This window comes from Capra hircus, chromosome 7, assembly GCF_001704415.2.
Source record: "Capra hircus breed San Clemente chromosome 7, ASM170441v1, whole genome shotgun sequence".
In the NCBI taxonomy this organism is placed as follows: Eukaryota; Metazoa; Chordata; class Mammalia; order Artiodactyla; family Bovidae; genus Capra; species Capra hircus.
Genome location: NC_030814.1, coordinates 84,896,957 through 85,185,314, shown reverse-complemented (window position 1 = coordinate 85,185,314; position 288,358 = coordinate 84,896,957). Strand labels below are relative to the sequence as shown.

The window sequence follows — 288,358 nt, the reverse complement described above, 5'->3', positions numbered from 1 at the left end:
ATATGGCATTGCCTTTGTTGGCAATATCTCTGCTTTTTAATATACTGCCTAGGTTTTTCATAGCTTTCCTTCTAAGAAGCAAGTATCTTTTAATTTTATGGCTGGAATCACCATCTGCAATGCTTTTGAAGGAGCCCAAGAAAATGAAATCTGACAGTTTCCACTTTGTCCCTCATCTATTTGCCATGAAGTGATGGAACCAGATACTGTGATCTACGTTTTTGGAATGTTGAGTTTTAAGCTAGTTTTTTCACTGTCGTCTTTCACCTTCATCAAGAGGCTCTTTAGTTCCTCTTCACTTTCTACCATTAGGGTGATGTCATCTGCATATCTGAGGTTGTTGATATATCTCCCTGCAATCTTGATTTCACCCTGTGATTCATCTAGCCTAGCATTTTGCATGATGTACTCTGCATATAAGTTAAATAAACAGTATGACAATATATAGGCTTGACAAACTCCTTGACCAATTTTGAACCAGTCCATTGTTCCATGTTTGTTGGAACATGGTTCTAACTGCTTCTTGACCTGTATACTGGTTTCTCAGGAGACAGGTAAAATGATCTGGTAGTCCCATCTCTTTAAGAATTTTCCACAGTTTGTTGTCATCCACACAGTCAAAGGCTTGAGCGTAGTCAATGAAGCAAAGTAGGTGTTTTTCTGGAATTCCCTTGCTTTCTCTATGATCAAACAGGTGTTGGCAATTTGATCTCTGGTTCCTCTGCCTTTTCTAAATACAGCTTGTACATCTGGAAGTTTTCAGTTCATGTACTGTTGAAGCCTAGCTTGAAGGATTTTGAACACAACCTTGCTAGCATGTAAAATGAGAGCAATGGGACAGTAGTTTGAATATTATTTGACACTGTCCTCCTTGGGGATTGGGATGAAAACTGACCTTTTCCAGTCCTGTGGCCATTGCTGAGTTTCCCAAATTTGCTGGCATATTGAGTGAAACACTTTCACAGCGTCATCTTTTAGGATTTGGAATAGCTCAGCTGGAATTCTATCACCTCCATTAGCTTTGTTTGTAGTGATGCTTCCTAAGGTTCACTTGATTTCGCATTCCAGGATGTCTTGTTCTAGGTGAGTGATCACACTATTGTGTTTATCTGGGTCATTAAGATCTTTTTTGTATAGTTCTTCTGAATATCTGAGGTTACTAATATTTCTCCTAGCAATCTTGATTCCAGGCTGTGATTCATCCAGCCTGGCATTTTGCACACTAGTATGTGTCTCTAAAATAGCATTTCCTCCAAATTTCCAACAACTTGAATGGTAGGAAATTTTATTTCAGTTGAGTTTTTAAGGACTTCTTCCTTTTTTGGCTTATGCAAGAAGCCCAGAGGCACATGTAGGCCAGGACACTGGGGAAAACTCTAGGTGCTCCAGTCCCCTTGGTCTGTAGTCCAGATAGGTCACAGCAGTTATGTTCATCATCCCATTCTGCCTGGAATCTTGAACTTAAAGGCTTTGCAGGTGAGAGGGCAAGCTTGAGCCCAGGACCGGTACCAAGATGGAGTACCACAGTACTTGGTACTTAGCCTCAGAGGAAGCCACCCATCTAGTCCCCTGGAAGCCCCAACAGTCCCTGGAGTCCTGGGAAACTGCAGGGTGCAGAAGGCCTCAGACAGCTTTTCCCACATCCAGTCCTAGGAGAAGCTCCTCCTCAGCTCCACCGGTTCCTGGAGGTTCTTCTCCACTTAGACAATCTGACTTCACTGCTCCATGAATCCACCCTTAACAAAAACTCTCAACGGGTATTGTTTTTTTGTCTGGCAACTTTTACTTCTGGCTCTGCCATACAAAAGTCATTATTAACTTCCTAAGGTAAAGGAACAAAGACTTGGCCACTATCTTGGACAATGAAAGAAGAAACTGCCTATAGCAAAAGGACAAAAGAAACATTGTTATATATAACTCATGTAAATTATCTTACATCTTATATATATTTAAACAGTCATAATAGATATAGTCTAAAATGTTAATAATGTGTTTCATGGGTTCCTGAGGTTTTAAATTGCTTTTTATTTCTTTCAGTCATATTTTTCAGGTTTTTTATAATGAATGAATATTTATGATTTTTTCAAATGTTGATTTTTCATTTAAAAGTGTGCACCTGGGTTTGTTGTTAACTAATTCAAAAGTTAAATGCTTCCTTCATTTAAGAATGCCAAGAAGATTTTGCAATTTGAAATCAGGCAAATATATCTCTGTAGTATATAAGGCATATGATTTTTAGTCAATAGTGACTGCACACATAGGTTCTATCTTAACTTAAAAAAAAAAAAAACTTTAGAAAAAAATTAAAATACTGTTCAGTTTCTGGGGGTAAAGAGGAGGAAATGACCACCCACTAACATAGAAGTGGGAAAATGAAAGTTGCATCCATTGGGTCCCCATTCATATTAAAAAAATGGACTCAAAACCACTTCAATTTGTCCTATCTCACCTCAGTCACTTTCTTAGAGAAAAACTTTTCTTCATAATTCAAAAAATTGGTAGAATTCAGAAACAATGAACATTTTATTGTGGCAGACCTAGTATATTTTATATCACTCCCAATGACATCAAGCACAAGCCACGGTTTGACTAGTAAGATTAAAATTTATCTCACAGCTACTCAATCCCAGTACAATTGGGGTTTTATAACCAATTTTCCAAAGTAGACTGTCCCTCCTGATGCTGAAGGTTAGATAGTTTTGAGTGTGTGTATTTTTACAGAAGAGGAAAACAGACCACCCCTGAAGTTAGGGTATTTCTAATATATTTGAAAGTACAAATAGTTTTTCCAGAAGAGGAGTAAAATTTCTAAAATGCTAGAATTTTCCATAGTCTAGTGGTTTTTCTAGAAGAATAGAAAAATAAGTTTCTTAAGTAATTATGTTGAGTTTCTAAGAAAAGTGTTGAATCTACTGGCTTTCATACATAGATTAGCAGTGAGACAATAATTAGAATTCTCACAAATTTTTCAGGATGACATCCTTAATAGTGAGCTGGTCAGCATAATCAATTGCTTCTACCCTTGGTTTTTAGCTATAATTTACTGTTAATTTAAATTCAATACCACAGATTTAGTTTTTTAAGGGGTGTGGTGACATATATTTGAATCCACAGTGTTAGCTTTGGTGGGGGAAAGGGGAGGTTAGGATTATCTAGAAAGTTATATGTGAAATTATATATGGTATACGTACTCAGTCACTTCAGTCGTGCCCAATTCTGTGCAACCCTGTGCCTGTCAGGCTTCTCTGTCCATGGGATACATTTCAATATAAATCATTCACACCATATTGGTAAAGAAGATGTACTCAGCATTCACTATCTCTACCACTAACCATCACCACTCTACAACATAATGTGCTTAAACAGTGATATCCACAATTACCAAGGTCCTTTATCATTATATACTAAAAATAAGTATGGCTTTTTAAAAAGTAAAAGGCTTTAAGAAAGAACTTTGATTCATACCACTCTATAATGTCGAGCTTAAAAGTTAATTTAAACAGTGGAGTCAAGTCAACTACTGTCAAGTAAACTCCTTCCAAACATCCTTAATGTTTTCAAGGTAAAAAGTAAAAACACCAAAGTGAAAAACCAAGATGTTATATTTTCTTAAATATATATATAATTGAATGCTGATATAATTTAAGATATCAGTATAAGGAAAAAGGGAAAAATTAGGACCTCTTCCTTATCTCTTATATTAACATCGTGGGTTTTTTTTTTTGCTTTTAAATTATATTTATTTTAAAACATGTTTGTTTTTTTTTTAATTTTCATTCAAACATTGCCTCAGTTCAATTCAGTCACTCAGTCGTGTCCGACTCTTGATGACCCATGGGCTGCAGCACATCAGACTTCCCTGTCCATCACCAACTCCTGGAGTTTGCTCAAACTCATGTACATCAAGTTGGTGATGCCACCCAACCATCTCACCCTCTATCATCCCCTTCTCCTCCTGCCTCAATCTTTTCCAGCATCAGGGTTTTTTCAAATGAGTCAGTTCTTCCCATCAGGTGGCCAAGTACTGGAATTTCAGCTTCAGCATCAGTCTTTCCAATGAATATTCAGGACTGATTTCCTTTAGGATAGACTGGTTGGATTTCCTTGCAGTCCAAGGGAGTCTCAAGAGTCTCTCCAATACCACAGTTCAAAAGCATCAATTCTTCGGTGCTCAGCTTTCTTTACAGTCCAACTCTCACATCCACACATGACTACTGGAAAAACCATAGCTTTGATTAGATGGACCTTTGTTGGAAAATTAATGTCTCTGCTTTTTAATATGCTGTTTAGGTTGGTCATAATTTTTCTTCCAAGAAGCAAGCATCTTTTAATTTCATGGCTGCAGTCACCGTCAGCAGTGATTTTGCAGCCCCCAAATATAAAGTCTCTCACTATATCCATTGTTTTCCCACTTATTTGCCATGAAGTGATTGGTCCAGATGCCACGATCATAGCTTTTTGAATGCTGAGTTTTAAGCCAGCTTTTTCACTCTCCTCTTTCACTTTCATCAAGAGGCTCTTTAGTTCTTCTTCACTTTCTGCCATAAGGGTGGTGTCATCTGCGTATCTGAGGTTATTGATATTTCTCCTAGCAATCTTGATTCCAGCTTGTGCATCATCCAGCCCGGCATTTCACAGGATGTACTCTGCATAGAAGTTAAATAAGCAGGGTGACAATATACAGCCTTGATGTACTCCTTTCCCGATTAGGAACCAGTCTGTTGTTCCATATCCAGTTCTGTTGCTTCTTGACCTGCATGCAGGGCTTCCCCGATAGCTCAAACATTGCATAGAGACAAAAAAAAAAAAAAAAAAAAAAAACCTTTAGAAGATTATAAAATTAGCATTTTAGAAGGAATCACAAATGAGCCATCAAGGAAAAAAGAAATAGCTACATAAACAGAGAATGAGAGCAAGGAACACTTAAGGGAGGTTGTCGTAAACTTCAAATGCCCTCAATGAAGCACACATCCCAAGAGTCTCTCCTCTGTCTGAATCTGGTCTTGCATGTGACTAGCCTTGGTAAATGGGTCACTAGCACCCATAATGTAAGCAAAAGCTTGTGTGCTTGTACTTTAGGACTTACTCTCTTTAAATGCTCCATCTTGGAATCCAATTCTGGGTACGTCTAAGAAGCCATGCAGGGAGGCCCAAGTATAGAAGAACTGGGGCCCCAGCTAGGCTTCCAGCAAGGGGCCAGTACCAGTTGCTATTCATGTGAATGAGACTATTTTGGACTTTCTAACCTATCCAGTGCCCCAAACAATCCTATATTAAGCAGAAAACATTTCCCAGTCACACCACTTATTTATGAGAAATAATAAGTTCTTATGGTATTAAGTCACTATGTTTTAGGACAGTTTGTTTCATAAGCAATAGACAGCTTTTTAAAAAGAATGAAGCTTCAGTTCAGTTCAGTTGTTCAGTTGTGTCCGACTCTTTGCAACCCCATGAATTGCAGCACGCCAGGCCTCCCTGTCCATCACCAACTCCCGGAGCTCACTCAAACTCATGTCCATCAAGTCGGTGATGCCATCCAGCCATCTAGTCCTCTGTCATCCGTTCTCCTCCTGCCCCCAATTCCTCCCAGCATCAGGGTCTTTTCCAATGAGTCAACTCTTCACATGAGGTGGCCAAAGTATTGGGGTTTCAGCTTCAGCATCAGTCCTTCCAATGAACACTCAGGACTGATCTCCTTTAGGATGGACTGGTTGGACCTCCTTGTAGTCCAAGGGACTCTCAAGAGTCTTCTCCAACACCACAGTTCAAAAGCATCAATTCTTTGGTGCTCAGCTTTCTTCACAGTCCAACTCTCACATCCATACATGACCACTGGAAAAACCATAGCCTTAACTAGACGGACCTTTGTTGGCAAAGTAATGTCTCTGTTTTTTAATATACTATCTAGGTTAGTCACAACTTTCCTTCCAAGGAGCAAGCGTCTTTTAATTTCATGGCTGCAGTCACCATCTGCAGTGATTTTGGAGCCCCAAAAAATAGTCTGACACTGTTTCTACTGTTTCCCCATCTATTTGCCATGAAGTGATGGGACCAGATGCCATGAACTTAGTTTTCTGAATGTTGAGCTTTAGGCCAACTTTTTCGCTCTCCTCTTTCACTTTCATCAAGAAGCTTTTTAGTTCCTCTTCACTTTCTGCCTTACCGTTAAAATTTTCATAAGAAATCCCAGATACTGCTGATTTTTAAAAAATCCTATTGACTTCAAGAGGTTATACACACAAAAAATGTATGCAAAACAAAATAATGGCATCAGACTAGAATCTAGAAGATAATGTAAGGGTATAATAAAGGTTTTTGGGGGTTAACAATCTCAGAAAATTTGCCTGTAAACATCTTTTCTCAGTAGGATATACTCTACCAATACAAAAGAGTAAATAGAGAAAAAGGAAGACATGGCATCCAGCAAATGAAATTCAATATAAGGGCAATGTAAGAAGTCTTACCTTAATTGTAACAAGAAGCCTCAGGACACCAAATGTGCACTTGGTCTAGATAATAAACACTGCAGAACAGACAGTTCAAAAAGGGATGTAACTCATGGGAAGAAAAAAAAGTGAGATTGATGGCTTATCTGTTGTACTTGATTTATGATTTTATTGTGAGGAGTTCCACATATCTGAAGATTGCTAGCAATGGGTGAATATAAAATAAACAAAAATATTAAAAGAATTCATTACCAACTCCAAGAAAAACAAAGAGTTTTACCAAACAGTAAAATATCTCTACACTATAAGCTTAGTTGATAATAACATTAATATAGTCAAAGGAATGCAGACCTTCAATATTGATATAACCAAAAATTATGCTATAACTACATTGGAAGTGATGGATAATATCTATAACTGAAAATCAGGAAAATTCCAAATAAAAAAGCAGACTATTTAGAAATATAGCAGAAGAAAGAACTAATAGTTGATAACCTTGTCCCTGAAAGCAGAAACGGGGGAAACAGATATGTAAGAAGGGCTGCTGTCTATTGTTATAGGCCTTATTTTCTTCCTTCATGTTTAAAAGTGTGTACCTTCACTTGCTTTTATAAAATTTATAATTTAATTAAAAAGTGTTGCTATCTACTGCAGTTACAGGTATAGCGAGGGTTTATTTTTCCATATCCTATCCATTGAAATACCAGACATTCCTTGGTATGTCAAAAAGGAAAGAATGCAAATACTTCAGAAAATAGGAAGACCATAGTGGATTTACCATGTGTGAGCCGTCTAATTCACTCTCTACATTCCCCAAGAGGGCCCAGAACTCACTTTTTTCACCAAGGAGCTATACATTAGTGAAAATAGCACCAACATTTTAGAAAGGTATTTTCATAATAGTTCTCTTGGGGATGTTACTGGGAGAAATGTCCAATGAATCAGATTCCTTGGTTTTAGTAAGATGTCCATTATGTGCCACTTAATCCGCCAAAGGAAAGAAAGCATAGTTACTATAGCAATCAGAACGTTCCAGCCAAGATAGTCTGGCAATGATAAATCAACTCTGGAGTTTCTGGAGTTGAAACAGAAGGACAACCCACTAAAGTCTTACTTGACTTAAATAATTGAAAAACTTTGGGGTCTGGTTAAAAAAAAAAAAAGACTACCAAAATAGATATTAAATCCTTGACATCTCTCTCAGTTCCTAGAACAAAGTTATTTCACAGACCCGAGCCTCTATCAATAAAGAAGAGCTTAGTGATCTTGAAAGATAATAAAACTGCAAATAACAAATTTCAGGGAAGAGATGAATTGCATAGAGTCTGTATTTGTGAGTCAATCTACCTGAATTCAAATTCTGGCTCCATCTCTTACCAACTGTGTGATTTTGGATATTTACCACATTAACTGTCTTACAGCAAAAGACAAAATTCAAGTATTTAGAGAAATATAAGACAGTGCCTGAGAGCCAAAATGTTTCCCAGGTGACGCTAGTGGTAAAGAACCCACCTGCCAATGTAGGAGACAAACGACGTGGGTCAGGAAAATCCCCTGGAGGAGAGCATGACAACCCACTCCAGTATTCTTGCCTGGAGAATCCCATGGACAAAGGAGCCTGGCGGGCTACAGTCCATAGCATCACAAAGAGTTGGACACAACTGAAGTGACTTAGCATGCATGCACACTGAGAGCCAACACTGATTCCTAAGAACCTAGGATTCTAGTGCTATCCACCTCTATCCACAAAATGAAAACTAATGGGCATTTGTCCACATCAAGGTAAACTGGGTCTTAGCCTCCTATACAACATTGCTTCTGACCAAGGTTTTTACATTAAACAAGACCAGTGGGTACATTGGTTTTATCATGTACACAACATCTAGAGTCAAAATAAGTAGAATAGGCTAGTGAAGATTGATTTAAGTCATTGTGTAGGAGAAATACCTTGAAAATTAATGGTGTGGTTCCTCAGATGCAGTACCTATTTTGAACCAGCAAGAAGTAAGTGGATTCTGTTTTTCTCAAAGCCAAGTTGTATTAATTCAGGAACCAAGGACTGGAAAGATGGTGCTATTCACAATTAGTGTGGAAGTGAAAGTGTTAGTCACTCAGTTGTGTACGACTCTTTGCGACCCCATGGACTGTAGCCCACCAGGCTCCTGTATCCATAGAATTCTTCATGCAAGAATACTGCAGTAGGTTGCCATTACTAATGACACTTTGCAAAATTTTTCTTTCCATTCCATCATCTCCAGGCTCTACTGCTGCTGCTACTCTACTACTGGAGTGGAAATAATAGAAAATAGAGGAATGCTTTCAACATTTAATGGAAGTGAGACTTCCACTGGGCCATTTTACACTCCTCATGTCATTATGAAGAAAGACAGAAAAAAGACAGAGCGAGTATTTTAGCCTTCCTTGTTTGATTCTAGTTCTCAAGGAAAAATAGGATTGCTGTTATACAATGGAAACACGGAGGAGAATAAACAGAACACCTTCTCATATTACCAAGTCCAGTGCTAAAAGTTAATCAAAGACTCTGGCAATCTATTCAGGCAGAACCACCGAAAGCTTAGATCCCTCAGGAGTGAAGGTTTGAGTGACCCCACTGGGTAATGAATTCCGGCCAGCTGAGGTGCTAGCAGAGAGCAAAGCAAACAGAAACACTTGGTGGAGGAAGAAAGTTATAAATACCAGCTACTGCCTTGCGGCCAGTTGCAGAAACAAAGACTAATGCCGCTATCTATTTTTCCTTCCTTGTTGAGTCAGGGCTTTATCTACACATTTTAATAAAGTTTCCTTTCCTGGAGGAGGTTTGCTGGTGGTAAGTATTGATGTAATGCATGCCAAAAATGGCAGAATTCTGAAGTGGGATTGCACCAAAATTAGAGAAAATAGACATCACCCAGAGATTCTGGACTTGGACACTGACTCACTTTGGGCTCTCTGCCTTTGGAGAAGGAAGAAACACATTTTAAGTTGTATGTGGAATAGTTACATTATCTTGGGTGAAGGTATTTTTAACATAAATGTGTGCAGAACAAATAGAGGTAGACAGAAGAATAAATTAGGATGGATATTTGTCATTTGTTGGCTACATAAACCCCTTCTAACTGGGAGGAATCCTGATTGTGTGAGTCTGGGAGAGAGACACGGCTCACCTTCTGATACACAGGAAGCCAAGTGTGCCCTCCTTCTCGTGCCTCAGCAGCAACAACAAGTACACGTGCCTAGTCTCATACATGGAGCTCTCCTCCCCAGTTTCTGTACCTTCAGTGAGTGACGCAGAGATGAAACTTCACGATGCACTGTCAGTAGCAGGGATGAGTAGTGATAATAGCTTTACTGTCAGTACTCTGTCAATAGCAGAGGCAGCACTCTAACCAGAGCATTTCAGAGGCAAGACCCTGCCTGGGCTCTCATTTTGGCCTCTTCTCATCTCCTACCTTTTATCCTTCTAATAAATTCCTTCTCCTTAAATCAGACAGAGTTGTTTTCCATTACTTGGAAGAGCCAAGTGAGACAAAACTGCTTCAGTACTTTAGGAGAGGCGGCCACTTCATCAGGGCTAATCCATCTGAAAGCAGGAAGGGGAGAATATATGGCTTTGTTAAGAGACCCTTTCTGCCTACAGCCAGGAACCAAATACGTCAGAAAGTCAGATAATGCTGAGCCAAAATCTCTGCCTCAAGCTAATATAAGTGAGAGAAAAATAAAGGAGGAAACATCACAGGATTTACACCTGAGACCTGGAAAAGCCTGACCTTATGCCTGTCCAAGCACCAACTTTAATACACTCTCTACTTGACAAAGGTGTCAATTACCTATGCATATACTTTGTATACAATTTCAGAAATTCAGGTCCCAAAAGATATTCCCTGTCCTAGATGTCCAAAAACAGAGTAATTCAGCAGATAAGAAGTAATTAAGTGCAAAGATGCTGCCATAATGGAACCCCCAAATTAGGTATGACTAATTAAACTACTGATTAATTTTTGGAAACAGCACAGAATTGAGAATTATATTCAGCAAGCCAATGGAGGAGGAAAAAAGTCTACAAAGTGAACTTCTGTAAGTCAAGGCAGAAACTCAAAAACTGTATAAACTTTCCACATAAATAACTTTTCTTTACAATTTAATGACTATACATAAAACAGAGTTTTGCTACAGAGTATAATACTGGTATTAACTCCTCTTTACTTAGTCAATTTTGAAATATCTTCTTTCATTTTACAATATCCAAATGAAGTTTTTGTCTTTTCCTCTTCCAGGTTTTTTGTTCCAAATGGACTACAGCCCAACGCTGCTGAAGGGAGAATTTCTCCTCTGCAGTCAGGGGCTTTCATAGAGGCCAATAATTCAAGTTTCCTCTGTTAATCTAAATCTAGCACCGGAAATAAAGATTTGGTCCTGGCCAGCTATCCCTTTTCAGCCAGATACAGCTGAATTTATTTGAAGGTATAGCAAGGTGGCGCAATGCCCAAATGCAATCTCTCTTTCAGACGTTCCTGGTGAGCCCCAGGCTTGCCGTGCACGCCCTCTCTCAACACGATCATCCAGATTCCCCAAAGCAAATAAATGGAATTGACTTAGAGGCCTACCTATCCCCTCCTCACCAGTCCTCTCAAAGCTGTCCACTTCTCTACCATTTCCTTGGGCAGACCCTTCTGATATCACACATGAATTACAAGCGGTAGCCCCTCAAGGCCTCTAGAACTTTAACCTCCTCGGCTCAATCCACAATAGTATACATGTTGACTACACAGCACACCAAAATGACTTTCTTAAATCCTTTCTCTGCTTAAAATTATCCAATGGCTACTCACTGCCTTAGGAAGAAGTCCAAGCACCTTAGCATATCTTCAGTATGCTAAGTACCCTCTATTGCCAATTGAGTGCAATTTTTAACACTTCTTGCCTAGTAGTTCTACTTGCATTTCCCTAAATATATCATGTTTTCTTGTCCTTAAGCTTTGCCTGGAGAGCTCTGAATGTCTTTTTCTCCATACACTTATTCCCCTAGCTAAATTTGCTCCTCCCTCTAACTGCAGTTCAGATATTGCCTCGGCCAGAAGTCTCGCTGATTGCTCAAGCCTTAACACTGTGTCTGAAGCTCTGGAAAGGCTATCGCCAAGTTGTCATTGCCTATTTGTCAGTATCCCCAAGGCAGCCAACTGTGTGCTCTTCAATAGCAGTCTATCTACTACCCAGTAAGCAATAAAAAGTCTCTGAATAAATGAATGATTCATAAACTTGGGTGCTTTTCTGTTATTAATTTCCACTCCATAGGTAATTTTCACACTTTGTAGGCAATAAGATATTCTTCAGTTTTGTTTTCTAGAGTCTCATCCCTGTCCCCATGACCTTCAAGTTCTATGTCTATACTAAAGCAATCCTTTATTTATTTATTATGTAAGCCAGAAGTAGCCAAGCAGACTGATGAAGATAAAACATTGCTGAATACAGAAGACAGGATTATTACATTTTGAAACTGCACTTTGTCCTTTGATATTAAAGAAATAAGAGCCTATTACTTTGAAAAGAATGGCACTTGCTTGACCTAGTGAGAGTTAAGACACACTGTCACACCCAGGGGTTACAACTCGTGAATTTTATAAAAAAAACATTCAGCCTATTTTTTTGTAGGAAAATTCCTTGTTTTCTGAAAACCTGAAATTCATGTCGGCCCCTGGCTGACCATACATTTCATCCTTTTATTCTTTTTTTTGTTGTTGTTTAAATTTGAGGTCTGAAATCATACACTATTGTAAAAGAGAAATGTACAATTATACTGAAAATGCAAAGACCTCCAAACTTGTCTTCTCTAAAAATTCATCTGAAATTCAAGTAAAAATAAAAGTTTTAGTGGCTGTTGTATGTTTTCTCTGAAGCCCGAGTAGGAAAATTACTGTACAATTGACAAATATGAAATATTTGCAAATATATGATCAAATTCCATTTTACAATACAGCCACTTTCACTGACAACCCTAATCACATTTCTTACAGTCAAGTACATCAGCAATATATCTAATTTGGGAAACTATGTTTAGAATTGTCAATTCTTCCATATGCTTTACCTTAAAAGGTATGGAAGAGAAAGGATATTAATGATGCTGGGTTAATTCATTCTTAAAACAGATATTGCAGAAGTTAGAGATGCAATAAGACTTGTAATTTTGGATCATATCATTTATTAAAAAGATGAGCTATGAAGGGCCCGAAGTTCTCTTTTAGGATTGTTATAAAACACTACAGCAATAGAATTCTACTACTATGTATATATTTTAAACAATTTTCTCTGTTCTGCATTTTGTGAACTATACAGAAATAAGTGAAAACTTTGAGTGCCTGTAAGACTAGGTATCCATATGACCCTTCTGACATTTTAATTTTGTAAAATTTTTAGCAACTAAGGTATGTTCCTAAGATATGTTAAGCACAGGGTATTAATTTTTCCATTTTAATATAAAATACTGATGGACATGACTGAACAACTGAGCACATGAACTGACGAAAGCTGGGAAATCATGAATGAGAACATTTGAACCACAATAATGTGATTATGGTCAAATCTCATAGTTGGAACTTTGCATTAAAAAAGAAAAAGGTGTTTAAAGGTTCCATTTGTTTTCAAAATCCAGTAGTTGCATAACTTTCCATAAGTGTTAATATGAGTTAAGAGCAGATCCTGAAAAAAAGTTTCCTAAAGTATTTTTATTATTTATATTTCATTTGAGACTAGAGGGAAAGTAATACTCCCCATGAGCCAATGAGCAATGGTTAAAGTGTTCAATGGAATATGGGAAATCCATTACTCGTTAACAAAAAGGAGTCCTAAATTTGAATTTCTGCCTTATCTCTCTCTTTGTTATGATCCTATTATTCAAACCTGGGAAGGGCATTTGATTGAAAGAAGCCTTTATGAAATTGTCAAGCCATAGTAAGCTGAATGTGAGAATATGCTATAATTTCCCTCATGCCCTGCATTATAATTCATTATTAAAATACCAGATTGGTATCAAATGTGAGAATGCAGTTGCATCTGATGCTTATGAATCTTGATACCATTAGTGCATTAAAAGACACCGTGGTTTGCCCCATCTGAGGGAAGTTAACAATTCATACAGAAGTTTCATATTACACATCTTCAGTTGAGCACTCTTAGGGGACTCAGTGAGTGCTGGAGTTTTTATAAAAGATCTTAGCTTCCTGGAGTTGAATCTAAAGAGACTTTTCAAAGACTACTGCCATATTTGGTCCCTTGACAAACCCTTTTTAAAAGAGAAGACAAAGATAATCATTCAGATTTCATTGTCCTGTTCAGCCTAACTGGAAAAAAATATAGTTGATACTCTTATTTCAGGTATTGTCTCAACAATGAAGTGAGGGTTGTTAATCTTGTGTGAAGTAATATTGTATAAGTTTTACATTCTCACACAGAGAGACAAAACATTCATGCCAATGATAAGACACAGAATTTTCACAGTGTTTATTCTACAACACTATAAAACTAGTGCTTTAACCATAGAAAAATTTCAATACCAGAAAAACAAATCCTTTTACCTTCCAAGTATCTTATCAGTTTAGCTCAGTTCATTTCAGTTGCTCAATCGTGTCCAACTCTTTGAGACCCCATGGACTGCAGCCCGCCAGGCTTCCCTGTCCATCACCAACTCCTGGAGCTTACTCAAACTCATGTCTGATAAGTTAGGCCATTTCTTTCACTCTTGTGTAGCATTAAAGAGGAACACACAGGATCTATGAATTTTCATGTTGCAATGGTACATGCTGCTCACTCTGAGATCTAAGGAAAGCTTCCACTACATTTTACTTTCAGTACTACAGCCCCTGGGCATTAGCTTCCATCTCACCATTTCCCTGATTACTCAGCCCTGGAATATCAATGAAAAAGAATATTTATTCCAAGTCCACCATCATAAATCCATCTTAATACCTGAAGCAAACATCATTTTATTAACTACATAGATATAGACTGATGTAATGAGATGGATCAAGTACCCATGGCAGGCAATACGGTAAAGCAGAAGGAGCAAAGACCTCGTGGTACTTTGGCTTCAATTCCAGTCAAGATTATCATTTTTCAGCTGTGTGAAAAGGGAGGGTTATTACTGACTGATTGGTAGTCATTTTACCAGTCCATTGTGTTTCCAATTTCCCAAAGCTAAGTATAAAGTTTCAGCCATTTATCACTGTCCTCAAGCTTATCATTCTTCTACCACTCTTTGACTCTCAATGCATTACAAAATCCTTAATTACTGAGAAAAAAAATAGATGCACTGGAATGACCTTAAAACATTTTTAGTAGACTTCCAATTGTGCCTGTAACTTTTCACTATGCATCTCATAGTACATTATACGTGTATATGGAGGTAAGTGGTGGAGTAATGGGTTCACAACTTCCTGAAATATTAGTTTATACTAAAATGTTTGGTGATGAAAAGATGTGGATTATTAAATTTATAAAAGCTGCACAAACACATGTAAATAATATTAGCAAACTGTGGCTTTTCCATGGTGGCCAATTTTATATTTCTTTCTGTGAACCTAAAGAGTAGAAAGTTTTCATTAGTAGCATGTAATTGAATAATCTGGTTTATAATATTTCAATTGTTATAATTGATGAAGATTTTTTACACTGTAAAATCATGTGAGAAATGTAACAACTTTTCTAAAATATATATCCTGAGATAAACATATCATCTCAACTAGCCCCCAACCACCATAATTGGGCTTTAATAAAAATAGGAATGAAAATATCTCTGGGTCGCCAAGTCCAGGTGGTGGCTGAAGTACAGTATACATTTTTATCACTAGGGCTAAATTCAACATAGTTAATGAACAAATAGCAGAGTACGGGTAGCAGGAATCAAAATGGACACTGGCCACTACAAGATTCCAGTGTGTACTAGTGGAATGTCACCCCGGTTTCACATCAAAAAGAGTCAATACGACCATGCTAGTTCCAAGAATGCCAGACCCACAGAGACCTCTGGCTGAAGTGTGTTAATTGTGGAACCACAGAAGTAGCAATGATAGGTAGTAAGATTTTACTAGCTTTGAATAACCAAAAATATTCTAGAGACCAACTTGAGCTATCCACTACAGTCACGGCCTCTGGGCCAGTTTTCCAAACTTAGAGGTCCTTGAGTAAAGACAAAAATCACACTCTAAAGAAGGATTTACTGTAACACCATACTTAGGTTCCCCAAAGAAACTTAAGATGCTTTGCACTGTGAAAATTAAAGAAAGGTAATATTTTAGGTGTTTACTACCAAAACATTTTAGGTGGTATTGGGTTATGAGCTAACCTGAGTTCCAGAAACCCATTAAATCATTGTGGTCTGACAGAGTAAGGTTAATAGGATAAGTTCCAAAATGGAGTACTTGCCCAAGGCCAGTAGAACAACAAACCCATTCAATGATTATTTTCTTAGCTTAATGACATATATTTGAATGGCTATCTTTAGCCACTGGTTGAATCCCTATACTAGCTCATTGACCTAGTGTAAAAATTTATGGTAGGAAGGGCCAAATGCAAGATATTAGTGTTCCTCAATCCAGAGCCTAATATACTAACTTTCATAATACATACAAATTTCAGGCATTTAACCCAATAGCAGTAAATTTCTTTGTCATGTGAAACTCCAGTATGAGTGTTCTTGGACGGTGGCATTCATTCACAGAGATTCAGCATCTTTGCCTCTTAAATATCTGCCATAACCAAATGTTCCAACCAGTGTTCTAAGAAGAACATTGTTATCCTCTGCATCTGCTTGATCACATGGGGTCTGTAAGACCACAAAAGAAGCACAAGACTTCTTAAATGCCTTCCCCTGAAAATGGTAGCTTACATTTCATTGGCCAGAACATAGTCACATAATCAAACCTAACTAACTACAAAGGAAGCTCCTAGACATAACCTAGAAATAATTCTGGGAAGAATAAAAGCACAATGATTTTGGTGAATAGCCAGTAGCCTGCCACATGGGAGAATTTCAAAGATTTGTATTATGTCAAACATTTCAAAGATGTACTTCTTCCTAAACCTATATCTATAGATTTATTAGCAGTTTCTGTTGATTGAATGAATGAGGATGAAAACTGGTTTTCAGATGGTTCTCCAACAGTTGTCACCAACAGCTAGTATAATCGTCTATTGATTTACAGTCCTACTTATTTGTGGCCCTGAAAGACAGTGGAGAAAGACAATCTTTCCAATGGGCAGTCTTTGGAATCGCATCTCTTCTTATCTGCTATTTTTTAAAGAAAGATAACATAAGAAGAGTCTATATACTGATGTATGGACACTGACCAATAGTTTTCCCCAGTGGAACTCTCAGAATAGACCAGGGCTAAAAATATTTATGCACTATGTGACTGTTCACTAGAAGGTCATCACTGTCTAAAAGGTGTTTAGAAAAACAATACAATGACAACAACAACACACACAAAGCATTGTGAAGGAAAAACATAAAAGGCTGGGGTAAGGCTTTACGACTAGCTGCAGAAACAAGGATGGTGTATTATCCAGAGATTCCAGACAAAGCTGAATACACTAAATGGTTATCATTTGGTTAGTCTGTTCTACAGTTCTGAGAGTACTTTCTATTTGATATAGACTCATTATGTCAGCTAAAGGGATTTTTAAAAGTTTACATGGCAAATAGAAGGGGAAAAGTGGAAGCAGTGACAGATTTTATTTTCTTGGGCTCCAAAAGTGCTACAGATGGTGACTGCAGCCATGAAATTAAAAGATGCTTGCTCCTTGGAAGAAAAGCTATGACAAACCTAGATAGCGTTATTAAAAAACAGAGACATCACTTTCCCAACAAAAGTCCACATCACCAAGCTATGGCTTTTCCAGTAGTCATGTATGGATGTGAGAGTTGGACCAGAAAGAAGACTGAGTGCCAAAGAATTGATGTTTTCAAACTGTGGTACTGGAGAAGATTCTTGACAGTCCCTTGGACAGCAAGATCAAACCAGTCCATCCTAAAGGAAACCAACCCTGAATACCCATTGAAAGGACTGATGCTGAAGCTGAAATTTCAATACTTTGGCCACCTGATGCGAAGAGCCAACTCATTGGAAAAGACCCTGATGTTAGGAAAGATTGAAGGCAAAAGGAGAAGAGGGTAACATAGGATGAGACAGTTAGACAGCATTATTGACTCAGTGGACATGAATCTGAGGAGATAGTGAAGGACAGGGGAGCCTGATATGCTGCAGTACATGGGGTCACAAAGAGTCCAACACAATTTAGCAACTGAACAACAACAACGTGGAGGAAAATATATTCCTGTGTGTGTGTGTATGAACTGGCATGTATGTATGTGTGTATTAGTCACTCAGTTGTGTCTGACTCTTTATGATCCAGTGGACTGTAGCCCACCAGGCTTCTCTGTCCGTGAAATTCTCCAGGCAAGAATACTGGAGCAGTTTGCCATTTCCTTCTCCAGGGGATCTTCCCAACCCAGGAATCGAACCCAAGACTGCTGCATTGCAGACAGATTCTTTACCATCTGGGCCACAGGGGAAGGTATTGATAAAATTTGGTGGGCATCTGTTGTTTTTCCTATAGCAAGCACCTTTCTCATTTTTATAGTCAATAAAAAACCTACTTTGGGAAACTACCCTGTTTAAAGTCATCACTGAAGTGTAGGAGTAAACCAGTTCATGCCAATTAGATATCTCTCCTTGGAATCTAAAACTGATGCAGAAGGTAGACAAGAATTAAGCCAGCGTGAACCACAGCACAGATAAAAAAGATAGTCCTGGATTGCTAACTACCAGGAACCTTAGCAGCCCTCACTGTTACCCTCTCAGACTGGTTGTTTAGAACATTCTGTGATGAAATAACCGATACACAGTTGTTTGTTTCTTTTTTCCCAATAAATTATCTGTTTTGGCTTAAGTGATTAGAACTTACTTATTTTCTTGAAATCAAACATAACAGGCATAATCTTGTCAATCTACAGAAGTAGATTACAATTTTTTTTTTATTAGTTGTGCTCTCACAAATGAGATCTTATGTAAAATCCAAATGCACCTAGTCCTCCTGTAATGGCCTTAACTTATTCTCCAAAATAATGGCATCAAGTGAAAAGTTGGTAACTATAAAAATATGGGATGTGTCCATACCAGTCTAATATATCCAACCTTTTCTCAGACAGATAGTAAGTCAACTGAATAATAAAAACATGTTTACGGGGTTTCCCTGGTGGTCCATTAATTAAGAATACACCTGCCAATTCAGGGGACACAGGTTCGATCCCTGACCAGGGAAGATTCCATACGCTGTGAAGCAATTTATCCCATCAAAACTACTGAGCCAGTGCTCTAGAGCCCATGAACCACAACTACGGAAGCCCATGTGCCTAAAGCCTGTGCTCCACAACAAGAGAAAATGCCACAGTGAGAAGCCCGCACACCACAACAAAGGGTAGCTCCCACTTATTGCACATAGAGAAAGCTGGTGCACAGCAGCAAAGACCTGGAGCAGCCAAAAAAAGAGAAAAGAAACAAACAAATAAATCTTTTAAAAATGCTTATAAAAATAATCAATGTAACAGTGAATAAATGCTATTTGTACCTATAAATTAATGTAATGAAGTTTTCTAATATTCCCCAAGAAGGATGATTTATTATGGCTGGAAGAAGAGTGGTAAAACATCATTCTTTAAAAGGTAGAGGAAAGTCACTTGTTTGAATATTGGGCAAGCATTTAATACAAGTATTGTATGAACTTGAGAATTCTGTTCCTCTTAAAACTTTAACCCTAAAATAACTACCTGAAATGGAAGGCTTTGACATAAATAGAAATGACTGGAATCTTTGAGTAGAAAAGTATGCACTTTCAAACATGAGGAAATCATATACATGCACAAGAATGAAGAGTAGCAAAGAGGATACATACTAATTTCACTTGCTTGGCATCCATAGGCAAAACGCAACATTACGGTTCATCCAAATGTACCATGTATTTTAAATTTGCTCCAAGTAATATTCTTTGATTAAAAACTGTTGCATAAAATAAATGTGTGAGTGTGACTTTGTTTGAAACAGTAATGTTGAAATATAACTTTTCATCCAACTTTTCTTTAGTGGATTTTAGGGGGAAACCCCATTATACTGGAAAACAAGAAGTCATTGTCTAAAAGTGGTATAAGTTTTCAAGAGCTATTAAGGTAAAAAATTCTTTAAGGAAAAAAAGTGATATGTGAAGTTAAAATGCATAGAGAACCAATAAAAACCGAACTGGGAAGGTAAAGTGAACTACAATCCTTTTTCTCCTCTCAGTTGCCACCCAGGCAATCACTTGCAAAGCTTTGACCGATTTACCTTCTCAGTCATATAAACTATAAGTTCTTTTCCCAAATCCCATCATCCACCATTTGACAGACACTACTTGCTGATTCATGAATATGCTATGAAGTTTCAGGCCTTCAAGAAATTGTTTATGTTCCTCCCTTTCAGTAAATAACTTCATTTTCTTTTCAAACTTAAAAAAAAAAATCTACTTATTTTTGAGTTCCCAGCATATACATCACCATACTTAAGCCCCACCTAAAGCAAAAAGAAATACTTTATTATGAATATTCTCATAGGATATGACTATATTTCCATTCCAGTGAAAGTGAAGTTGCTCAGTTGTGTCTGACTCTTTGCGACCCCGTGGACTGTAACCTACTAGGCTTCTCCGTCCATGGGATTCTCCAGGCAAGAATACTGGAGTGGATTGCCATTTCCTTCTCCAGGGGATCTTCCCGACCCAGGGATCAAACCCGGGTCTCCCGCATTGGAGGCAGACGCTTTAACCTCTGAGCCACCAGGGAAGCATATTTATCAAATTTCATTATAATTAGTTGATTATGCAGCTAATTCCTTAATAAATTCTTCAGAGCAAAGAATTCTGCCTAATTTGTTTTTGTTTCCCTTGAATTTAGCACAGTGTCTTATTCATCAGAAAGATGACCAACAAAGACATGTTGAGCCTTAGTAACTACAATAAAGGAATGAGTTTTAAGAAATACTTGGTGGTTATACCTGATCAAAAAATGGGCAGAAGAACTAAATAGACATTTCTCCAAAGAAGACATACAGACCATCCAAAAGACACATGAAAAGGCTTAATATTACTAATAATTCAGTTCAGTCGCTCGGTCGTGTCCGACTCTTTGCAACCCCATGAATCGCAGCATGCCAAGCCTCCCTGTCCATCACCAACTCCCGGAGCTCACTCAGACTCACGTCCATCGAGTCAGTGAGGCCATCCAGCCATCTCATCCTCTGTCGTCCCCTTCTCCTCCTGCCCCCAATCCCTCCCAGCATCAGAGTCTTTTCCAATGAGTCAACTCTTCGCATGAAGTGGCCAAGGTACTGGAGTTTCAGCTTTAGCATCATTCCTTCCAAAGAAATCCCAGGGCTGATCTCCTTCAGAATGGACTGGTTGGATCTCCTTGCAGTCCAAGGACTCTCAAGAGTCTTCTCCAACACCACAGGGAAATGCAAATCAAAATTACCATAAGGTATAACGTCACACCAGTCAGAATGGCCATCATAAAAAAGTCTGAAAATAACAAATGCTGGAGAGGATGTGGAGAAAAGGGAAACCTCTTACACTGTTGGTGGGAATATAAAATTGGTTCAGCCACTCTGGAAAACAATATGGAAGTTCCTCAAAAAACTAAAAATAGAGTTGCTATATGATCCAGAAATCCCACTCCTCAGCATATATCCACAGAAATCTCAGTTGAAAAGATACATGTACGCCTATGTTCTATAATACAGCAGCACTATTTATTGTAACCAAGACATGGGAGCAACCTAATAAATGTCCGTTGACAGATGAATGGATAAAGATGTGGAACATATATACAATAAATAATATTCAGTCATAAAAAGGAAGAAAGAATGTCATTTGTAGCAACAAGGATACAACTAGAGATTAGCATACTGAATGAAGTGAGAAAGACAAATACCACATGATATTACTTACATGTAGAATCGAAAATATGACACAAATAAACTCACCTGTGAAACAGAAACAAACTCACAGACTTAGAGAACAGAATTACGGTTACCATATAAGAAAGAATATGAAAAAGAATATATATATACGTATAATTGAATCACATTACTATACAGCAAATTAACACTGTAAATCAACTATACTTCAATCCAATATTTTTTAAAAGAAATATTTGGCGGTTATAGTGAAAAATGAATTGATGATACAAGTAGTGCTAAAGTTCATGTTTTGAGGATGGTGTCTAATCAAACTTCTAACAAGATTAAAATAAAAGAGAAAAAATTTTAAAGACAACCATGTTCCAAAAATGTAACAGAACCAAAACAAAACAAAATTTGATGTTGTAAGTGTAGCTGAAGGCACAGAACTTCCAGGCTTCAAGTTATCAGCAAATACATATGATCAGTTTAGGTCACACAGAATATCTGCTCTCCGCATGAGGAGAGAGACTGGGACATTAAAAAACTCATTTAGCAATGGTGTGACTATAAACTGGTACTGTAACTCTAAAAGTAGTAAAACGCTCACATGTGTTCTGGGTGATAAGTTATTTCAGTCATGTCCGACTCTGTGTGACACTACGGACTGACTCCAGGCAAGAATACTGGGGTGTGTTGCCATGACCTCCTCCAGGTGATCTTCCCCACCCAGGGATCCTCCTGCATGTCTCTCACATCTCCCAGGGATCCACCTGCGTGTCTCTTACATCTCCTACATTGGCAAGTAGGTTCCTTAAGATAGTGCCACCTGGGAAGGCCATGCTCACACGTGTAATCCAACAATTTCATTTCTGCGTTTGTAATCAAGAACACCTTGCACATGTGCAGAGATTTTTCCAAGACAGTTAAAGGTACATGTTGGGGAATCAAGACTTTGGGGTTCAAATCTCTCCTCTGTTGCCTTCAGTTACACACCATGGATAATTACATAACCTTTCTGTGCCTAGGTTTCCTTATTTCAAAAATAGAAATAATAAAAATACCCACCTCTTGGAGATTGTTGTGAGGATAAAAACGTATTAGACATTTGTATAACTCTTAGAATAATAAAGACTCAAATTTTTGCCGTAATCATAAGACAAGCCCCAAATGAGGTCACTTAATCTAAACCCCACACAACCAAACCAAGACTTTAATTAGTTGCAGCTCTCTCAGAAACAAAATCTTAAACCAATCCATCAGCATTAGGAAGGTAATCTCCCCGAAACACCCCTGCCATCCCCTAAGGAAAATAACTACGCAATTAACCAACCTGCTTTTTTGTTTTTTTGCCTCAATATAATAAGGGCCACCTTCCTGCTCCCCTCTACCTATAAAAGTCTCAGTGTGTACATCTCTTCAGAGCGCCTTTTATATCTGTTAGATTGGATGCTGCCAGATTCAAATTGATTTTTATTGAAATAAACTCTTAAAAATCTTCAGGTATCTCAATTTCTTTTTTAGGAGTTTTGGCGTCCGAAGAGGAAACTGAAGGCGGCCCGGCCCTCAGGAGCACCGCAAAAACGGAGGTACCTGTTGAGCCCCTCGAGCTTCTTGTTCTCTCGGTGCCCCAGGAGGTCTAGCGGAAGTTCTTCGCGGATTCTAGCTTCACAGCTTGTGTTATTTATGAGCTTTCAGACTTTGAGTATTTCTTTTTCCAGAGGAGTTCGAGCAACTAGCGTAAGTCTACTGGGTCTGACTTAGGAACCGGACTGGTCTGGGGACGGACTGGGTCCTGCCTGGAAATCGCACCGGGTGGGGAGATGAGCTGGGTCCGGCTTAAGCTGAACTGTGACCCAACTGTTGTTTTTAAGCTGAATAAGCAGGTTAATCTTACCAAAAATAACTTTGAATTATAGTGATCACAGTAGAGAATTTTTAACCATTTATGCAGCATCTTAGAGAAAAAGCAGTCTCAGTCAAGCACTCACCATAAAGTGTAAATGTAGTGAAAGTCACTCAGTTGTGTCTGATTCTTTGTGACCCCAAGGACTATACAGTCCATGGAATTCTCCAGGCCAAAATACTGGAGTGGTTAGCCTTTCCCTTCTCCAAGGGATCTTCCCGACCCAGGAATCGAACCGGGATCTCCTGCATTGCAGGCGGATTCTTTACTGACAAAGCTATGAGGGAAGCCCCCACCATAAGGTGTGAAGGGATTATTATTTTTTTCTCCTCTTCAGTTTCTGGATGAGACCCACTGGGACACTCTGTTCACTCCACAGCCTGCAGACGTGCTCCTGGGGAAATTAATGGAGGTTGTAAGGTGAGAATTTTCCAAGACAGGTCTCCCAGATCTCTCTCTGTGGTGCCTGGTCAAAAGAGGAAAGCAAAACTTCATATTATTCCTTCCTTTCAGATTGCAGACAAAAAATTAAAAAAAAAAAAAAAGTAAGAAACGTAACCTTTTGGCCAACCCAATGGATCTTTGAATTGTGACTTGCAAACTTGCTATTGGGTACCCATTAATTGTCTATCTCCATGCTGTCTAGTCTCCAAACATTTGGGATTTTCCAACTAATTTTTTGTTACTGAATTCTAATAAATTTCTATTGCAATCTGAGAAAAAACTTGGAATAATTTATATCCTTTTAAAGAATATGGTCTACCTTGATGAATTGTCTATGTAAGACTGAGGGAAAAAGCATTCAGTATTTTGTTATTGGGTGTTGTGTTCTATAAATGTCAGTCAGATCTAGTCAATAAGTGATACTTTTCAGTTTGACTGCATCCTTCCTGATTTTCTAGTTGCTGGAAAGGAAGAGGGTGTTGAAATCTCCAACTAGAATGTGGGTTTATCTGTATCTCCTTGCAGTTCTATCAGCTTTTGCCTATTTTGATACTCTGTGGCCCTGGAAACATGATGGTAAGATGTGGAAAATTGAAAGGTTCAATAATTTAAAATAATATCTCATTCTTTGAATGGGCCTAAGTCCTTGGACTGTGACCTTCAAAAATGTTTTGTAGCCTCCCTCTCCCCTACCCCCCATCCCCCCTCCCCCCAAAAAAGCTAAAATAGAAGAACTAGAAGGAACTGATTTGGCTAAATGCCCTTCCCCGGGTCAGAAAAGATCTACTTAAGTCCTTTCCTGTGGTTAGTAGGCCTTTGCTACAGAGAGCATTGTGGGCATAATTCCAAATGGCTGCTTTTCTCCTCTTTCTGCCAGAAACATGAGAGGATTTTTCTTAGATCTTCACCTTGAGAACAGGGTAATAACCACCAAAGTATTGGATCCCCACCAAGTCTGGGTCCACATGAGTTTCTCTCTCTCTCTCTCAAGCTAGTTCATAGTTGGCCCCCACCAATTCATCAAAATGTTCCTTGCTAGTTTAAGAAAAATGGAAATTGTTGTTGGGTGATATATCTAGGAAGATGCATTACCCCCAAAGTTTTCCTACCAGTTTATGGCTCTAGTGGCTTCTGCTCCGAATAATAAGTTACTGTGACTGTGAATTTCTGTGTTCACCTTGATTCTCCATATTTCACAGTATTAGTCTTCCCTGCACCCCCAGTTTTCTGATGTATCTAAGTCATTGGTTTTCTATTTGTTCAGTATTTTTCTTCTTTGAGAACAGAAATACCCCCTTCCACGCTCTTTGTATGTCAGAGCTGAAATGTATTGCCTCTATGTATTTTTAAAAGCCAAATCAATTACTTGGAGGTGAAGTAATCTGACTGTAACTTGGTCAGATTATGAGGATTGTCTTCTATTTTCTGTGGGTACAATGGACTTGTGTAAATGATGGGGTAAACCTGAGGCCTTGAGTGCCTCAGTCAGGAGGACCTGATGGAGTTACTGGTTTTTTACGCTGGATGCTTAGGAAAAACTGATAAAGATGAAAATATGGGATGATGTCTTAGGGATGAGAGCCCTCACAGGTGGATCCAAGGAGATACTTCACCAAAGGTCTGATGAGAGCTGAGTAAAATTAGCACGTTTATGAAGTCATGATTTTTATCCTCCAGAGACTATGATCTCTCAAGAAATATACTTTGTTGCTCTTGAAGAAAGGAACAAGTGACCAAAACTCTTCATGTTCTATGGAATTTCCTAAAGGAAACCAACACCTTGTAAAACAGATTAAATGGGCCTCCTCATCTCCTGAGTAGCCCTCCTTAATGTCCCGTCTTCTCCTGTTTCTCCTTGACCCTCACAATAAGAAAAAGGGACGTAGAGAAACCCTAGGCACCCTTAGAGAATTTCCCTGTGAACTTTCTGGTTTGGAAACTTACCACCTGGAAAGACACATAACAAGGAGCTAGACTCGGTTGGGAACATGTTCTGTATCTTGCTCCGTGCCTTCGACCAGCACCCAAACCATGTTATCTGTGCCTCCGTGCAAGTTCTTAGCTTATAGACACAGAGAGGGTGGGTTTTTTAAACTCATGCCTTCTCACAGAAGGAAAGACTAAGGGGAAGTATAAGAAAAAAACACTCTCCCAGGACTCATGTGAGGCACCTGCAAAACCAGAGCCAGATGGGTTATCAGTTATTCTCACTGCAAAAACAGCAAAGAATACCATACCAGACCTACTAAACCTCAGCTATTGTTGATAATACTGATGGGAGGAATGAGAAGGGAGGAAAAGTACTGCAAAGATTTAGATCCTCACTCAAAAATTAGGACACCCAGGTACACAGTGCAACATGTTTTATGCAATTAAAACACAGAATAACACATTTTCTTGTGTCTAAAATGTAACAACCAATTTAAAAACAGCCTTTATTGGGGGAGAGAAACCCTAGGACCCTTACCACATTAATCATACATATCTATTGGAAAAGAATAAAAATTCTACATTTTTAATGGCATTACAAATGTTTAAATGTTTAGATTTGACCATCTTATGTTTGTGGAAACACAATGTTTTATAGTCTCTACAAAGTTACATCATTCTGAAATAAAATAAAACATAACAGTGAGGGTCTCAGCTTTCTTTGATGTAAATGGATCAGATTAATGAAATTGAAAATTATATACAGATGAAATTCTGACTTATCCACTGCCTCAACATTATGAATTCATTAAAAAGTTCTCTGAAAACAAGTTACAACATTGCACATAAAAGAGTATAGCTGCTTCTAGAGGTGAGTTTATGAACACTAACAGGTATTATTAAGGCAGTAAGTATAAGCGATACCGCAAAAACACAATTAATAACATCATCTGGTAAGTTGGTCTCAGGAACAATGCACTCTGAACATGCTTGAAAAATTAGTCCTTAGACAAAGACGTATGAAAATTTTATGGTTCATGAAGAAAAGAGGAAGGACATTTGTAGATTGTCCATGTTCACCTAAGTTGATTTATTGCTTCATAAACCATTTGACACATATACAACAGGAGAATGAATTCTTCAGCGTTTAGATCAGTTTTTAGAACACATCAAATAAACTGGCAAAGATATAGAGACATCTGTATTGATGATGAAAAGGCAATGGCAGGAAGGAACGCAGGAGTAGTGGAAAAGCTGTTGCCGTTGGATGTTCACAGACACTGTGTTTCATCAGCAAGCACTGAGTTGTTGAGAATGTGTAACATCATTGAAAATAGTTGTAAATAAAGATAAACTATCAATCTCCTCAGATATAATACCTATGTAACAGAATTTTCAGAATGTAGTGTAATGATGACATGGGCAGTAAAATTAGACTCCACAACAAAGTCCTTACAAAGCTTCCTCCTTTGCAGTCCTCTCCGGTACACAGTGAAATGGCCCCTTCCTTTAAAGTACATAGTGAGTTGGCAAGGGTGCTGTTTGTCCACAGTAGGGCGGTAGGTGGCTAGATTCTTAGTGCAGCTCAGAAGGAAAGCCACACAGGAATGAGACACGTTTTCTTGGACTTACACAGTTCCAGCAGGGCTACCCCTCTCCTGTCTGTCTGTTTCTGGCTGGAGTTATGGTGGCTGAGTACCACAGGCCTCCATGCCTGCCCAACTCTCCTGTCTCCACATGACGAAACAGGAAACTTAAGAAGGAAAAATCAAAAGAAAGGAGGTGATTTGCTTCTGGAAAGGGCAAATCACCATTTACTTCCCCCTGGCTTCCTAATGTCAGAAGCATCCACTAGCTTGAATCAAGCTCTCAATCTATTTATTCATTCATGCATTTGTTTATTTCAGTAAAAAAAAAAAAAGGGGGTCCTTGTACTGTGCCATGCCATGCACTATTTTAGATGCAGATGGTTTTCCCTATAGCAAAGTACTTTAACAAAGAACGCCTGCTCTTAGCTGTCTTTAGATATCAGTTGGTTAATTAATGATTATTTTGCCGACTAAAGTCCATCTAGTCAAGGCTGTGGTTTTTCCAGTAGTCATGTATGGATGTGAGAGTTGGACTGTGAAGAAGGCTGAGTGCCGAAGAATTGATGCTTTTGAACTGTGGTGTTGGAGAAGACTCTTGAGAGTCCCTTGGACTGCAAGGAGATCCAACCAGTCCATTCTGAAGGAGATCAGCCCTGGGATTTCTTTGGAAGGAATGATGCTAAAGCTGAAACTCCAGTACTTTGGCCACCTCATGCAAAGAGTTGACTCATTGGAAAAGACTCTGATGCTGGGAGGGATTGGCGGCAGGAGAAGAAGGGGACGACAGAGGATGAGATGGCTGGATGGCATCACTGACTCAATGGACGTGAGTCTGAGTGAACTCCAGGAGTTGGTGACGGACAGGGAGGCCTGGCCTGCTGTGATTCATGGGGTCGCAAAGAGTCAGATACGACTGAGCGACTGAACTGAACTGATACATATATATATCATGGAATATTACTCAGCCATAAATAGAATGGAATAATTCCATTTGCCATGATATAGTTGGACCTAGAGATCATCAAATTCAGTGAAGGAAGTCAAAGACAAATATCACATGATGTAACTTATATATGGAATCTTAAAAAAAGATACAAATGAACTTATTTAGACAACAGAAATAGACTCACAGATCTAAAAAAGATACAGGGGGAAGGAAGGGGGAGGGGGGAAATTAGGAGTTTGGAGATTAACAGATACACATTACTATATATAAAATAAATAAAGGACAAAGACCTACTGTATAGCACAGGCAGCTATATTTAATATCTTATAATAACCATTACTGGAAAAGAATCTGAAAAAGAACAGATATATATGTATAACTGAATCACTAAAAAAAAAATACAAACCACACTTTTATACATTGAAATATAGGGACTGATATCTGAAAAAGAATTGTATATAGGTTTTAAACACACTTGTTCTTTTATATTTACTGTAAAATACTAAGCCCAAAGTAACTACTTCTTAATTTTGGCCTTTTTATCTTTTCTGTTAGTAAAACATATGTACAATATGTGAAGTATTTTACCCAAGGCTGTAAAGGGGAAGGGTGTAACTAACATTTCCTTTTCAGTCTGAAAATTTACAGGAATGTACTAGCACATCTGTATGGAATTAGCAGAGCTGATTCTATACATTCGTGTGACCCACCAGTTCCAGTTTATGTGCTTCTGAGATCAGCCTTTTTTCACTATAATAAAAGTATGACTTGTCTACATTATGGGTAACATAATTAAACTAGGATAATACAAACTTGTTTGAATATAAACTCCAAACCATCAAGTTGCTTCATATGTTTGCACTCACTTGTAACATATGATCTCCTGAGATATCTTCCATTGGGCTAAACACCAAAACAAGCAAATGGATATCAAAAAACAAAAGGACATCATTATGGGGTTTCAAAGTTGACAAATTGAGCGTTCCTATGTAATAATGTGATTTCATCTTGGAATCTTCTTTTGTGATTTAATTTATGGACTCTATGTGATCCAAGATTACATTTCACAAAAGTGTAAATATATTTAAGACAGATTATGCTTGCTTCATTAATCATGATATCAGACATTCAGTCCTAAACTGAAGGTCTTTTTTAGGTGACTCTGTTGGGAAATCACTCATGGTGTTGATCTATTTGACTTGTAAGAGCTTGTTTGCTTCAATTTTTTCTTTTTTTTAAACATACAGTTCCAGCTTATTAGAGCAACGTATTTGTCTGCATAAGCCATTGAAAAGACATACAACTTAGAAAACAGTAACAGAATATAGTACATAATATCAGATATTTTAATAAAGAATGCTTGTTTTTTTTTTAATACCAAGCACTTGGTCCAAAATGACAGGTGAGCTCTCTTTCATCAGTTAAAAAATGATTATATAAACACACACATTAGAAGCATGCTACAAGCAAGTACAAACTAATTACAGTTCTATGGAAGAATTTTATGTCTGAGTCTTTAGCATAGTGAGAAAATATGCACTAGAAGAATTAATAAAGATAGTGTGGAGTGGATACATTTTAAAAATACAGTTTGCTAAAAAATAAATAAATAAAAGCTACATTCTATGTAAGGTAACACATGCGGAAGTTTGGAGACAATAACATGACTGTAAAGATCCACCTCAGTGATCAATATGATCATATTGATCATATCAATGTAATGATAACAATAACTATGATCGGGCAGTCACATGTGGGACAAGAGGCAAATCTCACTCATTTCACAGAAGTAGAAAATCCAGGACTGTCCTCGTGGCTTGGTGGTAAAGAATCCATCTGCTAGTGCAGGAGACACGGGTTCAATCCCTGGTCCAGGAAGATCCCACATGCCCCAGAGCAACTAAGCCACAGGTACGGAGCCTTTGTTCTAGAGCCCGGGAATCTCAGCTGCTGAGGCCACGTGCTCCGGCTACTGAAGCCTACACGCCCTAGCACTGGTGCCCCACAAGAGAAGCCGAGGCACCACAACTAGAACGTCATCCCCGCTCTCCACAGCTAGAGAAGAAGTCTGCACCACAACGAAGACTCAGAACCGACAAAAATAAATAAAGTTACGTATGTATAAAAGAAAATCCAGGCCAAGGGTATTCCCAAGCATGAGATATGGTAGTTGATGTCTTGGAATATATTCTAAATCAGGATTTTATTTTAGAAGCTGTAAATAGGGAGGATAGTGTATCTGAGGTGGGAGTGAGGAAGATGACTTCTTCAGTCTAGTGCTATATAAAAATGTGTCAAATAAAGAGGCATTTACTGTGACATGAGAGTTGCTAAGAAGGCTAAGTAGCATCTGCTAAGTCACTTCAGTCGTGTCCGACTCTGTGCGACCCCCCAGACCGCCTCCCCCAAGGCTCCCCCATCCCTGGGATTCTCCAGGCAAGAACACTGGAGTGGGTTGCCATTTCCTTCTCCAATGCATGAAACTGAAAAGTGAAAGTGAAGTCGCCCGGTCGAGTCCGACTCTTAGCGACCGCATGGACTACAGCCTACCAGGCTCCTCTATCCATGGGATTTTCGGAGGCAAGAGTACTGGAGTGGGGCGCCATCATCTAGTTTGGGGGGAAAGTGAGTGTGAAACAAGGTCATAAAAATGGAGTGTTAAAAAACTGGAAACTCTGCAAAGCGAAATTCAGGCTGGAGAGAGAAAAAATAGAGAAGCACTAAGATGGTGACCCTAGGAGAACCAAGAATGGTCTGTTCTTATGTCAATTCCAAGATCATCTTAAAAAACCATTACATTAAAGAAGGCAAAAATGGTTTTGAATGAAAAAAAAACATCTATTGTAACATTAAATGTAGCCAAGTCTATGTTATTCTTTTGAAACACCAAGAGAATTAAACTTTAAAAATTCTTCAGTAAAACTTTTCAAATATCAACTTAATGATAAAGTCACTAAAAAAGTATTGATACAAATGTAAGAAAAATTATAGAAAAGTAATTTTACTTGATTTATATATTGAGAAAGAGATTTAAAGCAGACTTTAGAGAAAGAAGTATCTTAAGAATGAACATCCTTTAACACACTAGCTTAAATTTCTCTTCATATGAGCAGGGAGCCATTCTATATTTGAACAGGAAAATCTTATTTATAAAGGCTTTCCTCATCCAAGAATCTTAAATGTGCTATTTCAATTGGCTTGAAAAATCCACTCCATGAATTGCCTAATATAGTTTAAAGATGGGAAATTTGAAATTGTAAGACTCCACTTTCATAAGAAACTTTCATTATTCCAGAGAGATGAAGGGAAGGGGGACAGAAATAAAAGAAATAGGAGTGTGTAAAAGAAATTCAGACAAATCCATAAAAAATTTGAAAAATTTTAAAATTAAACATAAAAGTCTATTAGCAAGTCTATCAGTTGCATCTATTTTAAGTTTTCCTGAGGAAATACTCTTAATTAAATTAACTGAGAAATTCCTTTGGTTGATGGGGGAGGAAAAAGCAAAAACTTGATTATTCTTTCTTGTAAAATAGATAGTAGAGTTTTTATTGACTATATTTTAAAAGTTTCAGAAAGAATTAAATCCATTTCCTGCAAATTGTGCCAACAAAATAGCCAAAAACTATTTTGGAAAAGGCAGACAAAAGTAAAAAGAACATGAAAGTAAGTGTAATATTTTAAAGTTCTTTTTAAAATAAAAGGTTTGATTTCTTCAATAAATTAAATGACTTGGAAAATATGCATTTTCAAGATGAATATCTTAGTAATACAAAAATTAAAACTGTAACATATGCCAGTATTATAGAATATTAATGTATCCCTAAGCAATGGCAACCCACTCCAGTGTTCTTGCCTGGAGAATCCCAGGGACCGGGGAGCCTGGTGGGCTGCCGTCTATGGGGTTGCACAGAGTCGAACACAACTGAAGTAACTTAGCAGCAGCAAGAATTTTATCCTTGTTTCTACACCAGGAAGAGTCTCAAATAGATATTTCTTATGTTCTCTTTTAAAGTTTTAAAAATAAGAATTCAATGGGTAAATATTTAAAGAGTAATAACAATGACTAGATGTGATGTAATGACTTAAATTCTGGTTGGAAGGTTATTCCATATTAGAATAGAAAGTGATACTTCCTATAAGATTTATCAAATAGATAACATTTAAAATATTATCTTTTTTAATTCACTGCAGCTTATTTAAAAGTACTCAATAACAACATAAGAACACATCTTTAATATAATAAAGAGTATCAGCCAATTTTAATATTTTTGTAATGGTGAAAAAGTAGAAGTGATCTTATTAAATTTAATTTTGCATCAGTATAATTAAATACATGGCAAAACTGTGATAGCTGATATATATCATTTTCATAATTAGTACCATTTTAACTATATGAAAGAAAAAAATTTTATTTATTAGAAATAAAAGCACAGTATGATTGTTTTGGCAATATCAATAGAAATTAAGAGAGAGAAGAGAAGCTGCTCAGTCGTGTCTGACTCTTTGCAACCCCATGGACTGTAGCCCACCAGGCTCTTTGGTCCATGGGATTTTCCAGGCATGAATACTGGAGTGGGTTGCCTTTCCCTTCTCCAGGAGAACTTCCTGACCCAGGGATTGAACTCAGGTCTCCAGAATTGCAGGCAGATGCTTTACTGTCTGAGCCACCAGGGAAGCCCATAGAAATTAAATGTAAATTTTATTCCACAATGCCAGAATTTCTAATAAATAAGATTTATAAAATTACTTATATATAATTTAGAATTACTTCATTTAATAAATGTAAATTGATAATATTCATACATATCAAAAAGAAAGTATTTTTAGAAGTTGGCTTTACAATAACAGCAAAATAAAAACTACTGCAGTTTCCACTTATTCACAGGGGATACATTCCAAGACACCCTATGGATTCCTGAAACCACAGATAGTATCAAATCCTATATATACTACTGCTTTTTCCTATACATGCTTACCAATGATAAAAGTTTAGGCACAGTTAGTGATTAAAAACAATAAAATCAAACAATTATAACAATACACTGTAAAGCTTATTCGGTCTCTGCCAAAATATTTTATCATACTGTAACTCACCCTTCTCCTGTTGATATGAGATGATAAAATGCCTACATGATGGGATGAAGTGAGGTGAGTTACATATGCACTGTGACAGCATCAGGCTCTTATCTTCCGCTGTTGAAGAAGAAGGATTATCTGCTTCTGGCAATTTCTTTTTCCTTCTTCAGAATTGTACGAATAGAAAACTCCTTGTCAGACATATGGCAACCTCAGCCAATGATTTTTCTTTTCTTATTAAGTCGAGAACTTTCACCTTTTCACTTCAAGGAAGCACTTTACAATTTCCCATTGGCATAGTTGAATTGCTGGCATGACTACTGTTGCACTTTGGAGCTATTATTAGGTGAAATAAGCATTACTTGAACACAAGTGTAGCACTACTGCAACAGTAGGTCTGATGACCAAATGGACAGTAAGTGACCAATGAGTGGGATATGCTGGAGGAAGGGATGGCCCACATCAGGGGTGGAGCAGAACAAGATGGCACGAGGTTTCATCATGCCACTCTTAACAGCATGCAATTTAAAACTTACAAGTTGTTTATTTCTGGAATTTTTCATTTACTATTTTGGGCTGACATTGACTGCAGGTAACTGAAACTGAAACCACAGATAAGGAGGGCTACTGTACCTGGCAAAAATCTTGCGAGGAAGTACATGTGAAGGATAGCATAAACTTTTATGAGCAATAAACAATAACAACTTGAGTAAAGATATATCCCTCATTCTTGAATGAGAAGAATAAATTTTATAAAGATGATCATTCTTCTTAAATTATTAACTGGATTCATACAACTTCTATAGAAGTCAATACAGTTCTCAAGTTCATCTAGAATTATAATTAGATAGAGGGAGGGCAAATGGATGTTTACCCTGTGGAGTCACCCAGCATTCTTTTCCTCTTCATTGTTTTCTTGTGTTCACTCCTTCTACAAATGGCCTATGTGCCTCAAGGTAGACTTACCTCACACAAGCCAGTGATGGCCTAAGACTGGCTTAAACCAATCAGCTACTCCCAATTGCTTATCAGTGTATCAAGAAAAGCACTACAATTTAGGTTAGAAGGATGCATATTTTACTGAAAGCTTCAGAGAAACCAAAACAAACAAACAATCCAAAAAAACCCTTCCTCCTAATTAGAAGTTACTTGAGACTTTCGCATCTAACTTCCTGTTAGGCAGAGGCCATACCCTAGAATACTGCCTGACACCAACCTTATTTTTGAAAGGTTAACTTGCTAATTAGTACCCTTCTAGTGAAGCTACTAGAAGAAAAGCAATGACAAACCTAGACAGTGTATTAAAAAGCAGAGACATTACTTTGCCAACAAAGGTCCGTATAGTCAAAGCTATGGTTTTTCCAGTAGTCATGTATGGATGTGAGAGTTGAACCATAAAGAAGGCTGAGTGCCAAAGAATTGATGCTTTTGAACCGTAGTGTTGGAGAAGACTCTTGAGAGTCCCTTGGACTGCAAAGAGATCCAACCAGTCAATCCTAAAGGAAATCAGTTCTGAATATTCATTGGAAGGACTGATGCTGAAGCAGAAGCTCCAATACTTTGGCCACCTGATGCAAAGAAGTAATTCATTGGAAAGGACTCTGATGCTGGGAAAGACTGAAAGCAGGAGGAGAAGGGGTGACAGAGGATAGATGGTTGAATGGCATCACCAACTCAATAGATATGAGTTTGAGCTCAAAGGGCAGGATTGAATAAAGTGAAATTATTAAATGGGTGCGAGTCAAATAAACATGGAATCATATCCAATGGATTTAGTAACAGTATTCACTTGGCAACATTTCAAAAAAGGAATTGTTTCTATATGCATGATCAAGATAAACCATTAAGTAGCCTTTGTTTAAGAATTATTAGGGTGCCCCAATGTAGTTGTGGCACTAAGCACAGGTGGCTGCGACCCAATCTAATCACACTAGGACCACAGCTTTGTCTAACTCAATGAAACCAAGCTATGCCCACGGGGCAACCCAAGACGGGTGGGTCATGGTGGAGAGGTCTGACAGAATGTGGTCCTCTGGAGAAGGGAATGGCAAACAACTTCAGTATTCTTGCCTTGAGAACCCCATGAACAGTATGAAAAGGCAAAATGATAGGATACGGAAAGAGGAACTCCCCAGGTCAGTAGGTGCCCAATATGCTACTGGAGATCACTGGAGAAATAACTCCAGAAAGAATGAAGGGATGGAGCCAAAGCAAAAACAAGACCCAGCTGTGGATGTGACTGGTGACAGAAGCAAGGTCTGATGCTGTAAAGAGCAATATTGCATAGGAACCTGGAATGTCAGGTCCATGAATCAAGGCAAATTGGAAGTGGTCAAACAAGAGATGGCAAGAATGAACATTGACATTCTAGGAATTAGCGAACTAAAATGGACTGGAATGGGTGAATTTAACTCAGATGACCATTATATCTACTACTGTGGGCAGGAATCCCTCAGAAGAAATGGAGTAGCCATCATGGTCAACAAAAGAGTCCAAAATGCAGTACTTGGATGAAATCTCAAAAATGACAGAATGATCTCTGTTCATTTCCAAGGCAAACCATTCAATATCACAGTTATCCAAGTCTGTGCCCCAACCAGTAACAATGAAGAAGCTGAAGTTGAACAGTTCTATGAAGACCTACAAGACCTTTTAGAACTAACACCCAAAAAAGATATCCTTTTCATTATAGGGGACTGGAATGCAAAAGTAGGAAGTCAAGAAACACCTGGAGTAACAGGCAAATTTGGCCTTGGAATGCGGAATGAAGCAGGGCAAAGACTAATAGAGTTTTGCCAAGAAAATGCACTGGTCATAGCAAACACCCTCTTCCAACAACACAAGAGAAGACTCTACACATGGACATCACCAGATGGTCAACACTGAAATCAGATTGATTATATTATTTGTAGCCAAAGATGGAGAAGCTCTATACAGTCAACAAAAACAAGACCAGGAGCTGACTGTGGCTCAGATCATGAACTCCTTATTGCCAAATTCACAGTTAAATTGAAGAAAGTAGGGAAAACAGCTAGACCATTCAGGTATGACCTAAATCAAATCCTTTATGATTATACAGCAGAAGTGAGATATAGATTTAAGGGCCTAGATCTGATAGAGTGCGTGATGAACTATGGAATGAGGTTCGTAACATTGTACAGGAGACAGGGATCAAGACCATCCCCATGGAAAAGAAATGCAAAAAAGCAAAATGGCTGTCTGAGGAGGGCTTACAAATAGTTGTGAAAAGAAGAGAGGCGAAAAACAAAGGAGAAAAGGAAAGATATACGCATCTGAATGCAGAGTTCCAAAGAATAGCAAGGAGAGATAAGAAAAGCGATCAATGCAAAGAAATAGAGGAAAACAACAGAATGGGAAAGACTAGAGATCTCTTCAAGAAAATTAGAGATACCAAGGGAACATTTCATGCAAAGATGGGCTTGATAAAGGACAGAAATGGTCAGGACCTAACAGAAGCAGAAGATATTAAGAAGAGGTGGCAAGAATACGCAGAAGAACTGTACAAAAAAGATCTTCACGACCCAGATAATCATGATGGTGTGATCACTAATCTAGAGCCAGACATCCTGGAATGTGAAGTCAAGTGGGCCTTGGAAAACATCGCTACGAACAAAGCTAGTGGAGGTGATGGAATTCCAGTTGAGCTGTTTCAAATCCTGAAAGATGATGCTGTGAAAGTGCTGCACTCAATATGCCAGCAAATTTGGAAAACTCAGCAGTGGCCACAGGACTGGAAAAGGTCAGTTTTCATTCCTATTCCGAAGAAAGGCAATGATGAAGAATGCTCTAACTACCGCACAATTGCAGTCATCTCACATGATAGTAAAGTAACGCTCAAAATTTTCCAAGCCAGGCTTCAGCAATACATGAACCATGAACTTCTAGATGTTCAAGCTGGTTTTAGAAAAGGCAGAGGAATCTGAGATTAAATTGCCAACATCCACTGGATCATGGGAAAAGCAAGAGAGTTCCAGAAAAACATGTATTTCTGCTTTATTGACTATGCCAAAGCCTTTGACTGTGTGGATCACAACAAACTGGAAAATTTATAAAGAGATGGGAATATCAGACCACCTTACCTGCCTCCTGAGAAATCTGTATGCAGGCCAGGAAACAACAGTTAGAACAGGACATGGAACAATAGACTGGTTCCAAATAGGAAAAGGAGTACATCTAGGTTGTATATTGTCACCCTGCTTATTTAACTTCTATGCAGAGTACATCATGAGAAACGCTGGACTGGAAGACACACAAGCTGGTATCAAGATTGCCGGGAGAAATATCAATAACCTCAGATATGCAGATGACACCACCCTTATGGCAGAAAGCGAAGAGGAACTAAAAAGCCTCTTGATGAAAGTGAAAGAGGAGAGTGAAAAAGTTGGCTTAAAGCTCAACATTCAGAAAATGAAGATCATGGCATCTGGTCCCATCACTTCATGGGAAATAGATGGGGAAACAGTGGAAACAGTGTCAGACTTTATTTTGGGGGGCTCCAAAATCACTGCAGATGGTGATTGCAGCCATGAAATTAAAAGACGCTTACTCCTTGGAAGAAAAGTTATGACCAACCTAGATAGCATATTCAAAAGCGGAGACATTACTTGCCGACGAAGGTCCATCTAGTCAAGGCTATGGTTTTTCCTGTGGTCATGTATGGATGTGAGAGCTGGACTGTGAAGAAGGCTGAGCGCTGAAGAATTGATGCTTTTGAACTGTGGTGTTGGAGAAGACTCTTGAGAGTCCCTTGGACTGCAAGGAGATCCAACCAGTCCGTTCTGAGGGAAATCAGCCCTGGGATTTCTTTGGAAGGAATGATGCTGAAGCTGAAACTCCAGTGCTTTGGCCACCTCATGCGAAGAGTTGACTCATTGGAAAAGACTGTGATGCTGGGACGGATTGGGGGCAGGAGGAGAAGGAGACGACAGAGGATGAGATGGCTGGATGGCATCACTGACTCAATGGACGTGAGTCTGAGTGAACTCCGGGAGTTGATGATGGACAGGGAGGCCTGGCATGCTGTGATTCATGGGGTTGCAAAGAGTCAGACACGACTCAACGACTGAACTGAACTGAATGCAGTTGCAGTTTCATCAAATCTCCAGTTCCACCCCTCCTTCCCACTCACCACTCCCTCTGTCGAGGAACAAGTGGATTAGGAAGCTGCACTGAACTGTGATCTCTGAGGAACGACACTTGGGGAAATAAATTGAAATTACCCTAACCAACAGCAACGTAAAATCCCTGGAGGACTCTGTGCTGGCTTTATTTAGACGTGCAAATGAAAACAGCCTCAAAATTAAGAACCTTGAACTCCTAAGCCTACAACACTCAGGATCACCACAAGAAAAATTCCTTGTGTTGAAACATTCTAAGAGTTGGAACTCTTTCCAGATCATAATTCTCAAATGACTCATTGACTTGAGCAGTTCTTCAGAGATTAAGCAGATTACTGACAGTATTGAGTCAAGAGTAGAGATTGCGGTCACCACTGCAGGTGCTTGAATCAACTGTTTCAATAAACTGGTTGTGTTTACATGCATGCTCAGTCGTGTCCAACTTGTTATGACCCCATGGACCCCAGTCGTGTCTGCAGTCGGCCAGGGTCTTCTGTCCATGGAATTTTCCAGGCAAGAATGCTGTAGCGGGTTGCCATTCCTCCTCCAGGGGATCTTGCTGATCCGCGAACGGAGCCCGAATCTCCTGCATCTCCTGAACTGGCAGGCAGGTTCTTTACCACTGAGCCACTTGGGAAGCCAAAAAAACTGGTTATCAGTCGCTAAATAAACAAAGAGAGATGAGGAAGCAGGGACAGCAGTGAAGAACAGAAAAATACATCTAGCATGAGGTGCAGAGACAAAGGAGATATTTTTAAGAGTGATAACAAGAATGCTGAAATGCTGATGCTGAACAGAGGGAGGAGCTGGAAGAGTGAAGTATTTCTTGAGCCTGGAGAAGAGTTCCAACGCTTTAAGTGGAGGAATTACCTCTGGGTAGAAAATGGACACTTTTTTCCAGTACAGAGAGAAGGGAGGCAAACAAGTTTAGATCAAGATAGCTGAGTAGTTTTGGTAGTGAGAAAATGAAGGGGTTCCTATCTTATTTGTTTTAGCATCTCAATGAAGCATAAATGAAATCATCAACTGATGGATGGAGAAATATGGAGAGCTGCAGATGGTTTAAGAGAATGCAGAAAGCATTAAATATTTATGTTGAAAGTAGGAAAATAAACTTACATAGAGAACATTTTCATCATTGCACTATTTACACTTTCATAGAAATATTCCATTTTTTGAAGCAGATGCAAGATATAGAGTTTAATCAAGAATAAGTTTTTTTTAGATGAGAGGCAAAGGAGTTGGTATTTGCCTGGAAGATCTGTGGAATATAAACTGCTTAAGAAAAGAAGTGAAATAAAAGAGTACAGAGAAAAATATAAAGGGTGGATAATGAATCAGTAATTTCAATAATGTTGAATTGCTGCAGTGGGGTATTAAGAGTAAGCTGGCATCGCAAGTGAAGATCAAAGAATAATAGGAAGTCTGAAACAATTATTTCAAAGATGATAGAGTTACTGGTAATAAGCTTTAATGTGTGACCAAGGAAGTGAGTATCTGGGGTCAGATCTAATGTTGATTGGAAATAAGGAAGTCCAGAGCCTGGGAAACTAGAGTGCTGAATATATTATTGACATGCATGTTGTTCCATGAGAATTATGACAGTAGTGGAACAGGACAGGAAAAGATTAATGTAGGAGTCAAGACTTCAATAAATGACGAGGAATGATAAGAAACTGGAAGAGGACACTGAGGAAGAGCAGAGAAAGATAAAGTCAAATGGTACCAGCATCAAAGGAGCTGAGGATTCTGAAGATGGAAGAAGATATTCTGATAGCAGCAATAAGGAACAAGAAGTACAAAATTGAAAACCTCCTTGAGGAACAAGGAGTACATTTACTTGCACATTGCCTTTTTTTCTCATGAGGTTGGGAAAGAAAATCTTCTTCTAAAGAAGGTTCCAAGGGAACTGGTGTTCATGAAAGCCCCCAGATTTCTGATAAAACGAAAGGAATTAAAACAGTGTAGTACTGTTATAGGCTTCCCTGATAGCTCAGTTGGTAAAGGAGCTGCCGGAAATGCAAGAGACCCCGGTTCGATTCCTGGGTCGGGAAGATCCCCTGGAGAAAGGAATGTCTATCCACTCCAGTATTCTGGCCTAGAGAATTCCATGGACACTGTAGTCCATGGGGTCACAAAGAGTCAGACATGACTGAATGACTTTTCACTTACTCAGTATTGTTATAAAAGTAGACAGAGGAATGAAACAGATCCATAAAAGGAAGTAGGCTCAAACACACATAACATATATTTGCAAAAACACAAATCATTAAGAAGAGGTGTTGTATTTAATAATCAGAGCTGGGCACTCAGCTCACCAAGTATTAGAAAATACAAGAAAAGCAAAACAATAATCAAATTTCTTTTTTCTGTTATTCAAATTTCTGTTTAGGGACGTGCTTTCTAAGTTTTGAAGAAGTGCATGGCAGAAAAAAGTTTAATTGACACATTTAAAAACTGTTGTAAATAAAAAGAAAACAATGATAAGGTAAAAGATAATCAAACAGGGAAAATGTTTTCAATAAATACTGAACAAGGGAAGGGATTATTAATGCATAGAGACCTTTACAGAAAGATTAAAAAAAAAAAAAAAGAATTTACTCTCATCCCTCTGCTGGGTTGACCAAAAAAAGAAAAGGTACAAAAAGGAATAAACACAACAGTGAAAAGGACAGGAAGAGAGGCTTACCCATAGAGGGGAAGCTCCAATAAATTTAAACAAAAATTTCTGAACCTCAAATAAAAATAAAGATTACCACATTTTCTAGAAAGAAAGGAACAACAAAAATTCAATTCACTTGCAAAGGCAGGAGAATTCAACTGGCATTAATCCTTATCAGCACCCTGACTGATAGAAATCAACAGAGCAGTAAAAAGAGAGGGAGAGATGGAGGGGCAACAAACAGATGCGCTATCTTGCCCAAGGTAAAAAAAAACCAACAAATTACATATCAGAATAAGTATATTTTTAGGACTTCAGGGCAACTCGTTGTCCTTTAAATTTGTGTGTGGTTGTTTTCTTTTGGCCGAATATTATTCAATCTGTGACACTTGGGGAGTACCCCTATTGTGTGCAATATTGGTGGGGTGTAGTTACATACCTTCAACTACGAAAGACAAACAGGTATAAGTTCCCCCAGAAGCCATGTGGGCCAGTGCTTAACTCAGCCACTGAACACTTATTCCAGGACTCTGAAGCAGAAGTGAAAGATAGTAAGATGAAGGGGCAGATATAAATCCTTAAGCATAGCTGCAATAATACCTAGTGGTGACCAAAGGCCTATTCCTGCTAAAATATTAGTGGTTATACTTCCTTCTTGAGTCTGCTTATATCTTGAGCCTCCTTGAATAACTCTTATCCAATTTGTGAGCTGTTCAAGTTCCAATAGACTTATTTCCTCTTTAGGATAGTAAGTTTCTTCAGGTTGCAACTAAGAAGTTTAGCTTATTTCATAATTTTATATCAGTTTCCAGGTAACAGATCATTTAGAATCAGCAGGGAACTTTTGCCCAGTAAAGTTGAAGAGAAATAGCTATTCATCATATTGCTCATTTTTTATCTATTACCAATTGAAGTCAAGGCTTTGGTGAAACTCATTACCACTGAAAACGGATAGTATAAAGAGCATAAGGAATTCAAAGATTACTAAACGGCATGGCTACTTCTTGAAGACCTCAAACGTATTAAAGGAAGGAATATGTCATCAAATCCCTCAGTTCTCAATCAAAACCAAAAGTGAAACCTAAGAAGTGTCTGTAATTTGGCTAAAATAATCTCTTATTACTTAAAGCCAAAGAACTATCAAAACCAATGACCAGATTTGAGATCTGACCGTGAAAATTGCTGGTATGGAATGTCGGTTAAGATTGCTGATACACAATGCCAATTAAATTCATCACCTCGCTATGTTTTGGTAAAGATAATGGTCTTGAAAAAGATGTTTTACAGACACTGAATTCAGTCTTCAATTTTGAGGGGATGGATATGGTCCTAATTGTTTGTTGTGCTTGTAAACAAATTTATAGACTCTCAACAGTGGTCCTTGGTAAATAGAATTGAGATGCCAGAAATTCCTTGGTATAATAGAGAGGAAAGAATTCAGACTTCAAGATGTAGGAGAGCTAATGTGTCCTGCCTACCCCACACTATGTCCCCTGAAAGATTCCAGGAAGCATGCCCTTTACCAAAGGTTTGTGTTCTGTTTAGGGTGAGAAGAACACCACCACCTAAGGAATAAAGAAATGGTAAATATTTGAGTCAGTATCCAAAAATCATCTTTATTGCTATATGTTAAGTGACTCAGAGTCAGGGTTTCACCAGAGAAATAGCATCAGTAGGATAGACATTTATTGTAAGGAATTGACTTATGTGATTGTAGGGGCTGGTGAGTGAAGTCTGAAGCTCTCAGGGCAAACTGTTAGGAAGGATAAGCTGGAAATTCTTGGGCAGAAGCTTAAGATGCAGCCCCATAGGTGGAATTTCTTCCTCCTCACGGAAACTTCAATTCTGCTCCTCAGCCTTTCAATTGATTGGATCAGGCAGATCCAGATTATCAAGGATAATCTCTGCTTAAAGTAAACTGATGGTAGATGTTAATTAAGTCTAAAGAATACCTTCACAGCCATATCTGGATTAATGTTTGAATAACTGAGTACCTAGCCAAACTGACACATAAAACTAGAAAATTATATTGCTATGATAAATTAATAAAGACTGAAATAAAAAGCTGTTCCATGTCAAACTCAGTATTGATGAAATCCCATTCTCCTAAACTTGATCCACAAATTCATTACAATCTCAATCAAAATCCAAGTAGACCTTTCCATAGAATTTGACAAACCGATTTAGCTTAAGTTAGGTAATATTTCTTGGCTAGTAATTACTCTCCAGGAGGTAAAAAGAAAAGATAGATGTATTTCATGAAAATCTAAGTATTCTCATTGAATGCTCATTGACACCATTAATAAAACGTATCTGAGTTTTAGTCTGGCAGAACATATTTTTAACTATATCTGATAAAGTATTTGTATTCAGAATATATAAACAATTTTTATACTCAATAATAAAAAGAACCAATAAAAAAATCTGCAAAAAAACTTGAATGGGGGTTTCATGGAGGAACAAATAAAAATGGTTAATAAATGCACAGAAAAGTGCTTAACATCAATTCTTAGTTACCTGGGAAATGCAAAGTATAATAAAATCACAGAGGTATATACCATAAATTCATTAAAATGGCAAAGGTGAAAAGGTCAACAGGACCAAATGTTGTTGAGCATATGGAGCAGTCAAAACTTTCACAAATTGCTAGAAGCAGTGTAGGATGGTAAAACCAGTTTAGAAACTGTTCTGGTAGTTTTTCGAAAAGTTGAAAGTACACCTGCTCCAAGACCCATCAACTCCACTTTAGTCTTTTACTCAAGAGAAATGAAAACATGTGTTCATAGAAAGATGTGCACAATAATGTCACAGCAGTTTCCTTCACAGTAGCTCCAAACTGGAGACAGCTTTAATGTCCATCTTCAGCAGAATGGATAAACAAGCTGAAATATAAACAGACAACAGAATACTCTTCAGTAATAAAAAGGAACAAACCACTGAAACGTTACAACCTGGGAAAACTTCAAAAGTTTTATGCTGAGTGAAAGAAGCCAGATGTAAATGAATCCCTACTGTATGATTCACTATATATGAAGTTCTACAGTAGGCAGACTAACCTGCGGTGAAACAAAACCCATACAAGATTGCCTCTGGGATGGAGGAGCGAGAGGGGATCAATTGCAAAGTTGCATAAAGGATCTTTCTTGGGTGATAAAAATGTTTTCCATTTAATAGAGGGGGTCACAGGGTATGTGCAATTGTCACAGCTCATCAGACTTTACACTTAAAATGGGTGCATTTCACAGTATGTAAATTTTTCCTCCATTTACGAAGAAAAAAAAAAAAAAAAGCCTCCAGAGATTAAGGTTTGTGTTACGCTGCAGTGAAGCTGAGCTCAGTTGTTTCTATCACAAGAGTTTTCCATGATTTGATTTGTGACTGTTTGTATTACTTTGATTAAAATTTAAAGTACCTGTACAGACTTCCAAGTTAAGATGGCAGGATGAAAACATCCAAAACTCTCCTTTTGCCCAAACCTAATGATAGAATAACAAATAGAAGCAAACCAGCCCAAATACCTCAAAATCAATCAATGGAAAGGACTGAGTTTCATGCCATACAATTCAAACTGAGCAACCCAAAATGTTGGGGCAGGAGGGAAAGAGAGAGACAGAGAAAAGAAAGCCATTTGTTTGAATCCATTTGGTTCATTGCAGTAAAACAAATTAACCCGTCTTAACTGCCTAATGCTGGAGAAGGCAATGGCACCCTACTCCAGTACTCTTGCCTCCGAAAATCCCATGGATGGAGGAGCCTGGTAGGCTGTGGTCCATGGAGTTGCTAAGTAAGAGTCGGACACGACTGAGCAACTTCACTTTCACTTTCCACTTTCATGCATTGGAGAAGGAAATGGCAACCCACTCCAGTGTTCTTGACTGGAGAATCCCAGGGACAGGGGAGCCTGGTGGGCTGCCGTCTATGGGGTTGCACAGAGTCGGACACGACTGAAGCGACTTGGCAGCAGTAGCAGCAGCAACTGCCCAATGCACTCATTAACACACTCAGGAGGTAAGAAGTGTTAATGAAAAGGTGATTTTAAAAAATTATACCAAGATCCTCACACACGGAGAAAGATGACTCAAAATACAAAAGCTATACTTGTACAAACTAAAGTATGGGAAAATTTAATTTGTGGCCTTGTTGTGGTAGGAAGCTAAGGATAAATGCATCAGCATCAACCACCACTAGCTATGAGTCTTGGAAATGTTGCCTTTTAGCTGAGTACATTACTGCCTTTAATAAAATGAGTGGTCTGTAAATAAGAAAATAGGGAAGGATGGATATTGAATAGGACACTACTAATACAGGCCATTGATGACAAGCAAAATTATATAGAAGAAGTTTCCCTAGAAAGGTTTTGTGTTGAGGAAGAAAATAATGAAAATATGAACCTGATTGAAGCAGAGAACCATATATATATGACAAATAAGAGCTGAATGAAAAGGAAAACTGAAGACCTAAGAAATAAATCCCCTGGAGAAGGAAATGGCAACCCACTCCAGTATTCTTGCCCACAGAATACCATGGACAGAGGATCCTGGTGGGCTTCCCGGTCCATGGGATTGCAAAGAGTCGGACACAACAGAGTGACTAACACACACAAGAAATAAATACAGAAGCAAAAAATCCAAACCAAACAAAAAAATGACTGTATTTAGCAAATATAGACTTGGCTTATAACCAAAGTACCAACAAAGAAAAAATGTTGAGATAATCACGAAGAATATGGACTTCCCTGATAGCTCAGTTGGTAAAGAATCCACCTGCAATGCAGGAGAGCGCAGTTCAATTCCTCAGTCGGGAAGATCAGCTGGAGAAGGGATAGGCTACCCACTACAGTATTCTTGAGCTTCTCTTGTGGCTCAGCTGGTAAAGAATCCACCAGCAATGCAGGAGACCTGGGTTCAATCCCTGGGTTGGGAAGATCCCCTGGAGAAGGGAAAGGCTGCTGCTGCTGCTAAGTCATTTCAGTCGTGTCCGACTCCATGTGACCCCATAGACGGCAGCCCACCAGGCTCCTCTGTCCACAGGATTCTCTAGGCCAGAATACTGGAGTGGGTTGCTATTTCCTTCTCCAGGAAAAGGCTACCCACTCCAGTATTCTGGCCTGGAGAATTCCATGGACTGTATAGTCCACGGGGTCGCAAAGAATCAGACATGACTAAGCAACTTAAAAAAAAAAAAAAAGACTCATGAAGAATATAGAGAAAAAGAAAGAGATTAAAGTAGGTGGATAGTAGGGCAGAGGACTGGGATAGACACTTTTCCAAAGACATACAGATGACCAACAGACACATTAAAAGATGCTCAATGTCACTACTCATCCGGGAAATGCAGGTCAAAACCACAGTGAGATGCCACCTCACACCTTTCAAAAAGATATTAAACAAGCGTCATTGAGGATGTGGAGAAAAGGGAACAATTGTGCATTGTTGGTGGGATTATAAACTAGTACAGCCTCTATAGGAAATAGTATGGAGGTTCCTCAGAAAATGAAAACTAGAACTGTCATATAATCCAGCAATTTCACTGCTAGGTATTTACTCAGAGAAAACAAAGATATTAATTCAAAAACATAGATGCACTCCAGTGTTCAATGAAGCATTTATTTTTCTTTTACAATAGCCAAGATACGGAAGCAACCTAAGTGTACATCAGCGGAAGAATGGATAAAGAGGATGTGGGATACATACACACAGGCACACACACATACGTACACACATATACACATACATAATGGATTCTTACTCAGCCGTTAAAAAATAAATTCTTGCCACTTGTGAAAATATGGATGGACCCAAAGGGTATTATACTAAGTAAAATAGTGAGACACAGAAAGACAAGCTCCATATGATTTCACTTATAGCGGAAGCTGAAAACAAGCAAAATAAAACAGGAACAGACTCATAGATACTTAGAACAAATGGGTAGTCGCCAGAGAGGTTGGAGTAGGGGAGTGGGGTGTATAGGTGGAGGGGATTAAAAGCTGCAAACCTCCACCCATGGGGATGTAATATACAGCATAAGGAATATGGTCAGTAATAACTTAGTATTGGGATGGATGGTTACTAGACTTTTAATGAACATTTCACTATGCATGCAAATGTCAACTCACTATGTAGTACAACTGAAACTAACATAATACTGTCTACCAACTGTGTTTTAATAATAATAAAAAATTATGTGGACAATAGACAAAAACAAAAATAACATCTGTCACTGAATTCAGGGACCCAACATGCAGAATGGAAAAGATGGTCAAAGATAAAACAATAGAAAATTTACAGAAAATAGTATGATAGTCTCTAATAGTCTGTAGAGAAATATTACAATGTGTTCCAAGAAAAAAAATCATAAATGATGATATATTCTGAAGCATGTCTTAAGTAAGTTCATAAAACTTCAAAAGTAATGGAAGCATTTTCCAGGGAGAAAAATCAGGCTGAATGTGAAGTGGAAGTGGGAGGGGAGAATCAGGTTGACCACAAACTGATCCACAACCACATTCAATGTCATTAAAAAATGCATCAATAATCTACAAGGAGCTAATGAAAGGGATACATGACTCCAAAATGTTATGCCTTGTGCCAAGCTGAGTAATTATCCAAACATAAAATAAAAAGACATTCTCAGACAGTAGGCAGATAGATTTAAAAATAAACAAATCATAGAATATATATTTTTAAATCTTTAAAAAATGACAACATTGAAATATTTTACCCAAGTTAGAAATAATAGGAGAAATCATAGCAAATACTGGTTATTTTAAATATATAACAATGACTTGGGAGTTCCCTGGTGGTCTGGTGGTTAGAACTTGGCACATTCACTTTTGTGGCCCAAGTTAGATCCCTGGTCAGGGAACTAAGCTCCCATAAGCTGTGTTGTGCAGGCCAAAAAAAAAAAAAAAAAAGGACTATTATAGGATGCATAATTAGGGGAGAGAAATGTTAAATTGGCATAAGTTGTAAAAATAATAAAACTGGGGGAAAGAATATGTATTCATTTCTCATATTTCTTGGTGATAAATCAATAAACTTAACAAAGTGAGCAAACTGACAAGTAGTAGTGTAAGTATATTATTTATATAACAGGAATCACCAGAATTAAAATAACAGTATAACTGACAAAGCAGAAAGTCAGAAAGAGAAGGGGTAGGAGAAAGAGAAGGAGAAGAGAGTGTTAGAGGATGAGATGGCTGGATGGCATCACTGATGCAATGAACATGAACTTGGGCAAACTCAGGGAGATGGTGAGGGACAGGGAGGCCTGGCGTGCTGCAGTCCATGTGGTCGTGAAGAGGCAGTCATGACTGGGAGACCGAACAACAAGGAGAAAGTGCAGTGTGCTAATTATCTAAAATTTCAGAGAACATCAGCAAATACTGTTTAAATTTGCTATATCAAGAAGTAGTGGTTAGATGGGTTTCCCTGGTGGCTCAGATGTTAAAGAATCTTCCTGCAGTGTGGGAGACCTGGGTTTGATGCCTGGGTTGGGTAGATCCTCTGGAGGAGGGCATTGCAACCCACTCCAGTATTGTATCCCCATGGCTATAGTCCATGGGTCACAGAACTGGACATGACTGAGAGACTAAGAACAGCACACAGTGGTTAGATATTACAAAATATATAAATTTATAAATGTTTTAGGGGCAATATCTAAAGAGAGGATATAAGCCTTTCAAATGATAACAAGGAAGTATATACATTTAACCCAAGTAACAGTATATACATTTAACCCAAGTATATACATTTAACCCAAGAAAATCCATGTAAAAGAAGGCAAAAGACAAAGGAAGCATTTGACACAAAAATAAAACATAAAACTAGATAAAGATTAAAACAAAATATATTGCTTTGACATCAAATATAAAAGGGATATATTCATACAAAGATGATCAGATTTGATTTTTAATCATACCAAACAATATGTTAAATACACAAGAAGCATCCAGAGCTCTAAGATACAAATTATATGGAAAAAGAAGACATAATAAACAAATATGTTCTAGTAATAAAAAGAAATCTCAAGTGAAAATACATTACAAAGACTAAACCCAAACAAATGTCAGATAGAGTTCCATTTTATAAATACAAGGTATATAATTACAGGGAAAATAGAACTGCCATAATTGAATACTTATAACTGAATATTTATAATAAGAGACGAAAACACAAGCTGCAGAATAAGAAATGGATAGAAACGCAGTATTAGCAGTAGATTTTCACTTGCTTCTGTAGGCTTGTGACTGACTGACTACACATCAAAATAAGCACACAGAGAATTTTAATAATATAATTATGCTCCAACTAACTGATAGGCCCCAACTCTACAACATGAGAGATTATATATCTTCTTTTCATGGAAAATTTAACATTTCTTTTCAAGAAAAATTTTCAAAATCAGAGCTGTATAAAGAACACAGATGATTTCCAAATATACACACAAATACATAAAAAAGAGACCATGATCCATGAATATACATGTACTAAAATAAAGCTAGAAATTAGTCATCATAAATAGAAAAAAACTCTAGCCACAGAAAACTGAATGCCTTTATTTTAAACACTTCAAATTCATAATGAAAAATGAGGAAAATTTATAAAATACAGATAAAGAATACAAAACATTTAGGGATTACCTGAAATTGAGAACGCATGGTTTCACACATGTATGCTATTAAAAAAGGAGTCTAAATACGCAAATTAAGCATTGGACTAAAAAAATCTGGGTAAGGATTACAGAATTAAATCATGCATTTTTTTGAAGGAAAACATAAGGAATAAGATAATAATGATTAAAGCAGAAATTTCTGTATTTAAGAAACAGAAAATGAGGAAAAGTGATATAAACCAGAGTGTGGATAAAGTTTTTTATCACAGGAAGGGTGGAAATATGAAGATAAGGACAGATGGAAAAGGTTCTAAGGAGCAAGTCTGTAGTATTTTAAAATATCTTTTCATTATGAAAACCTTCAAATATATACAAAATTAGAGAAATAAACACTCCTGTATCCAATAATCACACTGTCTTGATTACAGTAGTTAATTCTTAATGTCAGAAGGTGTGAATCCTCTATTCTTCAATATTATTTAGGATATTCTGGGTCCTTTCCTTCTTCGTATAATCTTTCAAATCATTTTGTCAATATCTATGAAATAACTTGCTGGTATTTTAATTGGCACTGTGTTGAATCTGTGAATCAAGTTGAGGAGAAATGACATCTTAACAATATTGATGTCAAAGATGGAGAAGCTCTATACAGTCAGCAAAAACAAGACTGGGAGCGGGCTGTGGCTCAGAACATGAACTCCTTATTGCCAAAGTGAGACTTAAATTGAAGAAATTAGGGAAACCCACTAGACCATTCAGGTATGACCTAAATCAATTCCCTTATGATTATACAGTGGAAGTGAGAAATAGATTTAAGGGACTAGATCTGACAGATAGAGTGCCTGATGAACCATGGATGGAGGTTTGTGACACTGTACAAGAGATAGGGATCAAGACCATACCCATGGAAAAAAAAATGCCAAAAAGCAAAACAGCTGTCTGAGGAGGCCTTACAAATAGCTGTGAAAAGAAGAGAAGTGAAAAGCAACGGAGAAAAGGAAAGATATAAGCATCTGAATGCAGAGTACCAAAGAATAGCAAGGAGAGATAAGAAAGCCTTCCTCAGCGATCAGTGTAAAGAAATAGAGGAAAACAACAGAATGGGAAAGACTAGAGATGGCTTCAAGAAAATTAGAGATACCAAGGAACATTTCATGCAAAGATGGGCTCGATAAAGGACAGAAATGGTTTGGACCTAACAGAAGCAGAAGATATTAAGAAGAGGTGGCAAGAATACATAGAAGAACTGTACAAAAAAGATCTTCACGACCCAGATAACCACGATGGTGTGATCACTCATCTAGAGCCAGACATCCTGGAATGTGAAGTCAAGTGGGCCTTAGAAAGCATCACTACGAACAAAGCTAGTGGAGGTGATGAAATTTGAGCTATTTCAAATCCTGAAAGATGATGCTGTGAAAGTGCTGCACTCAATATGCCAGCAAATTTGGAAAACTCAGCAGCAGACATAGGACTGGAAAAGGCCAGTTTTCATTCCAATCCCAAAGAAGGCAATGCCACAGAATGCTCAAACTACTGCACGGTTGCACTCATCTCACACACTAGTAAAGTAACGCTCAAAATTCTCCACCCAGGCTTCAGTGATAATGTGAACCATGAACTTCCAGATGTTCAAGCTGGTTTTAGAAAAGGAAGAGGAAACAGAAATCAAATTGCCAACATCCACTGGATCATCGAAAAAGCAAGAAATTTCCAGAAAAACATGTATTTCTGCTTTATTGACTATGCCAAAACCTTTGACTGTGTGGATCACAAGAAACTGTGGAAAATTCTGAAAGAGATGGGAATGCCAGACCACCTGACCTGCCTCTTGAGAAACCTATATGCAGGTCAGGAAGCAACAGTTACAACTGGACATGGAACAACAGACTGGTTCCAAATAGGAAAAGGAGTATGTCAAGGCTGTATATTGTCACCCTGCTTATTTAACTTCTATACAGAGTACATCATGAGAAACACTGGACTGGAAGAAACACAAGCTGAAATAAAGATTGCTGGTAGAAATATCCATAACCTCAGATATGCAGATGACACCACCCTTATGGCAGAAATTGGAGAGGAACTAAAAAGTCTCTTGATGAAAGTGAAAGAGGAGAGTGAAAAAGTTGGCTTAAAGGTCAACATTCAGAAAATGAAGATCATGGCATCCGGTCCCATCACTTCATGGCAAATAGATGGGGAAACAGTGGAAACAGTGTCAGACTTTATTTTTGGGGGCTCCAAAATCACTGCAGATGGTGATTGCAGCCATGAAATTAAAAGACGCTTACTCCTTGGAAGGAAAGTTATGACCAACCTAGAAAGCACATTCAAAAGCAGAGACATTACTTTGCCAACAAATGTCCATCTAGTCAAGGCTATGGTTTTTCCCGTGGTCATGTATGGATGTGAGAGTTGGACTGTGAAGAAAGCTGAGCACCAAAGAATTGATGCTTTTGAACTGTGGTGTTGGAGAAGACTCCTGAGAGTCCCTTGGACTGCAAGGAGATCCAACCAGTCCATTCTGAAGGAGATCAGCCCTGGGATTTCTTTGGAAGGAATGATGCTAAAGCTGAAACTCCAGTACTTTGGCCACCTCATGCGAAGAGTTGACTCATTGGAAAAGACTCTGATGCTGGATGGATTGGGGGCAGGAGGAGAATGGACGACAGAGGATGAGATGGCTGGATGGCATCACCGACTCGATGGACATGAGTTTGAGTGAACTCTGGGAGTTGGTGATGGACAGGGAGGCCTGGCGTGCTGCAATTCATGGGGTTGCAGAGAGTCGGACATGACTGAGTGACTGAACTGAACTGAACTGAACAATATTGAGTCTTTTTATCCATAAACAAACAATATCTCTCCATTTATACAGACCTTCTTTCTTCAGAATTGCATAGTTTCCCTCACATGTATAGATCTTATACATATTTTGTTATATGTATACCTAATTTTTTGCCAGTAGTTTATTGATATATAGGAAAGCAAGTCAGTTTGTCTATATTGACCTTGTATCCTGCAAACTATAATTATGTGTTAGTTCCAGGGATTTTTTGTTGATTCTTTGGAATCTTCTAGATAGACAATTATATCATCTGCAACTAAGGACAGTTTTATTTCTCCCTTCCCTATTTGTATAGCTTTCATTGCCTTCTCTTATCTTATTCTAGTACAATCCTGAGCAGGAATGGTAAGAGGGGACATCCTCTCCCTGCTGGAGAGAACTCCTTTTTGTTTCCTTCATCTGACATCTTGATTCCCCTTTCCTTTCTGAAAAATACTGCCACTGGGTATAGAATTCAGCACTGGCAACTTTTTTTCAGCACTTGAGAAAAATGTGCCACTTCCTTCTTGCCTCCATGGTTTCCAATGAGTAATCTGCCGTCGTTTCAATTGTTTTCTTCTCTGAGTATGATGTAATTTCTCTTGCTGCTTGGTCTTTAATTTTCATAGGTTTGTCTATGAGGAATTTCAATGTGAATTCCTTTGGGTTTATAGTGTTTGAGATTCACTCAGTCTCTTGAATCTGTACGTTTATGTCTTCTGCTGCTGCTGCTGCTACTGCTGCTGCTAAGTCACTTCAGTCATGTCCCCATAGACAGCAGCTCACCAGGCTCCCCCATCCCTGGGATTCTCCAGGCAAGAACACTGGAGTGGGTTGCCATCTCCTTCTCCAATGCGTGAAAGTGAAAAGTGAAAGGGAAGTTGCTCAGTCGCGTCCGATTCTTCGCGACCCCATGGACTGCAGCCTACCAGGCTCCTCTGTCCATGGGATTTTCCGGGCAAGAGTACTGGAGTGGGGAGCCATCGCCTTCTGTGATGTCTTCTGCTAAATTTGGCAAATATTCAGTCATTGTTTCTTCAAGTAGTTTTTTTTTTAGCAGCACTCCTTCTCATTGAGATTCTGATTAAGTAAATGTTAAATATTTTTGTTATAGTCTCACATGTCCCTGCAACTCTGGTTTCTTCAGTCTGGTTTCTCTTTTTGTTCAGTTTGGGTAATTTCTTTTATTCCATCTTCAAGTTCCTTGATTCTTTCTTCTGTCCTCTCCATTTTTCTGTCAAATGTATCAAGCTTGAAAATTTCAATTGCTGTATTTTTTACTTCTAAAATTTCCAGTTAGTTCTTGATTATATCTTCTATTACTTTGCTGAGGCTTTCTTTCTTTTCTTTTTCTTTTGTTCAAGTATATTCACAGATACTCTTTGAAATACTTTTATCATGTCTGCTTTAAAGGCCTGGTTCAATAATTCTAACACCTGCATCATCTCAGTGTTGGTGAGTATTACTTTTCTTTTCTCTTTGAGATTTTCCTGGTTCTTGGTATGAATAATTTTCTCACAAATCCTGGGTGTATTGGGTGTTATGAGACTTTGGATCCTATGTAAGTCATGTCTTAGCAGCCTCTTCTGATACTGCATGGGTTTGGGGGTGAAGAGAGAAGGGTGTTGCCTCGTTGCTACTAGATGACAGTTCACATTCTGCCTCTGTTTACACAATTGAAGTGTGAGGAGCATTTTGTCACTGTTGAGCAGAGGTGGGAGTACTAGCTTCCCACTAAATTTCAGCTATACCACCCTGGCTGGGAGGGAGAGACATGCTTCATTATTGCGCCCCATGTAGCTTCCCTTAGCTTCCCATGGGGATGGGATATGATAGGAGTCCTAACTGTCTGCTAGGACTCCTCTCATACCATCCCAGCAGAAGGGGCACTTCACTACTGGTAGGTGGCAATGCAAGTCCAGGTTCTCCCCTGGCACTCTGGGCATGCCTCCACGGGGATGCAGTGGTCCATTACCTGGCCCTCTCTGACCCTCTTTCCTCTTCTCTGACACTTCTCCGATACCTTCTCTCTTACTCTGAGGAGGGACACCTTGTTACAGCCTGGCAAGCATGAAGTGTAACGTCTTCACTTGGCCTTTGCTGGTTGGGGGTGACTGCATTTTTTTTCTGTGATGTTGGCTTCTTATAGAAAGCAGTTATCATCTACAAGTTTTCTGTTGGCTAGTATGCCCCTTTCCTGTCCTTTGGTTAAAGACTGCAGGGTTTTTTGGAGGCTTTTGTGGAGTCTGTGCCAGTTGGTATTTCCAGGTTGCTACCTACTCTGGCACTCAGTCCACAAATGTATGAAGCAAAACAAAACAAAACAAAAAACAAACCTCAAGGGACACTCATTTCTATGTTGTGACTCAGGTCCCTGGCAGGTCTGCCATTTTCTCTACACCATTCAGAGTCCTCTTACTCTTTTTTCTATACATAATATCTAGTATGTTCAGCTAAGTATACTTAGCAAAAGAAATAGAAAAAAGTTGAACGACTTCATTTTTTCCTGTAGTATTTAAGTCAAACCCCAGGCATCATATCATTTCACTCATAAAGAATTTAGTCAGTATTAGAAAACATTAGTTAAAAATATAGCCAAGATATCATTTTCACACTTCCTGTAGTTAAAAATAATTGAAAATATACTAGCTAATAATCAACTTTCACCCAGACCTCTGCAGATTGCCTCAAAATCTCATCTACACCTGTGTTCAAATAACTAACCCAGATAAGGTGCAATTGTTAGATCAAAAGAGTTCCCCTCCCTTTTCTCTACTCATGTCATTTATTTGAAAAAAAAAAAAAAAATTGGTTCTGTGGTATTCCCTACATTCTAGACCTGGTTGACTACATTCTTGAGGTATCATTTAATGTGTTTTACTATATCCTCCATAGTTCTTAGAAACTGGTGAAAGTGAAAGTAAAAGTCGCTTAGTCATGTTCAACTCTTTGCCTAGATCCCATGGCCTCTACAGTCCATGGAATTCTCTAGGCCAGAACACTGGAGTGGCTAGCCTTGCCTTTCTCCAGAGCATCTTTCAAACACAGATATTGACCTCAGGTCTCCCACATTGCAGGCAGATTCTTTACCAGCTGAGCCACAGGGAAGCCTAGAAACTGGTAGTTAAACATAAAGTTATGATTACATTTAGGTTCAATTGTTTTTTACAAAGATATCCCATAGGCAGTTCTGTGTGCCTCCAGTTGTACCACTTAAGCAGACACATAATATCTGATTATCATAATTTTCAAAAGTTGGCAATAATCAGTAGGTTCTGGGGGGTAATAGCTTGAATTACTCATTAAAAAGTTCCCCACTGACTTCACCTAATGCAAGGGTTCTCAAATAAATTGCTATTTTGGACCAGAGAATACTTTGTTATCAGGGACTATCCTATAAACTATAGGATATTTAGTGGGCTCCCTGAGGCTATGGTTTTTCCGGGGGTAATGTATGGATGTGAGAGTTGGACTGTGAAGAAAGCTGAGCGCCGAAGAATTGATGCTTTTGAACTGTGGTGTTGGAGAAGACTCTTGAGAGTCCCTTGGACTGCAAGGAGATCCAACCAGTCCATTCTAAAGGCGATCAGCCCTGGGATTTCTTTGGAAGGAATGATGCTAAAGCTGAAACTCCAGGACTTTGGCCACCTCATGCAAAGCGTTGAATCACTGGAAAAGACTCATGCTGGGAGGGATTGGGGGCAGGAGGAGAAGGGGACGACCGAGGATGAGATGGCTGGATGGCATCACTGACTCGATGGACGTGAGTCTGAGTGAACTCCGGGAGATGGTAATGGACAGGGAGGCCTGGCGTGCTGCAATTCATGGGGTCGCAAAGAGTAGGACACGACTGAGCAACTGAACTGAAATGAACTGGTACTCTCAACACTCTTGCCCCGTACACACCATCTTATTGGTATATGAGACAATAAAAAATGTCTCCAGATATTGCCAAATGTATCCCAGAGAGAATGGCCCACAGTTGAGAACCCTGACTTAACAGTTTTAGCAAACATTAATAACTGTTGCCTGGATTATTATTTCATTAAAGTTTGCAAAGTTGTGATTTTTAAAAAATTCTATCATGCCTATGTTTACAAGTATAATTTTTTTTTAAGAAATTCTCTCTTAGACTATACAGCAAAGGCAGAATCAGTGCTTATTTTATCAATCAATGTTTCAAGAATAAGCTGTTCTCTAACAATCTCCAAAGTGACCAGTTAACCTTTGTTTGAAGTATCATTTGTAATTCTTGAGCATTTATACATCTTACATGTTTCAGTTCTTTGCAGTAATTTTTCTTTTTGATGTTCAGGTTTTCCCACCTTTGGCTAGTGGAATCTTTTTCAAGTTAGGTCCAGTTTCCTTTCAACATCACCCTAAATTTTTTGTAATTTCCTTGCTTTCAAATATCACACAATAGATAGTCCAGATTCATTTTACATGGTTCTTGCCCCAGACCTGAAATCAGCCACCTACTCAAGAAACCCTCATTCCTTTTATTGGGAAATGGTACTTAGGGACCATGATCTGGGCACAATAGGTGTTTATTGTTATTAGGTTGTCACTACAGGTCTTTCAATGCATGGGACTAGGAAATGCATATTTTTGAATAATAAAGGTAAGTTCTGATTATATACAGTGGCATTTTAACTAAATTTAACCTAGTGTTTTTACTTTTATATTTAATCTCTTTTCTCTTTTGCTGAAAACATGCTTTCTAACATCTTTCTCCCTCTTTCTCGCTTCCCCCTTTCAATCTCTCTCTCTCATATTACCATTATGAAATAGAATTTCAAACTTCTTTGTGCTAATTTCATCCTTAGGTTATATCTTACTGAAGATGTACAGTTCAAACACTGTGTTTAAATGTAACTTTAAATAAGTATTCTCCCCATTTTTGTGGAGAATCACATTATGCCACTAATAAAATATATACATGGCTCCAAAGTTAGAACTATAAAACAAGGCATATGGGAAAGATCTAGGTTCCACCATTATTTAATCTTTCATATCCTCTTCCTTCTCTGAGATAACTAATTTTATTAGATTTGGTGTTTACTTCTAGTTTATAAAAAAAATGCACACATACATACATGCACATGTGTACCTCAAAACGGTAGCAAACAGTATGCAATACCCTGCACATGACATAAAAATTTTTATTGTAGTAAAATATACATATGAAACTTATTTTAGCCATATTTAAGTATACAGTTCAGTGGCATTAAGTACATTCACAATGTTGTGCAATCATTATCACATTATTAACTTTCAGAACATTGTCATCATCTTATATGGAAATTCTGTACCTATTAAATAATGATTCTTCATTCCCTTCTCCCTGCTCAGTCTTTGGTAACCTTTATTATTATTTCTGTCTCAATTGATTTGCCTAGTCAATCTGCACTTTTGTTTTTTGTTGGATTGTATATTCTAGGGGTCACTCATAGGCGTTTAGAGTGATCCTCATTCATTTTTTACAGCTGTATAGTATTCTACTGAATAGATTAAACTATATTCAACCAGTTGTTTATGGATGGGAACTTTGTATTTCTAATCTTTTGCCATTTAAATAGTGTTTCAATGAGCAGACCACAGCATTCACCATTTCATTTTTTGCACGTTTATCTTTTAAATACATTTCTAAATGTGGAATTGGCAAGTCTAAGGATAAATGCATATGCAATTTTAGAACATTTGTATTTGCTTTGATAGACACAAATAAACCACAGAACTATGTAAATATTAAGTAGAAACCCATTTAACAGGGTTAAATGTTTAGGAAGTATGATTAAAACTGCTATAACCCAAGAGATACTTTATTTAGTTCTTTTGGTTACAATGAATTTGTTTGAAGGACAGCGCATGATGAATCCTCTATTGCTGTCTTTAAGTTCTTTTGATTTGAATAGATTGGTGTTGCGTCTACTTTTTCTTATGCCTTATGAGAACACTGTAAGAAGGGATACTACGTTAAAACTCTTTGCCTGACTATATTGGGGGGGAAAAGGAAGGGGTTATGCCAATTCTCAGAAATTTGGCTGCCAAATAGTACATCTGGGCAATTTGGGCCAGAAAAAAATTTTTTTAGGTACAAAAATCTTTAAAGTAAGTTTCTCTAGGCCTGACTAATCCAGACTTTGCTCTCTCGTACTGTTTCCTAAACCATACTTGGAGGGCCAGTCCCAGTTTTCAGGGATGTTTGATTTTTAATTATGAAATGCTGACAGATGACTGGAGCGTCACATAATTATCATGAAAGCAGAGACACAAAGGAAGACCCCAAAATCGGGTGAGCATAGAGGCAGGTCTACAGGTCCAGAGGGCAAGTGACCAGCCAGTCTGGATGCATCAATTGTTAGAGTTTAATCATTAATCAAGAGTCCAAACCGGGAACCAGGGATATGCCCCAAGACTCATTCACCCACCATGCCTGTTCCCCCTAAACACATTTCAGGGGCTCTAACTTGTCTTTGGCTGCAAACTCACGCAGAGTCCTGGCAGGGCTCAACCCGGAGCACACCCCCGGCACGGACTCCCCAGGACCGCGGCGCCTGCAAGCTGCCGAGGTCCCCCGCGGCAGCTGGAGCTCCCTCTTGGAGGCGGAGGGCGCCTTTCAATCCGGAAACGCCCAGCCCCTCTGCGGGTTCCGCAGACTGACGCCGCTCCCGGTGGGGAGGTGGGGGTAGGAGGGCGATGGGGAGAGCTCGGCCTCCTCCTCGGATTGAGGTTGCAGCCAACTCCCGCGCGAGTCTATTCCTGCTTGACTGAGACTCCTTCAACTCCGGGCCTGGGTCCGGGTCCCTAAAGGAGAAGCCGTTCTCATCCTCAACCTAGTGGCCTCTGCCCGGCGGGGAAGTTCAGCTGCGGGTCTAGCCAAGCCAGGCGCATTTAGAGACCCTCGTCCCTGGTCCGTGGCCCGGCGAGGGCGGAGGAGGAGGGAAGGGGCTGCTGCCTTCTTTCCCAAATCCGGTCCCTAACCGCCCCCTCCCCCGTCGTCTGCTCGCTTTGTACAGGCAGTCAAAACAGAGCTAGCGGCCAATTGAGGGGGACGGGAAGCAAAGCCGACTAGCGCCTCGCCCCCTCCTCCCGGGCCCCCCAGCCCTCCCTCCCCTTTCCCACTTCTCTCCTCGCCCTAACCTCGCCCCCATCCCCCGCTCATTTCCTCTCGCACCCAAGCTCGCCAATCTCTCTTTCCAAGCCCCCTTTCCAAACCCTGACCTGCCTCTCCGGCTCGCCCCCCACTCCCTCTCCCCAATCTCAGTCCTCTCCCCTCCCTTCCCCCTTCCTTCCTCTTCCCCTCCCCCAGCCCCTGGCTCCCCTTGTTCCTCCCCACCCGGTCGCCCCCTTACTCTGTCTCCGCCCACTCTGCGCCAGCCCCTCGGTCAGGGCTGCGCCCCACGTGTGGACGGCGGCGCTCCAGCCCCCACTGACAGCCGCCGCCCGCCGGCCCGCCCAGCGCCCTGCCGGGCCTCAAAACCCCCGCGCCGCGCCCTCGCCCGCTGCATCTTCCCCGGCGTCCAGTCTCCTGCCCTCCCTCACACCGGCGGCTCGCCCCGGCCCCGCGCACCTCCGCCCGGCTCTTTAGCCGCCGCCGGCGCGTCGCTGTCCCGGGGGACTCCGGGAGAGCCCCGAGAGGACCTTCCTCTTGTTTGGGGGGGCGACTTTTGTTTGCTTTCCGGCTTCTTTCTGGTGACTTTTGCAGCTTCCAAGATCTGTGCCCTGCGCGCACGGGAATCCGCAGAGTCGCTGCGTTCAGGCCTTTTTTTTCCTTTTGAGGTCCTCTTTCTTTGTAACTTTACGCCGCGGCTGCTCGGGTTACTTTTGTAATTTCCCGCCCCCACCCGCTGGCGGTCCTGGAGTCGCTCGGGGCAGCGGCCCGGGGGATGCAACGTGGACCGCGCGGGGCTGCCGGCCGCTCTGCCGCCGCGCCTCGCCGCCCGCTGCGCTAGAACTCGCACCCCGCTGGCAGCCAGGGGGCCGGCGCTGGGTCCCGGGCTCCCGCTAGAGCAGGGAGCCCGAACACAACGCGAGTCTCCGGGGCCGACGAAGGGCTTGTTAGACCTGACTTTTTTCGGGCCGCGCAGATTTTGTCTTTGAGCGCTCCCTCTCAGCGGACCAAGGTCCGCGCGCCCGTAGCGCGCGCGATGGGGAGACGGCGGCGGCTGTGTCCCCAGCCCTACTTCGTGTGGCTGGGCTGCGTGGCGCTTTGGGCGCAGTGCACGGCCGGCCAGCCCCAGCCCCCGCCGCCCAAGGCGCCCCGGCCCCAGCCGCCACCGCAACAGGTCCGGCCCGCAGCGGCGGGCTCTGAAGGCGCGTTCGCGGTGCCCGAGTACCGGGAGGAGGGCGTCGCGGCGGCTAGCCGTGTCCGCAGGCGAGGACAACAGGACGTGCTCCGAGGGTAGGTGGACAGGCGAAGCGGGGGCGGGTGGAGGGGAACCTCGGCTTGGCAGCTTTCCATCCCACTCCCTCCCAGAACCTAGTTCTGTGGCTAGAGCCGGGGCCCCCTTCCACCAGTAGACCCCGAAGAGCCCAAGAAGCGCCTCCCCCTCTTCCTCCTGCCGGCAAAAAAAAAAAAAAAAAAAGCCCTCCCTCGGGGGTTTGTCTGCGGGTGAGTTGGAGGCCTCTGGGTGAGGCTCGCCTGCGGAGCCAGCTGTGCGGGAACAAGTCCCGAATGTCTGGCGGAAGGCGCGCCTAAGTCCGCCCCGCGCCGCGCGGGGGCCGGTAGAGCCTGCCTGCTCCCCACCGTCGGGGGCGCAGCTCCGAGCCTTTTGTTTGAGGACGTGTGCGGGGCTTACTTACAGCTCCATCTAATCATCAGGCCCAGCGCTCCACCTTCTGACACGCCATCCTTGACACGTCGGGGCCAAAGTAACAGTCGGATCAAGGAGGGATGGATTTGGGGACGGGGGCAAGGATTTTTGAAACGGAGTGTTCCCTTTGTTCTCTACATCCGGAGGCTAGAATGGTAGCAAATTATATGTTTCCCTGTTTCTTTTCGCTCTTTTTAAAGAGCAGCAACAGAGGGTAGATGAAAGGCAGTGTTTAGACGTTTCTGATCCTTCCCTATTTCAGTGTCTAGCCCATTTACTTCCACGTCTGAGCCCCAAGCCCCAGGAGTTTGACGTGTAGTCTTGGTCGTCCTGAAAGCTTAGGAAAACCTCTAATGTATTACCACATGCCTCTCTAAGTGTGTGACTCACTTGTCTCTCGCAGGCCCAACGTGTGCGGATCCAGGTTTCACTCCTACTGCTGCCCCGGATGGAAGACGCTCCCTGGAGGAAACCAGTGCATTGTCCGTGAGTGCTAGGCTGGGATCGCAGCTCGGGGCTGCCCGCTCGGCCCTATCCCAGGGCGGACCTTTTGCATTCTGTGGTTTGGACACACAGTTGCGTTTCTAATCCGGTGGCCACTAGTAATGATTAGGGGTGACTCCATTTGAATGGTGGGGAAGAAGCAGCCGGTTTGCATCAGTTTAGACTTCACTTCTAGATGTTGAAGGGCAATAATGATAAAGGTTTCAGAGATAACTTGAAAGTTTTATCTTTCTATGTCTATTAATACAAACTCAAGGGAGAGCACAGCAACTCCCCAGATAACCCCAAACCACTTTTTCCTGAAAGTTCTCAGATAAGACCACAAGGTGATTTTGTAAACGATCTGCCTTTTGACTCTGCAGGAGGTTTAGACCTTCTAAAGATAAGGCTTTCTTAGGCCTTGGTACAAAACCACTTTATTATCTCTGGTTTCATCTCAGCAGCCACAGAACATAGATAGGAAAGGAGCCCTCTCAGAGATTTGGCGTTGACCCAGGTTAACAGAAGAGAGAACTCTTCCACCTAGCTTGACTTTTAAGACAGTTACATTTAGGATTTCCAGACCCCAGATCTCATAAAGTACAGTAGCTTTCCAGAGTGTGAGCCTTAGAACTTCAGATGTTTTGCATATCTCACCTTTGACGTTTTGATTATTTTATTCCGTTTCCAAAGTGTGTGACCAGTTCTCCGTGTTTTAATTGGAGAAGTGATTAGTTAGCAGCTTCGCTGTGGTGGACTATGGGATGTCTTATTTCACATGCCTGTGAAATTGTGAGTTAAAGTATGACTGGCCATTTCTTGTGTATTTATGTTGCACAGCCACATTTGTCTTGTTGGGAGGAGAGCCAGGTATGGTAGACAGCACCTTTATTTAGAGCCAATCTTGACTTTAGATTGACCTCAGTGTTTTCCAGGGAGAAGATAATGATGCCATATGAACAGAGAAAAAGGGCAAGCCACACTAACCAAGGGATAATAAGGATGTAGTGGCATCTCTGACTCTATAGTTATTGGTTTTGTGGGTTCAGATAGACCCTTAATGTTATTTCTGTGCAGTTTTTTTAGAAGGCATGACATCTTAAGTGTTGTGAATATTAGCTTCTTATTTTTTCTACCCTAAAAGTCTCACAATATCCAGTAATGAGGCAAAAATAGGAAGTCACAACCGTGTTCTTTAGAGTGATTCATAAATATATTAAATAAACCCTCTGATTATAAGCCTTTCCTTTTATTAAAAGGAATGGGAGGGTATTGGATTCTTTTCCCTCCAGCACAGAAGTCGTATATGGGAAGCATTTGTGGAGGGGGCTTTTACTTTTTCAGATCAGTAGGGCGTTACTGTGCCTGCTTTAAACTTATGTGGCTCCTAGAATCCTGAAACAGCTAACGTCACTCACCACACACCTGCCATGCTAGCTGGGAGTGACTTAGGCACTGCGGAAAGTCTGACTCACTGAATGTAATGAATGTGGCTGCCATTATTGAGTTGGAGAGCAGCCGAGGAGAAAGGATTGGTTTATGGTACGTGTTGAAAATCTGTAAAGTCAGATTTTATTGGATCAGTGTGGAATGGGAATTCCAGAGAACAGAGCCTTCTAGAATATTTGCAGTAGGAAAAAAATATGTATGTGTGTATATATATATATTCCTCTGAGTGTCAGCTTTAAATACTTTTGGTCTTTGAGTAACATTGTGCCCTCTAACTGTTTAGAAGATCAGCTTTGGAAATCTCAAAGTAACAGTGAATATTGTAGCCCTACAACTTATGGTATTTGGATGCTTATGAAATACATTGGAATGTACCAGTACCATAACTCTATAAAAACATAACTTTGAAATGATCTTTATATCTCCAAGAAACATTTATAGTACTTATGTCAAGAGATATCTACAAAAATATTTATTAACACATTTAAATGGTAATTCAAATACCCAAGACTAAAACAGTGTGCAAAAGAGAGGGAGAATGTAATGCGCTTATAATCTCTTGGGTGGGTCTCATCTAAATTTTAGCATAATATTTTGCATTGAATTCAGTAGTTCAATTATTTTCATATTGAAAACTGAAGTATATAGAGATAATAACTGAATTGAAAACAGTCAAAATTAGGAATTTTCATTCCACGAATTTCTGCCATTTGCAGCAACGTGAATGGGCCTACAGAATATTACGCTTTGTGAAATGTCAGATGTAAAAAGACAAATACTGTATTATATCACTTCTGTGTGGAATAGAAAAAATAATGCAAATAAATGTATGTGCAAAATAAAAACAGACTTACAGATACAGAAAACATGGTTGGCTTCCCTGGTAACTCAGTGGTGAAAAAATCTGCCTGCAGTGCAGGAGATGCAGGTTCGATCCCTGGATAGGGAAGATCCCCTGGAGTAGGAAATGGCAACCCACTCCAATATTCTTGCCTGTAAAATCCCTTGAACAGCAGAGCCTGGCAGGCCATAGTCCATAGGGTTGCAGAGCTGGGCAATGAGCATGCACGCACATATAGCACAGTGGTTACAAAGGGGAGATGAGGGGAAGGGGCAAATTAAGTGCATGGGATTAGCACATACAAACTATTACATGTGAAATAAAAAACAAGGATATATTATACAGCAAAGAGAACCTTAGCCATTATCCAATAACATAATGGATAATGGAGTATAATAATACTGCAAAAATACTGAACCACTGTGCTATACGCCTGAAACTAGTATAATATTGGTAATCAATTAGACTTCGGTTAAAAAAAGAATTTTCATTCCATGACTTTATTTATTATATTTATTGACTTTCCACCATTTAGCAGTAAAAAAGCTCTGACGGGACTTACAAAAAGAGAATAAGTAAAACACAAATAGAAAAGGAGGACCAAAGATTAATTTCCTCATATATTTGTACATCAACATTTTTTTCTTCATAGAAAAATATTAAAATGATCAACTCCTAGAATTTTATTCTGGTTGGTCTTGACCAGGCTTCATGAGAAGATATTAAGATAAAAGTACATTTCTCAAACTACTGGAAACCTAATGCGTTTTGAGTTGAGTCGGTGTTTTGTTGTTATTGTTCTTAATTATGGCCTGTGGAAATCACTGAAGTACTTCCAAACTTCCAAATATTTGATTCCAAAACAATGACATTGACTTAATTTCCATTTTTTTTTTTAAAAAACTCTTGTTAGGACATGAAGCAATGGAAAAGTTTGCTTATTCATTTTTCGTTGTTGTTGTTGTGAAACTATGCTAGGAAGAGCATGTTGATCAGTGGAAAAACAGTGGGAAGGGGTTGGCCCAGAAACATGCCATTTGAGACCTGAAGAGACATCAGAACATTCCAATATAATCCCTTTGTTTTATTTTACCAGTGAGCGCACTAAACCCAGAGAAGCTGTGGGTTTTCTCCAGGTTTGCAGTGGGTCAGTGGCAGAGCAGGCGCTCAACCTTAGACCTGTTGCATAGTACCATTCATTTACTATCCACTTTCGACTTGAGTCTTCTTCCCAGCATCACTGAAATCCCAACACCCAGGTCCTCTCTACATCCCTCTCTGGTATTTCTGGGGCTCATTTTTTCCCCCCACTTGTGGTAGGGACAAATACTTAGATGAGATATACTATAGTTTGATATGAGTGTGAAGAGAAAGAGCCTAAGCATTCAGCTTTTCACGGGTTCACAGATGTAGAGGGTAGACCTGCGGCCATGATGGGGATCTGTCTGAAGATGACCAATCTCCAGTCCATCAGACCTTCTTTGGGTTTAGGACCCGGGAAGGGGCACTTGGTATATAACCTAAGCCTAAACTAAATGTCTTTTGAGCAAACTCTGAGAGATGGTGAAGGATAGGGAAGACTGGCATGCTGTAGTCCATGGCATCGCAAAGAGTCGGACACGACTTAGCAACTGAACAACAACAAAACTAAATCTCTCCTTGCTGAGAATGAGGGGGCTTTGAGATAAAACAGTATTTTAATAAGCTTTTGTCTTTGGAAAGTTAATGGTGATCAAAAAGTCCAGTACATTTTAAGAATAGTCAACTCCATGGCAGGAGCCATGTTCATGCCTAAAATCGTTTTTTACTTTTACACTGTGATCTGTGACATCCTCATTGTACTAACGGAGATGCAGGCTGTATTATGTGGGTGTCAAAGGCAATTTGGAGAAGCAAAACAATTATTGAGTTAGTTTACTTCTATATAACACACCCTTTATGTACTGAGGGGGTCTCATATCTCTTGGAAAATTGTGAGACTCCTCACTAGCAGAAGATAGGTACACACATTTACATACATATGTACAGCTAGTTTCAGGACATTCCCATACTCTCCTCTTCCTGTCTTCATCCATCCACTTATGGAGCATTAATGGAGCATTAAAACACTTGCCTAATGCTTTGCAGAGAGAGAGTTCAGTTGTGGGCATAGTGATAAATCAGCTCCTAAATGAAACTGACTCTGTATGGGAGAGACTTCCCATTTGAAGGCTACTGATTTTGAGGATCTGTGGTATGTGCTGTGTCAGTGAGCCTAACATTCTTTGCTCTGATGACCCTCATACCTTCGAGGTCACAGCTGCAGGAGGCTTTGAGTCTCCCTTCATCAAAATGTCTCAGCAGCTTTTCTGAGCAGCAGGAATAGGCTAGGTTGTAGAGGTAATACAGGAGAAGAAGGGCTGGAGGAAGGAGAAAGAGAATTATTAAGGGGAACAAAGATTGATGATGGGGCAGGTCAGATACCAGCCGGGAAGGAATGTGTATGGAACCCCTGGGGCTTGGCCAAGTCGTTAGAGTGCAGAGTCTCCAGCTCAGCCAATTTCACTTTTTCTGTCTCCTGTGAAGGTCCTTTACATAGTGGGCTGTGCTTTCTGAGGGTACACAGGACCTCTGGGTTTCCTCAACTCTCCTCACTTCCTAGGATCAAGACTGTCTTCTCATGGTGAATTCTGAATATAAGCCTCTGCCTTGAATGGAAAAGATGACCCATACTGATAAAGAGTTGAACAATTAAGATTATGGAAATTAAAATAGTTTCATTTATGTGCACTTTATCATAAGGATACTTAAGAGACTCATTCACTTGTCTACAATAGGTACTTTTGTTGCATATCTGCAATTAGGCATTATATATAGCACGCATTTTTATATCTTAGTTTTTCAGCTTTATTGTTTTTGACTATCGCTTCCTTGGTTTGTAGTCAGTGGTTTATTACCTTATTGTTCACACACTTCCCTGTTGTGCTTTCCACAGCAATTTGTAGAAATAGTTGCGGAGATGGATTTTGTTCACGTCCTAACATGTGTACTTGTTCCAGCGGCCAAATATCACCAACCTGTGGATCAAAATCAAGTACGTTTTTCATATGTGACTCTATTTACTGCATTATCTGTAAATTATCTTTTGAATAAATGGTAAATGTCCTTTTCAATGAGGCTGTGGACCCATGATTATTTTCTGTGCTAACTAGGTCAGTACTAATCTTTGGAGTAAAAATCTTTGGTGGCTTAGCTGTTCCCACCAACAACTAGGGGCTACTGGGGTGGTGATGAAGAAAAATGATTTCGTACTGGTCCAGAAGATATGCGTCTACTGAGTAAAAGAGCCTGGATTTAGTGAGAAGTAATTCTTTGTAATAGCTGGAATTTACTGTGTTTTTACCGGTACTTGTTATAGGTACTAAGTGTTTGACTATATCATTGTATTTAATTAAGCCTCACATGAATACAATGAGATACTATTATTACCCTATTGTCAGAGAAGGAGATTGAGGCACACATAAGTGTTAACTCACCCAAAGTGAAATAGATTTGAATCCAGGGATTCTGATGCCCAAGTCTGTAGACTCAAATTCTCAGCTTTATTTATTGCCTTTGCTTAACTCCTGTGTCTCATATGCTATTTTGTGGGTTAACTAAAGGGGAAAGAGAAGAGCACTGAGATGATAGCAAATACTCATTGTGTACTGACCAGGTGTTTGACATACATTAACTTATTTTGCTTTACACAGACAATAGCTCTGTGAGATCTCTGTAACAGTGGACTAAAATTGTGCTTTACAAGACCTAAGGAGGAATTGTTGGGTCTTTAAGGCCCAAAATTAATCTTTTAGGACGGTATTTAAGGTAATGTTTTATAGCCAAGTAGAAGCAGTTATTATTTATGTAATTGCTCAGTAATTAATAAATCTTTATCTGCCTCAAACAATATGAAGTTGTTATATTTTTAACAATTCTTTCTATAAATTTTTCTTAAGTAAAAGTAATAGATAGTCTGTCTGATTGAGGAATGTAAGATTCAAGATTCATACAACAGATGTCATTGTCTCATGATGCAACTTCTGATTAACGCTCTAGTTTCATTTTCTTTCAAAATATCATGTAATTGTCTAACCCTTTCCAAACCCATTATGTAGAATTCCTCAAGACTTTCTTGACCACCCTGAATACTGTTTCCTCCACTACTTTCCTGTCCTTCCCTCTGACTGCCTAGAAGATACCATTCCCCATATCTTCGCTGTTCTCTTCTCTTAGTTTTCTCAAATGCACCCTCAGCAAAACACCAGTCCTGGAGAAACGTTTTTACAATTCAGGTTTTTAATTCCTCTAGTAGGACAGCTGAAGAATCCTTGGTTGACCTTCAATTTGTGGTATACAATTCAATAGGAGAATCCATGAATCATTTGGCCTTGAGTAATAAATGGCTGCTTTTCCACCAGAAACTTCTTTCTCCTCTCCAGTCCTCATGGTGCTCCAGCTTCGCAAAGCATTTAGCACCGTTAATCACTATCTTTTTGAAATACTCTCTTTTCCCTTCTCTTATATGAAAGTAATGGCTCCCAACACTCCTTTGCTTGATCATTTTTTCTTAGTGTCCTTTCTGTATCCCCTTTATTAGCCTTACATTCACAGTTAAATATTCCCCAAAGTTCTGTCCTCCCTAGGTGAACTCATTTACATATATGCCTTCAACTACTACCAGTATGGGCCTTCCCAGGTGGCGCAGTGGTAATCCACCTGCCAGTGCAGGAGATGCAAGAGACTTGGGTTCGACCCTTGGGTGAGGAAGATACCTGCAGAAGGAAATGCCAGCCCACTCCAGTATTCTTGCCTGGAGAATCCTCATGGACAGAGGAGCCTGGCAGGTCCTCTGTCCACAGGGTCACAAAGAGTCGTACATGACTGAGGGACTGGGCAAGCAGTAACCAATATGTTGCTAACTCATAATGATTATCTCTAAAGTAGATGCGTCCACTGGGCTTCATATTCACGTGCCCCATTTCCTACTGGACATCTCCACTTGAGCGAGTAGTAAGCATCCAAATCTGTGGCATGAGACTCTTGATCCGTGGCTGACAACAAACAGTCCGTTTCTTCCACAGTTGCCATGGTCCCAGCAAGTAGCACTGAACTCAACGCCTTGCTATCCCGATGGGCTTGGTATTCACTGTCACGGAGCTTACATTCCTGTAGAGAGACAGACAAAACACAAGTTAACCAACACCACAGTGTCGTTATAGATTGTGGTTAGTTCTTGGAAGGAAACTTGGCTGTGAAGAACAGCCTGGAACCAAGGAAGAACATAGACACAAGAGATAGACAAGATCGTGCTGATGCGGCGGGACATTGAAGCTGAGTTTGGAAGGACTAGGATGAACCAGGGAGGGATCCTCACAGGGAGAGGAAGTAGCAAATCAAAACATCTTTCCTCCACTTGAGAAACTAAAAGGTTCATGCGATGACAAAGAGGCAGGTTGGGAAGAGAAGATCTTAGAGAAGCAGGCAAATCCAGATAGACAATACATGGCCGCCTAGGTCATGGAAGGATTTGCGTTATATCCCAAATGCAACATTGAAAGGGTTAAATAAGACAGGGAAGGAGTGCTATTTGTATTATTACAAGATGACTGTAGTTGCTTTGCAGAGAAGGAATTTGAAAAGGGCAAGAGTAGAAGCTAGGGAACTCATCAGGAGGTGACTGCAACAATCCAGGTAAGAGATGAGGGTAGCTGAACCACACGATATCAGTGGCAACAGAAAGGAGAAGGATTTGACATATATTTTCCAGTGGAACCTACAGACCTTGTTAAAAGACTTGCGAGAAAGAGAAGTAGTTGCTTAAGCACTGGATGGATGGCAGTGCCCGGCACTCAGCCACGGCATTCTGAATGGGTACTTGAGTGCCTCCTGCATCCTAGAACTTACACTTCTAGTCACCTTAGATTTTCTTCCTTTAACATTAAAAGTGTAATAGATTTTAAATACATACTAAATAACATGTTGTCACAGATATGCTCATCTGTGTACTTACAAATAAATAAATGTATGCTTGGGTCATAACATTTACTTCTGTAGAGTACACTTGTCATTAATTGGGCATTTATTATAGTTTTATAACTCACAGATACTGTAGTTTTGGTGATTGATAATTTTATGTTTTTTTGTTCTTTGCAGTTCAGCAGTGCAGTGTTAGGTGCATGAATGGTGGGACCTGTGCAGATGACCATTGCCAGTGCCAGAAGGGATATATTGGAACTTACTGTGGACAACGTAAGCAACATTAGAATAAACTCGATTTATTCAAATAATTTGATTGAGTGGCTATTTCATACCGAGTCATAATTAAGGTCTTGTAAATGATTAATGACACCCCACTCCAGTACTCTTGCCTGGAAAATCCATGGACGGAGGAGCCTGGTAGGTCGCAAAGAGTCAGACATGACCGAGCGACTTCACTTTCACTTTTTACTTTCATGCATTGGAGAAGGAAATGGCAACCCACTCCAGTGTTCTTGCCTGGAGAATCCTAGGGACGGGTAAGCCTGGCGGGCTGCCGTCTATGGGGTTGCATAGAGTCAGACATGACTGACGTGACTTAGCAGCAAAGTGTGTGATCCTTTAAAAAATAGTTTTATGTAGAAAAGACATACCTTACAGCTGAATAGATAATTTTTTCCAGCCCTTAAAAAATTTTTGTTTTATTGATGTTGTTGAGTACCACTAGGACTTTATCAAATTTGACATATATTACAATTAAATATTTAGCTGATTTTCATTTATCTAGTTCCATAAAACATGGATGCCTTTCTGAAAAAATGGTAATGTTTGCTGTGATCTCTCTCTCTCTTTAAGATATCCCAAATCTAAAGCTGGAGAGCCAAGCTTATAAATTGTCCTTTGCTGAATTATATTTTATTACTCAAATCTCTTGTAATACCACAGTAAAGGGCTATGAAATGATTTTTCAATAAATACATGAGTTCAGAGACAGAGGTGTCAGTCAGGCCTTATAAACCAAGGAAATAAATTTAGACAGTACTCTAAATATTATGTGATGCTATTGGTACAGTTTAAGCAGTAGAGTGAGACGGCCTGATTAACATTTTAAAAAGTCACTTTGGCTGCTGTATTGAAACTGGATTGTAGAAAGGGCAAGAAAAAAAATAAAAGGGCCAGTTAGGAGCCTAGACTATTAATTCTGGTAGATGCTGCTGCTGCTGCTGCTGCTGCTGCTGTCGCTTCAGTCATGTCTGACTCTGTGCAGCCCCATAGACGGCAGCCCACCAGGCTCAGCCATCCCTGGGATTCTCCAGGCAAGAACCCTGGAGTGGGTTGCCATTTCCTTCTCCAGTGCATGAAAGTAAAAAGTGAAAGTGAAGTCGCTCATTTGTGTCCGACTCTTAGCAACACCATGGACTGCAGCCTACCAGGCTTCTCCGTCCATGGGATTCTCCAGGCAAGAACACTGGAGTGGGGTGCCATTTCCTTCTCCATCTGGTATATAATGCTGTAGATGTGATTTTTGCTTAGACTGAGCTTTCATTGAAGGTGGAATATATGGAAGGAGGTGTGTACTGACGGAATGGGTGTGACGCATGAGACTAAAAGGAAAGGCAGAGAACCATAATGACGACTAGAAGACTTGAGTTGAGCTCTGGGCTGGATGGTGATGCCATTTTCTGATACACAAAAGACTGAGTAGGTAGTAGGTGGGATGGGGGTCGGGTGGGGCTCAGAGCATGGGGTGTCAAGAGTTTTTGTTTTGGCTTTGATGAAGAAGTCTGTTAGACTTCTAAGTGAAAAGATCTCTGAGCTCAGCCCTTAGGAGAGAGGTCAAAGATAGACATACGAGTTTGGGAGTGTATAGATTTAATTTTGATACGGCTAACATTTTCATCGTGGGCCTTCAGTAGGAAGTTGGTGCAAGTAGAGAAGAGAAGTGGGCTGAAGCTGGAACCCTGGTTGTTGCCCAGCATTTTGAGGTGAAGACGAGGAAGGAGAAACCAGCAAAGAGTGAGAAAGAGTAGGTAGGGAGACAGGAGGGAAATTGGGAGAGCGTGATAGCCTGGAAGACAAAGGAGGAAGGGAGCACCAGGAGTAGAGATTTATATTGTCTCATGTGCAAACAACAGACTTTTCTTTCTTTTTTTAACATTTTGACCCAGATTCTGGGAAAGATTGAGAGCAGGAGGAGAAGGGGGCGACAGGAATAGATGGCTGGATGGCATCACTGACTCAGTGGACATGAATTTGAGCAAACTCCAGGAGATAGTGAAGGACAGGGAAGCCTGGTGTGCCACAGTTCACGGGGTCACGAACAGTTGAACATGACTGAGACTGAACAACAAGTCTGGTTTAGCATCTTTTTTATATCCGATGTGTTTGTGTAGTAGTAAGTAATGATAATTTCAGATTTGACTTAGGTCACACTGTTTGTACCTATGTTGAGTGGTACAGGAGTCTGTCTGATAAAAACAGACACTTGTCATATTTCTGAGCACAGAGTAGGTGCTCAGTAAAATATTTACTGAATAAAAATATTCAAACTAGCAGTCATGATCAGGGTTCTATCCCCAAGCACAGAGTGGGTACTCATTAAATATTCATTGAATAATAATATTCAAGCTTCAGTAGTCATGATCAGGGTTCTGTTTCATAGTGTGACCATCTTGAAATAGGGCTTGCTTCTCCCTTTTCCTCAGATCACGGTAGGCAGTTCATACTTCTTCCCCTAGTCTTCTTTTTCTCCCCTGCCTTTTGCTTTGTCCCATACTAGGTGTAAGTACTTTTTTTCTCTTCCTGTGTGGTCAGCATTCTTTCCATGGTGGAAATTTAGGCTTATACAAGTTTATTTTCAACTCCAGTTGAGCGGTACATTTGTTTCTGTCTTGTTTTGTTACCAAAACATTACTTTATAAAGTAACTTTCATCATAATTCATTCAAAAGAAGGAAATTGCTTCTTTTATCCCCCTTTGGTCCCCTTTTATCTGTATTGTCTGCTTCTCTTCTTTGGCTGTTGCTCTGTAGTGTAAACCTTGGTTGCTATAGAGCAAGTTATGTTTTCCATACAGATCCCTTTCAGTATAAAAAGGAAGGGGAATTAAGATTGTAGAACACCTTAATGCATAGCCACTGTGCGTTTTGTTTTTTACACCATTTTATTTTATCTTCAAACTATTAGCTCTACTTTGCAGGCAGGGAAGCTGAACATTGAAAGATGATGTGATTGAGATGTGCTGAACACAGCAGAACTCCTTAATCTGTTCACCGTGTTGTTCCACCTGCCAAAAAAAGTGGGAAGAAGGCTGCAAGATTCTGACATATTGCAGGAGATTTTGAGAATCTGCAGTATATCAAATCTTATAGCAGATGAAGGAATACACAGACACCCTCCCTGTAGTCACTCTGCTGGAAGCATGCTCTCTCATGTGAGGCAGGAGTAGAAGCAATCGCTGTATTGGCTTGTCTCCTTATTCAGAGAAGCTCTTGATACTGTCTTCAATTACTGAAGATGCCAGGGACCTTTTGTTTCAATGAGTTATACCTGCTGATAGTTGCTGTGTTAAAATTGAGAAATTTAAACATTAAAAAAAATTATTTCCTTTCAAGTAACAGAAAGCCGTGTTACCTGTTAACATAATTTTTGTGAATAATAACTGTGTTTTCCACACCAATAGAAAAAATTCGTGAGAAGAGAGGCATTGGTGGTCTGACCTGCGTAGGTGAGCCTGGTATTTACCTGTACTGAGCGAACTCTCTCAGGACATGCTGCAGGCTTATCCAGCCCTCTTCTCCACCCTGGAGAAGCATTTGAAAGCTCTGTTTTGGAAAACCCTGAGAGAACCCCTCCTTCCGCCTCCCCAGGGATAGATCCTGAGGGTCAGTCATGGATGTGTATTCCCATTCATGTCTTAAGGGCTAGCATATGTTTAATGAGGGAGCATGTCTGGGACAGTGACTTTCATTTACATCTCTTACACCTTGATAGTATTTAAAGAAAATACTTTCCTTTTGATTAATTACATTAGGTAAGTGTTACTCATTTGCAATATATCTTTAGAAATCAAAATATTCAAATACTTACAGTTGTTTCTGTGAAATTATACCCTGTGGAGAGTTTTCTCCCTCTCTCTGTTCCCTAGAGTCTTCAATCTTCTTTCATATTTTAATCACCTTTTACCTATGGAAACAGATTGTAGGGTTCATAGAACTGAAATAGAGGATTAAATCATTGTATTTTGACTGTATGATCAGAGTCAGCCAATTCTTGTGATTCTGATTTATAGGAAAAAAACAAACAAAACTTACCAAATGATTGCATAACAATGTGATTTACGTGAATTGTGGAGGTTTTAGTCTCAGTATACAATGAAATATATGTATTTAAATGCATGATGCAACATGTTTCAGAGGTAAGATCCATTAATGACTACATATCTACACTCCTACATTATACTTGGACTTTTACTGTATAATGAGCTTCTTGCTGTGTTTGTGTGCAGCTGTCTGTGAAAATGGATGTCAGAATGGTGGACGTTGTATCGGACCTAACCGCTGTGCCTGTGTTTATGGATTCACTGGTCCACAGTGTGAAAGAGGTAAGAAGAGAAAAGAGAACCTCCCTTTGGAGCAGTCTGCTGCTGCTGCTGCTAAGTCGCATCAGTCATGTCTATCTTATTGTCAATATGTGTAATATTTTTATTACTCAATGAAAACTCTTCTAATGAGACAATATTTTCATTCTTTGATTATGTCTGTAACCCGCATGGTCAGATTTTGCGGTGTAGCTAATAGCAGCTGAAGCAGCTCAGTTTTTTCCACCAGAGCAACCTCAGTTTAGAAGGCCGACTCTGGTGCTGTGGCTGTGGGGTAATTTTGAGTGAGTGACTGGATGGCAAATTCTAATAATTTGGAGTTAATTCAAATTAGGAGTTACTGTTGGGAGCACTGCCTCTGTTAAAAAAAAGATGTAAAGATGTAATATGTTCTTGGTTGCAAGACCAGTGAAAACCTGAAATAAAAGAGCCTAACCAACAAGGAAATGTATTACATTGCATAACAAAATGTCCAGAGTCGGTGGGCTTCGGGTAGGACGTGATCAGGGCTTTCATTCGGTTGTTTTACTTCTCTTGGCCCTGCTTTCCTTTGTGCGTCGGTTTTGCCCTGCCCACCAGTTCTGTATGGTTGTGAAATGACTGTCAGCTGTAACTAATGCAACGTGCTTTCTTGTTCACATCTAGGGAGAGAAAACTTCTCCTCTAACTATGGGCCAGTAATAGCCTTCAGAGTTATTTCATATGCTGATCGGCTTAATCTTGAGTTTTTGAACCAATCCCTGATAAGAGGAATGGTATTAATATGTTCCATGTAAACTTATCAGGACATATGTTTGGAGCAGGAGATGATGAAAGCCACCTGAAAGGGGGAGTTTGGTCTCAACCCAGTGGAAGTTGTGGTGGGCAGGAGAAAAGGGGTAGAGGAATGGGTGCTGGGTAGGTTTCCATCTTTGTCCACCTTATCTGTGTAAACTGTTGCTCAAGCCCATTTGAAACCAGTTTATCATAATTTAAATAGCAGCAAAGCTTGTGACCGGTAGGGTACTGAAAATCCCCAGTGTTGATGCAATAAGTAAACTATTAATAATGTTCCTGTATTGCAAAAGGGCATTACAAAGAAGATCAATTTTATAAAATGTGATAAATAGCTATTTACCACTGAACCATAAAAGTAAAATAAGCTTAAACTAAAATCAGTATTACATAATCTTTCATAATTACATATATGCTCAATTTACTTTTCCAGGATTTGTCATAGCATCTAAAGTTGTATAGTGCTTTCTCTGTTGTGAAACTTTGAGTATATGAAGTTATGTCATTGAAATGTTACAGATAAATAGTGGTGATGGTTTATGTATGTACAGAGGCTTTGAGTTGCAAAGAAACCTTATGTTTTTCAAATTATATCCATTACACTGACAAAACTTAATCCTGGCATTCAGGTTAAAGCTCAAGAAGAAACTGAGAAATTAGAATTATATGGTAAAGTTTGAAAAGTAAGATGTATGCAGCCTTTTAACATACACTTGTATGTATATGTACATTAAGATATTTATATTATTTCTGGGGTAATTGCGATTTCTTGGGACCGAAGTACATTCCACAGATGACAGAGTTTATAGTTATACTTAGGAGAAATTTAAATGTCTTCACCAGATGCTTTTATTTGGGGAAGAAAAATTAATTATGAAATGTTAGCATAAAGTGATAAGTTGTTGAGAATGGAATAAAACAAATTTCTGAGATGATGTTTATTTAAACACCATAGAATGGAAAAATAGTAAAATTAAAAATTTCAAACATAGTTATAATTGGTGGAGATCATGTTCATTTTTCTGGAGATCATGTAAACTTTTCAGTACTTTCATCCTAAAGCAGATTTCAAATTCAATTCCTAATTGGCACAGGAATTGGGTAGTTTTTTTGACAAAGAGCCTTCCAGGCATTACATCATTATTCTGTCTGCAACAGTTATTCATTCATTGGGTTTGTTAGTCCTTACTAAATTTATGGAAACTTAATAAAGACATTAAAATATATTTTACATGTACAGTAGCATGTTTTCAGAAGAACTACAAAATTAAGTAACGAATTGGCCTGAAGTATTTCCTTTTTAGCGTAGGTTTGCTTCTTAAAACTCTTTTTAAGTATTCACCTTCAGATGAAAATTCTAAAACTTCATTTTTCCAAAGAAGGAATTAGCAATTTCCAATCTTAGATTGCAACTGTGAACTTTAATGTTCTTAAAATATATTTTTAATTGAATTTTTAATGTGTGATAGCTAATCCCACTGAGAGTGGAGTTCATAGTTTTTCTCAAGAAACATTGTCTGAAAAGCTACAAAAAGAAGAACTTACTTATGTTGAGGTTAGTGAATAGTCCTGTGTGCCCAGTTCACATTTAAGATTCATATTGTCTTTTTCAATTTGTGTGTATGTGAAGTTGCTTCAGTCGTGTCTGATTCTTTGTGACCCTATGGGCTGCAGCCTGCCAGGCTCCTCTGTCCATGAGATTCTCCAGGCAAGAATACTGGCGTGGGTCACCATGCCCTTCTTCAGGGGATCTGCCTGGCCAAGGGATCAAACCAACATCTCTAATGTCTCCTGCATTGGTAGGTGGGTTCTTTACCACTAGCGCCACCTGGGAAGCCCTGTTTTTCAAATACTAAATTTAAAAACATATGTTCTTTGTTCTCCTAAAAAAAGGCTTTTGTAAAATTAAAGATACTTTTCTTCTTAGTGCAGAACACATAATTTCCCTTTAAATTGGTCTCTTGGGATCCAGTAGTATGATAAACCTGGCAATTTTTCCAGTTATCTGGGCTTCTGGCAGACTGGTTTCCTGCCTGGAGATAGAGACTGGGTGGTGTTAATGACTGGCATGATTGTAGTGTTTAACCTGAATCTTGATGCTGTGTAAGCTGAACCTCTTTGGAGTTTTCTCCTCACTCTTGCTGATACGTACAATGACCTTTTATACTTAGCATTAAAAAAAGAGTTCTTGTGGTCTCGAGCTGATTATAAAATGCAGACGGCTTAGCTGTGTCCAAGGCACATGAAGATACTTAATTCTTTTTCCTTCCCTCTTCAAACAGATGGCATTTGAAAAAAGATAAATATTGTACTTAATGTACACCTGAGAACATGTAGAAATTGAATCATTATTATATATCAAGACTCAGCGTTTTTTCCTCTTAATGCTTAAAATGTATTTTATTATTTGTCGGTAGAAACTTGGAGGGGGCAGGCAGGCAAGAAACGAATATACCTGAATGATTTCTAGACAAAAAAACAGTGATTACTTGATAATAAATATGGCCTGCTCAAGGTCCCTGTTTCAGCTTCTTTACCTTGAATGATTGTTGAAATCATGTTTTGTAATTGAATTTTCCTTGAAGCTTATATAAGGACCATCTGTTAGAAATATATCAGAGACCCTTTCAAATTATGGGTCTCTGATATAGTATAAAGTACTGCTACAAATTGTTTTTTTTAGCATGTAAACATGAACTCCTTTTGAAAAGTGTGTAAATTTGGTAACATTTCAAATATCCTTATGCTTAGTGACATTTCCTTTAAAATGTACATCTTTCAGTAAGTGATGCCTTAAAGAGAAGGATTGGAAATTTACTTTTTAAGCTTTTGACGTTTTAAAGAAAAATTCCTTTTGTTAATCTGCATTGGAAGAAAAAGTGAGATCAAGTTGCACATGTTTAAGTTTACAAAATCTAAACTTTCACGTCTTTATGGAAAATGTAAAATAGATGGATTTTACTTTCAGGGGAACTGTCATAAAATCATCCAGTTAACATATGAATTCAGTGTCTAAAAGCACGTCCAGGAGGAGTCAACTCCACTTTTTCTCTAATGCTTCTGGTCACAGGGTGCTCCCTCCCTCCCTCCATCATGAAACAGTGTTTCATTGTCAGAGTCCTGATTGTTCATTGTTACGCTCCTGTTTAAGTGGACATTCGACGGGCCTACGGTGCATCTCTTACTGCCTCATTCAGGAGGAATGTGATGATGGTGACTTCCCTAAAGGCGTCAGTTATAACTTAACTGCCCAGTATTGTGTGATGACACCTTGAGGGCTAATTATAACCTCTTGAATTATTCTGTATATTTTTGGTCATCCACCCATATTGAAATAAGGCTTTTGTAAAATTGGTAAAGTAATTGTGACTGTTATTAAACCCACTCAGACCTTATCTAGATTCTCCAAGAACAGCAGTGGAGATTGACAAATTAGGGTTTTCCAGAATTCTGGGGATTCTGTAGAGCAGACTCAAATTTGTTCAGAAATATTTTATCAATGTTTTTTCCATGGTCTTGGAATTTAAGTATAGTGAAAAAGGTGGAATTCTCTTTGGAATTAAATATGCAGTAGACTTGATGCTTTAAAGAAATGTATAGGCGGTATTTTTAGAAAAAATTCCTCCCATGGTCTCATTCTTATCTAAAGGTGACATGTGGTCATTATAAGATAACTTAGAGAATAAAACAAGGAGAAATAAGAAATAAGTTATGATTTCTCTCAGAATTAGTTACTTTTAAGATTCGGGTTGTACTTGGAGTCCTTTATTCTACTTCACATACATCGCTTACAAAGAGTGGGATCTTTCCACTCTTATTGGAATCGACTGTAAGAATATCCCATGTTCTATAACATGAAATGTGCTTATATCCTGCTTCTCCTTTCAGGTTATGAACTGCATTATATTAGATATGAATTGTAATAGTTACACTGCAAATTGTAATAATGAGAGCTTGGTTTCTGCATTCTAAACAATCATATGATATTTGTAAAGTTATTTTCTCTAGCTCAGATGAGGATATTTTGCCTGCCTCAAACTTCTGGTAGCATTGGGGATATTAGAATGGAAGGAGGATCTCAATTTGATTTCAGACCTTAAACTCAGTTATGGTGATATAGCTGCTTACTGTAGTTATATTTCTTATTAATTAATGTTTAACATTTAAGGTCATTTTCAAGTTTTCTTTTCATTTTGTTGGTTGGTTGGTTTGTATGTTACCAAAGCTGTGATAAAAATCTATGTGGGTAAGTATTTATCTTTGATTTTAGTCTTAGAATATATCCTAGAAATGTAATTGCTGGGTCATTGAATATGTGAAAACTTAAAACTTTTCGTATGTTCTGTTCATTTCCTTCTAAAAAGACTTTTTATGATTTATTCCTTATGTTTAAAAAGTCTTCCCCATTTCCAAATCTTACAGATATCTATAGTTTTTTCCTAGTGCTTTTGGAATTTTTCCCTTTTTAAACTACAAGTTAGGATGTACAGGAGGGTAACTAAATTTATTTGTAAATATTTATCACATATTGAGTATTTATTAAGTATTAGGCAAAGTACTTGAAGCTTAAGTTACAAATAATACATATTCCCTGTTATGAGGAGCAAATTATCTGTTTAAAGAATAAGCCTAATCATTTATTTAAATATTAAAGTAAAATGTGACATAGAAAATACTACAATAGGAGTAGGAACAAATTTATGTGAGAGAGCTCAGAAATGGTTTCTGATTAAAGGAGAATTACGGAAGTCTTCTTGCAGTTAATCTGAATGAGAAAAAACTCCAATCTACTATAATGGGAAAAAAACAGTATCAGACTAAAGCTCATGTTGATACTATGCTATATAGCATGATGGAATTGCATGCTGAATAAGGTTATTTAAATTCCATAATTAATACCAGTTATCACAGTTACTGAGCTGATGTTGTTTTATAGAAATAAGAGGTCTCCCTCTTTCTTAGGCTCAGAGGATTTAGTGAGAATGAGATTGCAAGGAACAGGGAGAACATTACCAACTGCAAAGGTCAAACTCAAATGCTCCTGCACTCACACACACTCACACACACACGCACAGTTCTGCACTCCTGAACGTTTTATAACCTTGTACTCACTAAGCTAAACGTAGCCTTACATGGGCATCAGAGAAATACCAGAAGATCTGTGGGAACTTAACTTCTTGGCAGTAGCTCAGATGACATCCTTATCTTGAATGCCACTAAGAACACAAGAGAAGGAAAATGAGGAAGGGAAAAAAAAAGCAGGCAGTGGAAAGTGGAAGGAAAAGAAGACTAGAACGGAGAATGGTAGCACAGGGGAATGGAGAGCTAAAACTCAGAGTGGAGGTGCCAGGCTGTACAAAGAGTGGCTCTGAGTTTGGGAGAAGATCAGCTCCTTGACTGATCTGATCTGGGAGAGGCCAGGCCTTCCACTTCCCCCTGTCCACTTGAAGCCTGTGCTCTTTCCATCTATGCAGTTAGATTGACTGTGCTGGCAGCCTGTTAGTCCTTGATGCTTTATTTATAAAATTCCTTTGAGTTAAATCAGTGAGTATTTTCATTTATTCCATCTCTAAGTGCCCTTGTATATTTATCACTGTATTTACCTAGAGGCAGAGGAACCTGCAATACAAAATAAAAATAGTCAAATATTTCATATTTGTGTAACTTCATAAATATTTTCCTATTTCACCATCAAGACCAGAGTCATTATAGTTCTAGTATGAAAACTAGGTGAAGCCACCACACACACACAGACAGACACACATATGAGTGACATATAGTGAAAGGTTGAATGCATAGGAGTTAGCCAAAAGCAAGAAATGTGCGTGTGTGGGGAGAGGGCGTTATGTTGTATCATCATATATTTTTTAAAAATTTCAAATACTAGAAGTTCTTAAATAACACCTGTTTCCAAGGGGTTCAAATAAAGGATTGTGGACCTGCAGTTACCTCATAGAGTTGTTGGGAAAATTAAAAGCAATACTGTGTTAAGCTCCTACTACCTAATAGGCAGAGTGTGTAACACATGGTAGACATCTATTGAGTGACTGTATTTTAGGAACACAGTGTATAGCCAAAATAGAACCTTAATATTAAGGCCTGTGTGACCTTGTGGATGTGATCGCCCTCTCTGATCTGTGTTTCTGCATATGTAATAAGTGTCTCCTCTTTCAACCTTGAATTATTTTTAAGACTTAATAATATAATTCCTGGTATCCAATAAATGATAATTATTGATGCTAGTCTCTTTTAAATGAACCCCCTAGTTATCAAAAAGATAACCATTCAGTATTAAAAATGGAATTGCAAATATGGAATAAAGGAATTTAAGTCATACAAATAAAGTTTAATGCTGTTTTTATTGAAAGAGTAAGGACTCAGAATAAACAGCATATTTTAAGAGTGGCTCACATTCCTGGGATGAGAATTAAGTGAAAGATAAAGTGCCTAGCCAGTGTCTGGCATAGAGTAAGGACTTAATAAATAATAAGCTATAATTATGAGAAATAAAGCCAAGATATGATATGCTGTCCTAGACAAAATAGTCTTTATGGATGGGGGAGATTGTTCCAGCATTACTAGGAATGTCTCAGATCAGAGTACATCAGTTGTGGACAGTGTTAAGTTTCACTGGCTGAATTTTTGAGTGCATTTTTTTCTAATAATACATATCAAATGAAAAATATCATATATTGTCATCACTGCCTTGCTAGCTGTGCTGTGCTGGGCTGTGCTTAGTCACTCAGTCATGTCCGACTCTCTGCGACCCCGTGGACTGTAGCCCGCCAGGCTCCTCTGTCCATGGGGATTCTCCAGGCAAGAATACTGGAGTAGGTTGCCATGCTCTCCTCCAGGCCTTGCATGCTAGGCAGTTGAATTTTCAGACCCTGCTCATCTTGTTTTGAAGTACCGCTACTGTAAATACCCATGTTACTGTTAGTAGTTACTGTTGTGCTGGTCTCTGTAGTCTTAGTTTCGGCCTTCCCTATGCAGGAGGTCTTGTTCCAAGCCTTTCACAGTGTAACTAATATATAGTAGAGTTGATTTCACTCGAGGTACTTGCAATCAGTGGGCTTGTACATTGCTAAATCTAATAGGAATAGGTCAGAGGGTCTTCAGACAGTCCGGGAAACAGTGTTTCTGTGAAGCTTTCTTTGACCTGCCTCCCTGCCTTGCCTTACTTTTCTTGGAATAATTAGGCCTGCTCTTCCTTTGAGTAGACCTGCTGTATGTCCCATTCCTTTAGACTAGCTCCCTTCATCTTTGGGTTGTGCCCACTTGCTTGCTTAGCTGTGAGCTTTTTGAGAGCAAAGCTTTTTATCTTAAGTAGCCTTTGTGTTCCCTCTGCTCCATATAGTGCAGTATATAAAAGGCAGACTGTATGTGTGATTACATAAACACAGCGGTTCCACATAGAAGAAAGAGGATGAAGAAAAGCACAGACGTAGCAGAGGTCTTTGAATGTTCATGGATGCTTACTTTTCTAAGACCCTGGCGAAAGGGATGAAGAGAAGATGAGGCTGGAAAAATAGGCTTGAACCTTAATGTATGAAGTCTGGAATACCAAAGTCAAGAGGCTGCCCTCTATTCAGGGGAGAGGATTGTGAAGGACTTCTAAATTTAAAAGAAGTGCTCTGTAAAGGTCAACCTGAAGTGGCAAACAAAAAGAAATGGAAGTTTGAGAGGCTGAAGGCAGAGACATCGTTCAGTAGAGCTCATTGCTTGCATGTCAGTTGGATAATAGCTATGAATCTGTCAGCTTTGCATAGTCTGTTCAATCAGCTTATGGTTTATATCTGAATAAGCTAAATCAGCATTAGTTTGAAATGGAAAATTACGTAATATTGGGGATTGTGATAAGTTCTTTAGAGGAATTAATACTTACACCAGCGCAAAGATATTTTTAAATATATTAAAAGAGAAAACTGAGGCACAAGGAGGTAAAACAATTTGCTGAAATTCATTCAGAAAACCAATTGAAGAAAGTCGGATTTGAACACAGTGGTATACTATCACAACTCACATACTTAATCACAACTTTATTTCAAGTGAAACACAAAATTACGGAAGAAATGTATCAATTCATGAGAATGATAGGTACACGATTCCAACTGAATGAAAGAGATGGCTTGTTATTTTATATTCTTTTGGCCTAGGTAAATCTTTTTGATATGTACCTTTTTGATTATACCTCTGAATGTTTGTACCCAGAATTTCTTTATGTGTGTGATTTGCTAAAATGTTCATTCAAAACTCATAATACTTAAAACAAGTTTGAGACTTCTATTTCCAGCAAAGATGGACTGACAGGATTCAGATTCACCCTCCTGCCTGAGAAGAATTGGAAAATAGAGTAAAATATATGAAACAATGGGTTTCAAGATACTGGATCTCAGGTAACAACAGAAAGTGATCCTTGAAAGAAGGACTCTGCTAGATTTTCCAAGCTTGCTGCTCAAGAGAGTTTTTTTCCAGGCTGTGCTGTGGGCAGAAAGAACCCAGGCATAGCCTGACAGATTCTTAAAGTATATTCAAAGTGTCTTCTCAATTCACTGCAGAAATTAAATCAGAAAGCAATAACAGAAAGATCTCTGGAAAATACCCAAACATTCAGAAGCTGTGTAACCCCATTTCTAGTATCCATGGATTGAAGAAGAAATCAAAGGGGAAATTAGAAAGCATTTTGAATTGAATAAAAATGAAAATAATGTCAAATTTTATGAGATGCCACTGGAGAAATATTTAGAGGGAATTGTATAGTTTTAAAGGTCAACATTAGAAGAAGGAGAGGTCTTAAATCAGTGCTCTCAACTTCTTCATTAAAAAATTATAAAAAATAACAAATTAAACCAAAGGTAAGCAGAGGAAAAAAAATAATAAAGGTCAGAGTAAAAGCAAATGAGGTAGGGAAAAAGAAAAAAGTGAGAAAATCACTGAAACCAAAAGCTGGTTCAATGAAAAAAATCAATAAAGTTGAGAGGCCACTGTCTACACTAACAAGGAAAAAACAAAGACACAAATTATCAATATAAAGAATATGAGAGGTAACATCAATACAGATTTTAGTAATGAGTGAACAATGAGGCAATACCATGAACAACTTCAGGCTAATAAAAATGAAGTGGACAATTTTTTGAAAGATGTAAATCAACAAAGTTCCCATGAGAAAAAATAGCACAGCTATCCCTATACCAATTAAAGAAATTGAATATGTAGTTAAAAACCTTCTTCTAAAGAAAAATCCTGACTCAACTTCATTGGTCAATTCTACTGAACATTTAAGAAAGAAATAATGTCAATCCTAAAGGCAGGTTTTTCTAGAAAAGATACAGGAGTTAAAACTTAGCAGTTCATTCTAGGAAGCCAAATTACCTTGAGACCAAAGCCGGAAAATGGTATGGCATTGCAAGAAAAAGAAAACGGCATACAAATATTTTTCTTGAGGCAAAATGTCCCAATTTTAGCAAAACACACCAACAGTATCTTGAAAGAGTGTATGGTATCCCAGCATATTTGTGCTCAGTTGCTCAGTTGTGTCCGACTCTTTGCAACTCCATGCCCTGTAGCCCGCCAGGCTCCTCTGTCCATGGAATTCTCCAGGCAAGAATCCTGGCGTGGTTGCCACTTCTTACTCCAGGGAATCTTCCAGACCCAGGGACTGAACTTGTATCTCCTGTGTGTCCTGCATTGCAGTTGGATTCTTTACCTGCTAAGCCATCAGGGAAGCCCCCATATTAATCCCAGAATAAAAAGTCAGTGTAACTCACCGTATTAGCAAATTTTAAAGATCACATGATTATCCAGATCGATGCAGGAAAAACATTTGACAAAATCCGTTCCTGAAACTGTCAACAAACTGGAGAATAAAAGATCTTCCTCAGTGTGATAAAGGGGCATTTCCTAAAAGGCCCTGAAAACATTATACTAATGATGCATAATTATTTTCCATTTCCTTGATTATTCTTTCTTCCTATAGTGGAGCATTCTTGTATTCTTAATCTGCTCTGTGCCTTAAAAAAAAAAATGATAATATATTAGGTAGGTTCTGTCCAATTTCTTTTTGTCTTATGTTTGCTTAAAATGGGCAGCTCTGTCCAGAACTTCTATTTGCACCAATTTGGTAAAAGTGAATTTTCCTTTTCTCCCTTCCTAAATTACCTAAGAGTTGTCTTCCTGTTTGCTCCTGTTTGAGAGCCAGGGACTTAAGTACTTGGTGTTCTGAGCCCAGAAGAGGAGCAGAAGATCTCAGCTGGGGTTTGGGCAGCTTCAGGGAAAGGATCTATGCTCTGTACTTTCTCAGGCTATTCTTCGTATGGTGTGTGCCTGGATCACTCTGTATGGTCTGAGGATTATTCTCGGTTCAAAGAGGATATCCCTGAAACTTGGGTGATTCTACCCACTTCAGCTACAGTCCCTGGCACACCTTTGATTTCAGAGTCGTGCTTGGTACTGATTTCTCCCCTGTGCCCCAATTATTCTCCAGCAGTAGTTTCTCTTCCCCATTGTCATCATAAGGGGCTTCAGGTCGGCCTCCTGGTCCCTGAGAATCTTTTTTCCTTATAGTCCCTGCGTCTCCCCTTCTCCTGTTGAGTACTGGGGATAATTACCCTGTGTGGCAAGGAGCATCCTGTCTTCACTGTCTGGTTTCCTCCCATCTGGTAGAGATCATGGTGGCTATTCCTCTCTGTTTTTCTGCTTTCTGATGAGATATTATGTTGGTAAGTTGGGACTTTCATTCTTTCAAATTTTCCCTGATTTCCCCCTAAGCTGAACTCATATTAGCTCCCCAGGGAGAATTAGTGAGACTTCCCAGGATACTGATGAATCATTCTTATTTTCTGTATTATTTGCGGAGCAGATACCTTGCTGCCATTTTCAAATACTATGGCAGGAGTTTGTAACTGTTTCCTACTTTAGATGCTAAGAGTGAGTTGTTGTTGTTGTTAGCATTTACCTTTTTTTGTTGCTGTTCAGGTTTGTTTTGGGAAAGGGAATTTCTGTGATATGGTTTCAATCTCCTGTGTTTTCCAGGAAGTTGATACCACATTTTGACCTGAAATCAATCTAGTCGCACAGAAAGCCAGGTATAGGCGTTCGTAATGGAAGATGCTATGATTTGTGATATTTACAAGTTGACATTTACAAGTAAGATTGTGGTGGTTTATTAAGTGCACATTATGGTACCAAGAAACACTGGTTCTATGGGTGCCTCATCTTCTGTGGATGAAAAACTATGTTTCCCATGACCATACTTAATGTCATGGTTTAATGCATGCAAAATTCTTCCATATGGGCAAAGCTGAATGTTTGTGAGTATCTTCCTCTGACTTAGAAATAGCATACAAGGCACATTCCAAATTTTGAACATTGTTTTTGTCTTAAGAAAAATTAAGTTCTCAATGTCACAGGGAAATTTTAATTAGAATTTGACATATTAAGTACGCTCTAGGAAGGCAATGTTAACCCACTCCAGTACTCTTGCCTGGAAAATCCCATGGATGGAGGAGCCTGGTAGGCTGTGGTCCATGGAGTCGCTAAGAGTCGGACACAAATGAGTGACTTCACTTTCACTTTCCACTTTCATGCACTGGAGAAGGAAATGGCAACCCACTCCAGTGTTCTTGCCTGGAGAATCCCAGGGACGGAAGAGCCTGGTAGGCTGCCGTCTGTGGGGTTGCACAGAGTCAGACACGACTGAAGCAACTTAGCAGCAGCAGCAGCAGGTGGTGGTGGTAGATCAGTCGCTAAGTCGTGTCCAACTGTTGCGACCCCATGGATTGTAGCCCACCAGGTTCCTCTGTCCATGGGATTTCCCAGGCAAGAATACTGGAGTGGGCTACCATTTCCTTCTCCAGGGGATCTTCCTGACTCAGGGATCCAACCTTTGTCTCCTGCATTACATTCAGATTCTTTACCAACTGAGCCACTAGAGCAGGTCAGTTCATAAGTAGTCTCTTGTTTGAAAAATAAGGTCACTGGGCTAGATCACTGTTTACCTGTCTTTGGTCTTAAGAATCACCTGGGTTTTTTGGTTCAAAATACTGATTTTTATTCCTATAACCTAGATGCCCAAATTGAGTGTTCCAGACACAGTGAATTTCAGCCATGCTTGTATATTATCATTTCCAGGAAGCTTCATCCAGATTGATTAAACAAGAATCTTGAGCGGTGGTACCCACACCTGAGCATTGGCATTTAATTCTTAAAGCCCCCAAAGTAATTCCACTGTAAAATGAAGTTTGTGAAATGCTAGTCTTACATGAGACTGTTACAAAATATCCCAGAATATTCTTATAATTGGACAAGTCTGAGAAATCATTTATTGGAGTATCTTCAGGATTTTATCAGTGATTTAATTTTGGCATTTAGAACCCCCGATGAAGCCATTCTAAATAAAATTTACTGTTGGGTCATTTTGAACAGATTTATGATGTTTTAACATTATTAGAATAGACTTTGCCTCTCTCTGAGGTGGCAAAATTGGATTTGAAAAGAGTCAATTTTATCTTTGAGTTTTCTCCATATCGCAAATTTTTAAATCCCCATGACTTCAATAAAAAGTTAACATTCCCTGTAGGGGGCCAGATTGAGTCAACAATGTTTATAATGGTTTCAAATCATGGTTTGGTTACTATGTGGTAAACTAAGAAATAAATCCAATATACCTTAGAAATCATAAGTAGAAAATGGAAAGCATTATCTAGGCCTTTTTAAAAGGAAAATCTCAGTTGCTTGAAGCAATCTTTTGACAGCATATCTTGCTTAAACTCTGTAGCTTATTCAACAATAACATTTTATCGTTTTGGAGATCATAGTGAGATTTTAGTAGTTTAGATTATAGTGAGATATACAGAGACACAACATCATAAAATTTTTGTATTACTTTATGATACTTTTTAAAAATAATTGCTGACATTTATAAGTAATTCTGACTGCAGAATTATGTCCCTTCTTTTGCATATGACTCTGCAAAACTAAAAAGTATAGTTTATGCCTTTGTATTTGTATGGGAGCAAAGGAACTTGATCTCTTGTAATTGTTTCAGGAATGATTTGTGAAGGAGGTGGTATCTGAAAAGCTGTTTGATGATCAGACAGTTTTGAGGGCTTGATGGAGGCCAGAGAATATCAAGCAGCATTTTTCAGGCCCGGGGCGTTTGAGGAAAAAACCTAGCGCCGGAACCAGACAAGATCAAAGAGCCACTGAGCAGGTGATGGCTAAGGGGCTGAGGGGGTGAGGAAAGGACTTTGGGGAATCCCAGTTACACTCACAACTCTGTGGCGTGATGTTTTTAAAGGGTTTTTGCTTCTCTGTTAGGTATGAATAGGAGCGTAGTATTTTGCAAACATCCTGGCCAAACCCTCTGGCAGTCTCAGAGTCCTTATGGGGACATGCAGGAACCATTTGGTTCTCTTCCAATTGGGGTGGGTTTCTGAGGTGACTTCCTCCTCAGGTGTGCTGTGCCCTTGGCCTTCCTGTCGCTGTACCTGACACCCCGTGCCCGCTCCGGGCTTCTCAGGCTTTGCTTCTCCAGCTTCCCTCTGAGAGAACTCCCTTCCTTTGGCTTTCCCTTCCTCACAGGACTTTCTCAAGCCTTATCCCTTCCTTGAATGTGAGCTGCGTGGCCAATTTGGTGCCGATGAATACTGGAAAGAGAGAGATTGATCTAGGAGTAAGGGGCTCTGAATTTGGATTAATTCACAAAAGATAGCCTGATAAATAAAGAACTTGGTACATTGCTTGGTTTGTTTTAGTCAGTAAGTCATGTTGAACTCTTTTGAGACCCCATGGACTGTAGCCCATCAGGCACCTCTGTCCATGGGATTTCCCAGGCGAGAATACTGGAGTGGGGTGCCATTCCCTTCTCCAGGGGATCGTCCCGGCCCAGGGATCGAACCTGTATCTCCAGCATTGACAGGCAGATTCTTTACCTCTGAGCCACCAGGGAAGCACATCGCTTGGTAAAAATGTCTAAAAATATTTTCTATTATTTAATTACTAGAGTTATGAAAGAAATCCATCTAATCATTCAATTGAAAGCTATTAGGAGATTCTGTGTTACTTATTTTATTAAATATCACATTACAAAGGATCTTGAAATATAGCTGTAACCCTGTTTGCTAGCCCAAAGACACAATAATGAACTAGAAAACGTACCTCTTTCTGGAAAAAACTTGTGATGATAAATGTAGAGTTCTAGATTACTGTACTGTGAATTACCCTGCCTAGGTACTACAGTCTCCTTGTCCGGTGTAGAGTAGCTCTGTATGTAACAGCTCTCTTACTCCCTGCTAGGATGACGCAAGCAAAACCTTGAATACGGTAGTTACTTCACTCGTAAGCACAGTAGTTCCTGACTCAGGGCATTTCTGAGAAGTTGGGAGTGAACTCTCTGACCCTGTACTTTATTCCTCGTTCATTTTGGATTAGATTTACGGTGACTGCCAAAGCAAATCTAGGAAATTCCACTCACAATTCATAGCAGTCCAAGGAAATCTGGCTCACAAATCTCTGAGTATCTGGAATTTCTCGAGTGTGCTCGTCTGTAACACACGTACGCGTGTCATATGTTAAGTTTTCATGCCTGGCGTTCGGCATTGTAGGTGCTGACATCAGACTGCCCAGGAAGTCCTGCCCATCAAGCTGTTAATCAGCATAAATCAAAGCAAGGATTCTCCTTTCCTACCATACGCTCATTGGGGAATACATGTAGGAAAGGGTAGCCCAAAATGTGAAGATAATTGTTTAATTTGTTCTTTTTTCTTCTTCCTTTTATAGAATATCTTTTTATTTTATATCTTCTTTAACAATGCTTTGTATTTTGAGAATATGGTTTTTGTATTTCCTGAGTCAAATTTTGTTAAAATTGTTCCTAAGTATTTTTTTCTCTGACACTATGTAATTGAATTTAATTTCACTTTTTCATTGTTCACTGCTGGCATGTAGAGATATAACTAACTTTTGTGTTATTGATCTTGTGTTTAGCGACCTTAAAGGACTTGTTAATTAGTTCCTCCTTTCTTAGTGGTTAGGCCTTCCCTTATGGCTCAACTGGTAAAGAATCTGCCTGAAATGCAGGAGACCTGGGTTCACTCCCTGGGTTGAGAAGATCTCCTGGAGAAGGGAAAGGCTACCCACTCCAGTATTCTGGCCTAGAGAATTCCATGGACTGTTAGTACCTGGGATCACAAAGTCAGACACAACTGAGTGATTTTGTATGTATTCTTTTTTAAAATTCATTTTATTTTTGGTTGTACTGGGTCTTCGTTGCTGCATGTGGGCTTTTCGGTAGTTGCAGAGAGCGAGGGCGACTCTGGTTGCGGTGTGGGCTTCTCCTTGCGGAGAGCGAGGGCGGCTCTGGTTGCGGTGTGGGCTTCTCGTTGCAGAAAGCGAGGGCGACTCTGGATGCAGAGAGCGAGGGCGGCTCTGGATGCAGAGAGCGAGGGCGACTCTGGTTGCAGAGAGCGAGGGCGGCTCTGGTTGCAGAGAGCGAGGGCGACTCTCTAGTTGCAGAGAGCGAGGGCGGCTCTGGTTGCAGAGAGCGAGGGCGACTCTCTAGTTGCAGAGAGCGAGGGCGGCTCTGGTTGCGGTGTGGGCTTCTCGTTGCAGAAAGCGAGGGCGACTCTGGTTGCAGAGAGCGAGGGCGGCTCTGGATGCAGAGAGCGAGGGCGGCTCTGGATGCAGAGAGCGAGGGCGACTCTGGTTGCAGAGAGCGAGGGCGGCTCTGGATGCAGAGAGCGAGGGCGGCTCTGGTTGCGGTGTGGGCTTCTCGTTGCAGAGCACAGACTCTGGAACGCCCGGGCTTCAGTAGCTGCAGCACACGGGCTTCGTTGCTCCACGGCGTTTGCAGTCTTCTTGGACCAGGGTTTGAACCCATGTCTCCAGCACTGGCAGGCTGATTCCCTTCCACTGTACCTCCAGGGAAGTCCTCCTTTTTTTCTTTCTAATACACATGCCTTTTATTTTCTTCTCTTGCCTGATTGCTCTCCCTAGAACCTCCGCTACGATCCTGAACAGAAATGACAAGAACAGACACTTTCATCTCACTCCTCACATTAAGGAGGAAGAAAGGAACCAGTTTTCCCCGTTAAGTAGGATGTAGCAGGTTTTGTCGATGGCTTGCAGCAGGTTCCCTTTTATCACAAAAGCTTTGTTCCTGATTTTGAAGTGTCTTATAAACACAGGGCAAAGACACACTTATCCAAGAAGACCTATTAAATATAGATAAATTAAATAAAAACAACAAGGATCTATGTCACGTCCTCCATCCTCACCCCTCAGCACAGTGTATGGTCTGTGAAGTGGGGCTCACTCTTCATCCCAGTTCACGGTCAGTAATTGTGCTATCTCCCAGAAGGGTTCAGTTCAGTTCAGTCGCTCAGTCGTGTCCGACTCTTTGCGACCCCATGAATCGCAGCACGCCAGGCTTCCCTGTCCATCACCATCTCCCGGAGTTCACCCAGACTCACGGCCATCGAGGCAGTGATGCCATCCAGCCATCTCATCCTCTGTCATAGGGTAGCTAACAGTATTTCCAATTGTAGTAAATGCAATGGGAGAATAAGAAAGGGGGAACTGGGTGTCAACCCTAAATTCTAGTCATGTTCTCCAGTGGGAAATTCAGGCGGAGAGAGTATCAAGTACCAAGACTTACGGTGAAATTGAAGAGCATCTTTAGGAAGAGAAGAGAAAACTGGTCTACCATCGCTAGAGTAGGTATAATTTGGTAATAGGAGGTTGAAGAGTTTATCCTTATGAAGGGAAAAGGGTAATAATAATGATGAAAATAACAGCTAACAATTTTTGAGCACTCAGTAGTTCTCAGACACTGGGTAAACACTTGACATTCATCATGTCATTGAAACTTCGCGGATCCTCTAATGAGTAGTATCCTCATAATCTCAGGTTCAGAAACATTAATGGTGTGCATGTATATATAAAGGACCTTCTCTGTCAAGTTAAGAAATGTGGACTTTATCATATACTAGGTGCGTGGTGGGATTCCCTGATGGCTCAGTGGGTAAAGAATCTGCCTGCAGTGCGGGAGACACAGCAGACGTGAGTTCGATCCCTGGGTTGGGAAGATCCCCTGGAGAAGGAAATGGCAACCACTCCAGTGTTCTTGCCTGGGAAATCCCATGGACAGAGAAGTCTGGTGAGCAGTCCAAAGGATTGCAAAGAGTTGGACACAACTTAGCAACTAAACACTTTGAAAATATTAACTTAGAGAGAGGTGGAAGAAAGTAAACCCTGAAGACTGTAACACTGAAATAAGGGTGCTACTGAAATAGTCTAGTAAAGAAAGAGGAACTGAGCTAAGGCATTGGAATTATACTTAGGGGAGTCTATGCATTCTAGTGGCATTTCAAAGGCAGAATGGATAAGACTTAGTGACATTATGTGGGAGACTGGAGTGAAAAGTGTCAAGAATTACTGTAAGGGTTTTAGCTTGGATGACTGTGTGAATGCCAATGACGGTAATCTGATGTGATGATCACAAGAGAGAAGGCCAGAGTTCTTGGAAAATAATGGATTCAGGGTAAGACATGTCATAGCAAAGGCACCCATGGGACAGTCAGGTAACTGTGTCCAGTAAACACTAGCAAATGTGGTCTAATTTCAGAAGAATACTTGAAAAGTAGAGCCTAGGAATGGAGTAACATTGCTGAGTGGAAGAAATTAGCCCAAGAAAAGAATCAGAGAGGGAATAATAATATCTAACGGAGAAATACACTTTCTTCAAAAAGTGGCCAGAAAGGAAGAAAGCTGATAAATTAGAAAATAAAGTGTTAATAAGACACATTTCTCTAATGACAGGCCAAAGAGCTCTTTAATCTGGTCCTCAGCATTATTTTATAACAACCAGAACTGTTCAAAAATATTTTCAAAAGCAACCATTTTAAGTCTCTGAGCATTTCTGAGTTTGACAAAATGAGATGGAGGGAAAACATTGACTGTTACTTATGAATAAGTCTTAGTACCTTTAACGGATGTTAGGAGAGGAGAAACTTCATTCAAATTATTAAATAATTGCAGAGAATTTGTAGGTCATGGATCAAAATTGAAAATGATGATGGTGTTATTAGAAGTGGTTGTAACAGACTGGATCAAAGAGTTTCTAAAAACTTGGCATTGATTCCAACAATATAATTTAATTATTTATCATTTAATTAGAATTGGGTTGAAAAAAATGCTCTTCATTCAGAGATTAGATTTTTCTACCTTTAAAATTGGTGGCAAAATTTCTTTATTCATCAAGATGGACTTTTTTCTTGATTTGTTATTATTGTTGGATTTTCCCCTCTGTGTTTCACATTAGAAAATTACCCCCTTCAGATGTTGGAATGATTTTGGAAGAAATAACTTCAGCGTTATCAAAGAGTAAGAAGACTGTCTATGAAATAAATGCCAGTATGTGCCAAAGTCATTAGACTTGTGGCTTGTACTAGGCTCTGGGCGCATTGTGACACGGCAGCCCTAGCAGCCTTCAGGTGCTCCAGTTCTTGTGTGGACAGAATGGGATTATTTCCTAAGCTCCATTACTACCCGGTCATGCAGGGAAGCGTGCCAGCAGTGCTTTTGCCAGTAAACTGAATTTGTTCTCAGTAAATCCCAGAATCTCAAGGTCTGTCCCTGCCTGGAGCATAGTTTTCAGTGTCCTAAGAACCATTTGCATTGCAGAAAAATCAAGTGTCTTATTAAGAAAATTCTGATTATGTCTTAGAAAGTGTCCTTTTGAAAGTTTTAAAACTTGTGCATTCTGTATGTATCCTTTTAAATTATAACAGGAGAAGGAGGCCTCTTTGGTTTTTGAAAGTAATTTTTTCTCCTTTACTTAACTCAAAATTTATAACATGAGTTTATCTTTGTTTGTCTCATGTTACCATTTTCTTTGAATGTAGGGTGTTACCTACCTCAGCAGTTAAACATTAGAAGAAATTACGTACGATGAACGTTTTTCTGAGTATTGGAGCAAATCACAATTATGGAAATAGATCAGCAAAAACTCAGGAGCACTCTGTACTTGGAAGGAAAAAATGCATTCCAAAATTTCTGCATCATTAGTGGTTAAGGAATTGATGAGTAACCTGTTTGCTTTTCATAGAAGCCAGTAATCGGTGAAGTAGAAACATTGCAATTTATTGTTTATATACTTGTTACTAGTAATATAAACTTGCATATCTGGATGTAAATGGTTGAACTTAGAAGGGACCCATGTTCCCTGGGTACATAAACCGTGGGGCTGCATGTAAGTTACTGTCTGTCCTTCACGTGTCCCTGTGGACACTAGCATTGATATCACCACTTCACAGTACATACAACAGCTGCAAGCCTGAGCAGTAAAGTCTAGTTTCTCAGTTTCTGTTTAAGAGAATAAGTTGTGGAACCTCAAGGAATGGGTTGGAAATTTTTGTTATTCTCTTATTTTGTTTCTTTTTGTATTTGCTGTGGTTTCCATGATTCATCTCACCCTTTTTGGGGTTTTGTCTTCAGTTGGAATGCCAGTGATAGTTCTTATAACTGATACTTGATGCTTTTTCACAAACTTTTCTCACCATCAATACAGCTAACATATGTTGAGATAAAGTTGATACAAAATTGATCAGCTTTATTTTTAATACCTGATTTGATACCACTCTAATCTCAAATTGTCGACATTAAAAATTATTTTTTATATGATTTATTTTTTCTGTTTATAAAAATAATCCATGCTTATCATACAAAGCTTGGGCAGTGCTGACTATTAAAAGAAAATTACTGAAGTCATGTCTAAATAATAATATGGTAAATAGCTATTTTTTAATGAGCACCTACTGTGTGGTAAGACTCTTTCCATTATTTTTTTCTTCACTAAATTGTTGTCAGTTCAGTTCAGTCACTCAGTCATGTCCGACTCTTTCTGACCCCATTAATTGCGGCACGCCAGGCCTCCCCGTCCATCACCAACTCCCGGAGTTCACTCAGACTCACGTCCATCGAGTCAGTGATGCCATCCAGCCATCTCATCCTCTGTCGTCCCCTTCTCCTCCTGCCCCCAATCCCTCCCAGCATCAGAGTCTTTTCCAGTGAGTCAGCTCTTCGCATGAGGTGGCCAAAGGACTGGAGTTTCAGCTTCAGCATCATTCCTTCCAAAGAAATCCCAGGGCTGATCTCCTTCAGAGTGGACTGGTTGGATCTCCTTGCAGTCCAAGGGACTGTCTCTCAAGAGTCTTCTCCAACACCACAGTTCAAAAGCATCAATTCTTCAGTGCTCAGCCTTCTTCACAGTCCAACTCTCACATCCATACATGACCACTGGAAAAACCATAGCCTTGACTAGATGGACCTTAGTCGGCAAAGTAATGTCTCTGCTTTTGAATATGCTATCTAGGGTGGTCATAACTTTTCTTCCAAGGAGTAAGCATCTTTTAATTTCATGGCTGCAGTCACCATCTGCAGTAATTTTGGAGCCCCCAAAATAAAGTCTGACACTGTTTCCACTGTTTCCCCATCTATTTCCCATGAAGTGATGGGACCAGATGCCGTGATCTTCGTTTTCTGAATATTGAGCTTTAAGCCAACTTTTTCACTCTCCTCTTTCACTTTCATCAAGAGGCTTTTTAGTTCCTCTTCACTTTCTGCCATAAGGGTGGTGTCATCTGCATAGCTGAGGTGATTGATATTTCTCCCGGCAATCTTGATTCCAGCTTGTGTGTCTTCCAGTCCAGCGTTTCTCATGATGTACTCTGCATATAAGTTAAGTAAGCAGGGTGACAATATACAGCCTTGACGTATTCCTTTTCCTCTTTGGAACCAGTCTGTTGTTCCATGTCCAGTTCTAAGTGTTGCTTCCTGACCTGCATACAGATTTCTCAAGAGGCAGGTCAGGTGGTCTGGTATTCCCATCTCTTGAAGAATTTTCCACAGTTGATTGTGATCCACACTGTCAAAGGCTTTGGCATAGTCAATAAAGCAGAAATAGATGTTTTTCTGGAATTCTCTTGCTGTTTAGATGAGCCAGCAGATGTTGGCAATTTGATCTCTGGTTCCTCTGCCTTTTCTAAAACCAGCTTGAACATCAGGAAGTTCACAGTTCACGTATTGCTGAAGCCTGGCTTGGAGAGTTTTGAGCATGACTTTACTAGCATGTGAGATGAGTGCAATTGTGGGGTAGTTTGAGCATTCTTTGGCATTGCCTTTCTTTGGGATTGGAATGAAAACTGACCTTTTCCAGTCCTGTGGCCACTGCTGAGTTTTCCCAGTTTGGTGGCATATTGAGTGCAGCACTTTCACAGCATCAATTGTTGTCAGAAAGCCAGTAATTAATGGCATTGAGATTGAAATCGACATCTGTCTGACTCGAATGCATATTCTGCCATTCTGCTATTCTATTGTGTTGGCCTTAAAGTTCTGTCAAGTTTTTCCATTACATCTTATGGAAAACCCTGAACGAACTTATTGGCCAACTCAATATATTCTATACTGTTCTCCAGTTCATGCATTATAACTAATAACATACACACACTTACTGTTTTTTATGTGGCTGTATTGCTTTGGATATAGTACCTCGCCTCTTAGAACCTCTGTTTCCTCAAGTGTCTGTTGAGTATAGAAATCATATCTACCTACTGTAATGAGTACATTTGCTACTATCTTTAATATTACAAAGAATCATAATTATTTTCCTGTTAAAAATGAATTCATCTGTTATTTATGAATCATGATTACAAGGCATAGATACAAACACATTTACTAGAAAGCCAGCGTTTTTAACTTCATTACGGTATTAGATACATTGCCTGAGTACATTTCTTGTGGAGAATAGAAAAATATTTTAAATGCAAAAATATGAAAGCAACAGTATAAAAGCATATAAAAGAGAAAAACAAATCCAAACAGAGGAACGTATTACTAATTCATTTCTATAAGAACAAATATTCAAAATAAAATTTGGATGAGTGTTTTGTCCACTATCTTGGTAAGATAAATATTAATGAATAGAAATCCAGTTAAATTGGCACAGGTATAATTGCCATTGTTTTCTCTGATCTAGCATGCCTATATAGAAGTACTACTTTTTACCATATTTAGTCTCAGTTTACTTCCTAGCAGTGGCATCTTGCCTTGTCTGAAGCTAGATCTTGAAATGTTATTGAGCTAAGATCTCCAGGCATGCTCACGTCTCCCACAAAATACGTGATAGATTGTAGCTCACCAACAATCCATGCTTGATATATAGTCATTGGCAAAAGTATGGCAGCTGACAACGACTGTTAGTACAGCAACTGTTTTTACCTTACATCCTGGCAGTTGAAGGAGAAGATTTAGGACTTCAGTGGATGCCAGCCTGAAATTCATTTTCTGTAATAGATTCTTGAGTCTGAGTTTATTGAAGCATGAACTCCTAAGGTTTTATCCTGGCAACAAAAAATATGTGGAAAATGAAATGGTCATAAATATGACTGAAACGTTTATTAAATTGCTAGCAGGAGAATAAGGACTCCAGCTCAGTATATGTGTTCTTTACAGCTTCAATAAAATATCGTTTTTGTAACTTTTATGACTTTTTATATGTTGGGAAAGTTTAAGTCTGTACTCTGTTTACACGCACTGCATCTGAGTTTAACTGGAATTATTTTTTTATGATAAATCAAGAAATCTTCTCTAATTGATGTTGTCTAAATTGGAGCAGTGGTGTCCCAAATGTAAAATAGTTCCTAAGTCGTAGGATATTCAAATTCAGAACTTTGACATGTGTCGTGAAAATTTATGGTGCATTTTATCTCTTTGTTGTCATTGGAATTTCTTGCCCAAGCATGTTAACAGTATATCAAATTTTCTAAAATACTTAACATATCATTTTTAATAAAATAAAGTGGAACAGTCATTCATTTAACAAATATTTACTAAGAAGATAGCATCTACTGGTCATTGTGCTATGTATTAGGGAAACTTCTATAACAAAGATATTTGAAATCCCCTTTGTATGTTGCTTATAATTTTTCTGGGGGAAATGTAAAACACAAACTAATACACTAAAAAAGTACAGTGATAAATGCTTTGAAAGAAACAGTGTTTTCTGGATTACAGAAATTTCAATAATTGTGTAAGAAATTCCACACTGAAGAGATACCATTTAATCGGAGAGCTTGGATTAGTCAGGGTGGTCTAAGTCACGCTACCGGAACAACTATGAAGTCTCTGGTTTGTTTACTTAATGTCAAGTGAGTGAAAGTCGCTCAGTTGTGTCTGACTCTTTGCGACCCTGTGGATTATACAGTCCATGGAATTCTCTAGGCCAGAATACTGGAGTGGGTAGCCTTTCCCCTCTCCAGGGGATCTTCTCAACCCAGGGATGGAACCCAGGTCTCCTCATTGCAGATGGATTCTTTAACAACTGAGCCACAAGGAAAGCCCTGTTTACTTAATAAACAAAGGTTAATTTCCCTTCACACTATATAACCAGGTGTCCAGCATAAGGTGTCAGGGAACTTTGTTCATCGTGTTTTCTCAGGGAGTCAGAATCAAAGAGACTCTGTTGCAACATATTTCTCCATGGTTGCCAAAGCAATGAAGGAGATGACTTGCACACTGACTCTTAAAGGCTTTTGCCCGGAAATGACGTATGTCTTCATATGATTGGCCAGAACAGGTCACATGGCATGGCTGGGCCTAATTTTTAAAAATACAGGTTTATGTAGTTTTCTATGTGCCAGAAAAGAGAAAAAATGGATTTTGATGATCAGTACTAATGACTTGCACAGACCTCAAGGATGAACAGGAACTAGCCATTTTAAGAACTGAAGGAATAAAGTTCTCGGAAAAGGAGATCGCATTGGAAAAAGCCCCGAGATGAGAAAGAGGTGAGTGTTTTGAAGACAAAAGAACAGTGTAACCTGCAGTTTTGTGAACAATAATTTTTATATGATTAAATGTTGATTAGGAGAGCCATTGTTTTGAATAATCATCTGTCATCTATTAAAAAATACTAATGTAGTAATAGTGACCAATTATTTTGACAGGAAATATTTTTCCTAATTATGTATCATTAACTTTTTCATTCATTTTCTGTAGGGTTATCTTGGGATTGTGAAAGGTTTTCCTACTGTATTCCATTTACTTACTTTAGGTGTACAGTTGTATGGAATAGAAAGTCATGATATGCTGATTTTCCTTTAGAAGACTTGCATTTAATGTTAAGTGTTCTGGGTTTATAAGAACAACTGTATTTTTCTTTTCTGTTATTTGACTTGTCTCAAATACTCCTCAGAAGAGAAGTCTTAAGGATTAAAATTGTAGGGTAAAAGAATATAGAGCAGATAACATAACATTCTCACCCTAAAGTTATTTTCATATGTATTTTCATATAGTGAGATATGTCTGATCTCTTGCAGTTAAATAAATCCTGAGCTATACCTCTAAGTAAATTCTCTGCTTAAAGGATGTTTGATTTAGTCCTGGAAAATGGGACAAAATTCTGTCTGATCACTCAGCTAGTTAGGAATGCTCTGTTCTTAATTAAGTGGTCTTTTTAAGTGTAATACTAAGGATAATTTTTAAAGTCTGGAATGTAACAAAAGACATTTCAGGAAGTCTTTCATGTGCATACCGCCAAATGAAAAGAAAACTTTTAAAAAATTGTGTCAGATCACTTCTTGCTCTTTCTTTTGTTAAAAAAAGAATATGACTTTACAGGTAAATTGAAATCCCCTTTGTTCTTTTTATTTCTGCTTCTCCTGCTTTTCCAGAGATAATCACTATCATGAAGTTATAGTACATTCACCTCATTCATTTTATACATTTACTACATTTAGTGTTTCCATAAACTATATATAGATATATAATTGTTTTATACTTTTCATGAACATAAGTGCTATCAGTCTCTATGTATTTTCTAACTTATTTTTATTCAACATTGTTTTTGAGGTCTTTCCATTAATACATACAGAACTAGCTTATTCATTTAAACTACTCTGCAATATTCCATTGCATAACTATAAAGCAATTTACTTATTCTTTCACTGATAAGCATTTTCTTTCTCATTTTTCCTAATAATAAATGCTATGATGAACTTCTAATAAAGTGTTTCCTTGTGCATATATACAAGAGTTTCTCTTGACTAAGATTTTAGTTTTAACTAATTCTCTTTTACTGATTTGTTCTCTTATAATTTTTGCTTCAAAGTATCTAGAATGTTAGTCACCCTGTCCTGTCTGAAACTTTACAGCACCATGGACTGTAGCCCACTAGACTCTGTTTATGGAACTATCCAGGCAAAAATACTGGAGTGGGTTGTCATTCCCTTCTCCAGAGGATCCTCAATCTAGAGATTGAAACTGGGTCTCCTGCACTGCAGGCAGATTCTTTACCATCTGAGCTACCATCTAATATGTAGCCATATTAAAATATTAATATTCTGTATCTGTTTCATGCTTGAGTATAGTAACTTTAAAGGACCTAGAATACATGCATAGAGAGACTATGAACAAGAATGAACGTGCTCAAGTTTAGATAATATAACGGCATGAAAAAAAACTGTAATTATATGAAAATATTTTTAAAATTGAGTGAAATTTTACATTAACAATTATTTTTTCTCACATGCCTCTACCTTACCCATTCCATATGCAGTTCAATTTCTGGGAGTATATTAGACAGCCCAATCACTCACAGGCTTCTATCACATATGTGGTGGAAAATGTTACCTCATAGCAGCCAAACCATACCCAGCAGAAAATGCTGTTAAGTTGCCTCTATTGGCAGCCAGATTCATCTGATTTATGAAAAGAATTATATTATTGAAGAGAAGTACTATATACTTGAAAAATTTTCCAGCTATTATCAGTTAAGACAGAATGGTTTAAAAACCATTGATTTGTTCAAAGTATTATAAAGATTCCTGATGTTTTTCCCCCAGGCAACTAATTTTTCAATGCTTGGGATACATTTATGGGTTCAGAGTCATTATATTTCCTGTATGCCACAGGCTTGCCTGTTGAGAGTTGTTCATTAAAATGTTAACAGAGTTAGTGAAAATCCAGAACTTGGGAACAGGTGGACTTTAAGCTTTCCTAAGGCTGTAGCCCCAAAGTAACAGTTTGCTTGGAGACTATTGTGAGTCTCTTCCAAGATAAGGTAAAGTGTCAGCTGGTTTCAGGTAGTTTTTTCCAAAAGGCTGGATCTCATTTTCAGCTGATACTCTTTCTCTCCGTGACTTGTTAGATGTTATTTTCATGACGTGCTTTTTGTTCATGTCAACCCTACAGTGCAGACCATCTAATTTCTTGTTCATATCTTTTACAAACCTCTTAGGTGGTCCCACATCTTGGGCACGTTAGTGTAAATTAGGTGAGAGCAGGTTTTCACATTCTAATGATTATGAAGACTCTTTACTAAAACAAGTATGTATACCTCTTAAGAGTTAAGCATCATTTAAATATCTTAATTATTAGCATTTGCAGATGGCATGGGAAAGATTCAAAATTGAAACTCCAGGGCATATAATTAATATATCAATGTTCTAAAATTCTAATCAGAACACAGATATTCTTGCAAAGAATGATAGCTACCTATGAACTTCACATCCTACCTACAAGAGTCCAAATGGAAAAAATTATGTGGAGTCTTAAACTTTAATTAACATTTTTAACTTTAATATTTTCACAATATATAGGGTGCTACCTAAAATAGAGGTCTTAACTGTAAAACATGAAAACCAAATTTGACTCATTGATTTAAAAATAATAAATTGAATGTCATGGAAAGGGTAGATCTAGAATCTATAAGCAGTCTGGAGGGGCAAACTTGGAGAAGAGGTAAGAGCCAGGGGAAGCTAATAGCAGAAAAATCAGCTGAGGTCTTCATTGGCTAAGTATCCTCTTCTGTCCTCTTGCTATTGAGACAGATTTCTGAATATATGCCTTTGTATCATTTCTTCCACCAAAACTCACACAGTGGAGCTTTCTCTTAAATGGAAAATAGGTTTGGATGGAGAACAAGGCAAATATGTTCACATTTTCTCTGCATAGCTCATCATATCTTTTGGCCATGATTTTCATGAACTGTATAAATCTGTTTTTGTTGAGAGTCCAGCTTCAGAATAAAACAATATTGAACACGGTATTATAGCAGTCCTGTGGTATTCAAACATGAGGAATTAAAATAGAGGCGTTTCTGTTAAGCAGTTTAGTTGCCCTTAAAATGTATCATTGATTAAGGAAACCCTGTGGGGTTTATTACTTTGTCTCTGTATTATGACCAGCATTCTGTAATGACCAAGGAATTAGGAAAACTTGCTTACTGAGTAGATATCTGATGAGCACAATGCTTATATTATATACCAAAAAAAGATAACATGAAAAATATGAGTATATTTAAAGGTACTGGAGGAAGATGTTTCTCTAGTAGGAAATTTCAAGTTTGATTTATTTTACTAATTAGTGACAGAAGATATAAATAGACAATATAAAATAAGACGAATAATCCTCTAATTTTTGAAGTCAGTCAGAGACAACATACTTAACCTAGGGAAACATCTGCTTGAAAATTTAAAAATTTAACTTAAGTGTCAGGATGTTTTTCTATATCTGGAATGTTAGTGAAGTTTTTACACATGTGGACATTGAACTGGGGTTTGCTTTGATGTTCATTGTGAGGCAGTTAGAGCCTCTCCCATAAGCTCAGATGCTGACATTCCCATTGTCTTCTGTGCCATGAGTCTTCTGTGCCATGAGGCCCTCTACTGAGGGCCTGCCCTTGGTGGCACGAGGCATAGTCTCCTGTCCAGGAGTCTGAAGATAGAAATAGATAATCTGAAAACCAGATAATGTCATGGCTAATCACAAATTGATGATGGTGCTTTTGTTGCCAGGCTGGAGAGGTAGTGCTGGAATAAAGGCTAGAAGTCATGAATCAGAAGGGGTGCTTCCTTTCACAGACCACATTAATGGATAAACATTGTGCTTTTATATCTGTCCATTGTACTTTCTGGCGAGGTAAAAAGGGAGGTTTTTTTTTTTTTCCACCAAGTAAAAATTATGTGGGTCTGGTATTTCTCTTTGCAAAATAATTTATTTCTGGCTGCACAGTATTAATTTTCAGGCTGTGAAACCTGGCTTTGATTCGAAACAGATCTTTGGGAAAGAAGGAGCTTGAATAATAGAGAAAATAACTCCGTAAGGAAGTATATTATTTCTTGGAAGGATCTTGCTATCCATTCAAGTGGTTTCTTCCAGCTTTCACATCCAGGAAAATTGTCTCCATATATAATTATGAGGAACAAAGCTATGGTGAACTAGATGGAGGCTTTTCTCACTCCCTCATCCTTCACCTTGCAACCTCACTGTAATGGCTGTGATGAAATAAAAGCATAGGAAAGTATGCTATAAAATAGAGAATGCCCTAAAATTGTTTATTAATAGCCACAATAGCCTCAGTCGTGCCACCAGCAGCTGAGCGTTCATTAACAGCCAGACACTGTGTTAACCCTGGTCTGCACTGCAGGCAGATTCTTTACCAACTGAGCTACAAGGAAAGCCCAAGCTCTAAGTAAAGTTCTTGTTTTATACTCATTTTACAGATAAGGAAACTGAGTTACAAAGCCTCACTCAAGGCCATGGTTGAGTAGTTTGTGAAGCATAGATGATGGGTGTGAATCCAGAATTGTCTGACTACAATGCTGTGCTCTTAATAATCGTGCAAAGTGCTTCTATCTGCATATAATACTGGAGCCCCAAACAATGACAGTCTACCTGTGAAGATTTCAAGGTGGAAGATAAACTGCTTGAAAAATCTCATTACTGTGTGGAATAATTGTATATACCTTTTTGTATGTATACCTAATTGTATATAGCTCGTTATCATGAGTCGCTTTAAGAAGAAATCTTAAGAAAGTGAATCCTGTGACTGTCACCTGTTTTTTTCCCCTAGTTCAGCCACTTACTGTCTTTGTGATCTTGGGCAAGTTACCTAACTTCACTGTGCCTCAGTTTTCTCATCCCTCAAATGGGCATAATAATAGTGCTTAAGTCATGGTTTTGTTTTAATGGTCAGAAAAGTAAAAAAGAAATATGTAGTGTATTTACAGTAGTGGTATATTACTCTGTCTCTACACATACCACAATTTACATGTCTATTTCCTTGCATTGCCGACAAAATCTTACACAAGACTACGGGTGTGTGTGTATTAGTTGTTCAGTCATGACCGACTCTTTGCGACCCCATGGAGTGCACCCCTCCAGGCTCCTCTGTCCATGGAACTCTCCAGGCAAGAACACTGGAGTGGGTTGCCATTTCCTTCTCCAGGAATATGGTACTATATGCTTTCTCTCACTAATTATGGAATGTCAGATTTTAGGCTTTAAAAGAATAGATGTGATGTTCGATATATAGAAGAACAATGCAAGGAAACAGAAGAATCTCTGAATTATGATCACTTACAAATATTTTCAATATTATTAGCAATTTAGGCAATAGTTTGGCAGCTGCTAAGAAAACTTGAATGCTGCAAGCATGTCATAAGTTTCTGAAGTTCTTCGTGATATTTATGATAGTAGTGATGTCATCTGGAGGAAAGCCAGTTACACAAAAGATACCATTTTATTTAATCTATTCCAGGCAGCCATGTTTGAGGATACGAGGGACTCATCTGCTGATAAAGTTAGATAAGTGTTTGCCAAAGTTCATTTCATCCCACACTAATCTTGAGGAATGCTATTGAATGAAAATATTTTATGAGTAAGTAAATTTTGAACACTGCCTATGATAGCCTCCTCTTGGCAGTTAATAACGCACATAAGTACATTGAGGGCTCCTGAAAGTCATGGATTTTTCACCCTCACATGCACACACGCACACTCTTCCTTTTTTTTTTAAACTCAAATATGTTTGATCACAGGATCCTTTTTTTGACATAATACTCAATACTCTGTGGAACTGGTGTTCCATTGACCACATCTTGGGAATTACTGAGTTAGAACATATTTCTGGATCTCAACTCAGTGTATTTTGTCATGTAAAGCCCTTGACACCCCAGACTCCATCAGCTGGTAGCCTCTAATTTGATCTTGATTACTACAGGAGAATGACTCAGGAGGCTCAAGCTGTTCCATCAAATCCTTTTGATTTAGGGCCAGTTGCTGAAACTCTCTGGACTTTATTTTCTGATCTCTTCATCACATGGTCAGATAATCTCTAAGGGTGTTCCATCTTTAAAAGTTGTTACTGAAAATAATTGAAATTTAAATAATGCTATATAGTTCTCAACATGCTTTTCTATGCCTCCTCTAGAATGGCCTGGAAACCTAGTGGGAACCTGGCAGCAAAGCACACCACCTACCTGGCAGTGCAGATTAGTTTGGAAGTAGACAGAGCAGTGAGTTTTGCCTTCTGTAGATAGTGTTTCTGGCTTCTCGGGCACTTGGCCGGCATTGTCTACAGTTCCAGTACTGCAGCCCCCCTCAGTATTGAAGCAATGGCTCTTCATAATTCACCTACTCAGGGAGTAGAAGCTAAGCTGCTGGTATGACTTGCAGTCAGCTGGATCAGCATGCCATAGAGTGCCTGCTGAAAGAGAATTTCCGTAGCTGAGGAGTACTTGCTTACTGGGAGTAGTGGAAATTCTGAATCCAGTTGGACACGCAGCCATCTGAGACGTGGTGGATCCTTTGGGAGGCGTATCGAAGTGGCCATTGAATTTGATAAACTGGACTTCATTTGTTAGCTGAATAAAGGGGTTACCGTCTTGAAACCAGGGAAAGAATAAATGTATTCAGTAAAGAGTATTTAATGCAGAGTAAGAAATGTTAAACAGACACAAGACACTGCCCCCAGTGATGATGCCACTGTGAGATAGCAGATTGTGGTGGTTTAACAACATGGGTGTGGGAGTTGTATACATTTGTCATTTAAATTCTGGCTTTGTTATGTGCCATTTTGGGACTCTGGGCAATTTTATTTTTATTTAACTTACCTAAGCCTACTCTTGGGGCTTCCCAGGTTGCTCAGTGGGTAAAGAATCCACTTGCAATGCAGGAGATGCAGGTTTGATCCTGGGGTTGAGATCCCCTGGAGGAGGGCATGGGAACCCATTCAGATACTCGTGCCTGGGAAATCCCATGGAGTCTGGAAGGCTATAGTCCAAGGGGTCGCAAAGAGTCGGACACAGAAGTGACTGAGAGCACGCAGGCCTACCATCATCTGTATAGAAAAGCTATTCATGCCATCCAAATAGAGTTATTGTATCAGTTCAGTTCAGTCGCTGAGTCGTCTCCGACTCTTTGCGACCACATGAATCGCAGCACGCCAGGCCTCCCTGTCCATCACCAACTCCTGGAGTTCACTCAGACTCACATCCATCGAGTCGGTGATGCCATCCAGCCATCTCATCCTCTGTTCTCCCCTTCTCCTTCTGCCCCCAATCCCTCCCAGCATCAGAGTATTTTCCAATGAGTCAACTCTTCGCATGAGGTGGCCAAAGTACTGGAGCTTCAGCTTTAGCATCATTCCCTCCAAAGAACACCCAGGGCTGATCTACTTCAGAATGGACTGGTTGGATCTCCTTGCAGTCCAAGGGACTCTCAGGAGTCTTCTCCAACACCACAGTTCAAAAGCATCAATTCTTCGGCGCTCAGCTTTCTTCACAGTCCAACTCTCACATCCATACTTGACCACTGGAAAAACCATAGCCTTGACTAGACAGACCTTTGTTGGCAAAGTAATGTCTCTGCTTTTGAATATGCTATCTAGGTTGGTCATAACTTTTCTTCCAAGGAGTAAGCGTCTTTTAATTTCATGGATGCGGTCACCATCTGCAGTGATCTTGGAGCCCCCAAAATAAAGTCTGACACTGTTTCCACTGTTTTCCCATCTATTCCCCATGAAGTGATGGGACCGGATGCCATGATCTTCATTTTCTGAATGTTGACCTTTAAGCCAACTTTTTCACTCTCCTCTTTCACTTTCATCAAGAGGCTTTTTAGTTCCTCTTTACTTTCTGCCATAAGGGTGGTGTCATCTGCATATCTGAGGTGATTGATACTTCTCCCGGCAATCTTGATTCCAGCTTGTGCTTCTTCCAGCCCAGTGTTTCTCATGATGTACTCTGCATATACGTTAAATAAGCAGGGTGACAATATACAGCCTTGATGTACTCCTTTTCTGTTTGGAACCATGTCCAGTTCTAACTGTTGCTTCCTGACCTGCATATAGGTCATAACAATAAAATTACTGTATAGATACTTTTTTTGTATCTATTGTAAAGATAACTTTAAACGTTGCACTGCACAAACTTCGTTTTAGACACTGAAAAAGGATAGGGATGCTTTATAGCTTCAAACATAACCTCTTAAAGAACTCTTGCCCTAACATGAAAGGTTGGCTCCTTTTTTGTTTCCTCGTGGTGCTGGAAGACAGCTACTCCAGTGTACATCAGTGGAACTTTCTGGGATGATGGAAATGTTCTTTGTGCTGCCAGTGTGGTAGCCACTAACCGCATGTGGGTCTTAAGCACTTGACCTGTGGCTAGTGTGACTGAGGAACTCAATGTTTGTTATATTTAATTTAAATTTAAAGTTTAAATTTAGAAAGCCACATGTGGCTAGTGGCTACTGTTTTGGACAGCATGGTTACAGATTATAACAAACCACACTGGTGTAAAATTTATAACTGCTGAAGTTTCTTTCTCTTAAAATACTGTTTCATGTCACAGACAAATTCTACAGTTTAAAAAGTTGATTGTGATCCCTTAAAAAAAATAGCAAGGTATTCTTTCCTGGTGAATATCATCAGTCACATTACTTAGAATTTTTCTGTGCAAAGAAGCCTCCACACTGTGGAAGAAAAAATATTCTTTAGAAATACCATGGGATCTTTCGAATCTCAGTGAAATAATGATGTGCTTATGATCAGGTATTTGATTATCTTAATCAGGGTCCTGTAATACAACAATACCACAGTCTTTGTTTATATGGTACAAAATTGTTAATCCATCTATGGAGGCAAGCTTTTTGATTGTATCCCTACTTATTTATTTATTTATTTATATTTGGTTTTGTTTTGGAGCATAGATATATTTTTCATTAAAATGTACTATTTATGTTAATATGTAGTGGGATTTATAACTTATTTTTAAATGACTACAAATTTTAAAAGTCTCTCAATTTTAACTTATAATGCAATAGTGTTGATAGATATAACCCCCAGAGTAAAGGCTTTTGGGGAAACTCAATAATTTAAGGATCCTGAAAACCAAAGAAGTTTGAGAGCTGCGGACCAAAGGCATTCTTAGGTGGATTTTTCTGTTAATTGCTGCAGAAATTGTTAATTTCTTGAATGACTTGGAGTAGATTTTTTTGTTTACTTGCTCTGTCAAATATGAAAAGATCCCTCTTATAACTTTAAGCTTTTCTTGTTTTTCTGAAACTTTGCTCTTAATATTTCATTGTAGTTTTACTGTATAAATCTCATATCTTAATGAATTGTAATTTTTAACCTTATATAATACTTTTTTGGACTCAGTGATTGCTTTCTGTACTTGAATTCCATTCTATTTGATATTATTACTACTTCTGTTTTATATCATTTATATTTTCCCTGATTTTTCTCTGTCTTGTTTTCTACTCTTCTTGTCATTTCGTTTTGATGGTTTTCTTATAGACAGAATAGAGCTAAGTTTTGTTACTCTAATCAGATCTACAAATGTCTTTTTCTTTGATTAAAAACTACTTATGTTTGTGTTTATTGTTATTTCAGTATATTTGGTTTATTCTCATTATTTTACTTTATGTATAAAAATCATTATATTCTGTAGTTTTTCTTTTCCCCTTCGCCTACCATTTTTGGCTAATCACTTACATTTCACGCCTCTCCTTCCGCTACTCTTCTTTCTTAATTAAGAAATTCTTTGAAGTGAAATGTTAGTTGCTCAATCATGTCTGACTCTTTGCAACTCCATGGACTGTAGCCTGACAGGCTCCTCGGTCCATGGGATTCTTCCAGGCAAGAATACTGGAGTGAGGAGCCGTTCTCTTCTCCAGGGAATCTTCCCAACCCAGGCACCAAACCCGGGTCTCCTACATTGTAGGCGGGTTCATTACAATTTGAGTCACCAGGGTAGCCCTAAGAAGTTCTGTATTCTTCATTAAATTAATGATTACCATTGTATGGAAACCTCTTCTCTTCTCTTACACCTGTTCAGCAGGATAGAAATTAAATAATGCCTATTCCTCTCATTCCTAGACATTTTACTTTTTCGCATCTCCCAGTCTGAAGTTGAGATCTTAGAAGTAAATTTTTTCCAAGTCCTCATTATGGCAAGTATCTCCGCTATTCTTCAGTCCCTGACATTACCGTTTTAGGCTACTGTCTTAGCACGTAGGCTCTTTTGTTTCAAGAATCCTTTATCAAAAATTATAAATTAATAACCTGTAAATAGTTTTTCACTGTATTTTAAATCTCGACACTACAAATGAGAAAACTAATTCTAGGCTATTCTGTTTTCATTGTAGATAGCCTGTTCTTTCTTTCTGGAAATGGAAAGATTCTTTTCTTTCTGGTCTTAAGGTTCTACTCTCTAGAGATCTCATGGGGCTCTTTTTTCAAAAATATATCTTTTCCCCATTATTCTTGTCTAGGACATTCTGGTCTTCAGTCTCTAACAAGTCTCACCTTTTACGTATTAACTTCTCACGAATTTTGCTCTGTGTTGCAAGCTGTTTCTTCCATCTGATCTTCTAGACAACTAATTTAGCTTGAAGCAGTGACCATTTGTTTTTCTGTTGAGTTTGAATATTGAAAGGCTTTACTTTCTTAAGCCAAAAAAAAAATATGACTTTAGTCTTTTAATATGTGTTTGTCTATTCATGAAACAAATCCCCTTAGTACCTAGGCTAGTCAGGCTCCCTGGGTTTCTCTAGCAGTTACAAACTTGCCATCTTTGTAAGATATGGTCTTTTTAAATTTTACTGAGCTGGTATAGTAGTACTGTGACTTTCCTGCTGAGTGGTCACAGGGGCATCTTTTGCCCTTGAGCCTCTCCTGGTGCTTATGTGTGAGGAACAGGTATACGGCTCCAACCAGAGAGCCAGAAATGAGTCATTTCACTAGTCTAGGCCACCACTCGTGCTAGGCCACCCCTGCCAGGAGGACCTGGTGACTGCCTGCTGTCCTTCATGTGGCAAGTCACAAAGGCAGGGCCTCCCCCTTTGCAAGTCAAGTAGAGCCAATGATAGATGCTACCTGTGTCTTTTTAGAAGTCCTAATGACCTATGGTAGTTTTTGCTGTTCAATATTTCCTTAAAACTCCGCAAAAGCTAAAACCCCAGTTAAAGGATCACATGGTATTTACTGTCTTCTCAGGAGAAATCCCAGCCCCACCCTGCTAGTTAGAGGTTATATCGGAAGTTCTATGTCAGGACCGGATCACAGAGAAGGGCCTTTGTTTTCCAGCCATATAGTGTGTCATGTTTCCAGGTAAAAGCTGTGGTTTACGAGGTTTGGTTGACTCAATATATATATGTAGCTGCCTGTGTGACTCAGGAGGAGATGATTTAGGCAGAAATATCAGGAAGAAAGCAATAGCATGCATATTATTGCATATTTCATTTTATACACCGCTGCTTTAATCCAGTCTTGTGATCTCATTGTGTTTGATTCAAGGAATGTATAAGGTCCATTCAGACATTGGTTTCCGCTGACTGTTTCTGACTTCATTGATAATGGGTAAATATTTTGTGAGCCTGTATTACTTTTCCCTGAAATTATTCAGGCTTACTTAATTATATAATAGGTTTTTCTTAGATACCATAAAGTTGGTTCTTTATTGATTTGACTTGCACATTATCCATCTTGTGTGTGAAACATTTATGTCTGTGGGTCCCTGGTATTTTCATCTTTTTAAGTTTTTTCCTTCAGAAGTGACAGTATCTGTCTGGTTAAATAATCTTACTAGTTTATAATCTTAGGCAATTTCTGTCATCCTTAAAGTAAGTTCATTGGTTTTGCTCTTGGGAGAGTGCACTTTAAGTTCATAGGCAGTGAGTTTTAGGACTACATCTCTGATGGCCTTCCTCCTTATGAAATGTGACATCAAAGATAGCAGTTTTGTTTGCGTTGCTGGCCAGCACCTAATTGTCTTTCCTGTCTCTTCATTCTTCAAGCGCCCTTTGATGCCAGCAGTAGCCTTGTGAAAGACCAGAGGAGGGTGAAAGGGGCTCTTATTTGCTGAGTCCACGTTCTGTTGAAATATTAAGCAACAGTATTATGTTAGAAACAAAATGCAATACAACTGTGGTAATCAAAGTAATTACTCATCTCTTTGCAGAAGCAGGGTCTTTAATGTTTTCGAGCATTTCTCCCTAACGTAATCTGGCTAGATGGAGACTCATCTTTGGGAAAAATCAGAAACAAAGCAAGACTGGACCTTGTTCGTTGGGAATTAGGAGATTGTACTTGGGCTGGGAGGAGGCATTTGTGGAACTGTGACAGTATTCACTTAAATGGTAAAGGAGCTTGTTCTGTTAGGAGATAGCAAAGTTACCAAAAGTTGAGACTGAATATTCTGTGTCTTGGGGCTTAGCACATGCAGCAGGTGTGAGATAGGTGGCCAAGTCTAGGGTCACTTCACCCTCTATCAGCTCTTTGATTCTCCGCATATTACTTAGTGTATGATTTTTAGTTTTTTCATGGGTAAAAATGACACACACTTTTTTTAGCACTTCAAAATAAGTTGAGATAGTTTATAGAAAGAGTCATAATAAAGTGCCTAACTTAAAGACTTTATTAGCTTCTCTTGCTTGTTAATACATAGGGACAATGAGTTGCCCTGTCAGAGATACCATTTTTCACTCATTGAATGAACACACACCATTTGCTTCTATTCAGTGTTGGAAGGAGTGGACTACTGTTGAGAGTATATATTGGTTACCACTTATTCAGAGAACAATTCTGTAATATTTTTCAAACTGGCTAGTTGAGCCAACAATTCCAGTGCTAGGAATCTGCCTTATAGAAAACCTGTCAAGCTATGTAGTAAAGACCCATGCAGCATTCTGTGCCTTTGTGGGCAGTTGTGAACAACATAAATATCCATCCCAAAGAAGGTGGGCCGTGTGGAAAGGGGATGTTCCAGTGCCCTCCGTGGTGACTCTGTTTATTAAAAAAGACTCAAGGTTTTTTTTTTATTATTTTGGTGTTAAAAACTCAAGTTTGTTTTATTTAAAAATGATTTCAAAGTCATGGTTATTTTAGGAATTTTTTGAAAATGTTTAATTGTGTAGAACCATAACGTGAAATTTATTATTATGACCATTTTTAAATGTACAGTTGCATGGCATTAAAGTGATTCACAGTGTTATGCAGCTATCATCACCATTCATCCACAAAACTGAAACTCTGAACCCATTAAACACTAATTCCCCACCTACCCCCCAACCCCTGACAAGCCCTGTTCTACTTTCTGTATCTATGAATGTGGTTATATTCATAGACACAGATGTTTTATACAAGTGGAATCATTCAGTGTTTTTTTCCTTTAGTAACTGGCCTCTTTTACTCAGAATAACGTCCTTAAGGTTCATCCATGTTGTAGCATATGTCAGAATGTCTTTCTGTTTAAAGGCTGAATAGTGTTCCATTGTATGCATTTTGTTTATTCATTCAGCATTCAGCAGTCAGTGGACACGTAGGTTGTGTCCGCCTCTTAGCTATTGTGAATGATGCTGTTGGATACATGAATGTCCAAATATCGCTTCAGATTCTTGCTTTCAGTTCTTTAGGGTATATTCCTTGAACTTGTAAATTTAGCTTATAAATACCACTCATCTAGTAATGAGTCTAGCAGATTTTAGTAGTCACTCTAAGAGGCCTTTAAATAGTATTTGGTTCCATTTTCATATGTTGTTAATGGAACACCTCCCTACCTTTTAAACTACTGTAATATATTGAATACACCTACTATCTCCCTTAAGTACTTAAATTATACCCCTTTCAAATAGCTCTCATAAACTTAATTAAAATTTGAATGTCTAAATACTCAAACAAATTTACAAAAATCTAAGGTTCACTTAAATGATCCAGTTCTGTATGTAAGCATAGTCACATTTTAACATGAAAAATCACAACTCTAAATAAGTTACCTAATTATTAATTTTAAATTGTGCTTACAGGGCAATCTAATAGAGTGAACCAGACGCCATTAAACGTTGATTAGTTGCTAAGTCGTGTCTAACTCTTCTGCAACCCCATGGACTGTAACCTGCCAGGTTCTTCTGTCCATGGAATTTTCCAGACAAGAACATTTTGGTATTGGTTTCCATTTCGTGAGCCAGGGATTGAACCCGTGTCTCCTTCTTGGCAGGCGGATTCTTTAACACTGAGCCACCAGGAACTATTGAAAGTGAAAGCGTTAGTCTCTCAGTCGTATGTGACTCTTTGCGACCCCATGGGCTATAACCTGCCAGGTTTCTCTGTCCATGGAATTCTCCAGGCCTGAATACTGGAGTGGATTGCCATGTCCTTCTCCAGGGGATCTTCCCAAGCCAGGGATCGAACCCAAGTCTCCTGCATTGCAGACAGATTCTTTACCACCCAGCCACCAGGGAAGCCCCAGGAAACATTACAGGTGCATACATTTTGCACAGGTTCTTAATTTAATGGCTTTGATTCTCTTCAGCATCTCTCTACTTAAGTCTAAAATTTCCTGAGATTAGCAGTTGTTTGTCCATCGTGGAAGATAATTGCTGTCTCATTTATCTGAGTTAAATATTTAGACCCACCATGAAGTCTGGACTTGGAGACATTCAGGCAAATTTTATTGAGACTAAGGAAACTATTTAATTCGAGGTGTTGCCTTCCCTGCATACTTCAGTTATTTCTGTGATCAGAGATTTCAGCTGGCAGACTGACTAGATAGATTCTCAGTTAGAACCCTAATGGGATGCAGTCAACCTTATTGTCATTGCTGTGTCAACAACTCCATTACTCAAAGGAGGCGGTCATGTCACCAGGATCATTTGGCTTAGGTTTCACACATTCCAGAGATCTGCATTGTACTCACTCCTGTCTGCAGGTCCCACACAGGGTAATTGCTGGATTGCATGTTGCCTTTCTTTGGTTCCTGAGAATGGAAATGCTGCCTTCTTGTTTAAGTTCAAAGACTGTGGAACTTGATGGGAAATCTTACATATTTTCATACACTGTCTGGGATCAGGGAATTCTGTTTACTAAAGTGAGGATGAATGGAGTTTTGAATATCTTTAGGGCATTATTTGACTGCACAACTCCAGGGGACGTCATTTATGTTAGAGTAGTTGTGGGTAGCTTTCCTGAATTATGCAGTGTCCATCTGTGCAGCTGTGGACCATAACTGCATTCTACTGACAGTTAAATAAATAATACAGTTAACTAAATAATACCACTTGGACAGCTGATGTATGGCTATCACTATGACTCATTTCCCTTCTCTTCTGGGGCTTCTTGGGGACACCTCGTCTGTTGACCTTGCTGCTTTCTCTCGCTTGTTATCTACCCATATGTTCCTTTTCTCACTTCGCATCTCATCCAGTGTAGATTCCACAGTCTATAAATGTGTCCTAACACATTTGCTGTTCTGAATCTTTTTCTTCTCTGACAGACAAAACTCTAGTCCTGGATGTACCCTTATCTCTCAGAGAGTTCCTCTGCTGCCCAGAGCTATTGGAAAAAAGTCAAAACACAGACAGATGGAGCCCACTCTAAATTCCACCTTGTTCGTCCACCACAGAGATGTGCCGGGTGTCCCCTGGGCATCCTCTGTGGATTCTTAGGACAGCTCCCTCTCCTGAGAGGTATCTTCGATGTCTGTCTCAGTTAGCCTCCATCATCTGACACTCCAGCCAACCTCTGCCAGAGACCTAGTGTCCACCTCCTCACAAGGAAAGGAAAAGGTATCCAAGAGGTCATGACCCCTTCTCCTCTGCTGTGTAAACAGGCCGGCCTCTCTGTGCAGTCTGCCCTCCCTCCCTTGGGTTACAAGAACAGGATTTTTGTTCTTCTATCTAAGGATAGCTCTTCTGCAAAAATTCTGGTTTTGCTCTCAGCCTGATTCCTTAGGGGTCTCTTACTAGAAATTATTGTCTTTTAGAAATCCTTGTCTCTTCCACAAAACAAACAAAAGAATAAATAAGCAAAAAATGAAAGCAAATTTTTTCCTCTCAATCCCAGATCCCCTGCAGGTCTATGTTTGTCTTTACTCCCCGGAAACCTCTCCAGAGGTTGTCTGGTTGTCCACGTGATGATAATGCTCACCTTTTGTGAGCACTGTTTAGCAGCTCTAATTATACTAAGAGGACTTGAGAAATGGAGCAGAATTCTCAAGTATATTGAATTTAAATAAAATGGTAACATAGGCTATAATAATGATAGAAAACAGAAACTATTAGCAAGGATGTGGAGGAGTTAGAATCTCTTTCATTACTGGTAGGAATGTAAAATCTTGAAGTTATTTTGATAAACAGTTTGACACTTTATTTAAACAATGAAACATATATTCGCCATACAGCCCAGAAAAAGTCCAGTACTTGGTTATCAGATGTAATATATCCATACAGCTGGAGAAGAAAATGGCTACATACTCCAGTTTTATTGCCCCTTGAATTCCATGGACAGAGGCGCCTGGCAGGCTACAGTCCATGGGGTCGCAAAGAGTTGCACATGACTGAGCAACTGATATAATATCCATATAGTGGAATATTATTAAGCAGTAAAAAGAAGTGCTGACTCATGCCACATAGCAAGCATGGATAGTCCTCAAGAACATTATGCTAACTAAAAGAAGTTGGACAGAAAAAAAAAATCACATACTATTTGACTTCATTTCTATGAAATTTTCTAGAAAAGGCAGCTTTATAGTGACAGAAAATCAGTAGTTGACAGGGCTGAGGATGAGCACAAGGAATCATCTTGGGATAATGCAAGTGTTCTAAAATTGGGTTGTGGTGATGGTTGCACAATTCAATAAAATTTATGGAAAATTATTGAATCTTAAATGTAAGGTGGGTGAATATATGCTATGTAAGTTAAACTTAAAGGAATATAATATTTGATGAGTTTGCTAATTGTATCAATTGCTTAATATGAATAAAAGTGGAATTATATTAGAAAATCAAAATAGCAATATTTATGTTTCACAGGATAATTTTTAATAAAATTCTCTTTGTCACATGGTAATGAGGAAAATAACTATTTACAGCTCACTGAGTCCAGCATACCAGTTGTTACGCAGCTTGCTCCATTTTGTCCTTTGTTAATGCACTGCACCTATGACCTTCACTTTGAATGGTTAACATAGTATACAGTAACATTTTACCCACAGTGAAACTATGATGAAATGTATAGCCAGTCATAACATTTAATTAAGTCCTCTCAATATTCTTTGACCATAGTTAAAATGCTAGCAAAGTCTGGGACAGAATGTTTTTAATCTGATCAGGAAATTTAAATCTTTTTTCAATATCTAATATTTGTTCACATTTTGCTTGTTAGTATTTCTGGAATAAGTAGGTTACATTGTAAGTTTGAAAGCAAAATGTAACCAGGTAAGAAGGTAGATTCAGTGCAGTCTTACAGAAGGGAAACACAGGCAAAAGAAATAAGGAATGTTTAACTCTGTTCCTGGAAAGGGGTGTCTGGGGTTGAATAATTAGGACCTTCACCTGGAAAGGTTCTTTGCAGAGGATGTTCTTGTCTAATAGTCCTCTTCTCCAAAAAGAGCTAAGAGGACATAATTTTAAGAAGGTGTTGTAGTTAGAAGAAAAGAATTTTTGACAAGTTGGTTTACTTAAGAATGAAATTATGACTCTATTCAGGCTTCTTTGTGGGAATCCTAAAAGTGTACAGAATGTGAACATAGGTGTATATGAGTGAATCTATCAAAAAGTAAGCGTGTTAGATTTTTGGTGAAGAATGGACTTTTCCCTACTTGTTCAGGACTGGATATAGTTTATCATAAGTCTGATATTTATTTAAAAGGGAAAAATAATGTGTTGTCTGAAAGACAATAGAGTAGGTTTAAAAAATTTACAACCTGGCAACGTGTGATGTGGGGAGGGAGCATGTACAAGGTTGACATATCTACAAGTATAATACAAAGATTGTCTTCTTCAAAAACATGATTTGTAGCCAGCACATCTGTTGTTCTTATGTAAGGGATTAAAATGAGCTATTTTTGTTGAAGTTCAGCTGCAGAGTAACAGAATGTTAAACCAACTCGCTACAAAGGTTACCTATTTTGGATTTTGTTTCCTTTATATTGAACTTTTAAAGTGTTTTTTTCTCTGACAAAGCCTTATTCTTCTTTAAAAAACAGATTTTTATGCGACTTTAAGTTGTATTTTTGTCATGTTACAGGATTCAGATGATATCTAAGTTGTTCTAGTTTAGCATTTTGAATGTTCAATTAGACCCAAGTTTGATCTCCCGCCCCAGGAGCAGTTTTTCATAAAAATGTTACCAACATTATTGACTATTTTTCCATTGAATGTAACTTTGTTTTGTTTTTACAAAAATCTGAAATAAACTTGTTCTGGCTTTCCCCTTCACATAGAATTAGGTTATTTGCATAAAGGCTTATCCAGAAATCCTGAATATCACCTTATATTTCCAAGAGTTAATAAACTGTATGCGTACAACCTTTGTTTAAAGGAGAGGAAAACTTTTTGGCGTATTTTGTTGTAATTCTGTAAATGTTAGTCATTTGACTGGTCAGTCTTTAGAATACTGATGTTTCTGTGATTTCTTGTGTCTTTCAAAGTACAAGCAATAAATTAAAAGCTTATTAATGAACTGTGGTGTTGGAGAAGACTCTTGAGAGTCCCTTCAACTGCAAGGAGGTCCAACCAGTCCATCCTAAAGGAGATCAGTCCTGGGTGTTCATTGGTGGGACTGATGCTAAAGCTGAAACTCCAATACTTTGACCACTTGATACGAAGAGTTGACTCATTGGAAAAGACCCTGATGCTGGGAGGGATTGGGGGCAGGAGGAGAAGGGAACAACAGAGGATGAGATGGCTGCATGGCATCACCGACTTGATGGACCTGAGTTTGAGTGAATTCTAGGAGTTGGTGATGGACAGGGAGGCCTGGCATGCTGCGATTCATGGGGTCACAAAGAGTCGAACACGACTGAGCAACTGAACTGAACTGAATGGTTCAGCTCTGCTTAAAATAATACATATTTATGTATATGTATGCAAAGAGTCAGACACGACTGAGTGACTTTCCTTTCCTTTTCCTTTCCTTTCCTATGTATATATGTACTGATCATCTTATAAGGTCATTATAGCATGGAAAGATAGAAATGCCGAGCTTTCAAGTTGCTTATAGTCTAGATCAGTACTTCTTAAACTGTAAGGTGCCTGTGAATCTCCTAGGTGACTCAGTGGTAAAGAATTTACCTACCAATGTGGGAGACATGGGTTCAATCCCTGGGCCATGAAGATTCTCTGAAAGAGGAAGTGGCAACTCGCTCCGGTATTCTTGCCTGGAGAATCTCCACGGACAGAGGAGCCTGGCAGGCTATCAGTTCATGGGGTGGCAAAGAGTCAGACAAAGCTGAGCGATTAAAACAATAGCAACAGTGGATCTCCTAAATATCTTGGGAAATGCACATTCTAGTTCAGTGAGTCTGGGATAACAGCTGAGTTTATCGCTAACCAGTTCTCGAGTGATGCATGTGTTGCTAGCCCATGAACCGCTTGAGACACAAGGGTCATAATAGACTATCCTTAATATTCACAGAGAAGCGAAAAGCAAAGGAGAAAAGGAAAGATATAAGCATCTGAATGCAGAGTTCCAAAGAATAGCAAGAAGAGATAAGAAAGCCTTCTTCAGCGATCAATACAAAGAAATAGAGGAAAACAATAGAATGGCAAAGACTAGAGATCTCTTCAAGAAAATTAGAGATACGAAGGGAACATTTCATGCACAGATGGGCTCAATAAAGGACAGAAATGGTATGGACCTAACAGAAGCAGAAGATATTAAGAAGAGGTGGCAAGAATACACAGAAGAACTGTACAAGAAAGATCTTCACAACCCAGATAATCACGATGGTGTGATCACTCATCTAGAGCCAGACATCCTGGAATGTGAAGTCAAGTGGGCCTTAGAAAGCATCACTACAAACAAAGCTAGTGGAGGTGATGGAATTCCAGTGGAGCTATTTCAAATCCTGAAAGATGATGCTGTAAAAGTGCTGCACTCAGTAAGCCAGCAAATTTGGAAAACTCAGCAGTGGCCACAGGACTGGAAAAGGTCAGTGTTCATTCCTATTCCAAAGAAAGGCAATGCCAAAGAGTGCTCAAACTACCGCACAATTGCACTCATCTCACACACTAGTAAAGTAATGCTCAAAATTCTCCAAGCCAGGCTTCAGCAATATGTGAACCATGAACTTCCAGATGTTCAAGCTGGTTTTAGAAAAGGCAGAGGAACCAGAATTGCCAACATCCGCTGGATCATCAAAAAAGCAAGAGAGTTCCAGGAAAACATCTACTTCTGCCTTATTGACTATGCCAAAGCCTTTGACTGTGTGGATCACAATAAACTGTGGAAAATTCTGAAAGAGATGGGAATACCAGACCATCTGACCTGCCTCTTGAGAGACCTATATGCAGGTCAGGAAGCAACAGTTAGAACTGGACATGAATCAACAGACTGGTTCCAAATAGGAAAAGGAGTCCGTCAAGGCTGTATATTGTCACCCTGCTTATTTAACTTATTTGCAGAGTACATCATGAGAAATGTTGGGCTGGAAGAAGCACAAGCTGAAATCAAGATTTCTGGGAGAAATATCAATAACCTCAGATATGCAAATGACACCACCCTTATGGCAGAAAGTGAAGAGGAACTAAAAAGCCTCTTGATGAAAGTGAAAGAGGAGAGTGAAAATGTTGGCTTAAAACTCAACATTCAGAAAATGAAGATCATGGCATCTGGTCCCATCACTTCATGGCAAATAGATGGGAAAACAGTGGAAACAGTGTCAGACTTTATGTTTTGGGCTCCAAAATCACTGCAGATGGTGATTGTAGCCATGAAATTAAAAGATGCTGGAAGAAAAGTTATGACCAACCTAGATAGCATATTGAAAAGCAGAGACATTACTTTGCCAACAAAGGTCCTTCTAGTCAAGGCTATGGTTTTCCCAGTGGTCATGTGTGGATGTGAGAGTTGGACTGTGAAGAAAGCTGAGCACCGAAGAATTGATGCTTTTGCACTGTGGTGTTGGCAAAGACTCTTGAGAGTCCTTTGGACTGCAAGGAGATCCAACCAGCCCATTCTGAAGGAGATCAGCCCTGGGATTTCTTTGGAAGGAATGATGCTAAAGCTGAAACTCCAGTCCTTTGGCCACCTCATGCAAAGAGTTGACTCATTGGAAAAGATTCTGATGCTGGGAGGGATTGGGGGCATGAGGAGAAGGGGATGACAGAGGATGAGATGGCTGGATGGCATCACGTACTCGATGGACGTGAGTCTGAGTGAACTCCGGGAGTTGGTGATGGACAGGGAGGCCTGGTGTGCTGAGATTCACGGGGTCGCAAAGAGTAGGACACGACTGAGCGACTGAACTGAATATTCATAGAAGAGCTTGCCTATAGATCATATGTGACATACATTTACTAAAGTTTTTATTATCATGTAAGAGAGCTGGACAATGGTACAAGCATCTTCTAGAAATCAGAGATCATATAATATTAACTTGGGAAGAATCCATGATCATGGGCCTCATTAGTACCATCTTTCTAGGTGAGCTACACAGAGAACTAAACAGACTGATAAGGAAACAGAAACCAAATTGTTAGTACTAAATGCTTATAATCAATCTAGACCGCCTAAATATATATATATATATATATATATATATATATATGCAGTATGGAAAGGTGTGTCTTCTTTGGTTCTGCTTTGATTTTCTGAACTTTTTTCGGGACTTCAGAATATTGACAGGTACAAAGGAGTCCTTAAAGCAGGTGCCATCAGGCCACAGGTGGCGAAACTCAGTGAGTGGAGCGGGCTGGCTGGCTGGGCTGTGGTGTCCTAGAAGGGACTCTTCACCACTGCCATGCAACGTGACAGGCCTAGCATGGCCAGGACATCCAACTTTTTAAGAGAAGCCAGAAATATAAATTTCATGTGAAATTTCCCAATTTACAATGTTGGCTACTCATTTTAAAACATTAGACGGGCCAAGAAAACACATCTGTGTCCCAGACACAGCCCTTGAGCCACCTATTTACAATGTCTAGGACAGAATACATTGAAGTCTTGTAAGGCACTTCTCATTATCGACAAATTCTGAGTTTTCACGATGGAATTTTCTGGCCTTTTGTCATTCAGCATTTTGATCAGAAGAAAGTCTCTTGTTTTATGTATTTGGAGGTGCTGGTTTTGAGATTGGTGTGTGGCTATAAAACCTGTCTCTCTGCCTTCTTTCACATTCCAGATTACAGGACCGGTCCGTGTTTCACTCAGGTCAACAACCAGATGTGCCAGGGGCAGCTTACAGGCATTGTGTGTACGAAGACCCTGTGCTGTGCCACCATTGGACGGGCCTGGGGCCACCCCTGTGAGATGTGTCCAGCCCAGCCTCAGCCCTGCCGACGGGGCTTCATCCCCAACATACGCACTGGAGCTTGCCAAGGTGAGTGAGCCTTCAGCCCGTGTGCACCGAATCACCCACCCAGTTGTCTGGGGTCCTTTCACTGCACTGGGGGGATCTGCCTCGGTGGATGGGAGCCTTTAACCCAAAGCTGTTTCTAAGACGGGCCTTATCATCTCTGACGATGGGGCGCCTGACTACAGATCGCTTATCTTCTGGCCACTTAGCAAATTATTGTTAACTGACAGAGAGGGAGAAGAAAGATATGAAAAATTGGGGGAAATTTAAAAAATATTTAAGATAATCAGAAGATAAGCCATTCCATGTCTTCATCCAGATGGCATTACATGTTCCCTACTACAGCCCCTCAAACTATGCATGTGTAAATACCTGGGGGACACATTTTTTCTATCTTTCCCATATCATTAAAGATATGAGAACCTGAACTCAGGTGACAGGGAAAAAGTGAGCCATCTAAGATTATCAACAGTGTCTTCAGAGACAAAGCAGTAACCCCAACCGTGACTGCAGTTACTTCTGAGCTTATTAATCAGTCGGTTACAAGCTTGTCTCCAGGCAATCTTCCCAACCACATCCTGACGTATATGTATCAGGGCTAGATCTGGGCCCTGAGGATGCTACAACTATCAGCTTTAACCCAAATAGTGGAAATTGTCATATACATATTGAATAATTAATTTTCAGCCACCATGATTCTTAGTCTTCTTAACAACTTCTCTGCTATATGGATTAAGTGCATTTTTAAAGCTTGGAACAAGGTGCTGTAATGAGCTTTTAAGTGGTAGTAGGGTGAAAGGAAAGTGGAAAGTATTTTTGTATTATTCAGAGAAATGATGTTATTCATTATAAGACATGGGCATTAGTTAGACTTTGTTACAATGAAATCATATACAAAGTTAGATGTGAAATCTTTCAAATTGATGTTAGTAACCAGTGTCAACAGCCAAAGATGGAGAAGCTCTATACAGTCAGCAAAAACAAGACTGGGAGCTGACTGTGGCTCAGATCATGAACTCCTTATTGCCAAATTCAGATTGAAATTGAAGAAAGTGGAGAAAACCACTAGACCATTCAGGTATGACTTAAATCAAATCCCTTATGACTATACAGTGGAAGTGAGAAATAGATTTAAGGGACTAGATCTGATAAACAGAGTGCCTGATGAACTATGGACGGAGGTTCATGACATAGTACAGGAGATAGGAATCAAGACCATCCCCAAGAAAAAGAAATGCAAAAAAGCAAAAAGGCTGTCTGAGGAGGCCTTACGAATAGGTGTGAAAAGAAGGGAAGCAAAAAGCAAAGGAGAAAAGGAAAGATATACTCATTTGAATGCAGAGTTCCAAAGAATAGCAAGGAAAGATAAAAAAAACCTTCCTCAGTGATCAATGCAAAGAAATAGAGGAAAACAATAGAATGGCAAAGACTAGAGATCTCTTCAAGAAAATTAGAGATACCAAGGGAACATTTCATGCAAAGATGGGCTCGATAAAGGACAGAAATGGTATGGACCTAACAGAAGCAGAAGATATTAAGAAGAGGTGGCAAGAATACACAGAAGTACTATACAAAAAAGATCTTCACGACCCAGATAACCACGATGTTGTGATCACTCACCTAGAGCCAGACATCCTGGAATGTGAAGTCAAGTAGGCCTTAGGAAGCATCACTATGAACAAAGCTAGTGGAGGTGATGGCATTCCAGTTGAGCTATTTCAAATCCTGGAAGATGATGCTGTGAAAGTGCTGCACTCAATATGCCAGCAAATTTGGAAAACTCAGCAGTGGCCACGTGCATTTTCAATCCAATCCCAAAGAAAGGTGATGCCAAAGAGTGTTCAAACTACTGCACAATTGCACTCATCTCACACGCTAGTAAAGTAATGCTCAAAACTCTCCAGCAATACGTGAACTGTGAAATTCCAGATGTTCAAGCTGGTTTTAGAAAAGGCAGAGGAACCAGAGATCAAATTGCCAACATCTGCTTGATCATCGAAAAAGCAAAAGAGTTCCAGAAAAACATGTATTTCTGCTTTATTGACTATTCTAAAGCCTTTGACTGTGTGGATCACAATAAACTGTGGAAAATTCTGAAAGAGATGGCAATACCAGACCACCTGACCTGCCTCTTGAGAAACCTGTATGCAGGTCAGGAAGCAACAGTTAGAACTGGACATTGAACAACAGACTGGTTCCAAATAGGAAAAGGAGTCCGTCAAGACTGTATATTGTCACCCTGCTTATTTAACTTATATGCAGAGTACATCATGAGAAACGCTGGGCTGGAGGAAGAACAAGCTGGGATCAAGATTGCCAGGAGAAATATCAGTAACCTCAGATATGCAGATGACACCACCCTTATGGCAGAAAGTGAAGAAGAACTAAAGAGCCTCTTGATGAAAGTGAAAGAGGAGAGTGAAAAAGTTGGCTTAAAGCTCAACATTCAGAAAACGAAGATCATGGCATCCGGTCCCATCACTTCATGGTAAATAGATGGGGAAACAGTGGAAATAGTGGCTGACTTTATTTTTCTGGGCTCCAAAATCACTGCAGATGGTGACTGCAGCCATTAAATTAAGACACTTACTCCTTGGAAGGAAAGTTATGATCAACCTAGATAGCATATTAAAAAGCAGAAACATTACTTTGCCAACAAAGGTCCGTCTAGTCAAGGCTATGGTTTTTCCAGTGGTCATGTATGCATGTGAGAGTTGGACTATAAAGAAAGCTGACTCTGAAGAATCGATGCTTTTGAACTGTGGTGTTGAAGAAGACTCTTGAGGGTCCCTTGGACTACAAGGAGATCCAACCAGTCCATCCTAAAGGAGATCAGTCCTTGGTGTTCATTGGAAGGACTGATGTTGAAGCTGAAACTCCAATACTTTGGCCACCTGATGCGAAGAGCTGACTCATTTGAAAAGACCCTGATGCTGGGAGGGATTGGGGGCAGGAGGAGAAGGGGACGACAGAGGATGAGATGGTTGGATGGCATCACTGACTCAGTGTACATGGGTTTGGGTGGACTCCGGGAGTTGGTGATGGACAGGGAAGCCTGATGTGCTGTGGTTCATGGGGTCGCAAAGAGTTGGATACGACTGAGTGACTGAACTGAACTGAACTGAACCAGTGTCAGAGGTGGAGAGGTTGTTTATCCAGCCTATGTAAATGGTATATTGTGGAAAGCCAGGCCAAATGAGAATTGGTAGATTCAGGAGCCTGGACGTAACCTCAGTCCATCGAATTATAAAATCTGAGTGCTCTGCATAATTTGGTAAGTATATTTCTGACAGTGGCCTCCACAGATTGTTCTTAGTTCTGTAGTCTTATAAAACGTAGTTTTAAAAATGGTCTGCATCTGAACTCTTTTCAAATCAGAACTACAGGGACACCCAAGGGATGACCCTGTTGTTGTTTAGTCTTTAAGTCTTCTCTGACTTTTTTGCGACCCCATGGACTGTAGCCTGCCAAGCTTCTCTGTCCATGAGATTTCGCAAGTGGTTGCCATTTCCTCCTCCAGGGAGTCTTCCGGACCCAGGAATTAAACCCGCATCTCTTGGGTCTCCTGTATTGACAGGCAGATTCTTTACCACTCTGCCACCTAGGAAGCCCCAAGAGTGACCATATAACCCAGCAAATTATCAGCTTTATATTTAAGTGCATGTAAAAGCCTTGTCAGCTGTGGCCTTAGAATGGTTTTGTGACTGTTTTGTCTCTTGGATTAGTACCAACCACAACAAATATGAAAATCAGGTTAAATATAATTTTTGATCTGTTGTTTACTGTGGATAATAAAATTCTAAATCATTGATATGACTAATGGTATGACTATACAGAGTTCCTGATAAAGCAACATTCTTTTCTACAGAATATATACTATGCTATTAATACATAGTATATAGTATTTATTTACTGTACTACATAGAATTCCTAGATTAGATATAGATTACTGCATAATTTATATAATTTAACAGATTACTATTAAAGATAAAATACTGTATAGATCTACTAGGTTAACACTGACTGGATTTGCTAGAGTAGAAACTCTTGTTTATTCTCTGGCACTTTTCACCTTCTAAGGCACTTGCCTGTTTATTGTCTTTATTGCTTTTGAAATGAATGTGAAGGTGTTAGTTGCCCAGCCATGTCCGACTCTTTGCGACCCCATGGCCTGTAGCCCACCAGGCTCCTCTGTCCAGGGAATTCTGCAGGCAAGAATACTGGAGTGGTTGTTTCTCCCTTCTCCAGGGCATGTTCCTGACCCAGGGATCAAACCTGTGTCTTCTACATTGCAGGCAGATTCTTTACCTTCTGAGCTATCAGCTTAAGCCCCTTCTTGCTTTTACTTTCTCCCATCTTGAATGTAAGCTCCATTTCGGCAAACATCTGTTATATTCATTAATGTTTCTGAGGCATTTAGAATGGTGTCTAACACTCAGTAGATACTCAGTAAATATCTTTTGAATTAATAAATGGAATTGATATTAAAATATTCTCAAAAACCACTGTTTCATAGAAATAGTCCTGGTTGACTTAATTTCTACCAAAAAAAATAACAAATTACTGACTCTCCTCATCTTTTGTATTTGTAGTTAGACTTTTTTACATTGATATTTTGTCAAAGAGGCCTAGTTTTTCTGAACACAATTATGGAAAACGTGTCATCTGATCTCAAACTTCCTGAATGTCCTTCAGGATTGAGTAATGTCTGAAAGCTTATTTGTTTGATTTTGTTTATGCAGCAAAGATAAGTTTTGGGCTCCATTTGCTTAAAAATATAATGGATTAATACAGCTACAGGAGCAAAATGAAATTTGCCACATGGTTAAAATGTCTGGAAAAACAAGTTCTGCTTTATTTCAAAATCATGGCATCGTCAGAAGGCTCTCAATTAAACACTAATCTTCAGTTCAGGCTATTTTAAGACTACATCTTACTGTGATTTCATTTTCCCCTTTAAATTCCTAGACTGTTTCCCGAATACGCTGCCAAATTAATTTGGAAGGTAATAGAATGGGAAACAATAAGACAATAAAACATGATACATGTCATACTTTTTTGCAATAGTGATCTTTTTAAAGGGGAAGTTGAAAATTTTTGTGGAGTTGAAAACATTTAGCTGTGTAGATAACAGTAAATAGCTTAATGTTGGTTTTAAAATATGGTTTATATTAACCAAGAGAGGACATTGCTGAAGTTCTAAATATAATACTATCCTGTAACTGATGCAATTAGTGAATTACTTTATCTGTAGCCTAGGAGGGAATGAAAGGGATCTTATAATCAAAAACATAACTGTGAAAAGTGAGATCCAATATGAAATTAAAATGATACTTAAAAAAACATTAAGCTGTGAGGAAACTAGTAATTTTTTTTTTTTTTACTTTTCACTCTTGCTGTCATGACTTTCTGGACTTAAATAAGCAGTGTCAGAAGAAACCCCTTCTTAGGGTGTTATGAGGTCAGTCATAATGATTCTTGACTCCTTCCGTGTTGAGAGCATTTCAGCTCTAGTCCATAAGCCTGAGCCTAATCTACATTTAGGCTTGTGTATTCTTCATTTTATTAAACACAAAGGAACCAAAGTTTCCTCACATAGGCCTTGAAATTTAAGCTAGCTAGCATGGGGGACTCTGGTGGGCTTCCGTCTATGGGGTCACACAGAGTCGGACACGACTGAAGTGACTTAGCAGCAGCAGCAGCAGCATAAAAGGAGTGAATTAAAGGCATAAAAAAGTGACATTAAACTGTTTTTCAAGAATATTTGTAAACTTCAAATAAGTATGTCATGAACTGTCACTTGCATATGTTGTATTATTATTATTTTACAATTAAGTTATTTTTAAATCTTTACTGACTTACACGTTCACTCTAATTAGGAGATTTTATTTAAGATTAACACTTGACTTTGGGTCTTTGAGATTTTCAGATAGTGTAAACTTAAAATTTTAAAGAAAGTCCAGAGAGTTTGATAAGAAGCTCCTGCAGGCAATATTCCTTGTAGAAGTTTTCAAATCAACCTGATTCTTCTTAGCACTCTCTACTCTTTTTTTTCAGCAGAAAATGACTCCATTTAAAGATGAGTACTAAAGAGTAAAGGCTTCCATGTAAAAACTGAAAAAAATAGAGAAAGAACATTTGGAAAAGATAGAAGAACATGCTTCATGGAAGAATTATCTAAATGAACACAAATTTCATGTACTCTTTTATCTCATGGAAATGAAAAATAATGTGTTTCTACTCTTAACAGATGCCCAAAGAAGCATTCTAACAGTTCAGTAATGACAATCAGAGATGCGTAGTGCATACTGATCATACTCAAGAAAGAAACTGAAGGAATAAAAACTTTACCTAATGAAAGGCAGATATTACATATACACATACAGACTTAACATAAACCTGAAAAAAATCATGACAAAGGTTGATAAGCTTGAGGAAATCACAAAGTGAAATGTCAGAGGACGATAAATAATGATTGTAAAGAAGCAGAAAGGTGGTAAAGAAAGCTGAAGCAATGAACTGGAAACAAAAGAAAAATTTTCTAAAATAGAAGTTTCAGTTTGCAGTTTGGAAGGTAGGTATAGCAGTTCACTAAGAAAGAGAAGATAAAGGAGAATCTTGTGGGCATAATAAGACAGAAATAAGCAAGTATCTTTTTTAAAGGGAATACCCTAACGGGTCTCAAACTTCTCTCGAGCAACTCATAGACCAGAAAACAGTGTGGCAGGGTCTACAGACTTCTGGCTTTGATACATATTTTTGTAAATAGAAGTATTTTAGGGGCTCTGCAAAGAATCAACTCTAGGGGGGACCAGAGTGGAAGAAAAAAAAAATCTCAGAAGTTGCCTGTGACAGTACAGGTGATATATGATGAAGCTTGAGACCAGAGAAGAGGCAGAGAGCCAAGATTTGAGATCTATTTGGGAAGCAAGCACTTGGTACTGATGGGAAGAAGTGTGACAAGTGAGAGGATGCCCAGTTTCTCTCTTGGGTTTCTGATTTTGACATTGGGATAAACAATGATGACATGTGTTGAGAGAAAGAAGATTGAGACAGAACCATGCTCTGTTTTTTTTTTTCTCCAATGCCAATAATTTTTATTTAAAAAATTTTTAAAATTTTCATTCAAGTATAGTTGATCTATAATGTTGTATAGTTTCTGGTACACAGCAAAGTAATTCAGTTATACAGATATATAATACATATAATATGAAAAAGAATATGTAATTATTTTTAATTTTTAATTTTTAAAATTTATTTATTTATTTACTTTACAATACTGTATTGGTTTTGCCATACATTGACATGAATCCACCACAGGTGTACATGAGTTCCCAACCCTGAACCCCCCTCCCACCACCCTCCCCATATAATCTCTCTGGGTCATCCCAGTGCACCAGCCCCAAGCATCCTGTATCCTGTATCAAACCTAGACTGGCGATTCATTTCTTACATGATAGTATACATGTTTCAATGCCATTCTCCCAAATCATCCCACCCTCTCCCTCTCCCATAGAGTCCAAAAATCTGTTCTTTACATCTGTGTCTCTTTTACTGTCTCGCATACAGGGTTATCATTACCATCTTTCTAAATTCCATATATATGCTTTAGTATACTGTATTGGTGTTTTTCTTTCTGACTTACTTCACTCTGTATAATCGGCTCCAGTTTCATCCACCTCATTAGAACTGATTCAAATGTATTCTTTTTAACGGCTGAGTAATACTCCATTGTGTATATGTACCACAGCTTTCTTATCCATTCGTCTGCTGATGGACATCTAGGTTGCTTCCATGTCCTGGCTATTATAAACAGTGCTGTGATGAACATTGGGGTACTTATTTCAAGTTTGAAGTCCTACAGGTAGTAAGTTACCAATATGTACTTATTGGGATGATCATTTATACAGCATTGGAATTTTGTGAATGCATGAATAGATATTCTGGCCGAATCAAACCACACTGAACAGTTGCCAAGACAGCCTATATGTCTTAGGCCCCAAATAGAGACAGGATTGTTTTTCAATTGCTGTACTTAAAGACTGGCATTTGTTTTTGTAGAAATATAAGTACTGTGTATGAATATCTACGGGGTGTAGAAATAACTTACATTTTAAAAGTGAATCTTATTTGGGGACAGACCAAGTTAAAAAATCACACACTATTAGTACAGTAATAGGAGTTGGTCCTTAGTTCCCACAGATATAAATTAAATGAACCATTTTTATATGCCTGTAGTGCTGGCACATACTTGTCATATTTTAATGTCAGCTAAAAGGAATATGCCATCTAATACTAATTTATATAATAAAATCAGTTTATTATCTCTTAAGGCAAGTTTATTTGGAGAAGTTGGAGAATAATCGAGTTCATAAACTAGAATTACTATTGCTTTGTCACATTATTTATAACCTTAGTAGACACAGACTGAAGTGCTTGTATAAGGCTTAAGTTTCAAAAGATTTAATTTTATTCAGTAAAATTCTTATATGTGATTTGAAGTTTTCCAACATTTAAAGAAATAATAAGCCTCTGCCTGAATTGAAGGGAAGAACAGAAACACATCTGTATAATTTGTACAGTGGAAAACCCATCAGACATTAGTGGTTCCTTATGCTAGCTTGGAAGATACAGAAGCTCTTGCATAACTTGAAGGTCTGAGGCTTGCTTCTTTTGTTTTTATAGGGAACACTTGTGTGTGCTTCTAGGTTCCTGTTGATTATTTCAATAAGATTTCTTTAAAACTTTCTTTTTTATTTTAGTGATTAATGATCTCCCTAAAAGAAATTAATTCTGCATAGCTGCGTAGGATATTTCAAAAAATAAAAGTTCTGTGTATTTTTTCTAGGAAAAGTACTTTTCAGGCAATTACAAAATAAACCTTGTAAAGTCAGAATGCTTTTTCCTTTGAAAAATTACTGAATCTACTAAATATGTAGTCAAAGTTTTTATGAACAGTACTAAGGGATTTATAGGTTTGGCCTCATTTTTCATTTTATACCAAAATATTCTTTCTCTGATTTATCTACCAGGAAAAAAGCGGTTTCTATGGATTTTTTTTTTTTACCACATTGTAATGAGAGTAGAAATGTAGTACATGTTTAAAATAATGCAGTTTGAAATGTTGTAAATTAAACTCTTCAGTATATAAGCTTCTTGTCATATAATTCATTTTAGTTGCTGTTTGTTTGGATCAGATACCCTTTAATAAGGCAGTGATACCTATTTTCATCTCAGGATAACAATATTTTGTGTGCTGTGCCCAGCTGTGTCCGACTCTTCTGCAGCCCTGTGGACTGTAGCCTGCCAGGTTCCTCTGTCCGTGGGATTTTGCAGGCACGAATACTGGAATGGGTTGTCATTTCCTTTTCTAAGGGATCTTCCCAACCCAGGGATCAGACGCTTGTCTCCAGAGTCTCCTGCATTGCAGATGGATTCCTTACTGCTAAGCCACTGGGGAAGCCCCAGTTTACACAGTAACGTATACCAAACTTGTGGGTTTACCAAAAAATAACAGGATAAATCAGTATACACTGACATAGAAATGTATCAATAAAATATTTTAATGGAAAGATATAAGAGGCAAAACAACACATATAGGGTGATCTTATTTTGATTAAATTAACGGACCACCACTCTGAATTTGTCTATGAATAATTCTAAAAGAACAGACTACTGATGTATCAATGGTTATCTCTTTTAATTCTGCTTTTCTACATCTTTAATGTTTCTTACAATGAGTATATCAATTGTTATATAGATATATACCATGTTCATCATAACAGTATACTGAATTACCTTTTACACAAAGAGAAATTAAGGTGAATTTAGATATGAAGTGAAAAACTCAGAAACTCTAAATAAAGAAAATTTTCCCAATCTCCTATAATGTGTTAGCTGTAGTTTTTTTATACAGAGTCTTTATCAGGTGGAGGACATTCCCTTGTATTTCTGGCTAACTGAGATTTTAAAAAAATCTATTAGTGATCATGAATGAGTGTTGAACTTTGCCGCTGCTTTTTTCACATCCAAGAGATATTCATGTGTTGTCTCTTCCGTAATCTGTTTGATGAACTGATTTATGTTTGAATGTGGAAACCTTAAATTCCTGGAATAAACATTTTACTTAGTCATGATATATTAACCTTTTATATATTGCTAAAGGTTTCTATATTTTATATATTGCTAAAGTTGACTGGCTAATAATTTTTGTATGCTCTTCCCCAAAAGATGTTATTCTTCTTGTTTTCCTCCTTATATCAATTCCTCATCTGGCTCTGGCTTCAGGGTGATGCCAACTCAGTGAAATGGGTTGGGCGGTGTCCTCTCTTCTCTTTTCTGTGTGACTTTGTGTATGTTTCTTTCTTAAACGTTTGAAAGAATTTAACAGCAAAGCCATCTAGACCTGAAATTTTCTTCGGGCAAAGATTTTAAACTAAGACTTACATTACTTTAATAGATATGAGTCTTTTCAGATTATATGTTTGTTCTCCTGAGGTGATGAAAAGTTAGAGGATGCTGAATATTCATCACCAGGAGAGTGGACAGATTGAGAAAGCAGCCTTGACATATATGCATGATCATGTGTGAAAGAGCTGGTGGGGAACTGCTGTGTAACACAGGGAGCTCAGCTTGGTGCTCGGAAGCAACCTAGGGGGATGGGGTGAAGTGGGGGAGGCAAGTAGGGAGGGAGGCTCAAGCAGATACTAAATCAACATTGTAAAGCAATTATGTTCCAATTAAAAATAAAAGGAAGTCTTCTGCAGCAAATCAAAGCAAGGGATTGGTTGTCTACAAAACAACACGGATGGATTTTAGAAACAAAATTCTAAAAGTCAAAACCAAGAGACAAAATGAGACCTTTAACATATACTATTTACCTAAATTAAAATACATGCATACAAAGGGATCCTGACTACCCTCACACTATTCCTTTGAGGACGAATGGATTTCTGCTATACGTTAAAAAAACACGCATGTGTAGATAAATATTCTGAAAATTAGTGATATCTATATCGAAAATGCTTTCTTCTTGCAGATGTTGATGAATGCCAGGCTATTCCTGGGATATGCCAGGGAGGAAACTGTATCAATACAGTGGGCTCTTTTGAATGCAAGTGTCCTGCTGGTCATAAGCAGAGTGAAACTACTCAGAAATGTGAAGGTGAGTATCTCCCTTTCAAGGGACATGCCTGACTCTGAATCTGAGAAAAGTATGACTTCTTTTTGAGTTTTGGAGAATTTACTCACAATTACAATGATTTATTTTAATATAAAAGTGAAGGAATAACCTTAGAGTAGTTTTGTGTTGGTTTGTATATTTAATTGGGTTTCATTTGGAAAAAAAGAACCAGTATCGTTTTCCATTTGGTTTATCTCAGTTTCTATATTGCAGTGAGTATGGTAGCAATCAAATAATTTTTATTTTTTCCTTGTTAGTTTTCTATTTCACTTATGAAATTATATCAGACATTAACATTAGGTAAAGGTAAGTTCGAGTGGAATATATTAAAGCAATGCATTAGAGGTACTCTGTCATATGTTATTGGAAGAGGAAATGGCAATCCACTCCAGTACTATTGCCTGGAAAATCCCATGGACAGAGGAGCCTGGTAGGCTACAATCCATGGGGTCGCAAAGAGTCAGACACGACTGAGTGAAAATAAAGACTTCAAGTTTTGTATTGGATATTGTGCGTAACTGACCATCTAATAAAAGACAAGCATGACTGACTCAAGGAGGGTTTGGAAATTATCGCAGCAGGTAATCTCCTAGAAAATAGCTCAGTCAAGTAAAGATCTTAAAAAAAAAACTATAAAAAAACTAATACTTTTCTGGAATATGAGTTTGGGACTATAATATTGAAATGTAAATTTTATCAGCATTCCTCAAATAGAATAAATTCACTTGTTATATGTATCTTTGAAAACTTTATCAAAATTATGAAATTCAGTAAGCTTCTAAGTGTGTGTAGTTTTAATTAATATAGAGGTTTAGGAAATTATAATGCTTCTGGTAGTATTAAAGTATGTTTGTCTTTTCTGTTATTACTTAAATCAGTTTATTGTTAACTGAGCTCAAAGCTTTTTCTGAAAAAGCTTTAAGAGTATATCTTTTCTCATTTTGTTACATAAGTGTTTTTATCTATTCAGAGTTAAAAAAAAATTATTTTGGAGTTTTTGCCAGTCTAACTTTTCTGAGGTGGAAAAATATATATGGAAAATTCAATAATCTGAACTTATTCCTTATGCCTACTAGGGTATTAACTGACAGCATTTTTTTTATTCAGTAGTGCCAACATATTAATAATTATTTCTGGTGAAAATATCACAAGTTCATTTAGACCTTTTACCTTCAATACCTGGTATATATAAGTAAGTCTTTCATTTTTTTCCCCTTTCCAAAAGGCAGTATTGGGATTGTTTTTGTTCAGTTCAGTTCAGTTCAGTCACTCAGTCGTGTCCAACTCTTTGTGACCCCATGAACCGCAGCACGTCAGGCCTCCCCGTCCATCCCCAACTCCCGGAGTTTACCCAAACTCATGTCCATTGAGTCGGTGATGCCATCCAACCATCTCATCCTCTGTCGTCCCCTTCTCCTCCTGCCCTCAATCTTTCCCAGCATCAGGGTCTTTTCAAATGAGTCAGCACTTCGCATCAGGTGGCTAAAGTATTGGAGTTTCAGCTTCAGCATCAGTCCTTCCAGTGAATATTCAGGGTTGATCTCCTTTAGAATGGACTGGTTGGATCTCCTTGCAGCCCAAGGGACTCTCAAGAGTCTTCCTCAACATCACAGTTCAAAAGCGTCAATTCTTCGGCGCTCAGCTTTCATTATAGTCCAACTCTCACATCCATACATGACCACTGGGAAAACCATAGCCTTGACTAGACGGACCTTTGTTGGCAAAGTAATGTCTCTGTTTCGGTTACTTGGTTATAAAAATTGTGTCCCTCTCTGTCAACAAAAAAGTGGGAAAAGTAAAATCTAGAGTATAATGATGGAGAACAGATAGGAAAAGGAACTGTTTCCTGGATAAGAAGTAAAGTATGAATAAACAAGGAATTGGACTAGAGAGTTAGGGATCTGCAGGAAGTCTGGGTTGGACCGCTACTTCCTTGCTATGTTCTGTATTTTCCTTCCCCCCTCTTTTGGGGTTGCTTCTGTTGCTCAACCTTTTATCACCACCCCTCCCCCTTTACTTTTTTACTAGTGGCGTCATATACAAGCTAGATCCAAGGGTGGTGGACTTAGGAACAAAAAGAGAGTTTGATTGTAGGTGAGAAGGTACAGCCACCAGCTGACGAGAGTGGCTGTGACGGTTCCATTAATCATCCAACAATGTATTACTTCTTAGTTGAAAACGGAATGAGCATTTTCTACATCACATTTCATCAGAACAACATGCAGAGCCAAGACAGAGCTTGGCTAGAGACAGTGCAACTCTTTATTCACACTTGTCTATGTTCCTTAGGAAAGGGGGCTATTGATGTAACGGAGGCACCACCCAGAGCCCTGAACCCAGTCGTCTCTTTCCTTATTTCCTGCCAGGCAGCCAAATCTATTTAACCAATGCCCAGAAAAAAATTATATGATTTAATGTTTGGGACTGGTGGGGAATAGTAGAATTAGAAGAAGTGGTGATTAGAATTTGAAAACTAAAGGTTTTATGAAGCCTTGACTTTGTGTCTAAGTCATATTTATTTGGATAGGTCTTAAAAGTGACTATTATCCATTTTCTTTGGGTTATACTGTTTCTTTATGTAAAAGAACAAGTGGTATTTCCTTACATAAATTTATTTAGTGTAATTGGTGGCGTAATGTATCTGGAAAGACTGCAAACTGTTGTTACCCTCAGTTACAGGTTTTAAATTATAGTCAGTTAATATAGTATCAATGTAAAAAGTGTTGCCATGAATTTAAAGTTAGTGTTTATTCTAAATAAAAATACAGTGATAGCAATTACTTTTAACCAAATGTTGAAGGTAAGATATTTTAATTTTTGTACGGATTACGATGAATGTTAAAATATAGAACTAAAAGATTTAGTTTTAAAGGATGCCCTTCCTATTTCTGTTGTAGCACATTTTACATTTCTGTTCATTTGGCAGTGAAATTCTCCAAAGAAATCTTTTTTAATCTGTAAGTTACTAGATCTATTCAGAAATAAGAAAGGTGACTCCTTCACATTTTCCTGTGATTAGGAAAATGATGGTAGCATTAACAAGAAATTGCAAAGTCAGCTTAACAACTTTGAGAAAATGTCTTATTGATTTTGTATGTTACTTGTTTACTGACCATCTCACTTCAACACTTGAGTAAGGTCATTGAGGACAAAAACTCTGTCTTATTTCATGCTGATAAATTTCATTTAATACAGAGCCTGAAACAGTTCTTGATATAAGATTCATGGGGAGCAGGGTATATAGTAAGTTAAGTTCTTTTACTTGGGTTGAATGTCCAAATGAAAAGAAAATACGGGGCCAGAGTTGAGATTGTATTTGGAAAGAGGCCAGTGATCTTCATCATGGAAATTTTTGCTTTACATGACTTTTTTCACTTCCTTAATAATCTTATTTCACTTTGGTTATAATTCAAAGGCTAAGAGCATAAACATTGTGCAGTTCAGCATTTTTAGATTTTTGTGTCATTGTCCCTCTTTCAGTTCAGTTCAGTCGCTCAGCTGTGTCCACTTCTTTGAGAACCCACGGACTGCAGCATGCCAGGCCACCCTGTCCATCACCAACTCCCGGAGCTCACTCACTCAAACTCATGTCCATTGAGTCGGTATTGCCATCCAACCATCTTATCCTCTGTCATCCCTTTCCTCTCCCACCTTCAATCTGTCCCAGCATCAGGGTCTTTTCAAATGAGTCAGTTCTTCACATCAGGTGGCCAAAGTATTGGAGCTTCAGCTTCAGCATCAGTCCTTCCAGTGAATATTCAGGACTGATTTCCTTTATGATGGACTGGTTGGATCTCCTTGCAGTCCAAGGGATTCTCAAGAGTCTTCTCCAACACCACAGTTCAAAAGCATCAATTCTTCTGTGCTCAGCTTTTATAGTCCAACTCTCACATCCATACATGACCACTGGAAAATCCATAGTTTTGACTAGATGGACTTTTGTTGGCAAAGTAATGTCTCTGCTTTTTAATATGCTATCTAGGTTGGTCATAACTTTTCTTCCAAAGAGCAAGCATCTTTTAATTTCATGACTGCAGTCACCATCTGCAGTGATTTGATTTTGAAGCCTCCCAAAATAAAGTCTGTCACTGTTTCCACTGTTTCCCCATCTATTTGCCATGAAGTGACGGGCCATGATCTTAGTTTTCTGAATGTTGAATTTTAAGCCAACTTTTTCACTCTCTTCTTTCACTTTCATCAAGAGGCTCTTTAGTTCTTCTTTGCTTTCTGCCATAAGGGTGATGTCATCTGCATATCGGAGAAGACAATGGCAACCCACTCCAGTACTCTTGTTTGGGAAATCTCATGGACAGAGGAGCCTGGTAGGCTACAGTCCATGGGGTCTTGAAGAGTCGGACACGACTGAGCGACTTCACTTTCATGCATTGGAGAAGGAAATGGCAACCCACTCCAGTATTCTTGCCTGGAGAATCCCAGGGACGGGGGAGCCTGGTGGGCAGCCATCTATGGGGTCGCACAGAGTTGGACACTACTGAAGCGACTTAGCAGCAGTAACAGCATCTGCATATCTGAGGTTATTGATCTTTCTTCTGACAATCTTGATTCCAGCTTGTGCTTTATCCAGCCCAGCGTTTCTCTTGATGTACTCTGCATATCCAGCTTGTGCTTTACCCAGCCCAGCATTTTTCATGATGTACTCTGCATATCAGTTAAATAGGCAGGGTGACAATAAACAGAGGTCAGGGAGCTTCACTGTCTATTTAAAAGAAAGAACTGTCTTCTGCTTTGAGATATCTTCTTAACTAAAATCTTCTCCAAAAGGCTTGTTCTACTGAATCTCTAAGTTTGAACATACATAGTTTATACTAACATGAAAAAAATGATGAGGGAGCGTTCGTCTCCTAATTTAACGTTTGAAACCTGTCAGTCAATATCTATCATTAAGGTTTGTTTTGTTTCATATCATTAGGAAAATTCTCTTGTGGGATTATTTTTTCACATTTAGATGTAGGCTAGTGTCCAAGCAGAGAGGAAGGAATATAAATATATATTTCTCTCTGTGTGTGAGTGTTTGTCTAAAAGAATCCCTTATCTTTCTCCATCACTGACTTAGTACCCCAGATTCAGTAAAACCTCTTAACGTTTACTAAAGTCATGTCTCATTTCTCCTGGGCCAGTTTGGCTACAATATCTTCTTAAGTCTGTCATAAAATGGCCAAAGTGATTCTTTGGTGTAGTAAACTATTCGCATCCAAAAAGAAGGTTGTTTCAGTTATTTACTCTTTTGAAAGATTTATTCATCTAAATTTATCTGATTTAAATTCAGAAAAGTAGAATACATCAATATAATACGAAAGTGTATATCAGAAGACTGTCCACATTTTTTTTATATAACAAGAAATGTTAATTTGAACTTCAGTCCACTTGGATAAGCACAACTAGGTACCAGGTGTCCTTACATGATCCCCTCTTCCAGACTATACCTTCTCTGACATTTCTTGAGTTATTCTTTCCTGGCTTACATGGAAGGCAGAAAAACAGCATCATTATATTGGAAAGTTTCCCTTCAATGGCCCTTCACATGTCAAATAGTTGTTTGCAATTTATTCTGAAGACTCTTCAGCTTTGTTCCATTACCACAGCATTTAGTTGTTTGGGATTTCTGACAACAAACTTATTTATTTATATTCATGAAACTCATGAAAGTTGCTGGCACAGTGTCGTTAGTGGCTGTTCCAACTCTGCTTTGATAAACCGTGGAAAATAAACGTCTGTGCTGAACTGAAAAGCACTTGCTTTTACTCATATTTCCAAAAGTGTATTAACTTTAAAATAAATAATAAATAAGCTCATTGACTATTTCCCAAAAAGAACGCTACATATTAAAAATTGAGATTCAAGTAAGAGAACTGTAAATTTTGAGAAATGTTTTAGGTCATTAATCTAAAAACACAAAACTATCATCTTTCAAATCTTCTTAAAAAGAAATTTGCAGCACTGTAGTTAAAATATAAATGAAATCCCTCTTAAAGAATCCACCTGCAATGCAGGAGACCCTGGTTCTGTTCCTGGGTCAGGAAGATCTGCTGAAGAAGGGTTAGGCTGCCCACTCCAGTATTCTGGCCTGGAGAATTCCATGGACTGTACAGTCCATGGGGTCACAAAGAATCAGACACAACTGTGCGACTTTCATTTTCACTTCACTCCCTTAAATAAGAAAGACCGGGCTCCTAAACCCAAACCTACTTTCTGCTCTTGTAACATATAAGCACTTTTTATTTTGCTTTATAAGTAATTTTTTTGTTTGCATCTGCCTGTAAGTAATGCACCAGAATAGCATTAATAAAAACTAATATTTATGGAGCACTTAATGTGCTCTCAGCTACATTTAAACCACTTTGCATAGGTTTTCTTATTAAGTCATAATACAGTGCTGTGAGTTTGGTCACTGTTTTTTTTAAGTTTTTTATCTATTTATTTTTGGCTGTACTGGGTCTTCCTTGCTGCCAGGGCTTTTCTCTAGCTGGCAGCGGGCAGGGGCTGCTCTCTAGCTGTGGCTTGTGGGTGGGCTTCTTATCGCAGGGGCTTCTCCTGTTGTGAAGCGCGGGCTCTGGGGCTTGTGAGCTTCAGTTCTTGCAGCTCTCGGGCTCTAGAGCCCGGGCCTAGGTGCTCTGTGGCATGTGAGATCTTTGCAAATCAGGGACGGAACCTGTGTCTCCTGCATTAGCAGGCATATTCCTTATCACTGAACCATCAAGGAAGCCCTGGTTACTATTGTTAACTCGCTTTACAGAAGAGACTGAGACACAGAGAGTCTTAGGTAAAGTAACCTTTGCAGGTTTTAATGGCTATGAAACCATGGGGCCAGGATTCCAACCTGCTAGCTTCATTCCAGAGCTTTCGCTCTCAGCAAGCACTGTTGAGCAGGCAAGGGTGGGTGACCAGGTAGCACACATTCCCAACCCACGGACTGCATTTATAGGAAAACGTATTTATAGCGGCAGCAACAGGAATACTGTTCTGTGCCCTGCGATCCAGAAAGGCCTGAGTTAGATCCATTTCAGTGATCCTGGCACCACCTGTAGAGTTTTTGCTGTATTTTCTACTTATTAAAATGAAAGTTTATTCTGTACCACTGTGCTAAAAATAATCCATCCTCTATGACTTGAGAATTGAAATTTCAGGTGAAGGAGAATGGGAGTAGTAAGAGATGCAAATGAACTAATTTTGTCTTCATTCATAGAAGGGAGTCAGTAGCAGAGGTCTAAAGAAATTAATTGTAAAAGAGGAAGAGGTCAGGGTGATAATTATGGTGAAGTGGATTGTAATTTGCTTTTGGCAAAAACATAAGTAATATTTAAAAGAGTGTATGTGGTACTGTATTGTGAAGAAAGTGAAAGTGTTAGTCCCTCGATCATGTCTGACTCAGTACAACCTCATGGACCGTAGCCCACCAGGCTCCTCTGTCCATGGAATTCTCCAGGCAAAGATACTGGAGTGGGTAGTCATTTGCTTCTCCAAAGGATCTTCCTAACCTAAGGATCAAAGCAAGGTCTTCTGCCTTGCAGGCAGAGTCTTTACTGTCTGAGCCACCAGTAATTAATGTGAAGATGTTCTTAAATCATCTTTAAGCAAAAAGCTGGTAGAATCCTGGTCATCAACTGCAAATGAGCTGCATGGCCCAGTGAAATAAAAACTGATATAGATGTCAAAACACAGGCTGGACCTTTGCAAATATATAGCTTTTAAAGTAGGAAACAGGTCAGTCTATCTATGTTTCATGGTGACTGCATTTAGTTAGGATTTCTTCTCTCTATATACACATATATACACACATCTATCTATCTGTATGTCAGTGCTGCCTCTCTCGGGTGCATAGAATTGTATTCATCACAGTATTTGTTTCATGGCATAATCTCATTATTATTCCACCCATACCCTGCTTTCTTTTTTGTTTGTTTGTTTCCTTAGCTTAAAGCTTGGAGCAGTTTCAGAGGCTTCCACTTGTTCTTCCCAACTATGGCAGTTCTTGCCCTACAGGTCAAGTGCTAACTGTGTCAGTTGTGGCAACTTATAGGGATGTTCGGGCTAATTATACATTTGGCATCTTGGGAAATAAACACTGGGTGAGTCCATGCCCTCAGTGGACCCACTGTGACCTGACCCGGGTCCTAAGCTTCATTTATTGCCTGGCTCTTCTGTATCCTCATACTAATGTGGGACTGTGATGCTACCAAAGGTGCCAGCACCCAGTGTTTGGGTGCCATAGCCTGCTGTTATTTAGTTGCTTTAAACAATGTAATAAGCACTCATGAAACTACCAGAAACAAACACCAAGGCCAGGATAATAATCCGTACGTGTCATGGTGCCCCCTCAACCATACTTTGTAGTCAGCATGCTGCATTTTCTTGCTTTTTTTAGATAGTTTTATTGCACCTATAGATATTTCATTTTTATTATTATTAATGATTATTGCAATCTTTTAGATTGTACAAAAACAATTTGATACTTGTGAACCTTTCATTTTAATGAAATGATTCATCTATAACTATTAATATTTCCATGTTGTTCTAGTTCATTCTCTAGAATGGGATATACTATTCCATTATGGGGATTTACCTTCATGTGTTTATCAACTTTCTCTCTGATGGACATCATTTCCTGGTTCTTCCTGTTATGAGCAGTGGTTACATACTTAAAGACACACAAACTCTGATTTCCTGGAGGGGTGTGTATCCTCTTTTTGAGCCCTTTATTTCCCAAAGCGTGATGCATTCACATTTCCATTAGGATTGATGTCTGTGTAGGCAGCTTAGGTCACGCTGATGTTAGCATGCTGAACCTTGTTTCTACCTGCTGTGGCTTGATGCCTGATTGGGGAACAAAGAGGCTGACTCTGTGTAGTCAGGGTGCCTCTTCCTCATTCCAGGCCTGTGTGCTGCCCTGCCCTCCTCCAGACTGGTGGAGAAGCATCTGCTGAGTGATCAGTGAGCCGTCCCTGGCTCACAGGACTAGACTCTCATCTTCTAGATCACCCTTTATGTCTTTTCCATGGAGCTTTGGGCTCACGATACAGATTAAGAAGTCATACAGGAGAAACACAGATATCACAAACATTTCCATATATTTTTGCTTGTTTTTGTTTTCAAATATTGCAGTTTATTTACATTTCCCGAAAGCATTAACAAGTACCTATTCTTTAATTGAGCTATATATAGTTGGCTTCAGTTCAGTTCAGTTCAGTTCAGTCGCTCAGTCGTGTCCGACTCTTTGGCTATGGTTTTTCCTGTGGTCATGTATAGATGTGAGAGTTGGACTGTGAAGAAGGCTGAGCGCCGAAGAATTGATGCTTTTGAACTGTGGTGGTGGAGAAGACTCTTGAGAGTCCCTTGGACTGCAAGGAGATCCAACCAGTCCATTCTGAAGGAGATCAGCCCTGGGATTTCTTTGGAAAGAATGATGCTAAAGCTGAAGCTCCAGTACTTTGGCCACCTCATGCGAAGAGTTGACTCATTGGAAAAGACTCTGATGCTGGGAGGGATTGGGGGCAGGAGGAGAAGGGGACGACAGAGGATGAGATGGCTGGATGGCATCACTGACTCGATGGACGTGAGTCTGAGTGAACTCTGGGAGTTGGTGATGGACAGGGAGGCCTGGTGTGCTGCGATTCATGAGTATTAAATTAGTTTTAGGTGTACAGCATAGTGATTCTGTATTTTTATAATTTATATTCCACTTAAAGTTAAATAATGACTTTACAAAATAATGACTATTTCGCTGTGATGTACAATATATCCATGTTTCTTATGTATTTTATACATAGTAGTTTGTATTTCTTAGTTCCATACCTCTATATTGCCTCTCCCACCTTCCCTCTCCCCATTGCTATCCACTCATTTGTTTTCTATATCTGTGAGTCTGTTTTGCATATACCTGTATTTAATTTTGGGATTCCCTGGTGGCTCAGACTGTATAGAATCTGCTTGCAATGCAGGAGATTTTTTAGATTCCACATTTAAGTGATAATATACAATGTTTGTCTTTGACTAATTTCATTAAACATAATGCTCTCTAGGTCCATTCATGTTGTTGCAAATCGCAAAAGTTTATTTTTTTATGTCTGGGTAATATTCATACACACACACACACACACACACACACACACACGCACACATATACATATACCACATCTTTGTCCACAGTATGTTGATAGAAACTTGGGTTGCTTCCATATCCTGGCATTACCTCATCTTTAAGCACAGTATTTTCCTGGTAACAGCCTTCAATATTCAGTCTCATTTTAAGGCATATTAATAAAAGGGATGAGCCTGTAACAATTGAAACTCCTCCGTGAGAACAGGATTAATTCTGAGCAAGGCCATCACTCTTGCAAAGATTGCTAAAGCTCATCTTCCTCAATTAATGTGCTCTTAGTTCCAAGCTTCCTTCTTCCCAGTTCCCCAAACCCTCTCCCCTGGAAGAAAAATTTGAATTTTAAAACACAGAGACAATAATGGAAACTTAAATAGTACTACTAGCTTTGAGCATCAAAGCCTGACTCCACTTGCCATGGTTTCCTATGTGTGCTAAGCAAAAATGACATCCAGTCGGGTCAATATGTCTTCATCTCTTTCTCTCTCCTCTCTCTCTCCCCCCGTATAAGATAGAGAGTGTCTTGTAATCAAACAAATTGATTGTAAAATATCTTTTGCTCTAAGGAATATGATTTTCATGATGCATTTTTCTTGGAAAGCAGAGCACTGAGTAGCTTAGAAATTTGTTGCGTATGTATTAAAGAGTTAAAATCTAAAATTAGCCATTTGGGAAGGGCACGTGGACCCAGGTTAGCAGTGGGGTTTTCAGGTTTGACTTTTAGACGCCCCCCAGGTGTCACACCCAAGAAAGTGAGGCCAGCTGGGAAGCACATCTAGAGGGTCAACCAAACAGCAACCTGGAGCTGACATCTGAGGCAAAATTAGCACGTATCACTTGCTAGTGTATTTATCAGAAGTTGCCAGTCTAAACTTTTAGTTGCTTCCCGCAAATGACTTCCACTGTTAAAATGCACGCATTCAGCAACTTGGGCACTACCTTGGCAGTCTTAGTCAACTCCCAGCAATATTTCATATGGAGTTACTGAAGTGACATCTCTCCCTTAATTTCAACCTAAACAAAATGGTTTTCATGGAAAGTTGTGCATGGAGTTTTCTATGAGAGCTGGGAAGAAAAAGAGTTCTTTATTTGAGGCATGATGGGTAACATCATCATCATAAACGTGGAGTCTGTGAAAAATACATATTCCAAAAGAAAATTATTTTACAAAAAGAGATTCTGTAGCTTGTGATCTGGATTTTGGATCAGAATTAGGAATATTCAGATCTTGTCTTAACTTTCATTTAAAAGAAATTTAGTTTTTAGTTTTCATTCTGAGAACAAGAAGAAAATTGTAGAGAGAAATGACAATTTTAGTTTCAAGTAGAATTCAGAGAATAAGTGTGGAACAAGAAGAGCACGTGGTGGCCAGTATCCCAGATTTGGGGCCCACATTGTCAGGGTTTGTGCTGTAGGTGTGTGTGGGGATTGCATGATCTCAAGCAAATAAATGAATGCCTGTATCTTTTAACAGTAGAGATAAGAATGGTCTTTTCTACATAAAGGTTTTATGAGTATTATGTAAGATAAAGAAAGCATTTGGCCCTTCTAGGTCTTCAGTAAAGAAGACAGGGGTATATACCACAGACAATTTAATTATGAAATATTCAATAAACCTTGTGATTTGAGATCTTAAAAAAATAATTGTAAAAGAGTTCTAATATAACATTTCAATTATGACTTGTAGTATAGTTTCCTATAAATAAACTTTTTAAATCTTAAACAAACAAAATTGACCTACTGGAGCATATATTTGCCTATCCAACCAAAGTATTAGCAAGCAAAGAAAGGGACCCAAATTCATCATCTTGATGAAGAAACATGGAACTGGGGATTTAAGATTATCTGTTAATTGCTGACGAGTCTCAGCCTGTTTTTACCTCTCTAGCCCCAGCTTCACCCAAATTATAGAAATGGACATTTCAGACCAAGAGGACTTGATTTATTTAGCATAACACAGTGGTCAGGAAATTGCATTTTAGAGGATTCAGGGACATTTTCCCAAATGCTGAGAACCAGTGTTGTTTCCCCAGTGCCATTGAATATTTAAATCCCTTTTAAAAATACTAAAAAAAAAAAAAGAAAGAAAAAGAAAAACATGGTGAAGTAATTCATGTAATTCTTGTAGTTCAGTTTCTGCTGAAGATCACTGGAAAAATTGAGAGCCTCCAAAACACCTTTCTCAGAGACTCAAAATTAGGTGTGTGTTAGTGATAGAAAAATCTATTCTACCCTGGAATGAAAGAACCAGATGAATGTTTTGAACTTTGATATAAGAAGAAAAAGATATAAACTCAAATATATTCCCTTATTTCTTCATTTTACTTATAAAATCATTGCTGTTTCATACTGAAATGTAAAAGCAATATTACAGGCCAAAATAAACAAAAATGCTGGTTTTACAATATTGTTGATATATCTATAGCTTCAACTAAGTGAGAGAGAAAGAAAGAAAAGCTGTCTCACAAATTACCATGGCTCATTGCCTGAAGAAAATTAGTCTACTCTAAGGAAAATCCTGCTGTAGTTAGGTAAAAATGCCACAAAATTTGAAATATAATACCTTGATCCCTGACTGCATTTCTTACAAGTGTTATCAGTTACTGACTGTGTATATACTTCAGTCACCATCTAGGTATGGGAAAGTGTATGGAGGGCTCCTCATTTAATTTAGATGCTTCCATTTTTATCAAGATATAAATAAAGAAAGCTGTGATAATGCTTGAGCTGTCTTTTTTCTTAGTCCCAAGTTAGGAATCACTCTTTCTCTTTCAATGTAATTTTATCCGATTTCAGTGTATATGTTTCTCATCTATACAAAGTTCATATTAAATTTTTATGAAGACTTAACTTTCTTGGAGCAGTTTAAAGTTCATAGCGAAATTGAGAGGAAGGTACAGAGGTTTCGCTGTGCTATCCGGCCCTGCGCATGCAGAGCCTCCCTCTCCACAATGGTATGTTTGTTGCGCTGATGAACCTGTATTGGTGCATCATAGACACCCGAAGTCTGTAGTTTACCTTGGGATTCACTCTTGTTGTTTCACATTCCATCGATTTGGACAAGTGAAAATTAACCATATATCCATCATTTAGCATAAAGACTATTTTCAGTTCCCTAAAAATCTTCTCATTTAAATTTGTTAAGTGAGTATGTATATTAGAAATATATTAAGTAAAAAGTAATATAAGTGATTCAAGGATATAGCAAAGAGTATGGAGATGTGATTTTTAATGACTAGAACTTTAGAAATGACGGGCTTCCCTGATAGCTCAGTTGGGAAAGAATCTGCCTGCAATGCAGGAGATCCCGGTTCGATTCCTGGGTCAGAAAGCTCCCCTGGAGAAGGGATAGGCTACCCACTCCAGCACTCTTGGATTTCCCTTGTGGCTCAGCTGCTAAAGAATCAGCCTGCAATGTAGGAGACCTAGGTTCAATCCCTGGGTTGGGGAGATCCCCTTGAGAAGGGAATGGCTACCCTCTCCAGTATTCTGGCCTGGAAATTCCAGGGTCGTAAAGAGTCAGACACAACTGAGTGACTTTGACTTCTTAGACATGATACTGTAAGATTTATTATTATTATCATCATCATATTTTTTTATTATTACTATAGTTACAGAGCTATTTTACTTCCAAAGATAGGTGTTTGCCAAACTGGAACTCAGAGCCACTATGATGTTTGCCAAAGAGTTCCAAAGGAAAAGGAATGGGCTGGTCATAATAAATTTAGCTCTATTTTTAATTCTAGGTCTATCTTATCCCCATTTATCATCTCCTGTTCTTCCACCCTTTCTTATTTTCTATTCCCCTCTGTTATCACCTAGACTATAACTTGTTGACATCATTAACATCATCCCACTTCATTCTATTCTTAAACATCTGTGTGTAGATTGTCTATGAATCAGTGCAGCACTTTAAAAAGAAGGGACGTGTGTACTGTTGCAGTCAGTATTTTATTTTTAAAATAAAATTATTTAAATGAAAATGTAATCAAACTTTTTCTAAAACTGTTGCTATATGCTTATGCATAAATTGGTTCTGTTTTAACATGAAGACATATAAGAAAATGCTTTCAATGATGCTGGAAAAAAAATATCAAAGGTTGCTTTCTTGTTTTGTCAGATTCTAAGCAGAACAGGCTTGAAACCGTTGAAGATCTTTTTAAATAGAAAACATTTGAAGTTTGCTAAAAATTTCTCATCTAATACTTTAGTAAAACCATGTTGTGAATATTTAGTAGTAGACTTAGAAAATTAATTCTACTTAACAAACTCAGAATACAGCTATTCATAAATTAGATTATCATAATTTTTTTTTCTCCCACATGGAATATTTTTCCTTAATTTACCATGATAGAAAAAAATAATATTTTTATAATCAACTAACAAAGAAAATCAGGAAGTATAGCATTCCGGCCTTTGTTTGCAACTTGATTTTACATTTTAAAATATTCCCTGTAGCTTCAGGATGGAAGATGGGATTTTTTTGATGTTTTTTTTTTTTTTCCAAAAGAATATAATGTTGCATTTTACATATAAATCCTGTATACTACTATGGACACTCTATTTGTAATGGCTAGTTAATTGTTAATATTTCTCTCTGGAATCAAGAAAGTATGTGGCTCTCATGAGTAAAATGTGTTCTAGAATATGCTTCTCTTTAAGAAGTTAGTTAAAATTCATTGTGTTTGCCTCACAGTTGTCTTTATCATTTGCATAACTTGTGAACAGTAGGGATGAGATGAGGAAGAAAGGAAAGAGGAAAGTTGTTCTGCCCTCAGTCTGCATCCCTCACCACCAGGCTGTGTATAAGAGAGATGGGATGGTGAACTTGATTTGTCTGAAAAATTGCATGTCCAGAGTTTGAAGGGCAAAGGATACATGAGTTTCCTATCTCCTAGGTGAGGCCCCCACAAAAAGGAGAGGAGTTGAGTGGTTTTGAAAAGGGCTCCTGCCACACAGAATCCTGGAGGGTGGGTGATCCCAGCCTGGGGATGAACTGTCGGGAAGCTGGGGCTGATGAGAGAGTTACAGCTGGTCAGGTAGAGGAGGTATCTCTGGGGTCAAGGGTGAAAAATGAGAGAGCCTCAGCAGTGAGAGGTCTCCCAAAATATCAGCAGAAGTATTAGGCTTTGGAGCCGCCGTGCCCAGAGGGCCCTGATGCCAGAATCATTCATTCAGAAAAGTATTTATTGAGTTCCCAGCACAATGCTAGACCCTGGGGATAGTGTAGTGAACAAACAGATAAAAATCCTTTCTCTCACGCAGGTTGCATTATAAAAACAAGGGACAAACAAGAAACAAATAAAAATCTATTAGACTGTCAGACGTGAAAAAAACCATCACACAATCAAAGCAGGGTGAGAATGAAGGTATGAAGGAGCTGAGGGGGAAACCATGCTGTCTGCGGAGGCAAATTTCTAATAGGGACTGCCAGTGAGCGGCTCTGAGGCAGGGATGTGCCTGAGGGATGGAGAGAAGGTTAAAGAGGCCAGTGTGGCTGGTGCACAGTGGTAAGGGGGACACTAACCGGGAAATGACACATTTAGAGATGCAGTCTGGTGCCATACTTCGTGGGGCTTTGCACGGTAAGTACTTTGGACTTTCTCATTCACTCACAGTTCAGTTGCTCAGTCGTTTTCGACTGTTTGCAACCCCATGGACTGCAGCATGCCAGGCTTCCCTGTCCACCAACTCCCAGAGTTTACTTAAACTCATGTCCATCAAGTAGGTGAATGCCATCCAATCATCTCATCTTCTGTCGTCCCCTTCTCCTCCTACCTTCAATCATTCCCAGCATCAGGTCCTCTCAGATGAGTCAGTTCTTTGCATCAGGTGGCCAAAGTATTGGCGTTTCAGCTTCAGCATCAGTCCTTCCAACAAATATTCAGGACTGATTTCCTTTAGGATGGACTGGTTGAATCTTCTTGCAGTCCAAGGGACTCTCAAGAGTCTTCTCCAACACCACAGTTCAAAAGCATCAGTTCTTCGGCACTCAGCTTTCTTTTATAGTCCAACTCTCACATGCGTACATGACTACTGGAAAAACCATAGCTTTGACTAGATGGACCTTTGTTGGCAAAGTAATGTCTCTGCTTTTTAATATGGTATCTAGGTTGGTCATAGATTTTCTTCCAAGGATCAAGTATCTTTTAATTCCATGGCTGCAGTCACAATATACAGTGATTTTGGAGCCCCAGAAAATAAAGTCTCTCACTGTTTCCATTGTTTCCCCATCTATTTGCCATGAAGTGATGGGACTGGATGTTTTTTGAATGTTGAGTTTTAAGCCCACTTTTTCTCTCTCTTCTTTCACTTTCATCAAGAGGCTCTTTATCATGTTGAGGTTTGACAGAAAATAACAAAATTCTGTAAAACAATTATCCTTCAATAAAAAATAGATAATTTTTTTTTAAAAGAGGCTCTTTAGTTCTTCTTCACTTTCTGCCATAAGGGTGGTGTCTGCGTATCCGAGGTTATTTATATTTCTCCCAACAATCTTGATTCCAGCTTGTGCTTCTTCCAGTCCAGCATTTTGCATGATGTACTCTCCATAGAAGTTAAATAAACAGGGTGACAATATATAGCATAGATGTACTCCTTTCCCAGTTTGAAACCAGTCTGTTGTTCCATGTCCAGTTCTAACTGTTGCTTCTTGGCCTGCATACAGATTTCTCAGGAGGCGGGTAAGGTGGTCTGATATTCCCATCTCTTTATGAATTTTCCAGTTTGTTGTGATTCACACAGTCAAAGGCTTTGGCATAGTCAATAAAGCAGAAGTAGGTGTTTTTCTGGAACTCTCTTGCTTTTTCAATGATCCAATGAATGTAGGCAATTTGATCCCTGGTTCCTCTGCCTTTTTAAAATCCAGACTGAACATCTGGAAGTTTATGGTTCACCTACTGTTAAAGTCTGGCTTGGAGAATTTTGAGCATTACTTTGCTAGTGTGTGAAATGAGTGCAATTGTGTGGTAGTTTGAACTTTCTTTGGCTTTGCCTTCCTTTGGGATTGGAATGAAAACTGACCTTTTCTAGTCCTGTGGCTATTGCTAAGTTTTCCAAATTTGCTGGCATACTGAGTGCAGCACTTTCACAGCATCATCTTTTAGGATTTGAAACAGCTCAGCTGGAATTCCATCACCTCCACTAGCTTTGTTCGTAGTGATGCTTCCTCAGGCCCAGTAGACTTTGCATTCCAGGATGTCTGGCCCTAGATGATTGATCACACCATCGTGATTATCTTTGAACTTTAGAGTTCTCAAAAAGGGAGCCAATGGAAATTTTGAGTAGAGGAGTGACGTATTCTGGACTCCATTTAAAAAAGATTTGCTCTGGCTGCTGGGTGGTAAAAAGATGAGAAGGGAACAAATATGAAAGCAGAGAGACCAAGTAAAATGCTCCTGCAGTAGTCTCAATGAGGTTTGATGATAGCTCAGAGCAGTTTATTGGTAAATGTGATTGAAGAAGTGGCTGAATTCCATATATTTTGAAGGCTGAACCAGCAGAATTTGTTGACAGTCACTCGTGAGGCAGGATAAGAAAAGAATCAAGTAGTTGCAAGGTTTTTGGAATGGAGATTTAAAAAGTTGCCATTAACTGAGATGGAGAACATCTGTGGGTGGAACGTAGTGGAGTTGACGGTAGATCCAGGAGTTCAGCTTCAGATGGTTAATTTGAGACCCCTGTTAGACACTCAGGTAGCCATTTGGAGTTGCGTATATGGGTTTAGTTCCAGGGCAAGGTCAAAGCTGACAATGTCAGTCTGAGAGTCTTTGGCGTATAGCTGATATTTGATGCCCTGAGAATAGAGGAGATCATGAAGGGATCATTCTGATAGAGGATAACCCAACAGCTGAACCCTGGAACACTTCAGCGTTTAGAGGTCCAGGAGATGAGAGAAAACCAGCAAAGGAGACTGACAAGGAAATATGTGTATGGTGACATCTCCATCAACCAGGTAGAATCTTTGTTACCAAGACCCATCCTCTCTCCTCCCCATCACAGCATTGAAAGAGCTCGTGGTAGGTGCTGTCTAGGGAGGAAGGAATTGAAAAGAAAGGAAAAAAGACAACCACATCTCCTCCACTGCTGAAAGGTCTCAGCTTCAGCAGACTCGAACTTCGGGGGAGGAGAAGCTTTGACTGGATGAAGGATTAGAACTATGGGGTTGTTGGATTTAAGTGGACTCGTTATTCATCTGAAAATGGTAGGAAGGCCTGAGGGCACGGCCTGAAATTTTCTAGGATCAAGAAAGAACTGTTCAAAAGAAAGTGTGCAAAATGGCAGTAGGAGAGATAATGAAGTTGCTTTCTGCTTGCACCCTTGTGGTTTCAAATCTCATTACCACATATTCTCAGTTTATTTGAAAACATTTCCAACCTCATGACTAAGTCTACATGCAAAAGTTCAACTTTTGCATAAATCATCAGACAGAGGCTGTAATTTAAAGAAAAGGGAATTTCAAACGAGAACGTCTTTGCAAGTCTCAGTGAAGACCCCGGACGTGCGTTAGTGTCCTTGAGAATTGTCCAGGTTGCTTGCTGTGGATGAGCAGCAGTTCTGCCCTGTAGCATTCAAATACGTTGTGTGCGTGTGTCTGTGCTCTGTCAGCCCAGTTAGGCTGTGAGCCCAGTGAGGTCCATTCAGTCTTTGTGAGTTTTCCCAGTTAGCCGTCTTGAATTTCGCACTTTGCACAGAGAATGCTAGCGGATGAGTTGTTGCATTTATGCAACTCCATCACCTCCTTAAGCAAATCAAACTGTGTGCTTCACAGGCTAAGTGACTTAGGAATGAACCCTGTGTACTCATCTATACAACCCCATCTGTGCACATACACAGATATGTCTGTGCAATTCAATGTACGTACAGTTACATACTGAATTTAAACTGGATATATTAATATATGAATGTTATCTGTCAGGTCAATAAGGAAATCAACCAAACTCAGGAAGATACAACTGTAACAATTCAAAGATTAACTTGAAGAAGAATTGCATATAGCATGTTTCTTAGTAACTGAGAGTACCATTTTTGTGGAATTTATTTCCTTTTATGGTAATAAGTATGAAAAGCACAGAGGCTAATGAATATTTATATAATAATTCTGTAATGTAAAGTAGGACATATTTTCACTTAATGCCATTTATTTAGAAAATATGCAATAAGTACCTTGATACATCATTAAATTATTGGTGAAATCAAGATTTCGTAAAGTTCCTACTGCATTATGCCAAAGTACATTTAAAAATCCTGAGGGTTTTATGATTACATCTTAACGTACTGATGTTTAAAAAGAAAAATGGTAACAGAAAATATTAAATGCTTGTGTCTTTGCCAAGTCCAAATGGTTATAGTAAATTTAACTTTGGAATTTCCTGACTTTTATGTTATTAAAATTATAGGTTTTACTCAACATTAAAAGAGTCTTTCAATTTAATTTTCCGATATTAAAAAATTTTTAAGGTGGTTGTGGAGGGCAGACGGAATTGGAAGAAAGATTCTAGAAGACATGGTTTTAACAATTCATCCCTCAATTGTTAGATATATGTATATATTTTTTTATAGAAGCTCAGTGTCATCCTTTAATCCTTCAGTATTTTGCAACCTGTAAATAATTTGGTCTTATTTGTCTTGGACTAACAAAAGGTAACAAAATATTTCCACCCTGAGTAAATAAAAAAAAGAAGAGGAAGAGAAGGAAAAAGCACCACTGGTAAATAGTTAAACTTCCCAAGAAACTTGGGGATGCAGACCAAAAGTTTAGACTCATGTTGTTCTACTCTGTTATCAGAAGTTTTTATGTATTTTGAAATAGAAATAGCCTTCCAATTGTTATGTCAGTTTTAAAAACACTGTGATGGAATTGCCTCTTGCCGCTATTGCTTCATGCCTGAGTTACTCCAAATTAGTATTAATATTTAGAAAGACGCAGTATTGGTTTCAGGCCAAAAAGGCACCATGGATTACATTGCTGCAGTAGTACAAGACAATGCTATTATTTTACCTTTAGTGGACAAAAAAGCTCTTTTAACATACAAAAGGTTCCTTTGCTGCCTATTAATGTTATCACACAGAGTATTTTAGATATACTTCTCTAGATCAGTCACTAGAGGAAAAGAGACAAAGAAAGTATATATAATCATACGATAGTAAAACGCTGAATTAAAATAAAGATACTGATATTACATAGTAGATAACAGACTTCCATCCTCTGTACATTGGATTTACAGTGGATTGTGGTGTTTTCCATGATCCTAAAAAATACCCTTTCCTTTCCATCTTTCCCTTAACCCGCTGCCCTCTTCTCCTTCCTGTCACCTCACACTTTGGAATTATCTACAGATGTTCTCTGCTCTCTTTCTTCTGACTTACTCTGGAACCCATTGTAACCTAGTCAACTGAAACTGTATTTCAACCAGCTCAGTAGGTGGGCTTTTCTCATTCCTTACATAACCTGCCCTCCCTGCCAAAAAAAAAAAGAGAAAACCAGCACCTCTATGCCCTTGGCTTCCAGAAATGGAACCTAGACCACCTTTGTATGCAGCTGCATGGCTGTGTACTAAGCCCCTTCTTGAATGTCTGACTCTGCGAGCCTGTGGACTGTAGCCTTCCAGGCTCCTCTGTCTATGGGGTTCTCCAGGCAAGAATCCTGGAGTGGGTTGTCGTGCCCTCCTCCAGGGGATCTTCCCCACCCAGGGATCGAACCTGGGTCTCTCACGTCTCCTGTCTTGGCAGGCGGGTTCTTTACCACTAGCTCCACCTGGGAAGCTTCTGTGTAGCTGTGTACCAGGCATGTATGCTTTGGATGCCCCACAGTTGGCTCAAGCTCAGCATGCACAGACTGAGTCTCTAATTCCACTGCACCTACTCGATATGTCCTTTACTGGCATTTCTCAAATAGCTTATCTCAGTGATTGGCCCAAAGCGTAAATCTGGATAGCATTCTTAATACCGCCCTTTCCTGACACAACCATTTTATCACCAATAATTTGGATGGCTAGTACATCTTAAATGTATTTTGAATCTCTCCACTTTTCTCTGTCTTTATCTTCGTTTTCTGGATTACTGAGACATCTTTTTTTGATGTCTTGTTCTACACAAGACGCTTGTTCGACTCCATCATTTTTCCATGTTACAAGCACAGTGATCTTTCTAGAACACAGATTTGGTCAACAAGCACAGTGATCTTTCTAGAACACAGATTTGGTCATGATCCTCCTGAGGGTCCTGTTCTTGGGACATAGTTTCTCACCTCACCCGCTGCTTGTATCTCTACACTGATTCAGGCACATTCACATCTACTCGTTTCCCAAATAAAGCGTGCTCTTTGTTGCCTTGTCTGCGTGTCGTCTTCCCTCTGCTTGGATAGCAGTCCTCCACTTCATTTTCATAGCCTGGTTTAGACCTATTTGTCTCTTATGTTCCAGTCTGTCACTTTTCTGGGTAATTCTCCTGACCCATTTTTTTTCCTGTGCATTCCCGTGTTATCTAGTGCCTGCCCTAGTATTTATCACACCATATCTTCATCAGGGGTAATTCTGATCTCCTGGCCATCACAGCCAGCCTCTGGGGAAGGAGTCCAGCAAACACTTGGTTTCAGCTGTACTCACAGCTTAGTGGTTCTATTTCTGGTCCAAGGAAATGTTCATCTTGTATTTTGAAACCAGCTGGCTCTTTCTGGTTTTCTTTTCTTTTCTTTTTTTTTTTTTCTTTTTAAATGTGATCTGTCACTGTTCTGTGTTTGGAACAGAAGGGGAGTACCAAAACATCCTGAACAGAGGTCAAAATCTGCATGTTTAATAAGCTGTCCAGGTGACCTTCCTGCACATTTAAGTTTTGTAACATCTGCACTCGCTATTTTATCCTGTCAAGAAGACCGAAGCTGTTTGACATGAACTTACTCAACCTCAGATTCCCTCTATTACTGCATTCTCATTTTCCATTTTCCCTGCATCTGATGAAGTATCTTCCCTTCTTTTCCAGAGTGAAATGTTCTTGCTCCACACCTAATTCCATCACCTTTCTAACTCTTACTATTGATATGTAAGTTCACTTTTCTAGCTTTTATCTCTTCTTTTTCCCAACTCTTCCTCTTTACCTATGATCAGTTCAGTTCAGTTCAGTCACTCAGTCATGTCCGACTCTCTGCGACCCCATGAATCGCAGCATGCCAGGCCTCCCTGTCCATCACCATCTCCCAGAGTTCACTCAGACTCACGTCCATCGAGTCAGTGATGCCATCCAGCCATCTCATCCTCTGTCGTCCCCTTCTCCTCCTGCCCCCAATCCCTCCCAGCATCAGAGTCTTCCAGTGAGTCAGCTCTTCGCATGAGGTGGCCAAAGTATTGGAGTTTCAGCTTTAGCATCATTCCCTCCAATGAACACCCAGGACTGATCTCCTTTAGAATGGACTGGTTGGATCTCCTTGCAGTCCAAGGGACTCTCAAGAGTCTTCTCCAACACCACAGTTCAAAAGCATCAATTCTTCGGCGCTCCAGCCTTCTTCACAGTCCAACTCTCACATCCATACATGACCACAGGAAAAACGACATAGCCTTGAGTAGACGGACCTTAGTTGGCAAAGTAATGTCTCTGCTTTTGAATATGCTATCTAGGTTGGTCATAACTTTCCTTCCAAGGGGTAAGCGTCTTTTAATTTTATGGCTGCAGTCACCATCTGCAGTGATTTTGGAGCCCCCCAAAATAAAGTCTGACAGTGTTTCCACTGCTTCCCCATCTATTTCCTAAACATCATTAACACAAACCTCTCTCTTCCACCTCTTTGGTCACCTCTCACTATGCCATTTTTATTCTGAGTTTTTTCACTGTTCATTTGTGCTCAGTTGTGTCCAGCTCTTTGTGACCCCGTGGACTGTAGCCTGGTATGTAGTTGAACCTTCTAATTGCATCTTCTGCTCCTTATAAATACCCTCTGCTCTTGGGAAACTCATCCATAGTTTTTGGCTCAGTTTTTCCCATCTCCTCTGCATGTTTCAATTCTGTACTGTTCTTTAGGACCCTTTATCAGCTACTATGTCCTCCAGTAACTTGTTTCATACTTTAATTGAAAGAGTATATTGTTAATCTTCTCTGGTGGGATTGTGCCTTATTTTAAATTTATCTGCTTAATAAATCATTAATTCATGATGGTTAGAGATTACATATAACATACATGTGACAAATCAAAGACCTTTAATCAGCAATTACTTGATAAGTTCACGAATGAATGGTAGATGCTCAGAATCTATTTATTTGATTTAAAGAGAGAAAATTGAGGCTTTCAAAGAATGAATACCATTTTCATTAGAATCTGTTATGAATATAGATGCAGATATCTTCCAGACACTGTAAAGCACACTAAATCCAGTCACATATAAAAGTGATTATAGATGATTATCAGTTAGGATTTATTCCAGGTATGCAAGTTGGTTCAGCATCTGAAAATCAAGTAATATAATGTAAGTAGAATAAAGGACAAAAGCCATATGATCATCTCAATACATGCAGAGAAAGTATTTGAAAACTGACACCCTTTCATGATAAAAATGACCAACAAATTTGAAATAGAAGGGAACATTCTTAACCTGATAAAAGGCATATATAAAAAAACTACAGCTAACATCATACTAACTGGCAAAAGAGTCAGTATTTCCCTGAAGACCAGAAATAAAACAGATGTTTATTCTCACAACTTCTGTTAAGCTTTGTGGTGGAGGTTCTAACTAGGGCAGTTAGGAAAGAAAAGGAAATAAAAAGTATCCAGGTTGGAAAGGAAGAAGTAGAACCATAGATTTGCAGATGATATGTGTTAGTGGAGAAAGGATCAGCTAAAATGAGTAACGTGTACACTGAAATGGAGAAGATAGCCTCTAAAAACTCTTTAAATTTAATAAATGGTCAGCAAGGTTGTTGTTACAGAATGTCAACATATACAAATGAATTATACTTCCATACATTAGCAGTGAACATTGTGAAAATGAAACTTTATATATGAAATGAAAATTATAGGATCAAAAGAATAAATGCTCATGAACAAATATAATGACGTGAAAGACTTTACACTTAAAACTACCAAACCTTGTTGAAAGATGTTAAAATCCAAATAAAAGGAAAGATATCCCATGTTTGTAGATTGGAAGACTAAATATTAAGATGGCAATATTCCTCAAATTGATATATACATATAACACAATTCCTGTCAAAATTCCAACCTTTTTAAAATACACAGTCTAATCCTAAGGTTCATATGGAAATTTATGTGTAAATCATGTATCAGATATGGGATATATATATATAAAGAACTCATACAACTCAACTATTAAAAAACAAATAACTTCATTTAAAACTGGGCAAAGTAATAGAATAGATATTTCTCCAAAGTCGATATATAAAAGCAATAAGCACGTTAAAGTGTGCTCAACATGATTAGTCATTACAGTAATGCAAACCAAAAGTATGATGTGATACCATCTCACATCCTTAAAATAGTAAAGGTAATAATGAGTGTTGGCAAGGATTGTGGAGAAATGAGAATCCTTACACATTGCAAGTGAGAGTGTAAAATATTCCAGCTGCTTTGGAAAGCAATCTGACAGTTCCTTAATAAGTTAAACATAGGGTTACCATATAACTCAGCAATACCACATGAGATTAAATCATATGTCCACAGAGAAGTAATACTGAAATGTTATAGTACCTTTGCTTGTAATAGCCAACAAATGAAATTAAAATATCCATCAACTGATGGATGAATACATAGAATGTGGTATATCCATACAGTAGAATATTATTTGCAATTAAAAAGAATGAAGTTCTGGTATACCCCACAACATAGTTGAAATTTGAAAACGTGATGCTAAGTGAAAGAAGCCAGTCATGAAAGATCCTTTATTTTATGGTTATTTTAGATGGAAAATGCCCAGAATAGGCAAGTATATAGAAAGAGCTTATTAATTAATTGTTATAGATCTGGTAGTTATAGGTTAGCTATTGCCTAGGTCTTGGAGTGAGGTAGGGAGAGTGACTGCTAAAGGGGTAGAAATACTTTGGCAGGAACGAAATTACTCTAAAATTAAATTATAGTGATGGTTGTACAATCATGTAAATACCAAAAACTGTTGAATTTTGTACTTTAACTGAATGAATTACCATGCAATTATTATATTTCACTAAAGCTGTTTATAAATATACAATGAAATTTTGAGTAGAATTGGTATGTATCATCCTTTCAGTACCCAATTAATTTTTATTTTATCATTTTGAAAATGCCTTTTGTCCCTGTAAAAGCTTGAAATAGCTTTATTCTGTGTAATATTTAGTGGTAAGTTTTCCTAGTTTGGGGCTTCCCTTGTAGCTCAGCTGGTAAAGAATGCCTGCGATCAAACCTCAGTTTGATTCCTGGGTCAGGAAGATCCTCTGGAGAAGGGATACGCTGCCCACTCCAGTATTCTTGGGCTTCCCTGGTGGCTCAGATGGTAAAGAATCCACTTGCAGTGTGGGAGACCTGGGTTTGATCCCTGAATTGGGAAGATCCCCTGAAGAAGGGAAAGGCTACCCAGTCAGTCCAGTATTCTGGTCTGGAGAATTCCATGGACTGTATAGTCCATAGGGTCACATAGAGCCGTGCATGACTGAGACTCTTTTCACTTCACTTTCCTAGTTTCTAATAGTATGTTAAATAAAAATTCAATGTATGCATAAGAGAAATAATATTTACCTTTTTTATATGCTAAAACAAAAATTGTATGGAATTCGGCCAAATACATGTGGTTCCTTGGCATGGATGGAAAGAAAATATTGTATAAGCACTTTTTAAAAAACAATTTATTGTTTTATTTGTTCTGAGTTCTCTGTAACATAATTGTTACATGGATTCTGCTTTTATGTATGACATGTACATATTGGAACTGACAGAATCTCTAGGGCAATGTTCTTAGAATTCAGTGATATCTGAGATCACACTTAGCACTACTTACCAAATTATTCATTATATCTGCTTAGAGTAAGATTTACAGAAAATGTTGTAAATGTTGGTTGACAAATACGAGGTTATGTGGCTTGGCAGTCAGAAATCTGTCAGATGGTTTTGCTTAGATCTAATTTTCTTAAAAAAAAAAAAAAGAAGAAGAAGTCTGTGTTCCATTTAAATTACCAAACACTTTCCAATCCTTCTTTTTCTTTATCCTCCCATGGCACACTTCAGGTCCCTTCCTTTTTGACAGAGTTCTTCCTTAGCCTCCTCCCATCATCATCCTCTTATTCTGACCTTTCTGATCCTTGCTCCCAGTCTTCTGTGCGGCTTCTCTTCTTTTGACTTTCCCTTGGATGGTGGTGGTTCTCAGAGTTCCCTCCTCAAATTCAATTCTTTTCATATATGTGTCTTCTTTGGAAATCTCATTTATTGCTACAACTTCAAAAGCAATCTTCAGACTTGGTGATAAACCACAAGTATACATATTGACGCCTTCCTTTTTTACCAAGTTTCAAATGTTTAGCTGCGTAGTTGGAATTTCTGCTGTTTCTCTCAAACTTTTCATATTCAGAGTGTCCCAAACTCAACTGAACCTCAGAATGTATTTTTCCCTCTGTGTCCTGTTTTCTGTTACTAGCACTACCATTGGCTCCGTGCTTCCAGGGGCAAAGTCCTGCTGGAATCTCTTGAATATGTGTTCTCTCACTCATCATAAAGCTTACTTAAGGTTCTCATCATTTATCACTGGGTTATTTATCATTATCTGTGTACGTTAAACATGAGGATTGTCTTTCTGATATATCGATTTGCTTATGTAATGTTCTTATTTAATTTAAAACTCTTCATAAATACCATATATTATTTCAGAAAAAAAGCCTAAGTTTTTGGGAAGGCTCTCCAGGGTTCAGCATATGGCTAATTAGCAAAGCTTATATTTGTCATTTTCCCAGTCATGCTGGTACACTTTCCATTCTTTGTGCTGCATTTTCAGATTTTTGTTACTTTCTAAGGCTATCTGTATTCCGGGCTTCCCAGGTGGCACAGTGGTAGAGAATCCACCTGGAGTGCAGGAGACTCAGGTTCAATCCCTGGGTTGGGAAGATCCCCTGGAGTAGGAAATGGCAACCCACTCCAGTATTCTTGCCTGGAGAATGCCATGGACAGAGGAGCCTGGCAGGCTACAGTCCTGGGATTGCAAAGAGTCGTACATGACTGAGGAGCTGAGCAGTCACACACACCCAAAACTGTATCCCACTTGCTACAGTAATTAGTTCAGGACTCTGGGCCTTAGGAGCCCATTTTCCTGGCTATAGGAATAATTCAAAAAGGTTAGTATGTGACTCAATTCAGGACATTAGGAGAAGAGGAAAGATTTGCTGAGGGCTCCTGGGGGAAAATTCGCTTCCTCTTAGGAGTGAGCCACTGTTCCAGTAAGAGACACCTTCTCCTGCTCTAGATGTCCTAGTGAAAGATCTAGCCTAGAACTCCTGTAGCCATTTGCTCCCGTCAGGGAGGACAGCATTAAGGACATGGTCAAAGCCAGAGGAGGGCATAGGTGAGCAGCTCTAGTTTTCATGTAGAAATCTTAAATACTTTACTGAGAGCTTTTTACATGTAATTATTTTGAAGCTGACCTTTTAAGGTTCTTACTTAATTCTAAGAAAGAAACGTGGAGTTTTTGCAAAATATTTAACACAAAACTCACAGATTTAATCTTATTCCATGTGTTCCTCTGTGTTCCAGGGTTTTTTCCTTTCCGCTTGAAAGAAAATTCAAACATCTTTCAATTTCTACTCTTTCTGTTGTCAGAAAGGCTATTTGGAAGTAGAGCACAAAGAAGTACTTTATTATGAAAGGAAATGCCTGAAAACAAGAGTAAATGCTTAAATGAAAGACTTTAAGGATCCCGAGTTTTAAGAATTTGGCTTGGTCTTAGGCTCCATAAGTGCCTTGGTTGTTGGCATACCTTTAGACGTAGGAGGATCAGAAAGTAAATTTGGTTCTTCACTTTTGTAGTGCTCGCTGCTTTACTGTGTGTGGTTTGCTTTTTCTGTCTTCCTTATCTAGAAGTGATTATCTGTTTATCTGGTGATCACAGTATAGCTGTTCTGGTTTCCTTTCTCTTCTGAATCTACGTTCAGTGTTATTAAGATGCCCTGCACTAAGATAGCAACACAAGATTCAACAGACCCTAATTTTGCACACATGGTTTTATTTCTTTGGATTAAATCTGATGGTAACTCTTTTACCACATTATATGTTTGGTCTTCATGTAACCAATTTATGTTAGAATTCTGGACTCTCTAGGGGAATTGATAGATTATGATTTGTACCACTGTGCCTTCAGTGGCTAACTGTTAAGCCTCTAATGAAGATATTATTTTAGAGACTGTCTGAATCTGGTAATATTTTTGAATTATAACATTCCAAGAAGACATAGGCATATAGTTATTTCATGATACTGCTTATAGGCACGAATGACTTGTCAGAATAAATGGTGGGGGAAAAAAGAATGAATAGAGCAATTCAGTTCAGTTCAGTTCAGTGGCTTAGTCATGTCTGACTCTTTGCAATGCCACAGACAATCATGCCAGGCCTCCCTGTCCATCACCAACTCCCAGAGTTTACTCAAACTCATGTCCATTGAGTCAGTGATGCCATCCAACTGTCTCATTCTCTGGTGTCCCCTTCTCCTCCCACCTTCAATCTTTCCCAGCATCAGGGCCTTTTCAAAGGAGTCAGCTCTTTAAATCAGGCCAAAGTATTGGAGTTTCAGCTTCAACATCAGTCCTTCCAATGAATATTCAGAACTGATGTCCTTTAGGATGGACTGGTTGGATCACATAGAGAAATAGAGGAAAGAAATTTAGGGCATTGTCAACCATTTTTAAATTATGGGGTTTGAAATTTATTTCCTTGTATTTATAATTAGAATATAATTTTTCTGTGCTTTTTATCAATGCACTTAAGCATATATATGTGTCTTTATATATGTATGTATATATGTGTGTGTATATACATATACATGTATAGGACTTCCCCGTAGGCTCAGCAGTGGAAGAATGTGCTTGCAATGCAGGAGACGCAGGAGATACGCGGGTTTGATCCATGGGTGGGGAAGATCTCCTGGAGGAGGGCGTGGCAACCCACTCCAGTATTCTTGCCTGGAGAATCCCATGTATGGAAGAGCCTCGTAGGCTACAGTCCATGGTGTCACAAAGAATCAGACTCGACTGAAGCGACTGAGTATACATACATATATATATTTATATATATGCTTGTGTGTATATATATATATATATATATATATATATATACATATACATCTTTTAAAAAACTGAAAGCTCAAGTTTACTTTTTGGTAATCATCTAGGCTTTTATGGCTTTTATAATTGTTCCCTGTATTCACTTGGTCTTTGCTAGCTCTGTTGCTTAGAGAGGACAGCTAATTCCCAGGCATCTCGGACTGGATTCTCTTCACACTGGCTCATTTCCTTTTCAGTATATTAGCAAGTCGCTCCCAGTGTACCTAATTGTAGCTTTGTTTGACTTTCCACCTCTCTCTGCTTATTGAACTAGAAGAAAAGTACATTAAAGCTTATATAAATGGCCAGGTTTCCTGGTTTTGGGAAAATTTAAAAGAAAGCAGACCTTTCATTAACGTGAAAGGGAGTGGACTAGTCCCAGCACTGAGTAAGCTGAATGGATAGATTTAGGGAGGCACAATAGGAAAACTGGATAACTCCCAAAGCCACCCACATTTGCCCTTTGCCATTTTACTGTATTATTTTACGTTTGAAGTTAATTCCCAGAATGCCAGATATACCCATATTCAGATGTAAGTACAAAAACATATCCTGAAGCCAAATAGAAAAAAAAAAGGTGTTTGCCACCCTCCATTGGTTCAGATAATTAATGTGAAAATTAGCTATAAAATTTTAAATGTACTTGTTTCATATTTAAAAATGTAATCCTTGCATATGTGTGTGTGTTTTTTAAGTCTCTAGTAGGATAAGTCCCTAGATGATGTAGAATGGAAACTAAAACATTTACATCTTTACTTATTTCCAATTTAAATTGCATTTGAGGAGGAAAAAGAGGATATGGAGTTTTGCTTTCATTGGCCTTGTTTTCCTGCCGTGGGAGTTTACTTTCATCTCAGTTCCCATAGATAGTGTGAGAAATTCTTTAGGGCCTGAAACAAGAGTATCTTCAAGGTTATACGATCCGACCTAATCAACCATCAGTGCTCTCATACACTTTTTTTTAAAGATCCCTTTTAAAAGCTATTTAATGGAGGCCTTTCTCAGTCATCTTCTCCTTCTTCCCCTGATTAGACATTGACGAGTGCAGCATCATTCCTGGGATATGTGAAACTGGCGAATGTTCCAACACCGTGGGAAGCTACTTTTGTGTTTGTCCACGTGGATATGTAACCTCAACAGATGGCTCTCGGTGCATTGGTAAGCTTCCTGGTTTTGAGGGCACAATACACTGCTTCTTTCTAATGACAGAACAGCCCAAGCAGGTATGGAGACGGCAACAATTATAAAACCTTTGGGAAAGTGGCTGAAAGAGTTGTTTATGGTACCGCTATCGAGGGATTGATCAGCCAGGTGCTCATGTCACAAACTTCAGTATCAGAAGCCATTTGGGTTTGCTTTATGTTGTCAGAGTCATTTTTTAAATGAAGAAAGATTTCCTCAAGACATTGCTGAATGTTACAGACACAAAGGCATGAGAAAGATTTTTAAAAATCTGCTTTGGGAGACAAAGTGTAATTAACAGTTCTTTCATTGTTATGAATCATGAATGTAATCAATGTCTTATTTACTTAGCACGTGTTTACTCTAGTAAAGATAGTTAATACAAAAAAGAAATCAGTACCTTTAATTTTGTGTTTTAAGCATATTTTAACTAAAGCCAGATATATTTGCATGTTCTCTTTTATTTAGAAAGATGAAACAGTGCTTGCAGTCATGTGTAGGTCATCTATTTTTTAATAAGCTTTAGACTTTAAGATCACTAAAGATTCCTGTAGTATAGGAATTGAATTAGGGATATCAAACCAGCACCCCGAAACTGAAGTTGCTTGGTTCCCTAGAGGATGACTGTCTGGACAGTGACCATCTCCTATCCCCACTGGGAGGGTGTGTGAGTCCCTAAGCACCAGGGACTTTGTGTACCCACATGATGTACACATGAACTGGACTGACGAGATGGAGGTTACAGAGAGTTTAAGATGTAAGCTAGAGCTCATAGGCTACCAATAAAAAGGCTTGAGTTCACTTGAGATGCCAAACACCATGCTGTCAACAGCAAAGAGACGAGCGAGAAGATCCTGCCTTCAGAATGCTATGTTGTCATCATAAACAGTAGTCGAGAAGTAGCAGTCAAAGAAGAAACGCTGGTGGCAGTATTAACGCTGACAGCTGCCAGTTATCAAGCTCATACCATGTGTGAGGCCCTGGACATCTACACCTTACTATCACATAGTGGGAGGGCCTTGGGTAAGCTACTGACCTCTCTGTCCTTCAGTTCCTTCTAGTAAATATGTGATAAAATATTCCTTATTCTTTCTACTTATTATCATTAGGGGAAGGAAGAAGTATAGGAGAATGAGGTTGTAATCCTTGTAGTAGCCCTGTGTAATAAGCATAATTATTCTGATTTGTAGATGAAGAAATTGAGATTTAGAGAGGTTAAACAACTTATATGATGTTTCAGGGCTGATCCATGGAGCCAGGATTTAAATCCAGGTCTCCAGGCATCTGAGTTACTCTGGTTCTATACCGTCTCCTTAGATACTCTAAGTTAACAGAGATCCTCTGCCTAGATCTCAAGGCCTCCAGCATGAGTGGTTTCTCTCCCACCATATGGACAGTTGGTTTTGAAAAGATTTGAATGATGATTATTTGTTCTTTACGAATGAATCAGAGTTCTGTCTTACACTTGGTAATACATTATGGATGTTAAGTCTATAAAACTGAGCAAATTAACTGTTTTTAGGGTCAGTGTTATCAGTTGGCTCACTGCGTACTAAGTCTGATTCATTTAACATAATTTAACAGAATTGCAAATTAGCAGAACAACCTACACTTGTCTTAGTTTTTTTAAACTGTATAGGAAAGGAATGTGCACATGCACACACACACACACACACACACACGCACGCACGCACACACACACGCAGTCTTCCTCTTGAAACAGGCATGCGCTCAACCCTATAGGGAAATTGTCAGTTTAGGGGTCATCAATGAACATCCTTGGCTGGTTGCCATAGACCCTGACTTTAGGAAACCTATATTCTTGAAATGGCCAGAAGAAATGTGCCTGGAGACATAAGGGAGGTTATTACTGTGAAGTTCTGAAAATGCCAAATAAGATGCGTGTGTTTTATTTGGTAGACGATGTGGAGTAACTGAAGGCCTTTGAGGATGAAGTGTACAACTAGACCAACTGGTGCGAAGGCAGAATTTGCCATAACAAGTGTTGGTGTTTTAGATCACATTTCTAAGTTACTTCTTTCTCCCTTATTTCTTAAGTTTCTAAGTCCTTTTTTTAAGTCATGAACTTCATCATATTGGAATAATCATGATGAAAATCCCTAACAATTTACTGAGGTTGTTTTCTTCAATGTCAGATATTTGGTTTACCATTAAATCATGATAAACTCTTTATCTCTTGCTTCTTATATAAAGTTCTAGCCTTTACCTGAACTTTCAAAGCCCTTTAGAGCCTGACCCAGCCTGTATTCAGGACTCATCTCTAACCACCTAGCACCTCACACATTTCTCTTATTGTGGTGCATAAGTACACTGCCCACAGTATTTCCTCTGCCTGAAGCATCTTGACTTCCCCCTACTATGCTCATTAAAACCCAACTCATCCTTTAAATCCCCACTTAGACATCACTGTTATTACTGCCATCCCTGCTTAACCCACATTTACATCTTGGGCAAAGTCAGTCAGCCCTTCTCATAATATTTTTTACTTTCTTTCATTTCTGGGTTTATCACAGTGTCACAAGTATTTTTGCTTTACTCATTGGCCAGACTGTAAGTACCATTAGGGTCTGCCTTATGTAGCTTTCCGTCCTCGGTACCTGATACAGTCCTTTCCATAGAAGTATGGGCTCAGTAAATCTTTTTCTGAATGAAGAGGCAAACCAGCGAATGAATGTATGAGATGGGATTGAACATAAGAATTTCATTAATATTAATTAATAGCTGCTTTGCATCCTTTGACTGCTGGAGGTGATGTGGTGGCACTGAGCTATGGTCTCCAATGCTCAGAATGTGAGAGGGCTTGCTTGAGCTCCAGGAGCTGTGGCACGTGAGTCCCATGCTAGCCAGGAGTCTCCACTCATTTCAGTATCAATATCCTGACCCAGAAACAGAGGAAAGCCCCTAAGGAGGGGAGAATGACATTCCAAAATTGCAAAACCAATGCTAAAATTAAGTAAGCAGCTGAAAAATTTAAATTTGAATTTAACTATGTTTCATTTGGAATAAGTATATGTTTTCCACATAAGAAAAAAATAAGCCTAGAATTTTAATAGGTAAGAGATCTTTGATTTTGATTTTTTTTGAATCTGAGTCTGTATTTTGTTAGATGGAATTTATTTATGATTGAATTATATATGTCATAAGTATTTCCATGCTATTGGTTTTCTAACCATATATATGCTAACAATAATGAGCTGGATGCTCTCAAAATTTTTTTCTTGAGCAGAAAACTACATGTTATCTGCAGCGTTATTCTAAGTGTGCCACATACTGAATGCTGCCCCGATTCCTTAGTCAAAACACCCTGAATATTTACAACATTATAAGGCAACAGTAAGCTTCCCTTTTCTCTTATGTATAAGAAATACCTTCGTATGGCAGGACAGTTTAATGGTCATTTAAATTATAAAATGGGATAGTTTTCTCATTTCCTTTTATGCTAAGTATAAAAATGAAATCTTAATTTGTTTTTATTTTATGTTTTCCACCAAGTTTTTTAAAATGTCCAGGAAACAGCCCTCTTTTTTAACAAAGATTACTAAGAGATGTCATTTCTAAAAAAAAAGTAGACCCATACCTAATTTTTTTCTTTTTTTGAAAATTTCATGTTATTTCTTTATTATTCAATGAAATTAAGAAATTAATTATAATGTTAAAATGTGATGGAAGAAGACAATGAAGCATTTTTCATAGCACAACTTAATTACCCTTATATCATTTTGTATCATTTTAATGTTCATGACATTATTAATACTTCATTTCCATGTTGCAGTGGAGGCAAGAAGAGTGACTGGCAGTCAGCAATGAGTCAGTGATGATTGACTGGCTCTTTGCAACTCTTTTCAACCCCATGGTGCCTACCAGGCTCCCCTGTCTGTGGAATTCTCCAGGCAAGAATACTGGAGTGCCATTCCCTTCTCCAGGCGATCTTCCCGACCCAGCAATCTAACCCACATCTCCTGTGTCTCCTGCATTGCAGGCAGATTCTTTAGCATCGGAGCCACCAGGGAAGCCCGATTGACAGGCAGCAGTGAACAGATTCTGTATCCAAGTCAACGTGCCAGCTGTCTCTGTGCACACAGAACTAGCAGGGACCCTACATGGGTAACTCAGAAGTGCCAGTCAGCAACAAGCAAAGTTCAGGAAATGGAGAGTAAGCATTTAAAAGTCCTTAAGGCAATGGCACCCCACTCCAGCACTCTTGCCTGGAAAATCCCACGGATGGAGGAGCCTGGTGGGCTGCAGTCCATGGGGTCGCTAAGAGTCAGGCACGACTGAGCGACTTCACTTTCGCTTTTCACTTTCATGCACTGGAGAAGGAAATGGCAACCCACTCCAGTGTTCTTGCCTGGAGAATCCCAGAGACAGTGGGCCCCCGTCTATGGGGTCGCACAGAGTCAGACACGACTGAAGCGACTTAGCAGCAGTAGCAGCAAGGTAATGTGATGTTGCCACAGTATCCTAGTGTGTTTGCTTGAGCTTTACAGAAGTTTCAGTGTGCAGTATTGCCATGGAGTATTCTCAAGAAAACATAATGTGAAAAATAAAAACATAAGAGAAAGTTGGAGGCAGTGGATAATTAATTGCTAAGTAATTCCTTAGCCAGTAAATGCTGTAAATCCAAAAGAAAGCCCTGATTGTCATAGTTAAAATTCTCTTGAAAGTGAGCACTGGTAAGATACAGACCTTGAAAGATGGGCGGGAGCTGAGTAGTTGGACTGTGCTGAGCAAAGAGAAAGGCCTGAGCAGCACTGCAGATGCTGAAAGTGAGTAGACGTGGGAGGCAGTGGGAAGGGTCGCTTGGGAAGGAGAGCTAAGTAAGAAAGTGGTTGAAGATGGGTTAAGATGAAGATTCTATTGCTGAGGCTCTTAACTGCCTTTCTAAGAAGTTTCAGGTTGATCCTGGACAGTGAGAGCCCGTGAAGAACTGTGAGCAGCACAGGATCACATATCCTGTGGTCAGGATATGCTGTCCCTGTGCAGCACTCTGTGTGATGATGGACGTTGATTACATGCATTTGCAAATGCTTGAAGGATAACCCCAAAGTCCTAAATAGGTTTAACTAATATCACAGTAATCCAAGTCTATGCCCGACCAATAATGCTGAAGAAGCTGAAGTTGAACGGTTCTGTGAAGACCTACAAGACCTTCTAGAACTAACACCCAAAAAAGATGTCCTTTCCATTATAGAGGACTGGAATGCAAAAGAAGGAAGTCAAGAATTAATTACTTGGAGTAACGGGCAAATTTGGCCTTGGAATACAGAAGGGCAAATGCAGAGAGAGTTTTGCCAAGAGGATGCACGAGTCATAGCAAACACCCTCTTCCAACAATACAAGAGAAGACTCTACACATGGACATCACCAGATCGTCAACACCGAAATCTGATTGATTATATTCTTTGCAGCCAAAGATGGAGAAGCTCTATACAGTCAGCAAAAACAAGACTGGGAGCTGACTGTGGCTCAGATCATGAACTCCTTATTGTCAAATTCAGACTGAAATTGAAGAAAGCAGGGAAAACCACTAGACCATTCAAATATGTCCTAAATCAAATCCCTTATGATTATACAGTGGAAGTGACAAATAGATTCAAGGGATTAGATCTAATAGACAGAGTGCCTGAAGAACTATGGACGCAGGTTCGCGACATTGTACAGGAGGCAGTGATCAAGACCATCCCCAAGAAAAAGAAATGTAAAAAGGCAAAATGGTCTGAGGAGGCCTTACAAATAGCTCTGAAAAGAAGAGAAGTGAAAGACAAAGGAGAAAAGGAAAGATACACCCATTTGAATGCAGAGTTCCAAATAGCAAGGAGAGATAAGAAAGCCTTCCTCAGTGATCAATGCAAAGAAATATATGAAAACAGTAGAATGGGAAGGACTAGAGATACCAAGGGAACTTTTCATGCAAAGATGGGACAATAAGGGACAGAAATGGTATGCACCTAACAGAAGCAGAAGATACTACGAAGAGGTGACAAGAATACACAGAAGAACTGTGCAAAAAAGATATTCACAATGCGGATAATCATGATGTTGTGATCACTCACCTAGAGCCAGACATTCTGGAATGTGAAGTCAAGTGGGCCTTAGGAAGCATCACTATGAACAAAGCTAGTGGAGGTGATGGAATTCCAGTTGAGCTATTTCAGATCCTAAAAGATGATGCTGTGAAAGTGCTGTGAAAGCAGAGACAAATTTGGAAACTCAGCAGTGGCCACAGGACTGGAAAAGGTCAGTTTTCATTCCAATCCCAAAGAAAGGCAATGCCAAAGAATGCTCAAACTACCACACAATTGCACTCATCTCACACATTAGTAAAGTAATGCTCAAAATTCTCCAAGCCAGGCTTCAACGGTACATGAACTGTGAACTTCCAGATGTTGAAGCTGGATTTAGAAAAGGCAGAGGAACCAGAGATCAAATTGCCAACATCTGCTGGGTCATGGAAAACGCGAGAGAGTTCCAGAAAAATATCTACTTCTGCTTTATTGACTATGCCCTAGCCTTTGACTGTGTGAATCACCACAAACTGTGGAAAATTCTTCAAGAGATGGAAATACCAGACAACTTGACCTGCCTCCTGAGAAATCTGTATGCAGGTCAGAAAGCAACAGTTAGAACTGGACATGGAACAACAGGTTCCAAATCAGGAAAGGAGTACATCAAGGCTGTATATTGTCACCCTACTTATTTAACTTCTTTGCACAATACATCATGAGAAACACTGGACTGGATGAAGCACAAGCTGGAATCAAGATTAAGTAAGTTAATAAGTTAAGTCGCTCAGTCATGTCTGACTCTTTGTGACCCCATGGACTGTAGCCTACCAGGCTCCTCTGTCCATGGGATTTTCCAGGCAATAGTACTTGAAATATCAGTACTCTCAGATATGCAGATGACGCCTCCCTTATGGCAGAAAGCGAAGAAGAACTAAAGAGCCTCTTGATGAAAGTGAACGAGGAGAGTGCAAAAGTTGGCTTAAAGCTCAACATTCAGAAAACTAAGATCATGGCCTCTGGTCCCATCACTTCATGGGAAATAGATGGAGAAACAGTGCAAACACTGAGAACTTTATTTTTTTCTGGCTCCAAAATCACTGCAGATGGTGACTACAGTCATGAAATTAAAAGACGCTTGCTCTTTGGAAGAAGAGCTATGACCAACTTAGACAGCTTATTAAAAAGCAGAGACATTACTTTGCCAACAAAGGTCCATCTAGTCAAGGCTTTGGTTTTTCCAGTAGTCATGTATGGATGTGAGAGTTGGACTCTATAAAGAAAGCTGAGTGCCGAAGAATAAATGCTTTTGAACTGTGGTGTTGGAGAAGACTCTTGAGATTCCTCTGGACATCAAGGAGATCCAACCAGTCCATCCTAAAGGAAATCAGTCCTGAATATTCACTGGAAGGACTGATGTTAAAGCTGAAACTCCAATACTTTGGCTACTTTATGCAAAGAACTGACTCATTTGAAAAGACCCTCATGCTGGGAAAGATTGAAGGTGGGAGGAGAAGGGGTTGACAGAGAACGAGATGGTTGGAAGGCATCACTGACTTAATGGACATGTGTTTGAGTAAACTCTGGGAGTTGGTGATGGACAGGGAGGCCTGGTGTGCTGCAGTCCATGGGGTCGCAAAGAGTCTGACACGACTGAGCGACGGAAATGAACTGAAAAGGCATAGAGGAGACAGGGATGAAACCATACACTATATAGCGTCTTAGTTTTAATCAGAAAAATCATACAAAAATGACTGGTGAGTCAGGGGGCGTAGTTTTAATTAAGAAAGAATGTCCTTGAAAGAGAAAGTTAGGTAATGAGGAAGAAAAATTCCACTGCTTTCACGGAAGAAGTAGACCAAGGAGCCACAGTGGTTCTTTCTCATTCATTCTTCCTAGTTCTGGCTAGTCATGTATGATGGAGACACGAGTGCAACCTGCAGGTACTTTAGAAATAGCAAGAATCTGCAGAATTAGTCAAATGGAACTCAGGTTGATGCCAGACCCTCAGAGAAGCAAGTGCAGGCCTGCAGAATCAGGGGATGAAGTCTGAGGCCATGATTTTTATCTGTTGAACACATGCTATCACTAGTCTTCTGACTTGAGCTCACCTCATCGTGGCTTTCTGGTTGACCCCTTCATTTTTAATGAGCAAAGCCCATTCAACAGGAGATGTATTTTTTCAAGGTACAACCTTCCCCATCTTTTACCAAGTTTTCATCACACTGTATAATTAACTGTTAGTTCTTTTAAATCAAGTTTAGACTAAATGTCAAGCCGTGAAACAAACTCTGATAAGAGTACCATTATTTTGTTTCAAGGTAGATTTATATTTTAATCAGAAAAGACGGATTACTTCCTCTTTCTCAGTGTGGCTTTAAATAAGGCTTGATGTAAACCTTCTGGGAGTATAGCGAGTGTGATAGGAGATTATTAGAGGAATAGACATGTTTTCATTACTTACGACATATCAGTTCTGCAGTTAAACACACACATTACTTATGACATATCAGTTCTGCAGTTAAACACATACCAAGCACGAGAATAATTTGTTCTAATGGTATTATAAACAGACTTCATCTTTCTTTGCCCCTAATAATTCCATATTTCAAGGGATGGCATGTCTTGACAACTCTTAGTTGTATGGGATGTTCCTTTTTATTCTTCCATATGGCACATTTTCAACACAGTACTTTCTAAGGACCATGCAGTTCAGAGATACTTACGAAATAACCCAGCTCTCAGGCACTGTTTTCCTTTTGTAATGTATTTTTGGAGAGATCTTAACTATGAGATATCACACTACACTGTGTCTGTATCTCATTTTCATGTTTTTGATGCAAAGGATTGAAAGGAGATTGTTTACGTCTCCGATGTTCTTGCTGTTGTTCAGTTGTTAAGTCATGTCCAGCTTTGTGACCCCATGAACTGCAGCATGCAAGGCTTCCCTGTCCTTCACCATCTCAAACTCTCGCCCATTGAGTCAGTGATGCCGTCCAACCATCTCATCCTCTATCGCCCTGCTTCTCCTCTTGCCCTCAGTCTTTCCCAGCATCAGGGTCTTTTCCAGCGAGTCAGTTCTTCGCATCACGTGGCCAAAGTGTTGAGCTTCAAATTCAGCATCATCCTCCCAATGACTGTTAGGGTTGATTTCCTTTAGGGTTGACTGGTTTGATCTCCTTAAAGAGACTAATTGTAGAATTTATGAAAATTAGTTATGATTTACTTGCCAGTCCTCTCTTTCTGTCTCTCAGTCCTTTCAACAGTGACATGGTTTCTTCCAGCATATCTTATAGGACTGGTGAAAGGTTTTCAAACTATAGGAGTTAATTATAGTTAACTAATTATGGTTAATTATAGTAGTTAATTATGTTTACTGAATTTGAAGACCTCCTGTTTAACATCAAAAATGTTTTCAGATCCACACATTATGATAACCCAATATCTTTTGAGAAAAATACATAATGAAACAAAATGCTGGTTATCTAGTAATAATTTTAAATGAATTTGTATTTTACTAGTCAAAATGCAATATCCATTAGTGGGAATATCAGTAGTGCCTGTATATTACGAGGCATTTTTATTTGCATTGCAGTGTTCAGTGTAAATACACATTTGTGGAGCTCTCACAATATCATTGAAGACTTCCAAATTCTGAGACTAGAACAGATTCCTGTTCAGCTTCTACTCATTTTTTTTTCAAACATATTACATTATTTCCAGTGTGTTGGTGTATTTGACACACGAGTGGTTTAGAAGTGTCAGGGGTTCCCCTGATTTGAAAATCTTCTATGTGGGCTTGAGTTTTGTGTTTTCTCATTGGATAACTATATCCGTTAGATCAAACTTGTTAACTGTTCTGTTCAGATTTTTCCTAGAACTACTAGGTTTTATCTACTGTGTCTATCAGTTACTTACAGAGTTGTATAAGTGTTCCACCTTGGTAGTAGATTTCTCAGTTTCTCCATGTGGCCTTTTAAGTTTTTGCTTTAATGTTTTGATGCTATGTTATAGCATAATGACTGTCTAAAAGTGTTAATTCATAGTGAATTGAACCTTTTTTGATATGTATTGACTCTCTAAAGTTTTCTTTCTTTTCCTCCTGATACGTTTCTAAATATTTTCTCTTGATATGTTTTATCTAATGTCTTTTTGCATCGCATTTTGTGAATTGGAGAGGAAGATTTAAATATATGCTATTTGGATATTTTTTCTCTCAACCTTTCTGCTTCCTTTTGTTTTAAATATGTTTCTTTAAACAGCCTAACTCTAAATTTGGGGGGACATGGTCTCAAAATCTTTATCTTTTAAATTGATATGTAAATTCATTTGTGTTTATTACAGTAACTGATGCATTTGTTTTATTTCTATTATTATTTTTTTTTTGCTTCTCGTTTATTGTGCTTTTCCTGTACCTTCTCTTTTTTGATATTTTCTGTTTCTCACTTTCTTTTTTTAGATTTATTTTGGCTTTTGTCCTTTCATTCCTTCTTTCCATTCTTCCACAGCCCATTCTTTTTCATCTATTGTTTAGAAATACATACTTTATTTCTCTGGTTTTAGTGATTATCCTGACTGTTTGAGGATATATATATAATAAAGCCTAAAATTGCCTGTATTTTTACCCACATATAAACAGTAAAAGAATATTAGAATGGTTACACTTTGATCTCCCCCTTCCAAGGTAAAAAAGTCCAACCAACCAATTTCCACTCCCCATTTGCAACAGATTAATCATTATTATTATTATTGTTTGATATTTTATTACTTGTCTATGTATCTTAACAGTGTTTTCCCTCTTTATTTATTCATATATTTCAAACCTTCCACTGGAATTGTTTTCCCTTTTACCTAAAACACCTCTTCTAAAATTTACTTTGGCAAGAAACTTTTCGTAGAAAATTCAGTTTATGTTTCCTGAAAATGGCCTTAATTTATTTCCCTCTGGAAGATGGTTTCTTGGGGTACAGAATTTTAGGTTGACAGTTATTTTATCACAGCATACAGAAGATAATATTCTGTTGTGTTCTAGCATCCACTGTAATCTATATATTTTTTCTAGCTATTTTTAAGACCTTCACATTTTCTTTGTTGTTCTGCAGTTTCAGAGTGATGTGGTGTGAACTCTGGATTTCTTTTTAGTTTTCCCACTTTGGATTTCGGAAAAGGCAATGGCACCCCACTCCAGTACTCTTGCCTGGAAAATCCCATGGCGGAGGAGCCTAGTAGGCTGCAGTCCATGGGGTCACAAAGAGTTGGACACGACTGAGTGACTTCACTTTCACGCACTGGAGAAGGAAATGGCAACCCACTCCAGTGTTCTTGCCTGGAGAATCTCAGGGACGGGGGAGCCTGGTGGGCTGCCATCTATGGGGTCGCACAGAGTCAGACATGACTGAAATGACTTAGCAGCAGCATTTTGGATTTATTGGACTACCTAGATCTGAACTTATCTTGCAACATCATTAGAAAATTATAAACCAGTGTCTGTTCACTATGGCGTCTCCCCCTACTGTCTGCTTTTGACACCTTCTAATACTCTTATTAGTCTTATTAGATGTAAATTACCTTTTCACACTCACCCCCATAGTTCTTAACCTCTTTCCAAGATTTTCCATCTCTTTGACTCTGAACTACACTACCATGATATATTCAGCTATTTTTTCCAGGTCAGGAATTCTCTCTTCATCTGTGTGTAGTGAGTTAGTTAGTTACTTCAGTTGCTCAGTCGTGTCCAACTCTTTGTGACCCCATGGACCACAGCACACCAGGCTGCCCTGTCCATCACTAACTCCTGGAGCTTACTCAAACTCATGTCCATTAACTGTACTATGTGCAGTACACCGCTTAATATAGTCGCTAAGTGTTTTATTTCAGTAATGGTTGTTTTATTTATAGACATTTCATTGAATGTTTTTAAGTCTGTTCTTTTATTGTTTGTGGACTTGTTTTCTCTGTTCACATTTTTAGTTTTTTAATTGCTTAAATGGATTAAAGGTTATTTAGTTATTAATATATAATGAATTATCATTCAGTTCAGTTCAGTCACTCAGTCATGTCAGACTCTGTGACCCCGTGAACTGCAGCACGCCAGGACTCCCTGTCCATCACCAACTCCCAGAGTTCACTCAGACTCATGTCCATCGAGTCAGTGATGCCATCCAGCCATCTCATCCTCGGTCGTCCCCTTCTCCTCCTGCCCCCAAGCCCTCCCAGCACCAGAGTCTTTTCCAATGAGTTAACTTTTCATGAGGTGGCTAAAGTACTGGAGTTTCAGCTTTAGCATCATTCGTTCCAAAGAAATCCCAGGGCTGATCTCCTTCAGAATGGACCGGTTGGATCTCCTTGCAGTCCAAGGGACTCTCAAAAGTCCTCTCCAACACCATAGTTCAAAAGCATCAATTCTTCGGCACTCAGCCTTCTTCACAGTCCAACTCTCACATCCATATATGACCACAGGAAAAACCATAGCCTTGACTAGAAGGACCTTAGTCGGCAAAGTAATGTCTCTGCTTTTGAATATGCTATCTAGGTTGCTCATAACTTTTCTTCCAAGGTGTAAGTGTCTTTTAATCTCATGGCTGCAATCACCATCTGCAGTGATTTTGGAGGCCAAAAAAATGAAGTCTGACACTGTTTCCACTGTTTCCCCATCTATTTGCCATGAAGTGATGGGACCAGATGCCATGATCTTAGTTTTCTGAATGTTGACCTTTAAGCCAACTTTTTCACTCACCTCTTTCACTTTCATCAAGAGGCTTTTTAGTACCTCTTCATTATCTGCCATAAGGGTGGTGTCATCTGCATATCTGAGGTGATTGATATTTCTCCCGGCAATCTGATTCCAGCTTGTGTTTCTTCCAGTCCAGCTTTTCTCATGATGTATACTCTGCATAGAAGTTAAATAAGCAGGGTGACAGTATACAGCCTTGATGTACTCCTTTTCCTATTTGGAACCAGTCTGTTGTTCCATGTCCAGTTCTAACTGTTGCTTCCTGACCTGCATACAGATTTCTCAAGAGGCAGGTCAGGTGTTCATCTCTCTCAGAATTTTCCACAGTTGATTGTGATCCACACAGTCAAAGGCTTTGACATAGTCAATAAAGCAGAAATAGATGTTTTTCTGGAACTCTCTTGCTTTTTCCATGACCCAGAAGATGTTGGCAATTTGATCTCTGGTTCCTCGGCCTTTTCTAAAACCAGCTTGAACATCAGGAAGTTCACGGTTCACGTATTGCTGAAGCCTGGCTTGGAGAATTTTGAGCATTACTTTACTAGCGTGTGAGATGAGTGCACTTGTGCAGTAGTTTGAGCATTCTTTGGCATTGCCTTTCTTTGGGATTGGAATAAAAACTGATCTTTTCCAGTCCTGTGGCCACTGCTGAGTTTTCCAAATTTGCTGGCATATTGAGTGGAGCACTTTCACAGCATCATCTTTCAGGATTTGAAACAGCTCAACTGAAATTCCATCACCTCCACTAGCTTTGTTCATAGTGATGCTTTCTAGGGCCCACTTGACTTCACATTCCAGAATGTCTGGCTCTAGATTAGAGATTACAGCATCATGATTATCTGGGTCATGAAGATCTTTTTGTACAGTTCTTCTGTGTATTCTTGCCACCTCTTCTTATCTTCTGTTTCTGTTAGGTCCATACCATTTCTGTCCTTTATTGTGCCCCCCTTTGCATGAAATGTTCCCTTGGTATCTCTAATTTTCTTGAAGAGATCTCTAGTCTTTCCCATTGTGTTCTTTTCGTCTATTTCTTTGCATTGACTGATCACTGAAGAAGGCTTTCTTATCTCTTCTTGCTATTCTCTGGAACTCTGCATTCAGATGCTTACATCTTTCCTCCAGTTGATCTGACCATTCCAGTATCTGTTATTTATTCAGCTAACCTTTGTTCATTGAGCCTTGTTTCCCTATGTGTTATTTATTTACCTACTTGTTTAGTTGCTTTACTATTAGCTACTCCTTTTTTCCTGAAACTTTATATGTGGAAATTCTTTGAGACCTATGTCAGTATTAAGTCCTCAGTTGTGTTGGTTTTTGTGAGGTACTTTGAATATCCCTACCTGGAGACCTCTTTATGTAATATTCCTCCTTTGAAATTTTCAGAACACAAACCTAATATGTTGACAGCGAAGTCGTCTATGTGAGAAAGAGCTTGTGGTTTCACGTTCTTAGGAAGAGTCTTTTTTTTTTTTTTTACCTCCATCCAGCATGAAGGTAGAAACAGGCAAGTCTCTTAGCTGCTTTTCTCTGCATTAGCCATATAACAAGGATATAGCTGCTTGGGACCCCTTCTTTATGAGGGAGTGACCTGGTTCATTTTGTATTAGAGAGATGAGTCTGGGCTTTTATCTCTTAGGTTCTAGCCCCTGTAAAACTATCAAGAGTTGAAAACCAGAGTCTCCAGAGTTTATAGAAGCCAAAAAGCTGAAACCTAGGTGTGCACTTAACCTCCAAAGATTCTTCATTTCACTTCGAGACACAGTTTTTCCCCTTTTTCATGTCAGTGAGATGATTTTTTAAAGTAGTTTTTCATATTTTATCAAGAATGTTTCCATTGGGAGGGATACTCAGGGTATCTAATACATTGTTCTACTGGAAACAGAGCATATATTGTTTTGTTTAATCCTTCCATTAACCCTATTTCATGAATAAGAAGTAGGTAGATAGATATGGTTATAGAATAAAACAGTTAAGAATTTTTTACTGTAAACCTAGGTGTTCTGACTCAAGGCCATGACTCTCTTCTTTTTCTTTCCAAATCTTATGGTTCAGCCTCCTCCTCAGAGATCCTTGAAGAGACAAGTACGTTCAGCGTACTGTGTAGCGCTGACTGTATTTTGTGATGGTGGTTACTGTGAAGAGTTTAGAAGTTCCCTATCTTAATTCTCATCCTATTCGTGAGGAGTAAATCAAGTAAATTTAAGAATATAATACTTTAGGTTTCTGAGATGAATATTCTAAAAACGATTTTCCTGGATCATTCTTGGGAGTCGAAATCTACCTGTGAAATTATTCCCAATGACAGACAGCCTGTCCACACCCAACTGGTGCCCAGCAATCCCACTTCTGGGCATACACACCAAGGAAACCAGAATTGAAAGAGACACATGTACCCCAATGTTCATCACAGCACTATTTATCATAGCCAGGACATGGAAGCAACGTAGATGTCCATTGGCAGACGAATGGATAAGAAAGCTGTGGTATGTATACACAATGGAATATTACTCAGCCATTAAAAAGAATACATTTGAATCAGTTCTAATGAGGTGGATGAGATTGGAGCCTATTATATACAGTGAAGTAAGTCAGAAAGAAAAATACCAATACAGGATACTAACGCATACATATGAAATTTAGAAAGATGGTAATGATGACCCTATATGGGAGACAGCAAAAGAGACACAGATGTATAGAACAGTCTTTTGAACTCTGGGGGAGAAGGCGAGGGTGGGATGACTTGAGAGAATAGCACTGAAACATGTATATTATCATATGTGAAATAGATCACCAGTCCAGGTTCGATGCATGAGACAGGGTGCTCAGGGCTGGTGCAATGGGATGACCCTGAGAGATGGGATAGGGAGGGAGGTGGGAGGGGGGTTCAGGATGGGGAACAGATGTACACCCATGGCTGATTCATGTCAATGTATGGCAAAAACCACTACAATATTGTAAAGTAATTAGCCTCCAATTAAAATAAATAGGACTGCAAGGAGATCCAACCAGTCCATTCTGAAGGAGATCAGCCTTGGGATTTCTTTGAAAGGAATGATGCTAAAGCTGAAACGCCAATACTTTGGCTGCCTCATGCAAAGAGTTGACTCATTGGAAAAGACTCTGATGCTGGGAGGGATTGGGGGCAGGAGGAGAAGGGGACAACAGAGGATGAGATGGCTGGATGGCATCACGGACTCTATGGACGTGAGTCTGAGTGAACTCTGGGAGTTGGTGATGGACAGGGAGGCCTGGCGTGCTGCAATTCATGGGGTCGCAAAGAGTCGGACACGACTGAGTGACTGAACTGAACTAAACTGAAAATAAATAAATTTTTTAAAAAATCGTGATGTTTTTCAAGTGTCTACAGTGCCTTTAAGTAAGCCTGCATGAGTCGAATTATGTACTTTCTCTTGGACATACTGGGTTTCTTTTGGGGACTGATAGGGATTCTGATTCTTACATGGAATAATAGCGAACTAAAGCCAATTTTTTTTTTTTATTTAACAATAGCATGGAAGCAACCTGAGGTAAGCTTTGGACCATTCAAGGAAATAATTTATTTATTTTAAATCTCAGTATCTGGTGTAAAAAAATTAGGCCTTCCCTATTAATGGCATTATTTATAGTTAATAGTTTCGTCTGCATCAGTGACATGTAGCTCCTGATGGTTGTGGTATGTGTTTCTTCTTGTGGTCACGGACAGAACTTCTTGGAAGTATCTTGTTAAAAGTTAAATAATATGTAGTGAAACTGGACTGGCTCTTTTTGGCGCGCCAGATAAAATCAGAAAGTACTTCCCTCGTGGTTTTTGGGGCTGTACGTGCCCTTGCCCTCTGTATGCCTCTGAGCTCAGAATCTTCCACCTCCCTCCTGCCTTCTCTTGTCCAGTCACACTGACTCCTCGTTTTTCACGCACATGAAACACATCTTCTTCTTTCTCTTTGAACTTCTCTTCTTTCAGGTTACTTGTGTGGCTCATGCTCTCCCCTTATTAAAGTCTGCTCAGATGTCACTGCCTTAAAGGAGCTGTTCTGATCAGTCTTTCTAAAATAGTACCTGCGACAGTTTTGTATTGCTGTGTAATAAATAACCATAAAATTTCTGTAGTGAACAACAGTATACATCTGCAGGTCTGCTGGGTGACTGATTGACTGGTCCAGGCTGAGATGGGTTTGTCGCTTTCCCTCATTTGAGCTCTGCGTCTGTCTGGGTGTGGCTTCTTCCTGCGTGTGGGCTCATAGCTGCTTCATGCCTCTCTTTTTTGTATACCTGGGGTATGGCGTGGCACGGGTGCTCAGTGAGTATTTGCTTGTAAATAGACAAAAGCATGAATAAATGTGATAGAAATGGAAAGAATGAGCTGTAATAGAAATTAAGTAAAATAATCCCCTTAACTTAGCATCTCCTAACGTGTACAATAAATGATGTGAGGACTCAGGGTAATTCTGTCGTGTCTTCTATTTTCTTTTCCTGTGTTTAGATCAGAGAACAGGCACATGTTTCTCGGGCCTGGTGAACGGCCGCTGTGCACAGGAGCTTCCGGGCAGGATGACCAGAATGCAGTGCTGCTGTGAGCCTGGCCGCTGCTGGGGCATCGGAACCATTCCTGAAGCCTGTCCCGTCAGAGGCTCTGGTGAGCTGTTGGCTGCTCATGTGCTCAGGACACTCCATGGCAGGAAAATTAGTGACCAGAATGTGCTTTCGTGTTTTCCTGAAAGACAGATCATCTTTGCCTTCCTTTTAGTGTCTTCAGGACTTGGGTGACTTTTGTGGGGGTTAGGGTGACGTTGTTTATTGGGATCAGTCTTCATTCTATTCTTTTTGTTAATATTAGAAAAAACCCTAACCACCGATCATGTATTAACTTTAAGCAAGAATTTTAATAATTATTTTGAATGTCGGTATGTAAGTTCAGTTTTAGAACCTAATCTTCCATTTGAAGCTGGAGTAACAAAGTTTGGCCTTCATTTATTTTATTTTAGGCATACCCTCAGCTTATTGTTTGGAGAAGAAAATGGCAACCCACTCCAGTGTTCTTGCCTGGAGAATCCCGGGGACGGGGGAGCCTGGTGGGCTGCCATCTATGGGGTCACACAGAGTCAGACACGACTAAAGCGACTTAGCAGCAGCAGCAGCTTATTGTGCTCCAGTCCTTAAGAGATATTTCCTACCTTTTCTAATGACCTTGAAAATTCAGAATACACTGACTTTTGTCTTCAGAATTCACTGTCATTCACTTTGCTATATTAACTGCCGTGTAGCTGAGGCTATACCAGAAAATTACTCTAAGATGAACGAGAAGTAGTTCCTCTTGTTAATATAGCATGCATAGTAAAGTGTAGTGTTCATCACATAAAAGTATATTGATAATATGTTATTACATTGCCTCCATGTTATAAATATGAAAAATAATTCAGCTTTTTGAAATATGCTTATAAATATACACATCTGTATGTTCTGTTATGGAGGAAAAAAAATAAGGGCCTTTCTTTCTAAATTTCTAATCCTTGTAATTCCAAAATTGAGTAGTAAAATTTTTTAAAACCAGAGATAATGCATAGTGTATAATTTTGAAAACTCTCACCCTAGTCATATTAATACTCAAACAATTACTTGAGTTAAACAGTTTTCATTTCTTCTTATATGGTGCCCTAATTCTGAGAACAGTTAAGAAAATAAGGCAATTATACGTTTTTCCCTCGACTTTGATACTTGGACAAACAATTAGCAGATTTAAAAGCTTATTAAATGCTGTATTCTATTAAGAGTCCACATTAGAAAAAAAAATTATTCTAAATTATATTAATCCCTTAAAAAAAGAAAATAGGGAAAATGTGTAGGTGTGATACTGATGGAGATTTAAGTAAAACCAAATATAGAATGAATTGCTTAAAGGTTTAATATCCATCCATTCAAGTGAATTTCTTGCAAATGCAAGTCATATCTGGAATTTTATGAGTTGCACTTAGAGACATAAAATCAAAGTGTACGTATAGACAATTCTTTGGGTATGCAACTCAGTTAAAATATGGCTTACAGATTTCCATTTTTTCCTGAAGCACCCGTATTTTTCCTGCTACTGCTAGCATTGAAAACATTTATCAAGCTAATAACTAACTTATTCATATCATGAAGCATAGATAACCTAAAATGATTATTATAACACACAAATTACCTTTATTATGCAGAAATATATCCATTTGTGTTTAACTGAACTTTCTTCTCTTTTAGAGGAGTATCGCAGACTTTGCTTGGATGGACTTCCAATAGGAGGGATTCCAGGGAGTGCTGGTTCCAGACCTGGAGGCGCTGGGGGGAATGGCTTTGCCCCAAGTGGCAATGGCAATGGCTATGGCCCCGGAGGAGCAGGCTTCATTCCCATTCCTGGAGGCAACGGCTTTTCTCCTGGCGTCGGGGGAGCTGGTGTAGGGGCCGGGGGGCAGGGGCCCATCATCACTGGACTAAGTGAGTGTTCACTTTGTGTGTAGACTCTTTAGTTTTCCCCTTTAAAAGATATTATAATGTCTAATCCTTTTCCCCAAAAGGGGTGTGTGTGTGTGTGTGTGTGTGTGTGTGTGTGTGTGTGCGTGCAGAAACCTACTTCGAGGTCTAAAGCATAATATAGTAAAGCAGTTTTAGTAAAGTGTTATTTTTATGTTCCATAAACTTTCTAAGTTGGAGAAAAGACTGAGTGACCCAGGTTCTCTTTGAAAATAGAGGTGAGAGTGGGGTAATAGTCCAAGACCAGATGATGCCGTTAAAGAGCATTCTTTTTGGTTCCAGTATATTTCATTTGGCTGCTTGTAGCTGTCTCAATCATACACTCCTTGAATTATTTTCCAGAACCATTTCTCAACTGAGATAAATTGAATATGTCTTGCTTGTGCCTAAACAAATATTATAATGAAATATCTTTTCTTTTCCTCGCCCTCTTTTGTTGAATAACTTAAGAAATTGAGAACTGTGGGCTTCTAGCCAGAATTGGCATTGGCGTGCTTGACATTTAAGTTCATTCTTTTTTAAAATAACTGCTCTTGCTAATAATATTTAATGATGTCTTACAGTGTTATGTTTGTTCTTTTTGGCATATTGCCTGTTTACTATATATCTGGATATTCAGCATGGTTACCAAAAAAAAAGTGGGAAGCATTCAAATGTACAGTAGAACATTCCTGACATTTTAAAAAGACGACATTATGGGCAAAATTTCCAGATATATAACTTAACAAACGCAAGTTATAACCGTGTGTCTCAAGAATAGTTTTTAAATTCCAACATTAAAGTTTTAATAAAATACAGAATAATGTGGGATTTTGATAGGTACCCCTAAATAATGTACTTAGATATCCTTTTAAAAATCGACTTGAAAGAAAGTAATGCATGTTGGAGTGATGGAATGTCATTTGTGCTCTGATTTTTCATAGCTATTCTGAACCAGACAATAGATATCTGTAAGCACCATGCTAACCTCTGTTTAAATGGACGCTGCATACCTACTGTCTCTAGTTACCGATGTGAATGCAACATGGGTTATAAGCAGGATGCAAATGGGGATTGCATAGGTAAGCTCATGAGTCTTTCATTCTTCTCAGTTTTTTAGATAGCTTTCAGACTACAGGAACAAGTAGGGCTGAATAGGATTTTGAAGTAAAGCTGATTACCAAGCTGTCTTTCTTGTGCGCTTATGCTTCCATGTGCTTCCTTACCCTACTGCTGAGCTGGACTATTTCAGGAATCCCCTGCCTGGGACTTCCCAGGCTGTCCAGTGGTTAAGACTACACGCTTCCACTGCACGGGGTGCAGGTTCTATCCCTTGGTCCAAGATCCTACATACTGTGTGACATGGCCAGAAAGAAAAAGAAAGAAGAGTCCCCTGTCCTTTCTGGTTCTAAATGCTGTGATTTCTGTCTCTGCCTCTCCCTTTTCTTCCTTCGTCACTGAGTAACACTGGATATATGGTGGCATCATTAACATGAGCTGTAAGGCAGAGGTTGGGAGGAAGTGGTTGATGAATCTCTTAGGGGGCATGTTGAATTTTAGGTGTCTTGGGTATTGACCTGTAAAGCTAAGAGGAGTGTTGACTTGAGTTAAAAATTTAGGAGTCAGCAACATATAGGTGATGATTGCAGCCAGGCTGAAAAACAGGAAGAGTTAAAAGATAGCAGGTAGTACAGCTAGAACCCTGTGGACTTAGCAACATTAGTAATAATGTTGGTGAGATGGCAAAATAATCTAGAAAATATGTATCACTGAAGCCTTGAAAAGGTGTGCTTTCAAGAGAAAAGGAGTTAAGTGCAGCCAAAAAATGAAATACAAAGAGGACAAAAACACTGCTGTGTTTGGCAATGAAGAGAGTTTTGATGATCCTTTAAGGACAGTTTTAGGACCATGGGGCTTCCCTTGTGACTCAGCTGGTAAAAAAATCGGCCTGCAATGCCGGAGACCTGGCTTGGATCCCTGGGTTGGGAAGATCCCCTGGAGAAGGGAAAGGCTAACCACTCCAGTATTTTGGCCTGGAGAATTCCACGGACTGTATAGTCCTTGGGGTCACAAAGAATTGGACACGACCTGCCACACTGTCTACTGAAGGTGATATGGCCTGTTGCACAGACCATTAGTCATGCTTAATACGCTTACTAACACTCTAAACTCTGTCTTTTCTCATTTTGCTTCATTCCTTTGGCTCAGTGAATTGAAACTGTCAACCAAAAGCTTAAATGTGAGTCTCAATGGAGGCATCTTTGGATGCCAGGAATCTTTGGATGAATTGAAAAAGTATTTACTCCTGTTTTTCTGTGTTGTTTTTAATTTTATTTGCTATGAGTGTTTTTCCCCCACTCTGTTACCAGAGAAAGTTTAATTGCTTGCAGTCTAGGTGTTTATATTAATGAAGTTGGTGAGTTTGGTAGAGTACAGTTCCTCGTTTAAGAATATCTGTGAAAGAAGCAATCTGTTTACAAAAATGGTAAAACTGTGAATTGATTTTATTGTTGTGCTCACCAATTTAGCTGAAATTATATATGCTAATGACTTCTCTATGTCTATGAAAGGGCAAATCAATATGCCCTAACCAGTCAGCCAGGCTTTTAATTCACCGGCATTCAAAATGATACTTAGTGGGCATTGCTTTTTCTAACACAAACATGATTTCTCTAGGATTTAACTAATCCTTGATGTCCACTTTGTCATTCAGTTGCACAGTCCTTGAATTCTGTGATAAATTTGCATTTGATAAGACTTGGAGAATTTAAAGAGAGAGCAGTGACGTTTCTCACCCTTAGGATCAGAATCAGTATTTCCATAAAACTTGGTTTTATGCAAAAAAATCCCTGTGCCAATTTTAAGATCCTAGAGAAACCAGCAACTACTGAATATAATAGACTTTTTTTAAAAACTTAATTTCCATTTTTACCCCATCCTGTGTTTTTTGCTTCAAAATATTACCCAAGCCTTGATACATAGTTACATATATAAATGAGTTAACAAAAATTCCATAATTTGTCTGTCTTTTTAAAAACTAATAGAAGTGACAATATGTAATATAAATATATATCTTTTAAAAATCTTTTAATTAATCTTCCAACTCTGTAGTAAGCCTTAAAGAGGCTATTAACTTGCCCAGATTACTTAGATAATAAACATTTTCTAGCCTCTGGGAACTCATGGCTGTGTCTTCCCCAAACTCATGCTTTTGATCATTGTACATTATTCAAATTGAAAGACCATTATTTCTTGGTTAAAGCAAATTCTCTTGTATTCTCCAATAGGTGATATTTTTGTAACTCTCCAGATGGGCCTCTGTAGTTGAAGAAAGGAATTTTTATTCCTTTATAAATACTCTGCTGTTTAGACTATTAGCACTGACTGGCCTTCTCTCAAATTTGGGAGGCCTAAATGCATTTTAAACAAACGTTTCTAGAAATGGAGTGCGGTCTGTAATGGTTTCTTTTGCTGCTCACAGATGTTGATGAATGCACATCAAATCCCTGCACTAATGGAGACTGTGTTAACACACCTGGATCCTATTATTGTAAATGTCACGCCGGATTCCAGCGGACTCCTACCAAGCAAGCATGCATTGGTAAGGCAGCTTGCTTTCACATATGAAAATGTTCCATGAAATAGAGTGACCCAGGCTGTGGAGGTTAAAAGTGAATTTATTCAAGAAAGACATGGAATGAAATAAGTGCTGTTACATTATTACAGATTTACTGTATGTCACCCTCAAAGTACTCTCTTCAAACATAAATACTTTTTTGCATATGTAACACAGGCAGTGTGGTATCTGGTGTCAGAGAAAAACCTGGTTTATCTTCCTTCCCTAGATCACAGCTTCCTTTCTCCAAGTAAGATCAGTAGCATTACTGCTCTCTGATTAACAGAGTTCAAGATTTATTGTTGTTAAAATAAATTTCCTTTGAACCTCACACGTAGTCCAATACCGTATCACGACTGCTCTAAATGCAGTTTCACTGCTACACCCACCATCCTCATCCAAATGCTCTACCTCACTGCTGATTCATCCCAGAATTCTTCTAGAAGATAATCCTTCTTTTCCTTTTTTCATTTCCTATTTATCCACTGGCAGTTGCTTGAATCACTTTATTCCAGCAATTTTTGTCATGTTGCTCTTAATCCAGATATTCTTTAGTTATTCCATTCTTATTCAGCTGCTTGCTTTGTCTTTTTTTAAATTAATTTTTGATGGCCTCTAGTTGATTTTCAATGTTGTGTTAGTTTCAGCGTACAGCAAAGTGATTTAATTATACTTTTACATATATTTGGATTTCCCTGGTGGCTCAGTGGTAAAGAATTAGACACAGGTTTGGTTCCTGGGTCAGAAAGATCCCCTGGGGAAGGAAATGGGAACCCATGGACAGAGGAGCCTGGTGGACTACAGGCTATGGGGTCACAACAGTCGTACACCACTTAGTGACTGAACCAGCACCACCATACATGTATCCGCTCTTTTTAGATTCTGTTCTCATATAGGTCATTACAGAGTATGGAGTAGAGTTCCCTGTGCCATACTCTATGTGCTTGAAGTGACGTGACGTGATGCGAAAGTCACTCAGTTGTGTCCAGCTCTTTGCGATCCCATGGACTGTAACCTGCCAGGCTCCTCTGTCCATGGAATTCTCTGGGCAAGAATACTGGAGTGGGTAACTGTTCCCTTCTCCAGGAGATCTCCTCGACCCAGGGTCTCCTGCATCGCAGGCGGATTCTTTACCCGCTGAGCTACCAGAGAAGTGCACAGTAGGTCCTTGAGTTTTCTGTTTTACATATAGTAGTGTGTATATGTCGATTCCAATCTCCCAATTTGTACCTCCCCACCTCACCCCATTGGTCACCGTAAGTTTGTTTTCTGTATCTGTTTTGTAAATAAGTTCTTTTGTGCCATTTTTTTTTTAGATTCCACATATAAGCAGTTTCACTTGCTCTGACTTTTCAGGTCTTCAGCCACTGTATCAGAAGCAGCTGCATTCCAGCTGCACTGTCCACCCTCTTCTACATTCACTGTACACCCCATTTCATTTTTCTTTTTCTTCCCTCCTTCAGCTGTTATAAGTCAGGGCTGTATAACTGCTTACACCTACCTATCCAATAAAAAAAAAAAAAACCTGGTGAGAGATGAACATTTTTCTAAAGAAGCACCATGACCTGGATATTATATGGATTGTCTTATTGATTTTGTGATTATTTTAAAAGACTAATATTGTTAATTTCCCCAGATATTGATGAATGCATCCAGAATGGGGTTCTTTGTAAGAATGGTCGATGTGTGAACACAGATGGAAGTTTCCAGTGCATTTGCAATGCTGGCTTTGAATTAACTACAGATGGAAAAAACTGCGTTGGTATGGAAAGTGCCTGCTCCCTTGCAAAAGATTTTTTAAGGGATATATACACTTTTATTTAGAACCATATAGACTATTTCCATGAAAGCTTGTATAGCACATATATGAGAGTCGTTCAGATGACTTAGGTAAAATATAAATACATTTAACAAAAGACTGTTAAAGTGAAGGGACAGAATTTTTGGAAATATAATAAATGAAGAGTTCATTGCTTCTGGAAATTTCTTGTGTGGCATACGTTTAAAGTAACAATTATTCTTTGTAATTTTTAGCACCTACTGTATTTTGACTGTTGGGGTTACAGCACTGATAACACAGAAAAGACCCACCTCCAGTCTAGGGAAGCACAAAAACATTTGATGTATGCGATAATCAAATCTCCAAATTTGTGGTCCTGGTCTAGCCTTGTAGTAAACACCAATACGCCACAGAAATATTCTATTTGCACAGAAGCACATATTTCACCCACTAATCAAAGTCCAGATCATTTCATGCACAGTGAGCTTTCTCGTTGCTTTATTCTCTCATACAATGTAAACATCCAATGAAAGAAATAGTAACTTTTTGTTAATCAAAATAAAACTCTATTCATGTGATTCTAATAGAAACTACACACAAAATTTCCTTAATGCTTTTCCTCTATGTCCCTTACACTAAAGGTCCTTCACATTTTCCACACTATTTGCTCTCACTCGGTTGGCATTCATAAGAAAAAAAAAAGTCTGTGACCACTTGGCTCATTTATGGAGTAGAATATGCCTGGCAGTTGTTTGTAGGAAGAGGGGGAACTGGTTTCCTCGAGGCCAGTTGTGTAAGTCACTCTCTCCTTCTGTAGACCATGATGAGTGTACAACCACCAACATGTGTTTGAATGGGATGTGCATTAATGAAGATGGCAGCTTCAAGTGCATCTGCAAACCAGGATTTATCTTGGCTCCAAATGGGCGTTACTGCACTGGTATGTATGGCTCTGAGATAGGAAAGTAACCATGATTGAAACCATCTTTTTTATCTGAATGAATCATGCAAGAATTACTTCAGTTTCTTCATGTGGATTTTGTATTATTCACATCTCTTGGTAATTCAGTACGGCAGGTGTCTAAAGCTTCCTAGAAAAACATACTTTGTGGTCTGTGGAACACCAGTGTCTTTACAAAAATAATAATGGCATAGGAAGAATTAAGGGAATGACAGATTGGTTCTAGCAAATCTGGAAAAGACAATGAAGAAATAAGTTCTCTCAACTTTTTACATAAAAAAAGAGGAAGAAAAATATTGTACTCAGAACTAGATTTTCCACCGTCGTGCATTACTGGTTTTGCATTATAACTTTTCCATAAGCTAATTCACATATCATCTGTTACCATATCCATATCTAAAAGCCTTATATTGATTTCATGAAGGAGTAATTCGAATATTTCTAGCAACTGTTTTGTTTATAAAACCATTTTGAAGCCCAAGCTCTAGTGGTAACTTTACTAAGCAAAAGATAACTCTTGGAAATAAGTAAGACTACATTATGTTTATATTCACAGTTGGAATTTAATAAGATGGAACAAATTTTGTAGTTCTACTAAAAAAATAAGTTTTATTCCAGTTTCCTCCTTTTGGACAGAATAAGCTCCATGAATACTTCCTGCCTTCAGTCGCACAAATTGATCTGAATAGCAAATAATACTCATACCCAAACCCTATAATGTCAGTGAAATTCCAGGGACAGTGGACAGAGAAAAATCAAGACTGATTCTTGTATTTCTGAATGAAAGTAGTTTCTTGACTATTCATGAAAAGGAAGTTCACTATTAAATAGAAATATTGTAGCTTTGCTGATTGAACTCAGGACTGGAATGTCATCTCAAGGTTAGCTAACTTAGATTAATCATAGGATATGAGATTAGCATTCTGTTCCAGTGTGTAGCATTACATTACAGCTTGTAACTTTTTCAGCATTTCTAACTTAAATATACATAAAAAGATGACCTCAATCTCACCAGTTCCTGCTTTATTGAAACTTTTATTAATTTTTTATTACAAATGCTGTAATCCATAAATTTTGAAATGCTCATGATTTGGCAGCTCTGTGTTTTGAAGGCTGTTCCCCTTTACAGGGAAGCCATTTAATGGTGGGTTACATTTCATAAATTTAAGCACTTTGAAAATTACAAGAGACTTCAAATTATTTTGTTACTGTGAACTGACTGAATTAATATTAAAACAGCATCTTGGAATTTTATGTATGTGTAAATGAAAGCTAGTTTAAAACATTTACCTTGGTTTTAAGAATTTGTTTCACTTAACTAATTTGAGTTGAACATCATTTAATATTAAACAGAATTGCCAAATAAATAATGAAAAATGAATTTGTCATACTCTTCTAATGGGTAAAACGATCTACTTTCACTCAATCTTTCTGAAAATGTGTTTGAAAGAGTTGCATTTGTATAAAAGATTTTTTGTCACATCTGTGTATTCTTGCACAAGTTATAAAATTGAAAACCAAATGTTGATGGTGTACAGTGGTGGCAACAGGTCAACTCTGTAATAAAGTTACAGTAATGGCCTGGCTTGTGTTCCCCTCTCTGGGCAGATGTTGATGAGTGCCAGACCCCAGGAATCTGCATGAATGGGCATTGCATCAACAATGAAGGGTCCTTCCGCTGTGACTGTCCCCCAGGTCTGGCTGTGGGTGTGGACGGACGCGTGTGTGTTGGTAAGTGAAACATTCTGTAATGGCCCCAATGACCGAATGATTTTTGAAAACGGGATAAAGGTGTATCTATACAATAGAATAATATTCAGCCATAAAAAGGAACAAACGAAATACTAACACACATGAAAGCATGGGTAAGCTTGAAACATCGTGCTAAGTGAAAGAAGCCACACACGTTTCATTTCCACATGAAATGTCTGTGAAGGTCTAATTTGTAGAGACTGAGCAGATGAGTGGTTGCTCAGAGCAGAGAGTTTGAGGGTGGTGGGAGAAGAAGGTGATTGTTAAAGGTGTTTATGAGATGATGAAATGTTCTGATATCAGCTAGAATAACGATTGTCCAACTCTATGAATGTGCTAAAAGCTATTGAATTTATTTACTTTAAGTGGGTGCATTCTTTGTATGTGAATTATATCTCAATAAGGCACCTTTTAAAAAGGGACAAAGAGCCCAACTAGCTCCCTTCAGTAGCCTCTGATGAGATAGAAATGCTAGAGAAGGAAAAAAAATTGTTCTTTACCAGTGTCCTTTGTATTGTTAGATAACCATGTCTCTCTGGCGGCTCTGACAGTATAGAATCTGCCTGTAATGCAGGAGTCCCAGGTTCAATCCCTGGGTCAGGAAGATCCCCTGGAGAAGGAAATGGCTACCCACTCCAGTATTCTTGCCTGGAGAATCCCATGGATAGAGGAGCCTGGCAGGCTATAATCCCTGGGGTCGCAAAGAGTTGGACACAAGTGAGAGACTAACACACTACATACAATGGACACATGCTTTATAATTAGTGAGACATGAAACAGGGATAGCAGTCGCATTTAAATAAACTCTTACTTTTATCCAAACAATATTTATTTTTGTCACCTGAGCTTTAACATTTTTAAAACATGTTCTGTGTGTTTTGCTCAGCAGGCAGGTTCTTCACTGTCTGAGCCACCAGGGAAGCCTTTTAAATTTTATTTTTATACAATCTTAACGGTTAATTTCATTTGCAGTTATTGCAGAATATTGGCTATATTCCTCATGCTGTGCAGTACATCCTTAAGCCTGTCTTACTCCCATAGTTTGTATCTCCCACTCTCCCATCCCTATGTTGCCCCTCCTCCCATCCCCACTGGTAACCACCAGATTGTTCTCTATATCTGTGAGTCTGCTGCTTTTCCCAAACAAAATTTTAAATGTAAATAATTTATATGTTAGAACTTCAACTTATATCAAAAGTTGGAAATGTTTCTAAATAGTTATTCAGTGCTGTGTAATGATAGAAACGAGGAAAGAGTATGCGAGAGAATGTATATTTTATTTGAAACCATTCATCATCCCTCTTGGGAATAATTCCTACTTTTGAGTGAGCAGGCATCAGCTTTCAAGAGGCAGGCAAAACGAAAATATCTTTGGCATTCAAAAACCCAACCATTATGTCCTAATGATATCAAGAGCAGAGGGAGTAGTTGTGAAAATACATTGAATGCCATATTCTCTCCAAAGCACTTCCATGAAAGTGAATTAGCCGTTGTGCACCATCTGTTTCTCAGGTCATAGAGTAAAAGACATACTCAGTGGTTTAAAAGTATTATTTGAGAGGAATGAAATTCTTTCTCAGACATAGCTGGTTATACTTTATTCTTAACCTATGGGAATCAAAACATTTGGATTCTGAAGGTTATGTAAAAAAAATGAAGAAGCAACAGCAGATGGAAATAACCTGTCCACTTAAAGTTTCATCCACTCCATCCAGGCTAGGATTTCTTTCAGCTTACACGATTGTCAGCACTTCATTCAGGACTATTTCAAATACAGCAACTAGAAGAATGTAGCTCCTTTCTGCTTAAAGGGCTAAAATATTTTCAGTTGCTTTTTTCCTTTATCTAAATGCTTTTGCTGAAATCTATGATTAGTTCAAAACCAGTTTTGGAGGGAGAAATGATTTTTCTTTTAAGCAACCGACCTATGAATAGTTGTTAGGAATTCAGTGTTCAAACACAAATATTCATTCTCTTGTCCACCTACAGAAAAAGCATTAGAATTTTTTGGGAATCCCTCTCCAGTTTTTCACAGTTGTAATTACTTAAACTTTTTAAAATTTAAACACCATTTGTTCTGTGTGTAAAATTATATAGCTATTCCTTTAACCTGCCAGATCTTCTGCCTTTTGAGATGCTTTTAGAGGCATTGATTGTTAAGGTTAGAGATGAATCATTACTGAGAATTATTATTAGAGTTAGCACTTTAATTTTAGATTTCATTTGTTTGTTCATTTTTGTTTACATATATACTGAGATGGAGTTTTTCATTTTCAGAAAATTAAACTTCTGTTGTAACCAGGATATTGAAGAAGCATGATTCACAGGATATGAACAAAAGGCAACTGTATTTTGTTTTTCTCAATCCTTTCAAAACATTTTTAATTATTCAGTGGGAGCAGTTTATCTAATAAGGAGGAAAACTTAGGTACCCCCAACTTTACAGTTTTTAGATGGCAGAAATTGATAAGACAGCTTGAGGCAATGAAAACAATCTGGATTTAGCAGTTAGAATGTCCAGTGATGTATAATAGTCAGTATTCTGAACGTGAAGGTATGACTTCCCTTCCCAAGCTCGCACCTTCATGAGCTTGGGATGTTTCTGACTCTGCCAGGGCAGTCAGAGCACAAGAGGGGAGGAAGGAAGGCAGAAGCGCTGGCACCCTGCTAGGGTTACTTCAGGATTCCTGGGCTTGACACACGTTCAAGCCAACTTCGTCCTTGTGAGTGATTTCATGAGGGTGTCCACGGCCTTGGCCCACCTGTGACAAGAGGCAGACCCTGCATTTTTCTCCTGGTGGCTGCTCCTGGCCCAACCCCAGGTCTTCGTGCCGTCCACTTTAGACAGACTGTCCCTGATGGTGTCTCGTCTCCTCTCTATGCATTCATTTTAGAGCCTCCAGTTAGTGTGGCCCTCATCTAATCCACAGGACATGCCACCCTTTGCCCTGTGAACTGAGTGAATAGAGGTTGCTCTTGCCTTTGTCCTTTGATTCTGCGGTAGGAATAGCAGCCACTCTCCTCTGTGTGCTACGGGTCCCTGACAGAGTTTGGTACAAATTCTTCAAGCTGTTCCCTGTGAAGCTCTTTTCTCTTGCCCAGGGGTGAAGATGGAAGCATGCCCAATTTGTAGTCTGGCTCTTGCTCCAAAAAAATCCTCCTCAAAAACTCTTGATTGCCTCTCTCTAAATTGTATCCTGGATATTGGGAGGGGTTTAAGAACCTGGCAACGAATTTTCCATTTCTAATTCCTTCAGGATGAAGTCTCAAAATTCACCTCGTTATATGTTATTTAGCACCATGAGATTTCAGCTCAAATTTCCTTTTTAACATCCTGTTATGTTAGCTTAAGAGTATTTCAGCATCTTCATGAACACTCTTTGACAGTTCTGTCAGCTAAAAGGTTAATTTTTGTTCTTTACTCTCGTTCTGCCTTAATACTAGTTGTGTGGCCTTAGGCAAGATACATTACCTCTCTGTGCATCCTTTCCTCACTGGTTGTTTTCGAGGATTAAATAGGTTAATATTAGATTTATTGGTATAAATCTTGAATGATGTCTGGCACATAACACATACCCAGTAAGTAAACTATTACAATTACTACTGGTTTGTTAAATCAGAATAGTAGTGTTACATTAAATGTTGTCTTAAGAGTTGCTGCTTTGAGCTATAAAGAAAAGTTGACCCTGAAAAATGAAGAATAAAGTAAAATTAGCATTTGTGTCCATACATACTTTACCTTTGGTAAATACAAAGGTAAAGTATGTTAATTATCTGAGAAAATCCTTCAGCAATTCCAGTCTTTAAGAAAGAAAAGACTTGGAGAAATTTGATAACACATGGAAAAGGCATAGCGTAGGATTTAAGTCTGATCACCAACCAAAGCATTCATGTGAGCTCGTTGTGATGGTACTGCTGGTATCGGTCCTGTCTACTGTGAATGTTGGCTTGGCTACACTGAAGAGAATAAAATGAACTAGAGTTCCAATCTGGGGTCTTTGAAAAGGGAAAACTCAACTGTTTTTATCAAAGGTAGAATGAGTATCATAGGCTTTTTATTGACTTGCTTCTAAAAATTGCCCCTGGCTTATGTTCTCAGCATGAAAACAGAAATAACTTTGACCATTCTGTGATGCCTTTTGAGATAAGGGGTACCATCCCAAGAACTCACAAAAATCTTATTGCAAGTCATGAATTATGTTGTATTTGCAAGTATCCATCATTGTGTTGAGTCCTATACTTGTGTGTAACTCAGAGCTGACCCTCCCAAACGAGGTCATAGCAGAGGCAGAAAGGAACAGCACTTCTACTCCCCAGGGTCAGTGTGGGAAAACCTCTTCCATTTGAGCATACACACATCTCTGCTTCATGCAGCCACACATCCATCTCATTGTTTTAACCAGAAAAAACACCAGATCATAGGACATAAGTACTTCGCATAGCAAGCAGATAAATTATTTCTAACAAGTTATTAATAATTATAAATATTTATAAACAATGGTTATCTCTTTGATGGAATTACCATATAATAGACTGCTTAAAACTCTGCTCTGGCCTGTATGATGATCTGAGTTTGTTTTTTTTTTAATAGTTACCATTTACCATCTCATAAAGTTGTCCTGTATTTTATGAGAATTTACATGAGCACAGTAACCAGGTTATGTGTCTTCAGGATATAATCTGACATAGTAGAAAGAAGAATTGCTTTGGAGGTCATACAAGCCTGTGTCTGAATTTCAGCTCAGGCAGTGGATAGTCTAGGCCTTGGAGGTACTTACGTCATGCCTCTGAACCTCACCTTCCTCATCTACGAAAAGTGGATAATGATCACTACCCTATGGAGTTGAATGTTCAATGACATAATGTCTATAAAGCAACAGGCACAGCACCAAAGACACATAGTAGCAGTAATTATTTATAGAACTGGATTTGTTGAGAGTCAGAGATTAAAACATAGTCATAACGGAGTTTCCCTGGTGGCTCAGTGGTAAAGAAGCTGCCTGCCAATGCAGGAGACACGGGTTCGATCCCTGGTCCGTGAAGATCCCACATGCCCTGGAACAGCTAAGCACACACCGCGGCTCCTGAGCCTGTGCTCTGAAGCCCAGGAGCCTCAGCTGTTGAGCCTCGGTGCTGCAACTGCTGAAGCCCGAGCGCCCTAGAATCCGAGCTCCGCGTCTGCAAATGCGAAGCCCATGCATCACGACTAGAGTAGCCCCCACCCCCGATAACTAGAGAAAAGCCGACACAGCAGTGGAGACCCAGCATAGCCCAAAATAAAGAAAGAAATCATAGCTGCAGCAGTGAACTGGGGCTTGAAAAGACAGGCTTTCTATCTCAGAAATCTGAAGAGAGAAATTTCATCACCAACAGTGTCATCGCAAGATAGTCTAACTGCACAGCATTTCATTGTTCATAAGAACTTCTAAAATAGAAATAATATTAAGTATAGTCAGTGATTAGAGGTCTAAGTCTTGTTTATAGCTGTGGAAATATACCTGGGTCAATGAGGGGCCTGTGAGGATAAGCGGGATAATTGATGCTTGTGTAACGCGTAAAAATTATTGGAGAAAAAAATGGTTCGTATGCATTTATTCTTTCCTTCTCATAATAAACATCTGTTGATCTCCTAATGCTACGAGATGCTGAAGATACAAAGAAAGAGAGAAGTGGCAGATGCTATCCAGAGCTTCCCATATACTGGCCACTTAAGTTACAAGAAGCCTTCTGTTTTGAAATCTCTTTGTCTCTGTATCACTATCTCAAGTCATTGTTTTCTCCTCAGACACGCACATGCGTAGTACATGCTATGGTGGGATCAAGAAGGGTGTGTGTGTGCGGCCCTTCCCCGGCGCCGTGACCAAGTCTGAATGCTGCTGTGCCAATCCAGACTATGGTTTTGGAGAGCCCTGCCAGCCATGCCCTGCTAAAAACTCAGGTAGACACCTTTGCCAGTTCCATACCTGAAAAGCAATCTGTCTAAGCTAACATTAGATAGTGGGTCAAAGAGTACCTCGACTCTGAAGTGTTTTGTCTATCTTTAACAAAAGGAAAGAAATTCAAATCTGTGTTGATATGTGAGGCATATAGTAAGATCTGGCTTATATTTACTTAACGATCTCTAGGGAAAGAGAGCACATAGTGAATAGGAGAATTTATCTTATGATCCAATGATGACCGTTAAACCAGATTCTTTATGTGAATATGCTAGCCTCAAAGTCTTTCATCTCTCATCATTCTGAAGATAAATAGCATAAAATTTACTTACCATTTTCAAGGTTATGATAAGTTCATGAGAACCTGATTTTATTTATTTTTAATGTTCATGCAAAATGGTATTAGGATGCAGTCTATAGAAGTTTGGTCTATGAGGAATCTATCAGTAGTTCCAGAAAGTCATAAATTTCTTTCTGAATGTTACCATATGTTACAGGCACATTAAATGGTTTAATTTGACTATTCTGTGACTGGTTATTCATATTTTTATGAAAACTGTATTGAATTGTAAGTACAGCAGGGACTCAAACACAGTCTTTCTAATTTTTTTTCCCTTTAAAGTCGAGAAGAGTTGAAAATATAGGTAGGCAAATATATAAATTACAATTTAGTATGATTGCTGCCTTGAAAAGAAACCTAAGCAGCCAGGAGAGCACAAAGGAAGGAGCAGTTCCTGGGGAGACTGGGAAAGACTGCAAAGCAGGATGCATACTTACTTTGGTCTCAAAAAAAAAAAAATTAGAATTTCCTAGGTAGAAAATGGAAGAAATGCATTCTAGCAAAGGAAGTGGCTAGTAATTCTGTTAAAAAATACTAAATGGACTGCTCAAACCTTAGAAAGTCAGTTAGCATCCCTCTGGAAGAATTACTGAGTATGACATTTTTTTAAAAAAGGAGTTAATGAAGTATCTTAATATATCTAAGTGAATTATGCTTATTATGAAAGAATATGCATATTATTTAAGAAAGGAGTTAATGAAGTATCTTAATATATCTAAGTGAATTATGCTTATTATGAAAGAAGTATAAAAATTGATAGCTAGACCAGATAAAAGGATCAGTGAAATAAAATGAGTCTAGGAACAATTGTAAATATAAATGGGATTATAGAATACAATAAAGGTGACATTTTAGATCAGTAAGAACAAATTGAACTAAAAGTAATGAATATTGTTGATAAATATTGGAAAAAATATGAAGGTAGCTCCCTATATTAAATGTTGCAAAATAACTTTTTTGTAGAAGATGCAAACTCTTTGTTATCTTGTAATGATAAAGGACTCTCAAAACAGGCCCCAAAGACTAAAATACATGTATGAATTAGAAAAATATTTTCCTTAATTTATAAGGAATTTACATTAATCAATAGGCAAAGTTGAAATCCTCTGTAGAAAAAAGTATAGTGTGCACAAAACTTCACAAAGCAGAAGTGCAAGTGATAAGAGTGCCACGTGAAAGATGCCTAATCTGTTTAAAATTAAAAGAAAATTTTTAAAGTGTCATTTTTGTTTTATAGATTGGTAAAAATGATTGATTCTCCCCAGTATTGGGAAGGTTGTACCAATACACCGCGCTGAAAATGTAACCTGGGATCTTTTGGGAGAGGAACACTATCAAAAAGAAACATAAACTTTGAGCAGTTTAAGAGATTAACCTAGTGATATTTTGAAATTTGTATTATTTATTATATCAGTAATTGCCAAAAGTTGAACAAACCTAATTTCATCAATAAGAGATTGAATGAGTGTAATACATCCACATAACTGAGAAAAAATATTAATCTATTAAATGGGCTATTACATGAAATGTCTGTTTTAGAATACAGAGGGCCTAAGCCTACTCCCCGACTTATAACTCTGTGATCTGAGCATATTACTTCCCATCTCTATTCCAACTCTCTTGGCTATAAAAGAGGGAAAAAACAGGATCTAGTTAGTGGTATTGAGAGGATTAAATAAATTATTAGATTCAAAATGCTAGAACAGTATCAGGCATATCACATAGTAAATGCTATTTATTATATATGTTTCCTGTTATTATTGAGAGAAGAAAAAAAAGCTTAAAACCAATCTCTATAATACAATTTAGATTTTTTTTAAGTTTCCATAAGTAGAAAATGTTTGTAATATTTATCAATATATTAATGATATTTAAGGTGATAATCACATTTTTGGTTTGTTTGTTTTTTCTACTTTTTTATGCTTATCTCTGATTTTGGAACTCTTAAGATAATTATGTGCTAGAAAATTGTGATTTGTTTTCAATTTTAAGTTATTTCAGATAATTCTTTTTAATGATAGTTTTGGAGTCATGAAAGTGACTTGTGTATGAAACGGATATAATTTAGAGCTTTTGATTTCTCTGTGTGTTTTTATCTTACAGCTGAATTCCATGGCCTTTGTAGTAGTGGAGTAGGTATCACTGTGGATGGAAGAGGTAACTATTCAATTCTCAATCTTATAATAATTGTTGCATATCTTTATTATTATTATATTATAGATAGGATATAGTTATATTATAAAATATATCCATGTAATGTAGTAAGATGAATTTTCTTCTAGAAGAGTGGTTAAAAGCTAGATGATATTAAGCAGTATGTAGATATTCATTTTTATGCTTAGTAGATAAATAAATATGTGGTATTAAAAATGTCACTAACAAATTACAGCCATGATTTTATGGATACCTTGCTTAAGAAGAAGCTGCAGTTGGTTAAAAAAAAGGGAGTCAGTTTGAAGAAAAAATGTAAAATAATCACACTAACATAGTTTAAACAAAAATAATCTGTAAGAGGTATTTGATATGGATCTTTAAGAGATATTTGAGACATACTGCCCTAAAAATAAATCGACTATTTATGGCTAGGAATATACTAAAATGTTTCTATCCACCTATAAAAGTACAAAGTTTCAATGAAGTTTTCTTCTTTTAAATTTAGCACTATGATAAAATTCCAATATGGAATTTGAATATTAAGTACATATGTGTTTATACTTTTAAAAGTTCTCTTATATGTTAATATAGTATCTTTTGTTTTTTTAAATAAAACTGTAGGGTGCTATTCACCTTTAGTTTGCATAAATATTCCTCTACTTTCATATTTGATGAGACTTTAGACAAATTATAGATTAATTGACAGTAAACATCACATCTTTGCAAAGAACATCAGAAACAAGAGTGAAAAAGCAAACTTTTACAAAGTTGCTTCTCTCAAAAACCCAAATACTGGCATTTCTGGAGTATTTAAGGCTTCCTAAATTCTAGAAAACAATAGTTACTGTTGAAATTTGAGCATAGTGACCAAAATTTTGTTTTACACCATTTTTTATTCCCTTTCATCATTGCCTCCCCAGCAGAGCCAGCTGCCCCGTTGGAACTTAGTGGCTTCTCTTATAAGCACATCATTCCTCAAGTCCCACTTCCTATCGTGACAGAGAGTAGTCCTGCTCATGGCTTGTAAAACATTGTGTTCTCAAACATCCACATGTGAACTGACCTCTCCATCAATTTCAGCTTATCAACAAGGAGAAACATTTACTAAGTATCATATTGCTTAGTTGACTATAAAAAATGATAATAAAATAGAAATATTCCATGCCTTTGGAACCATAAAATTATATAGAAATCCTAATAAATCTTTGCCTTTTAATTAGATGGTTATAGTACCTATCAAATTGAGTTTTCCTTTGGGTTTTGAGCCAACAGCCTATAAATTTCTTTATTAATTTTATCATAAATGCCAGCACATTACATGGCTTAATTCTTTGAATTTCTGCCAGTTCCCTTCACTTTTCATTTTTACCAGGGAAGTGTCCCATATCTCTTGATTTTATTCTCACTCCTTATATTCATTTCCTTTCTCTTTCTGAACAACAGCAAATTGAAGGGTTGCAGGGTTAAACACTATGTGTTTTGAGTGATCTTTACTGGACATACATGTATCAACAGACAGTGAGTGACTGTGAGCATTAAACTTTGAACATTTAATGCAGATATCAATGAGTGTGCTCTGGATCCTGATATATGTGCCAATGGAATTTGTGAAAATCTACGTGGTAGTTACCGGTGTAATTGCAACAGTGGCTATGAACCAGATGCCTCGGGAAGAAATTGTGTTGGTAAGTTATTGGTTTTATTATGCAGGAGCCTTTTGTGTAGTTTAATCCCATGGATCATAGGAATCAAACTATAAATAAGTACGTGAACCTAGAGGTCTTACAGTTTCTCTTGTTTCCTTTTTAGTATAGGGATATAAAAATATTGGAATCAAATACTGTTAAATAGTAACAGACTTTTTAGTGCACAATTTAGTATTAATATTTAAATTAGGTTTTTTCCTCAGATGAATGGACATATAGTCAATTACTGGCCTGTTTTATCTGCATCTATCTTAATCCTATAATACTTTATTAGGAAATGGGATTCAAAAATTTACAAGGTGGTATGTATGGATAATATACTGCATTAAGAAAATTAAATATTACAGGTTGACTTGGAAAGAAATAGTCAATTGCTATAACATAAATATGATGAGATGGATATTTCCTTTTGTAAATTTATAAGGAAATGTTTGAAAAACCTCAAGTGCATAGTTCTTATATTCAAGAATTTGTGAAAAATCTAGATTTTTTCCGGCAGAGCACTTGAGTCCACTTTTATAAAATGAATGTTAATCGATCCTTCATTATATATAATAATTTTTACATCTACCACTAATGATTCAAATACAAGTCTTGATGATTATGATTAGAAAGAAATATATTTTTCCATGTTTATGGTTTTGAGTTTTATTACTGATATATGTTACTATATATCCATCTCACCTTGGGTTGAAGATACACATATAATGATGTATAAATTTATATTAAATATCATGCACTTACAATAGATTTTGATACCTACTGGCAAGGGCCCCAGCCAGAGATTGCTGGACACTTAAAAACTATGCAAACCATCTAGTTTTTATTCCCTAAAAGCAAAGTCACTTCCAGGATAGCATCTAAGTACAGCTGAGCTCATGGGTACCCTACTGAAAACAAGGAAATTCAGTGAACATTCATACACTGAACACAGTTCATGGCAATGCTCAACTCTTTAAAGTAGGTACATACATAATTTTAATAAAATTAAAACTAGATTTTGAAAATAAAAAAACAAGTTTCTATTTTAGTTTTCTTAGGTGTGCCCTAACAAAGTACCCAAAATGGGGTTACTTAAAACAATGGGAATCAATGTTATAGTTTGGGAGTCAAAAGTGCAAAATCGAGGTGTCAGTGGGACCATGCTCTCTCTAGGGGAAAATCCTTTCTTTCCTCTTCTAGGGGAGAGGGGCTCGGTGGGAGAACCTTCTTTTCCTTTTCCAGGCTCGGGTGTTTGCAGGCAGTCTTCAGCATGGCTCTGTTTTTAGATGCGTTACTCTAGCCACATGTCTGTCTTTCCCCTGTGCATCTTCACATCAGCTTCCCTCTGTATGTGTCTGTCCCTGGGTCATAATTGCCCCTTTATTGCAGTCGTTGGTGTCCATATCTATACGGGAATACAACCTACCCAAAGGATCTTATTTTAGTTTGATTACTCTACTTAATAATCCTATTTCTAAATTAGGTCACATTCTGAAGTACTGGGGGTTAGGGATTCAAAATATTTTTGAGAGACACATTTCAACCCACAGCATGTATCAATGGATAAATAAACTGTGATTTGGCCTCTTGATAAAGTGTATAATCTTGGGGGAGACTATAATGATGCTTATAATGTAATACTGCTGCAGGTCAACAAGTAAATGGAGAACAAAGTAGTAATGTGCCTTTTCCAAAGCATTAACACACATCCCAAGGACTTTAGAACATTTTAAAAGGAGGCACAAGATTGTTCCATTTGAGTGAAATGTATTTTGCTTAGGGCCAAGGAATGTGCTTTGGGTACAAAGAGACAGAGTAAGGTATGGGATGAGGAAGAAAAACAAATAACGAAATTAAAACATTTTGAACACTGTACTGTTCGTTTCTCTGTGTGTGCCTCCTGTCTTCCAATGGTGGCTTCCAGACATTGATGAGTGCCTAGTAAACAGACTGCTGTGTGACAATGGTCTGTGCCGAAACACACCTGGGAGCTACAGCTGCACCTGCCCGCCTGGCTATGTGTTCAGGACTGAGACAGAGACGTGTGAAGGTGAGAGCCACTTTTCTTCATTGTGAGTAGTAAGCATCTTAATATGCATGAACCTCAAGTACATTATGAAGCAATAGAGCAAAAAGAATGTTGTTTGACCATGTTTTAAATTTTACAATCTCAGCTAATCTGCCAGTTTTAGAAATAGCATGTATCTAGCCCAGTTTATAAATACCATCAGTTTTGTCCCATTCAGAAGAAATATCAACACACATTTTGAAGTTAATGAAAATAAGTAAAAGAAGTCAGTTTGTTTCACTTGCTGATAAAATATCAGATTTTTGTTTGGTTTTCCCTTTTTAAAACCAATGTAACACATTACCCTAGGAGAACCTGAACTCACAACAAAGTCACCTCTTAGGCATTTTATTTATGAAATGATTGATAGACCTCAGAGGTTGGCCCAGAAAATAGGCCAACCTATACTTGAGGCCTGAGTAAAAATGGTCACCTAAATGAAATTTATAGTCCAAGAAAATTGTCCTTTCCCTGTGAAAATTTAAGTTATGACTTGGATTTAAGGATCATGAATTGCTGTTTAAAAAACCTTCCTTTTCTTTTAAGCTTATTTTTCTGCAGTGGAAGTTATATGAATAAGTTAAATGCTTCAGAAAGGCCCCATCTTCAGTGAGATACTAGCTAAGCTATGAGTATCTTCAATTCTATTCCTGTTCCTTGATCAAAGTACTGTGTATTTCAGGATAATTTGCTGTATGACTACTGGTCTGTTCCTTTTCAGTTGCGCTGTGTGGGCCTACAGAAGTATCCCATGACATTCTCAAATCCAATAACTACTTCTGAATAGTAACTTAAAAAAAAGAAGATTTCATCTTTAGTTATTTGGAATAGCCCTTTTTTATCTATTAAAGTATTTGTTTCCTGGTAACTTCATAGCCAAGGAAACTGCAATAGTAATATTATGCAAAAAGTTGTTAACATTCTCTTTTTCTATTGTTTAACTTCAAAGCATTCTTATGGACAGAAACAAATTAGGACTCAAACAAGATCCCAAAGTACAGACTCAGCTGAAGTCAATGAAATGCAATTACAAAGTGCAATTCTGAGTTTGGATTGAATTTGAGGGACCAGTGAAAAACAGTAATTAGCCTGAAGAGAGACAAAAGGAAAGAAAAATGAAAACCTCAGTATAAAATGCAGTTTTTCTAAACTTAGTTCGGATAACTGTTGAGTTCCCCTCCTGTCCACACCTTTTTCAGGAGCTCCTCAAAGGGAAGCATACTTTCCATTCCTGACTAAAGTACTTGAAGATTCATTCATCTTGTCCATAGATGAACAGAGACATCTGTTAGTATTTTTTTTCTCTTAGTATCTTTCTTCATTAGTCCAAGCTTCCCAAGTGTATGCATCCAGAGTTTTTGTCTTTTAGCATCCTTAGCCACTCCTTGGGCTTCTCCAATGGCTTAGGGGTAAAGAATCTGCCTGCAATACAAGAGATGCAGGAAATACAGGTTATTCCTGGGTCAGGAAGATCCCCTGGAGTAGGAAGTGGCAAACCACTCCAGTACGTTAGCCTAAAAAATCCTATGGACATAGGGGCCTGGCAGGATGCAATCCGAAGGTTTGCAAAGAGTAGGACGTGACTGAACGTGAGCCCCCTCCCCTCAACACCTTTTATCCTTCAGAATTGCCATGAGAAATGCTTTTTGTGAAAGAAAAAGAATTCCACACCATGAGTTTACTCCGTGAGTTTTTTGGGAGGGTAGGAGAAGGGATTTCAGCAATTGTGTTGCCTTTTGTTTTTATTCTTGACTTTCTGCACCTCCTTCCCACTGCCCTTTTTCAGTTTTATCTATTGCCTATCGGGGTTATCTATTGTTAAATATCAGGAAGCTCTGAAAGCAATAATAACTTAGGATATCATCTTCATTTAACTGAGAAGCTGATGACTATGAGAACTGGTTTCCCTGTCCAGTGATAGTACCCTTTTGTGCCATTGTAGGGGAGACACAACAGGGAGCTATATGGGTGGTGTCTGATTCCGTTTGGTCAGTTTGGTTTGAATACCAGATTGTCAATATTTATAGCATATTACTTCCATTTTGACAAGTAAGATGAACTTGAAGCATACTAAGAGGTGAAATATCAAAGCATAAATAAAAGGGATTCACCTACTTAGGTGATAAAGTGAAGAGTGGTGTTTAATAGTATGGCATTGCTATGTTTAATCACTCAGTTGCGTCCGATTCTTTGTGACCCCATGGACTGTAGCCCTGCAGGCTCCTCTGTCCATGGGGATTTTCCAAGTAAGAATACTGGAGTGGGTTGCCATGCCCTCCTTCAGAGGAATCTTCCCAAACCAGGGATCAAACCCAAGTCTCCCACTCTGCAGGCAGATTCTTTACCATCTGAGCTACCAGGGAAGCCCAAGAATACTGGAGTGGGTAGCCTATCCCTTCTTCAGGGGATTTTCCCAACCCAGGAATCAAACTGGGGTCTCCTGTGTTGCAGGTGGATTCTGTACCAGCTGAGCCACCAGGGAAGCACCAGTATGACATTAGATGATTACATAAGTATTAATGCATAGTAATACCAATTCAAGAAGCAGTGATGGTTTAAAAGCATGGTCTTTTATTTATTTTGCCAAAGAATAATTGTTCCTGATAAACTAGCCTTTTCTTTAATATGAAATATGTTTTATATCTGACATTTGTAAGAAAGAAGTTCATGTTATGTAAATAAAAGAGAAACGATAGAGAAATATTCGGGTTCTAATCTTATGACATTGGTGGAAATAAAAATGATTTACTGTGAAAAACTTAACCAGATAAGTGTTATTTCTATGCTTTCATCCTACTATTAAGTTATTTGCATTTTATTAAGTGTTTTGCAAAAAAGAAATAGACCTGAAGGCCATGGAAATCTTTTTCCCTTGGGTGTCCTCCTTATTTCCAGCCTTGCATTCACACGATAAATTTGTGTGCCTGAAGCAGTTCTCTGCATGCTATTCTTTCTAAACTAATTTCCAAAGACTAGGCAGGGAGTTATTAGCCAATTCATTGTCAATTCTAGCTTTCTTTATATAATTTGCTATATGCACTAATTTTACTTGTCATTCATGTTTTCAAGTCTATTTTAAGTATGTATTAAAAAGCAGTAATCAAGTTTCTCTGATAATTCAAACCAAAGTTACAAAAATTTATTTTACTTTTTTTGTTTGAGAGTCTGTGAAAGTTAAAATTTTTACAGCAAGCGCTGTGGTTTAGATTGTGTTTCCAGTGACATAACTAGTTAAATGTAAACCAGATGTGCTTTGAAGTTTATTTCCAGGAATGTACAGTGAACTGTTTCAGTTCCTGGTTCCATGACATTTATAACATAAAAACAGTGTATTTAAAGAAAAATTAAACAGTTGATATCTGTAGCTGTCATTGCATGTGTTTATAGCTTTTGAGTTCATAATTGCTTAATATAAAGTCAGGATTTTGCACATTGATGAAATTGACATTTTTCCTTTGGGGAAGGTTCTTAACAGATTAAATTAATAGGTGATATATAGTCTGTCTTCAGATTAAGTATCTGCTGCTTTTTTGGCTATCTGATTTGTTTTTACATTGTGGTTTTTTTTTTTTTTTAATTTAGTACTCTGGAGTAGATGTTTTCATTCCAAATCTGTGCTGTATTTACAAAACCTGCTCTTATATTTTTAGGAGGCTTTCTTGCAACAAAGGACCTGAAATAAAGATGCATTTGTATTTCTTAAAAACAATTTCTACATCAAGAATCCATTAAATACCTGGGTATTTATTTGGTAGTTTTGAAACAGCAAAGAGGAAACATAACTGTTTTCCACATGGATTTTTAAGTTTGCATTTCAAGTCTACAGACTTGAAAATTAGCAATGAGCCCTTCCTTTTCAGAACCAATTTAGTTTATATTTAACTTGAGATGTTCAAGAGTAAACGTTATGGTCTTCTAGTTATTTGCATGTTTTCCTCAGTATAATATTCCTATTTAATTCAAAGAGGTGTTTAGAAAAAAATAATAAATACTATGGTGAATTCAGAAACGGTAGTGTTCAACAAAAGGGTGTCTTAAAGTACGTTGACCTGTTTCAGATAATTAACCAGTTATAGAAAAAAATCTGAATATCTTTTCCTTAAATTGAGTGGTTTAATTTATACTTAAAGTCAGTCTTTGATATTGTTTTTAGTAGTTTAGTTAAATCTTGTATTTATTTTTGATTAACTTGTGTTAAACTATTTAACTTTATTGGTTTAACGTCTTGTTTAGTCACTACTTGAGAATATAGGCTTACTCTAATTCCATCATACTTCTGACCATCGACAGGAATTGTTTAGATTATGATATGCAATTTGACTTCAGACTCAAATCAATGATAGTAAAAATCTATTTGATACAATTAAAAGTTTATTTTTCCTCTTTTTTTTTTTATTTTAACACAATCAGTTGTGCCCTAAAATGTCTCACACTAGAACTTACCTGGTGGTCCAGTGGTTAAGAACTCATTGCCTTGCAATGCAGGGGATGTGAGTTCCATCCCAAGTTGGGGAACTAAGTTCTCACATGCAACATGAACTTAAGACCCAATGCAGCCAAATAAATAAATAAATATTTTTTGAAATGTCTCAAACCAAACATGGAAATGTGAACAGAAATGTGGATAAGGGCTGGAAGAGAAGGCTATACCTGGTGTTAAAGTTTCATCCCTTATTTTCTGATTTGTAGCCAGGAGTTTGGAATTAAAACCAGGATTGTGATGTGTTGTCTCTACTATAGGCTTTTTAAATTCTTCCAAAACCTCATGGAATCACCAATGACAGAAACAGTCATCTTTGTGCACAGCACTCATTGCACCTAGGAATATGTTGCTTTCATGGAATCAGGATTCGAATTTCCCACAGGAAAATTATATCTCATTACCAGAGAAAATTAATCCAATTTATGAAAAGTTGTAGTGAAACAGTAAAGATACTGAACCCTTTCAAAACAGGCTGATTCCTGTAGTCCTGCTGAGTCGCCCAGCTGTGCACATGTGTATCCACACTGTAAAATGCACGTCTCCATTCCCCATTCACTTTATGCCTCATAGATCCATATTAAAATTACAAGAGCCAAGTTTACCAGACGTTCTGGCATAGCGTGGCTTGTTGGAATAATATTTTCCAGAAACACATGGCAGCTCTAACAGAATCTTTTCCTTCTGGATTGTAGATATAAATGAATGTGAAAGCAACCCATGTGTCAATGGGGCCTGCAGGAACAACCTTGGATCTTTCAATTGTGAATGTTCTCCTGGCAGCAAACTCAGCTCGACAGGATTGATCTGTATTGGTAAGATCTGTGCGTGGTGCCGATGTTTCAGTTTCACTCCAAAGATAAGCAGAGACGCCAGGACTTACTGTGGGTAAACAGTACATGATCACAGGAAGCTAATAATTTAGGAGTTGCTTCAGTTGTTTTCTCTTGTTATCCAGGTAGGAGCAAAACATGATAGTATAAACTAGACAGACTCTTAAATTTTGTTAGATTCGAGGAAGCATTCTTTTTGTGTAAGTATATATATATATGTTATACCATAAGTTATAAGCGTTTCCATACCACACACATATTTTTATTCATTCCCCAGGAATGCCTTAGGCAGCAATACAATCAAATCCTTACTGCATACTTTTTATAAACAACCTTCAATGGTAAACAAAAATGTGATCACATTTGGACTCACTTAACAGGACAAGAACTTGAAGAGTTGAAACTTTAAGCAAATAGAAAGAATTTGTTGGTTTTTAAAAAATTTCTTCTATCAATCATAACTTTATGAATGCCAAAGAATTCTTGCTTTGGAAAATCTCTAAGAGAGAAAGATTTGAAAACTTCCAGGACTAATGTTTCAATGTATCTCAAAACATAGAAGGTCATTTCTTGATGAAGGCGTGTGTGCGTGCTCAGTCACTCCAGTCGTGTCCGACTCTCTGCGACCCCATGGACCACGACCCGCCAAACTTCTCTGTCCATGGGATTCTCCAGGCAAGAATACTGGAGTGGGTTGCCATTTCCTTCTCCAGTGATAAAGTATGAAGTGAGTGAAGTGAAGTCACTCAGTCGTGTCCGACTCTCCGCAACCCCATGGACTGTAGCCTACCAGGCTCCTCCCTCCATGGGATTCTCCAGGCAAGAGTACTAGAGTGGGGTGCCATTTCCTTCTCCATTGATAAAAGGCAGTAGGCCATAAATAAAATGAAATAGTCAGATCTATTATAACATTACTATCAGCAACTCTTCAGTTTATGTAAGAGAAAAAACCGATCTCAGTTCTTTCCAGCTTCTAGTGTCTAAGGCTACACTGACTAGATAAACGTACTTCACGTTTTCACCTAGTATCCACTTTTGGTGGTGGTTGAGTTGCTAGGTCGTGTCCGACTCTTGAGACCCTATGGACTATAGCCTTCCAGGATCCTCTGTCCGTGGGATCTCAAAGTGAACTAAATATATATTTCCAAATAGTTAGGGAGGTGTTACAGTTTTACATAGTGCCAAATAAATTGGCAGTTTTTGTTTGTTATCTATTCAATATGAATTTTCAGTTTAGTGTTTGCCAAAGACAATAGTATTTTCCATATTATATCTGATACTAACAGTATTTAGCTGGATACTTAGAGTACTTGTTTGTCACAGGAAGGAGAAATGATGAAGTCCAAAGTTTCAATGAAAACCTTCCCTTTGGAAATGCCAGCACTCAATTTCCCAATGAGGTACAGCTGGTGAAATTTGAGCCTTGCTCTGCTCTCCATACTAGAAAATAGGCTGCCATCTGCCTAGGGCATTGCTTTTTTTCTCACAGAATTCCTGGTTGGGGGTGGAGGGCGGTACATATGGATTGGATCTGGTAAGGCAGAAATATTTTTGCTAAGCCACAGTTTCCAACTGAGATAAAATCATTTTATTATGCAAAGGAAATAAACTCAGCATTAGTCAATTAATGTCTCAGAAAACTAAATCTGTATGCCACTTGGGCGTCAAAGATACCTTAAGAGTTTTTGCTTCATCATAAACACTTCTGGGATTTTTGGCCTCTTACTCTTGTAGTTAATTATTAATGAATAAAAAAACAAAGACATTTTATTTCCAAGTTATTATGTTGGACACCTAAACCCCACAATATTTTTCTAAGCCAGTGTATTATGTGTGTTCATTCATTGTGATAAGATTTGAGTATCTCAGCCAAAAGCTGCTCAGAAAGAAATGTACTTAATATATTTACATTTTAGACATTATTTTATCGCTTTTTTCATTAAAAACAATTCAAGTTTTCAAAATAAATAGTAAAATATACATAAGAAATAGTATGAATGTACTTTTAAAATAAGACTGTCAAATGGCTTTAATCAGTGTTTAGCCTGCAAATTGACCCTTGGTAGGAACCAAATCTCTAAATTTAGAACTGAATAAAAATCCCCTGATGTAATTATGAATTTAAAATTAAATGGGAACATAAATGAATTCGTTAGATACAAAGAATATTTCAGGATGTAGGACATATTCTACAAGCTTCGTAAACATAAACCAATCTTCAGCTGTCCTAGACTGCTTGAAGAGACTATTATTTTCTGACTGAAGTGATGAAATATAATAGAACAATATATTTGATTAACCTTTCCTGCATTACACTGCTTCCATCTGATGGCTCTGCATAATCCATACCAGTGGCCCTCATCTTTGGTTTGGATCTGAGTTCTGTCCTCACATTTCATGGACACAACAGGGGCAGTGACCTCTCTGTTGTAAAATCTAATGGTCAATTCTTGTTCCTCATCTTAGTCTATTAACAGTATTTAACACAGTTCATCACACATCCCCTCTCAGAAGCTTTTCCTTTTGGCCTTCTCTTTTTCTGCTTTCACTTTCCTGGCCTCTTTCTTCAGTTTCCTTTGTTAAATCTTTCATTTTCTCCTGCTATCCAGTTGGAAATGTCTCACAGGTCAGTCTTGGGGTCCTGGATGTTTTTGCATCTCTGTTTTACATGCATGCTTAGATGTCCTCTGCATTAACTCTCACAATTCTCTCTCTAGCCTTAATCTCTCCAGTAGTTTCAGACTTGTCTTTCTAATTATCTGCATAGTATCTCCACTGGGGTGTCTAATTGGCATATCAAACAGCATGTCTAAAACCAAATTTCTGTCTTTCAGCTTAAATCTGGGTCTCCTAGAAGCAGTTCTGTCTTGACAAATTGTAACTCTGTTTTTATGATTGGAGTCATTTTTGATGCCTTTTTTTCAAGCTGCAGGTTGAATCCATCTAAATCCTGTTGATTGTACTCAAAGTTTTTCCATATTTCAACCCCTTCTGACCATCAATTTCAACAACCCCCAATCCAAGCCACCATTATTTTTCTTTTTGACTATTCTTATAGCCTCTAGCTTATCTGCTTACCCTGCTTTATTTTTTTGGAGAGCTTAACCAACCTCTGACTATATAACTACATCTATATTGTGACTGCATATGTGTGTAGTTACATATATACCTATACACACATAAGAAAAAACAATAAGGAGAGATGGATTGTGTATGAATGTATGTCTATTGATTTTGTGAGTTTTCAGTGTTGATACAATACCAGTCTAAAGAAGCACTAAGTTGCAGAAAGAGGCCTCTAAAATCATACAATGCAAGTTTGAATCTTGATGCTGACCCTCTCCTGGCTGGGTGACCTTCTTCTGGTAAATTAGTTGACCCCTGTGCCTCAGTTTTCTCATCTACAAGTTGTCTGTATCTTATAGGGTTGTTTTAACGGGTAAATAAACTAATGTATGGAAAGCCTTTAATAGTGCTTGTTGCTGCCTCAATAAACATTAGTAAATATTTATCACAGTATATCTTAAAATGGCTACAGTCAAGGTGATTAATCAGTAATTAACCCGGTTCTTAAAAGACCATTTAAATACATGGTCGTGAAGAGTCAGACACGACTGAGCGACTTCACTTTGACTTTTCACTTTCATGCATTGGAGAAGGAAATGGCAACCCATTCCAGTATTCTTGCCTAGAGAATCCCAGGCATGGGGGAACCTGGTGGGCTGCTGTTTATGGGGTCGCACAGAGTCGGACACGACTGAAGCGACTTAGCAGCAGCAGCAGCAGCAGCCTTACGTTATCGTTACTGTTTCCTCTATGCTATGGAATTTGCAGGTTTAAGCCTATAAAAAAATTTATAATGTGATAGCTGATACAAATGCATATGAGCAAATCTCTTTCATTTGTGCACAGTTTTTATCCAAATTAAATCTCAAAATAGAAAAAAGCAGACTACCCATCTCTTCTCCAAATTCTTGCCCCATAGCTCTTTGTATTCAGTCAAGGACAGAGGTGTTTCCTTTGTTTTACCCTTGAGGTTTGATTCCTGGGTTGAGAGGATCCCCTAGAGAGGGGATCAACTACCCACTCCAGTATTCTTGGGCTTCTCTGGCTCAGTTGGTAAAGAATCCTCCTATGTTTCTGGTTATACTGTTTTTATTGTAAAACCTTATTGGTCCTTTTTATTAAGTGAGTTTTAAATAAAATAAATGCTGTAGGAATATGTTTTTACTTTATTGTCTTCCAAGTCTATGACTGCAATATGCTATTAAGCTTTTTGTTCAATCATTTTACACATCACCTGCAGAGAGACCATCTCAGGAGCTTTTCTCATGCGGACTCCTAGGCCACACACCTGGAGACTTATGAATCTGCATTTTAGTAAGAAGCTTGGTAATGTTACACACTAGAAACTGAGATCCACAGTACTGCAAGGGAATCATCACAGGACTTATTTTACCCAGTTAATATTTGCTTTGTCAACTTGGGATTCCTTTTCTCTGCTTCAAAATCTTTTTTTTTTAACTATCGTTTAAGGAGGAAATTAAATTGGGTGTGGAAACATAGTCTAAAAAGTTAGGAGTAGTTGCGTCTGGATGGTAGCGTTACAGGTAGTTCTTTTATTTTCTCTGCTATTTCTTCAAATAGTTTATCATAAATAAATGTATTACATTTTGAACTAGAGATAAAGCTGTACATACATACCATAGAAAAAATCCTGAAAGAAAATACATCAAATATATCCATGGTGTGTCTTAATGGTGGTTTTAAAGGTTTTATTTCCTTTTTTATCTTTAAGATTTCTTTTTTCAAATTATTCAGCAAATGATTATCTTCAGTTGGAGAAAAATTGGTTTCTCTCTAATAGAAGAAACATTGTGTGTGGTTTATTTGGTAGGGAATTGGGAGAGAAGGAGATTATTTGCAGAGTGCCATTGGATAAGTCTTAAATATCAAAGTATTTGCCATAAAGAATAAATCTTACAAGTATTTTTCACACAAGTAATGATCTTATAACAGTCATGGGCTGTTATTTGCAAATCCCAGTATTGAAGTCTTAGGCAGTAGCAGCTGCTCCTAGAATACTCAGATATATAATTGTATTAATTCAAATATCATGTGAAATTTACATGTATGTAATATGCATTTAAATGCATGTACATGTAAATGTGTCTAGGATATATAAAAGTTTTTACGATAACAGTTTTGTTTTTTAATACTATCAAATAATGTTTTTGGTGTATAGAACTGAGTTATATTTTCTTCAGAGATGAGAACTCCCCATTGTTTCTTATTCCTTTTCAGACAGCCTGAAAGGGACCTGTTGGCTCAACATCCAGGACAACCGCTGTGAGGTGAACATCAATGGAGCTACTCTGAAATCCGAATGCTGTGCCACGCTTGGGGCCGCCTGGGGGAGCCCCTGTGAGCGGTGTGAGCTAGGTAGGAGCCTGCCCACTAGGATTCTGGGCTTCACATCGGAAAGCTTCCTCCTCAACTAAGCACCTCTTTATATATTTACCTAGTCAGGAACACCATAACGTCATTGCCCTCCCTAATATGATATCTTTTCTGGTAAAATGTATTCACTTCTTGAAATATGTATTGGGTTTATCCTCTTACTATAAGCAGACCTTCTGAATATTTTAGACAAGGAAGGAAGTCAACTAGAATTTAGCTGCTGGATGACTATCAGTATCCTCCAGTATTCTTGTTTGCATGTATCCCAGTAGAAAATGATATCTCGTTCCTTTAAGTCTTTGGTTTACTTATGATTCAGTTGACAATGTGAAAAATAAAGGGGAATTGTAGGGAAAATTATGAGAATCTCAATATGGGTCAAAACTGATAGAGTTACCACAGCTTATAGGCCGCCGGAGTCCTTTGCCTCTAAAATCCGGATTTTGGTTTTTATTTAGTTCAATTTTGATTCCATTATTCTGTTTGTTGCGCTTAGGACAGTTGTATTTTCTTTTGTAATGTGGGAAAAAATGTGTCCTTCGTTCTCGCAGATACAGCTTGCCCAAGAGGGTTTGCCAGGATAAAAGGTGTTACTTGTGAAGGTGAGTATGTTCTTGAAAACATTGTGAATCTTTAGGAAAGTATTTAAAATTGACATTCTCTCCCATACTTTGGAGATACTCATTCTCAAAGACCTTGGAATTTCAGTAAAAATACTCTTATGTTGTCAACAAATGTTTTAGAATAATGCTTTTAGGAAACAGCTTTGTGTTTCCCGTTTCTCCTCTTTATGCTGTGGGGTAAGTTTTCATCCCTCGCCTTTAAGGCATAGAGCAGCTGGCAAAGAGCTTGTCTCGGCTGTGTTTTATGGATGAGCAAGGCTGTGGCAGTTTTCACAGCTGGTACCCAGGAGACCCGGGAGCTTCATTGTGAAATATATCTGCTTAACTGAAGTAATAATCCACATTATTGCAGACTGAATCTGCTATACAGGAAGTAAGATCACACCTGCTTTTTCTATCAGTGACATCTTTATTCCTCTGCTTGCTTCGTTTCCCTGTAGACGTTAATGAGTGTGAGGTGTTTCCTGGCGTCTGCCCAAATGGACGCTGTGTCAACAGCAGAGGATCTTTTCATTGTGAGTGCCCTGAAGGCCTTACATTGGATGGAACTGGCCGTGTGTGTTTGGGTAAGATTCATGAACCAAGCATACATTTTCTTATTTTGGAGTGTCCTGACCAAATGTATTAGGTTGGTAGCTGGAAAACTTGCTTTAAATAAAGTATTTTGGAGGAAATCAATACAGAATATTTTTTAAATGGATGAATTTAAATGAAATGGGCTTCCCCGATAGCTCAGTTGGTAAAGAATCTGCCTGCAATGCAGGAGACCCTGATTCGATTCCTGGGTCAGGAAGATTCCCTGGAGAAGGGAAAAGCTACCCACTCCAGTATTCTGGCCCAGAGAATTCTATATGGGGTCGCAAAGAGTTGGGCATGACTGAGCAACTTTCACTTTCACTTTTAAGTGAAATGGTTTCTGTGTAATACAGAAAATTGGTACTGCTCAAAAATTAATCTCAAAATTCCTCTTCTCCACCTGAAAACTGTGAACCTACTAAATACTTCTATATCTATACTCCTGCTTTCTGTCTCTGTGGACTTGACAACTCTTAAGTGCCTCATATGAAAGGAATCATGTGATGTTTGTCCGTGACTAACTTGTTTCACTTAGTGTGTCTCCAGAGTTCATCACTGTTGTAGCATGTATCAGTATTTCTCTGCTTTCTCAGACTGAGTGGTGTTCCATTGTACATATGTACCACATTTTTTTTGTCTGCTTACCTATTGATGGATACTTGGGTGGCATCCACCTTTTGGCTGTTGTGAATAACTCATCTATGAGCATGCGTGTACCAATACCAACATATTTACAAGTTTCTACTTTGACACACCTAGCCTTCCTAGGTGGCTCAAGTGGCAAAGAATCCACCTGCCAGTGCAGGGGATGAAGGAGACGTGGGTTCAATTCTTGGGTCAGGAAAATCCCCTGAGAAGGAAATGGTGACCCACTCCAGTGTTCTTGCCTAGAAGATGGCATGGACAGAGGAGCCTGGTGGGATATAATCCATGGGGTCACAAAGAGTCAGACCTGACTGAGTGAGTGAGCACACATTCAGCACACATCCAGTGAGCTACTCACTGCTGAGTGGCTTCTGTGAGCCTGGTGTATTTAAAAAAAAAACTCACACGCACACAAAAACATTTTAAGTTTTTTAATCAGGTGTTTTAGTCCTGTTTAATCTTTTACACTGAGTCAATGTAATAAGAGACCTTATATGTTAAACATAGAAGAAAAATTGGAAACTCATGTTTGAAGTTAACATTCAGCAGTCCACTGCAGCTATGCTTCTAGACAAGACCGGGGGGAGAGTCATGGCAAAGTTATGTGGCTTCTGTGTGCACACATTGACTGATCTTGTCCCTTCCTTTACCATCTTCAGAGTTTAAACTTTTCTTAATGCTCTATTTTCTAAAAGATTGTAAATAAAGAAGCTCTTTCTATCAACACTGTATTGTAGAAATTCCTGCTGCTGCTGCTGCTGCTGCTAAGTCTCTTCAGTCATATCCGACTCTATGCGATCCCATAGGTGGCAGCCCACCAGGCTTCCTCGTCCCTGGGATTCTCCAGGCAAGAACCCTGGAGTGGGTTGCCATTTCCTTCTCCAATGCATGAAAGTGAAAAGTGAAAGTGAAGTCACTAAGTTGTGTCCGACTCTTAGCGACCCCATTGACTGTAGCCTTCCAGGCAGTTGACTTTATCTATCAGTGTCATCCATGACTAAAGTTAAGCTTCATGATTGAAAAAGAAACTTCTAATAATTCTATGTTGTCTCTGAACAATTTTTTATTTACCTAAGGAATTTTTTCCCAATGGGTTATGAAACAATAACTTTTTAGTTTGTAATATAGCTTTACATATGCTTGAATTTGAAATTGAGTTTGCACGAGAGAAGACTCTACACATGGACATCACCAGATGGTCAACACCGAAATCAGATTGATTATACTCTATGCAGCCAAAGATGGAGAAGCTCTATACAGTCAACAAAAACTAGACCAGGAGCTGACTGTGGCTCATATCATGAACTCCTTATTACCAAATTCAGACTTAAATTGAAGAAAGTAGGGAAAACTGCTAGACCATTCACGTATGACCTAAATCAAATCCCTTATGATTATACAGTGGAAGTGGGACATAGATTTAAGGGCCTAGAAAGAGTGCCTGATGAACTATGGAATGAAGTTTGTGACATGGTGCAGGAGACAGGGATCAAGACCATCCCCATGGAAAAGAAATGCAAAAAAGCAAAATGGTTGTCTGAGGAGGCCTTACAAATAGCTGTGAAGAGAAGAGAGGTGAAAAGCAAAGGAGAAAAGGAAAGATATAGGCATCTAAATGCAGAGTTCTAAAGAATAGCGAGAAGAGATAAGAAAGCCTTCTTCAGCAATCAATGCAAAGAAATAGAGGGAAACAACAGATTGGGAAAGACTAGAGATATCTTCAAGAAAAACAGAGATACCAGGGAACATTTCATGCAAAGATGGGCTCAATAAAGGACAGAAATGGTATGGACCTAACAGAAGCAGAAGATATTAAGAAGAGGTGGCAAGAATATACAGAAGAACTGTACAAAAAAGATCTTCACGACCCAGATAGTCATGATGATGTGATCACTAATCTAGAACCAGACATCTTGGAATGTGAAGTCAAGTGGGCCTTAGAAAGCATCACTATGAACAAAGCTAGTGGAGGTGATGGAATTCCAGTTGAGCTGTTTCAAATCCTGAAAGATGATGCTGTGAAAGTGCTCCACTCAATATGCCAGCAAATTTGGAAAACTCAGCAGTGGCCACAGGACTGGAAAAGGTCAGTTTTCATTCCAATTCCCAGGAAAGGCAATGCCAAAGAATGCTCAAACTACCACCCAATTGCACTCATCTCGCGTGCTCGTAAAGTAATGCTCAAAATTCTCCAAGCCAGGCTTCAGCAATACATGAACCGTGAACTCCCTGATGTTCAAGCTGGTTTTAGAAAAGGCAGAGGAACCAGAGATCAAATTGCCAACATCCGCTAGATCATCAAAAAAGCAAGAGAGTTCCAGAAAAACATGTATTTCTGCTTTATCGACTATGCCAAAGCCTTTGACTGTGTGGATCACAATAAACAGTGGAAAATTCTTCAAGAGATGGGAATACCAGACCACCTGACCTGCCTCTTGAGAAATCTGTATGCAGGTTAGGAAGCAAGTTAGAACTGGACATGGAACAACAGACTGGTTCCAAATAGGAAAAGGAGTACGTCAAGGCTGTATATTGTCACCCTGCTTATTTAACTTCTATGCAGAGTACATCATGAGAAACGCTGGACTGGAAGAAACACAAGCTGGAATCAAGATTGCCGGGAGAAATATCCATAACCTCAGATGTGCAGATGACACCACCCTTATGGCAGAAAGGAAAGAGGAACTAAAAAGCCTCTTGATGAAAGTGAAAGAGGAGAGTGAAAAAGTTGGCTTAAAGCTCAACATTCAGAAAATGAAGATCATGGCATCTGGTCCCATCACTTCATGGCAAATAGATGGGGAAACAGTGGAAACAGTGTCGGACTTTATTTTTGGGGACTCCAAAATCACTGCAGATGGTGATTGCAGCCCTGAAATTAAAAGACGCTTACTCCTTGGAAGAAAAGTTATGACCAACCTAGATAGCATATTCAAAAGCAGAGACATTACTTTGTCAGCAAAGGTCCATCTAGTCAAGGCTATGGTTTTTCCAGTGGTCATGTATGGATGTGAGAGTTGGACTGTGAAGAAGGCTGAGCGCCAAAGAATTGATCCTTTGAACTGTGGTGTTAGAGAAGACTCTTGAGAGTCCCTTGGACTGCAAGGAGATCCAATCAGTCCGTTCTGAAGGAGATCAACCCTGAGATTTCTTTGGAAGGAATGATGCTAAAGCTGAAGCTCCAGTTCTTTGGCCACCTCATGTGAAGAGTTGACTCTTTGGGACAAAGACTTTGATGCTGGGAGGGATTGGGGGCAGGAGGAGAAGGGGACGACAGAGGATGAGATGGCTGGATGGCATAACTGACTTGATGGACATGAATCTGTGTGAACTCTCGGAGTTGGTGATGGACAGGGAGGCTTGGCCTGCTGTGATTCATGGGGTGGCAAAGAGTCGGACACGACTGAGCAACTGAACTGAACTGAACTGATGACTATAAAATCATATGGAATTGTTTAGAAATATCCAAAGTCCAATAATAAAGAAAAATTGTTTTTGGAATTTTAAATTATCTCCAAAGTTTAGGAAAAAGTGAAGTACCTTTTGAAGATGACAAAATAATAGTACTAGTATGGCTTAAAACTCAGCATTCAAAAACTGAGATCATGGCGTCCGGTCCTATCACTTCATGACATATAAAATGGGGAAACAAATGGAAACAGTGACAGACTATTTTCTTGGGTTCCAAAATCACTGCAGTTGGTAACTGCAACCATGAAATTAAAAGATGCTTACTCCTTGGAAGAAAAGCTGTGACAAACTTAGACATCATATTAAAAAGCAGAGACATTGCTTTGCCAGCAAGGGTCCGTTTAGTCAAAGCTTTGGTGTTTCCAGTAGTTATGTATGGATGTGAGAGTTGGACCGTAAAGAGAGCTGAGCACCAAAGAATCAATACTTTTGAACTGTGGTGTTGGAAAAGACTGTTGAGAGTCCCTTGGACTACACGGAGATCTAATGGGTCAATCCTAGAGAGAATCAGTCCTGAATATTAATTGGAAGGACTGATGCTGATGCTGAAGCTCCAATACTTTTGCTACCTGATGCGAGGAGCTGACTCACTAGAAAAGGCCCTGGTGATGGGAACTATTGAGGGCAGGAGGTGAAGGGGATGACAGAGGATGAGATGGTTGGATGGCATCACCAGCTCAATGGACATGAGTTTGAGCAAGCTCTGGGAGATTGTGAGAGATAGGGAGGCCTGGCGTGCTGCAGTCCATGGAGTTGCATAGTCGGATACAACTGAGCTACTGAACAACAGCAACAGTATGATCAAATAACTAATGAAATCAAATTGCCTTCAGTAACTAAATGATGCTATATATGAATTTATATCATTGACTTTCAGTTATCACTCAGCAAAATAAATTCTTAGTAGTAATATCACTCCAAATGACACCTTTGTAACATTCTATGAGGATGTATTGGATGTTCTTCATCCTTATACCTTGGTTAAATACATTTTGTCACTACTTCAATTTTGCTACAGTAATTCACTGTGGCTGTGGATGTGCGATAGTTTCAAGAAGAGACTTGCGTAGGCAAAAGGGAATTGTTCTGCAAACAAAAGAGACAAACTGCTCTGATAGAATTGATACCAGTCCTGCCAGGGAGGGACTAAGCAGGTGATCGGTATGTGAATGTTCAGTGACTCTGACAGCTTGACCTCAGTCTGTGGTTCCCCCTCCCTGTAGATATCCGCATGGAGCAGTGTTACTTGAAGTGGGATGAGGACGAATGCATCCATCCTGTACCTGGGAAGTTCCGCATGGATGCCTGCTGCTGTGCGGTCGGAGCAGCTTGGGGCACCGAGTGTGAGGAGTGCCCCAAACTTGGCAGCAAAGAGTATGAGACCCTGTGCCCCCGGGGGCCTGGCTTTGCTAACAGAGGGGATGTCCTTACCGGGAGGCCGTTTTACAAAGGTAACTGTCAGCAGCGCATGGGTCCCTCCACACTAAAGCTCACCTTCCACGTTCTCTGAGGCTTGATTTTGCTCTAAACGTTTGGTTCCCCACTTTATTTTCTTTGTTAAAACGTACAACCAGCCTATGGCCCAGGAGCATAAATCCCCTATACAAGAGGGTACTGCAGAGAAGACACTGGGACAGCTGATAACACGTTTCTTACGTCCTTCTACTGTACCACTGCTTTTCTCAGCGTAGCCTGATGAGATGCAGCCCTGATGTTGCAAAAAGTTCTCTGTGCCCCCTAAATTTACAAAACAAACAGTCAGAAGTAAAGGGATCAGAACACTTCATTACAAATACAGACTCTTCCGCAACTGAAACTTTCTGTGTGGCATCAGTGTAATCACTTACAACTTTAACACCACCCCCCATTCTCACTTGAGTACATGAATTTCCATCAAGGTAGGTTCTTCACGTAAAACGATGGACCTCCTCTTTTGTTTCGACCAGCTCTACATTGCGACTCTGTTCTGCTTGTAGATATCAATGAGTGTAAAGCGTTTCCCGGGATGTGCACCTATGGAAAGTGCAGGAATACGATTGGGAGCTTCAAGTGCCGTTGCAATAGTGGCTTTGCCCTGGACATGGAGGAAAGGAACTGCACAGGTAAGACTGTTCTTCTGTTGTATTAGGCAAACCTGGCTCTCTCTTCTGCTGTTTTGAAAGTACTGCTCTATGTATACATACGTCCCCTCCCTCTGAAGCCTCCCTCCCACCCACCGCCCCATCCCACCTCTCTAGTTCATCACAGAGCATGGAGCTGAGCTCCCTGTGCCATGCAGCAGCTTCCCACTAGCTTTATTCTACGCATGATGGGGTGTATATGTTAATGCTACTCTCTGAATTCATCCCACCCTCTCCTTTCCCATTGTAGCTTTGTGCACTTTTGAATGCTGTTCTCCCTTCTTCTGCCGCATAGATAGATAGATAGATAGATAGATAGATAGATAGATAGATAGATATGTATACACACACACACACACACAATGTCACACAGTCCCAGTGTGGTCCTCAGTACCCCTCACCACTCTGAATCTGGAAGGCACATCAGAATTTCTTGAGTGTGTGTGTGTGTGTGTGTGTGTGTGTGTGTAACCTCTTGCAAAACACCTTTGCTAAGTTCAAAAGTTATTTCTCTTGGTGCCTATTCTCCTTGATCTCTGGTCAAACCTTCTCTGTGATTTTCGTCTCTCTTTCTTTTCATGCTGTTTCCCTCTTTCCATTGTCCTGTCATGACTCTGATGTTCCTTTTCTAATCTTCACAGATTCTTCTCGCCTTTGGCATTTTCCAGAGTCCTCTGGTCTCTCCGCATCCTGCCTCTCAGAATTGCATTTGCCACCATGACTTTTTAGATGGCCTCTGTCGAGCTGACTCCAAGGGGCTATTTCTAGCCCTCTCTTCCTCCTGAGTTCCACTCTCAAATTTCTGACTTTCATCTAGACAGTTTCTTTTTTCATCTCCTTTTGTCCCACCCTGCTTTCTCTGTCTAGGGTCTTCTTTACATGGATTAATATTATCATTTCACTTGGGTTTGAAACCTAAGACTTAATTTTGACCCCTTCCTCTCCCAACAGACAAGTGACAAGGTTTTGTATATTCTCCCATCAAAATGACTGTTTCGTTTCAAGTATTTCTTCTATACTATTCCTGATGCAGGTTCAGCTCTTCAGGACACAGACTCTGAGCAGAAATGAGCATACTGGAATCTTATTAGGAATTGATTTTGGGGTCAACGACTTGGGGAGGAAGGGAAAGGAAGCAGAAGGGGCCTAAAGGAAAAGTTAGGTTGTGATGCAGTCCCATTGTGGTCCTCAGCACCCTCAATGGCGAAGCTCTGCATCTTTCTGGAAGGCACATCAGAATTGTCTTGAATTAGGGCATAGGGCCTTAGTGTTGACGTAGCTGCATGATGAATATTTGGGTACATCCACCCAGAGGAGGCTGTGATTGTGGGGAGCTGAGGTTTCTCCTGAAGGTAGCCCCCACCTCGGGACTTTCTGGCAGCCACAGTCCCACAAGTGGAGGGCAAGGACGTGTGAATACTTCCTTCCTGAAGCAAGATCTGGGCAGCATATCACAGTCTCTTCTACATTGCAGATTCCTCCAGCATCTTTCACCCCTGACCCCAAAACCTCCCCCAGTCAGATCCTTCCAGGCTTTTCATGCTAAAAAGCAGGGCTTAGTTTGTGTAACTTCCCACGGAGCAACTTCCATTGACTCAGACCACCCTAGACCTGGATAAAGAAGCTTCTCCAGTTCTGACTGCTCTGTTTTTGGCGAGAAGTCAGCCACATCATTTAATGACTCTGAAACCTGCCTTGTTTAAATTGTTCAAGAGAGAAAGTTATTAACAGCACTGTGGTGCTGTGAGCTATAGTGTGAAAGGACAGCGGGACATGGGTGGCTGCCCTTCTTCATAGCACAAAAGGCCCGTCTACTGCTCCCCACGTTGTCACCATAGTCACCATACCTGTCTTGCCTATGCTTGGATTCATCATCAGCCTCTCTGTAACTCACTGTTCTCTGAAGTGCATTAATTTTCTTTACCTAGGCATTTTATCTCTTGACTTTCTATTTGTTCTACACTTTTAAAGTTAGAATTTCTGTGCAAACCTTCCAGGATCAATTCAAAAGTCACCTCCTTCAGAATGCTAATTATTAACAAAGAATAGCTTATTATATGTATAGCACTCTCTATGAGACAAAGAAATGTCGATTCACTTACTCCTATGAGATGGGTTCTAATACATGCCCCATTTTACAGATAAACAAACAAAGGCACAGAGAAATTAAATTATTTTCCCAAGACCCTACACTCAGAAAATGATGATAGTGGGATTTGTGTCCAGCTCTCTGGTTCCAGAGTTCAAAATCTGCACCGTGCAGCTCCCACCACATCACAGTAGCCAGAATTTGTCCCTCCTCTGCCATTGAACTTGTTCTGTGTTTTCATATGGTTCTCATAGATAAAAAATAAGGTAATTAGCCTGCACATTGTTTACCTGCTTAATTGAATCAGCTGATTTTGTTAAGACTTTTGTTCAAAAGAAAGTACCTGGATTTTCAGTATATATGTCCTGCAATTGGGAAAATCAGTAGAGGAAAAACCAAAAGCCGGGAGAAAGCTGGGACTGAGACCACCCTCTGCCCAAGGAAACATGTGCAAATAAGCTATTTATAAATCCTGTGAGAGAAAAACTTAAAACTTAAAATTCACCAAAATAAACATATGCTGACAATAACATTTTCCCCCCCACTGTGACAAAAGTGGTTAAACAAGTCATATTTTCTTAATCATATTTTGTAGATATGACTGCTCTGTTGAAAATCTTGATTTTAGGAATGGGAGATTTCTCACAGAATCCTGTTTTGAGAACACATGTGCTGCTATTAAAGATTCTTATTCACCATACTGTATAAAAAATGACAAACACAAAAGCCCATCATTGTCCTTTGTTTCCAGTGTTAAAAATCAGATCAGTAGGCTCTTCCATCCGAATATTACACAAAAGCACAGTTGGAGCATGTTCCGTGACCCTGCCATAAATGTGTGTTCTCTGGCTCAGGGTTCAGTAGTTGCATCCACCTCTGAAGCTGTCCCTGGGGCCAGCCCAGCCACCCCTGCTCCGAGGCAGCAGCCCCCACAGGCCCCCACCAGGGGTGGACACGGCTAGTGCCTCAGAACTAGCGTGGCCTTTGGGTTGTGCATGGGACTCCATCTACGTGGAGACTGCTTCCTCGTTTGCCACCTGCCTTGGTCCTCTCATATCACAGTTGCTTGTTTCATCCTTCTGTTACCATTTCTAAACCATAAAGAGAAATCCACAATTTCAGAGTTCTTAAAGGCAAAAAGACAGCACCTGCCCGTTGGCTGCGACAGTTTTGGCAGTTGGGGAAAGGAATGTGCCTGCAGCCCTGTCCCCATCTAGGGGATCTCCTGAAAACACATCCTCCTCCTGCTCACCCGATTCCTCCAGCACCTTCACTTAGAAGGCCAAGTCTCTCTGTTGCTTAACACCTCTTTATCTCACTCTGGTTTTTTTGAATTTCTTTTAAACCCTGTGGATTAGACATTGACGAGTGCAGGATTTCTCCTGACCTCTGTGGGAGCGGCATCTGTGTCAACACGCCGGGCAGCTTTGATTGCGAGTGCTTCGAAGGCTACGAGAGTGGGTTCATGATGATGAAGAACTGCATGGGTAAGCCGCTCCGGTTTGGAAACAGGTCTAGCACAGACTCGTTAGCATGACTTTGGCTTGTCTCAGAGCTGTTAACAGTGTGCTTGGCAAGGAGCTAAATGTCAGACAGGAAATCTGCTCCTCTCTAACTCTTAGGGAGCCCCAGCCTCTTGGTGCCTTAATGGCAGTGAGGTCTTGAGACTGAGTTCTGTTTATTTATAGAATCTGAAATCACCACAGAGTAACTACTGAGCAGGGGTTCACTTAAAATGTATGGCATTGGTGTTGACCCCCAAATTTATTTATTGTTATGAGAATCCCATGTTCTTTTCCTGACATTACACAAGCTCTTGGCATTGCCCACCTTTTAGCCCACTGTTTCATGTTTAGAAACTTTTAGGACTCACCTCATGGGATATACAAAGTGATCGGTCTAAGATTTTTCTATCACCTTGATGAGAGATAGAGACATATGATGTCTGGAGTTGAGACTGATGGAAAGCAAGCACTGTTTATTTTTACCTCTTGTGAGGCTGGTCATTTCATGCAAGTAAGTGCCTTGAGAGCTCACTGTCTTTCAGAGGAGAGCGTGGTACTTAAATCTACTAATCATAGGGAAAGTGAGGAGAACCTGATCCCATCTTGTGTTAACCCAGCTCCTCCATTTGAATCACCGTGACTCAGATAATGAACCTTTCTCCCAGTCTGTGTCCTGAACAGCTTTTCCTCAGAGTTCTTTAATGGCTCTCACGTTTTTACCTTTCAGACATTGACGAATGTGAACGTAACCCTCTCCTTTGTAGGGGTGGCACCTGTGTGAACACTGAGGGCAGCTTTCAGTGTGACTGCCCACTGGGACACGAGCTGTCGCCATCACGCGAGGACTGTGTGGGTACGTTTGTCTCCTCAGCACATGAACCCTCCCAGTTCAACCTGGAAAGATCATAAAGATCAGAGGTTTTTCTAGTGAAAATCTAGCTGATTACAATTTGGGAGTTCAGAGTCCACACATCTGGGATCAGGCTGTGTGTCTTTAGAGAATGCTTTGGTGATACACTCAGATGAGTGGCATTACCCCTGCTCCCCTCTTTTTTGTTGCAAGCATTCTGGAAGGGACCCTGCCCTGTGTCAGGCCTTGGAGTTCCCTCCTCCAGGTCGCCTGGGGTGGGACGGCAGCTTCTGTTAGAAGGGCTGCTCCCTGACAGTTCGCCTATGAGCACACCTGTGCCCAGAATCCACCCTATGCCTTGTGTCTGCGATCACAGGATCTGCTCACCTGGGTGTGAGCACATGCGCTCCCTCCGGCCTGCTCCTCACAGAAGCCCTGAGGCTTTCCTGGCCCTGAGCTCAGCAGGGAACCAGGTGCGATAAGAGAAGACCCACCCGCTGGTCCTGAAGCATTCCACAGGCTTTAAAACTTTAGCCAGGAAACGTTTTCTTTACAGGAAATCTTTCTCAAAGGTGTAAGCAAATAAAACAGTTTAAAATAAAACAGATCCCACACTCCCAAATAAAAGCATTTGAACACATCCTGGTCTACACGTGTCTATTTATAACCCATATTTATATCACTGAGCTAATGATTAGGTGAATCTTAAATCATAGACCAGACATTTTATTTACTTTTAAACTTTTAATGTTTTTTACTGAAGGGAAAGAGTCTTTAAATTTTATAGAGCTTTACAATTTTTAAAAGTTTTGCATATGTGCTTTCATATAATCCCGTAACTCTTTTTTTTTTACCCCATCCCTATTTTGCCCCTCCCCTCTTTCTTCTCCCTACTGCTAACCACTAGTGTGTTCTCTGTATCTATGAGTCTGCTTCATTTTGCAAAGTTATTATAAAACGGTGAATTTAAAGGTTTAAAATACTTTAAATTCCACATTAATAATAGCACAAAAAGGTATTTCACACAGATAATTACAGAATATTTATTCATATTTGTGATACTAGTGACTCAGATCTGTTTCTTTTGCTGATTAATTTTCATATTTTTTATGACTGGATTTTATAGCTGAAAAAGTTTCCTTCAGTGTTATAATGTACATTATAAGATATGCATTTTTGCATGTTCAATAAAATATTTCATGACTATGAACATAAGTCTATCACATCATCCTCGTGATCTTGAGAATTCAAAGTGAATTTCTTGTTATGTCTGATTTTTTTCCTGGATCGTGTTTGACAAGTAACTTGTTTAAGGAGTGTCTCTCTACCATTCTCTTGTTCTATTTTTGCGTTAGTAGTGCTAGCTTCTTCCACAGATCTTTTCAGTTTTTTTTAAAGATATCTGCCCACCTTATAATAGTTAGCTTATTTAAAAGCAGTCAATATAATCTGTAAGCCACCTGTCCAGGCTCACTAAACAACAATGCCATGAAAACTTGAAAAATGAGGGCCCTGTTTCCAGCCCGTCTGTTTTGTGGAACCAGCCGTCTTCCCTCCGGAACCATCATGTTATTTAGACAAGTGACCATCCTGTTAGTACCAGCTGAGCATGCGAATTCATGTATTAAGTATCATCCAGCTTTATTTCTGGCATGTGCTAAGTGGATGGAGTCTAGCCTCATGTGGCTATTTAAATTTGGTTAAAATTAAATAACATTGAAAATTCAGTTCCTTAGTCCTACTCTCCACGTTTCAAGCACTCAGTAACAGCTACACATGGGGTAGCATGGATGTGAAACAGTTCCATTAACATAGAAACTTTCACCGGACAGCACTGTTGTAGATAGAACTAAGAGAAATATAGATTGCAGCATTTTCTTTGAATTTCCCCAGGAAATCATCTCTCCTCCCCCTGAAGTATTAGTAAATAAAACCCTTTGGATAATGATAAAGCCCATTGCTCCAATGCAGCATATTCTTGATAGTTTAAAATGACGTTGTGATTTCATAAACGTTAATTCTGTGTATCTTTTTATAGATATTAATGAATGCTCTCTGAGTGACAATTTGTGTAGAAATGGGAAATGTGTAAACATGATTGGAACTTATCAGTGCTCCTGCAATCCTGGGTACCAGGCCACACCAGATCGGCAGGGCTGTACAGGTAAGGACGCCGAGTGGGTCTGGAACTTGTATTTCTCAAGTCAGCCTAGGAATGCTTCTGGTACTGAATATATAATGACGCCAATGGGGGTCCTCCATCCTAAAAGTGAATCTTAAGTATGGGGGCAGATCTCTAAGATGCCATGGTTTGGTGGTTTTGCAGAGGAACCTCTGCTTTTAGCCTAGAAAACGTGCTATATCTCTGTCTATATGTATTTCATTTTATATTGTGTTTCTGAGTTATTTAATCATAGGTTACTAGAGCTAAATAAATGTCAAATGAAACACTGTCTAAAAGGAAATGAACTAAGAAAAACTAATAGTACAGTGATAAATCAGCATGAATGGTGGGGAGAAAAATCCAAAACTATTTAAGCTTTATCTGTTTAAAAAGAAAAACTCTCTTTGAAGAAAAGGGGGAGGAGTAGCTCTGACAGGTAACTCGGTGGTAATGTTTTCACAGATATTGATGAGTGCATGATAATGAATGGAGGCTGTGACACGCAGTGCACTAATGCGGAAGGAAGCTACGAATGTAGCTGCAGTGAAGGGTATGCCCTGATGCCAGATGGGAGGTCTTGCGCAGGTACGGAAGGAAAATACACAGACTTTGTGTGCATGTGTGTGTCTGGTTAATTTACAAATCTGGCTCCAGATATTTTGAGTGGAACTGGATGGAAAAAAGGATACGTGAGCTTAATAAAAGCCGTTCTTGTTTTCATTTAATGTTGATTTTGTGTCATCAGATATTGATGAATGTGAAAATAATCCTGATATCTGTGATGGTGGGCAGTGTACCAACATTCCTGGAGAGTACCGTTGTCTGTGTTATGATGGCTTCATGGCTTCTATGGACATGAAAACGTGCATTGGTGGGTATCATGCGAGCAGGGTAAATATTTATGTACAGTATGCACACACACATATATACACATAAGAAGAAGAGGCTTTTTTGGTTATTTTTAAAATTCAAACCATTGTATTAGAAGGTATAAAAGTGGAAAAGAAGAATTGTTTGAAAGAAAAACCTTAAAGACAGAATATTTATCTGCAGTAATGGGTCCTGCAGATATTAGACATTCTATTTGAAATTTTCTTTGTATATCTCAATATTATTCTATTCATTTTTAAAAATAGCTATTTAATCTATAGAATGAATAAATATTAACCACGGTATTGAAAATTCTCTAGACGTGAATGAGTGTGACTTAAATTCCAACATCTGCATGTTCGGGGAATGTGAGAACACCAAGGGATCCTTCATCTGCCACTGTCAGCTGGGGTATTCAGTGAAGAAAGGGACCACAGGATGCACAGGTAGGGGTCAAGCTCGTGTGCCCTGTGTTCCAGCTTCTTGCATTTCGGAGGCTAACCTGCAAAATCATTTGTTCCCTGGAATGTCTTGCACTTTCGCCACACCAGGTTGTAGCAGTAATGTGATGAGAAACTGGCCCAGAGCACGTGTGATGTGTTTAGTTCTTCTCTGTGGTAGATGCGCACGATCTGAGCCACCGAGCTGCGGACCTCACTGTAAACGGGCTTGGACACAGAGTGGGAGGATGGGTGTAGACTGTGGCCCCCGTGGTTCTCATGTGCTCTTCGGGCAGCGTTCACTTTCTTAATAAACCTGCTGCCCCATCAGGAGACATACATAAAGAAGGAGCCCAAAAGACCTGGGGGAATCTCAGCTGTTGCTAGGTTTCGCAGTGCTTTTAAAACTAACTCCGATCATAGATCGGAGATCTTAGAAAATTAATCTAAACTTTACGTTTAGACTCTTTTTCTTCCTTTTTTTCCCCCTCATCTTTTTCTTTCTTCTTTTCTCCTCTCTTTCCATTAGCTTTTGCCTTCTTTTCTCCCTACCCAAATTTACTCTTTTTGCCTTTGTTCTTGGTTCATTCCACCCACTTTCTCTCTTATTCTCTCTCTCTACTAAATAGTTTCAGCCTTTTAAAAGAGGGGAGGGGGGTTGAAGTCCCAAGGTTGGTTCTTTGGGCCAGATGTCCATCACTGCTCAAGGTTCTTGTAGGGGTGTTTTGCTCAAGCCAAGTGGTAGGTGACTTAGACTGTAGCTCAGACCTTCCTTAAGCCCTGCACCTCCAGGAAACAGCAAGTAAGGAGAGAACTCTGCGTGTTCATATATGTATATGTGTACACACACAACATACACAAGGCACTATACATATACTGATAAGCATCTGGTCGTTTTCCAGATAACATTTCCAGGGAATATTTTTGTATACTGTGGCTGGCGATTTCCTTCAGGGAAGGCCTTGTTTGACTTGGATCACGCACTTCCAGGTTCTGTTGGAGTGTATAAACATATTAAAAATTAATGAGGTTAACATTTTCTCTGTGTTCGCTTTAAAATTTTGCCTGCACAGACATATCTTGAAAGTAGAATTACTTAGGTTGTCTCTTATCTTCTTCATATTCACTACGGTTTCTCAGATGTGGATGAGTGTGAAATTGGTGCCCACAACTGTGACATGCATGCCTCATGTCTGAACGTCCCAGGAAGCTTCAAATGTAGCTGCAGAGAAGGCTGGGTTGGAAATGGCATCAAATGTATTGGTGAGTAGTGTGCAAATGTAAATAAGCTTTGCTAAGACACAAAATTCCTAGAGGCTGTTCTTTGCACAGTTGTTAACCCACATACTTGAATAGGAACATGCCTCTTATTTTCATTTATTCTCTTGGAAAATCAAAGGCTGTATTTCATTGCAAGATAATTCCTGTCCAAGAGTTCCCTTTAGCCTTGGTATAAGTGATCAAATTATAACAATATGCCTTGGCATCTGCATTTTAATGTGTTGTTGTTCAGTAAGTTATTTGATGTGCAGCCAGAAATCCAAACAGCTGTAGGGTGAAAAATGACTCATACATTTTTTCAGTTTTTTCCTAGGGTAATCATAAGATATAAAACCCAGTGAAATAAATGAAGGGGATGTAAAGGTTTTTTTTGTTTGTTTGTTTGCTTTCCTTTTCCAGATAACCCAAGTCTGTAATAACTGATTGATAGCAAGCTTCTTAATAGAAAATAGAATTCTTCTTCCAGGGAAACCTAAATGTTTTGGATTCCAAGAGGCCAGATTAGAAGGAGAATGGGAAGACAGTTGCCATTCTCCAAGTTTTACGGTTCTTGACCAGAGGCTAGGAAGTCCTTTATAGCTGTGAGGCAGGGAACTGGATTTTACTCCTGGTATCATTCATAGTGCTGCTTGGTATGGTTAGTGTTTTACGTGCCTTAACAATAAAGTGTGTTCCAACATATAAAAATTATCCAGCTCAATTCAAAATACCAATCAAAGCAGGTGAAACTGGCCTCCCCACAATTCCTCATCAAAACCTGATAAGCCTGCGGCGAGGATTCGGTGATGGTTTTAAGATCTCTTATTAAAAACAAACCAGTTTATCTGAATGTACTTTCCTATCCACTCAGTTGTTTTATACTTGTCAAATGTTTGTAGCTGACTAGAATTTGAACCATCATAGTTTCTAAACAACGTTGCTAAGGAACATTCCATCATGGCATCATTAAGTCCACTAGCTCCCTACCCTAGTCTGGACATCTTTCTATCATTAATCCAATGACTTTTCAGCCATATCCCCATTCCCGTTATTTGTTTACTATTTTTCTAGCCTTTTCTAACCTCCTTTTTTTGTGCTTCTTGTCCATCTGTCACTTTGGCCAACTACTGGAAAATAGCCTGCCTTCAATACAAGGGGTTTAACCACGTCCAGGCACCAGATCCGGCTGTTTCTTTCCAGCTCCATCCCCCTGCCCTTGTTGCAGCTGTTCTTGGCTCAGTCTCCCCAGCCACCTCCTCTGTTAGTTGCTAAAAGACCTCCTCATGAGTTTGCTCCCTCCCCCTCTGGTTCTCCTGCAATCCATTCTCCACATAGCAGCCAGACCAATTTTTTAAACCATGGGTCTGATTTCTTCATAATTATCATTTTAGCCCATTGAATTCAGGATAAAATACAGCTTCCTTCACATGGTTTAGAAGACCTTGTGTCTCTCCTGCTTCCCCTTTCATTATCCTGAGCCTCCTACATTGTGCTTTATCACTCTGACCTCCTTTAATTATTGTCACACCAAGCGCTTTTCCTTCTCAGTGTCTTTATATGAGCTGTTCCCTCTGCAGGGAAGACCCATCCCTACTCTTCTTTAGCAGGTCAACTCTTGCTCATCCTTCAGGTGCTAAGTTAACTAAAAATAATTTGTCAGTGGGACCTTCCTAATTCCTGCATTCCAAGTTAGACTCCTATTCTTATTTCCTCATATTTCTTCATGGTACGTGTATAACAGTGTTTAATTTAATTTTCTGTGTTTAGCACGTGTCTTTTCCATTAGACTAAGGGCTCCATGAGCTTCCCTGGCAGCTCAGTCTGTAAAGAATCCACCTGCCAATTCAGGAGATCCAAGAGAGGTGGATTTCTTCCCTGGGTTGGGAAGATCCCCTGGAGGAGGAAAGGGCAACCCACTCCAGTATCCTTGCCAGGAAAATTCCACGGAGAGAGGAGCCTGGCAGGCCCAGTCCATGGGGTCACAAAGAAGTCGGACACAACTTCGTGACTAAACCAGGGGCTCTGTGAGGTCAAGAATCATATCTTGGTTTCCTCATCTATAAAATGAACTTGAAAACTCTGTGGTAATTGTCCTGCTCTGAAGTTCAATATTATCTTGAAAATTACCCACATTTTTAGTGATAAAGTATCCAATGATAAAATTCACCCTAAGTAGAAATCAGAAGGAAATCTAGCCCTGGTTTTCTTTTAAACATAATCCTAGTTGATTAGATAGCTCAAAAAACACTTGAACTAATTATTTTGGCCCATGTTTGTAGCATGAACGTTTTGGATCATAGATCGGAGATCTTAGAAAATTAGAACTTTGACTTTGCCAATGAACTAAAACATATTCCATTCGGCCACTTTACATTTAAATTAAGATAAATGAAAATCTTTCTGGGTGTTTAAATATTCCGTCTTCATTTCTGAACTTTACTGCTGTGTTCTCTTGACATGCAGATCTGGACGAATGTTCTAATGGAACTCACCAGTGCAGCATAAATGCTCAGTGTGTTAATACCCCAGGCTCCTACCGATGTGCCTGCTCCGAAGGGTTCACTGGAGATGGATTTACCTGCTCAGGTGGGTGAGGTCCTGATTTTCACAGAGCACTGTGTATGTTTTTGTCATTGGAAGAAAACTGTGGTTAAAGGAGGTTGAAATTACTACCTCTGTTTTTACACTTGACTTGTAGGTGAATGTGTATTTTTGCTTACATTAAACACAAAAACTGGGAAATTTTTACAAATAATAGCTTTTATTACTATTATGTGGTCTTAGTGACTGTCATTTCCTTTTATTCATTAAGTAACACGATGGCCAAAGGCAGGTTCTGATTCAGACCACCTGGATTCAGACCTTGCCTATGCTGCTTACTGGCTGTGTAGCCTTAAGCAAGTTACTTAGCCTGTGTGTCCTTAGTTTCCCCATTTTGGAATGGACACGGTGACAGTCATGATAATAATACTATTTCCCCCTTTTTTTTTTGTATCACCGAATGAGTGACATATGGGAAAACTATTCAGCTTCTTAAAATCTGTGACCTACCCAATCACAGTTATTTATTGTGTTTATAAAAATCTCAGTTTATCATATGGTTTTGAAAGGATTAAATGGAATGATATCAGTAAAGAGCTCAGAAACATGCATCATAAGAGCTCAGTAAATGTGACTAAATTCATACTATATTCTTTGCAGATAAAACATCCACTCTTTAGATTCATGTTAGGCTAGAATCATCTTGCTGGACATAAAGAACAATACTTTTCAGCTTGAAAGATAGGTGTTTCTCAGTTTAATGTACTTACATTTAACCCCAAATTAAAAGATAATTTTTTGTTATGATTATTACGTCAAGAACTCAGGCTTAAAATTCTCTAATGCCTCTTTAAGAAAACATGTGTATTCAGTTGTAAAACTGTCTTACTTTTAAACCTTGGGTGCTGCGTCTTTCTCAGCATGTCTGTACACTGTGGTGTGAAGGCAAGGGCCTGGCCTTGGAGTCAGACACAGCTGGACTCAGACCCTGGCTCAGCCGCACATTCGCTCACTGTGACTCCCGCGGCTCCGCGGCTCCGTCGGCTGCTCTTAGCCTCGGGTCCTTCCTCTTCTAAACCTCACAGGGTTGGTGAACTAAACGAAAACATGCATGCCAGGCAACTCGCACACTCCCTGGCAAGTGTTTGGCCCTCAATAAACATTAGTTTCTGCCCTTAACCCCTTTTTCCATGTGATAGAGTCAAATAAATTGTCTTTAAGATCTATGAATAAGGCTCATTTGTGTAATTAAAATAAGAATGAGATTCTTCTTTGTGTAATTAAAATTTAATGAGATTGTAATAGCATGCAAGAAACTTCCCTCATTACCATAGTGTGTCCCCGCTTTACTTAAAAATGCTTGAATTAATGAAAGAAAGAGTTGTTCACTTTAACTCTAATGTTTTCAAATGAGTTAATGCCATTTTAAGGTTAATTCCAATGTTCTTGGCTATCTGTAAATGATGTTGCTATAACACTGATGCATCAAATTAGCCTTAAAGAGAACTGAGACAGATGGGAGAGACAGCTCATACCTCATTCCTCCTGTTTATCCTGATGGCATTGCATGTTATAGATTAAACAGCTTTACTGTCCAGCGGTATACCTTTATTTAGGTGTGTATGGATAATTGTTTGATGTTGATGAACACTAGCTCAGGCCAGTGAGATTGGTTTAGTTATGGAACAGAAAAAAAAATGTGTCAGGAGATTTGGAACTTAATAGAGATGTAATTTGCTCCTTCAACAGATGTTGACGAATGTGCAGAAAACATAAATCTCTGTGAGAACGGACAGTGCCTCAACGTCCCAGGCGCATATCGCTGCGAGTGTGAGATGGGCTTCACGCCAGCCTCAGACAGCAGGTCCTGCCAAGGTGGGTCACCAGGATTCCAACTCATTTCCAAGTGGGATCAACTGCAACAAATGAAACCACAAAAAGGGCTGGCACAGGCTCCACCTGGAAGCAGAATACACAGCACATGCTCCACATATAAAAGTCATTTGTTTAAGCATGGATTATTTTGCCGAATGAATAATGATGAAGGCGGCTTTCATCTCTTATGAAGTTTTCCTGGCCAAGAGCCAATAGTTGGAACTTTGGCTTATTCAATTTTTTTTTAACTATTTCTTTTTTTTTTTTTTAACTTTTTCTTTTGTTTTTAATCACTAAATGAATGACATGTGGATAAACTGTTCAGCTTTTAAAATATGATACATTATGTACCTCAATCACTGCTATGTAATGTGTTTGTCAAAATCTAGGTAGCTCATTTGTAGCGTTACCTTCTTACCTGAGTCGGCTATCTGCATGTCTGGGACTGGAGGTCCTCTTCAGGGACTCATCAAGAACTGTACCTTTTGCTGAATAGTCATGTCTCCTTCCTATAAGTTATGACATCACCCCCTTTCCTGGAAATGGGACTTTGTAACTAGTGTGATATCTTTCCAAGTAAAAGAAGTTGAATTTTCTTTTACATTAGAGACTCAATTCACATTGCATTGAGTTTGGGTCATCACTGTGTTCTTAAGAGTACATTAAAATGTAAATAAAGAAAGGAGAGGACTGAAAATGATTCATATGCCATAAGGTTTTTAACAAAATTAGTGATTCATAAAAAACCTTAAAAAAATAACTCAGGCTGGCTGCTAGGCAAAGCTTTTTAAATGAAACCAGATTATAGGCTTTCCCTACGTGAGTATCTAGTCAAATGAACAGAAATAGTAAATGCCAGCTTACACACACACACACACACACACACACACACTTCACCAACCAAATGAAAATTATACAGTCTGGGGCAGCTTGAACTAGAGCCTGACTCTGCCCTACCACCAGAAGTATCACTGAAGAGAGAAAGTGTGTGTAAAAAATCATGGAATTTTCCATAAATATCTACCAATTTGGATCGAATCAGAACAAGAGAATGAGTAGTAGGCTCTAGGAAAATACTAGAAACTGAAAGCATTTGTGCTTCTACTTTGACCTGCTAGGTTGAGCAGAATCTAAACCATTTTATACAGAGCAGCTGTAGAATGAACTTTATTTTTTTTCTTAGTCCTGCTTCTTTCTAAGCATTGAAGCCAGTTAGTAGAAACTGTGAGTCAATATGGTCATGGAATTACATGATTTATTATGCACGTCAGCTAGACAAGAATTGGTGGGAAAAGGAACAAGTTAGCCGTATCCAGAGACTTTTGCCAACATAAAATTTCAAAATTAATCCTTTATACTTAAGACAACATTTGCCCTTCATAGTTCTACTCCATTATCTGTGGCCTAGGCCCTTCTAAAACTTTTCCCAGAACCGCCCCCAAGGTGATACTAAATAGTTTCTATTTACTGTACTTCCTTCCTGCGTTGGCTTTCCCAAAATATGTCATTTCCACGTAGAGAAATCCCAATTGCCAGGGCGTCTGAGAGTGGCACACACATAGCTCACCCTCTGCTCCAGTTAGATAGATGTCAGCTTTTGAGATCCCCAAAATATAATTCTGTGGTTCTGCCTGTTTCCCCTTTGTTTTGTTGTTTCTTTTCCTGTGAGATCTGGCACGTCTAGACAGTTTATCCTGAGTTACTACTTTAGTTTCTTGACATTTTTCCATCTTACTATAAATTAATGCCCCTCTGAATTAACCCTCTGATCAACATTGTCCACTCAGCATCTACCTCTAAATTCTACAGAGTTTAAAAGTTTGCTAGAGTTGGCCATTTCTCAATATTTTTCACCAATATGGAAGTGTACAAAACCTGCAGGAACCTCCTCAGGGACAGGTTAGGACTCCCATCAGGTAGAGTGAACCAAAGACAGAGCATTTCTTATGATGTCTGAAGAGAGATCAGGGATCAGGTTCATCAACAAAGGGCACGCAGAGCCCAGCAGAGGTCTTCCCATCCATGTTTCTCATCTTCCCCCACCTTATGAAACTCTGGGCCACAGAGTAGAAGCTTTAGTGAAACCCATACCCCAAGCTATCTTCCAAAGAAATCCCAAGATTAAAAAAGAAGGGAGGATGTCAAGAAGTTCCATCTAAACTGTATGGGAGTACAGTTGACACTTGAATAATGTGGGGGCTGGTGACGCCTACCCTCAGCTCAGTGGGCAATCCGTGTACAACTTGTAGTCGGCCCTCGGTGTTCCCTGTTCCTATATTTTCATGGATCCACATATTTAACCAACTGCAGATAGTGTACTACATACGCTGCAATATTTACTACTGGAAAAAAAAAAAGCCATGTTTAAATAGACACATGCAGTTCAAACCTATGTTGTTCAAGCACCAACTGTATATAAAAACTCTCAAAAGAGCTGACCAAGTAAAGTGTATAAGTAAACTGAAACAGCTACTATGCTGTTATTTCTATGGAAATAACAACAAAAGAAGAACATACAAAAAAACATAAATAATCAGTTCAGAGTAGAAGAAAATTAGTCAAGGAACAAGGGCAGATTCCATGTAGGTATGTTGTACCATAGATAATCGTAATAAAAACGTGATTGCACAAGTTCAAAGTAATTATAAGAACAGAAAAGGCATTGCAGAATCAGGGGAAACAAAGGAAAAACACGGGCCAATCGAGGAAAATAAGAGAACTATTAAATAGACAGAGCAAAGAAGAGAGGAGATGAAAATGTAATTACCAATGAGAGAAATCACAGTGGAAAAAGAGGGGGAAATAAATTAAGAAAAGACAAAGGCCGTAAGCTTAAGTATAATGGGTGTTTCTGAAGTGAAGAGTTCCTAAAAGTTGAATAGAAAAACATATTGAGCAACTAAACATTTTTCTAAAATAGAAGAAAGAACTGAATATACAGGAAGGGGCAAATCATGAGACAAATTGTAAGCTTTATTGTATTTGTCAGCTTAAGTCATAGAGATTCTTCAAACTCCAGATAGAAAAGGCAAGCCTTGAACAGGACAACCAAATACACACTAGAATACTGCCCTCCCAGTTATAAGAACACATGTGACAAGAATATTATACCTCAGAGTTAGTTAATTATATAGACAATGGACATATTCTGACATGTGAAATAATTCAGAAAGCAAGCATGTATGGGCTCTCCTTTCTTGTCTTGGTGGAAGGAAACAACACAACTTATCAGCAATGAAACAACCAATCAAGAAATATAAATGGGGAGGGGGGAAGCAGTAATTGGAGAAGTGGCAATAAAAACATTATTGATTTTAAAGAATTAGTACTAAATTCTTTTGAGATTATGGTAAATGGCATGAGCATTTAAAAAGTGAAAATAATACGAATAATAAAAATGAGTTGGAAGCATATATATATTCATGCTAATTTTAATCATCATTGTGTAGAATCTACTGTCTTAAAATCATTTGAATTTAACATAAAGCCAAAAGGTGATAAGGTTTTAGTATTTTTCATCAATTCTTTATGTTAGTATTTCAGAAGCTACTGACATAATGAAAAATCGATTTGATGCTTGAAAATGGTTCACTCTCTCTGAATATGCATTGAGAAATATCAGTTTTGGGAATATTGTTCATCCAATTATGATAAGTCTGGATAGAAGCATTTTTGAGTGATTTTTGTTTTTGCTCTTATTTTCTGTGTTGTTTCCTATCTTTTCTGTTTCTTATCAATACTTTTCTATATTGTTCAAATTTCTGAATATGCATCAATTTTATAAAAAGAAGACATATTCTTTTGAAAAACCTTATTTCACACTTTTTCATCATTCCAATGGAAGTTATTTGTAATAAAATTCATTTAAAAGTATAATGCATACACATAGGGCTGATAATACAATTACATTTACATTTACAGCTTAATGCAACTCAGTTATAAACTAACTTAATGAGTCTTTACCCATTTATGTAAAAAGAATAACTTTATTGACCCAACACAAGTAAAGACAACTTGCATATCAGTTGAACTTCTAAACACAGTTTGAACCATACTTTAAATATAAGATAATTGAAATGCTTTATTTTAACTATCATGAAAGACCCTTTTATACTTAAGATACAACTGTCTTGAGACAGCATTTTAGAATGACTTGTCTAGTCTCGCCTGAAATGGCATGCCTGGTCTGCATTCTCAGAATATGAGGTTATTTGTGTACAAAAATGTCCATCCTCTTCCTATGAGTAAAAATGCAGATTATTTCTACAGCTGGACAGGCATACATATGCCTTCATTTTCATATGAATGAGGAGTAATAACTTCTCATTTATTTTGAGTTAAAGCTTCATGGAAGACTTTTATAACCTAAATTTATGACTTCAGGCCAACAGAGATGTTTTAATGAAATTGAAGGAATGTGGGGCAATGATGATCTTATTACACACTACTGGGGAAAAAATTCTTTCCCTCTTTATAACTGACCTTATTAAAACAGGTCAGATTACAGAATAAAAAAGTTTAAATAAGTTAAATAATTTAAAAGATACATTTAATATTTAAAATGTTATATATTTTACATGTTGTAGATATTTCTAAAACATCTGAAGTTTTCATTATTGCAATCTTTGAATTTGTTTTTATTTTTCATTTTTTTATAATCTTATTCCCTTCACATGTTTGTACTTAATTGAAAAAAAAAATGTTTAAGCCCCAGGCCCATTTTTTCTTAAGTAATTTACAACCCAAGACAGTTAAAATACTGTCAATAAAATGAAATAATATCCTTTTGTCTCTGCTCCATCTGAATGTTAGTTGGTTGCTGTTTACATGACATCCCTGGTCAAAGTAAAAGAAAATTTTTTGCTCCATAAAAACATCTGAGGAGATGGAATAATTTATTAATGTCATCCAGTAAGTTGAAATCTTTATAATCAAGAGATTACTATTTTTTTTAATCTCCAGATATTGATGAATGCTCCTTCCAAAATATTTGTGTCTTTGGAACATGTAATAATTTGCCTGGAATGTTTCATTGTATCTGTGATGATGGTTATGAATTGGACAGAACAGGAGGGAACTGTACAGGTATGGCCAGTTAAGGGCTTAATTGTATTCTTATTAATTGAAAAGAACGCTTTGTGCTAGACATAAAAATTCCCCAAATTTCTGCTTAGCCTGCTATGCTTCAGGTTATGCATTTTTTTTTGAAAAAGGAAATTACATTCTGATACATTTATTTCTAACTGTGAGATTGATTTATTGTAAACAGCTTAATTTTAAATATTCAACATGAAATTAGTAAAATATCTCTGTATATATTTATGATGTCCACATATGTGTACAGTTATACATATATTTAAGTTTAATTCAAGCAAGAAATTTTTAGCATGGTTTCCTTCAGAATTGCAACATTTCAATATTATTTCTTTATTTATTTATTAAAGATATTAAATGATACCATCATGAATACTGTCTGATTGATATATGGAAACTGCTCTAGGTATATACAAGGATTTCATTGTACTGAGTCCCTCCTAAAGAGTTTTAGTCTACTGATGTTCAGAATTTCCACCAAATCCTTCAGAACAGCAGTATGCACAAGGAAAGTAAAGATGTTGATGTGGGCATTCTAAATGTTTTTCCTAGATATTGATGAGTGTGCAGATCCAATAAACTGTGTGAACGGCTTGTGTGTCAACACTCCCGGTCGCTATGAGTGTAACTGTCCACCCGATTTCCAGCTGAACCCCACCGGTGTGGGGTGTGTTGGTAAGTAAAAGCAATATAAAACCAACAGATAGAAGCACATAGAGTTAAATACCTCTACTCTCTTGATAATGAACTGTAATATGGGCATTTGCTACAGTTAACTTAAAGTAGTACTCCTTTACCTTAAGTAAACTAGATTGCCAAAATACATGGTCACTTTTATTCTGCTAATCTTCCAGGTCATATTTTGAAACAGGAATTTTTGAGACATCTAGTCCCACAACTTCCTCTCACAGACTTGGGAACCACGGCCCTAGAGCTGCAGTCACTTGTTTTAAGGTCGCAGAGCTTGCAAATGGCAGAGCTGAAGCAGTGTCCCCAAATTGCCTGGCTACCTGTCCAGTGTACTGACCAGGACAGATGCCTTTGAAATGTGGACTCAGTTTTACAAAATGAATATGTTTCAGGTTCATGCATGACAGTTGACAAGGCAAGCAATTAATGGTATTTATACCATTAGTTATATAATTCTTCAACACCAAGGGGAAAAAACCTGTATTTCTATAGGTATAAGAAAAACCTGTCTGTCTGTAGGTATGAGAAAAACCTACATTTATATAGGTATATATTTCTTCAAAACCAAGAAAATATGGAATAAAATTTGTTAGTTATTAAATTCCCATTAAAAATTTTAATAAGGTTGTTTGTGCTTTTTTCTTCTGCAAATTATCTTCAAAATTACTTACAAATATGAAAAGTTAAAAGGTTTGTTGGATGCAGATGGCAGATAACAGTGACTGTTTTTCCTAAGAGGAGAACCAGCAGTTCCTCTTGAGGCTCTTTATATCAAAGAAAGTAATATCATCACAGGCCCATCCAGAAACATAAGGAAACATATGCAGTGCCTCGTTATTTGTGGTGGCAAGAATTTAGAAACCAGTTTTGGAGAGTGGTTTGATTAAAAAAGAACGGCAGTTGGGCACTGTGGAATTGACAGTATGTTATAAAGATAGAATGAGGCGAATGACAAAATACCATTCACAGAAATTTAAAATGTGCACAAAAAAAAACCCAAAATACAAGTGTTGCAACAGCACAGACCATAAAAAGTCAAATTAAGCACTTTCCAATGTTTGAGTAGGGGAAGAGGAAGGAGATGGAGAGCAGGGATAAAAGGGAAAGAGTGGTAGGGAGGAAAGAAAGGGGGAATGAATGAATACACGCCTAGTAAGAGCAGAACCTTGAGTTAGCACTTCTGTCAGCACCTGAGATCGGCAACAAAAATAAAAATTGAGAAAAGAAAGTGAAAGAAATGAAAAGCTGCCCAAGTGGTTATAATGTGCAGCTGGAGATGAAGACTCCTTGGTAGACTCTAAAGAACTTTGGCTTGTACTCTGATTTGAGATGGGACGCCATGGGAAGTGGCCTGACCCCAGGTAATGCTCCTGAAGGAAGCTATGGTAGGAAAAATAGACTGTAGGTGGGTCAGGAGATGACTTAGAAATGGTTGCAGTAGTCCAGGTGAGGGGTGACGGTGGCTTGAACTCAGGTTGTAGTGATGTTGTAAGTGGTAAGCAGTGGTAAGTCATCAGATTCCAGGTATATTTTGAAGGTAGTGTTGACAGATCTTATTAACTGGATTGAATAAGGAGTCAAAGTTTGACTCCAAAGTTTAGAGCCTGAGCAGTTTTTAAAAATGAGTTTTCTGTTTATTGAAAATGCAAAAAAAGCCTGGGAGAGGATTGGAGCAGGTTTTTTATATGGAGGCAAGAGTATCAAGTGTTTGACTTTAGACACGGTTATCTTTAAAATAGCTCTTAAATACTTGCTGCTGCTGCTGCTGCTGCTGCTAAGCCGCTTCAGTCGTGTCCGACTCTGTGCAACCCCATAGACGGCTGCTCACCAGGCTTCCCCGTCCCTGGGATTCTCCAACCAAGAATACTGGAGTGGGTTGCTATTTCCTTCTCCAGTGCGTGAAAGTAAAGTCGGTCAGTTGTGTCCGACTCTTAGCGACTCCATGGACTGCAGCCTACCCAGGCTCCTCCGACTGTGGGATTTCCCAGGCAAGAGTACTGGAGTGGGTTGCCATTACCTTCTCCGCTTAGATACCCAAGAGGAGAAATAAAATACTAGCCACTTGGAAGAAGGATCTGGAGTTCAGGGGAGAGGTGAAAGATGGAACCACAAATTTGATCATGTTTAGGGTGATGGAACTAATGAGGTGATCTGGATGGTATTCATAGATACAAGAAGAAGTTTGAGAGTCACTTATTCTCTTAAATATCCTTTCTAAACTTGTTACAGACTGACTCTTCCAAAACTTGCAAAGCTTGATGTGCAAATTGAAACAAAACTGTAGGAGAATAAAGATTATGGGAAGGAGAGGAAGGAGGTTGCGTTATCACCATTTTCTGTAATAGGGTACATTGCTTTAACTGATACTGGATTTCATTTCCTTTGTTGATAAACTCATGATATAGACTGATTGATTATTAGGAAACGTTTTTTTTGCATTCATTTTATTAAAGGTCCAGAATGTCCCAGGTGAGTAATTGCTTACTCTCTTTAGCCCATGAACTATATGGATGTCTAAACATGGGAAATTGTTGTAATTGATTTAATTCCTACAACTTGGAAAAACTGTAAAGCAAGTGATGATTTTGTGCAGGGAGTTAATGTACAGAATTTGAATCTCATCATTTGAGTGACCGTTCTCCAAAATGACATTCTTACTACTGTAAGGTCCATTGTAAACTCCCATGTTGCTCCGCAGACAACCGCGTGGGCAACTGCTACCTGAAGTTCGGTCCTCGGGGCGACGGGAGCCTGTCCTGCAACACTGAGATTGGGGTGGGCGTCAGCCGCTCCTCCTGCTGCTGCTCTCTGGGGAAGGCCTGGGGGAACCCCTGCGAAACCTGCCCCCCTGTCAATAGCAGTGAGTATGAAGCTGAGGAAGAGGACAGGGACCCTCTGGGAGCTGGAGACTAGCTGCCGAATTCTTCTGGTGCTGGGGACAGGGGAGGAAGTGAGAGTCCAAACTTTGAGTCGGGACTACTTTCAGTGATTATGCTAAAACCAGCCAAGAAACCTTCATATAAAAGGAATCTGAATTCCTTTCTTCTTGTTTTTCTTGATATGATGAAAAGAGAAAACAATTTGTAACCACAATCCACTGTGAAGGATGATAACATCAGTTCTCCCTGGTATCACAGATAAAGGCCATTCCTGCTGCTTTTCCAGAGTTGTTTTAGTTGAGGTTCAGAGATGCGATGTATTCCTCAAGTCCAGCCAGGTTATATCTTAAATGGAAATGTGTGCCCTGATATGAGCATACGTGAAAGTCAACATTGTTGAATCTCTGAGTTTTCATTTACTAGCCTAAAAAAGTTGTTGATATAAATTTTCTGAAAGTAGTTTTTTCTTTAATTAAAAACAAATGGGTTTTGTTATTTTACTTTGTAATTTATGAAGTAATGATCTTATTTCAAGTAGAATGTTAATATACTTTTAAGGATACTGTTTGAAAAGGCACCTAGGAAAACACAGATACACCCCTTAGGATATGTGCTTTGAGCTTGGCAGTTGTTAAGTGCTAATTCATTGTCTCAGCCGCTTGCACACAGGTTATCGAATTTCTTTTTCTTTCCCTCATTTTGTAGCTGAATATTACACTTTGTGTCCTGGAGGTGAAGGCTTCAGACCTAACCCCATTACAATCATCTTAGAAGGTGAGTATACCTCTGATGGCACCAGATTTAAACAAGAGCTTACTTTAGAGAAAAGCTGGTAGAAAAGTTAGAACAGTCTAGACAAGATAATTTTGCAAAATTACAGGTAGACAGTTGCCAGTTTGCTGAAAAATCATCCGTAATTCAGAAAGACTTGATCCATTGCAGTAGTGTGTGATTGTTCTGCAGGGAAACTCTTTTTATAATTATCCCCAACTTTCACCATTGTTAGATTTAGTTATTGCTCTTTTCAGATTATAGCAGAGTTCCGTGACTAAGCCAGGGGAATTCATGATCACAATAAACCTCCTGTCTTAAGTGTGCATTCTTTTGGATGCATGGACGTCTGCAAGTCTTACAGTACCACACATTTGAAAGCCCTCAGAGTGACTCTCGTCTTTCATGATAGTATCTGAGCTGTCTCCCTTTTTGCAGATATTGATGAATGCCAGGAGTTACCAGGACTCTGCCAGGGTGGAAACTGTATTAACACTTTCGGTAGCTTCCAGTGTGAGTGCCCTCAAGGCTACTACCTCAGCGAGGAAACGCGCATCTGTGAAGGTGAGATGAATTCATACCTAAAAGTTATTAGTGCTATTTAAAACAAAATTACTGGTCAGGTCTGGAGAAAAGAGTCCATCTTCAAGGTTTATCAAGGGATATGAGGAGACTGGTTCATAGTTTTTTTTCTTTTCGGTCAGTGCTTCTAAGTTGTATAATGATGCATGCATGCCAAGTCACTTCAGTTGTGTCTGACTCTTTGTGACCCCATCGACTGTAGCCGACCAGACTCCTCTGTCCACGGGGATTCACCAGACAAGAATACTGGAATGGGCTGCCATGCCCTCCTCCAAAGGTTCTTCTTGACCCAGTAATTGAACCTGGGTCTCCTGCCTTGCAGGCAGATTCTTTACCATCTGAGCCACCAGGGAAGCCCTGTATGATGATAGCTAAATTAATTTACAGATTATTTTCAGCAATTTACTATTATTGTTCTTTGAGTAAATGGGTTGATGATAGAGGGAGAGAGCTGAAATAGTATGAAAGCATTCAATATAAGTTATTAACTCATATTTTAACTTAATATTTTATATAGAAAAATATGTATGTTTGAAGTGGGACCATTAGGTTAATACTTTCAGTAACTTTTTAATGTTGAACAACAGCATATGAAACAGTTCAAAGGTTATGCAGATGCCTTTCTTGGTTCCATCCCCCACTTCTCATGTGGCAGTGTAATCATCCTTTAGGGGCCTGGTCTTCCCACTAGACTGGGAGCTTCTTGAAGCAAGGGCCACATCCAATTCATCTTTATAGCTATAAGTTCTAGCTTACAGTAGAATCTCAGTATTTATTTATGGAATGAATGAATGAATGCTTCTAAAATAAACATTAAACATGTAGTGTAATTATTTCCATTATAACTTTTCTGTTGGAACATTTTAGATAAGTGCATCTGGAAGAAATATGCTTTAATAAGGAGAATAACCAGAAACTGTGCTACTTCTAGAATCTCTGAATGGGTGTTAATTTGAAAGGAGCTATAAAGAAAAAGGCATTTCTAAGTGCCTTCAATTTAAAACTGGCACTAAAATTTGATTTCAGTGATGTAAGAGGAAAGTAGCTTTAAAGCAATTCCATCTGAAGAGTATGAAATTTCAGTTTAAAAATATAGGCACCATTGAAGTTATTTCTTTGCCACTTTGGAATAATTTATTTTGATCACCTTTATTTTTAAATGTTAGATTTTTATTTTTCTGAAGAAGGGCATATTGTATGTGACATAAATGCATGTTGGGGGTGTTTCCTATGTAATTGCTTTAAATTCTAAATTTTATAAAAAGTAAGATGAATTCTATAAAAATTAAAATTGAGGGACTCAGCCATATGCTTTGTTCAGTTGTTTAAGTCCCGTAAATTCATGGGGAAAATATTTACTAATTAATGGATATTCTCGCATCCCGTAGATATCGATGAGTGTTTTGCACATCCTGGTGTGTGTGGGCCTGGGACCTGCTACAACACCCTGGGCAATTACACCTGCATTTGCCCACCTGAATACATGCAGGTCAACGGAGGCCACAACTGCATGGGTAGGTAAAGCTCGGAAGTTGATGAGGTCACTGTTGCTGGCTTCCTGGCCATCAGTTATCTAGGAGGCAAACGTGTCATAATTATTCAGAAAGTTTGGAAGTTAAATATCTATGAATAGTAAAGTATTTCAAAGTCTTATAAACTTATGGCTGTGTATCAGATTTTTAATATATTTTGGCTACATAGTTACGTGTTATAAAGCATGAGTCTGAGGTAGAAAATTTCAACAAATATTGTAATTATATATTCTTAAATACTTTTATTTTCCATTCATATAAATTGAACATTGAAATAAGAGAACATTCAAAATCTAATATGTAATGCTTTTTAAATTAAATGCATTTGAATAGAGAAATATCTATTAACTTAGTCCCCCCAAGAGAATTAAAAGTAAAATCCCTTACTTAAAAACAGGAAAGACGCTTAACTAAAAATGATTTGTGTTCAGCTTAAAGAATTCTTTTAAGATACTTCCACATGACCATGAAAATTTTCAGAGTTAGTCGAGGAATTTTAGTGTCTCCAGGTGTGTGGGGTTTATTATTAGCTGCTGGCTGGCAGGATGGGTTGGCATTTTTGTTTTTCTCTCTGTAGACATGAGAAAAAGCTTCTGCTACCGGAGCTATAATGGAACCACTTGTGAGAATGAGTTGCCTTTTAATGTGACAAAGAGGATGTGCTGCTGCACATACAATGTGGGCAAAGCCTGGAACAAACCTTGTGAACCGTGCCCAACGCCAGGGACAGGTAAGCACACAGCACCTGCTTCTGCAGGCAGCCAGGTCAGTGACACGGGGAGGCATGTACCACTAGAGTGAAAATGGGTGCGAAACGCAGACATAGTTCTGAAAAGATCCAGGAATTCGCGTGCTTGGTTTCTCAGGCAGCCAGTCCTCTTTAAGGTCCAAACACTGATTTCTGAGATGTCCCTTGAGTAAAGTCTAGATCCTGAAAATAAGCCCCATTGCTGAAGAGTTAGAATTTTATAACACCAGTCCATTTAAACATGCTGCTTTAACTACACTTCTCTTCATAAAAGAAGTATTTATTGAGAATCTATTTGTGTCATTGTGTTACACTTAGAAGGTATCATTTTGATAAATTGTGATTATTTAAATTCCAACGTGCTCATTAAGTTTGGTCTTGGAAAACATGCAAAAAAAAAAAAAAGGATTTGATGAGCAAACTTTATGTAAAAGCAACTTGGTATCAGAGTTCTCCTTATACATCCATTCCCTCAAACTTACATGAAATTTGTAGACAGTAAAGAGAACTGGTCTTTACACAGTAAAATTTTTTTCCAGACACAGATTCTCTTGAAAGAAAAACTGAAAGGTAATGGAGACAAGAGCAACAGAATCATCTTAAAATTGTTGCCCACTCAGGTTCTTTTATTACCTGAAAAGTGGTCACTCTTAATAGCTGTAGATACTAACAGTTGAACCAATAGGGCAAATAAGAAACAATGGTTATGCATTTGTTACCAAATACAGTATTATTTAGGGTACAGTTATTAAAATATTTCATTTAACACGATGAAATGAAATTAAGGAGAGACGCGGGAAAGTGATATATAGGGCCTTTTTCAGTGGCTCAAATTCAGTGGGCAAATGGATTTTCTCTTTTGTATTGAAGTATAATTGATAAATAATATTGTATTACTTTCAGGATTAAAGCACAGTGGTTTGACATTTATACACATTATGGATTTATCTCCATGATAAGTCTAGTAACCATACGTCCTCGCACAATTTTATTGCAATTTTATTGACTATATTCCTTATGTTGAACATTACTTTGCTGTGACTTATTTATATTATAGCTGGAAATATGTACCTCTTAATCCCTCACATCTATTTTTGCCCTACCCCCTACGCCCCTCCCTTCTGGCAGGCACCAGGCTTTTCTTTACAACAGAGATTCTTATTTCTGTTTTGTTTGTTTATTCGTTTTGCTTTTTAGATTCCATGTATAAGTGAAATCGTACATTGCTCGTCTTTCTTGGTCTCACTTACCTCACTTAGCAAAATACCCTCTAGATTGATCTGTGTTGTTGAAAGCAGCAAGATTTCAACAACATGGCTGAGTAATAATGTGTGCGTGTATATATATACACGCACACATACAATATACCATCTTGTTTATCTGTTTGCACATCAGCGGGCACTTAGGTTGCTTCCATATCTTGGCCCTTGTAAATAATGCTACAGAAAACATAGGAATGTATATGTCTTTTTGAATTAGTGTTTTGTTTTCTTCAGATAGATGCTCAGAGATGGAATTGCCAAACTATGGCAGTTTTATTTTAATTTTTGAGAAACCTCCATGCTGTTTTCCATAGTGGCTGTACCAATTTACATTCCTACCAATAGTACACAAGAGTTGCCGTTTCTGCTCACCTTCACCAGCACTTGTTATTTGTGATCTTTTTGATAACAGCCATTCTGACAGGTATGAGGTGACACCTCATTTACATTTCACTGATAATCGGTGATGTTGAGCATCTTTTCATGTGTCCATTGGCCATCTGGGTGTTTTCCTTAAAAAAATGTCTATTCAAGTGGTCTGCCCATTTTTAATTGGATTATTTGCATTTTTTATATTGAGTTGTGAGTATTCTTTATATTTTGACATTAACCCCATTGGATATATCATTTGCAGACATCTCATTCTATTCAGTATATTGCCTTTTCCTTCACTGTGCAAAAGCTTTTTAGTTTGATATAGTCCAATTCATTTATTTTTATTTTTTTTTTCCCTTGCCTGAAGAGAAAGATTCAAAAAAATATTGCAAAGACCAATGTTGGAGAGCATCCTGCTTATGTTTTCTACTAGGAGTTTTATGGTTTTCAGTCTCACATTTAAGTCTCCAATCTGTTCAGAGTTTTATTTTTTTATATGGTGTAAGAAAGTGGCCAGTTGCAGCCTTAGGCAAGTGGCTATCAGTTTTCCCAGCACTATTTATTGAAGGGATTGTGTTTTCCCCACTTAACAATCTGGGCTCTCAGATGGCACTTAGAGTATAGTTTTCTGTATGTTACCTGATACTAGTTTCAAGAGTTTTATTCCTGTGTGTGGCAGTGGGCATTCGAAGACTTATACTACTTAAAAATTCGAATTCCTAAAAGGTCCTGTTAGTTTGGTGAATTACGTGTAGTAGTGATTCTCATGCTGCTGCTGCTGCTGCTAAGTCGCTTCAGTCGTGTTCGACTCTGTGCGACCCCATAGACGGCAGCCCACCAGGCTCCCCCGTCCCTGGGATTCTCCAGGCAAGAACACTGGAGTGGGTTGCCACTTCCAGTGCATGAAAGTGAAGTCGCTCTGTCGTGTCTGACTCTTAGCAACCCCAGGGACTGCAGCCCACCAGGCTCCTCCGTCCATGGGATTTTCCAGGCAAGAGTACTGGAGTGGCGTGCCATTGCCTTCTCTGAGTGACTCTCATAGTCTCTGTTTTATTCCATGAGACATTGTTTTTGATGCCTGAAATTTCACGTTCCAACAAACAGACGTTTATGTTAAAAAAGATAAAAGTCGTGGCTCATTCATTACTCATTGTGAACATGTTTCACCACTACGAAATTATCTTTGCATGCCTATGCCTTTGTGCAATTCTAATTCCTTTTTAAATTTGTACACTAACCTAGTTTTTCAATTTACATAAGTTGGATCATTTTCAAAGCCCTGCGTATCAAAATAAAACGAGCTTAAATGCCTTAAGTAGATATTTTGAACTCATAATGATTTACTTATTTTCTAGTATCCGAGCAGTAAAATGTTTAATGATGATAAGAACAGCAATAATGATAATGATAAAAGAATGCTTAGATTCATTCACTCCATGCAAAAACTGATATTGTAGTCAAATAAATATAATTGAATTAAAGTGTCTTGTTGTGAATAATATAAAATATATTTGTCAAAGTAATACTATAAAAAGTGTTATTTTGAAGGAGTATGACAATTTTAAGAGTGTATTTGCTTTGTTTATATTTTAAAGCTGACTTTAAAACCATATGTGGAAATATTCCTGGATTCACCTTTGACATTCACACTGGAAAAGCTGTTGGTGAGTTTTTCTAGATTATGTTTCTTTTAATACATATATGTAGCATTTTGTAAAAATTTGTTCAGTAGTTTTTAAGTTTAAAGTATCATAAAAGATAATACTCTGGATTTGGATCTGATATAGTTAGACAAGAAAGAGTAGCATGTTTACAGATAACCAAGTATTAATAGTGGGATTAGTCCATCAGCCTGGAGTGGGTTGCTAGCCTGGTGATTGAGTTATGATATAATAGTTATGTGACTACCTCAAGATTTTATACATATAAGCTAAAGCTTTAGTTTTTCTCATTATGAATATTGTATTATCAATACATGATTCTAAGTAATCCACTTTATTTTATTAACCTTTATTGTCTGTTTTCATGGTGTATGTTTAGGTTTTGTATGTATTTTTACAGTATTCTCCCTATCTACTTATGAATTTGCAGAATTATTGATTATATACATTTCTTTCTTCTGAATGTGCTTTCTCTTGCACAGGCTACTTTTCTTCCTCAAAGATTAAATGAACAATATAATTTTTAATGTTCATTATCAATGCACAGATAACAAAGGACATAAAATTAGGAAAATACAGTTGACTTTATCAAATGAGTAATAGCAATTAGGTAAGCCTGACATGTAACTTTAAGAGGAAGCTTGAGTCCCTAGGAAGTTCATTTGCTCTATTGACACTAGTATCACTTGGTATATTTGAGCAACTACTTCCATTCTTTCATTACTGTTCAAATATTTTGTAGTCTATATGCTTTCATAAACCACAAAATCACTCATACCAGTATAGGATTGATTTTTGAGACTGAGTATGTGTTTATCATTATTCAGTGTTTTATGATAAATACATTAAGCAAAACCATATATTTGATCAAATCTGTTCAATTGCAGACATTGATGAATGTAAAGAGATTCCAGGCATTTGTGCAAATGGTGTGTGCATTAACCAGATTGGCAGTTTCCGCTGTGAATGCCCTACGGGATTCAGCTACAATGACCTGCTGCTGGTCTGCGAAGGTAATCTGAGCAATAAGCGACCTTATCCAGGAAAGTTCGGCAGACATAACTGGTTTTTAGAAGTTTTCTGACTTCCTGTTTCTACTACAGCATTTAGGAGCTGATCACCAAATTGATTAAGTGAATGTAACACTGATGCCATAATGAATCTGAAAATGGAATTGTTGCTCTTTCAGATATCGATGAGTGCAGCAATGGCGATAACCTGTGCCAGCGAAATGCAGACTGCATCAACAGTCCAGGCAGCTACCGGTGCGAGTGCGCTGCAGGTTTCAAGCTTTCACCCAACGGAGCCTGTGTAGGTAAGAAGAGAACGACTCGTCCTTTGTTACTGAACACCATTGTAGGCCTCTGTGGTAGCTCAGATGGTAAAGAATCCGCCTGCAATGCAGGAGACCTGGGTTCAATCTCTAGATAGGGAGGATCCCTCGGAGGAGGGAATGGCAACCCACTCCAGTATTCTTGCCTGGAGAATTCCATGGACAGAAAAGCCTGGCGGGCTACAGTCCACGGAATTGCAAAGAGTCGGACGCAGCTGAGTGACCAACACTTTCACTACTTTGAGCACATTCTGTATACTTAGTTCCTGCACTAAAACCTGCCTATGCTCTCCTATCAAAAAAAAAGCTATTTTCGAATATAATTTTGAGATTTTCCAAGTAAATCTATTCATTCATTTTGAATCTGTTTTACCATATCTTTTAGATTCTTTTGCTAGGAAAAGAAGTCTCTCAATGGATTTTTCCTAGAATTGAAACTAAAATAAAATAATGTCCTTGAGATATACCAATCAACGTGTAAAAAGATCGCGTGATTTAAAAAGTTTTTTAAAAGAGGCTTGTATACTTTAAAGCCTTGCCTTATTTTTATTCAACTCCTGTTATGGTTCGTTTTCAGCCTATCTGTAATAATTACTAGCAGGCTATAGAAACAATGCCTGTGGGAAAAAAAAATGAAGGAATCTTAATAAAGATCAGATACGTGTAACATGTGTTCTATTTTTTTGTGTTAGATCGCAACGAGTGTTTAGAAATTCCTAATGTGTGCAGTCATGGCCTGTGTGTGGATTTGCAAGGAAGTTACCAGTGCATCTGCCACAATGGTTTTAAGGCTTCTCAGGACCAGACGATGTGCATGGGTAAGCAGGGAAACAGTATTTCCAGGGCGTGTCATGGAGCTGAGACTCCAGAAGCGATTACCATTCGGTCACCCGCCACAAGTAACTACCCTGTCTCTGTCAGAAACAGTCTTAACAAAAAATGAGCTATGTGAAACTATTTATGGTTTTAGTCAATGTAAAATTTGTAAGCAGGACGCGCCACAATGTGTTCTTGGGTTTAGCGGTCACAGCTTTCTTCCTCAGATGGCTTCCACATGCTTATTAACCTGAGCTTTCAGACAGCATTACATGGAAATTGCCATGGTACTAGCTCTCCATTTGCCCCTCTTTGTTCCCACTCAAGGTGCCTCCCAGGTGGTGCTAGTGGTAAAGAACCCACCTCTCGATGCAGGAGATATAAGAGACGCAGGTTTGATCCCTGGGTCAGGAAGATCCCCTGGAGGGAGGGTATGGCAACCAACTCCAGGGTTCTTGCCTGGAGAATCCCCATGGACAGAGGAGCCTGGCAGGCCGCGGTTCATAGGGTCACAAAGAGTTGGGCATGACTCAAGCAACTTAGCACACAGGCACAGTTCCACTCAGAAGAGCCTTTTGGAATGCTAGAATGCAAGGCAGTCGTAAGGGGGACAGTGTTGAAATGAACACATACACGCATATGTACATATGCTTCTTCCGCCCGAATCACTGAACCTATGAGATATATCTGCTTGCATGGCTGTTGCAACTCTTAAAAACAGTTTTTAGAAGCAAAGATGGTGAAACTTTGAAAAGCTCCAGTACAGTAGCTAATGTGATGGTTAGTTAAGCAATAATTGTGTTCAGTAAGTACTTGCTGAGCTGATGTAAGATTTCAAAAGCAGAGGGGCTTTTGGAACTCAGCTTAACTTCGGAACTCACCTTGGAACTCAGCTTAACTCCTTAAACTGATGTCAGCCACTGGCTCATCGCCACTGAAGCACTCTGCACTTTCGGGAGGAAAATTAAATTTAAAAGTTGACTATTTATAATTAGCACTTCTTGATGTAGAACGAGCTGAAGTTATACATCTACTCTTTTGGTGTTCGAGATACACTATCTTTTTGAATTGTACAGACTTTAGTACAGCAGAATGGCAGAATTAGTTTCCTTTATGGCATGGGGTCGCGAAGAGTCAGACACGACTGAGCAACTTTACTTTCACTTTTCACTTTCATGCATTGGAGGAGGAAATGGCAGCCCACTCCAGTGTTCTTGCCTGGAGAATCCCAGGGACGAGGGAGCCTGGTGGGCTGCCATCTATGGGGTCGCACAGAGTCGGACACAACTGACGCGACTTAGCAGCAGCAGCAGCATGGCATATCTGTACACGAGCACCCCCTAGAGAATGTCTCCATTCTTCCAGTGCCTCCTAAGAGATCCCCTGCAGACATCTTCCGTGGTCGCAGGAAAAGTTCTCTAGGGAACGCTTGTGCAAAGAACACGTGGAGGATGTGGCCCTATTTGCATGAACTGTCTGAGATGTCTTGCTTATATGTTTCTCCTGGCTGCTCTCTCTGAGAAAGAGGATATGATTTGCTAAATATATATATATATATATATATATATATATATGTGATATTTATGATTCAGAAATTCATATGGAGAAAATATGTCCTCAGTTTTAACAATTCACCCATGATGAAAATCAGCTAGACTCCTTGGTAGTATCTCTCTTAAAAAAAGCTTCTTTCCAAAGGAACAATAATAGCCCCCCTTTTTTTTCACAATGGAAGAGTTTTAGCAGCCTGGAATTCATAGTCTAGGGAGTCTCCCCCTTTATATGACTGTGACCTTTCTAAATATTAATTCCATGTTTTTGAAGGCTAATAACATTGAACTCTAATAGACTTCTTTAATTTAGAGTCTACTGATTCATAAAATTTAGGAAGTTAAAGTTTACCTTTGTTGTGCTGATCAAATTAAGATATGAAAATTTCTGAGGAAGCATTTATAATGCTTAATAGAACAAATTGTTTCAGTGTTTCAAAAGATTTATTTCCTCATAATTGACAAGCAAACTTATTCATTAAAAAAACTCACTAAGGAAATGTAGGCTAATCTCGCTTGCTTATTAGTCTAGTTCTTTTCTGAATCTTATATGTTGCTGTAAGTTATTAAGTGCCAATTTTTCTTAATAATTTTCTACCTTAGAGTTTTCTCTACCTCATACTTACTTTCCTTAAATAAATGTGGGTTCTTAGTATTGAATGAGAAAAATCTAAGTAAGCCAGTAGTTAAAAAAAAAAATCTAAAAGTTTAATAAGCTACATTTTTCTGGTTAAAAACTGAATTCCTTTGAGCCAATGTTTCTTCGTAGATGTTGATGAATGTGAGCGGCATCCATGTGGAAATGGAACTTGTAAAAACACCGTTGGATCCTATAACTGTCTCTGCTACCCAGGCTTTGCACTCACTCATAATAATGATTGCATGGGTAAGTACTCAGTCCTTTACTGCTTCTCTTTCATGTCTACAGAATATCCTAAACACAGAATAAAGGCAAAGAATGAATACATTTTTATTATTCAAATTGCGAGCATGTGCCACAAGATATGTAATATCGTTGACTAACTTCTGGTTAACTGAAGTCACAGTATTGCCTCCAGTAATCCCAAATCACTGCAGATGGTGACTGTAGCCATGAAATTAAAAGATGCTTACTCCTTGGATGGAAAGTTATGACCAACCTAGATAGCATATTCAAAAGCAGAGACATTACTTTGCCAACAAAGGTCCTTCTAGTCAAGACTATGGTTTTTCCAGTGGTCGTGTATGGATGTGAGTGTTGGACTGTGAAGAAAGCTGAGCACCGAAGAATTGATGCTTTTGAACTGTGGTGTTGGAGAAGACTCTTGAGAGTCCCTTGGACTGCAAAGAGGTCCAACCAGTCCATCCTAAAGGAGATCAGTCCTGGGTATTCATTGGAAGGACTGATGCTAAAGCTGAAACTCCAGTACTTTGGCCACCTCATGCAAAGAGTTGACTCACTGGAAAAGACCCTGATGCTGGGAGGGATTGGGGGCAGGAGGAGAAGGGGATGACAGAGGATGAGATGGCTGGATGGCATCACTGACTTGATGGACGTGAGTCTGAGTGAACTCCGGGAGTTGGTGATGGACAGGGAGGCCTGGCGTGCTGCGATTCATGGGGTCGCAAAGAGTCGGACACGACTGAGCGACTGAAGTGAACTGAACTGAACTGAACTGAATCACAAGGCAGTCTGCTGGGTTTAGTACTTACATCAGTCAAATCGATTCAAGGGTAAAGGCCATGCAGATCATAGTAAACTATTGGGACTGATATATGGTTTGGGGTTATTTTTACCACTTAGATGGTATCAAAGGCAGACCTCTTACGGTTTCAGGTTTATTACAAGTATTTCATATAATCCATTCTTGATTTATATTCAAACACGGACAGTCTCCAACTTAGAAACGTATTGTGTCTTGAAACTCTTTTCAATCAGCTCTTGAAGCCAGGGCTGCCTTTTCCCACAGGAAGAAAGCATAGTGACTAGTTTTCTGAACCAGCCTCAGAAGCCTATTTAATCTCTGTGAAGGACTGTAAATTCTCAGTGGAAAATAAAACTGTCTTCTCTACATGGCACAGAATTTTAGTCTTTACCTCTAACAGACAGTGATTGAAATAAAAATTGAAAGTGACTGGAGGAGGAGGAAGAAGATCCTGTAGTTGGTGGAGAAGTTAGTAAAAGATACAACAAAAAGCATTAATGATATTTCATTTACCATGTGCCAGACTCTATAGTGCTTTCCTGGTAGCTCAGATGGTAAAGAATCCACCTGTAATGCAGAAGACCTTGGTTAGATCCCTGTGTTGGAAAGAGCCCCTGGAGGAGGGCATGGCGACCCACTCCAGTATTCTTGCCTGGAGAATCCCATGGACAGAGGAGCCTGGTGGGCTACAGTCCATGGGGACGCAAAGAGTCAGAACAAGACTGAGCAACTAAGCACAGCACACAGACTCTATAGTGGTGCTTTCCAACATAACATCTCTTAATTCACAGAATCCCATGAGTTAATGTGAAAGTAACTCAGGCTTCCTGCTTTTATGGAACCATCACCAGTCAAACCCACATCCTAATTTATTCCAATATATATTCCTTAATTTTCCTTGTTTTTCAAAATTCTTCAACTGCGAAAAATTCAGACCTGATTGAATATTTTATTCAACTACCACCCTGTTGTCTATAGTTTCTCAGACCCTTTATACAGCTGAGGAGAAGGAAAGATACAGATATGGCTCTGATTGAAGTATAATCTGTAAACAAACAAAAAATTACTCATCCCTAAGCTTAACTGAAAACCTAACAGTTAAGAACATTTTTTTTTTCAGATTCTGTTTTTTATAAGCAAAACATGGCAGCAATTCTAGAGTGTTTTTCATAAGATTGATTTTTCTATATTTTATATGCTTTGTTATTTGTCCTTTGAATACAGTCAGTTTATCTCCAGATACAGTTCTCTACAAACTGGACAATCCAGTTAAATCCATGTGTCCTCTTATATCCAAGAAAAGAGCTATTTTTGGTTGGAAAGAATGGAAAACTTAAACCAACAGGAGAGGTCTATGTGACATTATTAGTCACCTGATCCTTATGAGATAAGACATTTTTCTCTGTTGATGAGGGATTGTAATGTAGCATTTTTGTAAATGTTTACCAATAAATATGTTTTTTAAGTTGTGACTTGTGATACAAAATGTATGTAATAGAGCTCTCTGAAAAGCTAACTCTTTATTTACTTACAGACATAGATGAGTGCAGTTCCTTTTTTGGTCAGGTGTGTAGAAACGGACGGTGTTTTAATGAAGTTGGCTCCTTCAAGTGTTTATGTAATGAAGGTTATGAACTTACCCCAGATGGCAAGAACTGTATAGGTAAGTATTGAAACAACGAACAATAAAATAAAGTCTTTGTGTTGTTTCGTTTTGTAAAATAATGATGTGACTCCCCCCACCCTCAGCACCACCAACTTTAGGACTCATTTGCATTTCATTTGGTCATCTGAGTACATGGACCAAGATAAGTTTCATGGGAAGTTTTGGTAAAAGGTATAAACCAAAGATTTGGACTTGTATGCAATGTTTTGATTGGGACAGAGCTCGAGGCTATCTGTGTCTCAATTAAAGCAGACAAAGGAAAATTAGCCTCTTGCCCAAATGAGTAATCCTCAGTGTGTCAAAAATCTCGGAGGGCATATTTCCCCATAGTGACCTGGCAGATCAGAGGGCTTGAGTTGAATTCATGTTACTGTCGTTTGGCAGCAATGATGTCATCTGTAAGTCATTTTTTTTTCCTTATTTCTCTTTAAAGATACTAATGAGTGTGTTGCCCTGCCTGGCTCTTGTTCTCCTGGCACCTGTCAGAATTTGGAGGGGTCTTTCAGATGTATCTGTCCCCCAGGGTATGAAGTAAAAAGCGAGAACTGCATCGGTAAGGCTGGTGTTTGAGTCCGTGAACCGTTTAGGATAATGAGACCCGGTACAGACTCTGTGGATATATGTTAAATCTAAACCAGTGTAAGCATGCTCACCCAGGGAGTTAAATGCCAAGCTGCCTACATCTGTTTTATTGAACCATCAGAAATGATTGGAAGGTGGAATGGTGGGAATAAAGAATTTGAAGATGTGGGATTTTTTCATTAACAGAAATCTTATACTAGTCAAAGAATTTTCAGTGCACTCTAATCTTTTTTCCAAATGTCAATAGAGACCTTCTACCGAATTTAAAGAGTGTCTACAAAAATTGTAATCTTTGGAACCAATTTTAAAACAGCTATTAAAGGTGTCTAGAGTCCTAGAAATGTGAAGCAGAAAATCTTGACAATGCTGTTGAGACTTTTTTTTTCCTTGGAAAAGCCGCATGTCAAAACAGAAAATATTAATCCATTTGTCATAACAGATGTTTCTCTGTGGAAACCCTCCCAGCGTACAAGAAATCTTGTAACCACATCAAAAGTGAGTCCCAGAATTGCCTGGGGGGCATGATGAAGACTGACCTTTTTACAGTTACTTTATTTCACTTTTGTACAAATTATTTTTAACAGTCTTGTTGAAATTCAGAAGCACCAGCATCTTAGTGTGATTCTTCTAACATGAAATGATTGCCGAGAGATTTTTGCCTTTGAATTACTCAGTTTCTTAAATTCTGTAGAGCTCTTCTGTTCACATTTAAGGGACTTATATAGACAGAACCTAAGGAAACAGTTTACATAGTAAATTAATTATTTTTCAGATCATATAATTACAAATAATGGGTATCCTTAGTCATTCTAGTTTGGTGTTTATATCTTTTCCCCATTTTTGTCTGATTTGTATAGTTCATTGTAAGATTTTCTAGTGTTTTTAATATTTAAAAATAATAACACTGGAAGCATCTTAACAAAAACTTTCTTGAAGAGTTTAAGATCTTTTCTTTCATCTTCCTTTTTTATACTTACTCTTTATCATCTCTACGATCCATCTCTTTATGGAATAGGCATAATAGCAGTGTGTGAGCCATTAGGAGAGAAATAAAAATACGTGTGCCTCTTTGTATCAGAAAGACTTGGCTACTTTTATCTTAGTGAAAAAAACAATCTGTGATTCAATTAGATGTTTTTTAACCTCGGGAGTATCTTATTTTCTTTATCCACTGATAAACACCCACCACTATTTCACATGTCTTCAAAGTGTGTTTTCAATTAACTTACTTCACTGTAAGACTATTTCTGTCAGCCTAGGCTCTCTTCTACCAGTTTTTCTAGATGAAATGCTTCCTACCACGAACTCTATGCATGCGCACACACACACACACACACACATCCATCCTGACATTCCATGGACATTACTATGGACACGCAGCATGTTTTAGACGCTGGAAATACAAAAATGTGGCTTTTGCCAGTAAGTAAAGTAACTTACTGCCCAAGAGATTTTGTAAATCACTCCGTGTTGTAAAGCTGCCCTTACAATCCAGTGCGACAGACACTGCACTGGGGTCTGTTCAGGATGTAGGTCACAGTAGGAGGCTGTGAATAATGATGGTGGTGGTGAAAGGAGAGTAGGTCAGGAAGCCTCGCATAAGGATTGGCGACATGTGAGGTGTCCCTGAGTTTGATACATTGACTGATCAAAAAGGGAAGTGGAACAGAGAGGCAGCTTGAAAACGGGCAAAACAAGTGTGGTAAGGGGCATCGGTGGCCAGCTCACAAGATGGCTCTTGGTCCTGCAGGCGGCACAGAGCAGTGCAGGTTCTTTTAGCAAGGAAGTGATATGACTCACTCACTAAAATTCCGCCAGTGTAAGCTGAGAATGCAGTATGTGCCAGGCCCTGAGCTAGACCCATGCTGAGAGTGCAGCAGTGATCTAGAGAGACACATGATGTCCTCGTGGAACTTATGTTCTAATGTGCCTGGAATCATGTAGTGTTTATCCATTTAGTTATAATCACCCATTAAATAAGTGCATCCAGTGAAAAGGGGCCAGATATCACTGGTAAGGAATCCTTGTCTGTTTCAAGGAATCATTCTGGGGTAAGGTGGAAATGATAAAATTCTCATCGCAAGTCTAAGCTCCCTGGTTCTGTAGGCACAGATTCTCAAATAGGTACGTGTTTTAGAAAGCAAACCCTGGTGGTGGTATGGAGAGGGGAGAAGGCAGTGCAGCAGTCTAGTTGGGAGAGGTGATGATCAAGGTGGCAATTGATGGTGAGTTTGAATGTAAATGAGGAGGCCACATATTGCTTGGTTATAAAAGTTGAACAATTGAGAGGAAAGAATGTGACTCCAGCTCCCCAGTGTGGATTGCAGAGGGCAAGGGGCATCAGAGAAGAGGACCAGTGCTGAAGATGCAATGCCCCTGAGACATGGACGTGGTCCTCTCAGGCCTGCAGGCAGACATACAGACACCTCCTAGGAGTCAAGTCCAGAGAACTGGAGACCGACTTAGAAGTCTGCGTCATATCGATCATTGAAACTGGATATAACCTTTGACTTTTGAAGCAATAACAGTTTATTTTAAAGATAATTAATCATATAGACAATTTCATATATTGTTTCATGTTGAATATCCAATGGCTAGTGAACTGTACGAGGTGGACAAGTTGTTTTCAGATATTAAGCAGTGCATTGATTTGATTAAATCCGTAAATTATCTTGCTGATCTACAGATATAAACGAGTGTGATGAAGACCCCAACATCTGTCTTTTTGGTTCCTGCACCAATACTCCTGGGGGCTTCCAGTGTATCTGTCCCCCTGGATTTGTATTGTCTGATAATGGACGGAGGTGCTTCGGTAAGTTTTGAAATGATTTCTCTGTCATCATCAGCCCTTAAACTTCAGAGCTAGGCAGGAAGCCATGATGCAGTGCTTGTCGCTAACAATATATGTCTCTGGCAGATTCTTATCTGTAAGTTTAAAGCATAAGGTCCCGAGTGTATACGCACTGGACAGTTTTTAAGGTGCTTTGAATTATTCGCTCTGTTTCTACATTTTTTTAAAAAATTCCATACTAAAAGAAAAATGGTTGTCTTATTTCATCATTTTCATTTTGTTAGAGGCATAGATTTTTCTATACATTGGTGAGGAGTTGCTTCTGATACGGCGTAACTTGCTGCAAGCTACGCAGGTTTATTTTGTTAGGCTGTAAAGTAACAGTGAGTAAAGAAGACATAGAAATCATTTTAGCATTGAGCATAATTTCTCAAATTTCCAAAGCACGTTATTAAGATATATAATTAAATGCAATTTTATAGAGTGGTCAACTTAAACTGGCAAATGACATCAGCAATTAAGAATTTCCAGGCCTATCTTTTAACTGCGAATATAATCTGCATCACATGTTCAACCCATGAGAAATGTTCTGTCAGTAACAGAATTATGTGTAAATTATTCCATCTTTTTAAATGACCGGTAAGGAGGTCTGTGATGTTTGCTTTCTTGATTAGATACTCGCCAGAGCTTCTGTTTCACAAACTTTGAAAATGGAAAGTGTTCTGTACCCAAAGCTTTCAACACCACAAAGGCAAAATGCTGCTGTAGTAAGATGCCAGGAGAGGGCTGGGGGGACCCCTGTGAGCTGTGTCCCAAAGATGATGAAGGTAAGAGCAGTGAAATAAAAAAGCAACTTTGTGCTAGTTTTGGACTGTCTAGCAGAACTCAGGTGGGACCATGTAACTTATAAATGTTTTGAAGATGGAAGTATCCCCTCACTTACAGACCTTCGTGGTTCAGTGAGCTCTGCAGTCAGGAGCTTCTTTCCGCTTTCATATTCAGAATATGTAAATGCAGGATGTTACCCCATTATTTCATTGCTTCCCCCAATGTTAGTATTACTTGCTTTGAAAGGAATGAATTTGAAGGGTGAAGGGCAGTAGATCCAAGGAGGGGGTGAAAATCACATTCCAGCTTGCTGCAGGAGTCCCACATGGGTATTGTATCACAGGCTGCAGCTCCCAGAATCTTATATCAAATTCTGGGAGGCTGAGTCAGCACAGTAGCCATTTGCAAGAAGAAAGACGAGCCTCACAGATTTTATTAGCATAGCTGAACAGTACGATTGTTCCCGGCAGGCTCGGAACTGGTCTGGTCTCTAGGTCAGAGGTGGCTTCTGTGTGTAATGGGCAGAGAATGCTCTGGTGGTTGCTCAGTTATGTCCGACTCTTTGCGACTCTGTAGACTGTATTCCACCAGGCTCTTCTGTGTCCTTGGAATTCTCCAGGCAAGAATACTGGAGTGAATATGGCTCTTTGGCTGCCCAGAATTAAATGAGCAAGCAGACAGAATGACACCCTGAGTGGTACCCATAGGTGGCCACCCCAAGCTCAGGTGACCTTCTCTAAATATGCTCAGTGTTGCTTTTGAAGTAAATTAGAAAAACAGACTCTTACTAAAAATAGCTTTGTAGAGGAAAAATAAGTCTAATTTTATGTGTATTATTAATCAGTTCTTAAGTTTTCTGATGGTTGTGACTCTCTGATAATCGGGAATTTGTCTTTTTCTATGTAGTGGCATTCCAGGATTTGTGTCCCTATGGCCACGGAACTGTTCCTAGTCTTCATGATACCCGTGAAGGTGTGGTTTGATATATTTTACTTTTATAGTCTTACATAAATACAATATTGTACATTTGTTTTATAATCATGCTGTTTTTACTGTATAACATATATTGTATTGCATTTAATGCACATATATGATATTTATTGTATATCATATGCGCTACATCATAAGACTATGTTGTGGCATATGAAATACATGTTTCTCTGATGAAAGAAATGCTCATATGTTTTAACACTTTAAGCCTCTTTTGAATAGATACATGCAGTTTTGGCATATCTTTTTACATAAGAAAGTTCATGGATGATTCTGTATTTTAGATGTTAATGAATGTCTTGAGAGCCCAGGCATTTGTTCAAATGGTCAGTGTATCAACACAGATGGGTCTTTTCGCTGTGAATGTCCAATGGGTTACAACCTTGATTACACTGGAGTGCGCTGTGTGGGTAAGTGCTGAGTTAGTGCCACATTTCATACTTTAAAGGTTTTTTCTTTCTTATATTCAGCAAAAGGTCTCTCAGGCACTCTGGGTGGCAGTGGGATTTACAAAGCCAAAATAAGTAGCCATAACTGCTTTTTCTTCTTCCATTCTACATTTTCCAGCAACATGGGTTTATTTGAAGATGAAGCGAGTTGCCCAATCTCTGCCTTCAACCAGATATACAAACTCTGATGTGTCTAGAGCTTTACAGCTGCCAAAACCACTGACTGGGAAAGAAGTCTATTTTACTTTATGACTTTCCACTTCTGCTCTTGTAGCAGAAGATCACATACCTCCCTGGGTTTGTGATTTGTTTTTTTTTAGGGCAAGCACAGCTGTCTGAAAGTTCAGAGCATTTCACACTTGACCCTCGGGGTTCTCTGCCCTGCATAAAGGCTGGCCAGCCATGACCAAGCGGGGAGGGGGAGGGGGTGCAGGAGTCATGCGTGTCCCGCACAGATCTGGGACACGTGTGAGGGCCAGATGGATTTTCCTGGGCTTACTTTAATTAAACTAAAACCTCCACATTTGTGTCACTTTCTTATTCTTTTTCAGATACTGATGAATGTTCAATTGGCAACCCGTGTGGAAATGGGACGTGCACCAACGTTATTGGGAGTTTCGAATGCAACTGCAATGAGGGTTTCGAGCCAGGGCCCATGATGAATTGTGAAGGCAAGTGATACTTTACTATTATTTCTTCTTGATATAGAAAGAGTTTTTAATGCCTCAGCTTTTGTTTGTATTGTTCTTATGTTCTACTGATGATTATATTCATCACAAACATATTTTCCTTTACCACAAGGAGCATAGTTACAAAAGCTACTCTGTAGCCCTTGTCTGATAATTCAGCATCTCTGCCCTCTCAGAATTGGCATCTATTGCTTTTTTTTTCCCTTGAGATGAGGTCACATTTTCCTGGTTCCTCAGTCTGTTGGTTAATTTTGGATTATGTGCTGGGTATTGTGACTGATATCTTCTGAAATCAGTTACACTATTTCAGAGAATATTGATACCTTTGTCTTAGCAGGCAGTTAATTTACATAAAGTGGACTGTCAGGCCTGTGGAAGACAGTGGTTCACATTTAAATTCTTCTCTTTAAACCTTAGTGGCTACCTTCTTTGATTTTGGCCCACACATGGCATGGTTAAGTCAGCAACTTGTGCTGAGTTTATACAAAAAAATGAAAAAGGCATTTCTCCCCCTCTAGCCCTTATTTCTGGGATTCCTCCACACTTTTCAGCAGCCTTGGTTGCCCCAAGGCTCCCTCCCCTGATTTCTCGGGACAGAAGCTCAGAGAGTTCCCATTGGAGATTTAGCTGCCAGATGTTACTGTGCCAGCACTGATACGATCCACAGGAGAAAAAAACTGAGCACCTCTACCTTGCCAGGTGTTTACTGAGTTTTAATGAACTGCTAGAAACCACTTCAGGTGTTGTTTTTATATTTATTTCAGAGTTTATAGTTGTTATTTGTTGGAGGGTGAGTTAGGTGCCCAGTTCTCCTTACCAGAAATGGAAGTTCTGTTATCCTATTACTTTCTGTGTGACTGCCAAATAAATACATCAGTGTTTTTTTAAGCGAGTAGTTAGTACTCTAGGCTGAGTGCATACCTGTCTGTTTCCTTGACCAGATATCAATGAGTGTGCCCAGAACCCACTGCTGTGTGCTTTCCGCTGCATGAACACCTTTGGGTCCTATGAATGCACGTGCCCAATTGGCTATGCCCTCAGGGAAGACCAGAAGATGTGCAAAGGTAAGGCCCCAGACCAGGAAGGAGTCAGCTCATTATCTGTGATGCCGTAAATATATTTTAATGATTTTGTAGCTCTCAGCTGTCTTCTTGTAGAGCTGTGCAGAAATGTATTCTTTACCGCATTGCTGGTAGATTTCCGTATCTAGATAACAAGATACTTCATAGTGTGTCCAGTCAAGTCAGAAATAAAGATGTCACATTCTTGAGCTCCTACTAAAGCAAAGATAGCCCTTCCCTAAACTTCTTATCTTGAGGACCAGTGCTGAAATTTTTATAACTCTAGAATATAGCCAACAGTTGAGACTGGGCTCCTCCTTTCTCTGTTGCATAAGATTACATTTTAAGAGCCAGAAGACCAAAAGTATGACTTCACAATGCACAATGATAGCCTGTTCATGAATTTGTCTTATTTTTCTGTTTTTCCTATTGAAAATATTTTCTAGACCTGGATGAATGTGCTGAAGGGCTGCATGACTGTGAATCTAGGGGCATGATGTGCAAGAATCTGATTGGCACCTTCATGTGCATCTGCCCACCTGGGATGACCCGCAGGCCTGACGGAGAAGGCTGTGTAGGTAAGGCTGTACAGGATGATGGCTGCTTGCTTAACACTCCTACCCCCAGTCAGAAACATATGAATTTTAGTTATCACAGTGGAAAATATGGTGTATTGGTTTCTGTGCAAATAGCCAAAGAAATCAAAAACTACAAGAATCTGTTAAGTTCCTAATACAATATGCGGAAGGTAAAATATTATTAATCTTTTCTATCATTAGTTGATTTCTTTAGCAACTTGGAAAATCTTACGCTCAAGAGAAATTTTCCCACATTTGTTTGCATTGTTAGGAAAAATTTTTTAAAAAGAAAGAAAATAAATGTAAGATTTGTAGCAATCAGATCTTTTTAGATACTTTTCTGTTATGCACTTTGAATTCAAAACAGACAGCTGAAACACTAATCAAAATAAAGATAAAACAGCATTAGGATAGGATTAGATCAAGAAGACAGACTTAAACCCTCATATTCTAGAAACAAGAAACACTATACAATTTTTTAAATCCATAACTTAGTTTAATACTTTGGTACATACTTTAAAATTTATGCAGAAAGTTTCCTAAAAGAAAAAAAAATACCTTTAACAATAAAAAACAGTGTCAGAACACTAGGAGCAAAGTGAGAATTCTTAAAGCTTCCCAGGGAGCAAAACCAGCTTTCCTACAAGTGGCAGTTAACAGTGGGTAAAAGAAAACATTGGAGCAGCAATATTTTCAAGGCATTCTAAGGGAAAAATAATTTTGAACTAAAACTTTACATTCAATCTAGTGATAAAACAAAAATATCACATTGTCAGAAATGTGTTTTAGCATACTTATCACCCACATACCCTCTATATCTTATATCCAGACTGTATCCTCCAATATATTTTTAAAAGTTAATTCTAGAGGAAGCAATGATAAGCCAAGAAACCAATAACCCTGATTATATGGTTTAAATAAATGCTGATGTTCTATAAAAGAAATATAACAAATCAAACTTTCTAGACTGCGTCAGCATGGCAGGAAGCGCAGGAGAGAAAGAAAGGAGTAAACTCATGCCAAGGGTACTTGCTATAGGCAGAAGCTATTGAAACAGATACTTCCTGATGTTAATAGAAAAATGTTCATTAACAGTGTGTGTTGAAGTTGTCTCATGGCTACCGCTGGAAGAATAGAAGATTACAACTTCTAGACATGAGTTGGGCATGACATAGGGCAGAGAAAAAATTAGACTGATCTAAGAAATATTGAGAGAAGGGGACAAGTAGCCTGGTAAATATGAAACAGTATAAAATGACAAGACTCCAAACATATCAGTAATCACCATAGATAGAAATAGTTTAAATTTCTGGTTAAAAGGCAAATGTACTTTTAAATATTCTTTTAAAAGTGCAGCTTGGTACTTTTTACAAAAAATGTACTGAATCAAAATGTGAGCTAGATGGAAAATTAAGCGGTGGAACAAGATATCCAAGGCCAATGTTGATAAAAAGCAAGTGCATGCAAAATAAATACTAATAAATTAAAGATTAAAAGCATAAAGATGAAAGGAGAGATTCATCAAAGGGATTTGTCGTGAGCTCTCATGCCTCTGACAACATTGATTTGAAACATACCTCAAACAAAATTTACAAAATGTCAAATAAACACAAGTAAAGATGTGGGAATTTTAATGCAACAGTTTTGTTCTGATGTATTTATTTGTCAGAAACCAAAAGAGCAGTACTATCTACATTCCTTCTTCCTCTGGCTGCCCTAACACCCTGCATGGCTCCTGTGAGTTTCACTCAAGTCAGTGAAGGAGCTTGTCCTTTATCCCTGGCCTGAGTGCCCTTCACCCTGCTCTCCACCTCTCCCTAACACCTGCCACTGCTCTGCCCTCAGCTTCTCTCTCATGTCACATGACTTGGTATCTTCTTTCCCAAAGTTCTTTCTCCTGGTCAGTAATCCTTTTTGGAGCCACTTTTCCAATTTTCCATCAAGCATCACCAGAGGAAGAGAGAAAGAGAAAGCAGCTGAGGGTGGGGGGAACACTTTGTTAACCTAGAACCCGTCTTGGAAGGATGAGGTAAATTTAAATATGATAAATTTAAATGTAATGTTATATTTTTAATGTAACACTATAAATTTAAATTTAATAAATTAATATTCTATCGTATTAGTATTTTGATGAAGAAGTTTTAAGCAAGATATAAACCATTAGAAGATAAACGTTTGTAAATTATAAACCTCATAGTCTACTCATGACTCATATTATTTGTTTTACTAAAGATGAAAATGAATGCAGGACCAAACCAGGAATCTGTGAAAATGGGCGTTGTGTTAACACTATTGGGAGCTATAGATGTGAGTGTAATGAAGGCTTTCAGTCCAGCTCTTCTGGCACTGAGTGCCTTGGTAAGTTGATAAACAGAGTATATTTCACTTGGTGAATAAAGCATGTGTTTTGTGATGTAATCTCAGAAGAGTTCTATATATATATATCCTTGTCTGCAAAATAGTTCCCCAGTCTGAGTAATCCATGTACCTCTTCCTGAAGATAGACATCTATTAAAATGATGTATTTGTACATGTGTGTGTAGTACATACATCCATCCTTAATGTAAATAACCATCTTAAGTAGTCTTTCCAAAATTAAGATTAATTAAGCTCTATGGAAAATGTGACTCTAGTAAAACTTACATCAGGGAATGATTTAATTCCAAAAGAAAATATTTGCTATGTGAGGTAAGTTTTGCTGTATTAATTATATTAAAGAAAATGCCACATTTCAGAAATGCAGTGAGAGTTAATTTTTATTTTATGATACAGAAAAGTGTTTTACAAAACATTTTCTTGTGGAAAATATAAGTCTCAGGCATTTTAATGATAAAATGCACATATCATAAACCGTTTAGTTAATTATGAGCAGGTATAAAAGTATGAAGTAGTCAGATTTAAGGCAAACAGAAATAGCACTCCTCACGGGCTTTGATGCAAAAACAGCACATTTCAGCTACATCAGATTGTTCTCAGAATGATGTCATCTGCTTCAAATCCTAGGAAATTATTAGTCATGAAAACATATTTTGTTTATTATTATCTTCAATCAAGATCTTCATTAACCATCAGTCTTTTTGGAAATAGAAAAGATGACCTACATGGAAAGTGTACTTTTCTGTCCATATTACTAACAGTTCATTAGGATGGTTCTTAAAACCCCATTAAAGATCTCTTTGCCAACTTATATCAGTAAAATCCCTTTATTTATAATAATTTTAAAAACTACTTAATCCAATGTTTAAACAGTCTTTTAGATGTCTAAAATACAGGAGATTAGATTAAATATGTACCAAGATGATAACATAGTCCAGAACTTGCTTTTCAAAAACAAATCCTGTTCTCATTTGCTTATTTAAAGGGAAGTATTTTTCTTTGATTTTTCCTTTCAGTTGGATTCTGTAGGAATGGTAGTTTACTGTCACTTAGCTGCTGAGGAAAAGAAGAAAAAACTCACCTCTATTTCTTTAGTATCAGTTATTAAATTCAATAAACTGTTGCTAAAGAGCACTGTGAAATGAACCTCCACCAGAACTTTCTAATCATTGTCTTAAGCAATGTGACTCTTCACATAAAAGAATATTTAACTTTTAAAAAGGTATTGCTATGGGACTTCCCAGGTGGTCCAGTGGCTAAGACTCCTTCCTCCCAATTGCAGGGGCCCCAGGTTCAATCCCTGTGAGGAACTAGGTCCCACACGCCACAACTGAGAGTTCACATGTGGCAGCCAAGGATTCTGTATGCTACAACTAAGACCCAGCACCACCAAAATAAATTGATTTTTTTTTTAAGTATTGTTATGGAGGAAAACATTGATTGTCCTTTTTAATGTGAAGACCCAGATAATGAAGCGTCAGTCCCTTGACACTGGTGCCTTTTAACTACATTGTCATTTCAGACAATCGCCAGGGCCTCTGCTTTGCGGAGGTGTTGCAGACCATGTGTCAGATGGCATCCAGCAGCCGTAACCTTGTCACAAAGTCAGAATGCTGCTGCGACGGGGGGCGAGGCTGGGGTCATCAGTGTGAGCTCTGCCCGCTCCCTGGAACTGCACAGTACAAAAAGATATGTCCTCATGGCCCAGGCTATACCACTGATGGAAGAGGTAAGGAGTTGAGGAAATCCATGCATGTTATCAACTCAGTGCGTGTTAATTCACATTGATTTGAAGGAAATAGGATAATGGCTAAAATATATGTGTATATGTGTGTGGTCCTATATGCTTTTCACTAATACTTCAGCAGCTTTAAGAGGCATAATCTTCGTATCAAATCTAAGAGATAGAATCTCTTATTGTTCCTATTTTAGCAGATAGAAACCAAAGCACGAAGCTAAGTAACGATAAATAAATGTTTCCAAGATCACAGCCTTTTTTAAGGTGGGAACAAGGAATGGAATGTATCTGTCTGACCCCAGAGGCCATCTGCAACCCACAAGCTATGCGTGCTTCATTTAAGTAAAGGTTGCTTGTTTGTGTACAGGAACTCATTCTGTTTGCAGCGTATTTACAAACCAGCAAGACTCACACATGATTAATAGTTTCCAGGTTTTTTGGTACAACCAATATGCTAATGTCCTAAAAATAACATTTTCCTCTATTACTATACAGATTCTAGATCTTATGCTTGATTACATTGCTAATGAAACCCTTTCTTAGGGTCTAATGCAACTGAATTTAAAGCCAATCCATGGAATACCATCACTAATTCCAAGTTAGTGGAACTTCAGAAGGGTAGCTTTCTATTGATAGAGTCCCCCCAAAAATTCATGCTTAGACTGCAGAACGAATGGGCTCCAGAGGGGCTTTCAACATAGCCTTCCTTATGTTTGTCTCTTCCTGTCACTTCAGATTCTTTTGTTAACTCTTCCTTCTATGTTGCCACTCTGTTGAATGATGAAAAAGTACACGAGCACAGTTATGAACGTTGGTTTTTAGTTATCTGTCAATTCCTTAATTTCTTTTCGTTTCTAACCAGTTCTATTCTTGCATCTGTATTGACTTCTGTTTGTTTTTGCCTTGGGGTTTTTGGTGCACAGATATTGATGAATGTAAAGTTATGCCAAATCTCTGCACCAATGGTCAGTGCATCAATACCATGGGCTCCTTCCGGTGTTTCTGTAAGGTCGGCTACACCACAGACATCAGCGGAACGTCGTGTGTAGGTAAGGAAAGACAAGGCATCTCTGCATCTGAGTGGTTGTTAACTGCTGTTTTCTACAAGTCCTTTACTGTCAGTAGAATGTCTTTATTATGGTGTTTGGATTGTGCATTTTGCTAAAGTGATGCTATTCCTTTCATTAGTGCAGTTCTTAATATCATAGGAGTTGTCTAAGGCCTTGTCTAGTAATGTGAGACATAGAACTATTAGATTTATCAAAAAGCTGTAAAGTTAGGGAAACATTAAAATTATTTTTAAAAATGTATATACTTTCCACGTTTTACATTTAGTTTAAAATGTATAGAGGCATGTTTGTTTTGTCATTTTTTTTAATGAAAGACCAGGACTTTTGATTGTGAAAGTATGTCTCTGCATATGGAGAGAATGCCTTTTGCTTGTTTTTCATTGCAGTTATTTTTGCATAAAATATACCAATTAAGCATCATCTAAAATTTCTAGTTGCAAAGCAGTCTCAATACAGAAAACCTTCTACATTTTTGCAATCTCTTTTTCTAATTTATTTTACTGTCTCATCCACGGAGGGGGTGGTAGCTTGCCTTTATTGAGTCTTTCCAAAACATTTAGTTTTCATTAAAGAAAAAAAACCTTTTCTCCTTCGTAGTTCATCAGCTTAATATCAATTTGTTTTAATAAAAAGCACATCTGGCATGAAAAGGTTAAGAAGAACCAACGTAAATCTTAGTAAGCATTCAACTCACTTGTTTGGGCAAGATAGTAACAGAAACTAGGCCATCAGTCGTGAGCTTTTAACATTCTTTGGGCATCAATCAATGTCTTTTATGGGGGAAGTGGAGATGGTTTCCTGTCAGAGTCCTAGCAGAAAAAACGTGGTGTACTGAAATGAGAACAGTTTAAGGAGACTTGTTTCTTTAACAAAAGGACAGTGTATAAAGGTGTGAGCAGAAAATACTAGGACTAGTGCTGAGTTCTGGGGCTGTTCCACCTCTGGGCCAAAGATAAGAGGGAAGGATTGCTGAAACCTAGAAGATGGAGAAAGTTGTTCCAGGGGCCTGCCTTTAGAGCATCCGTGACCTCTGCCCCCATGACTCAGTTAGCCTCAGCCCATCTTTCGAGAAGGGCATCGAGGAACTAAGGACCAGACTGAAGGCAGAGGGCAGGAGGGCCTGCTAATGGTGCCTGTGTGCAGTTCAGCCTCCTGGGCCCAAGAACAGGGTGGACCAAGGTAAGTTGGAAGGCGAAGTGGAAGGTCTCCCGCACAATCTATGATGCCAAACAATTCCTGGGGAAGTGTCAGCTCAGAGACTTTGAGAACATCCGCCACATCCGCATGTCAAAGAGAAGAAACTCTAACCTTCAGGTTTATGATTCTCAAACTGTAAACCGAAGTACACCAATCTAAAAAATCTAGTGTCTTTTTTTGAACCCAGTTGTCTGGATATTTCAATATTTGCCCAAGAATCGCCTGACAAAGTTAAACCAGTGAATTACTTTAGAGAAAATTGTTCTGCGCCTCGTTTCTCTCTGGCTGGCTATTTTCCATTTTAAGTTGAAGAGGAAAACAATGAGTGAGAATATGGAGGGAGGAAAGAGACTGGTCGTTCCTTCTAACCAGTAATTTAATCCTCACATCACTTTTACTCAGATCTCGACGAATGTTCGCAGTCCCCAAAACCCTGCAACTTCATCTGCAAGAACACGGAGGGGAGTTACCAGTGCTCGTGTCCCCGGGGCTATGTCCTGCAGGAGGACGGGAAGACCTGCAAAGGTGATGAAGAGTCTATTTGTGTGACCCTCTCCTTTTTTTCAGATTCAAAATCAGCTGATCGGGGATCAGGCCATGTGCCTCACTTTTTACTGTGGCTTCCCTTGTGACTCAGATGGTAAAGAATCTGCCTGCAATACAGAAGACCCGGGTTTGATCCTGGGGACAGGAAAATCCCTTGAAGAAGGGAAAGGCTACCCACTCCAGTGTTCTGACCTGGAGAATTCCATGAACTGTATAGTCCATGGGGTCGCAAAGTGTCAGACACAACTGAGCAATTTTCACTTTCACTTCATAGGATTAAGTAACCAGCCATGTACTGGTTAACTGTGCATTAACTGTGGTTTAACTGTGCATTAAATACAAGTATTTTAACCTTTGAATATTAGCTTTGAAAACAGTTCATGAACATCACTATAATTCATCCTTTCAGCTTTTTGTTTAAAAAAATTTTTTTTTATATATCACCTTAGCCATCCTGTCTTAGTAGCTCATAGTATTTATGCTGCTTAAGTATGTGAAAAAAACTCCTTGCCTTATGCATATGGAAATCTATAAAGCTTCCAACAAAAATCTAGACAAAATACTCCTGGTAGAACACGCACACCTCTCTGTGGCTTCACGAGAAGGGAAGCATAGCCAGATAACTCTGCTCTGATTTGCATTGGCTTGTCTTTCATTGCAGACCTTGATGAATGTCAGACCAAACAGCACAATTGCCAATTCCTGTGTGTCAACACTCTGGGAGGTTTTACCTGTAAATGTCCACCTGGTTTCACACAGCATCACACTGCTTGTATTGGTAAGACAAAGCTACAAAAGGGAAGTTCTGCACACTACTAGTAGAAGCCTAAAACTGTAGTTAAAGATGGTAGAACAATGGCCCAGTACTTACATTATAATCAGTCCCTCATAATTAGTGGTTTAAAAATGTTGTTAGTAATTTATTCTTTCACAAGAACAATATCCAAGCATAGTAGTCCTGTGCAGTCCAAGCACATGAACGGTAGCTGTATTCCAAACAGTGCCTTTATATTGCATTCTAAATACAATGTGTGCTCAGATCAAATGTGAGTAAAAGGCTCACTATAATTTAGAGCATGCTAATGAACATGCTGGGATTTTTTTTATGTCAGAAGACACACAGATCTTAACCTTAACTTTCAGTCTGTGCTATCAAAACTGTGTCCTCAATTGATCCGAAATATGCTCTGATTTCCGATCTCTTGAAATATACTTCTTTCTGACCATTTTTGTCTTTAATATGACCATGAATAGTGGCATACTTTTCTGTAAACTCTGTTTTCACATCTTGAAACTTAGGCTTTCATACCTTACTTTTTACTTCATGTAGTAAAATTTGAATCCTATAATAATTAGAAAGCCTGACACTCTTTCCCTTTTGTCCTCTTGCTAGACAACAATGAATGTGGATCCCAGCCTTCACTTTGTGGAGCAAAGGGAATCTGTCAAAACACCCCTGGAAGTTTCAGCTGCGAATGCCAAAGAGGGTTCTCTCTTGATGCTACTGGATTGAACTGTGAAGGTGAGTTTATTTATTTAAATATTCTTATTCTAATACAGCAAACGGTTTTCTTTTAATTTCTAAGCCACTCAATGAGAAATTGAGATCATCTCAAATATTAACAAAGTAAAATCCAGAAGTTGATTTTTTTTGTTTATAAATTTTCATATATCATTTTGGGGACAGAGGAAAACCTTCATATGATGAAATAAAACTTCTGTGAGTACACATGGGCTTCTGAAATAACTGTTAATGTAGTTACTGATCTAAAAAAAGAATTTAACTGAAAACGAATTCTGTACCTAATTTAGTTGCAGTAGTATATGAGTAAACCAGAAAAAAATCGGAAGTCTGTTCCATGATACTTGAATGTAGAATGTATAAATGTTAAGTATAAGACACAGAACCAGTTATAGGGAACTGGGCAGATGAACAGAAAGCACTGGGGAAAACTGATGGTGGTTTTATTTGTCGGAGAGTCCCAGTTCACTGTCTTTTCTATAAAGAGCGTTTCCTATAAAGTCTTCATCACAACAGATATTTCCTGTTAAATCCAAGGGAAAATTTTAGTGAGAATAAAACAAGAATTTGCCTGTGGCCAATAAAATATTGTTCTTCAGTATTTTCATTGAAAGTTCTAGCATATGAGATAAATATACTATGATTGGTAGCTTTTACAAAATACTCATACCAGAGGTTCTGAGAGCATAAAGGTACTTCCCCTTTATATTTTTATATACTAGTGCAATTTACATCTTTATTGATTTTAGTCACCCTTGAATTAATTATTCTTAGGAATACATGAATTTGAACTCTAGAAATATATGTAGAGGTTTTAATATAGTCTGAGAACTACAGGACTTTTACATGTATCTAGTCTTCAACCACAAAAAATTCAACTTAAAAATTTCTATTCTAATATTTTGTATTTGAAATCATTGACACTTTGAAAGTATTTGGCGTGTACAGCTGCTTGCCATGTGTGAGTTCAGCTTGTGACTGTCTACATAAGATACAATTTATTAATTATCCATATAAAATTTGTTACACATATATCAGACATGCCTGTTTCATTTCTCTTTTTATGGGCAAATTTCAAAGCCTCAGTTGTCATTCCAGAAGAATATGCATGTATGAACAAAGAAATTATTCCATATGTGTCATAATACTATATCATGTCTAAAAATAATGTATTTAAATACTTTAAATTTGCATCTAATTAATCTCAAATAGTAATAAAATCTTTTGCATTCCCAACCATTATAATTCTTTAGGTATTTCTGTAATGCTTGTATTTTCCTGAAAATGAGAATTAACATGTCAATCACTTTTGAACTTACTGGAATATGTGATGCAAATATATTTATATCAGTTACCAAATAAATCATACCATATGTAGTTAATCCATCCAAAATGCACAACATTTGTGGCTGCTATGGCTGATTTGCTAAAATTGAGATATTATTTAGGGCACTGACATGGCATGGCTGGTGCATAGAAGAAGAATGATGTGGTTTCTTATCTCAGAGCCGTTCTCTGTGCCACCACTGACTTAATAACCATGTGACTTGGAAAAAATCACAGCCCCTCAGTGTGTCTTGTTTGTTTGGTCCTCGGATAATATTTACCCCGTGTTGTGTTTGGAGTACATTTAAGAATAATAGAAGAAAGGTGACATAAAAAATCTTGCTGGGATTGTTTTTACAGACGTTGATGAATGTGATGGGAACCATAGGTGCCAGCATGGCTGCCAGAACATCCTGGGAGGCTACAGGTGTGGCTGCCCGCAAGGATATATTCAGCATTACCAGTGGAATCAGTGTGTTGGTGAGCACTCGCTTGTTACACGGCATCTGCTTTCCTTGCCTTAAACTATCTTTCAGTAAAACAAATGCGCAATAAAGGTGGTCATTTTCAGTGTAGCCTTTAAACCCTAGAACTTAAGAAACCAGTACTTAGGACTGATGCATGGGAATCTACTAAGCTACTTTGTATGCTTGTGGGTATTTGAAAATATACATAATAGACTTTAAAATGTTAAGCACCTAAAAAGTAACTCAGTTAGAGCTTTGATAATTTTAATTTTCTGCTAGCTGATAATTTTAAGTTTCTGAAGATGATGTCAAGACTCATATCATCTTCATTTGCTAAGGTCAAAGCCTTTTTTTTTTTCTATCAGTAATTTAGTATCTTTAGATTTGGGGTTGAAGGGTTGCCCATCCATCTGCTCATATAAATCTAAAAGGAATCAGATCAAATTAATGAGCACCATTCATCTGTGCTCTCCAATCATGTATTTAATGAAAGGTGGCGGGGGGGAGTATAAAGGATTTTAAGATAGAAAAAGTAACTAGTTATAGCAAATTCTGTTGAAAACTCCAGACCAAAAAAAAAAAGTGTTTGTAAAATAAAATCTGTAGACCCTCAACTCTCTTTCTTGCACTGCTAGAGTCATGGAAATTCTCCTTTTAAGGAGAGTTTGATCAAAGAGAACATTACTCTCTACTTGAATAGCCAGCTGACTTAGCATCTGCCTAATTTCTTGGCTCCGTTTGAATGCCCTTCCTAGACTCAGCATCCAACACAGTGTAACAGTAGATGCGGGCACAGCTTGAGCAGAAGGAGGATCAGTGGGCCTGCTGAGAAACAGCAGGTTGCTTCCTGTCTCTCTGTAGTGACTGAAATTGCCCCACGTGTATTTCAAGCATTTTACTCTAAGGGAGCCACTAAGTAAATTAATTTGATTTTACCCATGATGATCTTGTCAAAAGAAATTTCTGATGACAGTTTAGTGAATTGAGAAAATCAAGACAAATTTCAGAGGTGGGAAAGCAACTCTGAAAGTTGGTGCAGCTCTGCTGTGGCTTTGGCCACACCAGGAACACACACTCATGGGGGAAATGCGGAAACCAGTGATGATCTGGAAGTTATGGATAGAGTTTGAAAGGATTATCAAAATGATGACTTCGGCTGTCGATCAAAATGACTTTATAAGTTCAGTTTACTTCTTTACTCTTCATAGAAAAAAAAAAATGTTGCAGAAGTTATTATGCCCCAATTATTGATTCATAAACAGATAAAGTGTAGGGACACTCTTCAGAACATAGGAAATGGTCCTGTTTTAGGTAACTATTATAAGAGTGCAAAATGATTTTTATTATATCGTGTTGTTTATAAGATGCGAGGCCCACCCCTCTATTCAATTAATACCATGGACTTCTTGGTTACTTCTACAGGGCTTAAAGCGGAAGAATGATCTGTAATATTTCACATGTATCAGTTTAAATAAAATTCTTGTTTTTAAAGCAATCATAAGTAGAATTGGAATGTGCATGGAGGATTAACTCAATTTCTGAGTTTTTAAGTTTCCTGGAATTTCAGCCTGTAAGCGTTTAGTGTGAAAATAGACACACAGGTTTTCACTGAATACGGTCTGACTTAAAGTCAGGGCTGTGTGGTGTACCCAAGTTGTTCTTGGTGGGATCCTTGAAGTAGGCACTTAAGCAAGGCAGTCACCCCAGAGCAACTCACGCTGGGATCTAGCCAGAAGCCAGTGGGCCTTCTAATCAGCAGAGACCCCCATCGACAGAGGGATAAGTGGTTTCAGAGATGAATTAAAAACTGAAGATACATAAGCAGATACCCCAACTATAAGAATAAATGTTAGCTTGCTCTGCTAAAATGGGCACCTCTAAGCAGCAAGCCTCTGGGTAAGTAAGACAAAGCAGGGATTTATTTTGAAAGATTAGAGATTCTTTTGTGTGAGGTTGAGCAATCCAGCTCATCACAAATAAAATCTAACTCTCTTGCAATTTTGAACCCACAGAACATTAGAATTATAACTCAAATATATTTTAGTAATAGAATCAAACAACCATCAGGAACTAATAAAAGCAACAAGTTAGCAAAATAGCAATATTATAACAAAATGCAAATCGAAAGGCCACAAATCATTTTTATCTGTCACTGCTGCTGCTGCTGCTAAGTCGCTTCAGTCGTGTCTGACTCTGTGCGACCCCATAGACGGCTGTCCACCAGGCTCCCATCCCTGGGATTCTCCAGGCAAGAACACTGGAGTTGGTTGCCGTTTCCTTCTCCAGTGCATGAAAGTGAAGAGTGAAAGTGAAGTCGCTCAGTCGTGTCCGACTCTTCACAACCCCATGGACTGCAGCCTACCAGGCTCTGCCGTCCATGGGATTTTCCAGGCAAGAGTACTGGAGTGGATTGCCATTGCCTTCTCCATATCTGTCACTATGAGTATGAATATCTTCATTTATTCATATGATTGAAGAAGGGATTTCCCATGAAGTATCTCAAACAGATTTAACCTGGGGTCCCCTTGTAAATGGACACAAACAGTGCATCAGATAATTTAAGTAATAGTAAGTTGTAAACCTGCAATGATGTTAATACTGCTGCCAGTGTAAGAAAAATGACACCATTTGAAGTGTTAGTATTGAAAAACGTTTTAAATTCAAATGGATACTTTAAGAAGTGTTCAGCCAGGTACCACAGAACACTTAAAACATTCTGATTCATAGATTGTACAGATTTAGGAACATTCCCATGTGTTCCTAAATAATATGCAAGCATTATAATTATCCTAAATTGAAAATAAGATAATATTACTAACATTTGAATATGATTACATCTTAATATATGAAGCTTTGGTTTACTTGGTGTTAGCAACTTCTAGTTCCTTATATGTCCTTTTCAAAATAATTTGAACATAGTTTAGTGAGACTTGAGTCAGCTCAAAGTATGTTTCAAACCAGAACATATTTTCAAGGTCAGATTACCTACACCTATAAAATTATGCTATGGCGTACATTTATAGGATATAAATATGATATCTGTCATGGTGCCTCCAAAAGTTTTAACTATATAAAAATGTTCTTGTCAGTGGTATGTTTAAATGCAGTTTATTCAATTAATTGCCTTTCTTGGTAATTTTTCCACATTAACACAGTATCTAGTACTGTGTTCGTAGCAGGATCATTTTGTTAAATTATAACCTAACTCACATTCTCTATCAGGAGAGAAACACCACATATAAAAATAGTGTCAGATTTAATTATAAAAGCAGATGAACTTTTGAGGCAGAATTCCAAGTCTTTGATATATAGAAATAAAATAGTACTTATATTTATGTCATAAGTAGCAGGTTTGATGCCTGGTCTGGGAAGATCCTCTGGAGGAGGAACCTGGCAGCTACAATCCACGGGGTTGCAAAGAGTCGGACACGACTTAGCAGCTGAGCAACAACAGCAAGCTTACTTATTAAGAATTTATTCATATACTTTCTTCCTGTGACATGAAGGCTGAGAATTTTTCCATATTAAGTAATCATATGGTAATTCATATCCAGTGGTTAAGAATGCTGTATTTGGCAGTTTGGTTTAATTCTGAAACTGTACTCATGAGACAGAAATGTGCCTGATAATATTGGCCTTTTCAGCAACCTCTGTATCGTAGTTAATGAAGTATAATTTCCCATCTGAGAGGCCTTTCCAGCGAGCCTCCATCTGCATCCTGAGCCACTGTAGATAAGCACTTGGCTCTAGCTCTGTGTCCCAAGGGCACACCTAATTGCAGATGGGCCTGTTTCCCCACGTGAGCTGAAACACAGACTTGTCATGTATTTGGTAAAAACACTACACTCTAGTACAGTCACAAGAATCTGAAAGAATTCCATGGACCAGACATGACTGGTGCCCAGGGTGAAATTTGAATGATGATGAAGCCCACAGGGGTCAAGCCGCAGACTAGGTATCAACCAGACAGCTAAGAGCAAAATTGTCATCTCCAAAGATAAAAGCACAGTCAAACTTTGATTTTGTAAAAATGATAAGAGTAACTGAAAGTATTAACCTGAAATTATCTTACTGTCAGGCATTTATGATGTAGCGTCAGTCATTGAACTAGTAAAACCCATGTCAGCTGATGGCTTGGTGCAAACCCACATCAGAAGGCCAAGTATGTACATGATAGGTTCTCAAGTGGTTAAAAGTGTATGAGGCTATTGGTTCAATAGGTTCAATTAATGTTTACTTCAGTTATTTTCATTTAGGATATTTCGATTTTTTAATATACTTTTCTCTCCATGTATATAATGAATGCTTTGGAAATTGCTAGGAGAATGGATAAAAAATACAGATATAAATTGAGGCTTTTTAAAAACTGAAATATAATTCACGTGCCATAAAATTCACCTTTTAAAACGTCCAGTTCAGTGGTTTTTAAGTATATTCTCACAGTAGTATACAACCATCAGCAACACAACATCTCCACCCCGAAAAGAAGCTCAGTACCCCTTAGAAGCCATTCTCCGTTTCTCCCTCCCCACAGCTCCTGGCAACTAGTCATCTACTTTCTGTCCTTGTGAGTCTGTCTGAGGCATAGACTTTTGAAGTAACCTTCTGAAAAGTGATTAGAAGAGTTACTCAGTAGTCAGACTGCAAATATCTGTGCCCAAAGGCTGCCAGGGTATTCAGAAAAACCTAGTACAAACAGAATATAAAAGCATGGGGAAGCTTTTGTTTAAGCCATAATTTTAGGGGAATTTGTCAGGTCTTGTTTTTGTTTTTTTTTAATTTCATATGCTTTGCAAATCAACCATCATGGTAAACATTTAAAAATATGGTTCTAAAGCTACTTCCCCTGTAAAATCATAGATATTTGATACTGGGGCTCTTCTTTGCCCCACTGCCCTCCCCTCCACTTGTAAAAGTCTCTTGCTTTATGTTCTTAGATGAGAATGAATGCTCCAATCCCAATGCCTGTGGCTCTGCTTCCTGCTACAACACCCTGGGAAGCTACAAGTGCGCCTGCCCCTCTGGGTTCTCCTTCGACCAGTTCTCCAGTGCCTGCCACGACGTGAATGAGTGCTCGTCTTCCAAGAACCCATGCAATTACGGCTGCTCCAACACAGAAGGGGGCTACCTCTGCGGCTGCCCACCTGGGTACTACAGAGTGGGACAGGGGTAAGGCCCTCCACCTCCCCACATACGGGAAAGTGAACAGGGTCCAGCGCCTGGCCACCTGGCACTGGGGGAAGGTAAATGGTAATTAAAAGCTGACTAGGGAAAAGCACTGATCAGAGCATTTAGGTATAGGAGGAAGAAGCTCCAGGAAGGCATGTGGGTTCCCTGCTTTGTGGTGAGCATTGGACTCGAACCTGTATATGGGTATCATTCTCTTGTGTTGTAAAATGACCTGAATAAATCCCTTAAGGCCAGAGACAGCAGATGTTTAAAGATACTGTGGCTCCTCTGTTATCACAGACACCTGGGCTAAGAGATACAAGTGGGAATGGCTTCGCCCAGTTTCTTACATGAATTTTGGCAGGTACTAGCCCTGTGGTAGTGGCTCAGGTGGCTCAGTGGGTAAACAATCCGCCTGCAATGCAGGAGATGAGGGTTCAATCCCCGAGTTGGAAAGCTCCCCTGGAGGAGGGCAAGGCAACCCACTCCGGTATTCTTGCCTGGAGAATCCCATGGACAGAGGAGCCTGGCAGGCTGTAGTCCACGCGGTCACAGAGAGTGGAGCACGACTGAATGACTAAGCACAGCCCTGCGCTCCGTGAGGAAGGAGCTGTCCTTCTCTTTGCTCATCTGGCCTTTTGCTGCACAGAGACGACATGCCTGGTTGGTGTGACACTGTCTCCACAAGGCTGGATCCCTCCAGCTAGTCCCACTTTCCCAAGTGCAGCCGTCTCAAGTGCTATCAGCTGAGGTGCTGGCCACCTGCCTCCTTCCTTCAAGGAAGCCAGCACTCCACAGCATCAGTTCAGTTCAGTCGCTCAGTTGTGTCCGACTCTTTGTGACCCAATGAATCACAGCATAGAAGATGGGAATTTAGGAGTCATCTTCCCCAGAAGAAACAGGGTGTGAATCAGACACTGAGGGTTGTTGGACTAATATGTCCACTGTGGGTACATAATAATACTTGAAACAGAAATCTTGGTGTAGACAAGGGTCATTTAGCGTCAGCTTGCTAACTCTTTCATTAATCAAAATAGGAGTTCAGCAGTCTCAATTGGTAAGCCGCAAATGTAGGCTTCAGGCTTTTGAATCAACAGAACTTCTGACACTCTGAAAATGCATACTTGACTTTTACCATCTCGATTTAACTACACAGAGTGCTTCAGTCTAATCAGGATTAAAAACTGGGGAAACTTGGGGCTCGCTCTTGGAAGAATTTTGCTGTTTAAAATAAAGGAGAATCTCATGCATTGAGTGCTGAAGAAAAGTTACAAGGCTATTAGGTTTTTATGTTTATGATCTCAGGGTTTGCTTTGTGGGTTTCTTATTTTGGAAAAACCTCTGCTCTACCTCTAGAAAACAGTAGAGTTATGATGAAGTCTAACATCAATTTGCATCTTGTTGCAAACAGCCACTGCGTCTCAGGAATGGGATTTAACAAAGGGCAGTACCTATCGATGGATACAGAGGTAGAGGAAGAGAATGCTCTGTCCCCGGAAGCATGCTACGAGTGCAAAATCAACGGCTACTCCAAGAAAGACAACAGGCAGAAGAGAAGTGTTCATGAACCCAAACACATTGCTGTGAGTAACTTCACTTTATTTTGTCACCAGATTTTTTCCATATGGAGTCATGTATACTATTGCAGTAAACTTTTATGTAGGTTTCAGCCTCAGTGGAGCTAAACCTCCACCTCATGAAATTCATCAGCTTAGTTAATGGACAAACTGTGGCAGAGACAAGTAAGTTAAAATTAGTGGTGTTTTTAACTCAGAAAGGACTGGGGGACTTTAAGATTCATAGTTTCAGATCACATGTTGGCATTTTTGACTTGTGCCAGGAGGTAATAAGATGTCCTTCCAGGAAGTAACTACTTTGAAATGATTCAAAAAATGAAAGTATTGTGAATCTGTCCAGTTCTGTTGTATACATATGTAGTATACTGGGCTGATCTTAATTTTCAGTAGGTAAGCCAACTACATGTCACATTTTGTGACATTTATAAGATAGGTGTTGCTTCCATAAAAGATTTATCTCCAGATAACTTGTATTTTGTAAGGAGCTGAAGATCTGAATTGCCTGCTGCTGCTGCTGTTTCTTTCTGTTCATGGTATTTAGCATAGTGGTTAAATGGGTGGGCCACAGATTCTTGGTTTTGAATTTATTCCCTGACCCTCTGTACTTACTACCCATGTTACACAGAGCGTATTTACTTAGCCTCTCTCTACCTCAATTTCTTCACCTGTTAAAATGGGAATAAAAATATTTACCTCCAAAGGCTGGCAAGAAGATTAATGGAGCGATTACTGTGAAGCTTCTGAAACGGTGCCTGGCATAAACATTGACTCATGTTCTCCAAATAATAGCCAGTACATGGAGGTGTTTTCCCCCAGAGATCAGGGAGACCATCCTCGTCAGTTAGTGTCACTGCAGAATTCCCCATCAAAACACCTAGTCAGCAACTAACTGGCTGGGTGCATTGGGCAACTTGCTTCAGTTTTCTGGGCCTCAGAAATTTATAAGACGAGACTTCTCTAGCCACAAAATCTCTGGTTCTGTTTTATAATCGTACATAGGCCAGCATTACATTTACCTTAAGTAGACTAAGGTACCTAGCTGATGTTTAAGTATGGCAACTGAGCTATTCATTAAGTAAGCCAAACTACAGATCCAGAAATTCTGCTTGTAAAACCCTCCCGTTGTGATTCTAGGGGGCTGCATGCTGAAGGGGGCACCTCGGTACCACAGTCCCCAAGTTCTTGGCAGGCGCCCACTCAAAGCATTGATTTTTCTTGCCCCTGTCTTACTGAAATAGCGTTCTTAAACCTCCCATACATTTGACAGAGAGAGACTTGGTGTATCTGGGCCCTGCCCCGTTGGCTTTTAACCAAAGCTGGTTCAAACCTGAGCCCCGATGACTCTGGAGTTCGCTCCCTCTGCACTGACAGCTCCCAGAAAACACACTCACGTGTGGTTTGTGGCCAGAAAAATCTACCAGGGCTTTCAGAATGAAAATCCCTCTAAGCACAGTTCAAACAGCTGCACTTCTCGTTTTAACTCCAACAACAAAAAAATTACCATTATTTCCTAAATTGTCTCTTGTTTATTATTAATAAGTATGATATGTTATAAACCCCCCCAAAAAACTTGAAATATGCGTGCTTCCCATCAGCTCAGCCCTGTAACTTTACCTGGATAAGGTGTGGGAACAGTCGTAGAGATTTACAGGGCACACCTGGGGGAAGTGACCTTTTCTCCCAGCCGAGGGTAAGTTGCAGGCGGACAGGCAGAGATAGTATGTCACTGTGGCCGCACCCCCCTGATGGCTGGCTCCTGCAAGTCCTCGGTTTGTGCTGTCAAAGCTCTTCCCACACGGTTTTCCTGCTCTTCTTCCAGGTTAAACAGATCAGCCTGGAGAGCGTCGACATGGACAGCCCGGTGATGATGAAGTTCAACGTCTCCGGCCTTGGTGCGAAGGAGCACATTGTAGAATTCATGCCCGCCATCGAGCCGCTCAACAATCACATCCGCTATGTCATCTCCCAGGGGAATGACGATGGCGTCTTCCGCATCCACCAAAGGAATGGGCTCAGCTACTTGCACACAGCCAAGAGGAAGCTCGCGCCTGGCATGTACACACTGGAAATCACTAGCGTCCCTCTCTACAAGAAAAAGGAGCTTAAGAGACTGGAAGACCGCAATGAAGATGACTACCTCCTGGGGGAACTGGGGGAGGCGCTCAGAATGAGGCTGCAGATTCAACTCTATTAACCCCTTGCAGACTTGGTTCCAGGCTCAAATCCCTGCACAGCCAGCCTTCAGAAGCCTCTGAGAAATCAATGACTGGTTTTAAAGAGGAAAGGAAAAAAAGACTTTTGTTTCTTTCCTCCCTGTCTCAGACTTCAGAATGTTGACCCTCACAGGGAGGGATAACGTAGACTCTGGTGTGGCCAAAGATTTGAGTACAAAGGCAACCGTGGTTACTGTATTTTTTATATAACTTCACTTTAAAGTATATTAAAAAGCTAAATATTCAAGAGATCAGCATATGGCACTAAATGCACAAAAATAATGTGAGCTTTTTTTTTTTTTCCTGTTAGCAGTCTGTAACACTTTGGGTATTTTGCTATAGTTGCTAATGAAAAAAATATAGATGTTTATTTATTTTTAATGCAGTAATATATGGAGAAATGAACAAACTATGTAAACAAAAAGGGAAACTCACTCGTTTTTCTTTAGATTTATAAATTTGAGCTATTTCTTTTAGAGGTGCTTTTTTTTAAAAAAAAAAATTCAGTAGATTCAAGAGATGTTTCCTTTGGTTTTCTGCCAGTCGTCCAACTGGTACACATCTGATTATTTTAAAGGAAGCCTCACAGAGCTGAATAGGCAGTAATCAATGTGTCATTAGATCCTTTATGAAGGAGATCAAAGCCAGAGGAGCTCACTGTGATGATACTTCACATCAGCAGACACACCAGGCAACGGAGGATGAAGCACAACCACTGTAGCAAAATACCTTGACTGCTTGTGAGACCAGTAGCATTGCAGGCCAAACCGTACTGTATTTCCTTCTCATAACCTCAAGGAAGCACATGTGCTACCCACACCACCTCATTCTTACCCAGGGCATGCTGCATACTTATGGTACTGTAGGCAGCTGAAGAACTGCCGTTCCTTCGGCAAGGAACACCTGGCGTTCTGTAGTGTTTGGTGCTGTCTTAGATTAATGGTGCATTTATTACATTCAAGCTATTTCAGGATTGCCATATGTGCAAACAAACCATGCAGTACAGACAAGGAATATATGTTGTTTTTTTTTTTTAATCCATTTCTTCTTTTTTTTTTTTTTAGAATCTTCATTAATACTGTAGTTATACACCATATGTCTCGTTTTATCATAGCCTATTGTGTATGAAAGATGTTTGTACAATGAATTGATGTTTAGTATGCTTTTAGTCATTTAAAGAGATGTTGTACTAGGACGTGCTAGTAAGCGTACGTCCCCGCAGTCTTCTCAACCCAGGAACCTGTCCCTGGACCAGTGAGCAAACCTCATATGTGAAATGGCCAAAGCACATGCAGGCTCTGGGTTGTTCCTCTCACACCTGAGCTGACCAAAGATGAGTCACCGGTCATATCCAGTTCGGGACTTTGTTTTGTTTCCTAATACCTACAACAAAACAAACTGTAAATTTGTAATCAAGTATTTGTGAGGAAAAACTTACGGCTTTCGGTTTTGTTTGTTTTCCGTAGATCTGTGTATCAAATATGACACTTTTCTTGCAATAAAGCTTATTTTGGGGTAGCTTTGTGGCTGAGAGTTCTATGAGACTGCAACCCCTGTTGTGTTTGTGGGCTGGGGGCTTGGCTTAGAGGGACCTGTACGAAAGTATCAGAAGGAGAGCCAGGCACATTTTTTTACAAGAAAACAAGGGACTGCTGTCAAATCTGTGACATGAAACAAGCGGGAGTGTTCAACTGACGATTCACAATTTGAGGTGGTATTCAAACAGAAGGACATAGTCACGGCAGTTCCTTGTTCACCTCTGTGTAGACACTAAGCTGCCCAGGACTCATCATCCTAGAGACCTCAGACTCTGCTGACTTCATCTTCACCTGTGCTTTGAGTGCCATCGTGTTAAAGCACCCAAGATGAAGTGAAACATCTGAAGAATCTCCCTTCTTAGGGTTTTTCTCAACTTGAGTTTTTAAGCAAGAGTATACAGCAGGCATACCGCAGGCCAGATGGTACCTGCACCGCAAATAACCCAGAGCTTCCTCTCTCTTGCAGTATTGCATACTATCCTCAGTGGACAAGTGTCTAGATAGAAGTCATTTGGCAGGGGCTCTCATCTGATAGCACAGCTGAAATGAGCACAGATAGGTCTCTGAAGTTAACTCAATACAAAGTTTGAGAATGTGTATGCTGAAATTCTTCATCTGAGGAATAAGAAAACAAGGAAATATTATAACATTTTAATGCTGTTCTTAGCCAACCAGAAATTAAGCTGCATGGAATAAGGGAAGTATTTGCCTTGGGGCATCCTTTGAAACTTAACATGCATCTTCAGTTTCATCTGGCATCTGTTGCTAGTACAGCGTGAACTCTGTAATATGAAATTACCTGGAACCAAGTTTGACTCTGCATGTTGAGCAACAGCACTCTTAGTTTAGCTTTAACTTGCTCTTGAGGAAGTTCCAGAATCCACATCAGTGGGAGCTTCTCACAAAAGAGGGGGCAAAAAAAAAAAAAAAGACCATTGGATGCTTTACACAGAGGCTTGTACTAGAAGGGAATGATTACCTGAAGATGATCCTCTGGGAAGAACCTTTTGGGGGACCTCTGATAGCTTTATTGCAACTGTCTGATTCTGAGCACTGAGATTAGTTTGTGCCTCCCTGGTGCTAATGATATATCTTAAATGCTAATGATATATCTTGTACCATTTTGTCTTTCTCATTAACTGTCTCCTCAGAAATTACCTTGGCTAAGTTACAGAAAACTTCATGCAAGACTAAGAACATAAGCCCAGACATGTTAAACCAAATCCAGCAAGTACATGTAATAGTAATATAATAAGCAATAATTTGGTCTTCACTTGACATAAATTCCTTTTCCACTAGCATTTAGATCTGGAGCTTTTAAAACCTTAGTCCGTGTTAGTACTTTTTGACTTTGTTCCTTACTTGTAGTAGATGAAGTTTGGTTACATTTGCACATGAACCTTGAAAATAACTTAGAGTAAGGATTTACTCTATATTCTAACATCTGCCCTTTTTCATTATCTTGGAACATCAAACAGGATAATTCATACAATCTGTGTCATCTAAGGTTTTGTTTTTGCCTTCTAGGTTCAAGAATAAACGCTTAGGGTGGAAGGGGGGAACACAAAATTTACAGAGCATCCGTCTGTTGGAGACCTACAGACCTTTGATTCATATCCTTGATGCTTCAAGAGAAATGAGTTAATTTACATGTTAAACCAAACCATGAGGAATTGCCAAAATCATTTTGTTTGACCTACAAAATGGTAATTTCATATGGTTTGATAAATAGTTTAGAAATACTCGTGTTTCTCAAGAATAGGCTGGAAATCTGAAAACT

General features: G+C 38.7%; 1 protein-coding gene across 1 annotated transcript; it reads left to right on the top strand.

Moving 5' to 3' along the window:
* FBN2 (fibrillin 2) lies at window positions 60,264-286,577 on the top strand. The gene is made up of 65 exons (XM_018050706.1): window positions 60,264-60,958; window positions 61,774-61,856; window positions 67,118-67,216; window positions 70,318-70,413; window positions 74,647-74,742; window positions 121,971-122,168; window positions 133,183-133,308; window positions 163,745-163,870; window positions 181,131-181,283; window positions 182,882-183,115; window positions 184,075-184,212; window positions 186,612-186,731; window positions 188,383-188,508; window positions 189,344-189,466; window positions 191,096-191,218; window positions 197,025-197,177; window positions 199,619-199,672; window positions 201,229-201,354; window positions 203,282-203,407; window positions 208,601-208,720; window positions 214,043-214,180; window positions 214,750-214,800; window positions 215,262-215,387; window positions 220,737-220,964; window positions 221,490-221,615; window positions 225,081-225,209; window positions 225,955-226,080; window positions 228,116-228,241; window positions 228,704-228,826; window positions 228,987-229,112; window positions 229,432-229,557; window positions 230,692-230,814; window positions 233,275-233,397; window positions 235,102-235,227; window positions 240,190-240,312; window positions 240,874-240,996; window positions 243,710-243,871; window positions 244,596-244,664; window positions 245,100-245,225; window positions 246,632-246,757; window positions 247,353-247,505; window positions 250,756-250,824; window positions 251,709-251,834; window positions 252,011-252,136; window positions 252,847-252,972; window positions 255,290-255,406; window positions 257,740-257,868; window positions 258,305-258,424; window positions 261,140-261,265; window positions 261,919-262,071; window positions 262,979-263,044; window positions 263,347-263,472; window positions 264,063-264,182; window positions 265,142-265,264; window positions 265,708-265,839; window positions 268,072-268,197; window positions 269,738-269,944; window positions 270,877-271,002; window positions 272,623-272,745; window positions 273,428-273,544; window positions 274,160-274,288; window positions 275,975-276,094; window positions 281,019-281,250; window positions 282,662-282,833; window positions 284,647-286,577. The coding sequence occupies exons 1-65, from the start codon at window positions 60,705-60,707 to the stop codon at window positions 285,019-285,021; spliced, it is 8,739 nt and encodes a 2,912-aa protein (XP_017906195.1). The 5' UTR covers window positions 60,264-60,704; the 3' UTR covers window positions 285,022-286,577.

Coding starts and splice junctions, on each gene's coding strand:
- FBN2 (XM_018050706.1), top strand. CDS start 60,705: ATGGGGAGACGGCGGCGGCTGTGTCCCCAGCCCTACTTCGTGTGGCTG. Junction 74,743..121,970: donor TGGTCCACAGTGTGAAAGAG/GTAAGAAGAGAA, acceptor TTCACATTCCAG/ATTACAGGACCGGTCCGTGT. Junction 244,665..245,099: donor CATTACAATCATCTTAGAAG/GTGAGTATACCT, acceptor CCCTTTTTGCAG/ATATTGATGAATGCCAGGAG.